This window comes from Ceratotherium simum, chromosome 2, assembly GCF_057802395.1.
Source record: "Ceratotherium simum simum isolate JZ-2026a chromosome 2, ASM5780239v1, whole genome shotgun sequence".
NCBI lineage: Eukaryota > Metazoa > Chordata > Mammalia > Perissodactyla > Rhinocerotidae > Ceratotherium > Ceratotherium simum.
In genome coordinates, this window is record NC_141901.1 from 74979794 (window position 1) to 75222936 (window position 243143).

General features: G+C 38.6%; 3 protein-coding genes, 1 long non-coding RNA gene and 1 pseudogene across 11 annotated transcripts; 4 read left to right on the forward strand and 1 right to left on the reverse strand.

Moving 5' to 3' along the window:
• Positions 1 to 26396: 26396 nt before the first annotated feature.
• Positions 26397 to 35527, forward strand: LOC147918060 (guanylate-binding protein 6-like; annotated as a pseudogene).
• A 138-nt stretch (positions 35528 to 35665) lies between these two features.
• On the forward strand, positions 35666 to 38610 carry LOC147918061 (guanylate-binding protein 7-like). Its single transcript, XM_087417981.1, has 4 exons — positions 35666 to 35716; positions 36450 to 36650; positions 37582 to 37684; positions 38019 to 38610. Exons 1-4 carry the CDS (start codon positions 35666 to 35668, stop codon positions 38393 to 38395), a joined length of 732 nt encoding a protein of 243 aa, XP_087274107.1. The 3' UTR covers positions 38396 to 38610.
• Positions 38611 to 110679: 72069 nt separating this feature from the next.
• Positions 110680 to 117222, reverse strand: LOC147918062 (uncharacterized). 2 transcript variants are annotated; one of them, XR_015556118.1, is made up of 3 exons: positions 116001 to 117191; positions 112563 to 112711; positions 110680 to 111752 (listed from the first exon to the last, which is right to left on the reverse strand). It is a non-coding gene; the product is annotated as an uncharacterized LOC147918062 (long non-coding RNA). The 2 variants fall into 2 exon arrangements; XR_015556117.1 differs by lacking the exon at positions 110680 to 111752 and having other exon boundaries at positions 112455 to 112711; positions 116001 to 117222.
• A 135-nt stretch (positions 117223 to 117357) lies between these two features.
• KYAT3 (kynurenine aminotransferase 3) lies at positions 117358 to 180302 on the forward strand. Of its 7 annotated transcripts, none has more exons than XM_087447959.1 (15): positions 117358 to 117449; positions 117948 to 118227; positions 123672 to 123771; positions 140037 to 140095; positions 140696 to 140840; positions 143943 to 144092; positions 147396 to 147482; positions 148286 to 148411; positions 148512 to 148632; positions 154565 to 154641; positions 155861 to 155950; positions 166425 to 166611; positions 170920 to 170996; positions 171262 to 171348; positions 179907 to 180302. In XM_087447959.1, the coding sequence occupies exons 3-15, from the start codon at positions 123673 to 123675 to the stop codon at positions 179970 to 179972; spliced, it is 1371 nt and encodes a 456-aa protein (XP_087304085.1). In that variant the 5' UTR covers positions 117358 to 117449; positions 117948 to 118227; position 123672; the 3' UTR covers positions 179973 to 180302. The 7 variants fall into 7 exon arrangements, with proteins under 7 accessions (XP_087304085.1, XP_087304128.1, XP_087304107.1 ...); XM_087448002.1 differs by lacking the exon at positions 117358 to 117449 and adding an exon at positions 117475 to 117491; XM_087447981.1 differs by lacking the exons at positions 117358 to 117449; positions 123672 to 123771 and adding an exon at positions 117476 to 117491 and having other exon boundaries at positions 117948 to 118208.
• Positions 180303 to 197097: 16795 nt separating this feature from the next.
• GTF2B (general transcription factor IIB) lies at positions 197098 to 228038 on the forward strand. The gene is made up of 7 exons (XM_004442904.3): positions 197098 to 197191; positions 201778 to 201884; positions 218693 to 218826; positions 221766 to 221912; positions 222044 to 222173; positions 223351 to 223632; positions 227141 to 228038. The coding sequence occupies exons 1-7, from the start codon at positions 197175 to 197177 to the stop codon at positions 227272 to 227274; spliced, it is 951 nt and encodes a 316-aa protein (XP_004442961.1). The 5' UTR covers positions 197098 to 197174; the 3' UTR covers positions 227275 to 228038.
• Positions 228039 to 243143: the final 15105 nt, after the last annotated feature.

Genomic DNA, 243143 nt, shown 5'->3' on the forward strand with positions numbered 1-243143 from the left:
TCAGAATAGAATCATTCTATACATGGCATGAATTAAATCATTCTTAATCGACATTTCCTAATTTACTGATAGAGAATATCATTTGTTTATTTGGAAACAAGTTTGGAAGGTGTTACAGACTGAATTGTGTGTCCTCTCCCCAGATTCTCATGTTGAAGTCCCAACCCCCAATGTGATCCCGTTTGGAAATAGGGCCTTTAGGGAGATAAGGTTAGATGACGTCATAAGCATGGTGCCCTAATCTGATAGGGCTAGTGTCCTTACAAGAAGAGGAAGAGATCGGGGAGCTCCCCCTCTCTCTCTGAGCATACCTAGAGGAAAGGGCATGTGAGGACACAGCAAGAAAGCAACTGTCTACAAGCCAGGAAGAGAGGCCTTATCAGAAATCAACTCTGATGGCACCTTGATCTTGAACTTCTAGCCTCCAGAACTATGAGAAAAGAAACGTCTGTTGGTTATGCCACCCAATCTGTGATATTTTGTTGTGGCAGCCCAAGCAGATTAATATAGAAGATAAGCAGGAAGTTCAGTTATTTCATTTACAATATTTTAAAGGTTCAATTGTTCCCTGATAGTAACTGGATTTTATTGGTCAGAGAAAAGCAGCTGATTCTTAACATTAGTCCTATTTGAAAGTAGCCCTGCCCTATTTTCACTTTTAATTTCACTTATATTAATAGGAAATAAAATTTCCAATATTTTCTTAAAATTGACACTAGACTTTTACATTCGCAAAGAAGGTAAAGATAAAATTTACATGTTATCATTTACAAAAAAAATAAATCAGAGAGACTGTGTTAGTTAGAGAAGGCAGGAGGAAAGAATTCTTGAGTCCTTGGCCAGTTTGTCTCACTTCAGAGGTGAATGTAGCATCAAACTCTATTTACAGGCTGATTGACCATTTTAGGATCTGAGCCTTTATTCCTGATAGCTTGGGTAATAATCTTAATTATAGATCAGGCATTAAATTGTCCAGCGATTCCTTAAAAGAGCTCAACTTTTATTTGCTGGCAAAGGAAGAAGATGGTGCCATATTATTACTGTGAGGTGACTGTAGAATTCCCACTTCTGCCTCTCTTGACACCTTGGATGGAGCCATTCCTTGTTACTGGTGGGTGGGGGTTTGCCCCATTAGTCCTCCACTGATACCAACTTGGATGGTAAGGGTGGCATTGCCTAGTTACTTTCACCCACATGTCTGCTCCAACACCAAGTGGGAGATGACCTCTTTAATATTAGGTGGTGGTGAAAAATGTTGCCTCTCCACCATGCCTCTTCTGATACCATGCCAATGACGAGAGGAGGGACGCCTTTTTACCATGCTGTAAGGATGAAAGTCTCACCTCCCTATTAGACCTTCTTTGACAGCACCCAAATAGATAGAAAATTGGAGTACCTCCTTACAACCTCGTGAGGATGGAAATCTAGGCCTTCTATTGGGCCTTTCATGGCAAATGGAGGGAGGCCCATAATTTTTATGTTTGGTTAAAGTGTTTTTTGTCTAAACTTTTCTTTCTGTCAGCTGGGCTACCGCTTTCCTGGTCCTTTGGCGAGAGAAAGTATGCTTTCATTGGGGTACAGTAGCCCCACCTTATCAGTGGTTTTGCTTTCCACGGTTTCAGTTACCTGTGGATAACTGTGGTCTGAAAATAGTAAATGGAAAATTCTAGAAGTAAACAATTCATAAGTTTTAAAATGTGTGCCATTTTTAGTGGTGTGATGAAATCTTGCGTGGTGTCTGGCCTAGGATGTGAATCATCCCTTTGTCCGGCATATCCATACTGTATATGCCTCCCACCTGTTAGTCACTTAGTAGCCCTCTTGATTATCAGGTGACTGTCATGGTATCACAGTGCTTGCGTTCAAGTAACACTTATTTTACTTAATAATGGCACAAACTGCAAGAGTAGCAATGCTAGCAATTCAGATATACCAAAAAGAAGCCGTAAAGTGCTTCCTTTAAGTGAAAAGGTGAAAACTCTCAACTTAACAAGAAAATTAAAAAATTGTGTGCTGAAGTTGCTAAATCTATGGTAAGAAGGATTCTTCTATTCATGAAATTGTGAAGAAGGAGAAAAGAATGCGTACTAGTTTTGCTGTCGTACCTCAAAATGCAAAAGTTACAGCCACAATGTGTGATAAGTGCATGTGCATTATTATAATTGTTCTGTTTTATTGTTGTTGTTCTTAATCTCTTACTGTGCCTAATTTATAAATCAAACTTTACCATAGATATGTATATACGTATAGGAAAAAACATAATATATATAGAGTTCAGTACCATCCGCAGTTTCAGGCATCCACTGGGGGTCTTGGAACATATCCTCCGTGGATAAGGGGTGAGTACTGTATTTGGTTTCCCCACCTGTTGGCATTTTCAGGTTGTCAGTTATTTCGGCCCCAAGTCTGATGTAGATGAATCAGAAAGAAACTCAGAGAACTTACCAACAAATCATCCCTTGGTTCCCCAAGTCCTTTGCCAGTCTTAAGCACTCTCCCCAATTTTAAGGTATGTTTTGATATACACATAATTTTCCAATATTTGGTTTACTTGTAATTCTCAGAGTTTTTAGCTACACTTAGTGGGAGAAATAGGGAAAAGTATTTCTACTTCATCTTTCTGAAAGCAGAAGTCTCATCAACATAGGAATATTATCTAATATTTCTTTTGTAATTAAATATACATATATATAATTCAAACTTAAAGAAAAATTACAAAAATCACAAGAGTAACCCAAAGAATTCTCACATACCCTTTATAGAAGTTCGCCAATTCTTTATCCCATTTGCATTATTTTTCTTCCTCTCTCTCTGTCCTTATATTTGCGTTGTCCAATATGGAAGCCACCAGCCACATAAAATGAAATTGAGCAAAATTAACAATTCAGTTCCTCAGTCCAGTTAGCCATCTTTCAAGTGCTTGGTGGTCACATGCAGCTATTGGTTGCCAATGTTGTCCAAGAAGATATAGTATATTCCTATCATCAGAGGAAGTTCCACTGGACAGCTCTGAGTTATACAAATGCTTAGTTTTAACCCTTTAAAAGATTCCAGTCAGTTGGAGGAATCTTGCACATTTACCCCTAAATGTTTTAATATGTATTTCCCAAGAGGAAGAACATTCTCTTACATACCCACAGTGCAGTGATTTAAATTCAAAAATTTGATATCAATATGATATTATTTAATCCACTAACCACATTTACATTTCATTGAATGTCCCAATACTTTTCTTTGGCTGTTGTTTTTCCTGGCCCAGGATAAAACCATTGATCATGTCTTGTATTTAGTTGTCATGTCTCTTTACAGCATTGCATCTCTCCCCACTTTAAATGGACATTATTTTTAGAGCAGTTTTAGGTTCACAGCAATAATTAATATAAAGTACAGAGAGTTCCCATATAACCCCTGCCAGAATCACGCACAGCCTCACCCACTGTCAACATTCCCCACCAGAGCGGCACATTTTTTACCACTGATGAACTTATAGTGACACGTCATTACCACTCAAAGTCCAACATTTACATGAAGGTTAACTCCTGCTATTGTACATTCCATGAATTTCGACAATATATAATGACATGTATCCACTATTATGGTATCATAAGAATAGGTTCACTACCCTAAAAATCCCCTGTGCTCTACCTATTCAGCCTTGCCTTTGCCCTAATCCTGGCAACCACTGATGTCTTCACTGAACCCACAGTTTCGTCTTTCCAGAATGTCATTTAGTTGGAATCATACAGTATGCAGCACATCCAGATTGGCTCCTTTCTCTTAGTAATGTGCATTTAAGTTTCCTCTGTGTCTTTTCATGACTTGTTAGGTTATTTATTTTCAGCCCTGAATAATAATCCAGTGCACAGTTAATGTATCCATTCACATTGAAGAACATCTTGGTTGCTTCCAAGTTATGACAATTAAGAATAAAGCTGCTATAAAGATCTGTGTTCAGGTTTCTGTGTGAACAAAACTTTTCAACTCCTTTGAGTAAATACCAAAAAGTGTGAATGCCGGATTGTATGATAAGGGTATGTTTAGTTTTGTAAAAAACTGCCAACCTGTCTTCCAAAGTGGCTGTACCATTTTGTATTCCCATCAGCAATGAGTGAGAGTTCCTGTTGTTCCACACTCTGGCCAGCATTTGCTATTTTTAGTGTTCTGTATCTTGGCCACTCTAATAGCTGTAGAGTAGTATCTCACTGTTGTTTTCATTTACGTTTTCCTAGTGACATACAAAGTGGAAGCATCTTTTCCTGGATGAAGTGTCTGTTAGAAATTTGCTCATTTTTAATTGGCTGGTTTGTTTTCTTAATGTTGAGTTTTTAAAGTTCTTTGTATATTTTGTATAATAGTCCTTTAATAGATATGGTTTTTTGCAAATATTTTCTCCAAATCTGTGGCTTATCTTCAAATTCTCTTGACATTGTCTTCTACTGAAGAGAAACTTTTAATTTTAATGTAGTTCAACTTATCAATTCTTTCTTTCATGGATTGTGCCTTTGGTGTTACATCTAAAAAGTCATCACTATACACAAGGTCATCTAGATTTTCTCTGTATTGTCATGTAGCAGTTTCATAGTTTTGCATTTTACATTTAGGACAATGGTACATTTTGAGATAATTTTTGTGAGCAGTGTATGATCTGTGTCTAGATTCATTTTTTTCACATGTGGATATCCTGTTGTTACAGCACCATTTTTTGAAAAGACTATCTTTGCTCCATTGTATTACTTTTGCCCCTTATCAAAGATCAGTTGATAATATTTATACAGGTCTATTTCTGAGATCTCATCTGTTCCATTGATCTATTTGCCCATTCTTTCTCTAATACCACACTGTTTTGATAGCTTGAGAGTAAGTCTTGAAGTCCAGTAGAGTCCTCCGACTTTGTTCTCCTTCAAAATTGTGTTGATTATTCTCTGTCTTTTGCCTCTCCAAATAAACTTTCAGATATATTTGTCAGTATCCACAAAATAACTTGCTAGAATTCTGATTGGAATAGCATTAAGTCTACCGATCAATTCGGGAAGAACTGACATCTTGACAATATTGAGTCATACTATGTGTGAACATGAAATACCACTCCATTTATTTAGATTTTCTTTGATTTCATTCATCACAGTTTTACAGTTTTCCTCACATAGATCATATATATATTTTGTTAGATTTTTACCTAAGTATTTCATTTTCGGGGGTGCTGATGTAAATGAAACTGTGTTTTTAATTTCAAATTCCACTTTTCATTACAAATATTAAAAAAGCAATTGACTTCTTCCTTTTTTTTTTTTTTTTTTTGGTGAGGAAGATCAGCCCTGAGCTAACATCCATGCTAATCCTCTTCATTTTGCTGAGGAAGACCGGCTCTGAGCTAACATCTTTTGCCAATCCTCCTCCTTTTTTTTTCCCCCAAAGCCCCAGTAGATAGTTCTATGTCATAGTTGCACATCCTTCTAGTTGCTGTATGTGGGACACGGCCTCAGCATGGCTGGAGAAGCAGTGTGTCGGTGTGCGCCTGGGATCCGAACCCGGGCCGCCAGTAGCAGAGCGCGTGCACCTAACCGCTAAGCCACGGGGCTGGCCCAGCAATTGACTTCTATATTTTAACCTTGCATCCTGCAATCTTGATATAATGACTTATTAGTTCCAGGAGATTTTGTTGTTGTTGTTGTTTCTTATCATTAAGAATAATATTAGCTGTAGTTTTTTTGTAGATATTCTTTATCAAGCTGAGGAAGTTCCTCACTATTCCTAGTTTACTGAGAGATTTTATCACGACGTGTGTTGGATTTGTTTTTTCTCTGTCTCTTCACATGATCATTGGTTTTTCTTCCTTAGCCTATTGATGAGACGGTTTAGTTGATTTCCAAATGTTGAATCAGCCTTATAGACTATCGATAAATCCCACTTGGCCATGATGTATTATTCTTTGTATACATTGTTGGATTTGATATGCTAATATTTTGTTGAGAATTTTTGCATATATGTTCATGAGAGATATTAATTTTCTTTTCTTGTAATGTCTTTGCCTGGTTTTGATATTAGGGAAATATTGGCCTCATAGAATGAGTCATGAGTATTCCCTCTGCTTCTATTTTCTGAAAGAAAGTGTGGAAAATTAATATAATTTCTTCCTTAAATGTTGGTAGAATTCACCAGGGAATCCATCTGGGCCTGCCACTTTCTATTTTGAAAAGTTATTAATTTTTGATTAACTTTTCACATATATATACGCCTATTGAGATTGTCTGTTTCTTCTTGAGTGAGTTTTGGCAGAAAATGTTTTTCAAGGAATTGATCCATTTCATCTAGGTTATCAAATTCGTGGGCATAGTGTTATTCACATTATTTCTTGATTATCCTTTTAATGTCCATGGTTTCTGTGCTTTGTCCCTTCTTTAATTTCTGATAGTAGTAATTTGTGACATCTCTTTCTTTTTCTTGTTAGACTGGCTAGACGCTTACTAATTTTATCAAAATTTTCAAAGAAACAGCTTTTGGTTTCATTGATTTTTCTACTGATTTCTTGTTTTTCATTTTATGAATTTCTGCTCTAATTTTAACTGCTTCTTTTCTTCTGCTTTCTTTGAATTTAATTTGCTCTTCTCTTTCTAGTTTCCTAATAGGGAAGATTTGGTTATTGATTTTAGATCTTTCTTGTTTTCTAATATATGCATTCAATGCTATAAATTTCTCTTTAAGCACTGCTTTCACTGCATTCCCAAATTTTGATAAGTGGTGTTTTCATTTTCATTTACTTCAAAATATTTTTAAACTTCTCTTGAGATTTATTTTTTAACCCATGTGTTATTTAGAAGTATGTTGTTTAATCTCCAAGTATTTGGGAATTTTCCAGCTATCTTTTTGTTAGAGATTTCTAGTTTATTCCATTGAGATCTGATAGGAGATATTGTATGATTTCTAGTCTTTAATTTGTTAAAGTGTGGTTTATGACCCAGAATGTGGTCTATCTTGGTATACGTTCCCTGTGAGCTTGAGAAGAATGTATATTCTGGTGATGTTTGATGAAGGAGTCTATAGATGTCAATTATATATGGTGCTTGATTTCTACTATGTCCTTACAGATTTTCTGCCTGCTATATCTGTTCATTTCTTGAAAGATTTTATTTATTTTTTTTTATTTTTTATTTTTTGTCCCCAAAGCCCCAGTAGATAGTTGTATGTCACAGCCGCACACCCCTCCAGTTGCTGCATGTGGGACTCGGCCCCAGGATGGACAGAGAAGTGGTGCCTCGATGCGCACCCGGGATCCGAACCCAGGCCGCCAGCATCGCAGCGCGCGCACTTAACCACCAAGCCACAGGGCCGGCCCTATCTGTTCACTTCTGACAGAGAGATGTTGAAGTCTCCAACTATAACAGCGGATTCACGTACTTCTCCTTGCAGTTCTGTCTGTTTGTGCCCCACATATTTTGACACTCTGTTCTTAGGCATGTACACATTAAGGATTGTTATATCTTTTTGGAGAATTGACCACTTCATCCTTATGTAATTGCCCTCTTTATCTCTGATCATTTTCCTTGTTCTGAAGTCTATTGTGTCTGAAATTAATATAGTATCTCCAGCTTTCTTTTGTGTAGTGTTAGTCTGGCATATCATTCTCTATCCATTCGCTTTTTAATCTATATGTGTTTTTATATTTAAAAGGGGTTTCTTGTACACAACATAGAGTTGGGTCTTGTTTTTTTAATCTGCTCTGACAATCTCTTCTAATTGCTGTGTTTAGATGATTGACAATTAAAGTGATTACTGATATAGTTGGATTAATATCAGCCATATTTTTTACTGTTTCTTATTCATTGCTTTTGTTCTTGTTCTTATTCTGTCTTCCACTCTTTTTCTGTCACTTGTAGTTTTAATTATGCATTTTATATAATTCCATTTTCTCTCCTTTCTTCATATAGCCATTATACTTATTTTTTTACTTTTTTTAAGTGTTTGCGCTAGAGATTGCAATATACGTTTACAACCAATCCATGTCCACCGTCAAATAACACTATACCACTTCACTAGTAGCTCAAGTACCTCATAATAACAAAATATTCCTAATTCTTCCCTCTGGTCTCCTACATTGTTGCTGTAATGCATTTCACTTATACATAAGCTACAATCTTAAATACATCAGTGCTATTATTATTTTGAATAAACTGTTATATGTTAGATCAATTTAGAATATGAAAAATAAAAGTTTTCATTTTATCTTCACTTATTCCTTCTGCAATGCTCTTCCTTTCTTTATGTAAATCCAAATTTCTGACGTATCATTTTCCTTCTCTGAAGACCTTCTTTTACCATTTCTTGCAAGGCAGGGCTACTGGGGACAAATTCCCTCAGTTTCTGTTTGAGAAGTATTTATTTCTCTTTTATTTTTGGGTGATAACTTCACTGGATACAATATTCTAAGTTGGTGAGTTTTTTTTTCTTTCAACGCTTTAAATATTTCATCCCATTCTCTTCTTGCTTGCACACTTTCAAAAGAAAATTCGGATATAATTCTTACCCTTGTGCCTCTATAGTTAAGGTATTTTCTCCCTCTGGCTTCTTCCAAGATTTTCTCTTTGTCTTTGATTTTCTGCAGTTTGAATATGATGTGTTTTCCCATTTGGGAACTTTCTATTGATATATCTTCAAGCTCACTGAGTCCTTCCCAGCCATGTTCAGTCTATTGATCAACCCATCAAAGGCATTCTTCATTCTGTTACAGTGCTTTTTGTTTCTAGTATTTCCTTTTGATTCTTAGAGTTTCCATCTGTCTTCTGACATTGCTCATTTGTTCTTTCAGGCTGTCCCCTTTAACATTAGAGCTCTTAGCATATTAACCATAGTTGTTTTAAATTTCCTGTCTGACAATTCCAAATTTTCTGCCATATCTGAGTCTGGTTCTGATGCTTGATTTGTCTCTTCAGACTATGGATTTGCCTTTTACCATGACTTTTAATTTTTTGTTGAAAGCTGTCAGATTTATTGAGTTAAAGGAACTGAGGTAAATAGGCCTTTAGTGTGAGGTTTTATATTATCTGGCTAGGAGTTAGGTTGTGTTTACTGCTAGCTATAGCTGTGGTGTCAGAGGCTAATATTTCCTCTACTGGTCCTGTTTTTGTCTCCCTGTTGTCTTTTGGTTTCCCTAGAGAAGCTTTCTCTGTCGTCTGAATGTTTGTGTCCCCCTAAAAGTCATATATTGAAAATCTGATGCCTGATGTGATGGTATTTGGAGATTGCCCCTACAGGAGTTGATTAGTTCATGAGTGTGGAACACTCATGAATAAGTTTAATGACTTTATAAATGAGGTCCAAGAGAGTTCTCTTGCCCCTTCCACAGTGTGAGGAAGCAAGAATTCAGCAGTCTGCAGCACAGAAGAGAACCTTCATCAAAATCCAACTATACTGACACCCTGACCTCAGGCTTCCAGACCCCAGAACTGTGAGAAATAAATTTATGTTGTTTACAAGCTACCTAATCTGTGATATTTTGTTATAGCAGCCCAAATGGACTAAGACACTTTAAATAGAGTCTGAGTCTTACAATTCTTTTAGCTGTAATCCCCTGTTAACATACAGGAATCCTATTTATGTAGTGGTAAAGTATGGGGAGGGGAAGTGTCCTGTAGTCCTATGGTTGTCTCAGTCATTGAGTGAACCAGAGTCAAGCATTTCCTGTCCCCAACATTGAAGCCTGGTAGGTAATGGGGAGAGACTGGAGTTGATTAATTTTCTTCCCTCAGGTTGGTTAGACTTTTGTAAAACCCAAGGCAGTTTGGCTCTGGTAAAATAGTTTCCCTTGAAGGCAGGCTTTGTTAAGGAGAACAGAGATCCCTGGGCATATTTCAAAATGGTTACATTTCCCCTCCCCCTGCCAGAAGCATTACGAAATTTGTCTCCAGTCTTCACATTGAGAACCCAGAGGTGTCCTTGAAGTAAAACTCAAGAACATATTGGCGACCCCCTATGACTGCCATCGCCACGTTTTTACCTCTCAAGTTAGTCCACACTGAGCCTCCAGCAATTTATCAATTACAGTTAATATGTTCCCATCACCACTGGCTCCAGGTGTGGATTCTGCTCCTGGTAAGGTGTGATTCTCTTTATCCACCTATCTTTCTCTTCAGTTGGGGGACAGGAGTTTGCCCTATGACCTTAATGGTCTGATGTATTTATGAAGAGTTGTTGATTTCAGGCTGTTTAGCTGTTTTCTTGTTTTGGGGATGGGAGTAATGACTTCCAAGCTCTTAAATGTCAAACCAAAAACTGTTCATAAGTGATATAAGCTTTTATTTTTTGTATACTATTTTCGTCACATTTTGGTATCAAATATTTCCAAGTTTCAAATATGAAGGGATAATGCACCCAACTTTTTGTGCCCTATGAGAATTTGGCTAACACTGAAATTATTGTTATTGAATGTTTGTAGAAATCAGATTTGAAACATCTAGGCCATGAGATTTCTTTAAAAAATTCTCACTGATTAAATTTTTAATAGCTATTATAAGTTTCCAGTTTTATATTTCATCTTTGAAACAGTTATAGTAATTTATAGTTCAAGGAATTTGTCTATTTTATCCAACTTTTAAATTAGTTACACAAAATCGTTCATAATATCTTCTCAATGTTTAATATGCGTAGGATTTTAACAGTAAATAAACACTTTTCCCATTTCTGATAGATTGTTTATGTCCCCTGTTCTATTTATATTTGCTGACAATTTTACCATTTCATTTGCTTTTGTTCCTTTGAGTAGATCCAAATTTCTCCCTGCTATTATTTCTCTTTTGCTTGAAGAATTTCCTTTAATATTTCTTATAGTGAGAGCCTGGCAGTACATTCAGTCAGCTTTACTTTGAAAAAGTCTTTATTTTGCATTCATTTTAAAAACATTGTTACTGGGTAGATAATTCTGGTTGACATCTTTCATTCAGCACTTGAGATGTTATTCTACTTTCTCCTAGCTTATATAGTTTGTAACAAGGTTTGTTTACAATCTTATTTTTTGTTCCTCTAGATGTAGTTTCTTTTTTCTTTAGTTGCCTTCAAGATTTTCTCTTTGCACTTGGTTTTTATTGCTTAGTCTATGAAGCACATGCCCAGTTTTATCTTGTATTTGTTCTACATGGGGTTCTATGAACTTCTGATCTGCTGTTTGTCTTCCATTAATTTTGGAAAATTCCTGGCCATTTTCTTTTCAAATATTTTTGTCTGCTTCTTTCTTTACTTCTACTTTTCTCATTCCAATTACATTGACAATAAACCTTTTGATTTTTTCCTGTGGGATGTCCTAAGCTGTTGGATACTCAGTTATAATTCTTTTCTCCTTATTTCTTTGTGTCTCCATGTGGTTAATTTCTATTGATCTATCTCAAGTTCTCTGACTCCACCAATTTGTTCACATCATTTTCTGTTAATTCCATTAAAATAATTCTTAATCATTGATATTGTGCTTTACTTTTGTAGGATTTCCATTTAACTCTATTAATAGTTTCCATTTCTCTACATGATTTCACATATTTTCATGTGTGTTATTCACCTTTCCACTCAACTCTTTTTTTTTTTTTTTTTCTTTTTGCTGGGAGGATTCACCCTGAGCTAACATCTGTTGCCAATCTTCCTCTTTTTGCTTGAGGAAGACTTGCCCTGAGCTAAGATCTGTGCTAATCTTCCTCTATTGTGTATGTGGGTCACCGCCACAGCATGACTGAGGAGTAGTGTAGCTCGACGCCCGGGATCTAAACCCACAAATCCGTGAATGTGCGAACCCAGGCCACTGAAGCAGAACACACTGAACTTAACCACTAGGCCACAGGACCAGCCCCCAACTCGTGTCTTTAACATAGTAATGGTAGCGATTTTAAAGGCCTTGTCTGATTGTTCTGATATTTGTTCTATCTCAAATTCTGATTCTGTTCCTTTATCTCATTATAATGCCTAGTTTTTATTTTTTTTTATTTTTTTTTCTTTATCTGCATGACTTGATTTTTTGTTGAAAGCTTGGCATAGTAAAAAAAACCGTACAGATTGAGATAACAATATTTATGTTTGAAAATTGGCACATCTCTCTTTCAGTTAAGACGATTGTAGAGAGCATTGATTCAATGTAGTTGTAATTCAGCTGTGATGAGTTTTGTTGTTGCTATAGCTGCCTTAAGTACACTACACGCTTCACATCCCTCCAGGGGAATTCTGCCATTTCATTCTTCTTACTGAAAGGCCTGAAACACCAGAAGATTTGCTCAGTACTCCTGTTCCACCCTCAGCTTTCAGCAGACCCCGCCTAGTGTCACAGAGGCAGTCTATCTCTGTGCTCTTGGCTTATTCCAGCGGTAGACTGCTGTCATTTGTTGCTCAGTGCAAGGCTTTGGTGAATGCCTACATACTTTTAGGTTCTCCAGCATCTGCTGCTTCACCTCAGCCTTTGGAAGGCCGTCAGCCTGCCCATCCAAGGCTACCACATGTCTCCTGCCCTACATCTACTATTTCTTGTTAGCACCTGATGGAGGCCAGTGGAAAATCGTTTACGAGTAGGTGTGGATTCCTCTTACATGGAAGTTTCTGGGGGATTTTAAATTTTCAGGCTAGCTCTCACTGAGTCTTTAAGAAATTCATTAGAATTTTATTTAATCTATTCTAATCTCCATACTCTGTTAAGGTTAAAAGTTTATATAGCCTGTCTTATCAAAGGTGTTTTTCACTCTTTGGAATTCAGTTTCTCTTCATGCCTTCTGACCCTCACCTCTGATGGATTTTAAAACACGTGACTTTATAGATTATTTGGTCCTTTCTTGTTTCTTGGGTTAGACCAATGTTGTCTTGAGATATTTTGCATTCTTATCAGTTGAGAAACATGGATCTCATTTCTCTTGATTAGTCATTCCAGCGTTACCAATTTTATAAAAGACCAACCTTTTGGATGCTTTGATTCTCTTATTGGACATTGGTTTTCTATTTCATTAAGTGTTCTTTCATTTTTATTTATTTTTTTTACCTTTGCTATATTTGTATCACTTATTGAGATTGATACTTAGCTTGTTTTCTACTTTAACTCTTTACTAGCATTGGGCTTTGAAGCTACCAACCTCACTGTAATTAGTGACTTAGCTGCATCCTGCAAGTTTGATATATAATATCATCAGTATTGCTCATTTTAAAATATTTTATATTTTTCAATATGAAAATTTCTTTGACCTATAGGATATTTAGGAGTATAATTTTTAATTTACATACATATGAGAAATTTCTAAGTGTCTCTTTGTCATTGTTTTTTAGCATTGCATTACAGCAACTTGGCATACTCTGCTTGACGTTAATCCTTTAAGCCCGAAAAAATATGTTTTCACAGTTTTGGATCACAGTTATCAACATACTAAATATCCATTTGCTCAAATTTGTTAATTACTATATTCAAATTTTCAATATCTATACTGGTTTTGTGTGTTTGTTCTCTCAATTAATCAGAAAAGTATTACAAATGGGTCTTTAAAATTATGATTTTGCCTATTCTTTTAGTTCCCTTTTCTTCTTAATTTATTAGAGGCTATGTTATAAAGTACATACAAATATAATAATATTATATCTGTCTGGAAATCTGGAATTTTCATCAATTTGCTATACATCTATAGACAAGCTCTTTTGTTCTTAAAATTTATTTTTTTCGTATGCTGCTATATATTGCACATATTGTCTGTTTTCGTATAACACTTATATAATACTTTCATTTTTATATTATGATAAAACTTTTTGTTTTCTATAATAGTTTGATTAGTATTTGTATAGTGTATTGAATCCCCTTTCTTTATGTTCATACTTTCCATAGCCTTATATTTTAGATGTGTCTCTTATAAATAACATATGCTTAATTGATTTTATCCACTTAGCATGCATTATTTCTGTTGCATTTCTATTTACTATAATTATTGATTTACTTGCTTTTGGATGTTATATTGTTTCATGCTTTCCTTGTATTCTGCCTATTATGTATTACTTTTTCTCCCTTCTATCTCCTTTCAGGTAGACTGAATATATTTTATTCCTCCATTTGTCTTCTATTGGTTTAGAAATTGTGAATTGAATTCAGAGTCTGTTGTTTCACTGCTTACTCAGAAATTAAAATATGCATTCCTAAGACATCATAATTTAAAATAATCAATACCTTTATTCTGCTTCCAGGTAGAGAAGGTCTGCAAATACACACGTATGCCCTCAGGACTTATATGTTATTAGTATAACCAAAATATTCCTCCCTGCCCCCATTAGGTGGCAGTAATCCCACCTCTTCATGATGATCAAAGTCAATTATAATGATAAACTACTAGTATACTGATGACTTCTTGTACCTGTTGCTCTATTAGCACAAGATGCCCAGAGGGAACAGGCAGCAGCTATAGCTTTAGGTTTAGTGACACGCTTATCACGCACTCTGGTAGAAACACTCCCCCTCTGGGAACCAGGATCTCTAGAACCACAAGCCTAGATTCCCAAGGTCACGGAGCACAAATTCCCCCAAAGAAGTTGCTGTGAGTGATATTGAGTCGGACCACTAGTCTTTCTGGCCTTGGCCTCCAAACCCAGGTATTATGCCTGTTGGGTACACAGCACCCTATAATGACTGTGGGTTTAAGCTATTGACTGCATCCCTAATGATGATGCCCCATCCTCTCAGAGGGTCATGGTCAAACTAGCCTCTCAATCGCTTCTTTAAGAGTATATTCCATAGCTCTACTGGGCAAGCAAATTCTAAACTGTGTGATATGTGGTAGAACCAATGGAACTCTTGGTCACATGATTTTTAAGCTCACTCTATGTTGTGTAAATGGCCAAATTCATCCCCAAGAATTGAGAAAAAGTTCATCTTGGGAGTTATATGTTGGCATCATGCTGTAGTCCTAGCAGACAGCACAGACAAGGATCTAACTGAAAAGCTGTAGTTTTAAAAGCAGATTTATACGTTTTCCTCCAGATTTGGCTGCATTAGCAAAGAAGGCTTTCTTTTCTTTTCTTATTATTGTAAGGTACTAGCCATATGCAAAGGGCACAAAGTAGGTAGTAGAAGTCAGCTGAGAATATTGAAGAGTTGGGAATACTTTGAAAGGGAGAGAGAGAAAGTTTGGCCTAATCAGAGTGTGTTACTGTTAGGTCATGGCTGCAGTTTCCATTTCCCGCACATTCAAGTAAGAACAAAGACAAAGAGGGTGGCAGTGTAATTGATAGACATCTAAATCACTCCTCGTGCTAGAATTAAGTGGGTTAGTATTATGTAGTTTAAGATTTGCAGCATACACCTACAATTGTAACGTGACTATTAGCCTCCAATATTCTTAAAGGTTAGTGGAGGTGAGTGAGAAGGTAAAGACTCCTGGTGACGTATGTGTAGATCCAAGAAAATTAGAAGAACCGCTAGCACTGAATGAGACCTCTGTTACAGTGGATGAATGCACAGGCACTTACATCTGCTGGTTGGTATTAAATCCTGCGTTCTCCTTCAGTATAGCTCTAATGGACACCTCCACCTACCCCAACAATATTAAGTCTGTGCACTTTTAATATGTGGACTCTCTGATACTCCAAAAAATGGTAAAAGGAAACATTAAATCAGGAATAACTTTGTCCCCTTTATAAATGGAATCTGAAGAGGATTTCACTTGAACACTATCAGTTCCACAGTGAGACCTGACATCCAAGTGACAGGTTAAACATTCCCCAACTTAAAGTGGACCACCCCTGACAGGTGTTAGAAATGTGTACAAGAGTTTTATACATACATGTGGCTTCACCACACCAAACCAGATGCAGAAAACTGTAATTTCAGTTTTCCCTTTAAGCCTCATGTTCCAGGTACACTAAGACTGAATTGAGGGTGGGCTTTTCTCAGGTCACACACCTCCACTGCAGCTTGTGAGCAAGATGGCACATTTATTACAGCCAAATCAGCAAGCACGGCCTATTGCCTTAAATTTTCTATAGTTCTGAATGCCTGTTCTTTTGTCTTGTTTACTTCCATGCCCAGCAATATCCAAAGTGCTTTTAGTTTTGCCTTGTTTTTACCATTTTGTCACAGTGCCTACTCTCTCTGATTCTAGAATTCTCCAAGCCTAAGAATATTATTCCCAAAGGGCCATTATTCCTTTGTACCCATGTTTTTCTCAGCTGAAGAGTTGCACTCAACAGATTTCTGAACTGGTCAAGTGCTTCAAGTTTGGGCTTCTTAGAATGCTGGTGCATCCACAGCTGTGATCTTTCACTAAACCCTGAGTAGCAGCAAGAGATTTAAATGAGAGTCTTCCTCTAAGAATTTTCAATAGTCCCAAAGATGAGTACACCAGATGACAAATAAGCACAAGTTCTAAAACAAGATGCTAGACCATGTTTTCTGGAGCTGAATTAATAGAAAATGAAAAACTTCATTTCAGTTAAATCAAGCCTCATTGACTGCCATCAGTTTAGGAACTCATTTTAATCATTCTTCCTTTTCCCATATCATAGTTTTATGAATTAGACCCATGGAACATAATTTTAAAAAGTATTTTTCCTGAAGCGATTACAAACCAGGGAAGCTGGAAGTAAGACTCTAAATTTATTTTTCCCCAACATAAAGAATAATATATATCATGTTTCAGAGCCAAACACATCTAAGTAGCCTTAAATTCTTCATCTTGAGACTCACATCTTTATGGTCTCATTGGCAACAACAAAACAATAATGAAAACAAAAGAGAAGGGAGCAAGAAAGTAGAGTGAGACTGAGAGCAAGGACAAGAGGGAGAAAAATTTGAGGATCCAGGAAATTACTTGGATTCAGGTAACTGAGACAGGACGCCCTTTCTTTGGTCTTGGGTCTAGTGCCCACTCTCCCCCTGAATCAACCTCTACAGCTCAGAAATTATGGGTCCATGCTCATTTACCCAGCTTGGGTTCATGTCTTGAATCTGCCAAATTTAATTTTGGGATTTTACAAAATTCTTTCCGAGATATTGTTGCATGTACTTTTAGAATTATAACACACCTTGTGGCTCGAAATGTTATATCATTCTATGTCACAAGATAAGCTTATGGCAATCTGGCTAAGGATAATATTTATCTAGCTGCTCTTGAAGCTAAGTGTGGCCATGTGATTAGGCCTGCACGTGGAATATGTGCCGAAGACTTGTCACTTGTGAGTCTGGGCCATAGAACTGTGAGACTATACTCCACCTGTCCTTCCTTTCCCTTACTGCTATCTGAATCACAGTGTGTCAGCAGTCAAGCTTTTAACTTGCAGGTAAGTACAGTGCCTTAAAGAATACAGAACAACAGGATGGAAGGAATTTGAATCACTGAATGAATGTGTAGTGCAACGCTTCCCGTCAAGTGTAGAGTGGTAAGACTGTAACATGCCTTCCAAGTTGTAGCACACCTCCTAAATGATCCCTATCTCCAGAATCCCACTTTATTCTCTCTCCCCTCCTGCCATCAATGGGACTCAAGCACAGCTCTGAGCATGCCTCCTCACCTTCAAGACTCTACCTGTGGAAGAAGTCCAGGACCCAGGTCCCAGTTGATCTTTCAAACTCATCCTCAATCAGCTTGTTATGCTGGCTACAGTGGACACTGGGGGATTCCTAGTAGTGACTTCCTACCATTGAGTATTTACTCATTCTCTTCCTTTGCTCTAAAATACGTTTCTTCCAATGTCTTCTTGTTAAAATATGAATCATCCCACAAATTCCAGGAGTAATGGCACCACCTCTGTGAAGACATCTAGAAATATTCCAAATATAATTTGTTTTATTATTAGTCATAACAAGCACTTTAATTAATAAACACTTTATTTGCAACATTATTTGACAAGCATCACTTCTCTCTTTATTTTATATTATTTTCTCCCTCTAAAATATAGATTCACCAAGAGTGAGAACTTAGCTTTGACTGTCTTTAAATAACAAAAAGTGATGATTCCCACATTTGGATTCCAAATACCAATAAAATATACCCCCAAGTGTCGATGGAAAAAATATAGCATGCCCAATTCTAAATACAAATGAAGACATTTTTTAAGCTAATCATCTAATTTCACAACAATTTCATGCAGAGTACATTTTAGCATTTAAAACTGGGAAGCACAGGATACAAACTCACTGAAAGAAAACTTTCTAAGGAAAATGTGATTGGTAGAGTCACATAACCTATCAAAAAAAAGGGAGGATTAAAATTTTTCAAAATGAAGTTTTTTTTCTGATATTTTATTTTGTGTAACAGTCTTATTTTTTCTAAGTTATACATTGAAAATCTGTTTTGATAGTGCTGTAAAAATTGAGTCTCTGACACCTGTTTTTTGTTTTTATCACTCTTGTTATCAAAGAGATCATTTCACAGAAATATATTGACCAAAATGGAACTGACAGTCTTAATTAATTGACTCATTTATTTCTCTTAGCTTAATATAATTAAATGCAATTTTTTAAAGTGAGTTGAAATTTCCATGATACATAACTCAAATACATATGCCAGAATTCTTGCTCAGACTGAAATTCAAGTTTGATAGAAGTATCATAACAGAAAAAAAAACTGATGAGAGAAAATGTTGGCAGCATTTGTCAGCTTTTAAAAATGATTTACGTGTTTTTGTTCATTCTGAATATTCACTTTTGAATTTGTATTTTTCTAATATTTTATTTGAAGTGGACCCTCAGATTATATTCAGTCCCCCCACACACACTCCACGCCCCTGCCTACCAAATCTGGATCCTCCCTAGCACAAGCAAAGAAAAAAACTGGAAGTATATGCAACAAAATAGTAGTGAATATGTCTGGGTGATAAAATCAGGGATTTTAAACACACAGGTAATTTTATTGTTGATGAAAAAACTTTTTGAGGTAAAAACAAAATACTTTTTAAAAAGGAAAGAGAAAAGAAATGAACAAGTACAACATATCTCAAAGAAAAAAATTAATAAACAAATCCCTTCCCTCAAAGAGTGCCGGTGAGAAACAGGCTATGGAACTCGCTCACCCCCCATTACTTTGCCCACATTCACTCCTGCAGCTCTACATTTATCGTGGGGTCAAGGAAACCTAAGCCAACGGTGAAGGAGGGAGGGGCCTGCATTTCCGAAGCCAGGTGTGGAGGAAGCCCCAACTTTCCACCCACCTCATCAGGTGCCCTGCCTCGGTGAAAAACAGTGAAAACCCACAGGTTAACTTCCCCAAACAGGACATGTCCTTTCAATTTCAGTTTTCCCGGAGGCCACCCCATAACTGCTTGGCTGTGATATCCGGCCCCATTGATTTTCAGCTTCTAAATAGAACAGTTGTTATCCGGAGCAGCCAGAATCAGGAGAGCACGAGGGGCGAGTGAGGGCAGCTGACAACTTGTCTCCTGACTGCAGCCCCCGCGCCACGTAGATTCGCTCCTAAACTTGTTTTTCGAGGCACCCTGGGTTAACAAACTAACAACAACAACAAATTCCGAAGCTCAGACTGCACACTGGCAGGTAGGAAGGCAGCGGGAGGCCGGCGCGGGTGCCAGATGGTGTGTGGCCTGTGCGTCGCTTTGCCTCAGCTTCTCTTTCTGCACCAGAGGCAGCAGCGAGGCGACAACCTCTCCTTCAGCATCCACCCAGGGCTGCAGCGCAGAGCCCTGCATGGGAGGAGGACTGCCTCCTACCTCAGCTGCGGAGAGGGGGCTGAAATCCTTTCTTGGACTGATGGAACAGTCCTACGCCCTCGCGGAGGCGCTGGGTGGGGGCGCTCCCTCCAGAGCCCTCACCCTTCCTCAGACATTTCCTGCCTGCTCCCTGCCAGGCATTAGAGAAACAGCAAAGATGGTCGTTGACATACAGAAAATTTAAATCCTAAAAGATTGACTCTGGATTATTTTTCTATTAACAACATTTAATATTCCAAATATTACAACACTGTATTATATGGAATAATTCCATCTCACTCTCACTAATCAACTATAAATAATGACGTTAAAGTCTAATCATGTTTGTTTTTAATGTGTGGTTCGTACAAGAACTGCATCAGAATAACTTCAGGTACTTGCTGAAAATACAGCGTTTGAGGTATTTTTAACCATCACTCCAGATAACTCTGGTGAACAGTAACCTTTGCAAACTGTTGCTGGTCTCTGCCATCTAATAGAACTCCTTCATTCTACTTGTTTAATGTTGAAGCTAGAAGCTTCTTGATTTGGTTACCTCCATATACTTTGAATTAAAAAAAAAACTTTGATAACCCATCTACTCTTACCCAAAGCTTTTTAAATTGTCAATCTAAGAAATAAACTCTCCAATTCCTCCTGCTTATAACAGAGCAGTAAAAGTCTCATGTTTTACTCCCCCAACTCTGCTCCCAGTCACCTATAGAAAAAAGAGAAATTTTACAGAGGAAGTCTGTTAAACAAGTTGATGTTATTTTCTGACAAAAATGTTTTACATTCTTTTATTTCCTGGTAAGTTGTACCTCACTGAATGTATTGACAAATTTTTGACCCATTGCCTAACTTGCTCATTGTTAAAAAAGCACCTTAATCCCGGAAAAATTTTTTTAAATTATTGAGAGCCTGTCACCAGTCTATAAAGTAATGAATCTGGCAGGAATTATTGTTTTACCTATAACACTGATAAGAAAATGGAGGCTTACAGAGGTAGTTCCTTTTTCGAGGTCTCACAGAAAATAAGTGACTTGAACCCTCAGCTTTGGATCCTGGCAGCCTGACTCCAGAATCTGTGCTGACATCCCAGGGCAGCTCTGGGTTCCTCCAGCCTGACCCATCCTCCATCAGTGTCCTCCTGCTCAGCTGTTACTACTGGTCCATTCCTGCCTGCTCATCCTCCTCATGGGATGTGTCCTCCCACTTGCTTGCAACCTGGGAGAGAAGCGTTACTGTTTCAGTCCAAAGCCGATCCTTCACCTTCATTTAGAAATTACCCACCCTGCCTTCTTAGACACTCAATTTTTAAAGAATACTTATCTACGATGTACTATGTACCAGAGTCATTTTGAGAGCATTAAAAATGTTATGAGATATTTAATCCTCCTAAAGACCCTAACGACCAATAGATGGTTATTTTTAGTGTTGCCATTTTACAGAAGAAAAACTGAGGCACAGAGAAATTAATAATCTTTCCAGTGGACACACAGCTTGTAAATATGGGAACCTGTGATTGTTGCTTAGCATTGGCTTTGAGAAAATAAAGGGACGAAGCTCTTTGACTGCTGTCCTGCTCTTGATTTCTTGAAACACCCAATCATTGTGATGAAAACATTGAAGGAGACCGTCACCCAGATGTGGGACTCTGGCATATCTGGGTAGACCCTAAAACACCCTGGCTACTGCCTCTCTTCCCTAGCTGCCTATAAATAAGAAATATCGAGGGCGGAAGAGGTCAAACTAAAGTGACCATCAATTCTGTATAGAAGAAGTAAGGAACAGAGAAGGACTACTTAAACACTGAGGAAAAAAAAATAAAAAAGTTAAAAAATGGCAGTAAGTACATACTTATCAATAGCTACTTTAAACGTCAATGGACTAAATGCCCCAATTAAAAGGCATAGGGTGGCTGACTGGATAAAAAAACAAGACCCATATATATGCTGCATACAAGAGACACACTTCAGACCTAAAGACACTCACAAACTGAAAGTGAAGGGATGGAAAAAGATACTCCACGCAAATGGCAATGAAAAGAAAGCTGGGGTAGCAGTACTCATATCAGACAAAATAGACTTTAAAACAAAAACTGTAAAAAGAGACAAAGAAGGGCATTACATAATGATCAAGGGAACAATCCAACAACAGGATATAACACTTGTAAATATCTACGCACCCAATGTAGGTGCACCTAAATATATAAAGCAATTATTAACAGACATAAAAACAGAAATAGACAGTAACACAATAATAGTAGGGGACTTTAACACTCCACTTACACCAAACAGAAGATCAATAAGGAAACATTGGCCCTTAAACGACACCTTAGAACAGATGGACCTAGTAGATATATACAGAGCATTCCATCCAAAAACCGAAGAATACACGTTCTTTTCAAATGCACATGGAACATTCTCCAAGATTGATCACATATTAGGCCACAAAACAAGTCTCCATAAATTTAAGAAGATTGAAATAATACCAAGCATCTTTTCTGACCACAACGGTATGAAACTAGAAATCAACTATAGGAAGAAAATCAGAAAAGCCACAAATACATGGAGATTAAACAAAATGCTACTGAACAACGACTGGGTTAACGAAGAAATCAAAGAAGAAATAAAAAAATACCTGGAGACAAACGAAAATGAAAATACGACATGCCAGAATGTATGGGATACAGCAAAAGCGGTTCTAAGAGGGAAGTTTATAGCGATACAGGCCTATCTCAACAAACAAGAAAAATCTCAAATAGACAATCTAAAAATGCACCTAAAGGAACTGGAAAAAGAAGAACAAACAAAGCCCAAAATCAGTAGAAGAAGGGAAATAATAAAAATCAGAGCAGAAATAAATGAAATAGAGACCAAAAAAACAATAGAAAAAATTAATAAAACCAAGAGCTGGTTCTTTGAAAAGATCAACAAAATTAACAAACCTTTAGCTAGACTCACCAAGAAAAAAAGAGAGAAGGCACAAATAAGTAAAATCAGAAATGAAAGAGGAGAGGTTACAACAGACACCTCAGAAATACAAAAGATTATAAGAGAATACTATGAAAAACTATATGCCAACCAATTCGACAATCTGGAAGAAATGGATAAATTCTTAGAATCATACAACCTTCCAAAACTGGATCAAGAAGAAGTGGAGAATTTGAATAGACCAATCACCAGTAAGAAGATCGAAACAGTAATCAAAAACCTCCCCAAAAATCAAAGTCCAGGACCAGACGGCTTCCCTGGTGAATTCTACCAAACATTCAAAGAAGACTTAATACCTATCCTTCTCAAACTCTTCCAAAAAATTGAGGAGGGGGAAGCTCCTAACTCATTCTACGAAGCTGACATTACCCTGATACCAAAACCAGACAAGGACAACACAAAAAAGAAAATTACAGGCCAATATCACTGATGAACATCGATGCGAAAATCCTCAACAAAATACTAGCAAATCGCATACAACAATACGTTAAAAAGATTATACACCATGATCAAGTGGGATTTATTCCAGGGATGCAGGGATGGTTTAACATTCGCAAATCAATCAACGTAATACACCACATTAATAAAATGAAGAACAAAAATCACATGATCATCTCAATAGATGCAGAGAAAGCATTTGACAAGATCCAGCATCCATTTATGATAAAAACTCTGAATAAAATGGGTATAGAAGGAAAGTACCTCAACATAATAAAGACCATATATGAGAAACCCACAGCTAATATCATCCTCAATGGTGAAAAACTGAAAGCTATCCCTCTAAGAACAGGAACCAGACAAGGATGCCCACTCTCACCACTCCTATTTAACATAGTATTGGAAGTCCTAGCCAGAGCAATCAGGCAAGAGAAAGAAATAAAAGGGATCCAAATTGGAAAGGAAGAAGTGAAACTGTCACTATTTGCAGATGACATGATTTTATATATAGAAAACCCTAAAGAATCCACCAGAAAACTTTTAGAAGTAATAAACGAATATGGTAAAGTTGCAGGATACAAAATCAACATACAAAAATCAGTTGCATTTCTGTACACTAACAATGAAGTAGCAGAAAGAGAAATTAAGAATACCATCCCATTTACAATTGCAACAAAAAGAATAAAATACCTAGGAATAAATTTAACCAAAGAGGTAAAAGATCTGTACACCGAAAACTATAAAACATTTCTGAAAGAAATTGAAGAAGACACAAAGAAATGGAAAGATATTCCGTGCTCTTGGATTGGAAGAATTAACATAGTTAACATGTCCATACTTCCTAAAGCCATCTATAGATTCAATGCAATCCCTATCAAAGTTCCAACAACATTTTTCACAGAAATAGAACAAAGAATCCTAAAATTCATATGGAACAGCAAAAGACCCCGAATAGCTAAAGGAATCCTGAGAAAAAAGAACAAAGCTGGAGGTATCACACTCCCTGATATCAAAATATACTACAAAGCTATAGTAACCAAAACAGCATGGTACTGGCACAAAAACAGACACACAGATCAATGGAATAGAATCGAAAGCCCAGAAATAAACCCACACATCTATGGACAGCTAATCTTTGACAAAGGAGCCAAGAACATACAATGGGGAAAAGAAAGTCTCTTCAACAAATGGTGTTGGGAAAACTGGATAGCCATATGCAAAAAAATGAAAGTAGATCCTTACCTTACACCATACACAAAAATTAACTCCAAATGGATTAAAGACTTGAATGTAAGACCTGAAACTGTGAAAGTTCTAGAAGAAAACATAGGCAGTACGCTCTTCGACATCGGTCTTAGCAACATCTTTTCAAACACCACATCTGACCGGGCAAGAGAAACAATAGAAAAAATAAACAAATGGGACTACATCAAACTAAAAAGCTTCTGCACAGCAAAGGAAACCATCAACAAAACGAAAAGACAACCTAACAATTGGGAGAAGATATTTGCAAACCATACATCTGATAAGGGCTTAATCTCCAAAATATATAAAGAACTCATGCATCTCAACAACAAAAACTACCAACCCAATTAAAAATGGGCAAAAGACCTGAACAGACATTTCTCCAAAGAAGATATACGGATGGCCAACAGACACATGAAAAGATGTTCAAAATCACTAACTATCAGGGAAATGCAAATCAAAACTACAATGAGATATCACCTCACGCCTGTCAGAATGGCTATAATTAACAAGACAGGAAACAACATGTGTTGGAGAGGATGTGGAGAGAAGGGAACTCTCATACACTGCTGGTGGGAGTGCAAACTGGTGCAGCCACTATGGAAAACAGTATGGAGATTCCTCAAAAAATCAACGATAGAACTACCATATGATCCAGCTATTCCACTGTTGGGTATTTATCCAAAGAACTTGAAAACACCAATTTGCAAAGGTACATGCACCCCTGTGTTCATTGCAGCCTTATTCACAATAGCCAAGACTTGGAAGCAACCTAAGTGCCCATCAAGGGACGAATGGATAAAGAAGCTGTGGTATATATACACAATGGAATACTACTCAGCCATAAGAAATGACGAAATCCAGCCATTTGTGACAACATGGATGGACATTGAGGGTATAATGCAAAGTGAAATAAGTCAGAGGGAGAAGGCCAAATACCGTATGATTTCCTTCATTAAGTAGTAGATAATAACAACAATAAACAAACACATAGGGACAGAGATTGGATTGGTGGTTACCAGAGGGGAAGGGGGGAGGGGGGAGGGTGAAAGGGATAATTCGGTACATGTGTGTGGTGATGGGATGTAATTAGTATTTTGGTGGTGAACATGATGTAGTCCATGCAGAAATAGAAGTACAATGATGTACACCTGAAATTTTTGCAATGTTATAAACCAATGTTACTGCAATAAAAAAAAATAAAAAAAAAGAAATATCCTTTTATTCCAGTTAAACTAATTCCCGCACCCATAACTTTGTCTCAGTTCTGTAAGGATCTGTCCTGTTGTGTTTGGAGAGAGCTACATTCTTCATCTCTTCTTTCTCTACAGTCACTCCTCCTCCAGCCTGCTCCTGCTCCCACCATTCACTAACCTGTCCTCATCAAGGTTGCTGATCACATTCATGTTCTGTTTCTCAGAGACGTCTTCCCTGACTACCCTCTATATAAATTCAACCCCCAACACTCCCTATCCCCACTCCCTGCTTATTTTCTTCTGAGCATTTACCATCATCTAATATACAGATGTGTATTTTGCTTCTTTGCTTTCTTTAGTATCCGTCTCCTCCCACTAGAATAGAGCTCTGTGAGGCAGGAGTTTGTATCCACTTTGTTCACTGCTTGATACTGTGCACCTAGAACAGTGTGCAGCACGTGGTAGGTAGTCAATAAATATTTGTGCAATTGATGAGGGACCAAATCATTCTGGAACTCCTGAAATCTAGTCTGGCACTCTTCGTCTCCTTCAGGTCCCATTCTGCTTCTCCTTACCCCCAAAATGTTAACGTACTGAAGGCTCCATCATCAGCGGTTTGTTTTTCTCATTCTATTCATTTTATGCATGATGTGGGCAAGGTTGTTTTAAGATTCATTTGAGAAGCAATAAGACAAGGTACATTAGGTGTCTGTACCAGGCGGTGACACTCAAGGCTAAATACTTATCTTTTAGAAACATACAAAATAGAGAAAATTGATAAATAATTTCCATAAGCAAAAAGCTGACATGCAGGTTACTTGTATAACAATTAGAGACGATTTGGGGATCCTGTATTCTACTGAGTTCTTCCTCTGGGTTGTAGCTTACCGTGGCATCTGGATACGCCATGATGAGCCCCATTTGTCTTGTGCAAAACCAGAAAAATCAGCTGACAATAAATCGAGAAGCACTAAATATTCTTGACGACATATCACAGCCTGTGGTGGTGGTGGTGGCCATTGCTGGGCTCTATCAGACAGGGAAATCCTACCTAATGAACTGCCTGGCAGGACAGAGCCATAGTGAGTGTTGTCCTGGGGCTGGGCCATACGCTTGGAAGCAGTAATAGCACAGGCTGATCACACCTCCTTTATGGTCATCTTCAGCAAGAGATGAAGAAAACTCCTCCAATGGAAGAAAACTTCTAATTCTCACTGCAAAATTTATAACTTTAACCCCATCTGTCCATAAAATTTCACCCTTCTGCCCAGTAATGAAGAGTTCCCCAATGCTATCAAAAGATCCACCACATTGGTTTTTGCGTGTGTGTGTGTGAGGAAGATCAGCCCTGTGCTAACATCTGCCAATCCTCCTCTTTTTTTGCTGAGGAAGACTGGCCCTGGGCTACCATCCGTGCCCATCTTCCTCCACTTTATTTGGGATGCCGCCACAGCATGGCTTGCCAAGTGGTGCGTCGGTGCACGCCCGAGATCCGAACCAGCGAACCCCGGGCTGCCGCAGCGGAGCGCGAGCACTTAACCCCTTGAGCCACCGGGCCGGCCCCCACCACATCGGTCTTGACCCCCAACCACTCTCATCTGCTCAGGAGCTCAGATCCAGCAACTATTCCCTTCCTTTCTCCTACATCACTTTTGACCTATACTACAGGGTCATTTCATGCGGCACTCAAATACTGTTTAATATGTTCTGTTTTTAAAAAGTCGTAGAAGGAAGAAGAGGATCAGCACCCCTGATCTCATATCTCAATGGGGCTACCATCCAGTATTTTTGCTTCAATTCATAGCAAAACTTTGATAAATTATACCTCATTTTCTTTCTCTATTTAGTCTTCCTAATAAGTTAACTATTAAACATTCAGAAGAGTTCATAGAACATACATGTACAATTAAGTTAATAAAGTGATCATCTGTGTAATCACTGCCCAGATCAAGAAATAAAATATTACCAACACCCAAAAGCCCAAATCACTGTCTTTTTCTTTCTTTTAGGGAATTTTTGACCAGCAGTCAGGAAACACACTTTCCTTGCCTTGCCTAAATTAATTAATAACTCAATTTTGAAGGATTAAAGATTGAGGACCCTAAGAGAGAGATGATTCAAGGAAGCTCAACAATGTCCTGTCTTATTCTACTCAAGATAATATCAGGTTATAACGAGGTGATTTCTCGTTGTTGATAATGTCCCTACCCTCAAAATGTTTTAAAACACCTGAATTGTGACTCTACCACTGCACTCATATCATAGGAATAACAAAAAGAAAGAGACTGGTGTCCAGTCAAGGTCCATGAGCAGAGCCAGGCCGCTACTCTCTCTCCTGCGTGATGACTTGCTTTGCATGTTTTCATGACTCATGACTGAAAGTGATAACATCCAATTATACCATGTCCTATTTCGCTGGGGGAACTAGGAGTTCAGATTACTCTGTATTAATCAGCAAGCAATCAAATACTACCACGATATAGAGGAGTACAGACCATCTCAGGCTTTATACCCTCTCTGTGGAGAACACACAGGGTGTGGAAATTGAATGGCCTGAGTCATGCAGAACCATGTTCCCATTGGTAATTTATCAAGTCCATTTCTATCCTCGGTTGAAGGAAGCGTCAGCATATGGCAGAGGGTCAAAATCTTGGACTGTTGGACAAGATATATCACTGGCAGATTTCTGGGCATATACTTCATATCCTCTCCTCCTGTGGGTTTAAGCCTTTGGAAAGAGAGGCAAGCAAGTGTCACAAGTCTTCTCTGCTTTCCCTTCTGTTATATCCCCATCCGAGGCAAAGAACAAGAAACTCATGATTTGCTTAAAAAGGAGAAAAGAAATGAGGAAAATACAGGGAAGAAATGAAGGAAAGATTCCAACAAAAGCTGATGTATCAGACCAGGTCCCGGCAGGACACAGACGACCTACTCAAGGGGCAATTTAAGAGTGTCTAACGCAGGGACTATTTACAAGGGCATAAGCAGGGCAAAGGGAACCAATGAGGAATGAGGAAGCACCCAAAGAGTGGCAATAAAAACGGCAGGTAGCTATTATAAATCCTACAGCCAGAAGAGGCAAGCAATGAGTGGACACCAGAACGTGGCAAAGAGCAGAGCTATTGGGTGGAGCTAAATGAGAGGAGCTGTGACCCAAGGTAGTGGAGCAGAGGCACTGGGACACTGTCGCTCACCAGGGTGGAACCTAGGAGAACACACACCCACTTCTGGTCTCCTGCTGGTGCCTCCCACTGGTTGAACTCCATCAGAAATTGGAGTACAAGGGAGCTCTTCAGTGTCAGGTAAAAATAGAAAGGTTAATCGAGTTTACATTAGGTCTGCAGGGTGACATAGTTTGAGCCATTGATGGTATGAGATGAATAGAGGACACAAAGTATTTCTTGAGAAAGTTCTTAATATGCGTAAAGTTTGGATCAGCTGTCCTTGCTGAAATGGAGCAACCCTCCTCCCAGACAGGCACTTACATTCTGACATGTTGGATAACTATAACCTGTCGACAGTCTGGGTTATCTGCTGTGACTGTATGTTGCTTTCTCTTCTTTCTTTGCATGTTTCTGTCTGGGCTCCACTGTGAGGTCTGAAACCAAGGGCATCTGGGTGTGGTGTGTACCCAACCCCTCCAAGCCAAACCACGCCCTGGTCCTTCTGGACACGAGGGCCTGAGCAACATGGAAAAGGTAAGACAGAAAGGCTCCTTTGCTCTTGATGTTCCCCTTACATTTTAATTTGCCACCTCAGTTCAACTTTTATGACATATCCTGTAAACTGCAAATCCATTTCTGAATAATGAGGCTAAATTCTGTTCCTTGAATTTACTTCCTTTTCAAGCTTAATACTTTTGTAATTAGAGCCAGATCTTCTTATTTTTAACACTGGAGTGAAAGATACAAGTTAACAAGTACTCATCGTGCAGCTGAATTCCAGGGCTTTGTGTTACATCCTGTGATAGTGCAGTGAATGTGGTGAGGCCCAGAGCCTACCTGGGGGTAAGGAAATTAGCAGTGTCATCAGTATAGGGTGCCATGGATACAAAAGTGAAAATGTAACCCAGTCATTCAGGTTAAGAGAAACATCTTGGAGGAAGCTTTAACCCTTGAGATAAATGGGCTCTAATAGTCAAGGTGGGTGGAGTTGATGGGGTTGGAGGTAGGAACCATGAAAACAGAGTTTCAGTGAAGTGATCTATTTAAATAATCTCCAGAAAACCTTCAGCTACAGCAGGAACATTCACTAAAGTTTTAGTTCAAGTCTCTGAGCATCAGAGAATAATTCTTCATTGACATCTATAAAAACATGAGCTAGACCTACCAAAAGCATTGCAAACGGCCTAATTTTAGATATTTTACCTTCATAGTGTTAGTTGCAATCAGTCTTTTCTCCTTATTTTTATTAGTCTGAGTCTAAATTGAAAGTAGCAGCAGTGGATCTTTGGGTTCCATTACTGCAAAAAGAGTTGGGGCATGAATTCAGAAATTCTGAATTTAAAAGTTCAGGTTAAAGTACTCAGTAATCCCCTCAGTGTAAAGCCGAAATGGCTTATGGATTCCCAGTAAACTATAGTTTGCATAAACCTTCTCCTTTTTATCTAATTTTATTGGCCAGGGAACCAAAACACAACAAATTGTAAAGTGGTGGCAGCAGAACTACTTGCTGCCCTTACACCTGTAGTGTATTCAGGTCTTCTCTAACGCTGTTACCATGTCACTCACGACTTGCCCTGACTCTCCTTTTAAGCCTCATCTATTCCCACACACATAACCACTACTTCAGTCAGATAAAATAACCCTGTAATACCTTTAAATGACTACACTGTCTGACAATTCTGATTGGCTTCTGTTGTCCTTCCACTTGTGATCCCTTTATCTCCACAATTCCACATTCCATCAATCATTTAAAGCCCAGCTGTTTTCAACCTAATGTCATCGTATTGCTGTCAGACATAATCACTTTTTGCTCTGAATTCATATAATACTTTTCTGGTTTATTGTCATTCCACCTTTGTCTTTTACGGCATGACATTTGATTCCATTCCTGGCAGAGTTTATCATCTTGGAGACATTTATATGTTGACATGTATATCTGCCCCTCCAGAAAGTCATCTCTTGAGAGCAGGGACTGTCACATGGAACTTTATATCCACACAAGCAATGCCAGTTTATGGCATTTGTACATACACAAGGAATAGTTGGTGAATTTAAGTGAGTAGCATTTGTGTCCCTAATACAGCCCATAATCAAGAAATATTTGCAAAGGAATCATTGCCCACTTATTATTGCACACTTTCCTTGTTCTATGCTGTATTAAATATTTGACATACATTTCCAGTGTCGTTTGCTTCTGTAATAGCTAAAGAAACTGAAGTCCTGAGAGTGGTCAATGTCAATACCCAAAATGAGGTTTGAATTTAGCATTGTCTTCAAAATTTATGTTATTTGTCCTACTATTGTAGTACAGCCGACATAGTGAGTGAACAACTGAATGAGTGAATGAAGAGTAGACTCCCAAGTCCCTGCTGTAATGTACTTTCTAGGGTGACTCTAAGAATGACATGTGGATCTTTACACTGGCCGTGCTTCTGAGCCATTTGTCTACAACAGCATGAACACCATCAACCACCAGGCCCTGGAGCAGCTGCAGTATCCTTCCAGGAACTAACCACTGTATTTTATTGAGTTTCCGGGAATGGCAACTGAGACAGTTTCTTCCTTCTTGTGACTCATTTCTCCTGGTGGAGGAGAAGAGGACACAGGGCAAATGGGAATGTTTTTAAACTTGTTTCTGGGTGTGATCTGGAAATTGTGGTGTAGAGCACTTCGCATTCCTTCGCTAAGATCCCAGCTATGTGACTGAACGAACAAAGCTAATTAAGACAAGATCCTCTCCCAGCTCTGGTGAAGTAGATGACTCAGCCAAGTTTGTGAGTTTTTTTCCAGACTTTGTTTGGACTCGTGTGGGATTTCATGCTGGAGCTGGAGTTAAATGGACACCCCATCACTTCTGATGAGTACCTGGAGAATACCTTGAAGTTGATTCCAGGTATCAGAGCATGGCCTGGGTGGCGGAAGGCTCAGAAGGGGATGGGATCAACTAAGCCCTGTCATTCAGCACTCGATGTCAACCTTTATATTAGATTGGATTGAGACCCATGCTAAAGTTATTGGTGATTGATGAGAGGGTATGGTTTCAGTCATTATTATTACTTGAAAAACTCTAGCAAATTGAGTTTAAGATCACTGAGGAAACTTAGGATACAATAGAGGACCAAATGATTTTAGAAAAATTGATACCATGTAGAAAAAGGCTCACATACTTGTATTATATATTAAGTGTTCTTCCTCTTCTATTTCTTTTTTTTTTTTTTAATTTTTTGTTTATTGCGGTAACGTTGGTTTATGATGTATTCCTCTTCTATTTCAAGCAAAATAACCTATCAGATTGGAAGTTGGTAAACACAGAATCACAAGGTAAATATATTTTTGAAATATATTTCACACAGTATATTTCTCTAACAGACACAGTTACAGCCTTCATAGGCAGGATATTTATACTCTAAATAATTAAATAAAAAAAAAAAAAAAAAGAAAGAAAGGCATTGACATGTCCTTCCAGTACGACTGTCAAATCCTTCATTTGCTCATTCTCGTAACATCACCCTCTTCGTTCTACAGCCTTACACAGTATCGTCATGTTCATATAATAAATTCATTACATGGATTATATTCAGCAGAGAGGATAATGAGTCATACCTAGAAGCAAAGTTTATTTTTGTTTATTTAATCATTTATTTATTCTTTCCACAAATATTTACTGAACAGCTAGAATATGCCCAGAACCCCTCTGTGTGACATTGTCATGTCTGATATAATCTGATATAGAGAACTGGTGAGGTCTGCAAGGTACATTTAGGTTAACCTTATTGTTTTGTGATGTCTGCTAAAGGAATCTCTAAACATATTTCTAATGTGTGTACGTATGATTTTTCACTCTGATTTTATAAACCTTTTCTTTACTTACTCGGTAGCATCTGTCCTCTACATGGTATTGTCCCCAGCAATATCATAAATATCCTTATTTCTTTTCTTTTTTAAATATTTTGTTTATTGCAGTAACATTGGTTTATAACATTGTATAAATTTCAGGTGTACATCATTAAACTTCTATTTCTGCATCGATTACATCATGTTCACCACCCATATACTAATTACAACCCATCACCACACACATGTGCCGAATTATCCCTTTCGCCCTCCTCCCTCCCCCCTTTCCCTCTGGTAACCATCAATCCAATCTCTGTCTCTATGTGTTTGTTTACTGTTGTTGTTATCTACTACTTAATGAAGGAAATCATATGGTATGTGACCTTTTCCCTCTGACTTATTTCACTTTGCATAATATCCTCAATCTCCATCCATGTTGTCACAAACGGCTGGATTTGATTTTTGTTCTTCATTTTATTAATGTGGTGTATCACGTTGATTGATTTGCAAATGTTAAACCATCCCTGCATCCCTGGAATAAATCCCACTTGATCATGGTGTATAATCTTTTTAACGTATTGTCATATGCGATTTGCTAGTATTTTGTTGAGGATTTTTGCATCGATGTTCATCAGTGATATTGGCCTGTAATTTTCTTTTTTTTGTGTTGTCCTTGTCTGGTTTTGGTATCAGGGTAATGCCAGCTTCGTAGAATGAGTTAGGGAGCTTCCCCCCTCCTCAATTTTTTGGAAGAGTTTGAGAAGGATAGGTATTAATTCTTCTTTGAATGTTTGGTAGAATTCACCAGGGAAGCCGTCTGGTCCTGGACTTTTATTTTTGGGGAGGTTTTTGATTACTGTTTCGATCTCCTTACTGGTAATTGTTCTATTCAAATTCTCTACTTCTTCTTGATCCAGTTTTGGAAGGTTGTATGATTCTAAGAATTTATCCATTTCTTCCAGATTGTCGAATTGGTTGGCATATAGCTTTTCATATTATTCTCTTATAATCTTTTGTATTTCTGAGTTGTCTGTTGTAACCTCTCCTCTTATATTTCTGATTTTACTTATTTGTGCCTTCTCTCTTTCTTTCTTGGTGAGTCTAGCTAAAGGTTTGTCAATTTTGTTGATCTTTTCAAAGAACCAGCTCTTGGTTTTATTAATTTTTTCTATTGTTTTTTTGGTCTCTATTTCATTTATTTCTGCTCCGATTTTTATTATTTCCCTTCTTCTACTGATTTTGGGCTTTGTTTGTCCTTCTTTTTCCAGTTCCTTTAGGTGCATTGTTAGATTGTTTATTTGAGATTTTTCTTGTTGTTGAGATAGGCCTGTATTGCTCTAAATCCTTATTTCTACCATTACTTTACTTTAGAGCCCATATTTCATTTCTGATATGAGAACTGTAATATCAGAACAGTATTTCTGACAATTTCTTGGATTAATCTATCATTCAACAAACATCTAATACCTGGTCGATGCACTGCACACCACGCAAGGGCTAGGGAAACGATCATAAGTTTCTTCACTTGGGATGGATGCCTCCCTTTCCTCCCCAGAAGTAATTTCTTCACCTTGATCTGTACCAAAACAGGGTTTTCCATGCCTTGAGTAGATGATCATAAGGTTGATTTGCATGATTTAAAAAAAGTAGATTTACAGGCACAGGAGTTACAATGAGGCAAAGATCCCTGGAAATGAAAGTCCTCAGCCCCCTTGCCTGAAGGCTGTCTCTTTAATGATCTTTTTCCATCTCTGCAGGTGACAATCCCCAAATCCAAAATTCCGGCATGTCTAGAGAGTGTATCAGGAAGTTCTTTCCAGAACGAAAGTTCTTTGTCTTTGACCGGCATACAAGTGCTGGAAAACTATTACTCCATATCGAGGAAGCATCAGAAAACCAAATGGAATGGGACTTCCAGGTTCAATCAAAAAATTTCTATTCATGTATCTTCACCAAGGCAAAAATCGAGACCCTAGGAGAGGGAATCATTGTCACTGGGAATGGAGAGTCTCTTTTGTTACAGCATGCCTCTCTGGGGTTCAGTGTGTGTGATGAAGCTTGATTGCTGTCTGGGTTTGTCGGTAATTTTGTTTCCTTCTGTATGTGTGGAGAAGCAGATATTCATGCCACATATATAAATACATGTTCCTTCATTAAATTTTCCCTATATGAAGGTTTACTGCAGCCTACTGTATATCTCATGAAACTAATAGACTAATAACATAAGCACAAGCAGCTCCTAAGGATAGAAATTTGCATGGTGATGAGAAATCCAATGGGATAAATGTTCCTCTGTGAAAATACACAAGATATTTTGTGAATTTACACCAGTTAGAAAATAAATCATATGCCATGAATCCCAGCTAGCTCATTGAAAGTTTGAGGAAAAAATTTAAATTTAATCTTATGTATAGGGCTGGCTTCATGGACATCTGACCTCAGTAGTCACACAGTGCCCTGTGCTGAGGTGGACCCAAGCTTGGTTTAATGTTTGTGTCACTGTCCTGAAATTTTTGATGAATTTTTTACTTGGGGACCCATATTTTCATTTAGAAATCATGCTCAAAAATTCTCTAATTTATTTACCTGTGTAATAAGCTCTTTTTTATTTTGTTACAATGCAAAACTGTTCTGGGAAACCCTTGAACATATTAGTTGAGATTATTAATTTATAATGTGATGAATTTGAAAGCCATAAAAGAGAGAGTGAGTAGACTACAGAGTGATGTTATTACAACGAAGTGGATTCGTGGAACAGGAAGGAGGAGGAGACCAGGAGGAGGAAAAGGAGGAAGATAAAGAGGAGAAGAAGAAAGAGAAAATGCAAAACTTCATTTCAATAACATTTGGGTGAATTTTAGAATGTGGATCTTTATAGCTTATAAAATAATGAGTGACAACTTTTGGTCTGTTCCCTAATATTGTGTGTCATTCAGAACTAGCGACTCTGATGGTGACCTACGTAGAGGCCATCAACGGTGGAGCAGTTCCTAGTGTGGAAAATGCAGTGATAACTCTGGCCAAGTGAGAGAACTCAGCAGCTGTGCAGAAGGCAGCTGACCACTACAGGGAGCAGAGGGTCCAGCAAGTGAGGTTCCCCACAGACACACTCCAGGAGCTGCTGGCTGTGCATGCGGCCTGTGAGGGGGAAGCCATTGCAACCTTCATGGAGCACTCTTTCAACAATAACAAGCGAGAGCACCAGAAGAAGCTCATGGTAATGTGCCTTAGCATATATCCTTTCTGATTCCTGTCCTTCTAGAATGATCCTTGACTCCCCTTTTTTGACCTCATGATGCATGTGCTTCTCCTTATAAAAAGAGCTTGGATTCTTATGATTGACAGGTCTCTACAGGCTACAGTTCATCCTTTTTCTAAAAAATTGGCTCTTATTTTCTAATATGGCAAAACAAATTACTATGCGCCATTTGTTTCCTTGTTCGTGCCATCAAGTCGATTCTGACTCCTGGCAACACTGTGTGCAACAAAGCGGAACCCTGCCTCGTCTTCTTGCACCATCCTCTCATCTTCCACCACTGTATCAGACAATGCTCCACTGCTATTCACAGAGTTTTCACAACCAATTTTTGTTTTCAGAAGTGGGTCGCCAAGTCCTTCTTCCTAGTCTGAAACTAACATAATGTTATATGTCAATTGCACCTCAATTATAAAATTAAAAGGAACCATGGAGTTCATGTCTATCAACCCCATCATTTCAAGATCTTGAGCCTGAGCCCAAGGGAATTCAGGGACTTTCCACAGGTCGCACAGAGAATTGAACTAAGCTGGGGCTAAAACAAGCCTCTTGACTCCCTGTCTATTATTCCACGTCCCAGTCTCCCCTGATACCATCAGATTGCGTCTTCCAAGACAATCACACCTGGACCTTCCCTTCTAACAGCTTCTTCCTATTGGATTTCTCCACATTTCCCTGGCAGGGCACCGTATAGAAAAAGAAGGAGAATTTCTTCCTGCAGAATGCAGAGGCACCTGTCAAATATTGCCAGGCTGAACTTAGGCAGATTTCAGGGCCCCTGGTGGAAAGCATTTTGAGAGGAAGTTTCTCTGTGCCTGGAGGGCACAATCTCTACATGGAAGCCAAAAGCAAGGTTGAATGGGACTATGAGCTGGTGTCCAGGAAAGGAGTTAAGGTGAGAAATAAGGGAAATGGGAAATAACAGCACAGTGGAGTCAGATGATCTTTGTTGGTTCTTTTGAAAATCTCAGACCAGAGCACCATTTGTGGAGAGAAAGCACAGCATGGTGATATCACTACATTTTTAGCTTTTATATCCACAATTAGTTAGATACTCTTAATAAACCAGAAATATTTCTTTCGAAATATAGGATTTATTATCAGGAATCCAGAAGAAAGAAATATTCCTTTCATTTAGCAAACAACACAATAGTTTTTGTGCCAAGTATAGTGGGTACATAATTAAAGAAACAATATTGTTCTCCAGAAGCTTATGATCTTACCTGAGAAGGACAGGTGAATAATCAATTGGATATGGCGGGATAATGGTTATCATACAGATACACACTGATAGTGATGGTCATGATGATGATGATGGTGGTGATGACAGTGATGGTAATGGTGATGGCTGACATATACTGGGCTTTCACTTCCTAAATTAAGTATATTCTTAGATGCTGTGTTTGGGTTATCAATTTAACCCTGAGTTAGGTACAACTGTCATCATCATTATAAAATTGAGAGATGTGATGCACTGAGAAGTTAATAAATTGCCTAAGAACACACAACCATCAAGTGGCAGGGCTGGTAGGGCAGCTCTAGAACTGCACATATATGTGGTTGTCTGTAACTTGGGGAGGGTGGTAGGTGGTCTCATTAGGAGATGAAGCTGGAGAGCTAGGAGAGAGGCTGCTCTAGAGAGTTTTCACAGCTCTAAAAAGGTTGGAATTAGTTTAGACCACTGAAGCAAAGGATCCACAGTGGGATAGTAAGAAGGATGAAGAATTTACAGGGTCCAATTTGCCATTTTATTGAACAACAATTTCCCCAGCAAGAGACTAGATCTTTGTTGTCTGATGAGTCTTTGTTCCTTGTTGTTTCCTCAGGTGAACAAGGTCCTCCAGAGCTTCCTGCAGTCACTGGCAGCAATAAAGGAATCCATCCTGCAGGCAGACAAAGCCCTCACTGATGGGGAGAAGGTCATAGCAGGTACAGCGTTAGGGCTTGGCTCACAGCAGGGTGGGTAGGTTCCTGCAGTCCCCCCGACAGGTGTGAGAGTAAAACCTTCCTGAAACAAGAGGCTTCCTCTACCTTGCAATGCACACTCTGCTGTATCTGAAAATAACCCGGGGAGTTTGGGTTGTTCATACAGTCAATCAGTGCCTTCCCATCACATTCTAAAATGTGCTTTACTGGTGTGGCTCCTAGGAGAATTCAGAGATTCCTCTCTGCCAATTTAAAGTCATTTTAGTCTCTGATCTCAGGAGGGTACAGCTCTACATAACTGTTGTTTGCCTCCATCTGTAACACCATTGTGGAACAGCTGAGCATGCCAAGAATCAGGCAACTGAGAAGGAACAGGAGCTGCTAAGACAGAAACTGAAGGAACTGCAGCAAATAATGGAGGCTCAAAATAGAACCTTCCAAGAAAACATAGCCCAACTGCAAGAGAAGATGGAGAGGGAAAGAGAAAACCTTCTGAGTGAGCAGGAAAGGATACTGGAACAGAAGCTGAAGATAAGTCTACACAGAGCCTGGGCAGTGCCTGATGGAGAAACACTAGTTCCTCAGAAAGAGAAGAAGAAAAATTTTAACCAAATCAAAATTTTAACCCTCATGATCCTGGAGGGAAATCCAAAGGCATGTGATTCACTGAAACGTCAAATAAACGTGGATGGTGCTGAAGCCCTCAATCTATAAGACTCCAGCACCTTCTGTAGCTTTGGAGTTTGGAGGGTACAAATAATACGCCTCAGGCTCCCGGACTGCTGTTTGTGGTGATATAGGGTCTCTTTGTGTCCCCAAGTGAATAGGACCTTAGTCCTATAGTCCTTAACATGCTTAGTACAATCTTCAAAGAGACCTGAAATAGATCCATATGGTCTTGAGAGTATCATATTGTGCCTGATGGGAAATGAGGGGTACTGAAAGCTCTAAAACTTGATGCACTTGCTTCCAGGTCTGCCTGATTCATTGTATACACCTACAGTAAAATGCATTGTTTGTTCCAACTTTAAGCTTGATGACCAGTGTTCTATAGAGAGTCAACAGTTTCCATCGTTAGAAATGTGTGGTCATGCTACCTCGGTGGAACTGAGAATTCATTAGAATTCAATCTATATTCCACCTCCAAGGGAATCCTTAGAGCTGGAACACATTACTGAAAGAGCTGTCGGGCCTCACCTAGTGCCAACTCCTCTCTTCCTCCAGTGATATGGTGCTGAGGGAACATAGGAAAATGTAAACCAGAGATGCTCCCACTACTCAGGTGGAAATATTGGACAGACTCCTCAAAGAGTGTTCCAGGGTGATAGAGAAATAGACACAGGTGCTTAGCTGCTGAGGTTGTTAAATACAAAACCCTGATAATTGGGGATTTTCAAAAGTAGGCTCTCTTCTTTTTACAGGTCCCAAAAGAACTACTTACTGAAGGATTTAAAAAGAAATCTGAAGAGTTAAGTAAAGAGATAAATGAACTAAAAGAAGAGATTGAAAGAACTAAAACAATGGGCCTTCAAGACATTCACAGATCCTTGATGCAGCTAGCAGAGTGTTAGCTATCTGTGCTACCTGAGCCTTGCGGCTTCTGAATTGCATTTTCCTGATGATTAGTGATGTTGAGCACCTTTCCATGTATCTTTGATCATTTGTATGTGTTCTTTGGAATAATGTCTATTCAGACCCTCTGCCCGTTTTCTAATCAGATAGTTTGTTTCTTTGCTATTGAGTTGTATGAGTTCTTTATATATTATCAGATACATGATTTGTAAATATTTTCTCCCATTCCATAGGTTGCCTTTTCATTGTGTTGATGGTTTCTTTTGCTGTGCAGAAGCTTTTTAGTTTGTAGTCCCATTTATTTTTGCTTTTGTTGCATTTGCTTTTGGTGTCAAATCCAAAAAATCATCGCCAAAACTGATGTCAAGGAGCTTATCACCTATGTTTTCTTCTAGAAGTTTTATGATGTCAGATCTTACATTCAAGTCTTTAATCCATTTTGAGTTAATTTTTGTTTATGGTCTAAGATACTGGTCCAATTTTATCCTCTTGTATGTGGCTGTCCAGTTTTTTCAACACCAGTTATTGGAGAGAGTGCCCTTTGCCCATTGTATATTCTTGGATTCTTTGTCATAAATTAGTTGACCACATATGCATAGGTTTAATTCTGGGCTCTCTATTCTGTTTTGTTGCTCTGTGTGCCTGTTTTTATGCCAATACCATACCATTTTGATTACTACAGCTTTGTAATATAAAGGAGCTTTGACATCAGGGCGTGTGGAGTCTCCAGTTTTGTTCTTCTTTCACAGGATTGCTTTGGTCTTTTGCAGTTCCATACAAATTTTTAAATTGTTCTATTTCTGTGAAAAATGCCATTGGAATTTTGATAGGGGTCACATTGAAGCTGCAGATTCCTTTGGGTAGTGCGAACATTTTGACAATATTAATTCTTCCAGTCCATGCACATTGGATAATTTCCATTTAGTTGTGTCTTCTTCAATTTCTCTCATCAATGTCTTATAGTTTTCAGTGTACAAGTCTTTCCTCTCTTTGGTTAAATTTATTCCTAGGCATTTTATTCTTTTTGATGCAATTGTAAACCGGATTGTTGGGAAGTTTTTGATTACCAATTCAATCTCTTTACTAATAGTCAGTCTGTTCCGATTTTTTATTTCTTCCTGATTGAGTCTTCGTAGGTTGTGTTTCTAGGAATTTCTTCCATGTTGTCCAATTTGTTGACATATAGTTGTCCACAGTAGTCTCTTATGATCCTGTGTATTCTGTGGCATCAGTTGTAATGTCTTCTCTTTCATTTCTGATTTGATTTATTTGAGTCCTCTCTCTTTTTTTCCTGGTGAGTCTAGCTAAAGGTTTGTCAATTTTGTTTATCTTTTCAAAAACCAGCTCTTAGTTTCATTGATCTTTTCTATTATCTTTTTAGTTTCTATTTCATTTCTTTCCACTCTGCTCTTTGTTATTTCCTTCATCTACTAACTTTGGGCTCACTTGTTCTTCTTTTTCTAGTTCCTTGTATAAAGTTAGATTATTTACTTGAGATCTTCCCTGTTCCTTGATGTAGGCAATTATCTCTATGAACTTCACTCTTAGAACCATTTTTGCATCATCCCATATGTCTTGATGTGTTTTATTTCCATTTTGATTTATCTCAAAGTAGTTTTTGATTTCTCTTTTGATTTTTTCCTTTGACCCAATGGTTTTTCAGTAGGTTGTTGTTTAATCTCTACATGTTTGTGAATTTTCCAGTTTTCTTCTTGTAGTTGATTTCTAGTTTCATACCTTATGGTTGATGCTTGATATAATTTCTCTTTTTAAATTCATTAAGACTATATATTTTAAATCTTTCACATTTACTCTGGAGAGATTGTTAATTGTGTCATTGGGATGCATTTTACAATGGAGATGGATCAGACAGGTTTTATTCAGGGTAGACTTTTTCTTCCTCATCCACATCACCTTTTCAGATATCCTCAGCCCATGCTCTAACCCAAGATTTTACTCTTGTCATGGAATGGGATTGGAGTATTATGAACTCCTAAAATCCTATTATTTGACTCCATTTTCTCTCTGCATTTCTGTTATGACATTATTTCCTGGAAGCCATTGAGAACAAAATGCCTAGGTAAGAAGTACAAGACAATAGAAGGAAAAAACAAGAACAATTTATTAATACAAAACTATTAGTAAACCCCACTATTTAAGGATGTATATCACTCAGAATTCTTTGGTGCAAACAAAATTGGCACTGATTTTTAAGTAAAAAAGAATTTAAGACTGTTAACTAGTACACAGATTCTCCAGGATGGGGAGAAAGAAAGACTATATAGCTCTTCAGCAAGAAGCAATACACTCCATACAATGAAGGCATCTCAAGAGAAAACACCACAGAACCTACCACCTGGCACCATGATCTCCATATCAAATGCCAGAAGCTCTACCAGGGTCAGCTCTGAGGAACTGGACTCTTCCATCTTCACATTTGTAGAAAACCAACTACTCCATGAAAAATACCATCTCTGGGTGACTCATATCTGCATCTAAGTCTCACAGAAGTGGATCCGCTAGGTAGAATCTAAATCATATGCCTCCCCATGGGAGCGTCTAGGAATGAGAGTTGTCTGTCATCTATTTTTGGAAATAAAGACTGATAATGGGGAAAATTTTCATCCACATTAAGGTCATCCACTCTGCCCATGTAGAGCACTGAGTTGGGATGTCCACTTTAAATTGGGAATGATATAAGGGTCTTTTTAATATTTTAATGCACATCACATACAGCACTCTTTTTTTTCACTTTTTCTCTTTGCCATGGTATCTCGATAATACTTTTAATTTTCCCCTGTATTGGTTTGTAAGGTAAACACATCATTACATCCTTTAGGTTACTCTTGACTTTTAACATTTATACAAGTACACTCCTGTCCCTGTCTAACATATTATTTTGCTCTGCATTTAGCTATCTTCTTATTTCTACTCTTCAAATTGGACATTTTTCTTACTTTTTATGAAGTTAATATTCTGTATCTTCTTATGTCTAAGCAGAAAGCAACTTTATCCTTTCTCAATAACTGCCCCTTTAATTTAAATTATAGGATCAGCCTCTCCTCCATAGTTCATTAGTAATTCAAGGAAAACGAATAGTATCATTTTCAAAATAAAAAAGACATTTTCTATCTAATTAAAATAAAAAATCTCCCTCTTAGATTTGACCCACCCTCCATGCTTCTGCCTTGCCTGCTACCGCCATCCCACTCTTTCATACAGTCGAGGCCTGACTCAGCTTTACAGGCACACAATGAGGAAGAGTGCCCCCTGGGCACACTAGCTCTTGTTCATGATACCTTCCATTGTGTCCATGATGTGCAAGAAATCAGGGGAAAGGAGACCCCCTAACATGACACATTAGCAATATGATGTTGGAGCCCTCTGGTGGTGACTTAGGTCCTTTCCCTCTATGAAATGATTAATGAGTTCTTTGCAGATCCCCCTGCTGGGCTTCCACCAGCAGTTTCCTACTGTGGTCCACTTTGACTCCTTTCCTCAAACCCTGACTTCTAGGGATCCGCTCATCCCATGCACTCTCTATGTTGAGGTCAATGCACCTTGCCATGTAGATGTATAGGGCAGAGTTCTTTTCAAGATGATGCATGTCTAGGGCGATGGGCAAAAAAGTGAAGGGGGTCAAAAGGTACAAACTTTCAGTTACAAGATAAATAAGGTCTGAGGATGTAATGTACAGCATGGTGATTATAGTTAACAATATGTATTGTATATTTGAAAGTTGCTAAGAGAATAGCTCTTAAAAGTTCTTATCACCAGAAAAGAAAATTGTTAACTATATGAGGTGATGGATGTTACCTAGACTTATTGTGGTGATAATTTCACAATATATATGTGTCAAATCATTATGTTATACATAAAATTAATATAACATTATATACCAATGTATCTCAATAAAACTGAGGAGGTAAAGAAAAAATCCAAGGATTTCAGAAATGCTATTATTCTAGGATATGACCCTAATTCAGTGCTTATTCAAAGCCATTGCCAGTATAAGAACAATTGCAGACTTTAATAAAAACCAATCTTATTAAAAGAAAAAAAAGATGACTCAAGTCTAGAGAATCCCCAGTGATCCACCCAGGAGAAAAATGTATGCACACTGACCTAGCCTGGAAAGGCAGGCTGCTCCCAGCTCTCACCCTCTCCCTTCTGTTGCCACAAACCACTTCAGCCACAGCCTCTGATCTTTAGATGATTTTAGACATGACTCAGGCACAACTCTCAGTGTCTATACACTCCAGGGAGCACGTGTCAGCTTTCAAGAGGATCTTTGAAGTTCCAACTCTACTTAGCGATGGAGAGGGAGGGAAAGCAATATCCCTCAACATGCCATTCAGAAGGTATAAGGAGAAAGGGGGAGGGTTGGGTAGCAAATACACCAATAACTCTCTTCAGTGGAATTCTCCACTACTAATTACTTTGATTAGTCTCTTCACCTCTGTTCACATACACCAAAGTTGGAATTTGGTCTAAAAGATTAATGTGAGAAAACTCAGTTTTTTCCTTTTCCTGTGTATGAACAAACCCGGTTCTTTCCTACTGTGTGTTTCCTCCCTTTGTGTGTCCTTTACTTTCACATAGAACACTTCATTTCTGACACTTCTAGTCACCAAATGTATGGAGGATTTTCCCCACACCAAGCAAATCTCTGTGACACTAGCTGAGTGTCCTACAATTTAACTCAATTCTGACACTATCTACCCACAGATAGCGTAAGGCCCCACAGGTGAAGGGCTCAGTCCCACAAGATTTCTCTCCCTTCCCCCACTCCCCACCACACATACACACTCCACATGCTGGTCGCAAGCCCACTTATCACCTGTGCCTCTGACCAACTGGCCATAGATTGGAGGTTCCAATGACCTCCTTCTGGGATTTGCTTAACTTGCTGGAGTGGCTCACAGAACTCAGGAAAACATTTACTTCCATTTACCAGTTTATTATAAAAAGATATGATAAAGAATACAGATGAACATCCAGATGGAAGAGATGCATAGGGAAAGGTATGTGGAAAGGGGCACAGAGCTTCCATGCACTCTCCGGGTGCGCCACTCTCCCGGTATCTCCACTTGTTCATTAACCTGGAAGCTCTCTGAACCCTGTAATTTTGGGATGTTTAGGGAGGATTCATCATATAGTCATGATGGATCATTAATTCCACTTTCAGCCCTTGACTCTTCTCAAGAGAATAGGGGGCAGGGCTGAGAAATTCAAGCTTCTAATCATAGCTTGGCCTTTCCAGTGACCAGCCCTCATCCAGGAGCCATCTGTGAGCCCACCAGAGTTGCCTCATTAGAAAAAAAGACACTCGTATCACCCAGGAAATTACAAGTGTTTCAGGAGCCAAGGGCAGAGACCAATATATATTTTCTATTATCTCACAGGGATACAAAAATGTTTCTCAATCTTAGAAGATTAAGCATAGTGATATTGCGTCTATGGCTTACATTCTTTGGAGCTTCCGTCTGTTAAAACTCTAAGAAATGAGAAAAAAAATGCTCTTAAAATCCTATTACATATGTTTACATGTACCCATATATTTGCTGTTATCTTTCTTCTTGGTTACTTACTACACCTCAAGCCTCCCTGTTAGCATCATCTACTTGATCTTGAAATTTGTCTTTTGAAAGCACCTGAGAATTTCTTGACAGGAATAACTGCCTCTGTTTTTGCATATCTGGGAATGTCTTTATTTTACCCTCACAGCTCCTTGATGGTTTAGTTTGCCTGGGTATGAAATCCAGGTTGACAGTTATTATTTCCCAACACTTCAAAGATTCTCCGACCTCACAATTTTTGTTGAAAATCTCATTAAAGTATGATTCACTCTTTTAAGGAATGTATCATTTGTCTATGGCTGCTTTGACATCATATCATTGTCCTTGTTTCTCTGTGATGTATCTAGGTATGAATGTCTTTTCATTTGTTTTTAGGATTCACAGTAACTTTTTAAGCTGAATATTCATGTCATTAGCCAATTCTGCAAAATTCCAGTTATTATTTCTTTGAATACTTTTCCTCCCTTTCTCTTTGGAATGCTACTTAGATCTTCTGATCCAGTCTCCCTACCCTTTCACATTTACCAGAGCTTTGACTCTGTACTGCATTCTTGATAATTTATTGAGAACCATTTTCACAATTGTTATTTCCAGAATTATCTTATTTTCTCATTTAACTGTCAACATTAACTCTATTATTCACTTAAGAGAAAATTTTACTTCTTTTTCAAAATCTGCCTAGTAGTATTTTATGATATGTTGTTTCTTGCTTATATTTCTGCTTTGTCATATTTTCAAACAGTGTAAACAGTTTATTTTATAATGTGAGTTCAAAATTAGTGTGCAGAATCCTGTGAATCTTTCTGCTGTTTGTTGCTCTCAATAACTATTGCTTATGGGGGATGCCTGCCTTGTTAAAGTTTTCACGTTGACCCTATGTTTCTCTGGACAGTATCTGTGGGAATCCTAGGAGTCCAAGTTGAAGACAGCCTTACAAACAGGACGTGCTGCTGTCAGGAGCCCTGGAGCACCAGCAACTTCAGCCCAATCTAAGTAGTTTCCTAAACCACACTGGTAGTGTAAATTCAGTCCAAAACCATGAGGGAAGGCTTTCATTTTTAAATTCTAAGGTAGGCCAAAATAGCCCTCTGCTATAGATAGATATTTATTGACTGATCCTTTCCTGGAAGTCCTTAAAGATCCCCAAATTATTCTAAATTTCCAATTACCAAAATCTACCTATCTCTGCTCCAAGACTGCATCATCCGCTTTTTTTACGGTCATTAAGAGTCAAGGAGGGCTGGCCCTGTGGCTTAGCGGTTAAGTGCGTGCGCTCCGCTGCTGGTGGCCCGGGTTTGGATCTCGGGCGCGCACCGACGCACTGCTTCTCCCGCCATGCTCAGGCCACGTCCCACATACAGCAACTAGAAGGATGTGCAGCTATGACATACAACTATCTACTGGGGCTTTGGGGGAAAAATAAATAAATAAAATTTTAAAAAAAAAAGAGTCAAGGATACTACCATCTAGATTGGCACATGACCTCAGGGCAGTCACAGCGTCTGATTCCACTTACTACCATGGTTTTCTTCTTATTTTTTATATTTGATTTCTGGGACCTTCATTTATGTTCTTGTGAACTCAGCTATACATTTCAAAATGTTAGTAACATTTCTTTTGGCATTTATGGATGTTTTGTAGGGGAAATGGTTTTCCCTATATCTAGCCTGCCATTATTTAAAGTCTGATTATCAAATGCAAGTAGACAAAATAAGTTGAAAAAAGGAATGAAAGTAAGGAAGATGGTTTCTTACTTGTGCCAATGTATAGAGAATAAGTAGTCTCTTAATCCCTTGGCTTTGGAGCAACAGTAATGTACCTGGTCATGTAGTTACACTCTCTTTCTACTAGAAGAGACACAATATGCAATATGCAAATTGTGAGAGAGATACAAATTGCAATACGCAAATGGATTTCGTGGGTGAATATATTTAGGTACAGAACCAGCCCCATTCATCATACTCAAATAGTTCACCATGGAATCTGATCGAATCCCGCAGTGACTTCAAGGATGAGACTTATACTGTGCAAGCAGAGGTGTGCTAATTTGGGAAGATTTTGTATAAAGCATGATGATTTAGAGAAGATGACCTTTTGTTTACTAGAATACATTAATGAGTTGTTGAATATAAAAAGGTAGGACAGGAGCCTGGTTTGGAGTAATGGACTAGTCACCTAGTGACCACCTAAACTGCTGCACATAAAAAGTGAATAGTAATTTGGGGATTGGAGGTAGAGAAAAGAATGGTCTTAGAGAGAAAAAAGAGGCCTCAAAAGATGACTAGATTGACAAAATCACCCACCACCACCAAAACTTTGAGTAAAGTTTAAACTTAAAACACACTGTCCTATTTAAGTGGAACTCCAGAAGAAGGAATTAGGATGGTGTACAAGCTGGGAAAAAGGGGTAAAAGGGGAGCTGTGGCGGCAGGTCACATCCAGGGTGGAGAAATCAATATGCAGGAGACTCAAGTCTCCTGTCTCGGAGAGAGTAAAAAGTCCTCTCTAATTCTTACATCTTACCTTTGAGTTCCTCTGACAATAGTTCGTACAAAGATGAACGAACCCTTCATAGGTCTACTGCCCAATAGAGATCCTCAAATCAAATTTACTTTTGCTAGAACTAAGCACTCATATCTGTGTGACCATGCCTATCAAAGTGTCAACCTGCAGAAACAGAAGCCAGTTTAAGAGCCAAAGTGTTTATCTGGGATCAAAGAATTGCAATTCTGGGAGCACAGATTCAGGTAGAAACCCAAATACTGTCCTGCTAGGGAGGAAAATTCAGGGGCTTTTAAGGGATAATAAGAGATGTGGTATTACAAAGATAGAGCTAGTCTTGGCTAAACTTTGATTGAATATTGATTCTATCTTCAGAAAGTCCACAATCCTCAGCCTTTGTGATCAGGATATCCATTCTCCTACTAACATCTCAAACAATTGCTTTTAAAATAATTGCCATTTTAGCCGAGTCTAAAGGTTTGGCCCAGTTCAAGGTCCAAGACAGCAAGGCAGTTTCTCTGGAAAGGTAGCTCTGACTCCATTCTAAAATGGCTCCACTAAAGTCAATTTTGACAAAAGTGGAAGTTGGGCTGAGAAGCTTATATGATGCAGTTTAGAAGAGCATATGACTCGCTGAGAAAAAAAAATAAGAGATAAAACTCAGTGTATGTCTTTAGGTCTGAAGTGTGTCTCTTGTATGCAGCATATATATGGGTCTTGTTTTTTTATCCAGTCAGCCACCCTATGCCTTTTAATTGGGGCATTTAGTCCATTGACGTTTAAAGTAGCTATTGATAAGTATGTACTTACTGCCATTTTTTAACTTTTTTTTTTTTTCCCTCAGTGTTGTAGTAGTCCTTCTCTGTTCCTTACTTCTTCTATACAGAATTGATGGTCACTTTAGTTTGACCTCTGTCTGAAAGCTGTACTCTTTAACTACCCTCCTCCCTCCTTTTATGCAAAGGTACATGCACCCCTGTGTTCATTGCAGCCTTATTCACGATAGCCAAGACTTGGAAGCAACCTAAGTGCCCATCAAGGGACGAATGGATAAAGAAGCTGTGGTATATATACACAATGGAATACTACTCAGCCATAAGAAACGACGAAATCCAGCCATTTGTGACAACATGGATGGACGTTGAGGGTATAATGCAAAGTGAAATAAGTCAGAGGGAGAAGGCCAAATACCGTATGATTTCCTTCATTAAGAAGTAGATAATAACAACAATAAACAAACACATAGGGACAGAGATTGGATTGGTGGTTACCAGAGGGGAAGGGGGGAGGGAGGAGGGTGAAAGGGATAATTCGGTACATGTGTGTGGTGATGGGTTGTAATTAGTATTTTGGTGGTGAACATGATGTAGTCCATGCAGAAATAGAAGTACAATGATGTACACCTGAAATTTTGCAATGTTATAAACCAATGTTACTGCAATAAACAAAAAATTAAAAAAAAACAAAACAAAACAAAAAAAAAACTCAGTGTAAAGCCATTGCGACACAGTGATCAGTCTACTAGAATATATCGAGAATCCTGCCTGTAGGTATAAAGGAGGTTATGGTCAGGCAGTGACCAGTTTCTACTCAAACAGCAAAACATGCTGAGAAAATCAAGTGAAGACAACGTTGATCATGGATGCTTTTAGATATAACTGGACAAAGACCCCATCCTACCCACTCAGGGAATGAGCTAGAGGTATATCTTCAATTCTTTCAGAATTTAATCAGGCCTTACAAAGTGATGATTTAAAGACTTTGGTCTTTCCTTCTCAAAATAAAAGAATAAACCCATTTTCATAATATAATATTCTTTGATTGTGAAGCTGAGTTTTGGCATCGAGAGAAAGGCAGGGGAGTGTAGGGAAGGATGAAATATTCCTCTGCCCTTCTAGGCTCTTCTGGCTGGTCTAAGAATTAAACTGACAATGAGACAGAATAACAGGAGAAAATCAAATGAATTTAATAACATGTATACATGGGAGAAACCCGGGAAAACTGAGTAACTGGCCAAAATGGCTGAAGCCATCATCTTCACCTAAAGACAAAGGAGGATGTGGAGGTTAGTGGTTTGGGACTTCAAAGGCGAGAAAGGCAATTCACAGGAGATGGAAAAGAAAATATTTGGTATGGGCCTTGCTAAGTTCCTCCCTGTCTACCACACCTAGTTCATATTATACTATAATTATCTATGGTATTAGCTCCTTTCTGGAACAGGCCTTTTATCTTAAATTCTTTTACATAGTTAGGGGAGAGGTCAAAGTTTTTCCCTGAGTCTTTTGTTCTTAAAAATAATCAAGCCAAAGAAATACATTTGGCAGTAGCAAATTCTGCTGCCCTACAGGAGGAATGTATGGAGGTACTAGTTTCCTCACTCAATAAAGGAAGAAGTTGACCAACGGTTCAAAATTACCAATTTTTTACCCTCTGCTTTGTCTTAACCTAATTTTAGTCAGCCGTTTCTCCTCCCTACAGGTCCCTGAACTCTGCTTTCCCCCAACTCTGAGCAAATACTAAGAACTGAAAAATGCTCCCTTATCAGCATGTCCTGAGAATCACAGCAGAACCACACTTTGCTGGTCATTTCCTCTTGCTTGCCCAATTCCCTAAAAGTTTCTGTAAAGCATGCCTTACCCCTCCCTACCCTAAAAAAGAAAAGCCTTTGTATGTTTGATATTGAGAAATTTGCAGATTCCTGAGATCAAAGTGTTCTCTTGATTTTAACAGTCTTTCATCTGAATAAAGCCTCACCTTGTCTAAGTCCAAATTTGTTTTTATTAACGTGAAAAGACAGACAGAAAATAACAAATTGGATTCAGTTTATGTCTACTGTAGTCATTTTATTCCTCTGCACTGGGGCCCAGGCCTGTTGGAAGGCTTCTGGGGAAATATTTTCTTCAAGGAGAATAATGAAAACTTGGGAAAAACAGTACCTTTTCATTCTCAGTATGTTGAGTGAAAATGTGATGCCTAGAACTATAGCTATCATTTTGGGAACATGCAGGGAGCTGAGCCAGGAAAATAAAAATGAGGTAGTCAGAGAATAAAGTAAAAATAAAGCTGGATCATTAATGAGGCTCTTTGAGCTGCACATGTAACCACTACCTTTAATGACCTACGTTCAGATTTCTTTTTTTGGGGGGTGGGGGTGCTAAATCCCTGAGCTAAATCTGTGCCAATCTTCCTCTATTTTTTGTATGTGGGATGCCACTACACCGTGGCTTGATGAGCGATGTATAGGTCTGTGCCTGGCATCCGAACCCACCAACCCTGGGCCGCTGAAGCAGAGCGCACAAACTTAACCACTACGCCACCAGGCCAGCCCCTACCTTCAGATTTCTTGAGGAATGTTATAAATGTCCTATAACAGGCCATTTTAAGTAGTCTTCTAATTTTATTGCCCAAATTATTAAATTTTGCTTGTGCTTGCATTATTTTTATAAATAAAAAATTTCTTTCAAGACAAAGGCTAAACACATTTAAAAATTCTTACAAAAATTTAAAGGAAGTTGGCCACAGCATGATAAAAAAAAAAAGATATTGCTTCAAGAAAATGAGAAGACAAGCCACAGACTGGAAGAAAATATTTGCAAAAGATATATCTGATAAAAGACTATTTTCCAAAATATACAAAGAACTCTCGAAACTCAACAATAAGATGATGAACAACCCAATTCAAAACTGGGCAAAAGACCCAAAGAGACACCTCACCAAAGAAGATATACAGATAGCAAATAAGCATATGAAAAGATACTTAACATCATATGTCATTAGCAAATTGCAAATTAAAAAAATGAGATACCACTAACACCTACTAGAATGCACAAAATCTAAAACACCGATTTCACCAAATGAAAGCAAGGATGTGGCATAACAAGAACTCTCATCCATTGCTAGCGGGAATGCAAAATGGTACAGCCACTTTGGAAGGCAGTTTGTTATAAAACTCAACATACACTACAAGGTAATCCAGCAATCACGCTCCTCAGTATTTTCCCAAAGGTATGTGTAGAAACCTTATCTTAGGAACATTTCTTTGGCAGATGGTTTTGCTGCTCTGCTGAGATTTTTACATGTGCAACGGACAGAATCCAATTTGGTTGGGAAGAATAAAAACTACTTTACACACAAGCATACTTGCTTTCATAGAACTAGCAGAGGTCTGTGAACTATAAACACAGGAATTAGGGTGAGTTCTAGTCTACAGTTGCCATTCACGAAGGAATAATATGTGGTGAACCTACATTTGTATATACTGCATTATTGAATGTATTCCTGATAAGAAACTTCCATTTTTTACCAAATTTCCATTTTTGATCAAACATTGGTAAGAAGAACTGATTTCCTCATTTAAGAGGTTATAAAACTTATGATTGGAAAATTTTTGCACAGCCTGGCTGTGGTTCTTTACATTTCAAACCTTGTTTTTCATCCACTACTCACCTATCACTATTGCTGAGTACCTTAAGTTGTGGTCCCATATGTGGCCTCTGGCCCTGCACCTTCACATCATAATACACAATCAGCAGTAGGAAAATTCCTGCAAGCCATTACTACACTGGGACAGCTAGAAAAGATTTCACTATTTATGAAAGTGATTGCAAACCCAAAAAATACATCCCACTGAACCCAAACTAAACGTATCTTAACCTCAACTGTCCTTAGCAAGTACACAAAAATTCCAAAGCCAATCCAATGCCATATGACACAAGGAAAAACGAGACGGAGAGGAGTGGAAAGAGGTAGCAGTATGTATGATTGCAGTTTACATAACCTTTTAAAAAAATAACAGCTTTGTTGGGATATAAATCGCATAACACAAACTCAAAAGGTACAATTCAATGGTTTTTAGTATATGCATAGAGTTGTGCAACCATCACTATAGTCAGTTATAGAAATTTTCATCACCCCAAAAACAAACCTAGTATCCTATTACCAGAAGTTCTCCTCAACCTCCAGCCCTGGGCAACCACTAATCAGCTTTCACTCTCTGTGGATTTGCCTACTTTGGACATTTCATATTAAAATAGAATTATAGGTCTTTATAATTATACATAGGTCTTTTGTAACTGGCTTCATTTCTCAAGGGTATATACCTAGGAGTAGAATTACTGGGTCATATAGTAACTCTCATGTTTGAACTTTTGAGAAACTGCCAGACTGTTTTTCAAAGTGGCTATATCATTTTATATTCCCACCAGCAGTGTATGAAGGTTCTGATTTCTCCACATCCTTGCCAGCACTTTTCCTAATCTGTCGTTGTGCTTATATCCATCTTAGTGGGTATAAAATGGTATCTCCTTGTGGTTTTGATTTACATTTCCCTCTCGAGCAATGATTTTGAGCATCTTTTCATGTGCTTATTGGCATTTATATATATATATATTTTTGGAATAATGTCTATTCAGATCCTTTGCTCATTTTTTAATTGGGTTATTTGTATTTTATTATTAAGTTGTAAGAGTTCTTTATACATTCTACACAAAAGCATCAAAGGAGATTTGGAAGATGGAAGTAGAGACAGCACAGTTATTCTTGAGCAGTTGTGGCTTCATACACAGCGGCAGTCAGATGCCATGTTTCAGCAGACCTTTCCAGGCTCCCTTTGGCACCAGATGGCACAATATTCAGACTTGTCCACAAACTACAACTGTCTACCCTCATTAATGCTTCAGGCTGTACTGGTTAGTAATCATTTCTTTATCCTCCCCCGAATCTCCTCTTTCCAGAACTTCATACCCCTGGATCCCTTTGTCATTTAAGTTAGCCCTATATTCACATAATTCCTGCTGTAATGCTTGGTAGTGACCCTGTTTTCCCGACCAAATCCAGACTGATCACCCAACATTGTATGAGGATAAAATTCTAATAAAGGATAATTTCAACATTTTTGAAGTCTTCACTGCCCTGTGCCCCTACACTGTTCACACAGTGTGAGCACTGGACAAAAACAGAGAAGTCATTTGATTAGAATATGGTGTTTGTAAAGCCATGGATCTAACAATTTTATTTAATTCACTTTTATTTAACAGAGAAGTAAAGCTATATAGTAAGATCATTGTGTATCCTCTAATCCTAATTAGACATTTTACAAGTGTATGAATTATGAAAAGAGAAATTAATCAAAGAATTAATAATAACAACATAAAGGATCATGAATTATTACAAATTTGTAACCTGAAAACTTAAGTATCAAATCGAGGAAATATCTTTGTTATTTAATTGTTAACTAAGAGGTAATTTTTAAACGCTAATGACGATAACAATGTGATAAGAGTTTTATACACATTATCTCAATTATCTCTCACAAATCATTATGAATTGGATATTAATATACCCATTGAGAAGATGGTGAAGTAATGCATAGAGAACTGATGAGGCTGATGCGGAGCAGAATGGGTTTGCAGACTTGGTTTACCCGCAGCTCCCTCAAGTGTTTTTTCTCCACATTCCTAATTTGACAGAGCTGGAAGCGAAGTAGATTAGATGCCCTTCTTGCTCCTCATTTTGGCTTCCAGATCATTAATCCTCTTTCTTTAATCCCTCCATCCCCCCCTCAAAAAACCAACACAAAACAACAAGAACAAAACATACAAAGTGTCTTCACAGCACATATCACTGGACTATACTACTTCTTACTCCTTATTCCAGGTATCCTGGATCTCCCAACCCCTTCGTTCACTGCAGATTTTAGCCCCTGGCTGTTCTCTCTTCACCGTTTCTCTTAGTGTAAATCTTGGGGCATTTAGCATCCCGTACACAAACATCGAATACCCTCACCTCTCAGTTCCTCAACCTCCTCATATTTTCCATCATTTCATCTCGGCCTGGGCATTTACTTATATATATTATAATACATCTATATTATGTATATATAAGTAATACATCTATATTATGTATTATATAAAAATTATATATACTATATAATTACATATCATGCAATTATTTAAAATTACATAATTTTTAAAAATTATATATGATTATAGTATATATCTACTATATATTTAAATAAAAATACTACTATATTATATATTACAGAAAAGTATGCCATAATTAATAAACAATTATATATAATTATATATTAACTTATGTTGTATAATTATGTTATATATGTCTATAATTTATATATTATATTACATTAATTTTCTAAATTTTACATTAAATACAGTGACATGCATATTAGAAGTACAATCCTGGAGGGCAGGTGTCCAGGCCCGGGTTGGTTTTCTCTCCTCTCCGCGAGCAGGCAGTTAACACTGCAGGTGGGAGGGGCAGCCTGTCGAGTCTTTCTCGAGTCTCCTGTTCTTTCTCCTCCAGCCCTCCGAGGTTTCATCCTTTCAGTGAGCAGCTGCTCCAGGCCCACAGCATAGTCTTCCAGCAGCTTCCATCGAGGACTTGAGTGGCAGAGTAGCGGAGTGTGGACCCCTAGCGTTGCTCACCAAATTTTGTGTGTGCACGTGCACTTTTGATCTTAGGAGAGGGACTAACGCTTTTACAACATTCTCAAAGATAGCCGTGCCCCCCACAGCTCCCATCCAGTGAACAAATGACGCAGGTGCAGAATTTGAGTGCCCAGGAGGGTTTGTGGGGCAAGTCCCCACAAACCGCCCCGCCCGCCCCTCCCCGCGGCCACCCAAACCCCAGCAAAGAGTTTCTCCAAAACCTCTCAGCGCCAAGAGGGTGCTGCTGTCTTCAGGGAGTGTGCAGTGTCCCTCACGCCGTCCGCGCCCTCCCCTCGCGGCTCGCTGGGCGGAGGCAGCCTGTGCTATGTGTCCTCCGGGGCTCTGTTCTGTGTGGACCAAGGTCCCCAGCAGCCGATCAGCCAAAACGCCACTGTCTAAAGTCTGCTGCCAAAGCAGCCTGTCCCCTCCCACATGGGGCTGGGGGCTGCGTCTGTCTGTCTCCCCGGGTCCCCTGGGCACTGTGCCCCACCCCAGCAAGGGGCCGGCTCCTGCACGTTGCTCTGTGCAGGGATGCTAATAAACAACGAAGAACCGGAAAAAAAACAAAAACAAAAGAACAAAGTCTTTTCCATCATTTTATCTCAGCCTGGACATTTTCCTTGCCAGTAACCACAACTCCTTCATAATCTCAGTGTGGAGCATCACCCACAATCAGCCCCGCTCCAGACCTCCTCCAGGTTGCTACATCAAATGATCGATTTCCCAGTCCTCATCTTATTTTATATTTTAGCCACATTTGGTGAAGATATTAATCACTTCCTTCTTGGTGCATCTTATTTTTCTGGCTGCTTTTCTATCATATACTCTTTTGTTTCTCCATTTCACTGGACATTCTTTTTCAGTTTCCTTTTCTGGATTCACTCTACTTCTTGATCTCCAAATTTTGTGGCTCTTCTGTTTTGAGGCTTTTTTTCTTTAATCCAGTCCTCCAGTTCCAGGGCTGGAGTAAATCTATAAAAATGATGCCTGAATTTATATTTTCGGCTCTAAATTCACTCCTGTGTTTCAAGCATTTAAATTCAATTCCCTGTTTGACGTCCCCACATCTTGTCCTATAAGTATCTCAAGCTTAACATATCCAAACTAAAACTTTTGATTGTCTCCTGTGATCCTAAATCTAATCCTCCCAGTTTCCCCCATCTTGGTGAATAATAACTACTTCAATTCATCCTTGATTCCCATTTTTCTCTCAGGCCTCAAATTCAGTCCAACAGCAAGTCCTGTCAACTCTAAATTTGACACACATCTAAAGTCAGACAAAAATCTCACTGTTTCTAGTTCAAGTCCATATCATCACTCGCCTGGAATTCTATACTAGACTCCGAACTTGCCAATGATGTTCACTCTTATCCTCTTAGATCTTATCTACTCTTAGCATTTTTTTTTTCTAAATCATTAATCAAAGTTTCACATATATAAAGAAGAGCCAAATTATAATATTACAGTAGATGATTTTCAAAAGTAGACGTGTCCTTGCCATCATATCAGTCAAGGAATAAGATTTTATAAATACTCCCAGAAGCTTGAACTCCTTCCCTTCCACAAAGAAACTGTAGTGTGCGATTTCTGACACTGGTTCCCAGTGATCCCTGCCTCCTATTATTCACACGCTTGTGCAGTCGCCTCCCCCTTGAGTGTGAGCTCAACCTAGTGAATTGCCTCTAATGACTAGAATATCATAAACAATATGAGATGTTACTTCTATGACTAGTAACATATTGATAACACTAGATTTCCATATTGATAACACACTCTCTCTCTTGCTGCCTCTCTTTCTCTCTCTCCCCCTGCTCTTTCTCTTTTCTCTCTCTCTCTCTCTCATGCTCTCTCTTTCTTGGCTTGCTCACATGGAGGAAGCAAGTTACCACGGTGGAGAGGCCCACTTCGTAATGAATTGAGGGTGGCCTTCAGGCAACACTCTGCAAGAAATTGAGGTTCAACAACCCATAATGAAATGAGCCCTGCCAACAACCACATCAGTGACCTCGGGAAGCGGATCCTTCCCCATTGAGCCTTGAGATGACTGCAGTCCCAGTAGGCACCCTGATTACAGCCTGTAAAAGACACTGAAGCAGAGGACCCAGCTGAACCACACCCAGATTCTTGTGACCTAAGGAAGCTTTGAGATTATAAATATTATTTCAAGCTGCTAAGATTTGAGGAAATTTGTTATGCGGTAACATAACTCGTACAGAAACGTTTATCTGACTTCTAACACCATAGATTGCTATTGTCTCTTTTTGTCTTTACATAAATTGAATTATACAGGATGAGTCATCTTATTTTGGCATTATATTTTTAGATTCACCCAAGTTCTTGGGTTTAGTAACAATATTTCCCCATATAACTGTGAGTGAAATTATTTGGTCATAAGGTAAGTATTTGTTCATTTTATGGTTGGTAATATCTGTTTTTCAATGTGACTGTCCAAATTTATACACTCACGAGCAATGCGTAAGAATTCCCAATACTCCACATTCTCATGACTTGGAAATGCTAGACTTGTAAGTTTTAGTCATTCTGGTGTGTAGTTTTAATTGCAGGATTAATTTTCTTTTCTTTATTAATTTGTGATATGAGGGAGGTTGAATACCTTTTCATGTCTACTGCTTTTTGCATATCTTTCTTTTGATGTGTCTATTCAGTACTCTTGCTTATATTTCTAATGGGTTGTCTTTTTTTTCCTTTGATTTGGAGACTGCTTTATATATCCTGTATTCTATCATTTTTTCTGCTAATATTTAATTTTCTCTTTTATTCTCTTAATGGTGTCTTAGAATGAACAGGAATTATTAAAATTAACACATTAAATTTCTCAATTATTTGTTTTCAAGTTATTGATTTTTTTTGTCCTATTTCGTGACCTGGAGGACATGAAAATAATCTCTTTGTTTTCCTTCTAAACGCTTTATAGTTTTGTCTTCCACATTGGGATTTACAGTCCACCCAGAATTAATTTTTTAATGTCAGAAGATACGGATCAAGTTTAATTCTTTTTCATGTGTATGTAATATTGGCCTAGCAGCATTTATTGGGAAGACTATTCTTTTGCTACAGTTGTCATGAGTCAATTCTCCTTACATGTGTGAATCTAGGAATTGTGTTAATTCCATAGATAAATATTTGAAGAAATGACACACAAAAAATAGTTTCAATTCATGAGCATGATATGTCCCACAATTTATTTGCCCTTTTAAATCTTTCAGTAATATTTTATATTTTTCAGCATACATTCCTCGCATATTTTGTTAGATTTATTCCTAGATATGTTTTTAAATAAACTTCTTTGCAGCGTAAATATACATATTAAAAACTGCACACTTCCTAAATGTACAGGTCTATGAATTTTCACAAAGTAGACATATTCACATTGCCAACAGCCAAATAAAAAATCAGAACATGATAGTTTCCCTAAAGCCCTTTTCTTGCTCCCAACCAGCCTCTAACACTTCCCCTGTCCCGTCAAGAGTAACCACTACCCTACTTCTTCATTATATAAATGGAATCCTAAGGTATGTACTCTTCAGTATCTGGTGACTTTTACTCGATATTATACTTGTGACATTAGTCTACATTTTTGCATGTAGCTGTAGATCATTTATAGTATTTATTGTATGAATATCTCATAAATTATTTATCCACTCGACTGGTGATGAACATTTGACTGCTTTCATTTTTATGGCTATTATGAATAGCACTGTTATGAACATTCTTGTATATATTTTTTGGTTCACATATGTGCATATTCTTTGTGTTTATATTTACGGGAATGGGTTGCTATAAAAGGCATGTGTTGACCACATATGGATACTGACCATCAGTTTTAGAGTTGTACTAATTTATATTCATATCATTAACGTATGAGCATTCCAAGTGCTCCACCAGCTCCTCAAATCTCAATATTGTCTGACTTTTTTTCCATCTTGCAGATGTGTGATAGTTGCATGTTGTGGTTTTTAATGATTCATATAATTGAACCATTTTTATGACTCAATAGTCATGTACTGGCCACTTTGATATTACCTTTTGTTATTTTTGTTAAGAAAATGATGTCATTTATGTATGTATCTGTTTTCTACATCCTTTTTCATGTAATCATTTCTTGGGGGGAGATCTTTATATCTGCATGTGTTTGTGTGTGTGTGTTTGTATATATATACACAAAAATATCTGCTTACGACAATCTTTCATTTTTGGCTAGAGCTTATCCTCCAATATTGTCTGATTTCAGAGGCAATCTCATACAATGAACCCAATATCAAGTACATTCTGTTTTGATGCATGAGACAGAGTGAAGAACTTAGAGCAGTCCATGAATATCTGGCATGGACCTCAATTCCTTTCCCTGGAAATTCACGTTCAGAGCTCTCTTTCATGCGCTGGTTCCTGACAGATTTCTTTGCTCTCCTAGGATCACCTATTGGAACAAACACACATTTCTCTAACTCAAACATAACATCTAAACTGCATGCCTTCCCAAAACAGAAAGCAGATCAAGGAGTAATTTTCATTGTTTCCCTGTGACATTTGGGTGTTTTCAAGGGCTAGCTGAGACCATGCTGGGTCATTGTCTGATCCCTTGCCGCATGACTTTTGCCAATCATGGGGAATGTTGGTAATTTAATCTGAGACAGAGCTGTATGTAGGTCCTCCTATAATGCCCACTCACAAATGCAAGACAATCCATAAAGCAAGTATGAGTGTACTAAATTTTATTGAAGCTGTGGGTGGGGGAAGATATCTTTGTCCTAAGATTTCTTTGCCTGGCAAAACTTGGAGGGAAACCACAGCTGTTCAGTCCGCAAAAACCCATAATGCCTTTTTCTGCCTTGCTGACTCTACTCTCACCTATACCATATTCGGTTTTCTTTCCTCTTCTCACTACTTTGCTTTTATAAGCAAAATTTCTCTAACAAGGTTATTTAACAGTCCTTTTTTTATTGCTTGATTTTCGGCTGATACAGATGGTCCCCGACTTCCCATGGTGCAAAAGCAATATGCATTCCATAGAAACTGTACTTTGAATTGTGAATTTTGGTCTTTCCCTGGGCTAGAAATATGCGCTATGATGCTCTCTTGTGATGCTAGGCAGTGGCAGCAAGCCACAGCTCCCTGTTAGCCACACGATCACGGGGGTAAACAAACAATACACTTAACGACCATTCTGTACCCATACACCCATTCTGTTTTTCACTTTCAGTTCAGTATTCAATAAATTACATGGGATATTCAACACTTTATTATAAAATAGGCTTTGTGTTAGATGACTTTGCCCAACCGTAGGCTAATGTAAGTGTTCCGAGCACGTTTAAGGTAGGCTAGGCTAAGCTATGATGTTTGGTAGGTTAGGTGTATTAAATGCATTTTCAACTTATGATATTTCCAACTTACAGTGAGTTTATCAGGATGTAACCCCATTGTAAGTGGAGGAAGATCTGTACTTATATCCTTGGAGTCACCTCTCCGCTTCAAAAAGTATTTCAAAGTATGTTTACAAACACACACATTTCTCTCTCCATCAATGACTTTAGGGCCAGATATTAACATAATAAATCATTGTTTTACCTTTTTATATGTTATCCCAATAGCTGTTCTCCTACAAGTGACAAGAAGGCTGTGTGTAAAAACTGTTAAGAGTCGCAAATAGTGCACAGGCAATATTGCTTTGGAAACTCCGTGGCAAAATATGTCACAAGAAGACAGCGGCACACAGCCTAAAGTAAATTAGGCGCTTTGAGGCTCTGAGGCTTTGGTGAATTTCCAAGCAAGCAGCGGCTGCACATGCCATTCAACTGTCATGGACCATGAAATGGAGGTAGATCTCAGTGCAAGAAGGATGGCAGCTCTGAAGACATCTTCAGGAACAACGGTTTATTTAGTTCTCATTGGATGCTTCTCATGCAGTCGCTATGAGTTTATATTTTTAAAAATTAAATTCTAGGTTTACTACAACAGAAAAGGAGCAGATCTTAGAAATGAGCCTATTGTATAAGCAGCTCTTCATTGCTTTCAGTTTCAAACAGAATTACAATGACAGGAAATACCATTTCCAGTAGCCTTGAATTCAACTAAGAGATTGTTTCTCTGGCTGGAAACCCTTTATATAAGACCGTTGTAAAACATAAGGAAAGGAAGTATATGCAATTTGGAGGGGTCCATGGGAGAAACAGCATATTTGAGAGTTCCAGCGCCTTCCTTTTGCTGTTGTTCTTTTTCAAGAGCAACTACAAGGCAGTCAATTCTCTTAAATCTTTCTACAGAGAGCCAGTCATTTTATGAAGCTGCAGGTGAACCTATTGCCAAGGGCAATGGCATGGTCAAAAATTACTATTTTTGGCTCTCACCAATTTGACGACATACAGCCATACCTCATTTTACTGCACTGTATTTTATTGCACTTTGCAGATACTGTGTTTTTTTACAAATTGAAGATTTGTGGCAACCCTGCATTAAGCAAGTCTATTGGTGTCATTTTTCAAAAGGCATTTTCTCACTTCATATTTCTGTGTCATATTTTGGTAATTCTTACAATATTTCAAATTTTTCCTTATTACTATATTTATTTGGTAATCTGTGACCAATTATGTTTGATGTCACTATTGTAATTGTTTTCGGGCACCATGAGCTGCATCCAGATGAGATGGTGAACTTAATTGATAAATGCTGTGTGCATTATGACTTCTCTGCCAACTGGCTCTTCCCCCATCTCTCTCCCTCTCCTTAGGCTTCCCTATTCTCTGAGAAACAACAATATTTAAATTAGGCCAATTACTAACCCTACAATGGTGTCTAGGTGTTCAAGTGAAAGGAAGAATCGCACATCTCTCACTTTAAATCAAAAGCCAGAAATAATTAGGCTTAGTAAGGAAGGCATGGTGAAAGCCAAGACAGGTTGAAAGCTAGGCCTCTTGTGCCAAACAGTTAGCCAAGTTGTGAATACAAAAGTTCTTGAAGGAAATTAAAAGCGCTACTCCAGTGAACACACAAATGATGAGAAAGTGAAACAGCCTCCTTGATGATATGGAGAAAGTTTTAGTGGTCTGGATAGACAATCAAACCAGCCAACAACATTCCCTTAATCAAGAGACTAATCCAGAGCAAGACTCTAACTCTCTTCAATTATACAAGGGCTGAGAGAGGTGAGAAAGCTACAGAAGAAAAGTGTGATGCTAGCAGAGGTGGATTCATAAGGTTTAAGGAAAGAAGCCATCTCCAAAACATAAAAGTGCAAAGAGAAGTGGCCAGTGCTTATGTAGAAGTTGCAGCGAGTTATCCAGAAGATCTAGCTAAGATAATTAATGAAGGTGGCTACACCAAACAACAAATTTTCAGTGTAGACAAAACAGCCTTATATTGGAAGAAAATGCCATGTAGGACTTTCATAGCTAGAGAAGAGAAGACAATGCCTGGCTTCAAAGCTTCAAAGGACACACTGACTCTCTTGATAGCAACTAATGTAGCTGGTGACTTTAAGTTGAAGTCATTGCTCATTCCAAAAATCCTAGGGGCCTTAGGAATTATGCTAAATCTATTCTGCCTGTGCTTTATAAATGGAGCAACAAAATCTGGATGACTCATCTGTTTACAACACGGTGTACTGAATATTTTAAGCCCACTGTTGAGAACTACTCTTCAGAATAAAATGATTTATTTCAAAATATTACTGCTCTTTGAAATGCACCTGGTCACCCAAGAGCTCAGATAGGGATGCACAATGAGATTAATGTTGTTTTCATGCCTGCTAACACAACATCTATTCTGCAGTCCATGGATCAAGGAGCAATTTTTGCTTTCAAGTCTTCTTACTTAAGAAATACATTTCATAAGGCTATAGCATCCATAGATAGTAATTCCTCTGATGGATCTGGACAGAGCAAATAGAAAACCTTCTGGAAAGTTTCACCATTCTAGATGCCATTAAGAACATTCATGATTCATGGGAAGAGATCAAAATATCAACATTATCAGGAGTTTGGAAAAAGTTGAATTCAATCCTCATGGATGACTTTGAAGGGTTCAAGACTTCAGTGGAGGAAGTAACTATAGATATGGTAGAACTAGCAAGAGAACTAGAATTAGAAGTGGACTCTGAAAATGTGACTAAATTGTTGCAATATCATGAAAAATTTTAACAGATAAGGAATTGCTTTTTATGGATGAGCAAAGAAAGTGGTTTCTTGAGATGGAATCTACTCCTGGTGAAGATGCTGTGAAGAGTCTTGAAGTGACAACAAAAGATTTATAATATAACATAACCTTACTTGATAAAACAGCAGCAGGGTTGGAGAGGATTGACTCCAATTTTGAAAGAAGTTCTACCGTGGGTAAAATGCTATCAAACAGCATCACATGCTACAGAGAAGTCATTCATGAAACGAAGAGTCAAGCAATACAACAAACTTCATTGTTGTCTTGCTTTAAGAAATTGCCACAGCCTTCTGAACTTTCAGCAGCCAGCACCCTGATCAGTCAGCAGCCATCAACATTGAGGCAAGATCCTCCACCAGCAAAAAGGATTACAACTCACTGAAGGCTCAGATGATGGTTAGCATTTTTTAGCAATAAAGCATTTTTAAATTAAGGCATGAACATTTTTTTTCAGGTATAATGCTATTATACACTTAATAAACTACAGTAGAGTGTAAACATAACTTTTATATGCACTGGGAAACCAAAAAATTCTTATGACTCACTTTATTGCTATATTGCTTTATTGCAATATTGCTTTATTGCAAAGGTCTGGAACCAAACCCACAATATCTCTGAGGTACACCTGTATCTAAGATTTCTGTATGTTGATATTATATCTTGCAACTTTACTGAATCCATTGAATAATTCCAATAGTTTTTTGGTTGAGTCTTTAGGATTTTCTATATGTAGGATTGTATTATTTGCAAATAACATAAATTTTACTTCCTTTCCAATTTGTATGTCTTTGTTTCTTTGTCTTGCCTAGAAAAGGCAAGGATAGGACTTCCAGTTCTATGTTGAATAAGAGTGATGAGAGTAAGCACCCTTGTCTTGTTCTCGATCTTAAAGGAAAAGCTTTCAATTTTCACCATCGAGTGTGATTTTAGCTGTGGGTTGTTGTCTATAAAGCCTTTCTTATGTTAAAGTATGTATTTTGTCAAATGCTTTTCCTGCATCCATTGAGATGATCATAGAATTTTTATTTTTCATTCTATTAAAGTCATGTGTCACGGTGATTGATTTGCATATATTGAAGCATCCTTGCATCCTGGAAATAAATTCCACTTGGTCGTGGTGTATGATCCTCTTAATGTGTTGTTGAATTTGGTTTGTGAATATTTTGATGAGAATTTTTGCATCTGTATTCATCAGGGATGTTGCTCTATAGTTTTCTTGTAGTGTCCTTATCTGGCTTTGGTATCAGTAATGCTGGCCCTGTAAAATGAGTTGGAAGTGTTCCTTCCTATTTTATTTTTGGAAGAGTTTGAGAAGGATTGGCATTAATTCTTTTTCAAATGTTTGGTAGAAGTCACCAGTGAAGACGTCTGGTCCTGGACTTTTGCTCATTGGAAGGTTTTTGATTACTGATTCAATCTCCTTACTAGTAATCAGCCTATTCAGATTTTCTATTTCTTCATGATTCAGTCTTGATAGGTTGTATGTTTCTAGGAATTTATCCATTTATTCTAGGTTGTCCAGTTTGTTGGCATATAATTGTTCATAGTCTCTAGGATCTTTTATATTTCTGTGGTATCAGTTGTAATGTATCCTCTTTCATTTCTGATTTTATTTATTTGAATCCTCTCTCATTTTTTCCTGGTGAATCTAACTAAAGGTTTGTCTATTTTGTATATCTATTGAAAACACTGGCTCTTAGTTTAATTGATATTTTCTATTGTCATTTTAGTCTCTATTTCATTTATTTCTGCTCTGACCTTTGTTATTTCCTTTTTTTGGCTAATTTTGGGTTTAATTTGTTCTACTTTTTCTAGTTCCTTGAGGTGTAAAGTTAGGTTGTTTATTTGAGATCTGTCTCTTTTTTTGATGTAGGCATTTATTGCTATAAACGTCCCTCTTAGAACTGCTTTGGCAGCATCCCATAACTTTTGATATGTTTCATTTGTCTCAAGATATTTTTTTATTTTTCATTTGATTTTTTCTTTGACCTACTGGTTGTCCAGTAGCATGTTGCTTAATATCCACATACCTGTGAATTTTCCAGTTGTCTTCTTGTAAGTGATTTCTAGTTTCATATCATTGTGGTTACAAAAGATGCTTGAGAGCACCTGAGCATGGGGCTGGCTCCCCAGAGTCCGAAACTCAACCGAGAGCCTCCTCCCTGAAACCTTTGAGATGCCAGCACCTGCAGTCTCTGGGTACCTGGAACTTAGGCTGCAGCCTCCAAAGGCTGGAGATGCAGATGACAGTGCCTACCAGCTCTTTTCCACATCCTGCTTCTGTGCCAGTGGGCCAGGCTCTACCTGTGTGGTGGTGGGTGGGCCTACTGTCAAGACATGTGTTACGTACATTTGTATCAAAAATAAATGTGACTATGAAAAAAAAACATGTTTGATATGATTTCAATCTTCTTAAGTTTGTTAAGATTTCCTTTGTGGCCTAACATATGATCTATCCTGGAGAATGTTCCATGTATCTTGAGAAGAATGTGTATTATGCTGCTTTTGGATGAAATTTTCTGTATATGTCTGTTAATCCATCGGGTCTAATGTGTTGTTTAGGGCCAATGTTTTCTTATTGATTTTCTGCCTGGATGACCTATCCATTGATAAAAGTGTCCTAATATTATCACTTTGCTGTCTATTTCTCCCATTATGAGCAAAGGCAAAACAATGGAGCAAAGATGGTCATTTCAACAGATGGTGCTGAAACAACTGAACATCCATGTGCAAAAAAAATAAACCTATGCACAGACCTTGAATCCTTCACAAAAAGTAACTCAAAATGGATCACGGACCTAAATGTAAAATGCAAAAATAAGAAACTCCTAAATGATAACATAGGAAAAACCTAGATGACCTTGGGTACGACAGTGGATTTTTAGATAAACACCAAAGGCACAATCCATGAAAGAAAGAATTAAGCTGAATTTATTAGGATTAAAAATACCTGCTTTGCAAAAGACACTGTCAAGAAAATGAAATGAAAAATACAGGGAGAAATTATTTGCAAAAAGCATATCTGATATCCAAAATATGCAAAGAACTCTTAAAATTCAATAAGAAAACAACTCAATTTAAAAAATAGTCCCAAAACCCAAAGAGAATCCTCACCAAAGAAGATAGATAGATGGTAAATATGCATATGAAAGGGTGCTCCACATCACATGTCATTAGGAAAATGCAAGTTAAAAACAACAATGAGATACAAACACTCATGCTAGAATGGCCAAAAACCAAAACATTGACAATACCAAATGCTGGTGAGCCAGTGGAGCAGGAGGAACTTTCATCCATTGCTAGTGGGAATGCAAAATGGTACAGCCACTTTGGATACAGCTTGGCAGTTTCTTACAAAACTAAACTTACTCTTAACATGCAATCCAGCTATCATGCTTTTTGGTATTTACCCAAAGGAGTTGAAGAGTTACATATACACAAAAACTTGCACACAGATATTTATGGCAGATTTCTTGATAATTTCCAAAACTTGGAAGAAGCCAAGATGTCCTCCAGGAAGTGAGTGGGTAAATAAACGGTGATATGTCCAGATGATGGAATGTTATTGAGCACTAAAAACAAATGAGCTATCAAGCCTTGAATAGACATGGAGGAAACTTAAATGCACGTGAGTGAAAGAAGACAATAATAAAAGGCTACATAAAGTATGATTCCAACTATATGACATTCCGGAAAAGCAAAACTATGTGAGAAGTAAAAACATCAGTGGTTGCCATGGGTTAGAGTTAGGGAGAGATGAATAGGCAGAGCACAGAGGACTTTTAGAGCAGTGAAGCTATTCAGTATGATACTATAATGGTAGAAACATGTCACTTATATATTTGTCCAAACCAATAGAACATACAAAACTGAGTGAACCCTAATGTCTTGTATAACACCAAAACCACAAGCAATAAATATATATATATGTATATATATATAAAATATATTCAAAGGACTAAAACTAAAAAATTGCAAATCAAGAATAATATACTCAGAAAATACATCCTTCAAAAATGAAGGAGAAATTAAGACTTTCCCAGATAAATAAAACCTGAGGGAGTTCATCACCACTGGACCTTCCTTATGAGAACTGCTAAAGGAAGTCCTTCAAAGTGAAACAAAAGGAAACTACATAGCAACATAAAACAACATGAAAATATAAAGATCTCTGCTAAAAGTAAATATATGGACAAATATAGAATCTTGTAATATTGTAATGTTGCTGCATAAAGCTCTTTTAATTCTTGTATAGAATTTAAAAGACAAAATATAAGAATAACTGTAAATCTATGTATACAGATACATAATACAAAAAGATGTAATTTATCACATTAATAACATAAAATGGGGGAGTAGAGATAAAAAGGAGTAGAGTTTTCATATGCAATTGAAGTTAACTTGATATCAGTTTCAAATAGATTGTTATAACTTTAAGATGTTTTATGTACTCTCCATGGTACCACAAAGAAAATATCTGTAGAAGATACACAAAGGAAATGAGAAGGGAATCAAAGTATGCCACAACAAAAAAACCAATGAAACAAAAAAGACCATAATCAGAGAGGAAAAGAGAGATAAACTAGTTAGAAGACACACAGAAAACAACTAAATGGCGATAGTAAATCCTTCCCTGTAAGTAATTACTTTAAATGGAAATTGATTAAACTCTTCAATAAAAAGACATAGATTGGCTTAATGGATTAAAAGAAGCAAGATCCAACTATATGCTGGTTATAAAAGACTCATTTTAGATCTACGAATACATATAGGCTAAAAGAAAAAGGATGGAAAAAGATGCTCCATGCAAATAGTAACCAAAAGAGAGCAGGAGTGGCTATATTTGTATCAGACAAAATACCCTTTAAATCAAAAACTGGACAAAGAAGGAAATTATATAATTGTAAAAAGTCAATTCACCAAGAAGATATAACAGTTGTAAATATATGTATGCCTTACAACAGAGCTCCCAAATATAGGAAGCAAATATTGACAAAATTGAAGGGAGAAGTAGACAGCAACACAATAATAGTAGATGACATCAACACTTTACTTTTAAAAATGTAAATAGCAATTAGACAGAGATCCATAAGAAAAGAGAGGACTTGAACAACACTATAGACTAATTGGACCTAACAGACATATAGAACACTCCACCCAACAACAGAATACATTCTTTTCAAGTACACAGGGATAAACCTCCAAGAAAGACTGAAAAATCAACAACTATGGAATTTAACAACATACTCTTTTTTTTTTTACAATTTTATTTGTTTATTTATTTTTTCTCCCAACGCCCCAGTAGATAGTTGTATGTCATAGCTGCACATCCTTCTAGTTGCTGTATGTGGGACGCGGCCTCAGCATGGCCAGAGAAGGGGTGCGTCAGTGCGTGCCCGGGATCCGAACCCAGGCCGCCAGCAGCGGAGGGCGTGCACTTAACCACTAACCCATGGGGTCAGCCCTAATAACATACTCTTAAACACCAATGGTCAAAGAAGAAATCACAAGAGAAATTAAAAAATATCTTGAGACAAAAAGGAAAACATAACATACCAAAAACTATGGGATTTAGTGAAAGCAGTACTAAAAGGGATTTTAGAGTGGTAAATGCTTAGATTAAAGCTCGAATCAACAACTAAATTTTATACATCAAGGAGCTAGAAAAAGAAGAATAAACTAAGCCCAAAGTTAGCAGAATAAAGAAAATAATAAAGATGTGAGCAGAGATAAACAAAATAGAAGTAGAAAAGCAATAGAAAAATCAACAAAGCTGTATTTTTTTGAAAGATCAAGAAAATTAACAAACCCTTAGCTAAACTAAGAAAAAAGATAGAAAACTCAAATAAATAACATGAGAAAGGGAAGAGGAGATATTACAACTGATGCCACAGAAATTAAAAGGATTATAAGAGGCAATTATGAACAATTATATCAAAAAATTGGGTAGCCTAAAATAAATGGATAAACTCCTAGAAAGATACAACCTATCAAGACTGAATCAAGAAGAAATAGTAGCCTGAACAGACCAATAACTAGTAAGGAGATTGAATTAGCAATCAAAACCTCCCAACAAAGAAAAGCCCAGCACCATGTGGCTTCATGGGTGAAATCTACCAAACATTTAAAGAACAATTAACAGGACTCTCTCTCAAACTCTCCCAAAAAATTGAAAAGGAGAGATCACTTCCAAATTCATTCTATGAGGCAAGAATTACCTGATACCAAATCAGGCACAGATACAGTCATGCATTGCTTAACTACAGGGATATGTTGTGAGAAATGTTGCATTAGGTGATTTCATCATTGTGCAAACATCATAGAATGTACTTACACAACCCTAGATGGTATAGCCTGCTATACACCTAGGCTATATAGCCAATTGCTCCTAGGCTATAAACTTGTATACCATGTTACTGTACTGAATACAGTAAGTAAATGTAACACAATGGTACGTATTTGTGTATCTAAGCATACCTAAACATAGAAATGGTACAGTAAAAATATGGTATAAAAGATTAAAAAATGGTACACCTGTATAGGACATTTACCATCTATGGAGCTTACAGAACTGGAAGTTGCTCTGGGTGAGTCAGTGAGTCGAGTGGTGAGTGAATATGAAGGCCTTAGGACATTATTGTATACTATTGTAGACTTTATAAACACTGTACACTAAGGCTACACTGAATTTATAAAAAATATATATATTTTTTATATCTCAACATTAACCTTAACTTACTATAATTTTTACTTTATAAACCTTTAAATTTTCTTACCTTTGACTCTTTTGTCATAACACTTAGCTTAAAACACACATTGTAAGGCTCTACAAAAATATTTTCTTTCTTTTCTTTTTTTTTGTGAGGAAGATCAGCCCTGAGCTAAAATCCAATGCCAATCCTCCTCATTTTTGCTGAGGAAGACTGGCCCCGGGCCAACATCCATGCCCTCTACTCTACATCTTCAACATCTTCCTCTACTCTACATGTGACGCTGCCACAGCATGGCTTAACAAGCGGTGCGTCGGTGCCCGCCCAGGATCTGAACCGGCGAACCCCGGGCAGCCGCAGTGGAGCACGCGCACTTAACCACTTGCTCCACCAGGCCGGCCCCTATTTTCTTTCTCTATATCCTTATTTCATAAGGTTTTTTTCTATTTCGAAAATTTTTATTTCTTTTACTTTTTAAACTTTTTAATTAAAAACTAAGACACAAGCATGCACATTAGCCTAGGCCTACACAGGGTCAGAAACATCAATATCACTGTCTCCCACCTCCACATCTTGCCCCCCTATTGGAAGGTCTTCAGGGGCAATAACACTCATAAAGCTGTCATCTCCTATGATAACAATGCCTTCTTCTGGAATAGCTCCTGAAGATCCAGCCTGAGGCTCTTCTTGAGGAGGTGTCACTCTTTTTAGAAATATGTCCATAGCGGTTTGCTTGGTTTGTTTCTTTTTTTCATCATAGATTTGCTTCTAAGCAGATAATGCACCATGAACATTCCTCTCTTTTAATGAAAACCTTTCAGTATGGGAAGTCCATGTTTTCAAACTTTTTAAGGATCTTGTTGAGGTCTGCAAAAGCTTCTGCTAAACCCTTCACTGTGAATTTTGTTAGGAGTTCTTTTTCTTCTGCTGTTGCCTTTTCTCTTGCCTCTTCTTTAGCTATGCATTCCTCTTCCAGCCCTTCTCAAATTTTTCTTGGTCCGTTGCCTTCAGTGAAGCAGATCCTTTAAGAGCTTCCATCACTTTGTTCTTATTCTTCAAGATCGTAGCTATGGTGGACTGGATCTGATGAGCAATAACCATCACTGATTTTCCAACTTTGTAGTCCTTCATCACTTTTAATTTCATTTCCAGATCAATCACTCAATGTGGCCTCTGACTGACAACATTAGCAGTGGAGTTTGTACACTTAGGGGCCATGATGAACACAACAACATTAGATTAAATCAAGCACAAGACAGAATGATGCAATCAAGAGACATGGTAAACATGAGATGTATGAGGCTTCTGCCAGCATAACACAGCATAATGTTTTACAATGAACTTTTTTCTTTATTGTGAAATTTTTGTTGTACATTATTGTTTGTCAGTCGCCATAAAAATGTATCCCTTCACCCCTTGTGCCAAACCCCCAACTCCCTTGGCCCTGGTAACCACCAAACAGTTCTCTCTGTCCATGTGTTATAAATAAGAAAAAGTACATTCTAATATAACAATAAAAAGTATAATATAGTAAATGCATAAACCTCTAACATGGTCATTTATTATCATTATCAAGTATTATGTACATAAATGAACGTGCTGTACATTTTTAAAATTATTTTCTTGAGGTCATATTGGCTTATAAGACTGTGTAAATTTCAGGTGTACCGAATAAAATACAATGCAGCAATGAATAAAAGTGATCTGCCCAAAACATGAAGGGCCTTGTTTCTGGAAGAAGAGATAGATATATCCTTGCTATTTCTTTTACTTCCCTCTCATTTGCTATATGAACCACATAGGTGAATCTATCATAGTTGCTCTAATAATTTGGAAGTTAAATATCCAATTTTTGTTCCATTAAGAATTTCATTTCATGTGCATATTACATATATACACAACACATATTTAAACCTATTTTCTCAATTTTAGTGTCAAAATATCTATAGCCTACCCATCCCCTATGTAACATAAGTCTAGCCTGTTTTCTTGCTTTCTCCCATTTTCTAGTTTGATGGATATATTTTATGACTTATAGATTGTTTTTAAACTTTGACAAAATTGCAAAGTTCACTTTTTAACAATTAGTTCTATTATTGTATTTAGTTTCATAACTTTTGAAAATATTTGACCATTTTTTAAATTTGTTTTTCTGTTTTGTTTTGACCAGTTTTCTGTCTCACTAATATTTATTTTGTACTTCATCATTCTTTTTTGATTATTATTATTATTTTATATTATGGAGGTCATATTGGCTTATTACATTGTGTAAGTTTCAGGTGTATGTTATTATATTTCAGCTTCTGTATAGACAGCATCATGTTCACCACCAATAGTCTAGTTTTTGTCCATCACCATACGTATGTGCCTCTTTACCCCTTATGTCCTCTCCCCATCCCCCTCCCTTTGGTAACCACTAACCTGTTGTTTTTATCCATGTGTTTGTTTATCTTCCATATATGAGTGAAATCATGTGGTGTTTGTCTGTCTGACTTATTTCACTTAGCATAATACCCTCAAGGTCCACCCATGTAGTTGCAAATGACACAATTTTGTCTTTTTTATGGCTGAGTAGTATTCCAGTGTATGTATATATATATATATATACCACATCTTCTTTATACATTCATCCATTGATGGACACTTGGCTTGCTTCCACGTCTTGTCTAATGTAAATAATGCTGCGATGAACATAGGGATGCATAAATCTCTTTGAATTACTGATTTCATGTTCTTTGGATAGATACCCAGTAGTAGGATAGCTGGATCATATGGTATTTCTATTTTTAATCTTTTGAGAAATCTCTATACTGTTTCCCATAGTGTCTTCACCAGTTTCCATTCCCACCAGCAGTGTATGAGGGTTCCCTTTTCTCCACATCCTCTCCAACACTTTTTGTTTCTTGTCTTGTTAATTATAGCCATTCTGACAAGTGTGAGGTGATATCTCATTGTAATTTTGATCTGTATTTCCCTAATAATTAGTGATGTTGAACATCTTTTCATGTGCCTATTGGCCATATGTATATCTTCTTTGGAAAAATGTCTGTTCATATCCTCTGCCCATTTTTTGATCAAGTTGTTTTTTTGTTGTTGTGTTGTATGAGTTCTTTATCTATTTTGGAAATTAACCCCTTGTCAGATATATGATTTGCAAATATTTTATCCCAGTTGGTGGGTTGTCTTTTCATTTTGTTGATGGTTTTCTTTGCCATGCAGAATCTTTTCAATCTGATGTAGTCCCATTTGTCTATTTTTTATTTTGTTTCCCTTGCCCAGTCAGATATGGTATTCAAAAAGATACTGTTAAGACCAATGTCAAAAAGTGTACTGCCTATATTTTCTTCTATGAGTTTTATGGTTTCAGGTCTTACAGTCAAGGCTTTAATCCATTTTGAGGTAATTTTTGTGTATGATGTAACACAATGATCTACTTTTATTCTTTTGCACACCATTGTCCAGTTTTTCCAACACAATTTATTGAACAGACTTTCCTTTCTCCGTTGTATATTCTTGGCTCCTTTGTCAAAGATTAGCTATCCATAAATGTGTGGTTTTATTTTGGGGCTCTTGATTCTGTTCCATTGATGTGTGCCTGTTTTGGGGCCAGTACCATGCTGTTTTGATTACTATAGCTTTGTAGTATATTTTGAATTCAGGGAGTGTGATACTTCCAACTTTGTTTCTTTTTCTCAGGATTGCTTTGGCTGTTAGGCTCTTTTGTTGTTCCATATAAACTTTAGGATTCCTTGTTCTATTTCTGTGAAGAATGTCACTGGTATTCTGATTTGGACTGCATTGAATCTGTACATTGCTTTAGGTAAAATGGAAATTTTGACTATGTTTATTCTTCCAATCCATGAGCACAAAATATCATTCCATTTCTTTATGTCATCTTCAATTTCTTTCAATAATGTCCTATAGTTTTCAGAATATATGTCTTTTATCTCCTTGGTTAAATTTATTCCTAGATATTTTATTCTTTTTGTTATGATTATAAATGGGATCATATTCTTGATTTCTCTTTCTGATAGTTCATTGTTAGTGTATAGGAATACAACTGATTTTTGTATGTTGATTTTCCCCTGCAACTTTGCTGTAGTTGTTGATTATTTCTACTAGTTTTTTCGTTGATTCCTTAGGGTTTTCTTCATATAGAATCATGTCATCCACAAATAGTCACAGTTTCACTTCTTCCTTTCCAATTTGGATCCTTTTATTTCTTTTTCTTGCCTAATTTCTCCAGATAGAACTTCTAGTACTATGTTGAATAAGAGCAGCAATAATGGGCATCCTTGTCTTATTCCTGTTCTCTGAGGAATAATTTTCAGTTTTTCAACATTGAGTATGATGTTGGCAGTGGGTTTGTGATATATGGCCTTTATTATATTCAAGTACTTTCCTTATACACCCATTTTATTGAGAGTTTTTATCATAAAAGGATGTTGGATCTTGTCAAATGTTTTCTCTGCATTTATTGAGATAATCATGTGACTTTTGTTCCTCACTTTGTTAATGTGGTGTATCATATTGATTGATTTGTGGATGTTGAACCATCCCTGCATCCCTGGAATAAGACCCAGTTGATCATGGTGGATGATCTTTTTACTGTATTGTTATATTTGATTTGCTCACATTTTGTTGAGAATTTTTGCATCTATGTTCATCAGCAATATTGGCCTGTAATTTTCCTTTTTTGTGTTGTCCTTGTCTGTTTTTGGTATCAGGATACTGTTGGCCTCATAAAACGAGTTAGGAAGCATCCTGTGCTCTTCAATTTTCCGGAAGAGTTTGAGAAAGACAGGTATTAAATCTTCTGTTATTGTTTGGTAGAATTCATCAGAGAAGCCATCTGGTCCTGGACTTTTGTTTTTTGGGAGGTTTTTCATTACTGTATCAATCTCTTTACTTGTGATTGGTCTATTCAGATTCTCTATTTCTTGATTTAGTTTTGGGAGGTTGTATGAGTCTAAGAATTTATCCATTTCTTCTAGGTTATCCAATTTGTTGGCAAATAGCTTTTCATAGTATTCTTTTATAATCCTTTGCATTTCCATGATATCCATTGTAATTTCTCCTCTTTCATTTCTGATTTTATTTACTCGAGTCTCCTCTAGTTTTTTCTTAGTGACTCTGAATGAGGGTTTATCAATTTTTTTATCTTTTCAAAGAACCAGCTCGTAGTTTCATTGATTCTTTCTACTGTTTTTTTAGTCTCTTTACATTTACTTCTGCTCTGATTTTTATTATTTCCTTCCTTCTACCTACTTTGGGCTTTTTTTATTCTTCTTTTTCTAGTTCTTTTAGATATAGTGTAAGATTGCTTATTTTAAATTTTTCTTATTTCTTCAGGTAGGCCTGTACTGCTATAAACTTCCCTCTTAAGACCACTTTTGCTGCATCCCCTAAGAGTTGGTATGTTGTGTTTTCATTTTCATTTGTTGCTAGATATTTTTTTATTTCTCCTTTGTTTTCTTCATTGATCCAATAGTTGCTCTGTAGCATGTTGTTTAGTCTCCACATATTTGTGATTTTCCAGCTTTTTTCATAGTTGATTTCTTGTTTCATAGCATTGTTGTCAGAAAAGATGCTTGATATGATTTCAATCTTCTTCAATTTATTGAGGCTTGCTTTGTTTCCCAACATATGGTCTATCTTTGAGAACGTTCCATGTGCACTACAGAAGAATGTGTATTCTGCTCTTTTGGGATGGCATACTCTATATATATCTATTAAGTTCATCTGGTTTAGTGTTTCATTTAAGGCCACTGTTTCCTTATTGACTCTCTGTCTGGATTGTCTATCCATTGATGTAAGTGGGGTGTAAGGGCCCCTACAATTATTGTGTTGCTGTCAATTTTTCCTTTTTGGTCTGTTAATAGTTGTTTTATATACTTTTGTGTCCCTGTGTTAGTTGCATATATATTAAGATGTGTTATACTTTCTTGATGGAATGTACCTTTTATCATTATATAATTCCCACCTTCATCTCTTGTTATCTTTTTTGTCTTGAAGTCTGTTTTGTCTGATATATTTATGACTACACCTGCTTTCTTTTGCTTGCCATTTGCTTGGAGTATCATCTTGCATCCCTTCACGCTGAGCCTATGTTTGTCTTTAGACCTGAGCTGTGTTTTCTGGAGGTAGCATATATTGGATCTTGTTTTTTAATCCATCAAGCCTCTCTGTGTCTTGTGATTGGTGAATTCAATCTATTTACATTTAGAGTGATTATTGATAAATGAGGGCATAATACTGCCATTTTATCTTTTGTTTTCCAGTTGTTCTATATTTCCATTGTTTATTTCCCCTTGTATTTCTGACTACCATTTCAGTTTGGTGGTTTTCTGTGATGCTTTTCTCAGTTCTCTTTTTATTTATGATTTGTGACTCTGCTGTGATTTTTTGTTTTGTTGTTACCCGGAGGTTTGTATAAAAGATCTCATAGATGAGATAGTCCTTTTTCTGATATCCTCTTATCTCTATTAGCCTATGCAGGTTCCGTCCTTTCCCTCTCCCCCTTCTATGCTTTTGTTGCCACAAATTATCCTTTTTTGTGTTGTGAGTTTGTGACCGGATTAAAGTGGCTATAGTTATTTTTGATGATTTCTTTTCCTTTATCTTTTATGTTATAATTAAGTGTTTACTAACCTATTCTGATATAGAGCTTCAATTTTCTGATTCGGTCTATTTATCCCCTTACTCAAAGCTTTGTAAACCTTTGCCTTTTTGTTTTGGGTAGGAGGGCTCCTTTCAACAATTCTTATAAGGCAGGTCTGGTGGCAATGAACTCCCTCAGCTTTTATTTGTCTGGGAAAGCTTTTATTTCTCCATCATACCTGAAAGACAAATTCACTGAGTAGAGTATTCTTTGCTGATAGTTTTTGTCTTTCAGTATTTCAAATATATTATTCCACTCTCTCCTAGCCTGTAAGGTTTCTGCTGAGAAATCTGCTAAAAGCCTAATGGGAGCTCTTTTGTAGTCTATTTTCTTCTCTCTTGCTGCCCTTAATATTTTTTTTTTTGTCATTGGCTTTTGATAGTTTTAATATTGAATGTCTTGGAGAAGGTCTTTTTGCATTAAGGTAATTAGGAGTTCTATTAGCGTCATGTACTTGCATGTCTAATTCCTTCCCCAGGTTTGGGAAGTTCTCAGCTATTATTTCCCTGAATAAGCTCTCTGCTCCTTTCTCCCTCTCTTCTCCTTCTGGCATACCTATTATCCTTATGTTACTTTTCCTAATTGAGTCAGATATTTCTTGAAGAATTTCTCCATTTTTTAAAAAAATCTTAGTTCTCTCTCGTCCTCCAACTGAATCATTTCTAGATGTCTATCTTTGAGTTCACTAATTCTCTCCTCCATATCGTCTGCTTTATTTTTAATGCTTTCTACATTCTTTCCCATCTCGTTAATTGTTTTCTTTATCTCCAGAATTTCTCTTTGGTTTTTTATTAGAGTTTCAATCTCTTTGATGAAGTACTCCTTCTGTTCATTAATTTTATTCCTGAGCTCAGTGAACTGTCTTTCTGAGTTTACTTGTAACTTGTTGAGTTTCTTTATGACAGCTATTTTGACTTCTCTGTCAGATTGTAGTCTTCTGTGACTTCAAGTTTGGTTCCTAGAGAGTTGTCATTCTCTTTTTGTTCTGCCATGTCACTGTATTTCTTCATGGTATTTGATGAATTGATCCTCTGCTGGGGCATTTGTGGTAGTAACCACCTTTCTTTGGGTATGGCTTTGGTTACTTTGTTTCTGAGCTGCTTCTGGTTGTATTTGAGAGCCTGCACTTTCCTCTCTCCACTGCATCTGCTAGAGGCATCATCAGTGCCCTCCTTGTGCTGCTTGTGCCTCTGAGATTGCTGCGGACTTGCTGCTTATGATATCACTGCAGTCTCAGGTATTGCCTCCAGGGTCACCAGGCTGTGAGCACTTCTCCTGCTTCAAGGGTCACCTCGGTCTCTTGTTCCTCTGCTGGCTCTCCATTGGTCCTCCATGGGCTTGGATGCTGTGGCCCCATGCACCAACTGTGCTACTTCTCTCAGGTTGTCTGGAGGTGCTGATTGCACCACTGCCAGGGACACAGGTTTCACAGGTGTCACTGTCACTGCCAGGGGCCCAGGGGCATGGGGGCTTGTTTGCAGCACCTGCTGCTGGTGGAGCTGATGCTGGGAGTGCCACCAGTGGGGGTGGGGTCACCAGTTCTGCTGTGGTTCTTGAATCCTCTGGTTGCAGGTTCCACCTGCCACTGCTGGGGGTGAGCAGGGGCAAAGCTTGGAGAGTCTGCTTTTGTTGCTCATTCTTGCAACCTCTGGTGTCTGGCACTAGCCAGTGTGTTTTGAAAACTCAAGGTGGTAAATTTTATGTTATTTGTTTTTTAACTACAATTAGAGAAAAGGAAAAATAATGCAACAATATACTTAAATAATTTGAATTTGAATAGAAATATAGAAAACTACCGAATAATACTGAAAGACTGAAAAAGGGTTTTAATAAATAGAGCAATTATCCATATTTCAAAATGAAAGCCATTAACTAAATATAATATCTCTCAATCAGTTCTTATTTGCCTGTTATACCCAATATAATCCCAATTCTGGAGGAACTGCACAAAGTGATCCTAATTTTCACAGGGAAAAATTGGTTGGCAAGAGGAGCCAAAACAATGCATTGGAAAAGAATCCACTATGTTATTAAAACAAAATATAAATGATAGTCATTTAAAGTGTGTACTGAATACCGTATGATTTCCCTCATTAAGTAGTAGACAATAACAACAACAAACAAACACACAGAGACAGAGATTGGATTGGTGGTTACCAGAGGGGAAGCGGGGAGGGAGGATGGCAAAAGGGATAATTCGGCACATGTGTGGGGTGATGGGTTGTAATCAGTATTTGGGTGGTGAACATGATGTAATCTATGCAGAAATAGAAGTATAATGATGTACACCTGAAATTTATACAATGTTATAAACCAATGTTACTGCAATAAAAAAATAAAAATAAAAAAATAAAGTGTGTACTGAGTTTACTAGGATAGACAGACAACAGAACAAAATAGATAATTGAGAAATAAATTTAAATATCAATAAGAACCACTGTCATCCATTTTTTAAAAAACTAAAATTCAATCCAATTCATATAACTGACATCCAAGTAAATTCTTCATAAGTAAAAGTTTCAAATGTTCCATTTTGAGATCTTGAGACTAGCTGCTTCAGTCATCATTGCCCCTCCCTCCTTCTCCCATCCATTCCTTTGCTTTTATTATTTGAGTGCAAGTCAATCTCGCCCACTAGATTAAGTCATATTTAGGGCAATGACTATATGTAACTAATCTTCATATATCCCTCAGTACCTAGCACAGTGCTGTGCACACAATACATACACTCTTTGTACACATACACTTATTGCAGATTGTTTTTCTAACTTGCTGGTCTTGCCTCCATTGAATGTGAGTCAGTGACCCCAGTTGAATAAATGAGTCCCTGCTGCTGAGTACCCTGGAACCTGCTCCATGGAGTTCTTCACATGAAAAGCAGCTTAATATAAAAACATTCCACACTTGAAATTCAGAGTCTGTTCTTGGGACCTAGAATTCTGGACATTTGAAACCACTAAACGTGTATACATATAGGGATATTCAATGTAATGATATTAACATGAAAATTAATTTGATCTGTGACTATCTTTTAGAATAACATAAATATTCTAGAGACTGCAAATCCAAGTACACTGGAAAGTGAGGAAATATAGCTTCCTTATACCCAACATTTAAAAGAAAAAGTCCTGGGGCTGGCCCAGTGGCATAGCAGTTAAGTTCACGCACTCCGCTTCAGCAGCCTGGGGGTTCGCATTCCAGGTCGTGGACCCATGCACCGCTTGTCAAGCTGTGTTGTGGCAGTGTCCCATATAAAGTAGAGGAAGATGTGCACCGGACTTAGCCCAGGGCCAATCTTCCTCAGCAAAAAGAAAAAGAAGAGGATTGGTATCGGATGTTAGCTCAGGGCTGAGCTTCCTCATGCACACACACCAAAAAAGTGTGATTCCACCTCTTCAGGAGGATGTGAGAGCACAGATGCTTTTATACACAGTTGGAGAAGTAGGAGGGATGTAAATATTCCCAGAGGTAAATTTCATTTGTCTCAAAAGTCTTTAAAAGGAACAGAACCTTGAGGGTGTCCCCATAGCCTAGTGGTTAAGTTCTGCACGCTCTGCTTTGGCAGCCTGGGTTTGGTTCCCAGGTGTGGACCTACACCACTCGTCAGTGGCCACGTTGTGGCAGCGACCTACATACAAAGTAGAGGAAGATTGGCAATAGATGTTAGCCCAGGGCTAATATTCCTCAAGCAAAAAAAGGGAGATTGGCGACAGATGTTAGCTCATGGTGAATCTTCCTCAGGAAAAAAAAAAAAAAAGGAATATAACCTTTAACCAATATGTTCACTTCCACAGTTTTGATTCATTCAATCAACAAATACTTACTGAAGGCTTATTATGTGTCAGGCACTGTTTTGAATTAGTAGGGATTCAGCGGTCAAAAAGAGACAAAAATCTCTGCCTTCATGGAGATAACATTCTAGCAGGCAATAAACTAAAACGTAAAACATGCAGAATGTCAGATGACAACTGCTATACAGAACAGTGAAGCAGGGATAAAAGAGAGCAAGTGCTGACAATTTGGAGTACGCCGGTTTTTATATAGGGGGTCAGAAATAGCATCAATGAATTGACATTCTAGCAAAGACCTAAAGCTGTAAGAGAATGGGTCACTTGGATACCTGGGGAAACAGCATAAGTCACAGAAGAAACACCAAGTGCAAAGGACCCAGGGAAAGATCATGCCTAGCATGTTCCCAGGAGAGGGAAGTTAGAGGGTGGGAAACTGCAATCTCATAACCCCTGTAATCTCTTGTGAGGATATGGGTGTTACACATCCTAAAGCAAGAGGCTGTCAGCCTGAGCTGAGTTCAGCCCTTCTCTGCACTGTCCACTACAGACACAGCTGGGATCAGAGGTGAGACTGAGAGGATGTGAGTCAGTGCTCCAGATGCATCTAAAATGGTTCACCCCTTGCACCACTCTGATCACTGTGCCCTGTGTTAAATTCAATCCATCACTACATCTTCAAGTTGGTGACCATCTGCAATTCTATAAAGGACTTAATACACATGAACTAGTGGTACATGTCATACACTTTGCTCCTGCAACTTGTCACAAGGCTATAATTGATGTCCTTCATCTCCCTCCTCCACCACCCATTCTAGATTTTCCTCGTCAGAGCCAAAAGTAAGCATTCATCCCACTTAAGGTATTGAAAAAAAGTTGAGCTGTGCGCTTAAAACATTCCTTCTACAACACAAGACTAACCCAAGGAGAAAACATAACTGGAAAGATACTTAAAGATTTAATAACTTCAGGTACTAGAAGTCTAGCTTATTCTCTGATAAAGCTAGTGAGCTCCACATAGCACATTCTACCTATTTATTACTGTGTATAAAAAGTGCATGCAGCCCTTTGTCCTTGCTTTTCATAGTAGCTGCATTGTCATATGACATAGTCATACTAACGCCCACAAATATTGTTCAATGGCAAGTTACATTATCCAGAACATGCTTCATTTTGCTGAATAAAGTCACAGATAAATTATTTCAGTTGGGAAAACAGAAAATTTTTAGGGTTTTCTGAAAATACTTAAGCACACAATAATCACCAATTGATGAGTATTTTTCAAAATCATGAAAAATCTACAACAATGGAGTCGTATTTGGACTCTAACACTTCACCTTATACATGTTTTCCTTTTATTTTGACTAATTCATCATAATCTATTTTAGATACAGGTACTACACTTGTTTTTTTTAATTATGGCATTTTTTTCAAGTAGTCATGCATAAATGGATGAAATTCAGCTAGTAGTTTGACGATTCCCATGAAATTTCCATTATTTGAAGAACGTCACTTTTCATCATGACCTCCAGTACAGCAAACCTCATTTTAAAATGTAATAATTGCAACAACGCATTCAAAATAATAGTGAATTTTAAGACACTGGTAAATGCTTTTATATTTGGTTTACATGGTTTTCAAGTAAACTCAAGCCTGTAGAGTCTTCAACATAATTGAGGGCTCTAAATATATTCACCCAGGTTGAAAACCATCTTATAAGTAACGCCTGTCCTGGTGAAAATAATTTACTAATTGAACACCATATGCAAAATTTTACTTCTGGAATAGGCTAGCTAGGATCTCATAATCATTTGAAAAGTTTTTAAAAGTTGAATATTGTTTATTAGCTCAGGGACAAATGTAGACCTAAGTAGTCCTACCAGAATGACTCCAATCCCTCGACTTAGAAGCTTAAAGAAGGATACCAAAGGATGCTACAAGTCTTGATTCAAACATTCATCATTTCACAATAACATAGATAGGCATATAGATAAAAGATATTAACTACTCACTTCTTAGAGCTACATGTCCATTTTACATTTGCAATGACAGGTCTAAAATGTCTGTTCAGACATTTGGTGTCCCTTCCCAAGGGGAAGGGGCAGAATTCCAGCTTTTTACAAAAGCACCTACAAAAAAGTGTATGATCTCAGAAGAACATTGCATAAATATATTATGCTTCTGTAAAATAATTTTTTTTTAGAAAATACACGCTGGATTATTTAGGAGTAAAGATGGAATATGTCGCTAACTAACTCTCAAATAGTTCATCCAGAGTGAAAGTAAACGTGGTAAAATAGCGTTTGGGGATTGGGGTACATTCCTCTTCTATTTTTTGCCAAGTTTGTGAGGAATTGGTATTAATTCTTCTTCAAATGTTTGGTGGAATTCACCAGTGAAGCCATTTGGGCCTGAGCTTTTCTTGGTGGTAGTTTTTTGATTAGTAATTCAATCTCTTTACTTGTTATGTCTATTCAGATGGGCTATTTCTTCTAGAGACAGTTTCGGTAGTTTGTGTCTTCCTAGGAATTTGTCCACTTTTTTAAACTAATTTGTTGGCATACAGTTTTTGGCATACAGTTGTTCACAGTATTGCCTTATAATCTTTTTTATTTCTGTAAAGTCAACAGTAATGTCCTCTATTTCATTCCTAATTTGAGTCTTCTTTTTTGCTTGGCCAGTTTAGCTAAAAGTTTGTCAATTTTGTTGGTCTTTTCAAAGAACCTGCTTTAGGTTTCATTGATTTTTCTCTATCTCTATTTTGTTAATTTCACTACATTCATTTACAAAAATCTTTATTATTTTCTTTCTTCTGCTTGCTTTAGATTTAGTTTGCTCTTCTTTTACCAGAGTCTTAAAGTGAAAGGATATTAGTTTGAGATCCCTTGTTTTGTTAGTGGTTGCTCCAGGGATAACCATTTATATATATATATATAACTTCTCAGAATATGTCTCAAATTTATGCTAAATTAATTGCAGTAAGACACAGAATTGTTACTCCTGTAACTCCATAACTCTATCCCCTCTTCTCCCTTTTTGTGCTGACACATATATATATATATATGTTACAACTCTAGTAATACTATACTGGAGTTATACTATACTGTTGCTATAATTATTGATTTATATAACTTTATGTCTTTTAAGGAAGCTGAAGGAAAAAGAATAAATTTATAGGGATTGTTATATTAACTTTCTTACTTACAATTTCTGGTTCTCCCTCTCTCAGCTTCCCTGTTTTCAAGGTAAAATGGAGACAAGGCCACTTATTTCACATGACTATAGTCAGGATAGAATTAGACCTGTAACATATCTAGCTCTTGGGAAACAATCAGGAAATAAAGCTGTTTCTACTATTGCTATTCACTCAGCAAACACAGAAAGGCAGAACGTATAGAGAAGTGGCTTAACAGGAGGGTTTGGGATCAAGAACGATTCGCTTCAGATTACTTTTGTCCTATGATTTTGGACAAGACGTTAAATCATTCTGTGCTTCAGTTTCTAAAAAATCATGGGGAAATGTTTGTTATGAGATATGGGTTATACAAGCCATGTGAAGAAGTCAGTACCGAGCCTGGAACATGTGTGTAAATCATGGAGGCCCCTCCTACCTGTGCACTGGATATTCAGTACCAGGTGCTGGGCTAGGTGCTGGGTGTTTATGACATAGTGTGTAAGACATGTCCTTGTCCTCACTTACTGCGTGTATAAATAAGGAACCAGTTCCACTCTGAGTGTGACCATTATTAAAGGAAATTAGACCTAAAAATTAATATGATGCTTCCTCATTCTAGGCTTCTCAAACTGACTCCCAATCTTGAAATACATTCTACTATATTTAAACATCTAATGGACATTTTTTAAATAGCAAATGATCTCTAAGATCTCTTTCAAAAAAACATATAAAGATTCTAGTTGAGAAATCGTGTTAAACCCTTGTACACAATTTCCATAAATTCCTTTTATGGTTGTTGAATTATTGGTTTGTACTTAGTGCTTTCAGTTTCATATTCCTCTATATCTGTTATAAAAGTTGCTTTGCTTGTAAGTATCTGTTCTCTAAAGGAAATCCAGAAACCTCACAACATTGGACGATTGAAATAAAAGTCCAACGTTCCAGTGAGAGACAGAGAAATTGCATAACCACTCCACATCAACTGAGGGGAGAAAACAGGTAAGAATTCTTACTATTTTCTCACAAAGCAGCTTTCTATGGAGCACTAAAGGAGTTCTGCTCTGGGAAATGGAGCCTATGATAAGATTGAGGCAGAAGTGGGAAAGGGTTTATAAGGGCCAGTACATATACAACACTTTCATCATCACAGAAAGTTCTCTGGGACAATGCTCTGCCAGAATAAACAAAATGGAGGACTCCTTTTGTTTGTTCCACAAATATTGATCAAATGCTTACCGTGGACCAGGGTTGATGATATAGACATAGATGAGAGAAGTACGGTTCCTGTCCTAACGGTGCTTAGGGATAAAGTGGATGCACTCAATGAACGCAGGCCTATGCTATCTACAACAGAGGTTCTCAACCTTTGATGTGCATACATATCACTTGAGGATCTTGCCAAAGAGGTTCTAATTCAGTTGATCTGGGGCAGAGGCTGAGGGTCTGCATTTCTAGCAAGCTTTCAGGTGATGCTAAAGACATTGATGCTGTGAGGCAAATGGGTGGTAATGGGACATCATCAGAATTACACACAATAGAATGTTTCCTCACCCCACCTACAACAAACATCATCATTTTTTTCCACTTGTAGGTCTGGAGAACCTGGTGCTGACCTTTGTTGATGCCATGAACAGTGGGGATCTGTCCTGCATGGAGAATGCAGTCTTGACCTTGGCCCAGATAGAGAACTTGGCCGCAGTGCAAAAGGCCGTGGCCCACTATGACCAGCAGATGAGCCAGAAGGTGCAGCTGCCCACGGAAACCCTCCAGGAGCTGCTGGACCTGCACAGGGCCAGTGAGAAAGAGGCCATCGAAGTCTTCTTCAGGAGTTCCTTCAAAGATGAAGACCATTTATTTCACAAGGAATTAGCGGTAACTTTTTTCTCAAGTTTATATGGATAGGGTCTCAGAAAGCAAAGTACTACTAGAAAATGAAATGGATATTTATTTTGAGAGAAGCAATTCTGACTAGTCTTTAAAATGGGGATAACCACTATTTGTTATTATCATAACAACAAGAAACAATTTTATTATGATAGACTCCAGGTTTTAAAACAAATTTTCTTTCACAAATAAACTAATAATCTTCCCCATAATTCAATTAATGCATATAAGTACCAATGAGAGCTTCTAATCAAGTTACATGCCCACTGTTATCAAATTGATTTGACATTCTAGCCAAAAGCAAGAAAATTATAGTCATAGTTATCTTGAGCTGGCTTATGTTGAGCCACCTTTATTCCATAGGCAATCCTTGGTCCAATCTGAAAAGCAGAAGTTTATCTCTAAAGGTGTAGCATAAAACTAGTAATCTCTGCTCTGAACTTCACCTCCAAGGAGAAAGGGACTTCAGAAGAAAGTCAGGATCAGGAAGAGGGATATGGTCCTGCTAGGTGCCTCTAAGTTTGCCTAGGAGTCATAAACGCTTTTTTTTGAGAAGCCTTTTAAGAAATTCTGAAGTCAAGCTAACATCTTTTCCCTATCCTTTTTACTTCCTATTTTTACATTAAAGGACCAGCTAGAAAAAAAGTGGGATGACTTTTGTAAACAGAACATGAAATTATCATCAGATCGCTGCTCAGCTTTACTTAAGGATATTTTCAGTCCTCTAGAAGAAGACCAATTTTTTTTTGGATGTGGGTGGCCAGGTCCTTCTTTGTAGTCTACCTTAGGGCAAGCAGTGCAAGCAACAACACACACATTAGCTCACAGTTCTTCAGGTCATATCCCAGCACAAGGTGTATGGGTGCTCTGCTCAGTGTACCACAAGCTGAAAACAAGGTTCAGATGGGCTTATATTATCATATGGAGGCTCTGGGGAGCACTCTCTTCACCTTCAAGCCAGCAATGGTGTGTTGTATCCTTCTCTTGTTTCTTATCGCTCTGACTACCTTCTCTGCCACCAACTGGAGAATACTGCTTTAAAGGGCTCATGTGATTAGGTCATGCCCACCTGGGTAATCTCCATTTCTTAAAGACACCCTGTGCCATATAACATAATCTAATCATGGGATTAATATTCATGGTATTCACAGACCCAGGGACTATGTGGAGTGTGGACACCAGGGGAGAAAACTCTTGAAGGACATCATAACTCTACTCACCATAGGCACCTTCACCAAAAGTTTGTCTTTGAGTCTGTTTTTGACCATCATACAAGTTACAAAAATCTCTCCATTTGTGTGAAAGAAAGCCAACTGGCTTGTAATTTACAAGTACAGCAAAAAAATTCTGCTTTTATATTTTTGCACACTCACCTCACTAGAAAAAATTCATGAAAGATTCAAAACTCTGTTGAAAGACCACTTAATTCATTAGTGGCAGGTGATTTGCTCTGTTGTTAGTGTGGTGGAGTCAATTCTGACTCCCAGCAACCTTATGTACAGTGGAGCAGAACTCTGCCTGTTTTTTTGCACCATCCTCTCACCTTCCAGCACTATATCAGACAATGCTCCGCTGCTATTCATAGGGTTTTCATGGCTAATTTCTTCAGAAGTGGTGGCCAGGTCCTTCTTCCTAGTCTGTCTAGTCTGGATGCTCCACTGAATCCTGTCCACCACGGGTGACCCTGCTGGTATTTGAAATACCAGTGGCATAGCTTTCAGCGTCATAGCAACACACAACCGCCGCAGCATGACAACCAACAGATGTGTGCTGTGTTTCCCTGACTGGGAAACGAACCCAGGCCACAGCAGTGAGAACCCCGAACCTTAGCCACAGATAACCAGGGCTGGCTTGGTGATTTGCTGTGTATATATCTTTATCCATAGCAACCAAAGTTTGCAGAGCAAAGTCAACTTCTAGTCATATTGAACTTTCCGTTGCTCATTGTCGATAGATGGATCACTGTTAATCGTACTACTATTAAAGTAACCATGGATAATATTGTATTTCATATTTGAAAGGTGTTAAGAGAGTAGTTCTTAAAAGTTCTCATCAAAAGAAAAAACATTTTTTGTAACAATGTAAGGAAACATGTTAACCAGACTTATTATGGTGATCCTTTGGCAGTAAATACAAATATCAAATCAGTATGTTGTACACCTGAAACTGATCTAATGTTATAAGTCAATTATACCTCAATTAAAAAAGTGAAAAGGGGGGCCAGCCCAGTAGTGTAGTGGTTAAGATCGCTTGCTCTGCTTTGGCGGCCCGGGATTCGCAGATTTTGATCCTGGACGCGGACCTAAACACCACTTATCAAGCCATGCTGTGGCAGGCATCCCACATATAAAGTAGAGGAAGATGGGCATGGATGTTAGCCCAAGGTCAATCTTCCTCAGCAAAAAGAGGAGGATAGGCAACAGATATTAGCTCAGGGCTAATCTTCCTCACCAAAAAAAAAAAAAAGTGAAAAGGAACCATGGAGTTAATGTCTACCAACCAATAGCCTGAGCCCAATGGAATTAAGGGACTTTCCACAGGTCACATAGAGAGTTGGTCTGAACTAGGACTAAAACAAGCCTCCTGACTCCCAGTCTATTATTCTGGGTCCTAGTAGTTCCTGATGATATCAGACTGCTTCTTCTAAGAGGATCACAGTTGGACTTTCCCTTCTAACAGCTTCTTTCTATTGGATTTCTCCATATTTCCCTGGCAGGGTACCATAGAGAAAAAGAAGAAGGATTTCTTGCTGCAGAATGAAGAGGCATCTGTCAAATATTGCCAAGCTGAGCTTAGGCAGTTTTCAAAGCCCCTGCTGGAAAATATTTCCAGAGGAACTTTCTGTGTGCCTGGAGGACACAGTCTCTACTTAAAAGCAAGGAAGAAGGTTGAACGGGACTATGAGCTGGTGCCCAGGAAAGGAGTCAAGGTGAGAAATAAGGGGAGTGGGGACAAACAGCAGAGGGAGTCAGAGGGTCTTTGGTGGTTCTTTTGAAATCTCAGACCACAGCACCATTTGTGGAGAGAAAGTAGAGCATGGCAATATCTCTACATTTTTAGCTTTTATCTCCACAATTACCTAGAATCTCTTAAATGAACCAGAAATGTTTCTTCCCAAAGATAGAATTTATTATAGAACCCCAGATGAAATATAACATTTCTGTCATTTAGCAGATAACGTAATCGTTTTTGTGCTCAGGATAGGGGATACGTAATTAAAGAAACAATGTTGTTCTCCAGAAGCTTTTGATCTTAGCTGAGAAGCACAAATAGTCAATTGGATATGGTGAGATAATGGTTATCATACAGGTATGCACTGAAGATGATGGTGATCACGGTGATTGTAATGCTGACGGCTGAAGTATACAGAGCATTCACTTCCTAAATTAAGTGTATTCTTAGATCCGGTGTGGGGATTATCAATTTAATTCTCAGAATAATATTAATTAGGTACTACTGTCTTACCCATTATAAAATTCAGATATATGATGCTCTGAGAAGTAAATAAGTTGCCTGAGAACACACAGCCATCAAATGGTAGAGCTGGTAGGGCAGCTCTCTGTACTTGGCAGCCATTCAAAACTCAGAAGAAAGTCTAGGAAAGCTTCCTGGAAGAGGAGGTAGGAGTTACAAGTTGAAGTATCAATAAATGATATTCTAGTCAAGAAAGGGTAGATGGGCATCTAGTCAGGAGAAAAAGAATGTGCACATCTTGCAAACGATGGAGGATATGTGTCGGTAGAACTGCACTTGAATGTGGTTGTCTGTAACCTGGGGTGGTGGCAGGTGGCCTCATTAGGAGAGGCAGCTAGAGAGCTAGGAAAGAGGCTGCTGTTGAGAGTTTTCATAACTCACTAAAAAGCTTGGACTTAGTTTAGGCCACTAAAGAAAAGGAACCACTGTGGGATCCTAAGAAGGGTAAAGAATTTACAGGGTTTGATTTGTGATTTTATTGAATGATAATTTCCCTGGCAAGAGACAAGATCTTTGTTTCCTGACAAGTCTTCACTCCCTGTTGTTTCCTCAGGCGAACGAGGTCCTCCAGAGCTTCCTGCAGTCACTGGCAGCAATAGAGGAATCCATCCTGCAGGCAGACAGAGCCCTCACTGAGGCAGAGAAGGTCATGGCAGGTACAGGTTTAGGGCTTGGCTCACAGCGGGGTGGGTAGGTTCCTGCAGTGCCCTCTGACAAGTGTGAGAGCAAAACCCTCCTGAAACAAGGAGCTTCCTCTCCTCTGCAACGCACCCTCTGCTATATCTGAAAATCACCAAGGGAGTTTGGGTCGCTCCTACAGCCAATCAGTGCCTTTCCATCACATTCTGAAATGTGCGTTTCCTGGTGTGGCTCCTAGGAGAATTCAGAGATTCCACCCTGCCATTTTAAAGTAATTTTAGTTTCTGAGCTCAGCTGGGTACAGCTCGGCATAACTGTTATTTGCTTCCCTTTGTAAAACCGTTGTGGAACAGCTGAGCGTGCCAAGAATCAGGCAGCTGGGAAGGAACTAGAGCAGCTAAGACAGGAACTGAGGAAACGGCAGCAAAAAATGGACGATCAAAAGAGAATCTTCAAAGAATGTATAGCCCAACAGAAAGAGAAGGAGAAGGAAAGAGAAAAGCATCAGAGACAGTGGGAAGGGACGCAGAACAAGTGGAAGGTAAGTCTGCACAGAGCCTGGGCAGTGCCTGATGGAGAAACCCTAGTTCCTCAGGAAGGGAAGAGCAAAGATTTTAACCAAAGTCATGATCCTGGGGGGAAATCCAAAAAGCATATGATTCACTGAAATTTCAGATAAATTTGGATTATGCTGAAGCTCTAAATCGAAAAAACTCCAACACCTTCTGTAGCGTTAGAGTTTGGGAGGTACAAATAACATGCCCCAGGCTCCCAGACTGCTGTTTGTGTGATAGGGTCTCATTGTGTCCCCAAGTGAATAGGACCTTAGTCCTCTAGTCCTTAGCATGCTTGATACAATCATCAAAGAGACCTGAAATAGATCCATATGGTCTTGAGAGTATCATATTGTGCCTGATAGGAAAGATGGGATGCTGAAAGCTCTAAAACTGGATGCACTTGCTTCCAGGTCTGCTGGACTCATTGTGTACACCCAGAGTAAAATGCATTCTTTGTCCCAACATTGAGCTTGATAACCAGTGTTCTATAGAGAGTCAGCAATTTCCATCGTTAGAAATGTGTGGTCACGCTACCTCTGTTTTCTATGCCCTGCTCCCAGTTTCTGTTGTGTTGGGAATTATGTGCAGAAATTCCGTTATGATCAGTCTGGGGCCCTGATTTCCTTATCTATATTCTGCTACCTCCACCACCAAGTTGTGGAGACGTAGATCAAATTCCCTGATCTAAGACTCAGATATTTCATCAGATTTTGGGAATTCTTTATTTCTATGTTACATATGTATGTATGTGCGTGTGTGTGTATGTGTGTATAAAAGTTCTATAATGCATAGATAAGACTTGAAACTAAACATATGAGTAAGATTGCCCACAAAGCTTGTGTAAAATTAATGAGGAAAAGATCAAGACCTGTAATTTAGGATCATAAATATACCTGGAGGTATAAGCCAAAAATCTCTCTTAGTTAAAGGAGATTTAAGTAAAGTAATCACAGAGCTAGGTTGCCCAAGAGAAAGTATAATGAAGACTAAGGATAGAGAAAATTTCGAGAACAAATTAAATACTAAAAAAATCTATGAATGGGGAAACTAGATAGAAGTTAGAGATTTACTTAATGCTACACCTTATTCAGGCTCCATCTGTCCCTTTTTAGGAACAACGCCGACTACTAGAGGAAGGATTCGAAAAGGAACGCAGACAACTTCAAAATGAGATACGTAATCTCCAAAAGAGTATGGAAGAAGAAAGAGGGAGATGTGTCATAAGCTAAAGGCCTAAAGAATAGAGCTTTCCTGGTCACTCTTACCCAAGGCATAACTCAAGCTGTTTTAGAATTTGGAAAAATGTCACTACACTTGATAATAATTAGGTCTTGCATTTTTATAACACCAAAAATTTGCAAAGATATGCAGTACTATAATTGAAATCATGTCCATCTTCCTAACAATATTATAAATTGTATAACAATGATTTTACCTCTGTACCAACATAGGAGATATCATGAGCTGGGACCACTCAGGAGAAGCTTATTCTTCCAGATGACAACTAGTAGACAAATGGATCAAGAGCAAAGTCTTAGGTAAAAGTCTTGAGACTTAGTTGGGCATCAGTTTGGCCAAGTGTACAATGGATTCCAATGTCAAGAACAATCATCCTAACTTCTTGGTGAAGACAAGGTACAGTTTTCCACTGTATCAAGACTGTAGAGTCTGTGAGCAGTGATGTGATTCCTGGACCCCGGGAGTGGAAATTCCTCACTGATGGATTCTAAGCTAAAGCCAACCATCTTATATAGAGATCTAGAATCTCTACAGAATTTCCATAGGAAGATGGAAGAAACAATTAGCATGAGTTGGGTCATAAACAAATGGGCTAAAAAAGGAAACTATCCCTTTTTGCTCAATTCGCCCAGACTATAACTGTAATGGGACACTTTAGGACTTTAAATAATAGACACTGGACTAATAGTAACATGATGACAATTATGCATTGTGTATTTGTAGTAACGTATAATTCACAAAGATGGACATTAAATGATGACAGATAATGTGTTACAAAACTGAGATAACTTATTAGATTGTTTATAATCCTAAAGCATAAGCTATCTTTTCCCACTTTTTAACAGTCATACTTGAAAGCCTATTGATTTTCCCCAAAGAGAATATGGATTGTTTTAGACATTTTTTTTTGACCAATAAAATAATGCTCTTGGTATTACTTAGTATATGTAGACTTCATCCTAATTATCAAAAGTCCTAGGTAAATGGTTGGTGTTTCTTAAAGCAATTATGAGTTATTTTCTTAATAATAAAATAAAATATTCTTCACTAGGCTTTTTATTTTTGATGTCTTTTTTTAAGTTTTCACCAAAAATAAGGCCTTAGTTTTCATAGCAATGGTTGGCTAACTTTGCTGTAAAAGACCAGATAGTAACTATTCATGGCTTTGTGGGCCATACTGTCTGTCTCAGCTGCTCAACTCTGCCATGTAGTACAACAGCAGTCATAGAAAATACATAAATGGATGGGCATGGGTACCTTAATGATATATATATATCATTATATATATATATATATCAATATAACTTTATTTTCGAAAATAGGTGGAGCCCACAAGCCATAGTTTGCTGAAACATTGGTCAAAGTTCAATGCATCTGCTTTATCTTGCTTACATTGTAAGGAACATATGGATTAGATTGTATGTGTTAGGATTGTGATAATATTATGCAGTGTTTCAAAATATTACATGATGAGAGAAAAGCAGGGAAGCAGCCAATGCCATTAAATCCACATTAATAAACCTGCTTTTTCTGATTGTGTTAGGACATTTTATTCCATTGAACCCCCTTCCCTCCCATCACATGGAGAATGCCTCCTTCCACAGTTGACTACATGTGGCTAAGCAGTATTTACTTGAACACTAACTTGATAGGGGACCAGGTGAAACACAGCATATTAGATGGAGTGTTTAGATATAGATGTGTTTTGTATTTTCTTTTCCAAGCTGCACTGCAACAAAGGAGTAAATAAAATACATTTTTATTACTTGAAGAAACTTCATGGTAGAAAAGAATAACTCTGTTTTCAAATCAAATAGTGGTTTCTTCATTAACCATTTAAAAACAGGGAAAGTGAAACCAAGCAAAATTCAGTAATTTCCTTCCTAGCTTGGTAGCATGAGTCTATACCAGATTCCAAATCATCTGACTTCTGGTTTAGTGCTTTTTTCTGCAATATCTACAGATAGATAATAAAATAATGCTCTCTCTTTCCAGGGAGGCATGTTGCTTTCAACAGTGGTCTTCAATCCACCTGTGCATTAAAATCAATTTATTAAATATAGATTCCCTGGCTCCTACCCTTCCCCTGACTTTCTGATACAGTAGATCTGAGATGGGTCATTGAGTGCTACAAAGACAAGAAAAGGGCAATTCAAGGTTACACACTTTCAGTCTGGCGAAGCTACCACGTGTTAGTGCCTACATTTGTTGACACTTATGATGTTCCTGTGGCAAAATTCTTTTCAGCCTAGAGAAGTATGTCTTCTCTTGTTTTAACTGACAGGCTGTTACTTTTCCTTCTACGGGTTTAGTGAAAGGAAATATAAGCTCCCTTGATCTAGAAGGAAAGAACATGCCAGGAAATTTGATCTTGAGAAAACAGTAGAACTCCCTCAGTGAAAGTGCCCTACACACCTCCAGGGTCAATAATCAATTAGGCCAATGAAAATATATCACTGAAAAATAAACACACGCATAAAGATTTACGAAATCTTTTTAATATTTGATATACAAATAGACAAACTAAAAATCAACATTATTACCACTTTACATGCATAATTTCAACAACTTAGATGAAATGGAGCAATTTCTCAAAAAGCACAAACTACCAAAACTCACACAAGGTGAAATAGAGGACCTGAATTGTCCTGTAACTTCTAAAGAAATTGAATTTGTTTAAATAATCTGTTTTCTGTCAAACAGAAAATGTTTGAGACACTCTTAGAATCTCTAGCTGGGCTGATTGGTGAATATCTTTCCCTGCCAAAACCAATCCATGAAGACTGGAAAAATGAGTGCTTCTTCAGATGCACAGATAACAACACAAAGCTACAAGGAGAGTGAAGAATCAAGGAAATATGACACAATGAAAGGGATAAACTAAACCTCTAGTAACTGACCCATAAGAAATGGATTACTATGAATTGCCTGAAAAGATTTCAAAATAAACATCTTAAAGAAGTTCGGTGAGCCACAAAAGAACACAGATAGGCAACTAAAAAAATCAAGAAAACAATATATCAACAAAATGACAATATCGAAAAAGAAGTCAAGATGGCGGCGTAAGCAGACTCTGAACTCACCTCCTCCTGCAGACACAGCCAATTTACAACTACTCGTGGAAAAATTACCCCTGAGACAGAACTGAAAACTGGATAAGAAGAACTCCTGCAACAACGGACAATCCTAACTGAGGTGGAAGAGGCAGAGACTTCCTTCTGGAGAGGAAAAACGCCGCCTTCACAAACCGCCAGCTTCACGGCCGCCGGGAGCAGCCCACAGGTACGCACCCTCCCTGGAGGCGCGGGGCCCTGAGCCGGGGAGCGCCCCCGCTGTGGGCATTTTGTGGACCCAGCACAATCGACACCAGCGGCATAATATCTGACTTCGCCTGCTACTAAAGCACTGGGGAGTACCCCCAGAAAACCCGGTTCACAAAGAAACTAAAACCAACTCTTAAAGGGCCCGCGTGCAAACTCACCCATTTCAGAAAGCATCCTAAAATCACCAGAAAGAAAGGTGCACAGTGCTTTGGTGACAAGAGACTCACCTAATAGGCCCTGAGTGCATCTCGGTGAGGGGTGAGACCTCTCCAGCGACTGGGACATTGGCGGCGGCCATTGTTGTGGCCTGGTGTGAGACTGCTGACACAGACGCCAGTGGAGTTCTCCCTGAGGCCTGCTAGCCCAGGGTCTGCCCCACCCGCTAGAGCACCGATTTAATCCAGCTCAGCCAGGGCAGGCAGCCCACCCTAGAGACTGGCCCCACCCAACAACAAGCCCTCAGGCAACTTGTGGGCCTGCATAGATTGGTGACTGGATTCTCTGCAGCCTAGCAACTGAGCCGACTTTAGCGGGGCAGGGTGTGCACAAGGAGCGGGTGGAGAGTGTGGGGCGGTGGCAGAGTGTGTGGGGCTCCCGCCGTGGAGAGACTGGGTCCGCTTGGGGAGGTCGGGGTGCTCACATGGGGCAGGACTGTGTTGACTGTGTTTCTGGACCTGTGGGCAACAGGGCTTGTCAGCTGGAGAAGACTTGTGCTTCTCAAAGACCCAATAGGGGGTTTGCCCCACCTTCCAAAGCCTGAAAAAATTGGGTGCTCCTGTGCCTGAGGCCAGCCCCACCCAGCTGCAATCCCCAGAGAGCTGACAAGAGACCTAATAGGCTAGAGGCTTACAGCAATTGTAAGGCCCTGAGCCTAACAAGCTTCCACGCTAGGGCCTACTCACTTAAAAGAAATAGTGCAACACAAATGTGGTATTAGAACTTGCAGCCAACTGTGCTGGGGCTCCCCACACCTGATAAAGAGACTGAAGGGCCCACAACAACTACAAACAGCTGAGCATTACAACAGCTGGCCAGGACCATAACTCGGCCTCCCTGGGCACCTACAGGGAGAGCAAACAGGCCACAACAGAAGGACACACGTAGCCCACATAGGGGTCACCCCTGGAACATTGAGAACTGAGGGAAGCACACTGGAAGCCTCCTAAGCCATCACTTACATAAGGTCACCTATCCAAGAGCAGGAGACGTAGCTGACCTACCTAATACATAGACACAAGCACAGGGAAAGAGGCAAAATGAGGAGGTATAGGAATGCATTCCAAGTAAGGGAACAGGACAAAACCCCAGAAAAGGAACTAAGTGAAACAGAAATGCGCAACCTACCCGACAGAGAGTTCAAACTAAGAGTGTTAAGGATGCTCACTGATCTGGGGAGAAGAATAGATGAACTCAGTGAGAATGTCAACAAAGAAATGGAAGATATAAAAAAGAACCAATCAGAAATGACGAATACAATACTGGAAATGAAAAATTCATTAGAGGGACTCAAAAGCAGAGTAGAGGATACAGAAGAACGGATCTGTGAGCTGGATGAAAGACTAGAAGAAATTACCCAAGGTGAACAGGTAAAAGAGAAAAGAATTAAAAAGAGTGAGGACAGTCTAAGGGACCTCTGGGACAACATCAAGCACACTAACATCCATGTTATAGGTGTCCCGGAAGGAGAAGAGTGAGACAAGGGGGCAGAGAATCTATTTCAAGAAATAATAGATGAAAACTTCCCTAACCTAAGGAAGGAAACAGACATCCAGGTACAGGAAGCACAGAGAGCCCCAAACAAGATAAACCCAAAGAGGCCCACAGCAAGACACATCATAATCAAAATGTCCAGAATTAAAGATAAAGAGAGAATCCTAAAAACCGCAAGAGAATGTCAAGTTACATACAAAGGAAACCCCATAAGGCTATCAGCTGACTTCTCAGCAGAAACCTTACAGGCTAGAAGAGAATGGCACGATGTATTTAAAGTGCTAAAAGGAAAAAAGTTACAGCCAAGAATACTCTACCCAGCAAGGTTATCATTCAAAATGGAAGGAGAGATCAAAATTTTCCCAGACAAGCAAAAATTAAAGGAGTTTGTCACCAAGAAACCAGTGCTACAAGAAATGTTAAAGGGACTGATTTAAGGGGAAAAGAGAAGACCACAAATAGGAAAAATTTTCTATTTCCATGATTAGAACGTAATAGATACAAATGCACAAAAAAGAGGTTAGATATGATATCAAGAACATAAAAGGAGGGAGAAGAGGAGTTAAAGAGTATAGCTTTCAGACAGAGGTCAAACTAAAGTGACCATCAATTCTGTATAGAAGAAGAAAGGAACAGAGAAGGACTACTAAAACACTGAGAAAAAAAAAAAGTTAAAAAAGGGCAGTAAGTACATACTTATTAATAGCTACTTTAAACGTCAATGGACTAAATGCTCCAATTAAAAGGCATATGGTGGCTGACTGGATAAAAAAACAAGACCCATATATATGCTGCATACAAGAGACACACTTCAGACTTAAAGACACTCACAAACTGAAAGTGAAGGGATGGAAAAAGATACTCCACGCAAATGGCAATGAAAAGAAAGCTGGGGTAGCAGTACTCATATCAGACAAAATAGACTTTAAAACAAAAACTGTAAAAAGAGACAAGGGCATTACATGATGATCAAGGGAACAATCCAACAAGAGGATATAACACTTGTAAATATCTATGCACCCAATGTAGGTGCACCTAAATATGTAAAGCAATTATTAACAGACATAAAAACAGAAATAGACAGTAACACGATAATAGTAGGGGACTTTAACACTCCACTTACACCAACGGATAGATCATCCAAACAGAAGATCAATAAGGAAACATTGGCCTTAAACGACACACTAGAACAGATGGACCTAGTAGATATATACAGAGCATTCCATCCAAAACCTGAAGAATACACGTTCTTTTCAAATGCACATGGAACATTCTCCAGGATTGATAAGATATTAGGCCACAAAACAAATGTCCATAAATATAAGAAGATTGAAATAATACCAAGCATCTTTTCTGACCACAACGGTATGAAACTAGAAATCAACTATAGGAAGAAAATCAGAAAGGCCACAAATAGTGGAGATTAAACAAAATGCTACTGAACAACGACTGGGTTAACGAAGAAATCAAAAAATACCTGGAGACAAATGAAAATGAAAATACGACATGCCAGAATTTATGGGATACAGCAAAAGCAGTTCTAAGAGGGAAATTTATAGCAATACAGGCCTATCTCAACAAACAAGAAAAATCTCGAATAAACAATCTAACAATGCACCTAAAGGAACTGGAAAAAGAAGAATAAACAAAGCCCCAAATCAGTAGAAGAAGAGAAATAATAAAAATCATAGCAGAAATAAATGAAATAGAGACCAAAAAAACAATAGAAAAAATTAATAAAACCAAGAGCTGGTTCTTTGAAAAGATCAACAAAATTGACAAACCTTTAGCTAGACTCACCAAGAAAAAAAGAGAGAAGGCACAAATAAGTAAAATCAGAAATGAAAGAGGAGCAATTACAACAGACACCTCAGAAATACAAAAGATTATAAGAGAATACTATGAAAAGCTATATGCCAACCAATTCGACAATCTGGAAGAAATGGATAAATTCTTAGAATCATACAACCTTCCAAAACTGGATCAAGAAGAAGTAGAGAATTTCAATAGACCAATCACCAGTAAGGAGATCGAAACAGTAATCAAAAACCTCCCCAAAAATCAAAGTCCAGGATCAGACGGCTTCCCTGGTGAATTCTACCAAACATTCAAAGAACACTTAATACCTATCCTACTCAAACTCTTCCAAAAAATAGAGAAGGGGGGAAGCTCCCTAACTCATTCTACGAAGCTGACATTACCCTGATACCAAAACCAGACAAGGACAACACAAAAAAAGAAAATTACAGGCCAATATCACTGATGAACATCGATGCGAAAATCCTCAACAAAATACTAGCAAATCGCATACAACAATACGTTAAAAAGATTATACACCATGATCAAGTGGGATTTATTCCAGGGATGCAGGGATGGTTTAACATTCGCAAATCAATCAACGTGATACACCACATTAATAAAATAAAGACTAAAAATCACATGATCATCTCAATAGATGCGGAGAAAGCATTTGACAAGATACAGCATCCATTTATGATAAAAACTCTGAATAAAATGGTATAGAAGGAAAGTACCTCAACATAATAAAGACCGTATATGAGAAACCCACAGCTAATATCATCCTCAATGGTGAAAAACTGAAAGCTTTCCCTCTAAGAACAGGAACCAGACAAGGATGCCCACTCTCACCACTCCTATTTAACATAGTACTGGAAGTCCTAGCCAGAGCAATCAGGCAAGAGAAAGAAATAAAAGGGATCCAAATTGGAAAGGAAGAAGTGAAACTGTCACTATTTGCAGATGACATGATTTTGTATACAGAAAACCCTAAAGAATCCACCAGAAAACTTTTAGTAGTAATAAACGAATATGGTAAAGTTGCAGGATACAAAATCAACATACAAAAATCAGTTGCATTTCTGTACACTAACAATGAAGTAGCAGAAAGAGAAATTAAGAATACCATCCCATTTACAATTGCAACAAAAAGAATAAAATACCTAGGAATAAACTTAATTAAAGAGGTGAAAGATCTGTACACCGAAAACTATAAAACATTTCTGAAAGAAATTGAAGAAGACACAAAGAAATGGAAAGATATTCCGTGCTCTTGGATTGGAAGAATTAACATAGTTAACATGTCCATACTTCCTAAAGCCATCTATAGATTCAATGCAATCCCTATGAAAGTTCCAACAACATTTTTCACAGAAATAGAACAAAGAATCCTAAAATTTACATGGAACAACAAAAGACCCTGAACAGCTAAAGGAATCCTGAGAAAAAAGAACAAAGCTGGAGGTATCACACTCCCTGATTTCAAAATATACTACAAAGCTATAGTAACCAAAACAGCACGGTACTGGCACAAAAACAGACACACAGATCAATGGAATAGAATCGAAAGCCCAGAAATAAACCCACACATCTATGGACAGCTAATCTTTGACAAAGGAGCCAAGAACATACAATGGGGAAAAAAAAGTCTCGTCAACAAATGGTGTTGGGAAAACTGGACAGCCACATGCAAAAAAATGAAAGTAGACCCTTACCTTACACCATACACAAAAATTAACTCCAAATGGATTAAAGACTTGAATGTAAGACCTGAAACTGTGAAACTTCTAGAAGAAAACATAGGCAGTACGCTCTTCGACATCGGTCTTAGCAACATCTTTTCAAACACCACGTCTGACCGGGCAAGAAAAACAAGAGAAAAAATAAACAAATGGGACTACATCAAACTAAAAACCTTCTGCACAGCAAACGAAACCATCAACAAAACGAAAAGACAACCTAACAATTGGGAGAAGATATTTGCAAACCATACTTCTGATAAGGGCTTCATCTCCAAAATATATAAAGAACTCATGCATCTCAACAACAAAAAACTACCAACCCAATTAAAAAATGGGCAAAAGACCTGAACAGACATTTCTCCAAAGAAGATATACAGATTGCCAAGAGACACATGAAAAGATGTTCAAAATCACTAACTATGAGGGAAATGCAAATCAAAACTACAATGAGATATCACCTCACGCCCGTCAGAATGGCTATAATTAACAAGACAGGAAACAACATGTGTTGGAGAGGATGTGGAGAGAAGGGAACTCTCATACACTGCTGGTGGGAGTGCAAACTGGTGCAGCCACTATGGAAAACAGTATGGAGATTCCTCAAAAAATCAAGGGTAGAACTACCATAGGATCCAGCTATTCCACTGTTGGATATTTATCCAAAGAATTTGAAAACACCAATTTGTAAAGGTACATGCACCCCTGTGTTCATTGCAGCGTTAATCACAATAGCCAAGACTTGGAAGCAACCTAAGTGCCCATCAAGGGACGAATGGATAAAGAAGCTGTGGTATATATACACAATGGAATACTACTCAGCCATAAGAAACGATGAAATCCAGGCATTTATGACAACATGGATGGACATTGAGGGTATAATGCAAAGTGAAATAAGTCAGAGGGAGAAGGTCAAATACCGTATGATTTCCTTCATTAAGTAGTAGATAATAACAACAATAAAGAAACACATAGGGACAGAGATTGGATTGGTGGTTACCAGAGGGGAAGGGGGGAGGGAGGAGGGTGAAAGGGATAATTCGGTACATGTGTGGTGATGGGTTGTAATTAGTATTTTGTTGGAGAACATGATGTAATCTATGCAGAAATAGAAGTGCAATGATGTACACCTGAAATTTTTACAATGTTATAAACCAATGTTACTGCAATAAACAAAAAATTTAAAAAAAATAAAATAAAAAGAAATAGAAATAGAAACCATAAAAAAGAACTAAACGGAAATTCTGGAGCTGAAGAATACAATAACTAAACTGAAAAATTCAATAGAGAGCTTCAATATCAGACTCAATCATTCAGAAGAAAGAATCAATGGCCTTGAAGACAGGTCATTTGAAATTAGCCAGTTAGAGGAACAAAAAGAAAAAGAAAAAGAGTGAGGAAAGCACATGGGACCTATGGGACATTATCAAGCGAAGAAATATATGCATTATGAGAGTCCCAGAAGGAGAAGAGAGAGAAATAAGGGCAGAAAGCTTACTTAAAGAAATAATGGCTCAAAATTCCCCAAATCTTGGGAGAAATATGGACATCCATAGTCATAAAACTCAAAGGACCCCAAGCAAGATCAATCTTAGAAGATTACCCCAAGAAACATTATAGTCAAATGCTCAAAATTCAAAGACAAAAAGAGAATTTTGAATGCAGCAAGGGAAAACTGACTTGTTACATACAAGGAAATTGCCATACGGCTGTTGGTGATTTCTCAACAGAAACCTTGCAGTGGGATTCAAAGTGCTGAAAGAAAAGTATGCCAATCAAGAATACTATGCCCAGCAAAGCCGTCTTTCAGAAATGAAGGAGAGAGAAAGACAGTTGCAGACAAACAAAAGCTGAGGGAAATTCTTCACCTTGTAAGGACTTATCTTACAAGAAATGCTACAGGGACTTCTACAAGTTGAAACAAAAAGAATGCTAAGTAACAAAATAAAAACATATGAAAGTAAAAATCTCACTGATAAATGTATAGTCAAATTCAGAATACTCTAATACTGTAATCATAGTGTGTAAAGCACCTTTAACTCTAGGGGCTGGCCCCGTGGTGTAGTGGTTAAGTGTGCACGCTCCGTTGCTGGCAGCCCGCGTTCAGATCCCAGGCGCGCACCGATGCACCGCTTGTCAACTCATGTTGTGGTGGTGTCCATACAAAGTGGAGGAAGATGGGCATGGATGTTAGCCCAAGGCCAGTCTTCCTCAGCAAAAAAAAAAAGGAGGATTGGCATGGATGTTAGCTCAGGGCTGATCTTCCTCACAAAAAAAAAAGAGTTGCTTCACTTTTAACTCTAGTATAAAAGTTCAAAGACAAAGTTATTAAAAATAACTATGGTAGCACTAATTTTTAATAGATACACAATTAAAAGGGACATTCAGTATGACACGAATAGCATAAAATGTGTAGAGGGGTGATGTAAAAGTGTAGAGTTTTTACGTGTGATTCAAGTTAAGTTGTTATCAGCTTAAAATAGACTGTTATAAATATAAGATGGTTTATGTAAATCTCATAGTAGCCACAAAGAAAAACCCTCTATTAGATACATAAAAGATATAAATAAAGGAACCAAAGCATACCACTACAAAAAATCAACAAATCACAAAGGAAGAGAGGAAGAAAGGAACAAAGAAACTACAAGACAGTCAGAAAACAATTAGTAAAATGGCAAGAGTAAGTCCTTACCTATCAATTATTACTTTAAAAGTAAGTGGATTAAATTCTCCAATCAAAAGACATAGAGTAGCTGAATGGATAACAAACAAGATCCAACAATATGCTGCCTAAAAGAGACTCATTTTAGCTTTGAGGACACACATAGTCTGAAAGTGAAGAGGTAGAAAAAGATATTCCATGCAAATGGTAAGCAAAAGAGCAGGGGTGGCTATACATATATCAGACAAAATATACTTTAATTCAAAAACAATCACAAGACACAATGAAGGTCATTGATGATGATAAAGGGGTTAATTCTTTAAGAGAATATAATAATTTCTAAGTATATATGTACCCAACATTGGAGCACTTAAATATATAAAGCAAATATTAACAGATCTGAGAGGAGAAATAGACAGCAATACAATATAGTAGGGAACTTCAATACCCCACTTTTAACAATGATTAGCAGACAATTGTCTCGTCCAAAACATCCATCAGACATTTGGTCAAGGACCTTTTGGCATGAAGCAAATATCTGATGAATATTTTGGATAGGACCAAATGTCCTGCAAGGTTAACAATGGAAAGATCATCCAGACAGAAAATCAATAAGAAAACAACAGACTTGAAGAACACTATAGACCAAATGGACCTAACAGATATATACAGAACATTCCATCCAATGGCAGCAGAAACACACTCTTCTCAAGTGCACACAGAACATTCTCCAGAACAGGTCATATGTTAGGCTACATAACAATTCTTAACAAATTTAAGAAGATTGAAATCATAGGAAGTATCTTTTTCTGACCACAGCAGTACAATTAATGGTACATGCATGGGTTTATTTCTGGCCTCTCTGTTCTGTTCCATTGGTCTATATGTCTGTCTTTATGCCAATGCCACACTGTTTTAATTACTGTAGCTTTGTAATATATTTTGAAATCAGGAAGCATAATGCTCCAGCTCCAGATTTACTTTTCTTTTGCAAGATTGCTTTGGCTATTCTGGATCTTTTATAGTTTCATATGGATTTTAGCATAGTTTTTCCTATTTCTATAAACAATGCCGTTGGCAGACAGGAAATGTCTTTCCATTTATTTGAATCTTCAATTTGCTACACCAATGTCTTGTATTTTTTCAGGGTACACGTCTTTCACTTCTGTGGTTAAGTTTATTCCTAAGGATTTTATTTCTTTTCGATAATATAGGCATCCATCAGAGATATTTCAGGTTTGGTTTCAGACGTAAATATATATTTATTTATATATTACACACACACACATACATATAGATCACTGCAATAATGCAAATATCACAGTAAAGTGAGTCACATGAATTTTTTGGTTTCCCAGTGCATATAAAAGTTATGTTTACACTACACTGCAGTCTATTAAGTGTGCAATAACATTATGTCTAAAAAAACACTATACACACCTTAATTAAAAATACTTTGGGCCGGCCCCGTGGCTTGGTGGTTGGGTGAGCGCGCTCCACTGCTGGCGACCCGGGTTCGGATCCCGGGCTCGCACTGACGCGCTGCTTCTCCGGCCATGCTGAGGCCGCGTCCCACATGCAGCAACTAGAAGGATGTGCAGCTGTGACACACAACTATCTACTGGGGCTTTGGGGGGAAAAGTAAATAAATAAAATCTTTAAAAAAAAAATAAAATAAAAAAAATTAAAAAAATAAAAAAATAAAAAATACTTTATTGCTAAAAAATTCTAACCATCATCTGAGCCTTCAGCAAGTTGTAATACTTTTGCTGGTGGAGGGTCTTGTAAAACACAATATCTGTGAAGCACAATAAAGTGAAGTGCAATAAAATGAGGTATGCCTGCGTTGTAAGTGGGATTGTTTTCTTAATTTGATTTTCAGATTGTTAATTGTCAGTGTATAGAAATGCAATTTTTGTATGTTGATTTTGTATCCTGTAACTTTGTTGACTTCATTTATTAGTTCTAACAGTTTTTACTGAGTTTAAGGTTTTCTACATTTAGGATCATGGCTTATGCAGAGAGAATTTTATTCTTTCTTTCTGATTTGGATTTCTTGTATTTCTCTTTCTTGTCTAATTGCTCTGGCTAGGACTCCAGTACTATGTTGAATAGAAGTGGTAAGAATGGGTATACTTGTCTTGTTCCTAATCTTAGAGGAAAAGCTGTCAGCTTTTCATCATTGAGTATGATGTTAGTTGTGGTCTTGTCATATATGGCATGTATTTTGTTGAAGTACATTCCTTCTATCCTTAATTTATTGAGTGTTTTTATCAGGAAAGAATGTTGAATTTTGTCAAATGCTTTATGTGCCTATATTGAGATGATCATATGATTTTCACCCTTCATTCTGTTAATGTGGTGTATCACATTTATTGATTTGCATATGTTGAACTATCCTTGCATTCCTGGCATATATCAACTAATATTTGACAATGGTGCCAAGAATACACAATGGAGAAAGAACAGTCTCTTCAATAAATGGTGTTAGGAAAATTGAATAGACATATGCAAAAGAAAATGAAATTGAACACCAACTTTACACCATACAGAAAAATCAACTCAAAATGGACTAAAGCCTTCAATATAAGACCTAAAACTGTAAACTCCTAGAAGAAAATAGGGCAAAAGCCTTCTTGACATTGGTCTTGACAATGATTTCTTGGATATGACACCAAAAATACAGGCAACAAAAGCAAAATAGACGAGTGAGACTACATCAAACCAAAAAGCTTCTGCACAGCAAAGGAAACAATCAACAGAATGAAAAAGTAACCTATGGAATGAGAGAAAATATTTGTAAAACATGTATCTGATAAGGGGTTGATTTCCAAAATATATAAGCAATTCCTGCAACTCAACACAAATAACTTGATTAACAATGGGCAAAGGACGTGAACAGACATTTCTCTAAAGAAGACATTCAAATGGCCAACATATGAAAATCTACTCAACATCACTAATAATCAGGAAATGCAAATCAAAACTACAGTGAGATATCACTTCATACCTATTAGAGAGGTATTATCAAAAAAACAGATTACAAATACTGGCAAGGATGTGAAGAAATTGGAACCCTTATACACTGCTAATGGGAATGTAAAATGGTGCAACAACTGTGAAAAATAATACGGAGGTTCCTCAAAAAATTAAACAGAGGACTACCAACAATCCTAACAATCCAAAATAGGATCCAACAATCCTACTTCTGGTTATATATGCATAAGAATTGAAATCAGTATCTTGAAGAGATATCTGCACTCTCGTGCTCATTGACGCATTACTCACAATAGCCAAGATATGGAAACAACCTAAGTGTCCATCGATAGATTAATGGATAAAGAAAATGTGCTATATATGTATTCTATGGAATATTATTCAGCCTTAAAAAGAAGGAAATCCTGCCATTTGCAACAACATGGACGAACTTGGAGGACATTATGCTAAGTGAAATAAGCCAGTTACAAAAGGACAAATATTGTGCATTTCCACTCATATGAGGTATCTAAAATCATCAAACCCACAGGAGCAGAGAATACAATAGTGGTTGCCAGGGGTCTAGGGATGGGATGGGGATGGAGGTACTGTCCAATGGGTATAAAGTTTCAGTTATGCTAGATGAAACAGTTCTTGATATCTGCTGTACAACATAATGCCTATACAGTCATGCGTCACAACGACAGGGATACGTTCTGAGAAATGCATCATTAGGCAATTTCGTCATTGTGTGAACATCATAGACTGTATTTACACACACCTAGATGGTATAGCCTACTACACACCTAGGCTATATGGTATAGCCTATTGCTCCTAGGCTACAAACCTGTACAGCATGTTACAGTACTGAATACTATGGACATTTGTATCACAATAGTAAGTATTTGTGGATCTAAACGTATCTAAATGTAGACTGTACAGTAAAAATACGGTTTAAAAGATTTAAAAAATGGTACATGTGTATAGTGAACTTACCATGAATGGAGCTTACAGAACTAGAAGTTGCTTTGAGTGAGTCAGTGAGTCAGTGGTCAGGGAATGTGAAGGCCTAGGACATTACTGTAACTACTGTAGACTTTATAAACACTGTACACCTAGGATACACTAAATCTATAAATTAACCTTAGCTTACTGTAACTTTTTTACTTTATAAATTTTTTTAATTTTTTGACTCTTCCTATAACACTTACCTTAAAATACAAACACATTGTACAACTATACCAAAACATTTTCTTTCTTTATATCCTTATTCCATAAGCTTTTTACTATTTTTCAAAAATTTTTCTTTTACTTTTTAAACTTTTTCATTAAAAACTAAGACACAAACACACACATCAGCCTAGGCCTACACAGTGTCAGGAACATCAATATCACTGTCTTCCACCTCCACATCTTGTCCCACTGGAAGGTCTTTGGGGTAATAATGCGCAGGGAGCTGTCATCTCCTATGCTAACAATACCTTGTCCTGGAATACCTCCTGAAGAACCTGCCTGAGGCCTTTCTTGAGGAAGTGTCATTCTTTTCAGAAATATGTCCATGGTGTTTTACTTCTTCTTTTACCACAGATTTTTTTGTAAGCAGATAATGAACTATGAACACTCATCTCTATCAATGAAAACCATTCAGTGTTGGGGTCCATGTTTTCAAACTTTTAAAGGATCTTGTCGAGGCCTGCAAAAGCTTCTGCTAAACCCTTCACTGTGAATTTTCTTGGAGCTGCTTCTTCTTTTTCTTATCCCACAATTTCCTTTTCCTTTGACTCTTCTTCAGCTATGCATTTCTGTTCCAGTTCCAACAACTCCTCATTAGTCAATTCCTCAGGAACCACCTCCAGGACCTTCTCACTGTCATCCTCATCCATTCCCAGGTCAAAGTTGCTTGCCATCACAACCATAGCCTTGTCGATTTTTGCAACCTCCTCCTTATCCTGGGAAAATCCTTTGAGGTCAAGGACAAATCTCGAGTGTCTTCTTCCAGATGCCATTCATACACTCCTTGGTGACATCACCCCAAGCCCAAGCAAAATTCTTGATGCAGTTATAGATGTTGTAATCCTGCCAGAATTGCATCAGTGTCTTCCTCAGTTGCAGCAATAGCCTGGACAAAGGTCCCCCTTAGACAGCAGGCCTTAAGAGCTGCTATAACTCCTTGATCTACTTTTTACATCCAAGAGCTGATGTTTGGATGGAAAAACCCTGCTTTGATGTTGGGATGAAGATCGCCAACAAAAGGAGGATGCCTGGGAGCATTACCAACAATAAGCAAAATCTTGAAAGGTATGTTATTCTCCAAGCAGTACTTCTCCATTTCACTGGCATAGCAATTCAGGAGGGCATCTTCGAAGAGGAGCTGGGTAACCCATGACTTCTTCTTGCTCCTGTAGTACACTGGCAGTGTGTCCTTACTAATATGTTTGAAAGTCCAGGGGTTCTCACTGTGCCAGATCACAAAGGGTTAAATTTGTAACCTGCAACATTGCCCCCAAGCAAAACTGTTATTAGGTCCTTAAAAGCCTTGACACTGAGTATTGACTTGGCCTCTTTACAGATGAAAGTCCTCTCAAGAGTCCATTTCTAGAATAAGGAGATTTCCTCCATATTGAATATTTGCTCTGGCAAGTAATCTTCCTCCACAATCAGCTTATCTAGAGTTTCAAAAACTTCTTCAGCTGCCTTCACATCAGCACTCACAGACTCACCACCCACTTTCACATTATGTAATGAATAACGATTCTGGAATTGCTTAAACCACCCAGAGCTAGCAGTAAATTCAACATCACAGTCAGGTCCAGTCTTTTCTTTCAACATTGCAAACAAAGTTTTTGCACTGCTGTGATCATCATGCTGCTGACAGGGATACGCTTCTGTGTCTGATCTTCAATCCAGGTCATTAGAAGTTTCCCCATGTCTGATATAGGCCCTTCCTGAATTTTTGTTAGTCTCGTTACCTTCAGTGAAGCAGATCCTTTAACAGCTTCCATCACTTTGTTCTTGTTCAAGATCATAGCTATGGTGGAATGGGACATGCCTGACAGGCGAGCAATAACCATTGCTGATTTTCCACTTCATAGTCCTTAATCACTTTTAATTTCGTTTCCAGGTCAGTCACTCAACATGGCCTCTTAGTAGTGGATTTTGTATGCCTAGAGGCCATGATGAGCAAAACAACATGAGATTAAATCAAGCAAAAGAAAAAATGATAAAATTGGGAGACATGGTAAACACAAGAGGTATGAGGCTGCTGCTGCTGCCATAACACAATATACTGTTTTACAGTAAACCTTTTTTTCCTATAAGTAGAAACAGTACACTCTAAAATAAAATAAACAGTATAATAAATATATAAACCAGTAACATAGTCATTTATTATCGTTATCAAGCATTATATACTGTACATGATTGTATGTGCTATACTTTTATACGATTGGCAGCGCAGTAGGTTTGTTTACACCAGCATCACCACAAACTCGTGAGGAATGCATTGTTCCATGACATTACAAAGGCTACAATGTCACTAGGCGATAGGAATTTTTCAGCTCTGTTACAAATTATGGGACCCCCGTTGTATATGCCGTCTGTCATTGACTGAAATGTCATTACGCAGCACATCCTTGATAGTTAAAAATATGGTATTGTGCACTTCAAAATTTGTTAAGAGGGGCCAGCCCAGTGGCATAGTGGTTAAGTTCGCACACTCTGCTTCAGCATCCAGAGTTCGCGGGTTCTGATTCTGGGCGCAGACCTACATACAGTTCATCAAGCCATGTTGTGGCAATGTCCTGCATACAAAGTAGAGGAAGATTGGCACAGATGTTAGCTCAGGGGAAATCTTCCTCAAGCAAAAAGTGGAAGATTGGCAATGGATGTTAGCTCAGGGCCAATCTTCCTCACCAAAAAAAAAAAAAAAAAACAAAACAAGAGAGTAGAAATCATGTTTAGCGTTCTTACCACCAAAAAGGGGGACAGGGTTAGGAAAACAGATATGTCCATTACCTTGGTTGTGGTGATGATATCATGAGTTTATGCACAAGTCCAAACTCATCAAATGGTACACATTAAATGAATACAATTCTTTGCATGTCAATTATACCTCATTAAAGCCATTTAAAAAAGTTCTGGAACACAATTCTTGAGATCCAGGTGGTTCCTCCTGACTGGTGGATTTAACAAGCATTTAAAGAAGAAACAATACCAATTGTACACAATTTCCTCCAGAAAATAGAAGAGGGAACATTTCCCAAATCATTTTACAGGGGCAGCATTGTCCTGATACCACAATCAAACAAGCAAAAAAAGAACAGTATAAAAAAAGAAAACTACATCTCATTATCTCTCATGAACATATATGCAAAAATCTTCAGTGAAATATTAGCAAGTTGAATCCAGCAATGTATAAAAATAATGCACCTCAATCAAGCGGGGTTTATCCTGTGAATGCAAGGCTAGTTCAAAATCAATGAATGTAATTCACCATACTAAAAGCCTGGTGAAGAAAAACCACTTAATTATGTAAACAAATGCAGAAAAACCTTGACAAAATATGATATCTATTTATGATAAAACTCTCAGCAAACTAGGAGTAAAAGTGAACTTCTTCAAGCTGAGAAAATGCATCTACAAAAACCTACAGCTAACATCATAGTTAATGATGAAAAACTGAATGTTTTGCCCCTAACTCTGGAATAAAGCAAGGATGTCTACTCTCACCATTTCTGTTCAACATTATACTGAAAGTCTTAGCACTACATGGCAAGAAAAGGAAATAAAAGGCAGATAGATCAGAAAGGATAAAACTGTCTTTATTCTCTGACAAAATGATTATCTATATAGAAAATCCCAGAGAATCTACAAAAAAACCCTCTTAGAACTAATAAATGAGTTTAACGGGGTCATAAGACACAAGATCAACACACAAAATCAATCTTCTGTTGTATTTTTATATACAAGCAATGAACAACGGGAAACCAGAATTTAAAAAACAATGCCATTTACAACAGCTACCAAAAAAATGAAATACTTAGGTATAAATCTAACAAAAGATGTACAGGGTCTCTATGTTGAAAACCATTCTAAGACTAAGAGATTACAGGATAGATCATGATCCATGAATCTCCTTAGATTCCATCTCCCTAGTAGTTTTTACAATGTTCCTTCTAGTCACTGTAGAGCAGAAAGTTCAAGACCCTTTTTCTAGAGTTAGCCCTAACAAAAGCATGTGCTCAACACTGGTTAAGTTCCACTGAGCACTGAAAATATGTCCATTGTTGTGTTAGGCTTTTTTCCAAATAGAAAAAGGAAAAAATATGGCCCAGAGCTCAGAATGGCAAATCATATGCCTACCATATACAAACACATATCCCACCCTTCCCACCCATTGGGAGTTCCTTGACAAAGAGGAAGTCATAGAACACCAGACAGGCACTCACCCAGTTTTTATTATGGAGATTTTTTTCCAGCCCATTACCAAAACAGTCCCCCTAGGGAGTGAGATGAGACCACATGGAAAACAGCAATTGCTTGCGCTAAAGGGATTTATTCACTCAAAAGTCACTTGTTGAATACCCACCAGGTACTCTGCCAAGGACTGGGAAACATAGGTGTAGCCCCTCTCTTAAGGAGCTAACAGTCCAGTGGTGAATACAGATATTAAACAAATAAACACAGAAAATTAAATACCCAGGAAATTGAGGGGAGAGGGTTTCTACGACTTAGGAAGGAGTTGATATAATTCCCCTACACCAAGATACCTCAGATGGCTCCTTCGTATGTTTTAACCATGTTTCCCCTTATCAGCCAATTAGTAGAAAAAAAGAAATGCAAATTGGGAGGGCAGGACAGGAAGAGAGAGAAATTGAGGGAGCAAGAGGCCTATCACCTGGCCCCCAAACATAACTTGAACAGTGTATCATGCACTCAGCATCTCCATCTTTTTGAGTGAATAGGGAAGTGCAAGAAATGAAGAAGACAACGCGCTCCATCTAGTGGCCAACATTTTAATTTTTCTTCACGGTATTTTATCACCACCTTACATCTTCTGAGTTGGTTTGTTCATATTTACTGCCTATCTCCAGCCCCCTCTGCTAGAATGTAAGCTCCGTGTGGGCAGGAACTTTGTCTACTTCCTTCATCATGAATCAGCAGAGTCCAGAAGGGTGCCAGGCACATAGTAAACACTCAATACAATAAGTATTTTTAGACATATGAACAAACATCTTATATACACTGTTTATCATCCCAACTCCATTCCTGATGTTTCTCCTTAAAAGTTTATCACTTGCTGGGGCTGGCCCCGTGGCTTAGCGGTTAAGTGCGCGCGCTCCGCTACTGGCAGCCTGGGTTCAGATTCCAGGCGCGCACCGACGCACCGCTTGTCCCGCCATGCTGATGCGGCGTCCCACGTGCAGCAACTAGAAGGATGTGCAATTATGACATACAACTATCTACTGGGGCTTTGGGGAGAAAAAGGGAAAAAAAAAAGGAAGAAGATTGGCCTGGATGTTAGCTCAGGGCTGATCTTCCTCACAAAAAAAAATAAAAAAGTTTATCATTTGATCATTTAACATCTTATTGAATGTCACAGGAATTTGATAGTTATTCATATTATTGTATTATTTCGAGTACTCTTCTCCTCTTACAGCAGGAATGTAAGGTGAAAAAGGCTTTAGGAACTTACAAATCCACCTTAATTGGGTTTTTTTCCCCCTAGGGCTGGTCCTTCTTAGTACTGTTCTAGGGCTATGAGATAAAGGAAGAAGGTAGTTCTGCTGGCCTCACTCTTAGCACCTAGAAGGGACAGATGCCTTTTGAGAAGCATTTCCAGATAATGAGGCATCGCTTCTCCTCCCTGACACTCCTCTGTTGTCACTGGAAGGACCATGTAAAAGTAGAGTGGGATGCCTTTGGTGAGCAACCTGAAGAGTGAGTAAACCATCACAGCCATACTATGATTGTATATCAGAAAGTCCACGTAAAAGAGTTAAAGGGGCCGGCCTAGTGGCGCAAGTGGTTAAGTGCGCGTGCTCCGCTGCAGCGGCCCGGGGTTCGCAGGTTCGGATCCCGGGCGCCACCAACGCACCGCTTGGCAAGCCATGCTGTGGTGGCATCCCATATAAAGTAGAGGAAGAGGGGCACGGATGTTAGCCCAGAGCCAGTCTTCCTCAGCAAAAAGAGGAGGATTGGCAGATGTTAGCACAGGGCTGATCTCCTCACACACACACAAAAAAAGAGTTAAACAAAACTGAAGCTGATTTCTCTCTCACGTAAGTACAGTAGGTCCAGGGTTGGAGTGGCGGCTCCATGACGTCAGGGCTCAGGTTCCCTCTCTCCCATCCTATCGCTCCACCATCGTCAACTTGCAAATTCCACCTGCTGGTCCAGGAGGGCTGCAGCCATCATGTCAGCGCTTCAACTGTCAGGGAAACCAAAAAGCCAAGAGAGTGAGAAGGGCATACTACCCCTTTAAGACTTTTCCTGGAAGAAGCACATTCAGTTTCCACATATATCCCACTGGCCAGGATTTAATCTTATGGCGAACTCAGCTACAACAGAGGCTGGAAATGCAGTCTTCATACCAAGCACTCACATACTCTGCTGAAATTTGGGGGTCCTATTACTACAGAGGAAGAGAAAACTAAATATTGAGAAATAACTAGCAGCCCAGTCGTAAAGATTCTCTTTCCCTTCATCTCAGGGAAAAATGTTATGGTACTTACTAAGAACCAAGCACTGTTCTCAGTTTTTTTAGGTCTAATAAATCATTCAATCCTCAAAATAGTGCTATAAGTAAGGTTCTATTATCCAGATTTTACAGATGAGGAAATTGAAGCACATAGAAATGAAGCAACTTGCCCAAGGTTACACATCTAGAAAACGGCAGAGCTGGGATTAGAACCAGACAGTTTGGCTTACCCACTATGCTATACTGCCTTCTCTCTGCTATATTTCAGAAGATTTTCAGTCCTCTATATAAGGCAATGGAAAAGGCTTTATCTATATAAGGAAGATACTGTCTTTTTATTTAGAAAACAAAAGCAGAAGGTATAAGGAAAATACACCTATTAGCTATTAATTCCAGGGAGTCACTTACATTTCTCTTTTAAACACCAACATGAGTATAAAGAATGACACAATCCTTGACATATGAACACAGGATTCAAATGCCCAGCATTTGGACAGTCAGTCATTTAACGAACAAGCATGTAAACCAATAACAATATGGAACAAAATAAAATTCTTACCAAGCAAGGGGGTTCACTACCCAACACATATAGGAGCCAATACTATGGCACCAGCTTTGGAGAAAAGAAAGAGAAGAGCTTTATTGTGAGGTCAACCAGCAAAGAGACAGGAGGCAAAGCTCTCATATCTGTCTCTCCAATCCAGGGTTCAGGGTGAAATTTAAGGAGTTAGGGGCTCCTATGCTGTATCTAGGCCCCTGGAAGCTGACTGGCTAGTCTCAAATCAGTCCATAATCAAGCTACTTGGGCTGCTGGAAGTCAGGTTTTCCTTACTGAAGGACTTCTTGCTTCATAAAGGGCTCAGGTGGCAACATTTCTGAAAATTCTTGGTTCTGGGGTCATCCTGAGGCTATGGGTTTCCACCTGGCACATGTGCAGCGCTGTCTCTGTTACTGAGCAAGGTTTGATTAATCAAAAACCTGTTTTAAGGAAGCAAAACTAATTCAAGCTGGTCAATGCTTTATGTGCTGTTTCAAAATCAAACAGACCCCTGAGAGGGCCTGGGCCCATGGCCAAGTGGTTAAAGTTCCACATGCTCCGCTTCGGAGGCCCAGGTTCTCAGGTTCGGATCCCAGGTGCAGACCTACTCCCCTCACTGGTCATGCTGTGGTGGTGTCCCACATATAAATTAGAGGAAGATGGGCACAGATGTTAGCTCAGGGCTAATCTTCCTCAAGCAAAAAAAGAGGAAGATGGGCAACAGATGTTAGCTCAGGGCAAATCTTCCTCAGCAAAAAAAACAAAAACAAAAACAAAAGACCCCTGAGAACAAGATGGACTCTCTGTGGCTAACGGGGACCTTAAAACAAAATGGAGTGAAGCAGCCATAATGGGACCGAACGCAGTCATGTAGTCCGTTCTCGGAAAAACCACAGAACGCGCTCTTAAGCTTGGAGTCTGCCAGCGTTCCTGATTTTACAAAGCCCCTAACAGCCACTCAGACCTAACCAATAAAACTGTGACCTGCGTCAACCAAACAGGATTAAGCAGGCTTGCATCCCTCATTTGTGCTAGTGGACCTGGCTTGTATCTCTCATTGCATAAACAGGACTGAGTGGGAACGGGGAACCTGGGCGGAAACATTTTCTATAAAGGCAGCCCCCTTTTCTTTGTTCTCCCAGAGCATACTTTTGATTTGCTGCACATGGCGTGTCTCTCCAGTTTGCAAACTGTATGAGCAATAAAACTTTCCTAACTAAATTCTTGTATTCTAGAGATTTTTGTTGACAACAACAAGAGATGGGAAACCAAACGCACTTACCTTTTCTCTCTACTTAAGCCCCACAAAAACAGCAGTAGGGAGATCCAAGTAAGTCATAAACCCACAAGAACAAAAACAACAAAGGGAAGGACAGTTGTAACAAAATGATAGAAGTAAGAAAGCAGATGGGCAGGGAGTAACTGACAGCAGATTCAAACATGCTGAATCCTAGACAGTCATGAAGAAAGCCAAAAAAGGAACCAGATTTCCCCCAACAGAACTCTCCAAAGGCTCACGACTAAAAACAGGAGGACCATTTAAACGACTTTCTAAGAAACAACTACATCTCTAGACCCCTACCCCTGGTCTGCAGAGGCCCACCAATTGGTCCTCCTTCACCTCAGCAAGAGATTAGCAGTTTATACTCTGAAGAGGGTAAGCAGAGAGTGTGAATTAGGAGAAATCGGGCCTAGCTGATGGTGGAGGGACAGTGCTGAAATAGAGGTAATTAGTGAATGTCAGCATAACGAATGTGGAGCTCCTTAGCCCTCTTTCTCTCCTCTGCCATCCCCCTAGTCCTCGCCAACATCATCTCTCACTCGAACAACCTCCCACAGAGCTTCCTGCTTCTACACTTGCCTGCCCACGAGTCCCTTCTCCAAGGCAGCTAGAGGATCTTTAAAAAATGGAATTAAGATTACATTATTCCTCTGCTTAAGATTTTCCAATGGCTGCTTCAGAATAAAATCTAAACTCCTTTCTGTGGTCTTCAAGGCTCTGCATGACTGGCCCCTGCCTTTCTCTCTGCCCTAACCTGGAAGCACTTTTCGCCCCAAATCACTATGTTTTAAACACACTGGTCTCTCTCTTACTCCTTGAACATGCCAAGTTTGTTACCATATCAGGGCCTTTTCAACTGCTGTTTTCCTTTCCAGAATCAATTTTTGCAAGGTTGCCTCTTCTTCATTCATTCTGGGTTCAAACGTCACCTCATCAAATAAGCCTTTCGTGACCATCCTGTTTAAACTGTCTGCTGTCTCCACCCCTCCCTGCTTCTCTCATAACACTCACCACCCACTGAAGTCATTGTTTACATTTACTTGTCTATTGTCTGTTTCTCCCTCTGTAAGGCTTAAGACTCACACTTGTTCTGCCTTGTGTTCCCCAGTAGCCTCAGCACCTATGTCCTCAATTTATATTCGTTCAATGCAAGAAAAAGAAAAGCAGCACCTGGCATTGGGAACTGAACTGACACTTACCCTGAAGGCTTCAGTGCTGTTAGGAACTAGCCGTCGTGTTCCCTCGTGAAACATAACAATCTGACGGAACTCCAACATCAAAGTCGCTCTGTGATCATGATGAAGTGGGACAACAGACAAGATCACTTAATCATCTTCTCTACACACAGATAAAAGCAAGGCCACTGTGCAAACAACAAAAATATCCAACTTCCTCCTCTACCAACAAGTAAAACTGTTGCTTTTTTACCAGTTACAGATTTAGCCTTGCAATTTCCCTCCCTTGTCCTACATAAGATGTATTATGATACCCAATCTTATAATTACCCCCACTTTCTGACAGCATCCAAAACAGAACAAATCTCCATTTCCTTGAACCCTCTCCCTAAATCACCTAATACAAGCCCAGATCCTAGCAGAAGCCATTTCTAACACTCTGTCATTGAAATGACCCAGTTCCCCAAGGTGTGTGTTCTCCCTCTTTACAATGAGTAATAAACCCAACTTTCTGACTATAGGTGTGCTCCTGGTGGTCTTCTGGCTGGATAGTATTGACAAATGAATGCCCCTCACCAGAGCTCACAATCTAGGGGCAGATTCTCTATCGGACACAATAATTTCTCCATTCACCTAACCTCTTCTGAACCTCCTTCAACAAAAGATCCTCTTTGTTCTTTGCTCTAGGCCTGAAGAGCAATGCTACTGCCATTCCCATTCCATCTCTCCTCTCATCTTCTTAAAACAGGAGAGGAAGAAAATCTAATTATGAAACTTGATTCTTAACAGAAGCTCTCCCTTTGTCAACACCGCCCTCCCCAAAGGAGTAATTCATGGTGTTCCTTTTTCTCTTAGCTGATTTTTCTTCCTTACTTTCAGTGTCACTTATTTTCCTCCTTCAGTCTGACCTCCCCTTTTCATTCTCAGTTCTCTGATCAAACTCAGTTTACTGTTCAGGAATATAAAGTTCTTCAGCTTTCTTTTCCACCCGCAGCACACGTGATAAACACACCTACAAACCCTTTTGCACATCCTCTTTAGCTTTGCTTTCTCTCCTGCACCTTCCAACATTGTTCTAACTACAATCCTCCCCTTGCCTAACCTCTGTGGCCCCATAGCTTGCCTTTGCTTCAAATCGATCTTTGCCCTATAACCTACTCCAACCCAGTCACAAATATCCAGTTAGAGCCCTGGCCCTAAATTGCATACCCAATCCCAGGCCTTACCCAGGCCAGTCTCTATCCCGCCGCCCTAACTGGCCCTTACCTCCACGTTTCCCCGCCTCCTGCCCCGGCCCTCGCCCAGTGCCATCCAGTCCGCGATCCCGGCCGAGCCCTCAGCCAATCCGCGCTCTGAATCCAGACCCGCGGCAAGCCCCGCCCAGGCCCCGCCCCCTCGTCCGAATCCCGCCCCACCAGGCCCTCGACCCACGCGGACTCGAGCCCCGGGAGGCGCGGTTGTCGCGGGAGGGAGGTGAGTGGGGCGCGAGGCGGGCGCTCCGCAGCGGAGAGACGGGTACGGTCCGGCGAGCAGCGTCCGCGGAGCGCGGCCGGGAGGGAGGGAAGTCGGCTGGGGGCAGTACCTGGAGCCGCGCGCCGGGCGGGCTGGGAGAAGAGCCCGGGCCGGATTTCCTTCAGGACTCGGACTCGCCCTCGAGCCGATGCTCGAGCCAGGGCCTGGGCCCCTGACCCCCCGCCCTGGCGGGCCGCGGGGGTGGCTGCAGAGGGTCCGCGCTGGAATGACAGAGTTTCCTCTGGAGAGTATGTCACCTAGGTGACTGGCCTTCTAGTGTGGGACCCCAGGACCCGGGTCATCGTCTGCCCCTTTGCAGTATTGGCATTTTGAAAACTGTGTGGGAAGGTAACACCGACTCCAGTTCATCCATAACCTGGATTTTTAATTTAAAAAAGGGAAACAAAGGCTGTTAACTTTGCCACGTAAGTGAAGCTTAGTGGAATCCGTTGTTTTTAGATAAAAGAAACGCGGTGCCGTCAGCCTTTGGAGTGCGAGCCCCGCCGAGCACAGCAGTCATTCCTGCGTCCTGCCGGCTCCGCTGCTGCGCGAGGGAGAGTCGGGGCGGCTTGCTCACCCACAGCAGGCTGCAGGTCCGCCATTGGAAAGCTTCAGCTCACGTTGTGCTGAGAGCTGATTCCTGCACGCTTCAACCGGTCAGCCCTACTCCTTCCCTCTGGAGAAGTGTCTTGTACCTGTCCTCCCGGACGCAAAGCGCTTGTAAGTTGCTCATTTGGATGTAAGTCGAGAGTTCAAACTTCTTACAACTCATTTTGACTGCTTTGCTTACCTGTGAGCTCTGAATTCTGCCTGCATCAATTCACCAAACTTCTCAGCTTCAGGTCACCCCCAGATGTGCCACGCATCCCTTCTGTATCTTCATTTTAAACAGTCTACTCCGATGATAATAAATAGGCAGATTTTCTATTGATCATGCATATTTGAATATGGAGTTTTTCTTCTGTATATTTGCTGTAATCACGTTTACTAGGTCACCCTGATTCACAATTGCCTGATTTTCTTCGCACAACATTGTTTTTAAGGAGAAACTAGAGAAATTAAAAAGTGAAAATATTGTTTAGAATTAAAAGACATATTCCTTTGGATTATCTCCAACTTTTCAATGGCGTCCAAATTTATTTAGTTAGTTTATTGGTGAATATACACCTGGAATGTTAATTGCTTTAGAAAAGTGCTGCTCAAAAAGTGTTCATTTGAAGTACAGAAGAAAAATAGCTTCAGAGGTTCTAAATCTGTATCTGTCAGCCTGCTGAGATTTCCTTGGTGCCATTTTTCCACTGATGCCCGCACAGTTCCTTCCACAATGAGATTACCTAGTGAAAGAGTAATGAGTGAGAAGGAAAGAGAGCCTAGATCCTAGTGTTGAGGAATTCCGTCATTTCATAGCAGGGCGGGGGAGAGAGAGGAGGAAACTGGGATCATGGTACTTCAAGAGCCGAGGGAACTTGTATTTCTTGGTGGAGACAGGGCTTGTCAAGCAGTATCTAAAGCTGCAGATTGCTCAAGGAAAATGAGAATTGCAAAATGTCCACTGGGTTTAACAATGTGAAGGTCAAAATTGACTTGAGCAAGAGCTGCCTCTGTGGACTAAAGGGGATAAAAGTCAGATTGCCCCAGGTTGAGTATAGATTGAGGACAAGGAGACAGCTAATAAAATGATGCCTTTTTCAAAGTTTTGCTTTTGAGAGAAAGTAAGTGACAAGGAAAGTTTTGATTTGAAGAGGAGATGAGCAACAGGGAGGAGAAGATAGAGTCAAAAATTTTATTTTTTGTGTATTTGTATTTTTGTTTTGTTTTTGTTGTTTTTTTAACTGGAAGAAACTTGAGCAAGCAAAGCTGACTACACGGGAGAAAAGGTAATAATGAGTGGAGCAAGGTCCCTGCAGAGGTGGGAGGAATGAGATCTGAGTGTGGGAGAGGGGATGATGCTTTTGTAGGAGGGCTGCTTCCTTTGTTGTAATGGGAACGAAGAAAAAGGGATATTTCAGGTTTGGTGTTTACCATGGGAGAGTTCCCATCTGATGGCTTCTGTTTTCTCTGTGATAGGAAGCAAGCTCATCTGCTTAAACTAAAGAGGGTTTTAGGTTACAATACTCATTGTGGACTATGAGAGAGAATATTGCTGGGTTTTCAACCAGTCCTGAGAATTATAGTGACATAAGACAGATTAACAGGAGAAAAGCACACAAGTTTAATATAAATTCTGCACGACACAGAAGATCTCATAAGGAAATGAAGACCCAAAGGAGTGGCCAAACCAAATGCTTTTATACTAGGTTGAACCAAGAGAGACAATTATGAAAAAGTAACTAAAATATATGAGGAGGCTAAAGGAAGATAGGGATTATTTTAACAAGGTCTGTTTGTACAGAATTCTCTCAGCTTCGACCCCTGACCCCCGTCTAAGAATGTTTCTTTCCTCCTGGTACAGGGAGGGCGTCTTTCACGTGGGAATTTCATCTCTCGTTTTCAGGAAGAAAGGGGGAGATCAGATCGCCCTTCTTGCTTCTGCTGTTTTTCAAGTGCCTTTAGCTCAAAATAGTCCTTAGGCCAGAGTGGCATATTTTGGGATGGCATATTCTGCCATCCTTCACCTATGAAATATAGTAGAAATGCTAGAGAGTGTTGGGGGTCAGTTTGAGATTAATGACCATGAATTTGTGGTGAAACCAGTCCTATGCTGCATGACTTTCTCTGACAGTCCACAGCTTCATGGACCATAGGAAGCACAGACACTGTAGTTAAGTTCATCCAGAGCTAGAGTTTTACAGACAAATGAAAAGACAGACAAGGCGGGTTAGGGCACTGTCAAAAACGTTACGGAGGTGGTGGAACTGGTATCTAAACTGGAAAATAGAGGAAGGTGAGGGCTGATTGGGAAAAGGAGAGGCAGCCTCCTAGAGATCTTGATGATATTGAAGAACAGCAATAGTTGGAATAATTAAGTAAATTGAAAGGATAGATAGTTTCTGGTCAACGAGCAGACTGCTTCAGTTAATTACTTTGGAATTAGACCAGATTGAGGTAATGGCAAGGTGCAGGGTATGACTGTAGGAGAGAGTGACTAAGGTGGAATGGAGGAGAAGAGCAGTGGACGTGGGGATGTGTCAGTTGTTGGAAGGGTTATCTCTGAAGACATTAAAATCACCTGGGATGATACTCTGAGTTGAGAAGAAAGCTGTATGCCTAATGACACAATCCTTAATGAATGACAGGGGGTTATCGACAGGTCAAGAGATAACATCAGTGAGGCAGATGAGAGGAGTAATAGTCTGGCCATGGTAAATGGACAGCAAGAAAGAGGTAGGTGGGGCATCTAAGAACACAAGCCAACACTGAGGAATATAGAAGTGGTATCTTCAGGGAACAATAAGGTTTGAGTTACAGCAAGGAGAACACTCTGAGAACATAAAGGTATAATGGAGTTTGCTGATTATGGTGCAGTTGTTCCAAAAGACACTGGAAGGTTTGGACAGTGGAAGAGAAGTGAAGAGCTGGGTCAGTTGCCAGGTAGTACATTGCATTATGGAGGTAGTGTGCTGTAGAAGACAGGGGAGAAGATGTGCACTTTAGGCTTTGGAATTTCTAGATGAAAACAGGTGGATTTAGTGTCAACTCCCCAAGGAGAATGGCCTGGTGGCCAGAGGGCATGGCTCACCCAACCTGGGGTGAAATTTCCCAAGAGCTGCAGTCTAAGGTCACCCATGACCAACCAGTGACTTAGTACCTTCTGAGATGACCTTCAAACCAACGATCCGTTTATTCATCTGTTTTGGAAAATGGGGAAACTGAGGCTCAGCAAGAGTCAGTGACTTGTCCAAGGAGAGAAACATGTTTTTAGTATTAAGGATAAGGATTAGAATCCAGGTATCCTGATGCCTAGTCCTGTTTATTCCCCTAGTTTATCTCAAGAAGGAAGAAGAGGTTTCTCTTAGAAGAGGTTTCTCTCATTTGTCTACTTGCAAGAAAGCAGTTTGCTTATACTTTGCTTAAATAGCTAAGAAATTAGGCTGAACTTAAATAAATGGACATTTATTTGCCTAAAAAATATATATTGTCAAAAAATATATATTGTCAAAAATACATATTGATATATATATATTTATAAATATATAAATCAAATAACTTCATGATACTGAATGAAGATTGTTCAATATAGTTCCTGGTGTTTGGTAATACCTTTCCTTAAAACTATTTTTACTGCCTAACCAGCTTAATATTTGATTCCTGAACAGGACAGTTAATGATATAAGAAGAGGCATGTCTTGATTTAAGAAAACCTGGGCTTTGACTTGAAAGACATAAAACCATAGGGGTAATTATTTACTTTACCAAAGAAATCAATATTTCATAAAAGCACTCTTATAAACAGTCCACTTAAATCATTCACTTATAATGAGTTTATGTATTCATTCAGTCGTTTAACACTTCTATTTATCAAGTGTCTAATATGTGCCAGAGAACACAGTGGTGAACTAAACACACCAGACCCCTGCTCGTGGAACTTACATTATAAATTGTCGAATGAACGAATGAGTGGCCAGCCAAACAAACAAACAAAAAAGTGCTTTGGAGAGAATTAAAATAGGCTGATGTGATGTAGAATGGCTAAGAGGCTGTCATTTAAGCTGAGGTTTTATTGACAAGGTCAGGATTTTATATTTCACTTTTTCAGAAACATCCAGTATATTACTTTCCATGTCCAGTACTTTCTGAAGCCTTAATATTTTGGTAACTTAAAGAGATTCATAGCTAGCTTCAATGGTCCCTTTGAATCCATAGAGTATGTCTCTTTTTCTAGAGTTTGATTATTAGAGATAGAGGAAATGCGATCCACGGATAGAATATTCTCAGAGTAAAACCTTATGAGAAGTTTCTGTTTGCCTGAATCTTTTTCAAAAGCTGAGTTTTCTTCCACTTCTAAGTGGCGGTACATTCTATGTACAAGCAATACGTTCTCTTGCTTTGATCTCCCTCCATTTACTCATGATTGATGATTTCCTTACAGGTAGAGAAGTAATTCAGAATGCATGCCTGTTATGTGACTGGAATCTATTGAATTGGCTTCCTAGCTATCTATGGAATTGTTGAGGGAAGTAGGATTTGAGAAAATAACCTAAGATTCATTCATATATTCTTTATATTTATCAAGGGTGTAGGGCTGGAAGACAAATCCTCTACCCACTGGGTCCTTCTGGCTGGGGTACGAATTAAATTGACATGAGAAAGAATAACAGGAGAAAATCAAACAAAGCTTTATATAACATGTATACATGGGAGAGACCCAGGAAAAACTGAGTAGCTCGCCAAAATGGTGGAGGCTTTTATCTTAAATACCATCTTCAGCTAGAGACAAAGGAGGATGTTGGGCTGGGGGGAGTCAGCTATGGGAGATTACCAGAAAAGCACAGTCAAGAAGAGTAAGGTTATTATGGAGATTTAAGTCCTGCCTTCCACGTTGATAAGAGTTTTTAGAGATAAGGTCATCCCCCCTTCTTCCTGGTACAAAGAAGGCGATACTTTTACAAACGGAGATTTCCCTTACAAATGTAAATGTCTCTTACAAAGAATAACTTCTACTTTTACTTGGTTTTCAGAGCTTTTCCTATGTCTGCTTGTATTAAAAGTAACCAGCCCAAAAGAATCTTCACGCCAGAGACACATTTTGGGGTGGCCAATTCTGATGCCCCACAAGGGCTTACTCTAATCCTTTTCAAATAATTTTCTAAATAATCTGTTTCTAACAACTTCAATTTGCTGTTACAAATTGTGCTTTTACTAGTGACTATTATCCAGACGATTCTAAAATTTGAGTAGTTCTTAGATTGAAATATTCTGAATTTTATAGCTGCAAGAAATGGAACTTTTACTTACTGTAGCTTAATGCTATTGACTAAATAGAACCTTATTTTTTAAATTCGCAATATCCTTACAGATCTCTAGTTTAAATTGACATATGCATAAATTTGTATAAGATAAGGAGTATTCTATTAGAATGATTAGAATGATTCTAGTGATGAGATTACATCATAGAAAACTCAGCTATCAAAAATTTGTGTATATATTTTATATAAGCTTCTGATCTATCAGCTAGCTACAGTGTCTGATTGATATAAGTATCACAGGTTTGCTCCCTTTAAAAATTTTTCTTTTATCCTGTAGCATGTTTTTGGCCCAGAGGAGACTCTGCTCCCTTGGCAGTAGAACTAAATTCCTGAAGACAATTTATTCTTCAAAAATCCTCGGACTCTCTACTTCTGCTGTAGGTATTGCTTAATCCCTTACAGATTAAATATTGTACATATTCTTCGATATGTCAAAAAAAAGATGCAATTTATCAAATACTTTATAAGTATTTTATTGGAGGGAATATTTCTGTTTTATAAGCTGAAGTCATCTCTTTCATTGGCCAGATCTGACATTCGCTGAGCAACTGCTTGCCTGTCTCTTTATCAGGCATACTGCTGGGCATTGTGTATTCATTATCTCATTTTATCTTTACAAATCTCTTCAAGTTATGAATTGTTATCTTCCTGTTTTACGAAGGAGAAAGTGGAAGCTTAGATAGGTTTAGTAACTTGCCCAAGGTGCCACAGCTTGTAAGTGGCATAACCGAAATAGCACACTCACCCCTGTCTAGTTCGGTCATGGCTGGCTCTGTCTACTCAAGAAAAGATATTGCAGTGGCTATAAGTGCAGGCCCCGTGACTTCCAGTTTATGGGAAAGACGGCAGATTGAGGGCCAGGTTATGTGACGTGGAAAAACAAATTCAGAATGTGGGTCATAACCACAGGATAGGTAACTGACCCAGTTTCTTCAACAAATCAGTGGCATGGGAAAAACGTGGGAGGGGGTGTTTCAGAGGGCTGCTCCAGGATGAAAAGAAACCTAAGAACCACAACCACCAGCACGATGTGTGGACCTTGTTGAGGGACTTGATCCAATCAATCAACGTGTAAAAAGATATTTTTAAAGACGACCAGAGAAATACGAATGTGGATTGGGTATTAGATGATACCAAAGAATTATTGTTAATTAATGTGATAATGACATGGAAGTTACATAATAGTTTTTAGAGCTATCTGCCAAGTATATAGGGGTAAAATGACTTAAGGTCTCAGATTTGCTTTAAAACTACTCAGCAATAAAAAGATAAAAAGTAAAAGGGAAGAGATTAAGCAAAAGAGGCAAAATCTTGATAATTATGAATCTGGGTAACGTGTATATGAGTGTTTTATATTATGTTGACTCCTCTGAAATTGTCCTTTTTGTAGATCAAAAAAGTGGGTGAATATTGGCAGTTTCAAATTGTTCAACCTAATTCTAGTCTCTCAACTTTTATGTACGTTTGAAATTTTCATAAAAACCATCATCAATTTCTTCCTTTATATGTAGACACTATGATTTCTACCCCTTAAATATCTTGAGTTGTATCTCCTCTTTATTACCACCATGACTACCTTCGTTCAGGCCCTCCTCCAGACAGAGAAGTTGATTGAAACCAAGGAAGTGGGTGTAATCACCTAGGGTGATCACATAAGGCCATGGTACTAAATTAAGGCTGCTTGTGTGCAGATTTATTATCTGCAGAGCTCTGTTAGAATGTACATGCCCAGGACCCATCCTAAGAGAATCTGATTCGATAAGTTTGGAGTGTATTTTGAAAAATCTTTCCGGGTGATTCTGATGTACATCCCAGGTAAAAACTACTGTGGTGTATTATTCAAATCTGCAGATTATTTGGGATAGAATTCAACCCTTTCCATCTTTAACAACCACATCAGAAAAGTCCCTACTTTGCTGTTTATCAGAGGCTTTGCAGTTAAATAGTCACACAGATAAATAAGTATTCTTCCTGCTGTTAGGCAAATGATAAAAGCAGACTGATCAGTGGTATCAAGAGTAGTGGTGATAAGTTTAAATCAAGAAAGACTTAATAGAACCAGCCAGACTACTTACTGTCAACCTGTTTTTTCACTAGAAAGTTATTCTCATCCACAACATCATTAATATTGAAACTTAGCATAAAAGTTACCTCTGAGGAAGGAAATATAATGGGGGATGGGCTGCACTTTAACTGGATCATTTGCTTTGTTTACAAAAAACATTTTTATTGCTTCTGTAATTTTAAATAAATAATATTTTAAATGTTAAGGAAAAAAATTACTGCTATATAGCAAGAAAAGAAACAAGAGGGACCCAGGATGAAAATCACTACCTGTCCCCTATTTTAGCACCTAGATCTTAAAGGCTTAGAAACTGGGAGATAAAATTTATATTATCCTCTGGTGCCAGAAAGCCAGAGAATGAATTAATAGATAGATGAGAGAGAGCCAGACAGAGAGAGATGGAAGGAAGGGAGGGAGGGAGGAAGCAAGGAAAGAAGGAAGGAGTAATTGTTGATGAGAGGTCTCATGGAGCACCAACTCCTGCTACCTAACAATGTCACCGTTTGTTAGTCTAGTCTTCATTTAAAGTTTAGCCATTCAGATTACAGTTTGTAGCCCATTGGTTTTCTACTCTTCTTCCATTAATCTGTTGTCTGCATATCCTCAAAATAGCCTTCCTAAATAGGCCTTCTCAGGGAAACTATTCTTATGATACTATAATGGTGGATACATGTAACACATTTCTCAAAACTCATAGAACATAAAACACCAAGAGTGAAAGACAATGTAAACTATGGACTCTGGGTGATAATGATGTGACAGTGTTGGTTCACCTTTTGGAACAAACAGACCACTCTGATGGGGGATGTTGTTGGTTGGGGAGGCTGTAGGGGTGGCAAGGGAATAAATGGGAACTCTCTGTACTTTCTGCTCAATTTTGCTAATAAGCTAAAACTGCTCTAAAAAAAATCTATTAATTTTTTAAAAAAAAAGGTTTTCTAAAATTACATGCCCACCAGAGAAGCACAAAACATTTATTTTATAGCAACTAAAACAAAAACTTTCCCTTCTCCTTCAGTCTGTCCTTCCCTAAAGAAATCACAGCCCTCTTTTCTGATGTGAAAACATTATCTGTTGAACGTTTAGTCCATACCCAACATCTGCTTACCCTATTTGGTGTAAAGTTACAGTCATTCGTCCTTAACAGTGGAGATACCTTCTGAGAAATGTGTCATTAGGCGATTTTGTTGTTGTGCGAACATCAGAGTGTACTTACACAAACCTAGATGGTATAGCCTACTACACACCTAGGATATTTGATACTAATCTTATGTGACCACTGTCCTATATGTGGTCTTTCATTGACCAGAACGTCATTTTACAGTGCACGACTGTACTCTTCCTTTCTGTATCTGAGAGAATCTTTTCCACTTTTTGAGTGGGCACTAGTTTTTTAGTATATGGTAGGTACCAAGAACTCTGCTTTTCCACTATAGATTTAGTTTATTTAATCATCATAACAATTGCATGGAGTATGCGTTCATCTTCCTTTTTTAACAAATGAGGAAACTGAGTTTCAGAGAAGTCAAGTAACGTGCCTACTGTAACACAGTAGTTTTGTTATTTAATTTCAAACTAATATCTATGTGGCTTGAAAGCTCTTTGCATTAAACAACCTTGGAAATTTTAATTAGAATGTAGGTGTATATTACGGAGCACAGAGCTTGGCAGGTCTGTGAGGGACTGTGCACAGGCTTGCCCCGGGTCTTGCTTTACATCTCTTTTTGGTATAAGTGCCCAGGAGAAAATGCCTATCTGTCAGTCTCAAATGCAAATTTGCATGAGTTATCCTGATTGGTTTGGGGGCTGGGGGGAAGGCAAATGAGATTATATAGTCTAGACAGCCAAAAGAGCTCACCCCTGTGAGCATGGGTGGGGGCTGTAAACTCACTCACCAGCTACTAGCTTACTCATGAGGTCTTTGCTTAACCCAATTTTCAAAGATAATAAATCAGACTTTTTTTCTTGACCTGACTCTCTTTCCTGGTATTCTAGGTATGTATTTACTTATTCTATCAGCTCTCAGGTTTAGGGAAACTCTTATTTCCAATTTTAAAAAACAAAATTCATCTGAGTCCATTTTAAAGATCTTATTGGCTTTATTCAGTGATTCATGAATCAGGCATCATCCAATCTAGCAGATAGAAAGGAGCTCTGAGGAGCTGTACAAAATGAAAGACTTTTATAGACAGAAGGGAGCTGGAACAAGGGAGTTATAGTAGCAAAAAGCAGATTGGTTATGGCAAGGTCACCTTCCTTTAGGGGATGGCAGGGGTCCATCAGACAGATGACCTCACTAGTGCTGATCAGGTGATTCCTGATTGACCGGTTTAAGTTTCCATTTCTGGGAGAGACCAAAAGTGTACTTAAGTGAAGTCTCAGTTTGGTAACGTGGGGCTTGGCATAAGTGACTCCATTTTGTGCCTCTTTTCTTGTTTTTAATACCAATAAGCTTGTTTCTCTAAAGGTATTGTTAAAAGATAATTTTCACAAAAAGGCAAAACCGTGACTCAAACAAATATCAAAATGAACATGTGTTAAAGATTTTTATTTTATTCATATAATATGAGAGAACAAAGCAAAAGTTATAACCAATTCAAGGAAAATTTGAAAGGCACAAATTTATATGCAGTAAAGGAACTGAATTGTAAATAAAGACAAAACTGGTTTTTCCACAAGGTGGAGGGAAGTCAATCAATACTCTAGAACCAGAGTTTGCATGCCTATCAGTTACCTTCAGTTTACAAAGGTGCAAAATAGCTCAAAGACCAGTGCTAGCTCTGCTACAATCAGCCTTGTAAGGGTATGCTCTAGCCACTGCATCGTTTTCCATTAAGGTACACATTTTTTCCTACAGTATATTCTCTCTCAGAGGGGATCCAGATTTCTTCCCTTTCACTCATTTGTTTAGTCAACAAACATCAAATAGCTACCACATATCAGGAAGAAGTAATTATAAAATAAAACAACTAAATATGTATTGCTTAAAAGTTCCAGGTAAATATGTGTGCCTTTGAGTTCATTATGATTGGATTTTTCCCTTGTTTATCTCTAAGTTTACCGTCCCTACTTTGCATTTCCACTTCTGAGTTTTCCTTTCAGTTCTTCTACCATTACAGGAACATTCCATTATTTTCCTATGCCATCCAGTGGCAAAAGAATGTAATTTGTCTGTTTTTTTGAATATATAGTCACACCTTGGAAAACATCTAGAATCTATGAGATAATTCTGTTAATGTCTGCTTGCTTGAGGAGCATTTTGTCCAAAGGGAGAAAGAGGACGTGATTTCAGAATACCTTGGAAGCTCGTTTTTTTTATTTTAAAGAATTTCTTATTTTTAATAGACTTGATCTTTTTAGAACATGGGTTCAGAGGAAAACTAAGCAGTTCCCATATATCCTCTGCCCCTACATATGCATAGCCTTCCCCATTATCAACATCCCCCACCAGACTCATACATTTGTTACAAACAATGAAACTACATTGACACATCATTGTCACCCAAAATCCATAGTTTACATTAGAGTTCACCCTTGGTGGTATACATTCTATGGGTTTTGGCAAATGTATAATGACATGAATTCACCTGTATGGTATCATACAGAATAGGTTCACTGCCCTAAAAATCCTCTGTCTTCTACCTATTCATCCCTCCTTCTCGCTACTCCTGGAAACCACTGATACTTTTTTGTCTCCATGATTTTGCCTTTTCTAGAATGTGTATAGGTAGAATCGTAAAGTATGTAGCCTTTTCGGATTCACTTCTTTCACTTAGTAATGTGCATTTAATGTTCCTCCATGTCTTCTCAAGGCTTGATAGCTCGTTTCTTTTTAGCACTGGATAATATTCCGTTGTCTGGATGTACTACAGCTTATTTATCCATTCACCTACTGAAGGACATCTGGGTTCTTCCAAGTTTTGGCAGTTATGGATAGAGCTGCTGTAAACATACATGTATAGGGTTTTATATGGACATAATTTTTCAGCTCCTTTGGGTGAAATACCAAGGAGAGTGATTGCTAGATTGTACAGTAAGAGTAACTTTAGTTTTATAGGAAACTACCCTGGCGGCTTTTTAAAATCAGCTATATAAAGGTACAATAAACTGCATCCATTTAGAGTGTACAACTCAATGATTATTTAAAGATGTATATACCTTGAAACCACTGCCACAATCAATGTACAGAACATTGCCTTCACCACTAGAAGATGCTTCATGTTCCTTTGCAGTCCATCCCTCACTCTGCTGATTTGCTCTTTGTCAAACATAGATTAGTTTGCTTTTTAAAAAACTATTATTTTATATAAATGCAATCATGTAGTATGTATTCTTTCATTTATGGTTTCTTTCACATGCATAATGATTTTGAAATTCACCCATGGTGTGGTGTATCAGTAGTTCATTCCTTTTTATTGCTGGGTAATATTCCCTTATGGATGTATCATTTGTTTATCCATTCACCTGCTGATGGATTTGGGATTATTTCCAGTTTTCAGCTATTTTGAATAAAGTTGTTATGAACACTTGTGTACATGCCATCGTGTGGACATAGGTTTTGATTTGTTTTGGGTAAGTGCCTAACAGTGGAACGGTTGTATTGTGTTGTAGATTTACGTTTAATTTTTAAGTAACTGCTAAGCAGTTTTCCAAAGTGGTTGTACCATTTTACATTCCCACCAGGGTTGTTTAAGAGTTCCACCTGCGCCACATCCTTGCCAGCACCCGGTATCTATAATTTTAGCCATTCTGATGGGTATCTAGTGGTACCTCATTGTGGCTTTAATTTGCATTTCCCTGATAACTGATGATGTTGAGCATCTTTTATGTGCTTTTTGCCCATTCATATATCCTCTATGAAGTGACTGTCGAATCTTTTGCCCATTTTCAACTGGATTGTTTGCCTTCTTCTTGAGTTGTAAAAGTCCTTAATGTATTCTAAATAAAAGTCTTTTGTAAGATACATGTGTTGTAAATACTTTCTCTCATTTTGTGGCTCATCTGGCAATTATTTAAGAGATATTTGAGCTCACTGAGTGATATTGCAGGGGATGAAAAAAAACCAACTTTTTCTTCTACCCTTCTAGGTTTTCTGGCTGAGGCACAAGAATCAGACTGACAAAAAGACAGATTAAAACAAGAGTAAAACAAAGAGTTTATTAACATGTGCATTGCACATACACACAGGAGAACTCAGTGATGAGGTGAGGGGGGTGAGAACTTGGACTTCTATAGCATCTTAACAAAGAGCAGTAAATTTGTAGAGAAGTGACAAGACGAAGGAAAAGGAGTTTGGGAATGGAATGTAGGGTTGTTTTAATAAGGTTTGTGGTGTAGATTCCTCTGGTGCTATCTCAGCTGATAAGAGTCTAGAATTGTCTCTGGTGATTAAGAATCCTCCTGCCTATCCTGGTAGAGAAGGGGAGGGCAGAGTTTTTCTTGTGTCTGCTTCTTCTGAATTACCTTCAGCTCAAAATGTCCTTATGTGAAAGTGGCATATTTTGGGGTAACATATCCTGATTTCTTATAATAGCATAATGGATTCATGGATTTTTTAAGTCAAGCAGTAATAATAAACATTTTTTGAGTGTTCACCATGTGCCGCTGCATTAAGTGCTTAACGTGATATCTCATTTAATCCTCGTAACTGTCCTATATTGTAAGTACCATTTTTATCTCCAATTTAGTGATGAAGAAGTAGGGGTTTGGAAGGGTTTAATAATTTTATTTATTCATACTGTTAATGTCTTTAATCACCATAGTGTGGGTCCCTAAGTAAAATTATTGTTAGTTCAATACATATATCCTACTGAGAGTCTAATATATGAATATAAAGATACAGATATATGTACAAATATAGGTATACTTTTTTTCTAGGCTACCTGAAAGATATAAGAAATGAGACAAAGTTCAGGTTCTAAAAGAAAACCTGAAAACAGACATGTGCACACATACCATAGAAATTGGGATGGGTAGAAGGAGAGAGATATAGGGGCGAACAGGGGAAGAAAAGATTAATTGTAACTAGGGATCTGAAAACATTCCTTAGACATTCCATCTAAGGTATATCTTGTCAGGTAGATTGTATTTAAATAGCTGGATACATTAAGTTCCTATAGCTGCTGTAACAAATTATCACAAACTTGATGGCTTAATACAACAGAAATGTATTCTCTGGAGGCCTGTTCCAAAAACAGTTCTGGAGGCCAGAATCCAAAACCAGTATCACTGGGGCAAAATCAAGGTGTCAGCAGGGCCACACTCCCTCCAGAGGCTCTAGGGGAGAATCCGTTCCTTGCCACTTCCAGCTTCTGGGGACTGCTGGCATTCCTTGGCTTATGGTCACATCACTCTAATCTTTATGGCCAGCATCTTCAAATCTCTCTCTGCTCCATCTTCAAGGGGCCTTCTCTGTGTGTGTATAGTCTCCCTCTGCCTCCCTCTTGTAAGGATACCTGTGATTACATGTAGGGCCCACCTGGATAAGTCAAAGTACTCTCCCCATCTCAAGAGCCTTAATTTAATCACATCTACAAGGATATAAGGATATATTGCCATGTAAGGTAACTTTCACAGATTCCAGGATGTGAATATGTTTGGGGAGGTCATTTCTGAGCCTACCACATTGGGCATTATGGAGAAGATCATATCAAACAGAGGAGAGAACTCAAATAAAATCATGGGAAATAGACACATACTGAATGCAGTCAGAATGGCAGGTGGTCCTATGCTATTGAATCATTGTATGTGAGGGGATGACATGGTGGGAGAGAAGGCTGGAAAGAGATTAAGGGCCTTGAATGCCAGGTTGGAATTTGAATTCCATTCCATAGATTGAGGAATCACTGGAGATTTTACAGCAAGATAGTAGCATCCCCTAATCTATGTTTTAAGTACATAACTCTGACGCACCGCAAATGATGGATTAGAGGCAGCATGCCATTGAATTAATTCAAAATGAGGATAATTAAAAAAGGGAAGATTTCATCCGTGTGTTTAGAAAATACTTTTGAACACATTACCTTCCATACGCCGTTTTACATACTGGAGATACGGATCTGAACAAGACAAGTCTTTGTTTTCTGAGGTTTTCATTTTAGTGAGAGAGTCAGATAATTAACAAGTGAAAATAAATAATTTCAAATAGTGGTGAATGTCATAAGAAAATTCAGTAAAGAAATATGCTAAAATTTTGGTGGTACTAGTGGGAGAGAAGGGATGGGTAATGCTAGGGCATATAGTTTTGGCAGCCGTCTCTGCGAAAGTTCTGTTTCAATAGAGAGCGTATTGAATAGAACAACATAAGGAGCCAGCCATGTGTAGATCTAAGAGAAGGGCATTCCAGGCAGAGGACACAGCGATTGCAAAGGCTCTTATGTCAGTCAGCTTTGCTGCAGACCCCAAAATCTTACCTTCTTATATCAGTAAACATTTCGTTCTCATTCATGTTATATGTAGGCTACCAGTCAGTTGTGGCTTTGCTTCCAGTGGCAGCTCTGCTCTGTGTCTTTTTCTTCCATGATCTGGGCTAAAGGAGTAACCCCTCTCTGAGACATGGTCTTCTCCTAGGAGAAGAGAGAAGAACTAGAGGCCGAGCCAAACAATGCAACAGCATTTATTAAATCTTCTCCCGGACATGGTATATGTCACATTCACGCACACTTCAGTGACCAGAGCAAATCACATGGCCAATCTCACCTTCGGAAAAGGTGATATATCCTGCTCACTGATATATCCCAAGCAGAAAAGTGCCTTAAACATAGTAAGTATTCAGTAAATATGTGTTGCAGGAATGAATGAAAGCCAGTGTGGTTAGATATAAGGGAGACATGAGATTACAGTCACTAGCAATCAATGAGTTGGCACATAAGGGGAAACTTAATTTCACCCTGCCTTAGAATTTGGTCCTCCAGTCTGTCTTCCCCTGGCTCTCTGTTCCAGCAATAGAAGCTTGAGCTCCGTCCTTCAGCTCTGCTGTAGAGGCAGGGTGTCCACACCACTCTCCCTATTAGCCTTCCCATTTAGAGGGCCTTGCATGGACTGCTGTGGCCTGAGACCCTCCCTCCTTCTAAGGAGAGCATTTCCTCCTGTTTTTCTGGAAGATGATCTTTTCCCCATTCCAACCATGTGTTTCATAGGTGCTGGTATATTTATAGAGATACTCTTCAGGGGCACTGACCGGTTCCAGCTCAGGGAGAACACCTGGAAGGGCCGGGGATTGTGGAGTCAGGTCTGTACCATTTTTTGATTGGGTAGTGGGCGTATTAAGGACATCATCATTAAAAAAATTTTTTTAAAAGACATCATTTAGTCAATCACTCCTACACTCCTCATGATATTCCTCTACACTGCTTTCTCTAATATTTTTTTATCATAGTCTTAATAACCATTTTAATTTTTTTTTTAATTTTTACTTATTTATTTATTTATCCCCCCAAAGCCCCAGTAGATAGTTGTATGTCATAGCTGCACATCCTTCTAGTTGCTGTATGTGGGACGCGGCCTCAGCATGGCTAGAGAAGCTGTGCGTCGGTGCACGCCCAGGATCCGAACCCAGGCCGCTGGCAGCAGAGCGTGCGCACTTAACCACTAAGCCACGGGGCCGGCCCTTAATAACCATTTTAATATAGCACTTTTTAAATTGTTGGGGAAATGCCACAGTTCTTTAGCCAAGGCTTGACCATTCAGAGCTCCTTCCTAGAATTTTTTAAATTGGAACCAGAGAAAGCAACACTCAGTTTCTCTCTGGTGGTGAAATTGGGAGGTATGACTGTGTTTTGTCTCAGGTGGAGAAGAGCTGACTAAGACTGGGTAGAAACATAGATGAAGCAGAGCCCTGGTTAGGTTCAAGTTTCTGGTTTCAGTTACCCTTGAGCCTGGCTGTGCTTCCTTCCTTGTTGTGGTGACGTGAGCTTTCTAATCAACTCTTGTCGCCTAAACTGTTTCAGATTGAGTTTCTGTCTGTGCAACTAAGAGATCTGGTTAATACAGCTTTGGAGCTTCAAAGGCATCCATGCACTGGACTGTTTCTCACCCTCAAAGCCAGGAAAGAGTGTAACTAAGTTTCTTTTTAGTCATGTCGGGAACCATCAGACTTCTAGCAGACTCTCAAACTGGTAATGTGTCAATAAATTGCCTTTCCAAAGGGAAAAATGTGGAAAGTTTCTTTTTAAAATCTGTATTTAGAGGCTGGCCCGGTGGCGCAAGCGGTTAAGTGCCCGGGCTCTGCTGCAGCGGCCTGGGGTTCGCCGGTTCGGATTCCGGGCGTGCACCGACGCACCGCTTGGCAAGCCATGCTTTGGCGGCGTCCCATATAAAGTAGTGGAAGATGGGCATAGATGTTAGCCCAGGGCCAGTCTTCCTCAGCGAAAAAAAGAGGAGGATTGGCAGATGTTAGCTCAGGGCCGATCTTCCTCACGAAAAATAATAATAATAAAATAAATAAAATAAAATCTGTATTTAAATGAAAAAGACATCTAGGAAGTGGTGTGTTAAGGAATGAAGGAAATGATACTGTGTCATCACCGTGGTTGTTGGAACATCAAATTATATATATATATATATATGCCTTATATATGTATATATCTATAAATTCCATATATATATATGGAATATATATATATATATTTCCATAAAAGTAAGTCTAAAGTTACTGTGTTTGGTTAGTTTAGATAGAACCAGGTGACTGTGATGTTGAGAATTTTGTCATCTTTCTTGTGATAATTAATACTTGTGTTACAATAGGGCATTCACCTTCCACATCAAACTTTAAAACTAAAGGACACAGAGCACAGTAGACACGCACTGCCTACAATTACAATACACTGGAAACAACCAATATCCAAACACTGGGAGAATGAATGAGTCAAGTGTGATACATGAACAACCTGAAATATTACCTACTAATCAAAAGTGAAAATTTTACGATGACTAAGAGAATTCATGAAATGTTTGATACTCTTGAGAGAAAAGGCAAGATGTATAAAAACATTACAAGGGATTGCAATGATAAACACCTAATTCATAGCTCTAAAAGAGAATACATGTTTTGGCTACCCCAGCAGCCAGGCGCCACGTTCAAGGCGGGCCCATTATGCGGGTACTCACTGTCTGTTCCAGCCTAGTCTTGAAGTACTTGAGTCTACCTGCTTCTAACACCTGATTATTGTCCTCACGTCTCCAACCGTTAGCTGTGTTATTTCTGTTTCTGTTCTTGTCTTGCACTCTTATCTTTTTTATGCTTGACTCATAGCCTGTGCTTCATCGATATTACCAGCCTTGATTTCCCAGCTTCAGCCCACCATTTGGGAAGACTTTCTGCACCTGTCCTATCTCACCTGAATGCAGCAGGTCTTAAAGGCAGACTCCTCAAAATATATACAATTGAAATTTTAGGGTCTTAGGATACTGGGTAATATTTTTTTTCTTCTTTCCGAACTTTCCTTGTTCCAGCACCATCGCAGTAAACGTTTTCAAGACTTAATAACAAGAAACCTTTTCTCATCTCTGCCAAGAGTGGCATCTAGTGGTGATTCTGTAGAACTGCATTTTTCAGCCTCTTAAAAAAAAAAAAAAAAAAAAGATGCTGCTAATTATTTCACTAGCAGTTTTGTGTTTATAACATAGCAGTCCAGTATATGTATGCCAGGCATTAGCCTACGTGGGAGCAGAAGCCACCTTGTGGAGTTAGCTGGTCCAGAAATTATACAGGCATTATAGAATTTATACACCTGGGGCTCACACTTAATTCCCCATAGGATTCCAGGTTTATTTAATTTCCCAACACTGGATCCACTCTGGAAAGTCCATCTTGGACAGTGAGCATTTGCACCTACTGCTGAATCTTGGTATCTTTGGACATTGTAGGCTGTCTTATACATTTTCACCACTTATTAATTTCCTTCGGCTGCCTTAACAAAGTACCACAAACTAAGCAGCTTAAACAACAAAAATGTATTACCTCACAGTTTGGGAGGCTAGAAGTCCAAGATCAGGGTGTCGCCAGGGTTGATTCCTTCTGAGGGCTCTGAGGAAGAATCTGTTCCATGCCTCTCCCCTGACTTCTGGTGGTTTGCTGGCAATGTTTGGCGTTCCTTGGCTTGTAGAAGTGTCGCCTCTTTCTCTGTCTTCATCATCAAGTGGCATTCTCCCTGTATGCCAGTCTGTCTCCCAATTCCCTCTCTTTATACCAGTCATCTTGGATTAGGGCCCACCCTAATGACCTCAACTTATGACATCTGCAGTGAACTTATTTCCAAATAAGGTCACATTCTGAGGTACTGGGTGTTAAGACTTCAACATATGAATTTGGGGGGAACACAATTCAAGCCGTAACAACTGCCTATCTTCTTATACCTCCAAACTTCAATTGTGCCATGTTGTTGGCAGGCTTAGCCGTGAAATTGCTAAATGTAAGTGGAAGTGATGTGCGTACGGCTAAGCAAAAACTTGCAAGAATTTTTTTTCCCTGTGCTATGAAACTGGCAGTGTTCCAGATAGAGGCAGTTTTCATTAGCCTGTGTCTCAGAGTGACAGTGACATGAAACAGCACTAGCTGACCTTCAGAGGATATGCAGCATGAAAAAGAAATAAACCTTTATGATTTTAAGCCACTGAGATTTTGGGGTCATTTGCTATTGAAGCATAAATTAACTTAAGCTGACTGAAACAATAAGTACCTAGCATAACTTAAGCGAACACCATAAGTTCACTCCTGATGTGTGGGGTTTTTTTCATTTATTCATCAGATATTTGTTGAAAACTTGCTACGTGCTAGGCATAGCACTCTGTGTCACTCTGGGATGGTTAATTTTATGTGTCAACTTGGCTAGGCCACTGTACCCAGATATTTGGTCAAATACCAGTCTAGATGTCTCTGTGAAGGTATTTTTCAGATGAGATTAACATTTAAATTAGTAGACTTTAAGCAAATTACCCTCCATAATGTGGGTGGGCCTGATCCAATCAGTTGAAGGCCTTAAAAGACTGAGGTCCCCCACAGGAAGAGGGAATTCTGCCTCCAGACTGCCTTCAGACTCAAGCTGCAACATCGGCTCTTCCTTGGGTCTCCAGCCTGCTGGACTGCTCTGCAGATCTTAGACTGGGCAGCCCCCAGAAATCACATGAGCCAGTTCCTTAGAATATATCACTATTTATGTATATATATGCACATCCTATTGGTTCTGTTTCTCTGGAGAATCCTGATTAATATAGAGACACATCAGTGAACAAGCTAGAAATAGTCCTCATAGAGCTACAATCTAAGGAAGGATACAAATAGAAAACTTACAACGTTATGTAGTAAATGCTGGACAGTACTCCATGTGATAGGAGCACGTAAGAGGAGCTCTAACCTTGACTTGGGGAATCAGGGAAAGCTCCCTGGAGGAAATAAGGTCTAACCTGAGAACTGAAGGTGGCAGGTGGAATGGGAGTTAGCCACGTACAGGGACAGGGTGGTGGGGACCAGGGATTAGACTGAGTGTAGAACATGCATTCCCAACAGGGGCATTATTGCCCCCAAGGGGGAGAAAATTGATGCTTGGCAGGTGAAATAAACCTTAGCTTTACAATGTTTTGTGACCATGCAAAGCTCAACTTTATATGACAAAATCTTAATGTTTAAGATTTAACGGAGGAGCGGGAGAGATGATTAGATAAAATGTCTCCTTGGGGGGCAGTGATGAAAACGAGGTTGGGAAGCATTGGAATAGAAAGACCAGTAAGGTAGAGGAATGATCACATGTGAAGCTACGGAAGTGAGAGAGAACACGGAATATTTGAAATATGAGAATGGTTGAGGCATAGTGTTGAGAAGGAGTGGAGGCAGGGAGAGAGTAGTGAGAGAAAAGGTTGTTCTAGACACAAATTTTAAAGAAAATTGGATCTGAAAATGCACTGTGACCTCAGTTATCTGAATATATTAAGTAAAATCGGACTTGGTGTCTAGATTCTCTGCTACAGACTGCTCACTTTTTTATATATGAATCTGCTCTTTGTGTTTGTAGTCACATACTAAATGAATCATTAAGTTTTAAACATTTTTTATAGATGGCAAAGGACAGTTGTTAAATTATCTTTTTCTATCTGTCATTCTGGGACTTTTCTGTTGTATAATTGTAGTCTCTAGAATAGCATCAAGTTCAGGTGGGCACTTAATCATAACACTGCTCTGGAAGCACATTACCCTTGGGGGAATTTCATGTGATTCACTTTACTGGAGTATTAAAGGTTAAAAATAGGAGAGTAAAACAGTATTTTTCTTGGTTCCATTATTGGGAATAGAATGAGAACAATGATCTATTTAGTAACCATTATCGTTATCTTCCTCCCACATTGAATTAAAATGACTTTAATATTCTATTAGGAAAATCTTTATAAAAAGGCTGCCAATCATTTTCTTTATTTCCAGCAGCTTGTTATCCTGAACTCAAAGCTAATTCAGTGCTTTTGAGAGATAGTATAAACTTAGTTTTAGAATCTTAAGAAGTAAAAAATTATATGCTGTGTCATAATTTTAACTTTTAATATTTTCCTACCACAGCCCTAGCTTGCTTGATGTAAGTAGACCTGATCTAAGTGTCTAATACACTTTCCGCCCCCCCCCCCAAAGCCCCAGTAGATAGTTGTGTGTCATAGCTGCACATCCTTCTAGTTGCTGTATGTGGGACGGGGTCTCAGCATGGCCGGAGAAGCGGTACGCCGGTGCACGCCGGGGATCCGAACCTGGGCCGCCAGCAGCGGAACGCACGCACTTAACCGCTAAGCCACGGGCCGGCCCTCTAATACACTTTTTTAAGAGGCGGCATTCCAGTAATGTTTTTAGAAGGTCTTGTTACATAATAGACAGTATATGGATATAGTTCTGAGTATGTATTCTGGAGTCAGACTGCCTGGGTTCAAATCCTGAGTTGAATCTGTTTGGGTTTAAATGTTACTGCTTTCGTAAACTTGGGCAGATGTGTAAAGTTATGTGATCTTATCCTCTCTGTCCCTCACTTTCCTCAAAGGAAAATTACGGCTCGTACAGAACCACTACAGAGGGTTGTTGTGAATAGTGAGTGACTTATGTAGAACACTTAGAACAGTGCCTGGAACATTCAGTCTCATTAACATTAGCTGTGTGATTATTTGGAACCCCTTATTGAGTAGTTTGAAAACCATTTGTTGAGTGCCTCGTATGCCATCCGAGGAACTTACTTGTGAACTGTTAGTACGTCTTACCTAAAATGATCTTCAGAGCACAACTCAAGGTATCTTTTCAAACTGACTTTTTAAATTATCACTATTGTTCTGTTTAGTGCATTTCAGGCCTTTATACTAACTTGTATTTCAGGCTAGGATGATATTTTTGTTGTTGTGCAAGAAGATAAACATCTAAGAAAAAGCCTCCCTAGGGCAGTAGGTGGGAGATGAATTCCTCTACAGAATTTTGTACTGGAGTCTAGAATTTATCTTTATGGTACTGCTTTTTCCATGGTGACAATATGGAAAAGGAAGACTTACCCATGATTTTCTGACATTTTTGTATTTTGATTCAAGAAGTTTAAAAGCCCTTTCAATATTTATATCTTTCAGAAAATGTCTTCAAAATTCAAAAATGCAAAACGAATCGAAGGCCTTGATAGTAATGTGTGGTGAGTACCTTAGAATAAGCAATAATAATTCGGTGAGGTTTTCTCCCTGCACATTTTTATATCCTTAGTTGGGAATTTTTAGCCTTATTCATAGTCTGTAAATAAAACCACTTATTTTAATTCATCCATTAAATGGAAATGGAAGGGAGTTAACAATCCATGCACTGATTTATTCATTTAGCAAATGTGTCAGGCCCTGTGCTAGAAATAGTTGGAAATGGGTGGAGAAAAGGACAAATTTTGTTGATGCCCTCATGGAACTTACCTTCTAATCCATGAACTGTCCTGCTCAGCTCTGCTCTCTCATGGTTGTTAAGAGAACCTAGCAGCTGCTGGTATGGTTAAAAAATATATATATGACTTAAATATGGGTATCATGGAATTGAGATTTGTAAGAAACATTAAGTTCATTAGTTGAGCCATCATTTTATTAGGTCAAGTCATTTTGTAGATGGTAAAATTTTTGTTGGAAACTCATTTTTTTTTAATCTGTAAAACTAAACTATGTCTTATTTTTCCGTTCATAATAAGACTATGAAGTATAAAAAAGCTATTTTTGTAACTATAGTACTTGTTAAAATTAGTATTTTTTTATATTAGGATTGAATTTACCAAGTTGGCTGCAGACCCCTCTGTTGTGAATCTTGGCCAAGGCCTTCCAGACATATCCCCTCCTACGTATGTAAAGGAAGAATTGTCAAAGATTGCAGCAATTGATAGCCTGAACCAGTACACACGGGGCTTCGTAAGTATATGAGGACCATGTGGGCATGAGCTTGTATTTTATATTCTACTCTGTGTGAATGTACTTCTACCACTTCTGTGTAATTGGCTTTCTGGGACCAGCTGTCCCAACCTGATAACCAGAGGAACTTGCCCTTATCTCCTAGGATGAGCCGTCCCCTACTTCCAGCCCCTCCACAGTCCAGTCTTGGCCCTTCCTTTACTGTTGTTCCAGGATGGGGTCCTATGGCAACAAGGGAGGGAGAATATTCTCTTGAGTCATGTACTTTCTCTTCCATTAACCCTTATGCAGCCTCAGCACTGGCTTCTTAGTTAATATCCTCTATTTCCAACTAGTTAGAGTCAGCCCTCCATATCTGCAGTTCTGCATGCGCAGATGCAACCAACCTCGGATGGAAAGGCCTCCAATAGTTGTGTCTGTACTAAACACGTACAGACTTTTTTCTTGTTGTTATTCCCTAAACAATACAGTACAACAACTATTTACATAGCCTTTACATTGCATTAGGTATTATAAGTGATCTAAGATGATTTACAGTATAGGGGAGGATGTGTTTAGGTTATATGCAGATACTAGCCGTTTTATTTTAGAGACTTGAGCACCTGAGGATTTCGGTATCCCTGGGATTTGGTATCTCAGTCCCCCTCGGATACTGAGGGATGACTGTACTTTCTTCCTCTCTACCTCAGCCCAACCTCCCTCCTTCTGTGATGAAATGCCTAGGATATCCAGAGATTTCCTAGGTTCTACAAAAAAAGTACCACAACTTATTGAATTGAGCAGGGTTGCAGGACACAAGCTAGTATTCAAAAATCAGTTGTATTTTTATGTATGGTACTAAAAATAAACAGTTTGAAAATAAAATTTTTTAGAATAACCATAGCATCCAAAACCATGAAATATTTAGAACTGAATTTTTAAATATATGCCAGATCTGTGCACTGAAAACTACAAAACATTGCTGAGAAAAAGTAAAAGTTACCTAAATAAATGGAGTGATAGATGATGTTCATGGATTGGGAGACTAAATATTGTTAAGATGTCATTTCTCCCTAAATTGATCCATAGCAGAGTTTGGAAAGATAAGGCCTCTGGGCCAAATCTGACCCACCCCTGATTTTGTAAATGAAGTTTTATTCGAACATCACCATGCCTGTTCATTTCCGTATTTTCCAGTTTTTGTAAATGTATGTGAGTGTGCGTGTGTGTCTGTGTTGGTATCACTGGGAACGAACGGCTTTGCACTACCACCAGGTTGTGGACATTGGTCACCTTGGGGATGGGAAGGAAGTGACGTTGAGGAGAGATCATAATTTTTCTTTACACATCTTTGTCTACTTTTACTTATTATATGAAGCATGAATTATTTTTGTAATTAAAAAATTTTTAAAACACAGACCCTTATCATTCTAAGGAAAGATGTATGGTGTTTATAGTTGCTTTCAGATCACTCTTTACTAGAATTTGTTAGACCTGGTATTAAAATGAAATTCGAAGGAAATTTTGGATTTCTAGGAGTGCTGACAACCTTCTCTTGCTCTTTCCACAATTCAAGTGTATTTTTTGAGCTTGAATTTAAGTGATCTTTTCTTTTTGCTAATATTTTTTAGTTTACTGGCTGTGATCTATCACTTCCTCTATTATTAATTATACCTAGTTTCTCTAATATAATATCTCCTGATTTCAAAATGTGAAAAATGTGCTATAGCTTTGTTTTTATTGATTTTAACTGGGTGAGAGTCTGGGACATACTAGCCAGTGTTCTGAAAGGAATAAAAAGGTGGCAAGTAAATGCATCGTTGACAAAAAGTGCCTCTTTTTCTTCACATGAACTGGAGTGGACAACTTTGAAGGAACTAAAGGCCCTTTTACGTCACAAACCTGGGGCATATCCACCCAGCCTCCCTCTTCTGCAACCTGACCCAGTTTATTCCTCGGGAGCCCGAGGGCTTTCCGAACAAAGCCCCATGACCTGCACTGGGACTCTCACAACTAACAGAAAATCAGAGTAATTCCCCAAAAGCAAAAAGGGAAAGTACATGCTGGACAGAAGAAAATAAGAAATACTGACTTTGATACCAAATAAGACAAGGGAAGGAAACAAAGAGAAGGAGGGAAGGGCAGAGAACATAGAAGAATTGAGGAAGAGCTAATCAGGGAGTCCTAAGAGTCCCCACGCCTCAGACTTTGTGCCTTTCCACCGTCTCGTTCCTCTGGTGACAGTTCTCCTAGGTAACCACTGCTCTCTTGGGTCTCGCTGTGAATAATGTTCCACTTCTTCCTAACTTGTACTGTCACACCAGCACTACTGTGCATGTCGTTGGTGAATTTGTTTTTGCGCTCTCTCCGTAGTCCATTGGTTAGCATAACCTTTCCTTCTGCAATTTGGAAGAACCAATTTCCGGGATATACAGTTAATGCTGGTTTTTTGGCTTATTTTAACTGGGGAAAAAAATCCAACTCTATTCAATATGATTTAATTATTGTTAAAAATAAAGTAATTGCATGTGATTTAATTGTCAAAAAATGTACTGCCAGTGCCAGCCTGGTGGTGTAGTGGGTTAAGTTCGCGTGCTCCATTTTGGTGGCCTTGGGTACGCTGATTCGGATCCCAGGCTTGGACCTATGCACTGCTCATTAAGCCACGCTGTGGCGGTATCCCATATACAAAATAGAGCAAGATGGGCACAGATGTTAGCTCAGGGCTAATCTTCCTCAGCAAAAAGAGAAAGGTTGGCAACCAATGTTAGCTTAGGGCCAATCTTCCTCACACACACACACAAAAAATATACTGTCAAAAATATATTTGGTATTGAAGTCAATATTTATTCAAAGCAAATACGTTGAAATGTTGTATTCCAAAACCAATCATTTAATAGGAAGTTTTTAATCATTAGCAAGTCTTCATGACCATTCACGGAGGAACCCTCTGAGGTTAAGAAAAAAAATTTTTTAATTTACTGCCATTTAAAAATACAAATTTTCTTTGGATAATTATAAAACCCAAATTTTTAAAATTCTTACATTTTAGAGCCAAATTACGTCCAAGAAGTAGATCCCATAATCAAATTCAAGGTATTTTTCCTCTTTTTTATTCAACAGGGTCATCCATCACTTGTGAAAGCTCTGTCCTGTCTATATGGAAAATTTTATCAGAAGCAAATCAATCCAGATAAAGAAATCCTTGTGACAGTAGGAGCATATGGATCTCTTTTTAATGCCATTCAAGGATTAATTGATGAAGGAGATGAAGTAAGTATTATCATGTTACCTGTATTAATCGTTATCATTTGTCCTGCCTTTGAATCTTTTACTTATTTTATGCTTTATTTTATTTTTAATTATTTTTGAAGTGGAATGCATATGCAATAAAATTCACAAATCTTAAGTGTACAGCTTGATAAATTTTTGTATGTATCCATGTAACCACACACCAGGTGAAGATACAGTACATTTCCAGCACCCCAAAAGGCTCCCTTTTGCCCCGTCCTAGTCTAAATGCTCCCAGAGGTAACTACTCTGCTGTCTTCTGTCACCATAGGTTCTTTTTGCCTGCTCTTTAACTTGATATAAATAGAATCATACAGTATGTACTCGAGTCTGGCTTCTTTCATTTATCATTATGTCTGTGAGATTCATCTGTTTTGTTACATGTAGTTCATTCTTATTTTTACAGCCTATTTAGATGAAGGCAGGTGGAAGGGCTAGCAATGATGGGGAAAATAATTCTTTAGTTTGCACTGCTAAAATAACCTTTCATCTGAACTCAATCAATAAGTATTTGGTCAATGTCTTTTTGTGCCCGGTACTGTTAGCAGCACCGTGTGAGGGATGTGTAACGAGAAGGTTGAGTGATTTCTAGTGGTTAGTACTTTGACCCACTTTGGCACCGAGCTCAGTCGGCTCTGCCCCTACCTCCCCATTAGCATTCCAGGACCCCTGCTTCAATATTTCCTGACCTCTTTCATTTGTTCAGAAATTATTGAGGATCTCCCAGTGCTAGGTCCTGTGGGAAAGAAGATTTTTAAAAGACAGCTTCCACGTGGAAGGAGTTCTCTGTCTAGTAGAGGAGACAGGCTTGTGCACAGATGAATAGGAATGTGATGCGATGGCCAGTAGTGGAGAGTGTATCAGTAATGGTGGTACCAAGGGAAGAAGTGATCAACTCTGCTAATGTGGGTCTGGAAAGCTCCAGAGAGGCGCTGCTTACGCTGAATGAATATTTGCCCTGATCTATATTGTTAATTCCTTTCTTTGAATGCTCATGCACTTTATCTGTCCCTCTTTTATAACAGATACCACATTACTCTGTGTTATGTTATTCTTTTACGTCTCTAATTCCCTCTACTCAGCCAGACAATAAGCTACTTAAGGAAACGTGTTAAGGAAGTGCAGTTCTACTGTCATATACATCATCTCCTTTAATCCTGTGAAATAGTTGAAAGTTTTGTCTCATGCATTAGGTTGTTAATCCTTTGCTGCCTCCTCCTCTGCACTCTGTTGGAGATCCCAAGGCTCAGCCCTTGGCCTTCTTTGTTCTTTCCACCCTGATCACCTTATCTAACATTTGGAAACCACACACACGGCACTTTCTATCATACTGACCTATTTTATTTTCTTTATAGCATTTATTACTATCTGAAATTATCTCATTTACCTCCTTGTTTTCTTGTTTATTATCTCTCTCAATAGAAGGTAGGGGCCGGCCCGGTGGCGCAAGCGGTTAAGTGCGCGCGCTCCACTGCAGCAGCCCAGGGTTCGCCGGTTCAGATCCCAGGCTTGCACCGACGCACCACTTGTTAAGCCATGCTGTGGCGGCATCCCATATAAAGTAGAGGAAGACGGGCATGGATGTTAGCCCAGGGCCAGTCTTCCTCAGCAAAAAAAGAGGAGGATTGGCAGATGTTATCTCAGGGCCGATCTTCCTCAAAGAAAAAAAAAAAGAATGTAAGTTCCAGGAGAACTAGTTTATTGCTGTACTGCCAGCATCTATAATACTGAGTGCTCAATAAATATTCTTCAGAAAGAAAGGAGAATTATTCCCATTGTAAAAATAAAGAAATTACAACAAAAAGTGTCAAGTATATTATTTCAATTTTATGTCCCTCACCAATTTATTTTCCTTTATTGAGCTCTCACTTCATATCAGGCACTGTGTTTCTCACCAGGGTTGCAAAGATAGGTCGTCTTAGTCCCTAGAATTTCACAGGCTATTAAGAACTTATAGTCCGCTTGAGGGAAAGACCTGTTCCTGGTTCACTTCTTTGTTCTGCACAGTACCTAACGCCTACCATAGCACATTGTAGAGTAGATGCTCAACGTTTGTTGAATGACTAGGACAAACAAAGGGGCTTTAGAATGTAAGGGCCTCATATGACTCCTCTGAGAAAGGGCTTGAACAGATATTTCACATCATAAGAAATACAAACAATGGAAAGTACAAATTTCAGCCAGCCCCAGTGGTTTAGTAGTTAAGATTCGACGCTCTCACCACCATGGCATGGGTTCGTTTCCTGGTCGTGGAACCACACCACTCGTCTGTCAGTTGTCATACTGTGGTGGCAGCTCACATAGAGAACTAGAAACCAACAACCAGGATACACAACCATGTACTGAAGCTTTTAAAAAAAAAAAGTGCAAATTTAAAACAATAATTAGGTATCATTAATTTAACCAACAAAAAGTTAAATGAGACAATTTAGTGTAGACTTGTGAAATTATAAATTGTTGCCAGGTTTTTCAAAAGCAGTTTGGCTATATATTTAAAGTGCCATAAAGATGTTTATACCCTTTAATCTAGCAATAGCAATCATGTCAATTTATTCAGCAAACTCTTTAAAAATAGAGAAACTACACATACAAATGAACATAGCATTGTAATTTATACAAGCAAATGATAAGAAAATTATTCTAGAATTCAGTAGACTCTCAAATAACCATTAAAATAATAAATATTAAATTTCACAATAATATGAAATTTTGTGAAATATTGCTAGGTTGAAAAAAGATAGAAAAATTGCATGTCTACCATGGTTACAAACTATGTGTTCAAACTCTCCTTATAGAAAAGCAAAAAGTCAGGGATGCTAGATCCAGCCTGTGGATTGCAGGTGGCATACTGACTGGGCTGGTTGGATTGGCCCACTGACCCAAAAGCCAGGCCACTGAGAGAGCATATAGGGGCAAAGGGGCAAGGAGTGCATCTCAAGGGGCTAGCACAAAAGACAGCATGCAGACATGTCACCTGGAGGGAAATTGTAGGTATCGGACAATAACAATAAAATAACTGGTCTCCCTGCATGCACTCTTTGTTTCAGGATGCTTTTGAGAAGAGAAACATCTTTACTCTCGGGATCATACTTATACATCAGCACTTCATAGTGACAGAAGCAAGGCTATAAGAGAAGAGAGCACTGAAATGCTCTCCGTTGTGACCTGCTTTTTTCACTGCTGCATCTCAGCTTGTAGTACAGTGCCTCCCACATAGTAGATACACAGTATTTGTTAAATGAATTAATGATTGCTACTCTGTGTTCTTATGTGGTTTTATTCTAGGTCATAGTAATAGTGCCTTTCTATGACTGCTATGAGTCCATGGTGAGAATGGCTGGAGCAACACCTGTTTTTATTCCCCTGAGATCTGTAAGTTTGCCAAGACGATTCACATGCTTTAAGAAGTTTTGAAAATACCGATTACTTTGTCACCAATGAAGTTTCTACTTGGATTACATTTTGGGATTTACTGTATGTCTCTGCTGTGACTGAAGGTCATCACCAACTTTAAGAAGGGAACTTGTATTAATCAAACATGTGTTTGCCATGTGTCTCTGTTGTGTCAGCATCCACACTGTATGTAACATTATCTTCTGTGGCCGTGTGTCTCCCCCACCAATGGTGAGCACCACCAGGTCAGAGACCATTTTCTGACTCACTTTTACAGCACTGCTCCCCAGTGGCTGACAATGCAGGGTATACGCTAGGCGCTCAGTAAACGCTTGCTGAATTCTCAGTGAAGTGATTTTTTTTTATTCTGCTATTATCTTTAGGAATATAAGAAGGTATACGACCATTGTCTTTTAAATAGTCTTATAAAAATAAGTAATACATAAGGTGAATCACAGAATCTTCTATTAGCCTTACAGTATCAGACAGGTTAACCATAGTTATCACTGGCTCCTTTGAAGGAACATAGGCCCTTTAACAGCTTTTAATATTGACAGAGTTCTTGTTTCCATTTAACAGGAGTGAGCATGAGACTTAAGTGCTCTTGGGCTCTTAAGGCAGCACTAAAGCTTAGTTGTTTCTGTGTATTTTCTTTGTTAGTCGTTTATTCAGTTACCTTTGCCATGTCTTTCTCTAATTTTTTCCCTTATTGGGTTATTTAAATATAAGACAGCAAACATGAGTTAATTGAATTAAATCACATCTTCATTCTTCATGCTTAGAAACCTGTTCATGGAAAAAAATGGTCTAGTTCTGACTGGACATTAGATCCTCAAGAACTGGCAAGTAAATTTAACTCCAGAACCAAAGCAATTATACTAAATACGCCACATAACCCCATGGGCAAGGTGAGTGAGTCTTTGATCTCTTTAGACAGTCTTCTCGCCCATGATTTCTCATGTGTTGAATCCTAATTGGCTCTGCTCTTTTGTTTCCTTGCCTGTGTAGGTGTATACCAAAGAGGAGCTCCAAGTCATTGCTGACCTGTGCATCAAACACGACACACTCTGCATCAGTGATGAGGTTTATGAATGGCTTGTATATACTGGAAATAAGCATTTAAAAATAGGTACTGATTATTACATAGCGTCACAAATCTAAGTGTGATTGGGCACATGTGGAACAACTGATTGGAATGGATCCCAGAACAGCTTTAAAATAGTGTGGTAACAGGCATCTGTCCATATGAGCACTTAACCATGGGATTTAAATAAATGATGCTTGAGTGGATTAATGAACAGATTAAAGGACAAATAGTACAAACTTAGGGGAAGAGATTTCAGATCACACTATAAAGCTATGAAATCAGAGAAATAGTACCTTTGCCTGTATCCTTGGCTTATATCAAGAAACCAGCTATTACCTGGTACAGAAGACACAGGGGGCTTACTTGTTCCCGAACTTGACTGTCTTTGCTGAGTAAGTTGACAAAATGCCAGGTCAACAGGAAAAAATTACAGGGACAGTAAGCTATTGCTACTTGGCCCTTGCCTGCGATTTTGCCATTACTACTGGGCCATCTCACAAATGCCCTGGTGTCTTCTGGGGTAATCCAAACTTGTATCAGCTATAGGATAATAAGCTGGGCTACAACCTTTGGGTCTTTGCACTTGCCCTTCCTATGCCTGGAAACACTTTTTCCCCAGATCTCCACATGGCTCAGTCTCCCACCTCCCTCAGGTCTTTATTCAGATATCAGTTTTTCTGACCACAACATGTTAGATAGTTACATCTCTCCTTCCAGCTTTTGCTCTGTCTTTTTTCTGTTCTGTTCTGTTTTGTTTTTTTTTCCTAAGCAAATATCAAGATATATATTTTTTACTTCTTACCTGCAAGAAAGTAGGGATTTTTGTTTGCTTTGGTCTCTTCTGAATCCCTAGTTCCCACAATATGGTCCCGTATATGGTAGACAATCAGAAAGTAATTGTTGAATAAATGAATAGGAAGTGTGAAAAGGATCAGGGAAAGATAACTAAAATCATTGTGGCAGAAACCAATAAAAAAAAAATTAGTGCACTTAGGTATAAATAGTTGTTGTACATATCATAATTATCGCTATGGTACATTACATATTGTTATAGAAACACAGAGGAGAAAGCAAATGCTTGAGAGGATCAACAAAAGAGTGGGCAAAAGATGGAATTAGCTAGACAGAGAAGTAGGAAGAAAATTCCTATCACATACGCTAGCATGTTCTGAGGCAAAGAAGCGTGAAAAATCAAGTACACTTAAGAAAGGTAAGTGGTTTATGAGATGTATTGTAGTAATTGGCACAGATGAGGTGGAAAAGTAGAGTGATTCTGAAGGACTTTGAAGGAGAAGAAAGAGTCCAAACTTTGTTGAGGAGGTCATGGTTCTGAAACTTACTTTAGTGATAGAGTTTAATCACTTAATCACTTTAGTGATTGCATTCCCTTCCGAAACTAGAAGCAATTTACCTAACAGAAATCTAGTAAGTAGGATAAGTCAGTATAAAGATCACGATTCTGTGCGTATTTGTCTATAACAAAGAGTTATTGAAATAAATACATCTGAGTGTTTCTGATTTTGCCATTAACATTCACTTACTAAATGCTCATTTGTGTCACTATTGGTAGATTCACTATCAGATAAGTGGTAGCACTTATGTTAAATGCTTAAGAAAATTTTGTGGCTTAAGAACATTTTGTGGAAGAAAACTTAAAATTGATTTTTTTTAAAAAAGTTCTGTACATTAATTTGATCACCAGATTACCAATGAGCATACTTTGAGTACTACTGCAAAAGTGTGACAAGGCAGGGGAATTGGATACATGATTGGATTTGTTTTATAAAGGTAACAGCCAGCTACTGGTAAGGATCTTAAGCAAGTCAGATGCCCTGGCAGTGGACACGATACGTGGGGGCTATTTGTAAGTAACAACTGTAGGGCACAGAGTATGGCATTTGAAGGCGGGAAGGGAACAAGCAAGTATGATTCTGGGATCTCTAGCCTGGACACTCAGCAGTAATGAGGCCCTTAACCAGAGACAGAGGTGAGAGGAGGAGCAGATCTGTAGGGAAGAGCTGAGCAAAGGAAATTCCTGCTTCTCATGCTATAGACTTGCTAAGTTTCAGTGTCTGTGGGACATAGAGGAGGAGACATCTGGAGACAAGTGGAATTGCAGGCCTGATGCCCAGGATCAAATTATGAGGGGATATATTTTCAGCTGTCATCAAAATTTTATGGATAGTAGAACCCATGGAACAGAAGGAATTTCTCTCAGGGAGAATGTATAAAGAGAAGAAGGCCAGCGATTTGCAAGGTGTGGTGCCTTAACACAGCAACCTCTTGTTGCCTGTCAAAATCGCATCAGAGTTCACCGTCACCATCTTGTTGATGACCTCTGTCTCTGGTCATTGGAACTATTCCCCAGTTGAAAATCAGACCGACTTGGACAATTCATAACTTTTGTAATTTTTTTGGATTAACCAGAGAGAGGAAGAGGCATCCATTGAATGAATAAATATTATTTTATATATATTCATGTCTATGTGATAATAACTCAAAGCTTTAGAATTTTTTAACTCAGTTTAGCAATATTCTTTCCAAAAGATTACTTTAAATGATCTTGAAATTTATTGTGTAAACCTTTATTAGTATATTGTTTAAACTTTATGTTATAGTATTATAAGCCCTTCATGGTAAAAGTGTAACTGATAATATTATTTGCTAAAGATATCAAGACATACATTTTTAACTCAGACTTTTTAGTTGTTGTAACAGCCCATAAAGTTAAAAGAAGAAAAAAATGAATTCACTATTTCATTACTTAGAGAGTGCAATTCAGTTGCATGAAAACTTAGATATTTCATCAAATACAGAGGCCTTTGTTACATGAAACATGTAAAATGGCTATTCCATCAGTTTGCAGAGTGCGATAGTAGTTCTTTAATACAATGCAATAAGGCTTTCTAGGCATATATTGGGAAATTAGCATCATCTTCATGTTGTCACAGAGGCGGTTTTCCTTGGTGTCACACTCTTCATCATGCCTCTCATCTCTATCGGAATTCTACTGAAGCCTAAGTCCCTTACGAATAACTGTTACAGCTGCTGTAGCTGATGTAAAGATCCAGAGTCACAAATGGGAAGTGCAAAGACCAGGTGCCCTTCAGATATAACTGCAAGCTAAACTTATGGTATACTGATACAGTTTTTTAAAATCATCAGACCTGCAAAGATTGTTTCTTTTTTTTGGCCTATGCAGTGGCGTGGTCATCCCTTTGCATTAACTTCTGTGGCTCCCCAAATCTCTGAGATTGAGAGGATATGAACATCTAGATGTTTTAAAATTACTTAAGGCCCTTTTTATTGAAATAGTAGAACTAATTTGTATTGGACCAGATTCTTGATTCAAATTGTGTCTCCAGGTTTGAGTAAAACAACATTTCAGTCAACGAAAAGAAAACTCTCTTCTAGAAGAGAGATATACTAATACATTGATATTTAGAAAATTAGTATAAAATTCCTTGTAAGTTATTCAGCTGATCAGCTTACTCTTTGAAAAAAACATATCTACTTTTATATGACTACAATAGTCGTTAACAAATTAGTTAGCTCTCCTTTTAAATACTGTAATTGGATTTGATATTTTGTGAACAAAACCTACATTTGACATATGAGTAGTTTTGATTTCCTTCATATATAACTTATAGTGAGAACAGGTTAGGATTGTATTAGTTTCTCTGGGTAATTCTTGCTGTCAAAGAATTTATTTCTAAATGTTCTTACTAATAGGCCTTCCTGATTTTGGATATATATTATTACTTTAAAGGAAGTGACACTTTGTGTTATACATAGTTTAGATTTTCTCTAGTCAAATGAAAAAGTGGGATGTGTCATGGTGGTCTTTTGGAATACTTTGGAAGACTAGAAATGTCTCAGAACGTGAAGGGATGTAATTATTTATATCAAATGTTAGAAAATTCCTTCTTTAAATGGACCCTCTAAATATTTTCTTCATTTTTCCTTTTGGTTTTTTGGTATGCTCCACAGAGAATACAGTTGTAACATTTCTGATTTATATAGTTTTCCTGCCTTTGCAAATACTGGCAGGTATTTCATGATGGACTGAAATTATGAATGCATCCGTTTGGGGAATTTCTTTAGCTACCTTACATTTTACTGGGCACTTAACTTGCTTATGAGCATATTACTTTAAAAAAACAGTAGTTTAGACCACAGAAATGAGTATTTATTTTCCCTTTTGTGTGTACCAACACCTTTAGAACAAAACAAGAGCATCCATTGTACCTCTGAAAAACAGGTGAAAAACTTGCAGGATTGCATGTGAAGAATTTCACAACTAAATTACTTAAGGAATCCAATAAGCAGTGTTGTAGGTAGCATTATCAGAAGATTAATAGAGGAATAATTTACCAATATCCAACAAAATTTGCAAACTTCTGCATTTTATACCTCCATGACTTTGTTTCCTGCATTCCCTTTGTTCAGAATACTTTTCTTCCCCTTCTCTGCTTGGCAAAGCCTGTATAGTCTTCCAAGTCTCAGCTCAAGCATTACTGGCTGCAGAAAGCTGCCTTCACCCCTTCTTCTATCCTTGCATAATACTCCAAGCCTATTGCTCTTATAGCACTTACGACGCTGTGCTACAATTGTTGCTTTAGTTGTCTTATACCCCCATTAGACATTAAGCTCCTTGAAGATAGGAACTGTATCTTAATTGTCTTTGCTTCCCCTAGACCTGGCTTAGTCCCTGGCACTAACGTTTGATGAGTGAATGAGTAAATGAATGATTTTATTCAAGTTATTAATCAACTTGAAAATCTTTATACAGTCATTTCTCATTATTCATGGAATCTGTATTTGTGAATTCACCTACTTACTAAAATATACTTGTAACCTCAAAAGCAATACTCACAGCACTTCATTTGGAGACATGCGTAGAAGTACGAAAAATTTGTTACCCTATATGCATGTTCCCAGTTGAGGTGGAATGAGACAACACTTTGCTTTCTTGTTTCAGCTCATTCTATGAGCAAGAGTCCTTTTCATGGTGATTTTGCTATTTAAAATGGCCCTAAGCATTGTGCTAAAGTGCTGTCTGATGTTCTTAACGGCAGGAAGCTGTGATATGCATTTCAGAGAAAATATGTGTGGTAGATAAGCTCCATTTAGGCACAAGTACTAGTGCTGGTGGCCATGGGGTTGTTAGGGAGTGATACCTAAAAGGTACAGGGCTTCTTTTGAAGTAAAAGAAATGTTCTAAAATTGATTGTGGTGATGGTTGCAGAATTCTGTGGCTATACTAAAAACCACTGAATTGTATACTTTAAATGAGTGAGTTATATATTGTGGGATTTATATCTCAATAAACTTGTTAGCAAAACACACACACACACACACACACACGCACGCACACAGATTGCTGGGCCACACCCCCAGAGTTTCTGACTCAGTAGGTCTGGGATGAGGCCCAAGAATTTGCCTTTCTTACAAGGTCCCAGTGATACTGACTTTGCTGGTGTGGGGACCACATTTTAAGAACCATTGCCCTAGGAATCCTGTAGAAATAGACTCAGAAAATGGGCAGAGTAGAGGTGGGCTAAACAGTAGCCAGGACCACAACCAAAACTGTGCCACAGGATGATTACACTGAACGCACAGCTACTACTAACACTGATCGCTGGGTGTTGCACGGAACAAGCCCAGAACACTGCCTACTGGCACCTCTGTCACTCCTGGCCCTGGAAATAATTTTGCTACTTAAAATTATTCAATCTGTTTACATATTACTTTGGTGTGATGTTACAGTGTTCTAAAGCATTGTAACATTTTCAACTGTGTTTGGGTTAAATTTACATTATCTTAAAAAAAACCTATTGAAATAACTATACTAACTACACTATAATATGTTCATTTTCATTGAATTCACGTATCTTATGTTTTTAGATTATACTCAATCTAGATTGATTGGAAAGCAGTTATTTGACCTTTTTTTTTTTCTTTTCCTGTTCAGCCACTTTTCCTGGTATGTGGGAGAGAACAATAACAATAGGAAGTGCTGGAAAGACTTTCAGTGTGACTGGCTGGAAGGTAAGATGAATAAGAATTTAATTGCTTAAAAATAGGCATGTATTTTATTTCCTGTACAGTTTTTGTGTTTTAAATGCATATATATTCAGTTTACCCAGGTTTTGATACTTGTTGATCTTAGCTTATTATTTACTCGTTCAGCTTTTGTGTTGACCTTTATCCTTTTTGAGACCTAATTATTTATTTACAAATGAGAAAAATTAGGGGCCAGGCCAGTAACATAGTGATTAAGTTCCCACGCTCCGCTTGGGCGGCCCGGGGTTCACAGGTTTGGATCCCGGGCACGGACCTATGCACTGCTTCTCAAGCCATGCTGTGGCTGGTGTCCCACATATAAAATAGAAAAAGATGGGTGCGGATGTTAGCTCAGAGCTAATCTTCCTCACCAAAAAAAAAAAAGAAAAATTAGGTAATCTTTCATTTTATAAGTCATCAACTAACACTCTTTTCTTTGCAAAGAATGTTCAGATTAGTGCATATTAATATAAAAAGGAGAAAAAACAATAGTAGCTAATGTTTTGGCACTTACTCTGTGCCAGGCTCTCAGCACTTTACATACACTGATTCCTTTCATTCTCTTAACCACATTATGAGGTAAGTATAATGTGTTGTCCCCATTTTACAGACAATAAAACTAAAGCACAGAGAAGTTAAGTAACTTGCCTCAGGTTACACTGCTAATAAATTCAAGCCAGGGCAGGCAGTCCAGCTTCAGAGACCATACCCATAACCCTGTACTATGTAATACAATAACAGTTTATCCCAATGAGACTTGGTTATCTTCCAACCTCACCTCTGTGGAACATGGCTAAGAAGCAGGGATTATCAGAAATGATGCCTGCAGAACCGAATTGTGGAAGAGTCCCTTAGGCCCTCATTCAGAGTTACTTTTATCTATATCTAATTCAAACAAGCTTTGTTACTGGTTTTTAGGTCTCCAGAATATGAGAAGTAGCAAATCTGAAAAGTAGGTAAGAATAATAATGATTGCAGGCGCTCTTCACCTTCTGAAGGCAGAGTTTAGTGACTAGTTGGAAACTTTTCCACAAAAAGGACAGTGTTGAAGTGATTCTAACTACTCATGCTGCACTACTTTCATAGTGTAAACATTTTAGAATTACATATATTTAATAATTGCGTCAAGTTTAGCTACTCTCTCAGATTTAGTACATAAAATTAGATTCATTTTTGAAATCTGTTTTATCTTTTCCTTTCCCAGCTTGGCTGGTCCATTGGTCCTAATCATTTGATAAAACACTTACAGACAGTTCAACAAAACACCGTTTACACTTGTGCCACTCCTTTACAGGTAGGTGTCGTAGTAGCCTGGGGTTGAAGCATGGTCCTTTGGTGAAGGTGTTATTTCTATATTGTGTATTTGAATTGGCTTAGTTCTAACCTTCATGTCCTTCTTGAGCAGGGCTTTCTAGTATAATTTGGGAATTTAGGAGCAGCACATATTCATTACTATCCAGAATAGTTTGTTGGTTTTTTAATACATCAAGTTTTAGCTTTGAACATTCATACGTCGCTGGTGGGATTACATAGTACTGTAAACTCTCTGGAAGACAATGATAGCACCAAGCAAAGTTACAGATGTGCATGCCCTACAAAGCAGCAATCCATCTTCTGGGAATTTGACCTGTAGTCTTATCTGCACATGTAAGAAGCTCTTAGGTACATACATTCATTGAATGATGTAGGTACATCATTCATTGGTACATACATGAATGATGTAGGTACATCATTCATAGCAGAAGATAAGGGATAGTTGTTATTCTTCTACAGATGACTGGTTAAATAAACCATCCAAACATTTAAATATTATATGACTATATTAGTTTCCTATGTCTTTGTAACAAATTACCACAAACTTAGTGGTTTAAAATAACACATATTTTTTATCTTACAGTTCTGGAGATCAGCAGTCCAAAATGGGTCTTACAGGGCTAAAAGCAAGGTGTCAGCATTGCTGTTCCTTCTGGAGGCTGAGGGAGAATCCGCTCTTTGTCTTTTCCAGCTTCTAGGGGCTGCTTGCATTCCTTGGCTCCTGGTCACATCACTCCAACCTCTGCTTCTGTCGACACATATCTTCCTGTGACTCTAACTCCTGCCACCTTCTTTCTCTTATAAGAGTCCTTGTGATTGCATTAGGCCCATGGATAATCCACGATAATCTCTCCATCTCAAGATCCTTAAGTTTAATCACATTTGCAAAATTTGTTTTACCATGCAAGGTAACATATTTACAGATTCTGGGTTTTAAGATATGGACAGCTTTGGGGGCCATTATTTTGTCTATCATCATGGCTGTTTAAAAAAGAAAAAAAAAGAAAGGAAAGGAAAAGAATGAGGAAGCTCTATAATTACTAATATGGCAAGATTTCCAGAATATATTGTAAAGTAAAAAAAGCAAGATACAGGGCAGTGTGTATTTATGCTATATTCTGTATAAGAAAGGGGGAAACTATTTGCTTATGTTTTCTTAAAGGATCTCTGGAAGGATCCATAAGAAACTAGTAAAAGTGGCTATTTGTAGGGGTAAGGAGAATAGGTGAAATTAGTAGATAGGGACAGGGTGAGTGTAAGATTTTTTAATGTGTTATCTTTTTTTTTGTATTGTTACTATTTTTTTAAAAAAAAATTTACAAAACAGGGATCTATGTACCATCATTCTGTGAATAATCAGAACACTGAAAAACAATTATTTTTCTGGAAGGTAGTTAAAAGGCCAGAAGAATGAAATATGTTAACTACAATAAGCTTAATTTTTTGCTTCCTGTCAAAAATACCTACTGAGAGTGACGTCAGCATGGCGGAGTAAGCTTTCCCGTAAACTCTTCCCCCAATAAGACACAACAAAAGGAACAGTCACAGACCAACAATGGAATCCTAGACAGAGAAAAGCAGGATCAGAAAGATCCACACTGCCACACTTCTGAGAGTGGAACGTGCTGGGCCCCCAGAGGAAGTGGGGAGAGGTAAGGAGAACTCCTCTCCCTCCCCATCAGATCAACGATCCAGGTTCCCGTGGCTCCCAGAGGGGGGGAGGGGCGGCCCTCTGCGGGGAAACCATAGCTCTTCGGGCTCTCTCAGCCAGTGGGAAACTCCCACACACAGGACTCAGAATTGCTACAGGGTACCATCAACATCTGAGCACCCCAGAGAGCGGATAACAAGGGGCGAACGAGAAGCCCCCCACGCCAGGGACCCAGCGGGCAAAAGAGAGAACCCCCCCTCCCCGCAAACTGGACCCTGAAGCACAGCCGGCCAGACCAGACCAAGCGATCCGCGGCAGACCAGACCAAGTGATCCGACCCGCGGATCGCAGCGGAAAAACTGAGGCAGAGCGCAGGAGGCTCAGATTACACAGCCACACAGTGGCGCGGGTGGAAATTACAACCAGAGATTTCCAGGATGAGGAAAAACAGAGCCAACACAGGAACCACAATGCAAAGATACATGAAATCACCAGACCAGAAGGAAAATGAGAAGCACCCAGAAACCAACCCTGAAGACACAGAAATACATAACCTAAATGACAGAGATTTCAAAATAGCTATCGTAAAAACACTCAGCGAAATATGGGACAACACAGACAAACAATTCAGTGAGATTAGGAGTTTCTTCACAAAAGAGATTGAAATCATAAAGAAAAACCAATCAGTGCTGATGGAGATGAAGAACACAATGGAGGAGATAAAGGAGAATCTGGAATCTTTAAAGAACAGAGCTGACAATATGGAGGAAAGAATTAGCATTTCAGAGGATAGGAACACAGATATGCTCCAGATAGAAGAGGAGAGAGAACTAAGACTAAAAAGAAATGAAGAAAGTCTCCGAGAAATATCTGACTCTATTAGGAAATGTAACATAAGAATTATATGTATTCCTGAGGGAGAAGAGAGGGAAAGAGGAACAGAGAGCCTATTCAAGGAAATAATAGCTGAGAATTTCCCAAATCTGGGGAAGGAGCAGGAAATACCACTAAGCGAAGCCAACAGGTCACCTAAACATGTCAACAGGCAAAGGCCCACACCACGCCACCTAGTGGTAAGGCTAGCCAGAGTCAATGACAAAGAAACAATATTAAGGGCAGCTAGACAAAAACAAAAAATAACGTACAAAGGAACTCTCATCAGGCTCTCAGCGGATTTCTCAACAGAAACTTTACAGGCTAGGAGAGACTGGAATGATATATTCAAAGTACTGAAAGACAAAAACTTTCAGCCAAGAATACTCTATCCAGAAAAAATATCCTTCAAATATGATGGAGAAATAGTAACTGTCCCAGATAAACAAAAGCTAAAGGAGTTCATGACCATAAGACCCCCACTACAAGAAATACTCAAGAAGGCCCTCAGGCCTGAAAAAAAGAAGAGAAAGGGAATACAAAGCTTGGAGCAAGGAGAAAAATAGGTAGATAAACTCAGAAAAATAGTAGATCTTTACCGGAATAGGTTAGCAACCACTTAAATACCAAAATCAAAGATCAAAGGAAGGAATTCACCAAAAATAAATTTAACCTCATCACTGTAAACACACAGCCACAACACAAGATAGAATAAGGTATAACAAGAACGACTTAGAAGGGGAAGAGGAAAGTGATTGAATTGACTTAGTATAAGGAAATAGAAGGCCATCAGATAATGGACTATCTCATACGCAAGATTTTTTACACAAACCTCAAGGTAACCACTAAACAAATAATCAAAAGAAAATCACATATGATAAACAAAGAGAAAACTAGAAGAGTCATAAGACAGAACAACCAAACTGAATTGGCAGCCCAAAACACATGGGACAAAAAACAAAGGAAATGCAAAAGAACCAGAAAATAAGTGACAAAACAGCAACATTAAGCCCTCGTATATCAATAATTACCCTTGGGCTGGCCCCGTGGCTTAGCGGTTAAGTGCGCGTGCTCTGCTACTGGCGGCCCGGGTTCGGATCCCGGGCACGCACCAACGCACCGCTTCTCCGGCCATGCTGAGGCTGCGTCCCACATACAGCAACTAGAAGGATGTGCAGCAACTAGAAGGATGTGCAGCTATGACATACAACTATCTACTGGGGCTTTGGGAAAAAAAAAGGAGGAGGATTGGCAATAGATGTTAGCTCAGAGCCGGTCTTCCTCAGCAAAAAGTGGAGGATTAGCATGGATGTTAGCTCAGGGCTGATCTTCCTCACAAAAAAAAAAAAAAAAATGACTAATAATTACCCTAAATGTAAATGGATTGAACTCTCCAATCAAAAGATATGGAGTGGCAGGATGGATTAAAAAGCAGGACCCAACAATATGCTGCCTCCAGGAAACACATCTCAGCTCTAAAGACAAGCACAGGCTCAGAGTGAACGGATGGAAGACAATACTCCAAGCTAATGGCAAACAAAAGAAAGCAGGTGTTGCCATATTCATATCAGACAATGTAGACTTCAAGATAAAACAGGTGAAGAAAGACAGAGAAGGGAAATATATAATGATAAAAGGGACACTCCACCAAGATGACATATCACTTTTAAATATATATGCGCCCAACATACGAGCACCGATGTATATAAAGCAACTATTAACAAACCTAAAAGGAGACATTAACAACAACTCAATAATAGTAGGGGATCTTAATACCCCACTTACATCAATGGATAGATCATCCAGACAAAAAGTCAATAAAGAAATAGTAGACTTAAATGAAAAACTGGGCGAGAGGGACCTAGTAGACATATACAGAGCACTCCATCCAAAAACAGCTGACTACACCTTCTTATCAAGCGCACATGGAACATTCTCAAGGATAGACCATATGTAGGGAAACAAAGCAAGCCTCAATAAAGTTAAGAAGATTGAAATCATAACAAGCATCTTTTCAGACCATAATGCTATGAAACTGGAAATGAACCATGAAAAAAAAACTGGGAAAGTGACGAAAATGTGGAGATTAAACAACATGCTACTGAACAACCAAAGGATCATTGATGAAATTAAAGGAGAAATCAAAAACTATCTGGAAACAAACGAAAATGAAAATATGCCATACCAAACCGTATGGGATGCAGCCAAAGCATCCCTGAGAGGGAAACTCATAGCAATACAAGCCCACCTTAACAAACAAGAAAAAGCCCAAATAAGCAACCTTAAATTATACCTAACAGAACTAGAAAAAGAAGAACAAACAAAGCCCAAAGTCAGCAGAAGGAAAGAAATAATAAAAATCAGAGCAGAAATAAATGAAATTGAGACCAAAAAAACAGTAGAAAGGATTAATGAAACAAAGAGTCAGTTCTTTGAGAAGATAAACAAAATCGACAAACCCTTAGCCAGGCTTACTAAGAAAAAAAGAGAAAAGACTCGAGTAAATAAAATTAGAAATGAAAGAGGAGAAATTACAACGGATACCACGGAAATACAGAGGATTATAAGAGAATACTATGAGAAATTATATGCCAACAAATTGGACAATCTAGAAGAAATGGATAAATTCTTAGACTCATACAACCTCCCAAAACTGAACCAAGAAGAAATGGAGAATCTCAATAGACCAATCACAAGTAAAGAGATTGAAATAGTAATCAAAAATCTCCCAAAAAATAAAAGTCCTGGACCAGATGGCTTCTCTGGTGAATTTTACCAAACATTCAAGGAAGATTTAATACCCATCCTTCTCAAACTGTTCCAAAAAATAGAGGAAGATGGAACATTTCCTAAATCATTCTACGAGGCCAACATCACCCTGATACCAAAGCCAGACAAAGACAATACAAAGAAAGAAAATTACAGGCCCATATCGCTGATGAACATAGATGCAAAAATCCTCAACAAAATTTTGGCAAACCAAATACAGCAATAAAAAGATCATACGCCATGATCAAGTGCGATTTATACCAGGGATGCAGGGATGGTTCAACATCCACAAATCAATCAACGTGATACATCACATCAACAAAACAAAGAATAAAAACCACATGGTCATCTCAATAGACGCAGAGAAGGCATTTGACAAAATACAACATCCATTTATGATAAAAACCCTCAACAAAAGGGGACTAGAAGGAAAATACCTCAACATAATAAAGACTAATTATGACAAACCCACAGCCAACATCATACTCAACAGGGAAAGACTGAAAGCCAGTCCTCTAAGAACAGGAACGAGGCAAGGCTGCCCACTCTCACCACTCCTGTTCAACATAGTACTGGAGGTTTTGGCCAGAGCAGTTAGGCAAGAAAAAGGAATAAAAGGAATTCAAATAGGTAACGAAGAGGTGAAACTCTCACTATTTGCTGATGACATGATTTTATATGTAGAAAACCCCAAAGAATCTGTTGGAAAACTATTAGAAATAATCAACAACTACAGCAAAGTTGCAGGGTACAAAATCAATCTACAAAAATCAGTTGCATTTCTGTATGCTAATAATGAACCAACAGAAAGAGAGCTCAAAAAGGTAATACCACTTACAATTGCATCAAAAAGAATAAAATACCTAGGAATAAATCTTACCAAGGAGGTGAATGACCTATACAATGAAAACTACAAGACATTATTATAAATAAAATCTTAAAAAAAAAAAAAAAAGGGCCGGCTCCGTGGCTTAGCGGTTAAGTGTGCGCGCTCTGATGCTGGCGGCCCGGGTTCGGATCCTGGGAGCGCCCCGAGGCACCACTTCTCCGTCCAACGTGAGGCCGAGTCCCACGTACAGCAACTAGAAGGATGTGAACCTATGACATACAACTATCTACTGGGGCTTTGGGGGGAAAAAACTGAATAAATAAAATCTTAAAAAAAAAAAAAAAAAAAAAGACATTATTAAAAGAAATCAATGATGACATAAAGAAATAGAAAGATATCCCACGCACATGGATTGGAAGAATAAACATAGTTAAAATGTCTATATTACCTAAAGCAATCTACAGATTCAATGCAATCCCAATCAGAATCCCAATGACATTCTTCACGGAAATAGAAAAAAGAATACTAAAATTTATATGGGGCAACAAAAGACCCCGAATAGCTGAAGCAAACCTAAGAAAAAAGAACAAAGCAGGAGGCATCACAATCCCTTACTTCAAAACATACTACAAAGCAATAGTAATCAAAACAGCATGGTCCTGGTACAAAAACAGACATACAGATCAATGGAACAGAACTGAAAGCCCAGAAATAAAACCACCAGCTAATTTTTGACAAAGGAGCTAAGAACATACAATGGAGAAAGGAAAGTCTCTTCAATAAATGGTGTTGAGAAAACTGGACAGCCACATGCAAAAGAATGAAAGTGGACCATCTGCTATCACCATTCACAAAAATTAACTCAAAGTGGATCAAAGACCTGAAGGTGAGACCTGAAACTATAAAACTCATAGAAGAAAATATAGGCAACATACTATTTGACATTGGTCATAAAGGAATCTTTTCGGATGACATGCCTACCCAGACTAGGGAAACTAAAAAAAAATAAACAACTGGGACTTTATCAGATTAAAGAGCTTCTAGAAGACAAACCAAAGCAAAATCAAGATGAACAGACAACCCACCAGCTGGGAGAGAATATTTGCAAAACATACATCTGACAAGGGGTTGATCTCCATAATATATAAAGAACTCACACAACTGAACAACAAAAAAACAAACAAACCAATCAAAAAATGGGCAGAGGAAATGAACAGACACTTCTCCAAAGAAGATATACAGACGGCCAATAGGCACATGAAAAGATGTTCAACATCATTAATCATCAGGGAAATGCAAATCAAAACAACACTAAGATATCACCTCACGCCCGTTAGAATGGCTATAATCACCAAGACCAAAAACAACAAATGTTGGAGAGGATGTGGAGAAACAGGAACCCTCATACACAGCGGGTGGGAATGCAAACTGGTGCAGCCTCTATGGAAAACGGTATGGAGATTCCTCAAAGAATTAAAAATAGAGATGCCCTATGATCCGGCCATCCCATTACTGGGAATCTATCCAACGAACCTGAAATCAACAATCCAAAGAGGCTTATGCACCACTATGTTCATTGCAGCATTATTCACCGTAGCCAAGAAGTGGAAGCAACCTAAGTGTCCCTCGACTGACGATTGGATCAAGAAAATGTGGTATATATATAATGGAATACTACTCAGCCATAAAAAAGACAAAATTGTCCCATTTGCAACGACGTGGATGGGCCTGGAGGGTATTATGTTAAGTGAAGTAAGCCAGAAGGAGCAAGACAAATGCTGTATGATCTCACTCATATGTGGAATATAAACCAACACATGGACAGAGAAAACTGTATTGTGGTTACCAGGGGCTATGGGAGTGGGGGTGGGGGGTGGGCACAAGGGGTGAAGGGAGACATATATATGGTGATGGACAAACAAAAATGTACAACCCAAAATTTCACAATGTTAAAAACTATTAAAACATCAATAAAAAAAAATACCTACTGAATGAGAAAAAGTTCTATTGTAAAGTTCTTTTTCCAGTGACTGTAAAGTAATATCATGATAAAGGCTAGTTCTGACATTTAGTTTTATTATATATTAAACTCATTTCATCCTCTCAAGATAAATCTATTCACTTATTCAACAAATATTTAGACAAAAATTCCTGCCCTCATGGAGCTTACAGCCTAGTGGCGGGAACAGATAATAACAAATAAATATGTTAATAATATATGTCAGCTGTTGAGAGATGTAACAGAGAAAAATAAAGTAGGGAAGAGGAAGAATATATAGGGCTAAGCAGGGGAATATACAATGTTAAATGGAGCAATCTTTGAAAGCCTCACTGAGATTGTGACATTTGAGCTACGAATTAATGGAGGTTAAGTAGTCACATGGTTACCTGGAGAAGAACCCTCCAGATTGAGAACCAGTGCAAGGTCTGGGGTAGGCAGCCTGGCTTTCCTGTCTATATCAGTGAAAAGCACAGAGGCAGGGATGGGATGATCAAGGGAGAAGGGTAGGAGGAAATTGGAAGGTAGCTGGGAGCCAGATCTGATAGGGTCATGTTTGTCAATATAAAGACTGAGCAAGATAGGAAGCCTCTGGAGAGTTTTGAGCACAGGAGTGACTTGATCCAACTTGTGTTACCGAAGGACTCTGGCTGCTTGGTTGAGTTGAAGACTGTTGAAGTGGTGACAGTAGACTGAACCAAGATGGGGTGGTAGCAGTGGTAGAGAGTGACTGGGTTCTGAATGTATTTTGAAGGTAGAGCTGACGGTATTTGCCGATAGATCACATGTAGGAGAAGAAGAGAGGAGTCCAGTATAATTCTACAGTTAGGACGGATGTTTGTGTCTCCTGGGCTTTGAATTTTCTAAGGCAATATCTCCTACTATAAGGAATGAATAAGTTGCTGAGAAAAAGAAAGATTCAGCTAAGAATCTGGGACATCTTTTTCTGAACCATCTTATTCTCCATTTCAGTTAAATGCCTGTTTTTTTTTTCCATGTCCTCAGACGCTCATGTTTGGAAATTGGCCCATGCTTCGAGCGGAACCACAGATTCCTAGGCTGAAGCAACTGATCCTTATTTATCCAAGATTTTTTTAGTCCTGGGGAATTATTATTAAATCTTTGTTCCTGCTGAAGTCTATTGGTGTGCAGTCTTCTCTGCGATCTTGCCCTTCTCTGTCTCTAGGTGTCATCTGTTGCCATGATGTCTCTCTGCTACCCTTCAGCCACACCAGACATCTCAGTTCTTCCATCAGAACAAACTATATCCTGCCTTTTTCATGTATTTGTTTTCTTTCTCATCCCTCCCATATGCCCCCACCAAAACACACTAATTGGAAGCTCCAGAAAGACAAGGACTATGTTAATCTTCTTTATCACCGTATTCCCAGCATTTATCACAATGCCAGGTTTAACACAGGTGCTTGATATATATTTACTGAGTGAATGAATTTATTCTTTAGTTCTTGATATCTCTTGATTCTGATTAATTTCCTTAAACTTTGGGCACTTTGCATTGCCCCTCATCTCCCAGCCATTCCAGGTTCTTGATTATTTTCTTGGATCTCCTGGTTTTCTCTGAGAACCAATATTTCTGAGTTGTCCCAGTTCACACTTGCCTACCAAGCTTCTGCCCTCCTGCTTGCTTAGATCCTTGTTCTTTAGGTATACCCTGATTCGGACTTGTTTACCTGTTCCTGACCTGTTGCCTTCTCAGATGCCTGCCTGATCCTTAACCACATTGGCTTTTTTCCTTGGCTCAATTTCTCTCCTGTCTCTTCTAACTTTCCTGAAGAATGGTAGAGAAGTAACTCCACATGCCCCAGAAACTCGTGTCTAATCTCTCTGGCCCTTAGACTGCCTTCCTGGGATATGAGTGATGAGAGCAGGGATTTGCACACCTGTGGAGGACACAGTAGGTCAGCTTTCACTTCCACTGCATCCTCCAAGGTAATGGGGAAGGGCTGGCAAGGCCATCGTTTCTCTGGTCATCTTTCAGACTGAGACCTAGCAAGTCATTCTAGACGCAATGGAAAATAACTTAATGTCTTTTTGTTCCCAAGAAAGCCATCTTTATATAATACCTCTTTTTCAATTTGGATTTTCATGGCTCATTCTCAGTTCTTTACATTAGATTTAATCATTTACATGTAACTGATTCCTCCGTTAATCTATAGAGTTTAACATAAGTTCACAGGAATTCAATTGTAATTCCCTTAATGACTTTTTTGCCAGTAATATTACTCAAACACTCTTATTTATTATACCAATAAACTCAGCAATAAATAATATTATCGTATTTTCTTTCCTCATTTTTCAATCTTAACATACAGGAAGCCTTGGCTCAAGCTTTTTGGATTGACATCAAGCGCATGGATGACCCACAGTGTTACTTTAATTCTTTGCCAAAAGAGTTAGAAGTAAAAAGAGATCGGATGGTGCATTTACTCGAAAGTGTTGGCCTAAAACCCATCGTTCCTGATGGGGGCTACTTCATCATTGCTGATGTGTCTTTGCTAGGTTTGTAAAGGTTTTTATTATTTTAAATATATGCAAAATTATGTGTGAAATTATATCAGAATTATGGAGAAAAGATTAGTGTCAAAGCCATATAGGCATTTTATCTGTGGAAAAATGGATTTTCACAATGTCAGTGTTTTTCTACAGTCAGCTTGATGTCTACACCCTTGACCTTAAATGTGACTATTGTTACATGGTTATGGAGTCCGTTGTTCTAGGTATTCTATTAAACATAGAATTTGCTGTCATCTTGTTCTGCTATGTAATTTAAAACACAGGTACATGAAATAGTATATGTACTCTGTGTTCTTTTGAGTAAAATTTTAGTTTCCTTTTTACTTGAGAAAAATAAGATTTCTAGAATGTTGATGCCATTGGGGACTATTTTCCATTTTAGAAAATACTGAAATGAAGTAAAGAAGGAAAATATTTATTGAGGGTTTACTACATGCCTAGAACTTTCAAATACCCTTTTGATGAAAGCATTGTTAGCTCCATTTTTAAGGATATGAAGCCTTAGAAAGTTTTTAATAACTTGCCTGAAGTCACACAGCTAGGTTCCAAATAGTTGTCTCCAAAAAACAGTGGTCATATTGCCTGAAACTGTGATATGTAATTCTGACATGCCCTACAAATCTAAAGTTAGAAGCCTGATAATGTTTTCTATATAACTTATTTTTCTTCAAAAAAACAATAATGTTGATAATAGTAAATTTAAAAGCAGAATGTATTCTGGCAGATATTGCAGCCATTCTGAATAGTTTTAAATGTTTTAAGGTTTTATTACAATGAAATTATGTGCCACTGAACTTGAAAAGCCTTTTATATATACCAAATTTTATCAAGCTGGAAACATTGGATTTTATAACCAAACAGTGATGGTTATTTCTTCATGTGCTGTGAGAGCAGCAGAGGCCGTGGTGACCAGAGGTTCTTGCTGTCCTGTTGCCAGAGAGCTGTATTTGTCCAGCCCCCAAGCTCCATTCCTATATAAACCCACTTAAGATGTTCTGTACTCGGATGTTTGGAAATGACTTGTCCTATATTGGGTCTAAATGTACAGCTTATTTCATGCAATGATAAAAAGAAATAGCACAGCTTTCATCACTTACCTTTTTACTTTTGAATTGGAAAGCCACAAGATTTTCAACATGAATTATTTTGTTTAGAAGAATTTTATTTATACTTCATCTGCTTCCAAAAAGAATTTGAGCTAACTCATGTTAAAAATTTTTCTATGCGTGGCCGGCTGGGTGGCGCAAGCGGTTAAGTGCGCACACTCCGCTGCGGCGGCCCAGGGTTCGCAGGCCCAGATCCCGGGCGTGCACCGACACACCGCTTGTTTAAGCCATGCTGTGGCAGCGTCCCATATAAAGTAAAGGAAGATGGCCATGGATGTTAGCTCAGGGCCAATCTTCCTCAAGAAAAAAAAAAAGGCGGGGGAGGATTGGCATCAGATATTAGCTCAGGGCTAGTCCTCCTCACAAAAAAAAAAAAATTTCTATGCAATAAATATGTAACTATAAATGTTTATATATATAATATAAAATCAATGTCACATTGGAGGGGGAGGAAGCAAATATTTCAGTCACCTGGGTTCATAGAATATTGTAATTAGCATTAACTTGAGACCAAACTTCGTGGCAGCAGAGGCAAATAGAAAAATGGAATTAGTTACATAATTCTTAGATAAAAGGAGTAAAGGAAACCTACTAGCTTTTTAGATAAGAATAATCCTTTCCTGGAATCAAATTTTCCAGATAGTAAATTCTAAAAGGAATTTATCACATGGTGACATTAAACATCAAAAAGACAATGATGCAACTTTTGCTTGGATTTTTGCATTAAGCTCTTAAATACTTTCCCATTCTATCTTCAGTTGATCCATCCTGCTTGCAATACTAGTTTAGGTCTTAGATCTTGAACTAGTGTGTTTGTAATAGGAGCACAAAGGGTTTTGGTTAGAAAATCTTTTGCGATGATGGAAAAAAAGATGTCCCTTCTTTATAGACCTCCTTTACCTGTGGGGAAAAGTGTTAATGTCTATAGGACCCTCCTACATATGAAGACAAGCTCATTTTATTTTACTCTTTCATCTGCTCAGATTGATTTGAATGTGGAAATTCTTTCATATAGTAGAGGTTGGTCCCACCATTTGCTAAAGAAAAAAGCAAAAACCAAAATTTTCTTTTGGTGGTAGCTTGAAAATAAAAATAAGCCATAAAATTCATGACCATAGTGATTACTTCCCTTTAAAATCCACAGCAATGACTAACTGGTTAATATTTTTTGAGCATTTATGATATAGTAGGTATTATGCTAAGAGCTTTACAAATATCGTATTCTCACAAAAGCCCTATGAGATTGGTGCTATTATATCCCTAATGATAGATGGGAAAGATGAGATAGAGAGAGAATCAGGAAATTTACTGAAGTTAATCAACTAATAAGTAGTGGAGCTGGGCCCTGAATCCAGAGATTTGTTCCTAACTGGTGAACTTATCTTTTTTCTGCTATACTAAGCAATTTTCCAGACCCATGAGCTTCGTCCTAGAACTAAAAAGGAGAACATCTGAATAGAAGACAAGATAACAAATAAGGAGATTATTACAGTTTTTCTAGTGAGATAATAAGGTCCAAAATTGTGGAGGAGATAGTGGGGATGCAACAACCAATTTTGATTTTCATGGGTTACTTAAATACGCTAATGCTAGTGTAATATGGTTCAAACTCCTACTTTCAATAAAGGAATATTTTGTTTAGTTCCTTTGAGGATCTCTGACTCAAGCATTCAAAAGAACTAGTTTCAAACTTTCTTCTAACTATAAAATCTTTATAATTGTGTTTATTCACTTCTTTCCTTTTGAGCACTATGGCAATAAATTCCTATTTTCTAAGCTTTAAAAGAATAAATGAGTAGTACAGCCAGTGTCAGTTACAGTTAGTTAATACCCTCCTGTTCTTCCTTCTGCTGCTATAGGTAAGCACTCCTTTCTCTGGGTTACCTTTGAATATACTGCTGTTGTGTACTTGTCACATGGAGTTTTCACATAATTTACAACTAGACTCTAACTTTTTTAAGTTGTCATTTTTGTTAGAGCCAAACCTGAATTAAACACACCTGCATACATATAACTTAGATAGTAATTTAACTTCTTCATCTATAAAGTGAAGATTGTAGCTACCTCTTTGTAGCTACCAGAATTGTAGGACAAGTAAATGAGAGAATCATGTAACATGCTTAACAAATAGTAAGTGCTCAATAAAGGTAGGATATTATTAGCATTATTATATGGAAATATTACATTCTTAAAGCACAGGAGATAATGTAAATAAAATCATTAAGTAAAAACATTTTAAGACTTAAAAAAAATACTCGTGAAATTTTTTTCAATATCAAAGTTTTTACACCGTTAATGTGAAGTCACCCAGTAGTATTTAGTGAATAAAGGAAAAAAGATAACTGCCTCAATTTGTTTTGAGCAATAAATTGTAAATTTCATTGATTACAGTAACCATGAATGTCACTTGCTTTGGGGCATTCAAAAAGATCTGAGTACAGGTCAATAAAATTGAAACAATATGAAAATATGAAATGTAGATTGTTGAAACAGAATGCCAGAGAAATATTTTGCCCAAACCTTGAAGCAAGATTGGAGCAAGAGATAAGAATAAAAATACATATTTGAAGTTTTTTCCCAAATTAAAAAAAATTTTTTAAAAGCATAATATATGGAAGAAAGATGTCAACAATAATATATCATTTGGAAGATCTACACAGACATTCTCCTTTTATAAATAATGAATATTATTAATTTCTTCAACAAATATGCTTTTCATTACTTATATGCTAAACACTGACATAGGAGTTGGGGGTAATGATAGGTTGCAATACAGACAATTTACACTTGTGGAGCTTACAATCTAATAATGAATGACTATTTGGAGATACAACTATTACTGATAAATATTTTATAAACTTAGGTGTTATTTCCTTAATAATGATCACAGAGTCTTATATTTTTTCTAGACGGAAAGGCAACACTCCTCTCTCCTTCCCCTTTCCAACTCCCTTCCAGAGCTAGGAGCTGCATGCACAAGCATGATCAAGCAGATGAGTATGTGAGTACTGCCTCATCAGTAAAGCTCATCTGTGACTTCCTCACTTCCCAATGCGCCATGAGTATGAGACTCCAGCAGATTCTGTGAATATCTTCCGAGAAAATTTTGAATCTTGACGGACTAAGATGAAATACATGTTGCCTCAGATATAATACATAGGCCATCTAATTTTCATTTTTGTTTTAGATGCAGACCTCTCTGATATGAAGAACAACGATGAACCTTTTGACTATAAATTTGTGAAATGGATGACTAAAAATAAGGTAATGTTTATTGCCCTTTGCAATATTGTGCTGTATTTTATAGTTAATTTATGAAGGAAACCTGTTGACATGCTTTGAAAAATGTTAACTGTCGTTTTGTTACATGATATTCCACTCGTGATTATTTGGAAGATTTTAAAAACATTTTTCTTTTTGGAAATTGTATTGAATATTTAGAATTATCTGTTTCTAATGTTTATGGTCCTAAAATTAATGTTTGAAGTGTAAGTAGTTGTCTTATTTCAGCTTTCTATTTATTTTTCAGAAACTGTCAGCCATCCCAGTTTCAGCATTCTGTAATGCAGATACCAAATTACAGTTTGAGAAGTTTGTGCGATTTTGCTTCATTAAAGTAAGTTTCCTGTTCTACTCAAAAACACATTTATAATATCCTTCCTTCTGATTTATAAAACACCATTTTTTTTCTATTGCTAGACATGATGTGCTCATAGGCAGTTTTTAAATTTTGGCTTGCTGCCATGAAATAAACTGCCTATCAGAACAAAACTCAACACTCTTTGAGGTATTGAGTTTACTGGATTGCAACATAATCAGACTTCTTACCATGTAACATTACAATGTCCAGCCTGCAATCAAAAATTACTAAACATCTGAAGACCCAACAAAATGTGACCCTTACTAAAAAAAAAAGCAGTCAACAGAAGCAGATCTCAAGGTGACCCAGATAAGAAAAATTCTGTAATTCTATAAGAATTAGCAGACAAGGACTTTAAAGCAGATATTATAAGTGTGTTCAAGAAATTAAAGGAGAGTATGGTCCTAATGAGTGAACAGATTAAAACTAAAAAAAGAATCAAGTGGAAATTCAAGAACTTAAAAGTGTCATATCTGATATGAAAAATGTATGGGGCTTAACACACAGAGGATTGAAGATGTCAGAAAAAAAGGGCCCACTTGAATACAGATCTATAGAAATTATCCAATCTGAAAAACAGAAGAAAATATTATTTTTGAAAAATGAATAGAGCCTCAGATCTATGAGGCAATATTAAGTGATAACATACATATAATTGGAGTACCAAAACAAGAAGAATGTGGCAGAAAAAGTATTTTGAGAAATAATGGCCAAAATTTCCCCATAGTTGGTAAAAAGCAACTTAGAAATCTAAAAGTTCAGTGAACCACACAGGATATAAAGAAACCACACCTAGACACATTATAATCAAACTGCTGAAAACCGAAGGTAATAGGATCTTGAAAGCAGCCAGAGAAAAACTATACCTCACATGCATGGGAGCAAAGGTATGAATGTTAGCCAACTTCTTATCGGAAACAGTGGACACCAGAATACCTGAAATGACATCTTCAAAATACTGAAATAAAAAATATATCAGCCTAGAATTCTATATCCAGGAAAATATCCTTTAAAACTGAAAATGAAATATACATCCCTGATAAATGAGAAAATTCATCACTATCAGATCTGTACTAAAAAATACTGAATGTATTATTGCTGTTTTTAAGATGTCATTGCTACTGAAAACAGTCTTACTGAGATCAAAGCACTCTATACCAACACATTCATCTATAGACCTAGAGAGAATGATGTAAACCTTGTTTTAAACTTTTAGAGACAACCTATAGATAAAGGATGGAACACTTATCCAGAATAGAATATAGATGTTAACCTAGCAATGTCAACATTTAATTGACTGAAATGTAGAAGAAAGAGTAAGGCCATTAATATTCTCATCTTACAGTGGATCTAGAAATAGAGGTATAGGTGTATTATTTGACATAATAAACAGAACTAATAGAAGAAACAAGTAACGTAAGACTTCCAGTTTTAAAATGGTAAAACAGCCCTTCCCCATTCTCTTCTTAGAAATTATTAAAAAACGACTAGGAGAATGAAGAACAAATTCACAAATTCCCCAGTAGATGAAGAAGAGCTGCCAAATACAGTGAAGGTAATGGTAGAGGGAAGACACCTAGAAAGGCTCCTGCTTCTGCATCTTCACGTTATAGAGAGAGCCAGGAGGTAGCCTACTCTTTCTCCACAACAATAGGAACAGTAAGTGCACTGGCAGTGCGAGCTTCTCCAGACCCATCTGGCATCATGGGAGAGGCAGAGTAGAAACATACAGTCATGTTATCTGAAATCTATGTGAGGCAGGGTAGAGAGGAGATTCTGGTTCGGCTATAGATTTGCTCATTCACCTCTGTCATTTTTGCTAAAAGCTGTCTTGAGGCAATGTGGAGAAGAAATATTACATTGGAGGTAGCCAATTAAATTAGTTGGGCAGAAATAAAGTCTAAAAGAACTCCCCCTCACTGAACTCTACATCAATCATATTAAACTTTACTGTGAACCAGGGAGAATTTCTGCTCTCTTGTGCTGCCCTGGCTCCTCCCTTACACAAACCTGCAAATACATCTTCAAATCATAGACAAAGCCAGCAGGTAGCATACTCATTACCCAGAACAATGGGAAAAGTAGGTGCACTGTCAGTGGCAGCTTATAAAGAGGATTCAATCAAAAATGAGTCATAAAAAGAAATCAGCTATGAATATAGAAAAAGATACTATAAGGAAAGAAGCAGAAAGGTACAAGGAAAAACAAATGTCCGAAAATATTCAACCAGAAAAATGTCTCCATAGAGCAAATAAAAATTAAGATATTTCAAATTCAGAACTTTTACAATGAGATTAAAGCAGAGGTTTTAAAAGTTCAGGGAAGATAGAGTAAGATAATATAAAAAGATGAAATGGCAGCTGTCAGAGCTCAGGTAAGAAATTGAGGGGAAAAACTAAAGATACTGGTAATTGTAGTGACGTTGGAAACAGCACACAGAACGCTAAATACCTCTGTAAACACATTAAGGATTGAGAAAAGTGAGCAAAAAAAGTGGAAAGGGACAAATAATTTTAAAATACTAAAGAGAAAAATTATAGATGTATAGGACAAATGAAATATGTAGAGTCCCCGGGAAAAAAGCAGAACAAATGGAACCAGGAAAGAATTTTACAACTTTGTTTTGACAATGCTTTCCATTGAAAAAAAACAAACAGATCTAAAAATTGAAAGGGAATGCCTTGTATGAGGAACAATTGTCACAGAATAATTAACACTGAGCTGTACTTTGTTTACTATATTGGACTTTAAAGATAAAGAAATGACCCTTTGGCATCTAGACAAAAAGATCCAGGCCTCCAGGGGGCAGGAGAGGAGGATCAGCGTGAACTCACCTCCTTTACGTCAGCATTCGCTGTTGGAAGATAGTGGAGCAATACTAAGAAATCCCCGGGGAAAGGCGGCACACCTAACTCAACGTCTTGGAAAGGGTAAAAATTAAAGGAGGGCAAAACATGCCAAGAAAATGGAAATTGAAAGAAAGTAGGTTGAATTTAGGGCAAAATAAGCCAAAAAGCAGCACTTGACAATGGTTATGGGTAGAATACTCAGTAGCTGTCAACTATATGAAAGAATGCTCCACCTCACTCGTAATAAGAGAAATGAAAGTTAAAACTGCAATGAAATTTTATATTATCTATTAGATTGGAAACCACCAAAGCAGCTGAAAAGTTCTGTCAGACATTCTCATAGATCGAGAGTGGAAGTAGAATTTGTAAAATCTCTACAGTGGTTAGTTTGAAAATTTCCATCCAAATGTAAATGCACGTACCGTTAGACCCAGCAAATCTACTTCTAGGATTTTTGTCTGTGGGTTTACTTGCACATTTTGAATGACTTGTGTTCAAGGATTTTCAGGGAAGCATTGTTTATAATGTCAAAAGATTATAAAGAAGCAAAATATTCACCAGTGAGGGCTGCTTGAATAAATTATGGCACATTCACATCAATAAAAGAATGAAGCAGGGGCTAACCCGGTGGCGTAGCGGTTAAGTTGGCTTGCTCCACTTCGGTGGCCCGGGGTGGGCAGGTTCGGATCCTGGGCACAGACCTACGCACTCATCAAGCCATGCTGTGGTGGCGTCCCATATAAAGTAGAGGAAAATGGGCACGGATGTTAGCCCAGGGCTAGTCTTCTTCAGCAAAAAGAGAAGGATTGGCAACAGATGTTAGCTCAGGGCTAATCTTCCTCAAAAAAAAAAAAAAGAATAAAGCAGCTCTCCATGTAGTAATAGAGCATAAGCTTGAAGCAAGGAGCAGAACAGTTTCTATGGATGCTGTCATTTGTATAAGAAGGAAAAGGAAGGAAGGGAGCGAGGGAGGAAGATAGATGCTCTTTAATGCCTAGACTGTCTCTGCAAAGATACGTGATAAAATCCCAGTGTTGCCTCAGGAGGACAGAGTGGCTGAGCAAGATCGGTGGGAGGCTGGCTTACTTTAAAACAATATTTTGAAATTCTCTCAATATATAAGTTGCAAGAACATTTTTTCTGAACCATTTTAGAGTAAGTTGGTGACTTAATTACTGATGATGCTTCTATCACCCCCAAATGCTTTATTGTATATTCCCCATAAACGACATTCTCCTACAAAACCACAATGTAACCATCAACTCATGAAGTTAACATTGCTGTATCATTCTGTCTAATCCTCAGATCTCATCCAATTCAAGTTTCACTAACTGTCCCAATAATGTCCTTTTTATTCTGGCATTCCAGGCCAGAATCATGCATTGCATTTAGTTGTCATGTCTCCTTCAAGCTGGAATGGTTCCTCAGTTTTCTTTGACTTTTATCACCTTGATACTTTTGAAAATTATTGGCCAATTTTTTTGAAGAAAGTCCCTCAACGTTCATTTGACGTTTCCTCATATTACATTCAGGTTATGTGCCTTTGGCAGGAAACCACAGAAGTCATACTCTTTTCGTTTTGTTGCATTCTATCAGGTGGCACTTGATTTTAGTTTTTCCTATTACTGGTGGTGTTAACTTTAATCCCTTGATTAAGGTGGTGTCTGCCAGGCTTCTCTACTGTAAATTTACATTTTTCCCTTGATAAATAATGAATATTTTGCAGTGAGGTACTTTGAAACTATGAAAATATTCCGTATCTCACTAAGCAATTTATTCATTTAGCTATTTATTCATATATGTAAGGATTCATGGATTCCTGTTTTATTCAGTGGGTTATAATGTATTATTATTATTACTTATTTTGATGCTCAAATTTTCCCATTAGGGGCCCCTTTAAGCTGGCCTCTGTTTCCTTTGCTGTGTCCCATCATTTTTGAGCATTTCCTTACTTACTGGCAAAGCAGGAGGCACCAGGTTCATCTTGTCAGTATCTACCCTGGTCTGGAGTCACCTTTTAGTGGAGAATGGTATTTAGAAACCAAGATCTGGGCATTAGGAGTGCTCATTGCTATTGGGATAATGGTGCTCCCAGGCCCTCCCAATGGACAGAGATAGGGAATATATGAATGTCTGTACATGCCTACACACACATTTATTCATAAATACACATATTTACATCTGCACTTATTTCTATGTCTATCTAAATATATTGAAACCACCACAGGGTTTATTCTAGCTTTTTCCCTTTCTGTATTTGTAATTCCCTTCTTTGACAGTGAAAAACCTGCCTGTCATCATGTAATCACTTCTTTAATTGGTACCTCTGTATGTGACCAGTCTCCTATCAGTGCCACTGCCCCTCCATCCACCACCCGTAATGGTCACCCTTTGCCCCACTCAGGCTTTGACACTTTGTACCAGGCTGCTGCTGCTGTCACCCTCCTGCAGAGCTGCCCTCCTCTGACTCTCCAACACTGCACACCAAGCCACCACTGTCACCCGCTGTATAGAAGCCCTCACCCGTCATGGGCTCTGACACCCCATGCCAGTCTGCCTTGGCAGATGCCTGCCTCATCCCATTCAGGCTCCAACACCCTGCCATACAGATGGCTTGCTTACCCCATTTGAACTTTGACATTCTGTTTCTGGTCAGCCCTGCCCCTGCCATCACCACCACCTCATGCCACCCACATTGGAAACCCTCCTCACTCCACTCTGGCTGTGACGTCCTGCACCAGGCTGCCAAGGACCCGCCTGCCCCCATACGTGGACACCTACTTCACTCAGCCCCACCCAGTGGTTTTTGAACTAAATGATTCTGTAAAGAAGAAAGAGAAAGCAAAGGAGGAAGAACAGGAGGCTTGATTTTCACCATTAACCCACCAATTTAATTGTATACCATATGCAGGTATTACCTGTTCAAAACATAAATGAATTTTTTCAGTAATTATAACTATGAAACTTTGATAGGAGGGAGCAGAGTAGTCTGAATGAATGAATTTTTCCTCATTCAGAGCAGAGAATGGTGAAGATTGTCTCAAGTTGATAAGTAAGGAAATAGAAACATATGCATTATTTAGATTTTGGTGGTAACCACTAGAACTAAAACCAGAAATTGCCGTAAAAGGTTGTCTTGGGGATGGCAGGTGTAGTAAGAAGGGTGAGGAGGGGAGGAGCAGATGGTTATTTTTCAGTGTAAGCTCTTCTGTACTCTTTGACTTGTTTTTGCACTTACAGTAGTCTGCCTTATCCGCAGTTTCACTTTCTGTGGTTTCAGTTACCCACCATCAACCTCGGTCCCAAAATATTAAATGAAAAGTTCTAGAAATAAACAATTTTTAAGTTTTAAATTGTGTGCTGTTCTGGGCCGGCCCGTGGCTTAGCGGTTAAATGTGTGGGCTCCGCTGCTGGCGGCCCTGGTTCAGATCCTGGGCGTGCACCAACGCACCACTTGTCCAGCCATGCTGAGGCCGCGTCCCACATACAGCAAGTAGAAGGATGTGCAGCTATGACATACAACTATCTACTGGGGCTTTGGGGGGAAAAAAAATTGTGTGCTGTTCTGAGTAGTGTGATGAAATCTCACACCACCCCCCTCCGTCGTTCCCGGAGAGACAAATCATCCCTTTGTCCAGTGTATCCATGCTGTATACGCTACCCAGCTGATAGTCACTTAGTCATCGTCTGGGTTATTAGATTAACTGTGGTGGTATTGCGATGCTTGTGGTTAAGTAACCCTTATTTTACTTAATAATGGCCCCAAAGCCAACTTTGTTAATCTCTTACTGTGCCTAATTTATAAATTAAACTTCATCATATGTATGTATGTATAGGAAAAAACATATTATATATGGGATTCAGTCCTATCCACGGTTTCAATCATCCACTGCGGGTCTGGGAAGGTATCCCCCACAGATAAGGGAGGACTACTGTGTATATTAATGTGATTGTGTTCCTTTTGGAAGTCTGCCTTTGCATTTTTACTTTGAAAAATTCTCTTCACTTGAGATCAGATATTTACTTAAATCTTCATTTAGTTATGTTTTATTTTTTTTCTACTTTACCAAAATCTATCTTTATTAAAGTGAACAGATTGTTCGAGTACTATCCAAAACTTAATGAATGATGGCTGTAATTTGCTCAACTTGCCTATTTTCAATTAGGCAAATGCTGCCTAATAGGACCATTCACCATAGTTGTGTGTCAGAAAGAATCATTTCCATATTTATAAATGTTATTTTAGCAGAAGACAGGTGTTACAGATTTCAGTGCTTTTAGTGAACTGGTATTTTCAGTAAACTTTTTCTGAGCAGCAAAGAATAAGAATTCTTTTCAGAAATCTTAGAATTGGATATAAACATTGGCAGTAGACACAGTCAATAAATATCATACAGTTTCTCAAATAAAAAAGATTTCCCCAATACGAATTCCTTTCCTAAAGACATTCAAACAGCCTGACACAAGATTGAGTCTCAATCCTACAGTGTCACAAGATTATAGCTGGCCCACTTGAGTGTGTCAGGTCACGTGCAAAAGGGGGTGAGGTGAGAGTCAAGAAAGCAAAGTGAATCACTTTTAATTTATACTGAGGGAGAACTTCAAGTAAGGGGACCTCACTGCCTAGAGATCTTTCTACCCGCACCTCTCTTGTCTGAAAGCCTTGGTGGTTAGCAGCGACCACAGTAGCTGTGAACCATTAAAACACAGGGTTTATTCCTCCATTCCTGCTCCAGCTGGCATCCTCTGTGTGTGTTGGGAGCTAAGGGAGGGGTTTTCTTTTGTTGTCTAGAAGCGTCTTTGAAGAAAGTCTGTGATTTTGCACACTTCGTACCCAAATGGATGAGAATAATAAATATCGATCCCATCAGCACATCCTTCAGACTCTCTGCTCGCGTCAGTGACACTCTCGAGTGTGGGTCTTCTTTGGCACTGAGGACTGCTTGGGCTGCCACAAGTGGTTATGAATAATGAGAGCGTCCACGCTGATGGACATGGTTTTTGCTGGGATCAGGTTAACCATTTTCAGTTTGAGCTGTAATTTATACAGTTTGTCAGTCATTTTCTTGGTGATGCTCTTTGGCCCCCTGCCCATTAATCTGTACATTTCTTCAGTGTCAGGATAGTAGATAGTAGCAGTAAAGTGCCGTGAACTGGCAGCCAGCATCACAAAACAGTATGATGTACTGATTGGCATCGCACTTCTCTAGCTCCTCTAATATTGAATTCTTTTGAAGTTCATTCACTTTTCCAGCCAGACAGCAATGGGGTATATCATTATAAATAATTGGCTAGATTGATTTGCTACTGGGCTCCTTAAAGAGCTTGAGACCTGTGTACTAGACCATCGAGGTGAGGGAAGATGCTGCGAACACCGTTTCCCAGTCTCTGTCTATACCCCTGCTGAGGTTGCAGCTTAATATAATCAAGGTGACTCGAGTCACTGGGAAGCCATGCCCCTCGAATCCATGCTCTTGGGCTCTGTCGTAACTGCAGAGGCCAGGGACAAGCTGGCGCCCAACCGGGCCTGGGGTCAAGTTATCAAGGGTTGGGGAGCACTTGGTTCCCAAATCACTACACCGCTCTTCCCGATGGACTGACTTTGGTATATTTTTGGTATTTAAATTGTTACTTCATCTTGAATTTATTTTGAAATGTAATGATGATTATTTCATTTATTTACAGAAAGACAGTACACTGGATGCTGCTGAAGAAATTATCAAGGCATGGACTGGACAGAAGTCTGGATAGGAGGAGACTTGTTGCTTTTAGATGACCTATTAGTATGGAATTGTTATTTAGTGCTGCCACCTGCTGGATAGTGAAAAACAAATGTTTCTGTACAAATGAAATTTAAAGAAATATTTCCATTATTTTTCCAAAGAAGTTAACCCCACTCCTAACAATATTCAGGAGATCTTGTGTTTGGTTGTTTCAGTTGAAATGTATTAAAACACCTTCCACTATTATTTTATGAGAGGTAATGTAGCATTGTGGATAAGAACTGTGAGATGATGCTTAACTTCTCTGTGCTTTAGTTTCCTTATCATAAAAGGCGAATAAAAAATAGCCCCTACTTTATATGAAGTTTGTGAGTTGTTGTTTGTGAGGACTGATGTGTGTAAAGCCTCGCAAACAGTAAACACTCAAATAATGTCAGCCAGTCTCACTTCTCAGCCATCGTGTAGAACCCTTAGCCAGTTACAGGCCGCTCCACTCTGTGTATTTGTCTACCCACCTGCAGTTCCCTCCCCTGCATTTACCAATGGCTTTGAATTTTGCCCACAGTTTTCCCTTTCTGTCCCCAGTACTGCCATCATCTGGGGTGGCTTCAAGCTCCACTTAGATCACCTGGGCTTTCAGTACTTTGATCTCCTCACCTCTGGTGATATTCACCTCCACTCCACTCTCCACTTCAGCCGCCCACTCCCTTGGGCACACCCTGAACCTTTCATCATTCAAGGCTGTTCCATCGTTGAGATAAATTAGTCATCTCACACTGTAACCACCTATCCTTACAGTATTCTCTGTCTCAGCTCCTCTCAAAATATCACTTCTTTAAACTCACTATGATTTCAAATCCACTATTTCTCAAAAAAATGGTCCATGGCCATCTTACATCAGAATCACCCAGATCCTTGTTGAAAATAGATTCTAGTCTTCACCCCAGACCCACTGGATAGTAATTGCAGGGTCTGGCCCTTCCCAGGTGGTTCTTATACCCACTAAATTTGATAATCACTGCAGTAGTTCATAGAACCCTCTATTTTATTCCTATTGGTCCCCTTGTATCTTCACTCCCTTCCTCATCCAGCTTAGATTTAATCATCCATCACTTCAGCCAAGATACTTTTGCTGCCTTGAATAACTTGCCCATTGTTCTATCACCTACCTGGTCAAAAAAAAGAACTCAACGCTGGGGTTGAAGCTCTATGCTTGCACCTGGGCTGCTGAGCACTGCTGTAGCAAAATGCATGATTAGCCGCTTCTAACATGAATGCACATCGTAGACCTGAACTCACATTAATTCCTCTTTGATATCCTAATGCGCTTTCCCTACCTTTTACCACAGCAGCAATTCCTAATATTCTCTCATTCTCTACAATAAAAATATCCAACCTTCTCCGTTCTCCTCATACCTCAAAGCCCACCACCGCCACTCAATTAATTCATAGCAAATGACCTCATCTCCTGCTTCTGTGAAAAAGAAAACAAAATGAAAAAACAATCTAGCAGACCAGCTCTCCCAACTGGGGTCCTACCAATAAGCCCATGACTTATCTGCATCATCCTCCATCCTTTCTTCACTTCCTCCTGGGAGTGGGGGCAGAGTGGGGAGGATTGGTGGGCAGACAGAACCAGGCCCAGGCATGCAGAAGGAGGCCCAGGACTTCAGGAGCCAACTATTGCATAAGATTTTTAGCTTGTCCACTCTTGCTGGGGACTTGATAAAATTTTCACCAGGGTTTAGGTCTGCTTTTTGCAGCCCTAGACTTGCCCAATGCTAATCCTACCACCTGTGCTCTAGATCCCATTTCTTCTCTCATTCTCAGGGGCTTGGTTCAGTCCATTGTCTTGTATCTTTAGCCTCTACTGGCTCCCTTCCTCAGTGAGACATGTTCAAATTTCTCCCATCTTAGGAAAATCCTTTCCCTGATCCTATCTGCTACCCTATTATCTCTTCCTCTTCAGGGCAAAGTTTCTTCTTTCCATCTTTTCTCCTTCCCTCCCTGCTTCCTTTGTTCCTTCATTCTTTCCTTTAACAAATATTCATTGAAGTCCTACTATGTGCCAGACACTATTCTAGGCACTTAGGACATATCAGTGAACAAATAAACAAAGATCCCTACCTTCCAGGGCCTTCCTTCTGACCAGGGCAGAGAGACGAACCCATAAACATAATGAAATGTATGTTAAACTTATGTGTGGTAATTGAAGGAAAGAAGAGCAGCACAGACAGGAATGAGAGCGTTAGGGAGCAGATTGAAATTTTAAACACTTGGCCAGGGTAGGTCTCATGGAGGGGACGCAGAAGCAGACTTAGAGGAGGGGAGTGAGAAAGCTTGTGAAGATTTCGGGGAGGAACGTTCCAGGGAGAAGGAACAGCCAGTGCAAAGGCTCTATGACAGGAGAGTGCGTGGTATGTTTGATAATACCAAGAGTCTGTTATGGCTGGATGGAATAACCAAGGGACAGAGTAGTAGGTATTAAATCAGAGAAGTAACATAGGACCTCAAGGACTAGTGTAAGGGTAATGGTTTAATCCAGAGAATCAAAGTGCCACTCCATCCATACTTTTTTTTAATATGTAAAATAGTATTTATTGCAGCATTGTTTATAATTATTTCAAACCAGGAACAACCAAAATGCCCATCAACAGTCTAATATTTGGGGGGTATATTAATACAATAGAATAGCATATAGCAATGAAAATTGACAAACTACAGCTACACACAGTAACATGAATGAATTTCATCAACACTGTTTTCCTAGGGTTTCCTCACAGTGTCTTCAAAGAATAATCTGGAATTCTCAGTCAACAGAGTGTTCTATACTACTAGAATCTGGTACTGTGATCGTTGAAGCCTTACTTGCCAGCCCCAACCTTGGGGCTCCTAGAATTTCTGTGCCCACTGGAGTGAGGGCTTCTATGTTTTGGTCCAACAGTCAGGCCTAGGACTGGTCCCTAGTGAACTCCATTTCTGGGTGATCCAAGGGACAGAGGTTACCATCCTTTCCATTTGGCAGGGACAAGGAGAGCTGACTTGGGGAGGAGGAAGGCATGGATTTTAAATATGGGGTATGGGTGAATAGTGCAATATTGGACCAAGGAAAATTTTAAAGTCCAGCTTAAACTCCCGGGGACGTTAGAGGCCAAGGTCAGACCTGAGGCTTCCAGACGCCTAACTAGATATCCAGGCCTAACTGTGGTTAGAGACAGTGTAATTTCTGCAACGGGAAACCCAAAGGGGTTGGACAGAGGCATCTGCAAGAACCTAAGACTCACAGAACAATAGCATCAGTATCAGCTCTGGCTGATATGCCCCACTCACACCTCACCCCATTACTACTGCTGCTGCTAAAAGTATTTGGCCCCTCAATTTTTAAATCACACCTGCCTTTGTACTCATCTAGGCTGGAGTTTCCAGCATCTTCCTCCCTCATTGAAGATTGGGTACTTGGTCTTCCCAAACAGAGACTTCAACTTTTTTTTCCTCTTTGCTGCTGTTGAGAGTACATTCCTCGCATTCTTCTTGAGGGGACCCCAGATTCTTGAGGTTCTTGCATCTTTTCAAAGGATCATTCTGGCTGCTGTGTTGAGAATAGACTGTAGGGGCAGCAAAGGTCGAGGTATGGAGACCCATTACAATAATTCAGGTAAAAGATCACGGTGGAGGCAGTGGAAGGTAAGAAATGGTCAGATTCTGGATATATTTTGAAGGTAGAGCCAACAGGATTTGTTAAGAGAGTTTATAAGGGACATGAGAGAAAGCGAAGAATCAAGAACGAGTCTAGTTTCTGGCCTGAGCAACTGGAAGGATTAAGTGCCATCACTGAGGTTGAGAAGGCTCCAGAAGGAGCAGGGTTGAGGAAGATCAGATGGTCAGTTTTGAACACGTTATGTTTGAGATATCCATTCAACTTTCAGGTGGAGGTGTAGGGTAGGCAGCTGGTGAGTCGAGTATGGCGTTTAGGGAAGAGACTGGATATATATACATTTGAGAGTCTGTAGCATATTGATGATATTTAAAGACATGAGACCAGACAGATTCACCAAATATGTCAGTAACAGCAACAAGAAGAGGGCTGATGACTTAGCTCTGGATTTTTGAGAAATTTTACTAGAAATCGGAATAACTCTTGAAAGAGTTTTCTCATTTGGTGACTCCACTTTCACACACACACACACACACACACACACACACACACCTTGCTTACCCTCAACCCTCTGCAATGTGGATTCCACACCCAATATTGTTCTAAGTTCTACAGTGACCTCCATATTCCTAGATTTAAAGGAAACTTCTCAGTGCCATCTGACACTACCTCTTATTTACCTCTGCAGACCACTCTGGCCTTCTTAAACCCTTTCCTTTCTTGTTCCTGTGACGCTGCACATCCGTGAATTGCCTCCCACCTCTCTGGCTGCTCCTTCTCGGTCTCCTTTGCCTGTTCCTTAAATGTTGGAATTTTGTCTTTCTCACTTAATAACTTCATTTACTCTCAATATGCTAGTGACTCCCAAATCTGTATCTCCAGCCAAGTCTTTTCTGTTGCATTTGAGGCCCATATATCCAACACCTCATTTGTCATCTCACATGCACGTTTCACAGGCAAACCCCATCCACTCTGGTCTCCTCACCTCAATGAATGACGCCACCAACCCAGGTGCTCAAGTCAGAGAATTTAGAAGTCATTCTTGACTTTTCTCCCCACACCCAAGTACTCTATATATTATCCTAAATGTCTCTTAAATCCATCTCTTCTCTCTGCCCCAATTGCGACCACTCTGGAAGGGGCCAATGTTATCCCCCAACTAGATTACTAGTCAACTCCTGACAGTTCTCCCTGACTTGCTCCTGTAGACCAAATGAGCTTTATAAAATGCAAATGTGATCATGTTGCACATATTAGTTAAGAATATTCATGTTGCAAGCTACAGAAAGCCTAACCCATATTGATTTAAATCAAACAAAAGGGAATTTTCTGACTCTGCTGAACATTTGAGGAGTAGTCTAGTTTCAGTTAAAGCTTGAAGCCAGGACTCAGATTATAATCTGTTACCAAGCTCCATCTCGCAGTTCTGTCCTCTCTGTGCCAGCTTTGTCTTCAGGTTGCCATGTCCTGTGATAGCAACATGGCTGCAGCAGTTTCTATCATATGGTCACACTAGCAAACCCAGCAGAAGAGGACACTTTCTCTCTCCGAAGCCCCAGCAAATGGTATATTGTGTTGTATCAGCCCATCCCTGAGCTACCTGCTGTGGCCAAGGGGATTGGACATGCTAAACAATTTAGGCCAATCCAAGGTCAACTCCCAGAGGGCCAGAATGAACAAGGGAGGAAACGGATAAGCAAACATCATAAGTAACTTAAAACCCTTTAATTGCTCTCCATTGCTCTTCACGTAGAGGCTACTCTCCTCATCAGGGCTTACAATGCCCTGCATGATATAATCTCTCTCACTCCTCCAGTCTCACCTTTCCCAGTCATTTTCTCCTACTCAAAGGTCTAGTCATACTGAACTCACTTCAATTTCTAAATGAGCCCTTTTCTCCCTTCCTTTTAGCACATATCATTTCCTGATGTTCAAGCATGCTTAATTAATTTAGATGGTGTAATGCTTAATTTTATGTGTTAACTTCACTGGGCCATGGTGACCAGATATGTGGTCAAACATTACTCTGGATGTGCCTGTAAGGGTGTTTTTGGATGATATTAACATTTAAATTGGTGGACTTTGAGTAAAGCAAATTGCCTTTCATAGTGTAGGTGGGCCTCATCCAATCAGTTGAAGGCCTGAATAGAACAAAACACTGATCTCCCCTAAGCAAGAGGGAATTCTGCCAGCAGATGGGCTTCAGACTTGAACTGCAACATTGTCTCTTTTTGGGTCTCCAGCCTGCTGGCCCACCCTGCATATTTTGGACTTGCCAGCCTCCATAATTGCCTCAGCCAATTTCTTAAAATAAATCTCTTTGGGGCCTGGCCCCATGGCTTGGCGGTTAGGTGCACGCGCTCCGCTGCTGGCGGCCCAGGTTCGGATTCCTGGTGCGCACCAGCGCACCGCTTCTCCGGCCATGCTGAGGCCGCGTCTCACATGCAGCAACTAGAGGGATGTGCAGCTATGACATACTGCTATCTACTGGGGCTTTAGGGAAAAAAACATAAATAAGTAAAATAAAATGGGCTCAAATTTGTACAAATAAATAAATAAATAAATAAATAAATCTCTTTGTGTATATATATATATATACACAAATCTTATTGGTTCTAATTTTGTGTTCTAGTTTCTCTGGAGAATTCTGACTGATACAGATGGATTAGCAAAAGTGAATATGAGTTGTCTATAAATATCCAAAGTTAGGTAAGAAGTTCATTCTATGACATTATATTACATGATAATAAGAGATATGGACTTTACACAGTAAGCAATGATGAATTTCTGAAGATTTTTAGGGAAGAGAGGAAGTATGGAAAAAACTATGGTTTGGCTATCCAAAAGCCAATTATATCCACCTTCACCTTTGACTACTTCTACACAGAAGCTAAAAAGCCAAAATTCCCAATTTCTCAGCTTTCCTTGCAACTAGTCAAAAGTGTCTGAGAAGAGCTTTCCTTCATGGAAAAAGATAAAAAGCAAAGTCATTCTGAGACTTTTTTGTCTTTTTTGTCCTCTTCACCTTTCTACCTTCTTCCTGCCTGGAATGTAGTAGTGAGGTCTGGAGGTACAGCAGCCATCTTGCCTTTGGGCAGCAACCAGCAGGGACATAAAGGCCTACATAATAAGGATGGCAGAGCAGAAATATGGGAAGAGACTGGGACCCTGGGAGCAATTTGGAGCCATTGTACCTACCCCCAGACCTTGTAATGCATGAGACAAATAAACCTCTGTTTAAGCCACTGCAATAGGGTTTTCTGTTATTTACAGATGAATGCATTACTACCTGATAATATGCACAATATAGAACAAAGATCAAATTTTTCTTCTAGAAGATAAATTGACCTGATGAAAAGGCCTGGAGGCAGAGAGAGAGGCCAATCAGAAGGCTCTTGCAGGAGTCCAGGAAAAGATGGGGAGGGCCTGAAGGATTTAGTATGAGAGAAAGGCAAATAATCACAAATCTTTGTCAAATTCTTGAATTTTTCCCATCATCCTTATGATGAAAACAATTATATAACCACATAGTTACCAACTATTTTAAACAAAAATTTATTCCCAGATAAAACAACGAGTCTTCTTGGTCTCAGTTGGATAAACCCAAGGGTAAAACAAAACCCTCAACCATGTTCCTAAGACATGAGAATTTCATTTCATTGCTGCTCTGAGAATACATCTAATTACTCAATCAGGCCAATTAAACAGGAAGTTCACCTGCTGACAAACAGCTATCTTGGGATATACCAGAATAAATGGTGGAAATAATTGGATTTTCTAATCAATATTAACTTCATCTATTATACAGCTGCCACTTGTTTTTACGTTTAGATACAGCATTATTTTTCATATAATATGGAAAACTTTTCATTTGTAGCAGTGAGAGTGGTGATCCTGTCTGAAGTATTATTTTCATAAACTCCTTTATCCCTCTCATTAATTGTCCACTGACAGTATAAACATCACATTTTAGCTGAAACCTTGGGGCTATATCTTCTAGCACCATAACTCCATTTTCTGTGTAAATTCCTGAGATGACTTATCATAACAATACTTTCATAATTATTATTCTTGAAGCAGACTGCTGACCAATAGATGCATGCAAGAGTACAAAACTCATGAAAACTGTTGAGTTTTCTAAAATCGTTTCTCTCTGGAATGCCCTTCTGGTAAAACGCTAGTCTGCCTGCTCTACTGTGAGGAGTGACCACTTTAAAGGAAAGTCAGCTCGTGACACTTCTCTGGTGAAAGCACTTCAACACTGCTCCATCTCACCCAGAGTAAAAGGCAGAATCGTCGCTCTGACCTTTGAGCCCTGCACGACCTGACCTGCTCTTCCCCAACCTCACCTCCTGCTGCTTCCCCTTCCCTCCACGCACTCCTTCTGACCCCTGATCACCAGGCCTCTTCCAGATTAGGCCTTGGCACCTGAGCTTCCCTCTGCCTGGAATACTTTCCTTGCAGTGTCCACCTGGCCACCTCAGATCTTTACTCAAATGCCACCTCTCGAGAACTTGTCTGACCTCCCATTTAAAATTGTAAATCCTGGGCCGGCTCCGTGGCTTGGCGGTTGGGTGCGCGCGCTCTGATGCTGGCGGCCCGGGTTCGGATCCCGGGCGCGCCCCGAGGCACCGCTTCTCCGTCCAACGTGGGGCGGGTCCCACGTACAGCAACTAGAAGGATGTGAACCTATGGCATACAACTATCTACTGGGGCTTTGGGGGGAAAAAAAATGAATAAATAAAATCTTTAAAAAAAAAAAATAAAATAAAATAAAATAAAATTGTAAATCCTGCCTCTCCCCATCTCCTTCCCTGCCTTTTTTTTCCCTCTTAGCACTTACCACCATAGAACTTACAACATGTTTCTCTCATTTAATTTATCATCTATATCCCCTACTAATATATGTTCCATGAGGCCAGGGATTTTTAACGTTCTGTTCGCTGCTGTAGCCCCAGTACCTACTGTGGAGTCCACGTATAGCAGACACTCAACAAACATTTGCTGAATGAAAGAATGAATTTCTGGAAATTGAATTTGGCATTCGGAACACCATTGGTTTTTTGTTGTTGTTTCGTTTTTAACCTCAGGTCTCTCTTTGGCCCTGACTTTCACTTATTAATGATTTCCTGAAGTGCCCAAGACTGTTCCTAAATCTGCAGATCTGATTGGATGTCTGAGTCACTTCAGCCCAGCTCTGAATTACCGGTGCTGAGGGCTTCAACTCATTGATAATGTGGGACCCCACCTGACCACTGGAAACCCAATCCCAGGATTCAGGATTCAGAGTTGCACTTGGCTCCTGGCTCCCAATTAGATTCAATAGAGCAATGGTCCACAAGCCTTTTTAAGCCATGTAGTTCATACATACACACGCATATGCACACACCTGCACACACACACAAAAGCTTGGAATTACACCCATCTCCCTTTGGCCTGGCAAATAGATATTTCTAATTAGGGTCAGTCCAAAATGATATTGAGAGGATGTCTCAGCCCCTGCTGTCCAAACATGGGGAAATGGGCACTTAAATCCGTGCAACATTTCTGGAGGGCAATTTCACAATATCTGTCATAATGTTATATGAGTGTGCCCTTTGATGCCCTCATTCTATTGCTAGGTTTACACTTTGAACATGCAAACATTCACCCACAAATATGAACATGAGTGTTCACGACAGCATTGTTTATAATGCTGGAAACAGCATTATAAACAGCATTGTTTACTGGAAACAGCCAGCTCCTCCATTATTGGCAGCATAAATAAATTATGGTCTCTAGTCAAAGAATGCAGTTCATCTCTGTCACTTGAAAAACACTAATATACTACTGAACATAATCTATTTTGTGCAAATAAAACAAAAATGCATCAATAGATTAATATGCATGGGTCCAATATGGATGCGTTCTACATGAATTTGAATTATGCAAATTAGGTGTTGGGCCATATAAAAATATTAATACAGTCTTTCCTGTGCTAAGAATTTTATATAATTTTAATTTCCCCAAATAAAAAAATGTATTTAAAAAATACATAATTTCAAGACTGGCAGGCCCTGTACTTAAACAATTGCAACAGGGCTGTGTCACCAGAGCTGTAAACAGCGCCATCTTTTGGCCAAGGTGCTGAGGTGGGAGGGAGCTGGGGAAGTTGGAGGAGTTGCATGGCTGCCGGTGGGGTGTGACGCCCCAGCACCATTTTCCCGAATAGCCTTTTGTGCAGTAAGCGGGAGTAGCTGTCTACAGCGCTCTACGAAGGATCTTAAGTCCCGTAATCTTTCTCCTTCCTCATTTCATAATCAATTAAATGGAATATTAATAGATTCAAATACTTTTAAGTTCCAAAAAAAAGTACTCAAAGGTATGATCTATCACAGTGTAGTTTAGTTGTTTGAAAGCAAGCCATAACTAAATTCTCATTAACTTAAAGTGTATATGGCTTTGGAACAATTTTCTGAAAATTTGAAAACATCAAACAAGTCTAGTTATTGTAGATGTAGAGATTTGGGACCATTTAGTTTAGTGGGAAAGTCTCAGGATCTCTATTGTAAAAGCAAACTATTGACCTTGGGTTTGTGGGGAATCTTTCGTTTTTTTGTGTGTGTGTGTGAGGAAGATTAGCCCTGAGCTAACATCCGACACCAAGCCTCCTCTTTTTTCTGAGGAAGATTGGCCCTAGGCTAACATCCGTGCCCATCTTCCTCCACTGTATATGTGGGAAGCCTGCCACAGCATGGCTTGATAAGCATTGCATCTGTCCGCACCCGGGATCCAAACCTGCGAACCCTGGGCTTCAAAAGCGGAGCGCGCGAGGGCCGGCCCTGTGGCTTAGTGGTTAAGTGCGTGCGCTCTGCTGCTGGCGGCCCGGGTTCGGATCCCGGGCGTGCACTGACGCACCACTTCTCCGGCCATGCTGAGGCCATGTCCCACATACAGCAACTAGAAGAATGTGCAGCTATGACATACAACTATCTACTGGGGATTTGGGGGGAAAAAATAAATAAAATAAAATCTTAAAAAAAAAAAAAAAAAAAAAGCGGAGCGCGCGAACTCAACCGCTACGCCACCAGGCTGGCTCTGGGAATTGTTTTCTTTAACATTAGCTTCCACGTAATAGAAAAGAAAGCAGAAAGATATAACCAAGCCCTCATTCACAAAATAGACAACGATGTAAGACTACAGCTGGAGTTTAGCATAACTGAGAGAGAAAGATGATAATCTATAGACAAGTCAGGAGTGAGCATTTGATGAGCGTGCCACAAAATTAGCTTGAGAGGTCAAGACACCGGGATAGAACAGATGAATACAAATAGTGGCACGGGCTTTTATGCAGCTTTTATACTGCATCTTGATGTAAATGCCATAGAATAAAGTCATTAAAATAGTGGAAGATGGCTAAACCATTGTGGGTTTTGTGGTTTTAATAGAAAAGCTACACTCAAGTTAACTTTGATTTTTTTTAACCTGAAAAAACCCACCCCAATAAAAGTATTCTATGTAACTGATGGTGTACCAAATACCACCTTTATTAAGCTATTTTTGGGAACTGCTCATCTTACTGTCATTCAAAACACTCACTAAGAGACTTGGTTTAGCAGTGGGTATATTGTTAACACTCAGATAATAATAATACTAGTAATGATCACGTGGACGCCTGTGATGTCTGAACATGAGACACTGAGCAGAAACTGCCCCTTTTGGCAAAGATCAGTGGTAGGACAGTGGATGGCAAATGCTTTCCTTCACAAAAGTTTGGGGGCAGAGTCCTTTCATCTCGTTACTGTGAAAGAGCAAAATCCTAGGTAAGAAAGGTCAGAAAATAGTGAGAATGAGCAGGTATAATGGACGATTTTGTAGAAGACAGAAAGCACAAAGAGAAAAAAAAGGAAAAAAAGGAAAGCTAGCTATAATGGGAAAACCCTCTTGGCAAGCCTCGCTAATTTGGTTTAATTATTGTGAAGAACAGTCAGAATAATGATATTTTAAAATATATTCTTTCATTCACTCAACCAATGACTCTCACAAACCAATATTTATTGGATGTCTTCTGTGTGCAAAAGGTTAGTCACAAAGGTTCAAAGGAAAAATGAGGGTGCTTCAGCCCTCGGGGAGCTCACTGCAGCTCCCTTTAAGCCCCTGAACTAACAGAATTGGCCCTGGTAAAGTGTTGCTTAGAAAAGGTCCTTGGTACATGCATTGGTTTTACCATCTAAATTGCACTAAGACTTTAGGGACCTTCTGTATATCACTGTCCTATTACAAAGGTATAAGTTGTTTCCTGTTTTATAACATTACAACCAAAATTACAATTTTCCTATTTTTAGCATTTATCTTGCTTCCTATGTTATATTATTATAAATAACACTCCAATGGACATCTTCATGAACATAGCATCCCATATTTTAAATTATTTCCTTACTCCAGTTCTCAGAAGTGGGATTACTGCTCAAGAGGCTTTAACATCTAAATCATTCTTGGAGTATTGTCAAATTGCTTTCTAAAAGGGTTGTATCAATTTATAATACAGTGAGCAATGCATGACAGTAATGAGAGAAGCAATTTTATATTCTCATCACATGGTTATACTTTATAAGTAATACTTTCAGAGTTTTAATTTAATATTTAAATAATATGAGATTATTTGAAAATAGGTACTTAGGTTACACAAGCAGGTATTTAGCATGTGATTTTCATGGAAAGAGTAAACATCTAATGTTAAAATTCAGTCTTGAAGAAAGTGTCAAGTAACAGGTCACATGAATATGGACATGTTTCATGTTCTCATTTTTCCCCAGTAGTTCTTGAGAGCACTTGAAAATCATTAATAAGACTTTAAAGGCAAATCTTATCTACATTAATGTACTTAAAGTGTACTTAAAAACATTTTAAGGAAATTATAGTCTCATATAACATTCAATTTCTCCATATTTTTTATTATAAAATGAGAAAGTGGTTATTTTGGGAAAAAATATTATCTTCAAGACATATGATAAAACAACACTAAATAGTGCAGCATAACTTTTGAAGTCACATACTTAATGCCAAATGATATCTCTTTGGAAAAAATATTAATTTTAAAGGTCACAAGCTATTAACGTGAGCCCTTTTGAGTTATTTTGTTTTATTATCAGAGTAATTTAGAAATGTAAGAGAAAGCTACTGCTCACTGAACATTGAATTAAAAAGTGAATTAATTTCTAGCAATCTTCCTCCCTGATTCTGTAAGGAAATAACTGATGGTTAATATTTTCTGTTTATAGCTTATTAAAGTTTTAAGCCTGTATTCTACTTCCTAGCACTTGGAGAAGCTGCTGGCTTTTCTCAGTGAAAAGCTGGATTTAGTCTCCAATGGAGGACAAGCCACCAACACTGAGGAATCAAAGATTTCAAATAAATCAACAAACAAACAAATGGAAAAGTTAAATTCAGGTTCACATATGCAAGTACGTTTAGCAGTGGGATATGAGCCAGCCACATTTCAGTTTAGGTAGCACAGAATTTGACAAACACAAGTGTCGTTACGTGGACAGCTGGCCAAAATATTTTAGAGCACAGCTGCCCCATGAAATCAAGCCCACATGATTGCTGCAGGTACACTGCTTGTTGAATCCATTCCATGATCTTAAAGTCTATAAATTGAATTTCTGTATATTGAGTTTCTATTAAGAGGCATATTGCATAGACTCTGGAGCCAAATTACCACGGTTCAAATCCCAGCTTTGCCATTTACTAGCTGTGTGACTTCAGGCTAGTTACTTAACTATTCTGTGCCTCAATTTCTCCATCTATAAAATAGGGACAATAATAGTATCCAACTCATGGAGCTGTTGGAAAGATTAAATAAGCTAATATATAAAAAGCCTTAAAATAGTACCTGGCACATAATAAGCACTATACGAGTGTTTGCTGCTGTTCTTAATATCATGATTATTCATTTTTATTACTACTTCTACCTGAATTTAAATAAAGCTTTATGCCTTTATTAAGGAATCAAAAGGATAGTGAATGCTTCTACAAATACAATCTGTATTTCCCAGGGCACAGTAATTTGGGCCTAAAAATATAGTCTTGCAATAACAGTTACATAGTAGGCATGCATAAAAGTGGGAAAAATCTTAGAGTCAGTCATTCCTGGCTCTGAATTCTATCTCCACCACTAACTTATTGTGTGACTCTGGGCAATCTACCTACTCAACCTCTCTAAGCCTTTAGAAGGAAAACAATAATACTCGCCTGACCAGATAACCAAGAATTAGACAGGATGAATGTGAGGTGCCTGACAGATGGCCCAAAGCAGAAGGACCTCAGGCCTACTTTCAAGAACTCCCCTACTGCTTGCAGCTCCATGTGCGGCCATCCCTGTTCCCTCTCTGGCTCCCTGCCACCTTCAGCAGGGGCTTACCCTGCTGCCTGGTGAAACCAAACCACCAAGAAGCAGGCCCGGGAGAATTAAGCACCAACTGAAAACTTAGTGTGGAAAGACATCATTGGTACTTTAGTGAGTATTCTAATGCTATATAAAAAAGAGTTGAAAGTCCATATTTTTTAGAAATGTACACTCAAGTATGTATGGGTCAAGGTGATATATGGGACTTGTTTTTAAAACACTTTAGCAAAGGGAGAAAAAAAGGCAAGCAAAGGATACATGAAACAAATGTGGCAAAATCTTGATAATTGTTTAATCAGGATAATTGTTTAATGAGGATTCATTATATTATTCTAATTTTTAGTGTATTTGAACATCTTCATACATGATTAAAAAAACTGAAAAATTAAGTAAAAACCTCACATTTCTAGAAGCAATACATATGGCCCCTTAGCCACCAGGCACATGAGGCTTGTCTAATATTCTAGACATTTCATCCCATTTCCAAAGAGTCCAAGTCAGATCTGATCATACATTTCACTGAATCCTCTGTTCTTCCTAGTTCAGCAGAACATGCCATGTAATGTCCAAATCAATATTTGTCAAACCTTGCTCAAGTTAGGAAATTGTCATCTTCTCCAACATCACCATACAGATCCTTTTATAACAGACACTTATATACCAGCGTTTCCAAAAGTGAGGCCACAAGATAGATCTAATGAACCTCCACAACATTATGCCAAGTGAAAGAAGCCAGACCAAAAGACAATATATCATACGATTCCATTTATATGAAAAGACGAGAAAAGGCAAATCTACAGAGAAAGAAAGTAGATTAGTGATTCCTGGGCTGGACGTGGAATGGGCATTGACTGTACATGCACATGAGTGATCTTACTGGGATGATGGAAATGTATTAAAATTGGATTGTGGGGATTATTGCACAACTTGGTAAAATTACTAAAAATCATTCACTTCTAAACAGGTGAATTCTGTGGTACGTAATTATACCTCACTAAATTTTTTTTTAAAGAGATATATCTAGGTGGGTCACAACTTTTAAAAAATCATCCACTACGTATGTAAAGCATTTTATACTTTAGAAGAACTATAACTAGCACATCAAGTTGCGATTCCACAGTAGTGACATAAACTTTTTTTTTTTTTTTAAAGATTTTATTTATTTTATTTTTTCCCCCCAAAGCCCCAGTAGATAGTTGTATGTCATAGCTGCACATCCTTCTAGTTGCTGTATGTGGGACTCGGCCTCAGGATGGACGGAGAAGTGGTGCCTTGATGCGTGCCTGGGATCCGAACCCGGGCCACCAGCATTGCAGCGCGCGCACTTAACCACCAAGCCACAGGGCCGGCCCTGACATAAACTTTTAAAATAAATTTTTAAATAAAAAAAAGATTTAATTTAAATAATTGACTTAAATTATTTTAATTGATTAATCCACATAATTAAGGTAAATAAAAATGATGATAATAACAAACCAGAAGTTTTGGTAAATGCTGTCTGAGTCATTGATTCCTAGGTTGTGTGTCGAACCCCAGTTGTGCCTGTGTGTGTGTGTGTGTGTGTGTGTGTGTTTTAATCCCAGAGTCAAATATAAAGATTAAATGGGATAATGTTGATAAAAATACTTTATCAATTTGCCAATGCTGTATTAACAAAAGGAAAGGACTGACCTACCTAAACTTCTTCTAATTTAATATAAAAGAAATCCTAACTAGGTTATGACAGATAAGAGACTCTCCAGGCGGGGCAGAGTAATTTAACCAATTGCCCAGCTACCTTCCTCTGGGGTGTCAATTTCTCTGATGGTTTCTTCCTTCCACAAACATTACTGAATGCCTACCATGAATCCATTACATGGTAGGTCCTAATTCTTGATCCTCAAGAGGTGCCCGGTTGCCCTGCTCCTCCTCTCCCTCTTCTCCCAAGCCAAGATGCTCTACCAGGAAAACTTCCTACTGGCTTGGGGTGGAGCACCCCCAAGCCCTTTCCTGGTTGCACTTGGCACAGCTGAAATGAATTGGCCTTTCTGAAACTTTTCCAAATCTTAAGAGGTTCCCCTGACACACACACACACGTACAGTCAAGTTTTTAAACTACAGAATTTCAGACTAGAAGTCAGAAAAAAAAATTTTCTCTTCCATCCCCATCTAGATTTCAGTTCCAAAACTCCTGCCTCTTACACCCCTTATTCTTTCTAAGTAAGCGAGTCCTCCCCACTTTTCAAGAACACAACGAGTGCTCAGCAGCGTTTAAGTCCTATGCCCAAAAGAACAAAGCAGCCATTATAAGTCCTCATCCTCACAGAACCCGCATCACCCTCTTTCCGCCGATCCCCACAGGGTCAAGGGTGGTTTGTTTTCAGCAAAGTGGTGGTAGTGTTATTGTTATTATTATTACTATTCTGATGTTAGTTTGGCTAATTAATAAATCTAGGGACCTTTTGCGGTATCTAAACGTTCTGCTAAGTTCTCTATGCTTCAACTGTCAGCCAAATTTGCAAAGCCCATGAAAAAAACCAATCAGGATAGGGCCCCATATCTCCCTGCCTTACTAGTGCACTGTGCTCTCACATGGTTTTGTTTCATCTCCTGCCAATTCTAAAAGGGTATGCAAGGCACATAATATTACCCCTTGCACCGAAGGCGAAGGGACGTGCTTAAGGAGACACAGCTGGCTTGCCGATGACAGAGCCTGAACCTACACCTGTTCTAGCTGACCTAAGTGAATTTCTCTTTTTATTCCAAAGTCCTTAGGGGAATCACGCCTCTGGGCAAGTAAGAATTGCGCTTAAACTAGAGTAACTGACTCCCGGGTGGAGGGGTTAGTTAGCTTTGCCCCCACCACGAAGCCCGGGTTGTTTTTATGTTGTAATTCAGTCAAGTTCTGGGTATCTCCGTTGTAGCTCCTTTTCAGGGTTCCCTGGAAAGTTTTCCTGGGTAGTTTTGTTGATTCGCCCAGCAGCACGGCAAATTACAGAAGCGGAATAGGAGAATAAGGAAACACAAAGCACGTGGCCTACAGGATCTCATCTTTCTTGGTCCTTCTCGCGACCCGTAGCCGCGCCCCATTACGACGGCGTGTGCCATTCGCCTATAAAAGCCCATCTTGGCGCGTCCTCTCGCCACAACGTCTTCCTGTTTGCGCTGCGTCTGTTGCTGCTTCTTGCTGGACTGCAGTGGCCGTGAAGATGGCGTCTACCAGCCGGTTAGTACGTCCGGCCGAGCCGGGCTCGCAGGGGTGCGGGCGGGAGTGCCAGGGCTTGCCAGGCGGCCGCCGGGGCGGCTGCGTCGGGCGGAGCGCCCCGGAGGTGCGGGGAGAGGCGGCGGGGCTGGCCGGCCGGCCCGGACAAAGGCACTTCCAGACGGCAGGGCTGTCAGGGGTGTCGCAGCGGGTACCGAGCGTCGGCGTTACCGCCCCGGCGTCCTAGGTCGTCTTCTTACCCAGGCACCACCCTGTGGGGGTCCCTGTGTCCCCAGGCCCGGCCTCGCCTCTTTTGCGGATGTTTCAGCCGTCTTATCTTGTTGTTATTTCTTTCTGCGTTTGTTTTTCCACCTACGGCTTAACCAGCCCAAGGGGCCGTGAGTCCAAAGAGCGGGAAAGGATTCTAGGCCCCTGTCAGTCTGACAGCTAGAACGTTAGGGACGTCAGCATTGCTAAGCCTGATGGAAACTGGTTACCATCCCAGAGGCCCTCTTAAGTGAAAGCTGAGGCATTTCCAAAGAGTTGATAAGTTCCCTTATAAGAGATTTCTTTACAAATGTTGTCTTCTGCATACTCCTGAAGAAAATCTTGCCTGCAGAAAATTACTTACATGTGCTGGGAAGTCAGTCTTTAATATGTTTTTAAAATGTGGTGCATACATATCTACAGGAAATGCATGCAGTGCTCTTAGAGACAGCCCGTAATCCTGTGACCTGGAAAATGCTTGCAGACTCTAATTATATCTCTCATTACTGTTATGAGGTAGATATTGGTATTTTTGCATACGTGTAAACTGAGTCATGCCACTGGTGACTTTTCCAAGATTGGTGTTAGAACAGAGTGTAGAGTCTCAAATATCTATTTCCTGTTATCATACAAATGGCCTTAAGTTAACTCATAATGTATTAAAAGTATCGAGTTCTATAGCTTCTGGATGGCAACTCTGTAATAATTTTTCTAAGCTGGTTATCCTCTGTGGAATTGAGTTCCCAATGAAAGCCATCATCACAAAATAGCTAGAGAAGTCCAGGCCCTTTCTGTTAACTGCCAAGACTTACTACTTTATGTTAGTGGTTTTTTTTTAAAAGGTGGGGAAGTGGGGAGAGGCAGCTTTAGCTAAAGGCCTGTTTGAAAATAACTCTTAAAGCCAGTGACACTCTTGTTTACTGATTCTAATTCTATGATTGAATGCTCAATCATTCTATCTGAGTGTTGCTCTGTCAGGTAAGGCTTCCATGTAGATAAATGGAAAATGTAAGCTTCCCAAAGACACATACATACGACATATTCTCTCATGGCAGTAGATCTCAAAGGTAAATGTGGGCCTATTTGGGCACAGCTTTTGCATATTGTAGAATAGGAAATTGTATTTGTAGGAAATGTTGCAGGAGTTAAACACAGTAGATTCACTTTATAGATTCTTTACCCAAAAAGCACACTTTCCTTTGTGTGCCCTTATTTTCTTCACTTGTTAAAAAAAAAATGTTTGAAATAAATTTTTTCTAAACATATTCAGCTCTTTTTTTTTTTTTTTTTGTGAGGAAGATCAGCCCTGAGCTAACATCCATGCTAATCTCCTCTTTTTGCTGAGGAAGACCGGCTCTGAGCTAACATCTATTGCCAGTCCTTCTCCTTTTTTCCCCCAAAGCCCCAGTAGATAGTTGTATGTCACAGTCGCACATCCTTCTAGTTGCTGTATGTGGGGCACAGCCTCAGCATGGCCAGAGAAGCGGTGCGTCGGTGCGCGCCCGCCATCCAAACCCGGGCTGCCAGTAGCGGAGCGCACGCATTTAACCGCTAAGCCACGGGGCCGGCTCTTAAATATACGTATCATTGCAGTTGTCTATCTCGAGTTTTGCTACCAGTGAGAACAAAGGTAAATGCTAGCATTTCTACCTTTAGTAGTTTTTTCCCTGAGGAAGATGTACAGTTGCTAGGCTATGAAACTGCCTGGTGTCTTCACAGAGAAGAGCACAAATGTTCTGAGTTCATGTGTAAGCTCCATCACTTACTAGTTCTGTGACTTCAGACAAATCGTTCTCTGAGCATAATCTTTAAAATAGAGATAATGCTTCTGTTGCAGAGTTGCTGTGAAGGTTAATAATATATGTATGGCATTAGACACATAGGCACCCAATACATGATAGCTTTAAAATGAGGTTTGGGAATATCTGGCTCCTTAAGTAGTCTCAGTTGTTTAATGTCAGTGGTGGTTGTTTATTCCGTTCCTTCCGATTGTTTCTCTCCCTTACTTCCCCCACCACCACTCCTCTGGTTCCTCTTTTGTATTACTGTTGTGGGTAATTTGATTAAAAGTTGACTACTTTAGCATGATTTCATTTTATTTTGGATAGGTAACATATACAAATAGTACAAAAAACAAGGAAAGTGAAAAGCAGTCTCCGTCCTTCCCTGTCTCCCAACTGTCTGATTCTCCCCCAAAGCAGACATTGTAACCAGTTTCGTGGTGTTTTCCTAGTGATTCTATGCTTTAACAATTATATGCATATCCTTCTAATCTCTGTTGCCCCCAAAATATAGTCTAATGTACACACTGTTGTCTATCTTGCTTTTTACCTGTCTTATGAGGTTAACACACACATTTTAAGTGCACGCGTCAATTACAAAGTGAGCACATAGACACAGCCCCCACCCAGGTCAAGAAATCAAATACCGCTAGCACCCTGAAGCCTCCTTTGTGCCCTCAGTCATTACCCTTTCTCAAAGATAACCACATCCTGACTCTGACACCATAGGTTTGTCTGCCCGCTTTAAAGTTTATATAAATGGCATATGTATTCCTCTGTGTCTACTTTCTTTTGATCAGCATTTGAGATTCATCCATGTTATTGCATATAACCGTAGTTCATACTTTTTCCAGTTTTGTATAAAATCCCTACCGTACTCTTTTCACCTAACATATTTTTGAGATGTTTCCATTTCATTTATATATATATACACACACACACACTCTACAAGATATTTTATCTACTTTTTAAGAGTGCAAAATATATCAGTCGTTTTCTTTGTACACTGTGTGCCACATGGCTGCCCATTCTACACATTTGTAATTACTGTTACTCTGCTAACATTTTCCTGTATTTTGACATACTTTTTCATAATTTATACTTTCTTAATATATTATTTGTCATAATTTATTAAAATATTTTCCTAATAGGAATTTATGGAATAAGTGAGAGTATAAAGCAAGCCCCTAGCCCCCATTTTTCCAATGAAAAGATCGAAGATGTGTTCTGGTTAACTCGAATATATAGATTTGCAGAATATGGATTATTTTATCAGTTTTTCAATGGGATCACCTTTTATGTTGAGAGTTAACATTCTGAATTGTATTTGCTAGCACCAGAAACTTTATCCAAAACCACAAATACTTATTTACATACTATAAGAATGGTTGATGTTGTCTTTTAGATGTATATTTGTGGTGGCCATAAAATAACCTTTTACTGTGTTACTCATGTGAACTTTTAGAGAGGACTTATTTTCAATGATACCAAACATTTGTGATTTTGAAGTCATACGCCCAGCAATAACTACTAAATCTATGTTAAGTATCTTTGTTGCTTTTTTAAACTGATTCTGTCGGGTCATTTAAGCCTGATATGTCTTCGCCAAACTGCTTTATTTTCAAAATAAAATAATTGATCACAAATAGGTTAAAAAGTAGCTTTTGAAACCATTTGTAGAATGCTAACAAACTCAATTCTGGACCAAATGAAATCATCAGATCTTAAGTTCAGGAGAGCCACATCTACCACCCTCATTTACATGCCCGTTAGTTTCAGTGTACTATTCTAAATCTATTGCTAAGGTAACTAGCAAGTAGAAAAACACAGACTTGAAATTTATTCTCTGGCCAGAGAAATAAGTGGCAAGGGGCACAAGCCTGATGGTTATATATAATAATGTTGCAGGTTATTATGGTGGCTAGTCATTTCTATCCTAATCAAGCTTTTAAAAAATCTTAGTAGCCTGCATGTTAAGAGAAAAAACAGTTGTTCTCCTTTTAAGTTTTTAAAGCCTTCCATGTCGACACACCAGTTACTATTATAAAAAATAATTCCAGCTACTTGGCCATAAAAAAAGACAAAATCGGTCCATTTGCAATAACATGGATGGACCTTGAGGGTATTATGTTAAGCGAACTAAGCCAGACAGAGAAAGACAAACACTGTGTGATTTCACTCGTATACGGAAGATATACTAACACATGAACAGAGAGACAAGTTTAGTGGTTACCAGAGGGGAAGGGGGTTGAGGGCTGGGCATAAGGGGTAAAGGGGCACATTTATATGGTGACTGACAAATGTACAACTGAAATTTCATAATGTTATAAACTATTATGACCTCAATAAAATAAAAAAATAATTCCAATGGAATATACTTGTTAATTACTAGCTAGAATTTAAAGTAACCTGGGATGTTTACTTTGAAAATTTAGCTTAAGTGTATTATAAACATATAGTATTGGTAAAATGTTCAAAATACTCCTTTTTCCCCCCCAAAGACTACTTTGTTACGTGTTGGTTGGGAGGATATAAAATATATATATATTTTTTTTCATTTAGTTTGGATGCTCTTCCAAGAGTCACATGTCCAAACCATCCAGATGCGATTTTAGTGGAGGACTACAGAGCTGGTGATATGATCTGTCCTGAATGTGGCCTGGTTGTAGGTGAGCAGTTATTATGGTTTTCACTGAAATCACTATTTTGGGTACTTTGCTTTTGTGTATTTTCCAAACTACCTTTTAATGAATACATTTTGAATTTTTTCCCTTATAGGTAATTCATATTTATTTAAAACAAACAAAAAGAATTAGAAAAAAAGAAACAAGTAAAGTATACCATCTTTTATTGTCTGTCCAAATGTGTATATTTCATAATGTGGGGTAGGAGGGAACATCTAATTGAGACAGCTGATCCAAAAGAAAAGAAAAGACCCTCAGTCCCTAGTCTCTTGAGTCCTTGGTCTTAAATATTTAAGGGGGCATTGTGGACAGGGGGATGACATTTATGCATATGGAATAATGAATAATCGTAATCCAACATTGTTGCTTTTATATATTTAAGTATAATTGATTTCATAGTAATAAAGGTGTATCTGTATTGAGTCTCATCTAAGGCCTTTTAGTCAGCAGAAAGATTTGTTGTAATTTTCATTCGCTCATGTGGAATGATTTATTTATCAATTTCAAATATAAAATTATTATTGCCAAAAATACTACTTCTTAAAATTTCACTTTTATTCCTACTTGCTCACTAATCTAGATATGCAGCAGAACTTTAGATTAGAGATGGTCTGTGCAAAAATTATTCTTATGGCGAGGTTGCGGCCAGCACCTGAGAAAAGGAGTAATGCTTAGCAGTTTGACATACTTAGGAATGCCAGTGCTGGTAGGATTGTGGGAGGTATAGCAAACATCGGTGTTGGTATACTGAGAAGTATCTTACTTGGAGGACGTCTGTAATATTCATCCAAGTAAGCTGCTTGCCTCAGACCTCCAGAGTGAGTTTTAAATCATACAGAGTTGCTAATAGGAGTTGAAATCCATTTCTAATTGTATTCTACTCGTTAAACAATATTAACAGCTAGTACACTTATTGTATACTAGGTACTGTTCTAAATGATTTACATATTCACTCACTTTATCCTCAGAGAAACCTGTGAGCTGGGTACTAACATTATCTTCATTTTAGAGATGAGGAGACAAGTTTAGGTAGTCGAGCAGTCTAGCTGCACTGTGTGCATGGGAGCCAAATTTCTATCCCACATTGCCTTTTGTGATAAAATGAGTTCAATCTGAGATTGGCAAATTACGACCCACCACCTGTTTTTATATGGCCTGCATGCTAAGAATGGCTTTTACATTTTTAAATGGCTGAAAAAACATGAAAAGAATAATAATATTTTGGGCCATGTGAAAATAATATCAAATTCAAATTTCAGTGTCCATAAATAAAGTTTTATTGGAACTCAGCCACACTTGTTTACATACTATCTAGGGCTGCTCTCACAACTGCAGAATTTAGTAGTTGCAACAGAAACCATACATGGTGCTCTCATCACTTCATATTGCTGCTCAGTGCACTAGGAATCCCAGTGATACAGTTATAACCCCCCAGCATTTTGAGTGCCAAGCATATCTCCATATTGTAACATTTTATTTATTTATTTTGTTACCATTGCATACCCATCATGTCAAAAACAGGAAAAAAAGTAAACTTTGCATGTCATGCTTTTAAGGTACATTGGAGTGTGGATTATTTTGTTATTGAATTAGATGGCAAGGCATTGTGTTTATTATGCAATGATGCTATAGCTGTGCTGAAAGAATACCACACACTTTGACATAACCAGACTAAGCACTCATCACAGTACTCCCAACTCAGGAAAACAATGGGCAGAACATTTAGAAAATGTGAAGTGAAGTATCTCATCACAGCAGAATTTCTTCACAAATATAAAAGAATGGAAATAAGGCTCAGCTAAAGTAAGTTTCTGAGTGGCTCGTTTGTGGGCCAAGCAAGGAAAGCCATTTACCAATGATGAGTTAATTAATTCGTGTTTGATTATAGCAGATAATGAAATGTATTCAGGGCTGGTCCCAGGGGCCTAGTGGTTAAGTTCAGTGCACTCTGCTTCAGCAGCCCTGGGTCAGTTTCCCAGGCATGGACCTACACCACTCGTCTATCAGTGGCCATGCTGTGGTGGCAGCTCACATACAAAATAGAGGAAGGTTGACAAGAGATGTTAGCGCAAATCTTCCTCAGCAAAAGAGGAAGATTAGCGACAGATGTTAGCTCAGGGCAAATCTTCCTCAGCAAAAAAAGAAAGAAATGTGTTCAGAGAAAAAAACTTATTTAGTTAAGACTATTAGCCTCTCAGCAAGAACAGTTGCTTGAAAAGTCAAGGACATTGGGAACAACATCAGTAGTCAATTAAAAATCAAGGCAAATTATTTCAAGTATTTTACCTAGACTCTTGATGACTAGGCAGATGTTACTGATACAGCTGAGCTGTTGCTTATTCAAGGAGTCAATGCACAGTTGGCAGTTGGAAGTGACTCTGAATCGTCTGCATGGAACAAGCACAGGAGAAAATATTTTCAAAGAGGTGCAAAAATACTGAATCCGTACAACCTGAAGTGGGATCTGCTAAGATGTGTTATAAGTGATGGTGGTAAAAATATGTGTGGAGCAGAAGGCGACTTAGTTGGACAAATTTACAATGATTGTGAAAAATTTTAAGATTTTTAAAGCCTATAGTTATTGGTTGTATTATTTATCAATAGATACGTTGTAGAAAAAGTTTGAATTGGTCATGTGTTATTGATCAGTAGTGTCGGTAGTGAACTACACTCACTCTCATGGACTCAGCCATCATCAGTTCTATGAATCAGTGCCGCCTTCACCCACTACTGTTGAACTCGGAATAGCTTTAGAAATTAGCTTTTGCTGCATGTTGCTAATATATCAATGAGTTCAACCTAGAATTGCAAGGCAAAACAGTGCTTATATGTTAAACTTAGTTGAACTGTAGTAAAGTCAGTTTGACAACTAACATTATTTGAATCACAATGTCAAATTGCTTTATATATTTTATATACTTTCATTGCTGTCAAAAATTAAAACAAGAACTAAGATCTTCACCCCCACACAGATCTGTAGCAGATATATTTTTCCAAACCCAAACTGTATTTTCTTCAGGGTTTTTCAGACCTGGATGCAAATGCAAAGGAGATTTTCATATTTCAAAATCCGTTTAACTGCAGTTAAGGAGCTTCCTCCTAACCTTCAATTAGAAGTGATTAAGCTACAATGTAATAACATGGTAAAAGGCAAATATCAGAAGAATATAATAAAATTCTGTAAATGCTTTCCAAGCAATGAATATGCTCAATTAAAATCATACATTTGCAGATTAATATCAGTATTTGGCAGTACTTACCTGTGTGAAAAAGACATTTTAAAAAATGTAGTGCATAAAATCTTAACACAGCATTGACAGATTAACATTTGTAATTGATTTTGATGATAAGGAACACTAACTTTGAATTTCGGTTAAGTGAAATGTTTTCCCCCAAAAGAATATCATTCTTCTCAGTAGTAGATATGTATTACAAAAAATTATACTTAATTATTATTATATTTTTTAATGTCATCAATAAAAATTATTGGTTGATCTTTTTTTTCTTTTTATATAAGTACCTATGTAATATCCTCGATTTGACCTCTTGACCCACAAAGCCTGAAATGTTTACTATATGGCCCTTTACAGAAAATGTTTGCTGACCCCTAGGTTAAATGAGAGCATTCTAATTCTTCCATAGTGTTAAGATCAAACTGATAATGTGTAACAGTGAGACTGAGGTGGAAGATTGAAGATAATTTCAGCTTTTTGCCTCTCCTAACCTCTGTAGCCATTGAAAGAGTAGTGCAAAAATATTAAGTTATATTCCAGCCCTTCCATCAGCTTCACTTCAACTTTGATCAGCAAGACAGTAGGGGAAGATTAACCAACTGGAGAAGGAAGATGTAATTCACAAGGCTTATCTGCTTTTTTGTGCTTGGAATCCCTAATTTTTACTTGCATTTTTCTGCTGTATCAAAGCAAAGGAAGTAAATTTTCTTTTAGTTTTGCTTTATTTACTTACTAGTCTTGAATACCAGCATCAGAACTACTATATTTTATTCTAACTAAAACTACTAGACTGAATTTTAAGGCTTGAAAATTTAAAAATATAATCTGATTAAACTTCCTTTCTATATATAGAAATATCTCTTCATGATATTGGTTTTTCTGACAAAATATAAGAAACACTTGTATTACAATATACAGTAGCTTCATTCACAGATATTTGTGATTAAATGTCTTATATGATGTCTTGCAAGTGAAGAATCTATTCCACGACCAAACGGGCAGGCAGGCAAGAGTCTGCTAACAAAGTTCTATTTTGCTGAAGATATCATCAATCAAATTATGTTGAAAATAGCTTAAACATGACACTCCACGAGTCTAAATTTTAAAAATACATATACATAGGTACATATATACACAACATATATATCATTGTCATATGTCAATGATAAATTTAGATCGTATTATATATTTAAGTGGGTTTGCATCATCTTGCTGGTTTAAAGGCATGTGCTCTTTGTTGTCAGCTTAATTCAGCTTCTCTCTCTTATGCTGTGGAGACAGGAAGAAATTAAACTGGTTAAATATTTTACAGTCCACTAAGGGCAGAAAATTTGTGGCTTTTTTCATATTTGAGATATTGATCTTCATGGAGATTTAAATCCAGAAAACATTATCATGTGTTTCCTAATAAATAATCTTGGTATATACATGGTTTGATTGTGCTTTCCATAAAATTTCACATTGTCTGAAACTTTTTAGATTATACCATATTTATTGAATAAGCATTTTGAACCTTCAGTTTAATCACTAGACAACTTAAAAACTGAAACTCTGGGCCGGCCCGGTGGCTTGGCGGTTGGGTGCGCACGCTCCGCTGCCGGCGACCCGGGTTTGGATCCCGGGCGTGCACCGACGCACCGCTTCTCTGGCCATGCTGAGGCCGCGTCCCACGTGCAGCAACTAGAAGGATGTGCAGCTGTGACATACAACTATCTACTGGGGCTTTGGGGAAAAAAAGGAGGAGGATCGGCAATAGATGTTAGCTCAGAGCCGGTCTTCCTCAGCAAAAAGAGGAGGATTAGCACGGATGTTAGCTCAGGGCTGATCTTCCTCACAAAAAAAAAACCTGAAACTCTCTTAGAATTGTTTTTGGACAACTCTGTACTTAATTAATGTTTAATTTGTGCTTGAAACTTAGGGCAACCTGTTGTTACTAACTCCCCTTTATCTCAAACTCAAAACTAGATGCCACTCAACTGTCATCTTCAGAGCCATGTATTACTCCTCTCAACTGAGTCAGCAACTAAGAGAGCCCATTATTATCATCTTTTCTAATGAAATTATTCATAATACAAAAAATATATTTATCTTATAATAGAGCACCTTTTCTCTAGTAATACTTTTCTCTCTGTCCTTTAAACCTTCTTTCATAGGCCCCTTGAGGCCCACCACTCAGTCTCAAAACCAGTGCCATATGTTTTAGGACTTTCTCAAAGCAACGTCATACTTTCAGGAACCAATTTCTGTTTCAATTACATGAAAAATTACCTCAAAACTTAGTGGCTTATAACAACCATTTTATTTTGCTCATGATTTTATGGGTCATTAGTTTGGGAAGGACTCAGCTTGGCTATTGTTTCTTTCCACATGGCACTGGTAGGACCTGGAGGATCCACTTCTGTAATGGCTTCTTCACCTGCATTCCTGGTGCCGCTGTGCTCTTTGGCCTCCCTGCATGGGTCTGTCATCCTCTACGGCTTCTCCATTGTTGATTCAGAGTAGTCATGTTTCATACATGGTGGTTGAGTTCCAGGAGAAATAATCTCAAGAGCAAGTGTTTTGAGAGAGTAAAAGCTGAACTCAGGTTGTTCAGGGCTATGCCTGGAACAGGATCACTTCTGTATTCTATAGTCGAAGCAATCATAGGACCCACCTAGATTGGAGGGCGTGGAGAAGTAGGCTTCACCTGAATGTGAGAGTGATAGGGTCATGTTGCAGAAGAACGTGAGGCTGGGAGGTATTATTACTGCCATCTTTGGAAAATACAATTTGTCACACGTTTAATGTCTTTAATTTTTTTACCAATATTTAAATGGTTGTGTAGGATTTAGTCTCTCTTGTAACTTAGGTTGTTTTCAATTTTTTGTGGCTGTTTTTAATACTATTTAACATGTAATAGTTATCTAATTAACTTTCCTCTTTGAATTATAGGATTTTTATTTTCAACATATGAAGTGTTATGATTTGTCATTGGCTGTCTTATCAGTGATCCTTAAGATATTGGTAGTGATCTCTAAAATAAGGCCAATTTTTAAAGCAAAGCTTTGTCATTTCTACTGTGAAACTGTTGGCTCTAGTAGCACTGTTTTGTGGGGTTTTTCCCCCAAATCCTAATAGTGTGATTGTGTCACTTTAAAAGTTGAGCACTAGGTGGCAATATAATCATATTTAGATTATCAATTTGTTCATAAATTTGACTTTGTTCATTGTTTCTACCTTGATTTATAGTCAGCAAAATATTAGGTTAGTAAGCTGCTGTAATAGCTGTTAAAACATGAAATTGGTTATCATGACTTTTATAAATTACGATTTCACAATGAGGTGTTGTTTTAGAACTAGTGGTATCATTTCTAGTTAAAGCCACTTTTTGTGTACTATTTAAAACTGAATTCTTTCATTATTCTTAAAAGCAATATAAGGAAACTACTGGAAAATAGTTTAGGTATAGTTGAAAGAGAAAAATGAGTCAATTTGACCTCTGCCTCCTAAACTCATTCTGGATATTGTTTATTGGTATCTGACATTTGAACATGAATGGTATCTGACTGGTATTGAATCTGGGAAGTGAATGCATGAATATGCATTTAGAATCAGCTGGGAAATATGTTTAAAAAGATTCCATGGCCCGGAGGCGCAAGCGGTTAAGTGCACATGCTCCACTGCAGCAGCCCGGGGTTCGCCAGTTCGGATCCCGGGCGTGCATCAATGCACCGCTTGGCAAGCCATGCTGTGGCGGCGTCCCATATAAAGTGGAGGAAGATGGGCATGGATATTAGCCGAGGGCCAGTCTTCCTCAGCAAAAAAAGAGGAGGATTGGCAGATGTTAGCACAGGGCTGATCTCCTCACAAAAAAAAAAGAAAAAAAAAGATTTCAGGCCTCACTTCCAGAAATTCTAGCTCAGGTCATACATTGGTAACACATTAAGAAACACAAATCTATACTATTATCTTTACAATTTACCACATTTTTCGGATCTTCTGTACTTTTAGAGTTTTCGTATTTTGTATGTCTCCATACCTAGACTGCCAATTCCTCTAGGGCAGATATCTTACGTGTGTCCATAGGTCCTAGTATAATTAGGAGTCAGTGGCCCTCAAGTCTAGGCTTGGCTCTACTAGTTAATAAGCTATGTAACTATAGGTATATAATTTCTCCAAGCTTAATTTCTTCATGTGTAAAATAAGTTCCCCTCTGACCCCCCCCCCCAAAAAGGGCAGGTACAGTACATCTCAGAATTGTTAGGAATTGTTAAGAAGCAAATGAGATAATGTATAAAATATATAGTATAACTTTAGTATGAAATTTTAGTGATAACATATTTTGGGGATACAAATTACTCCTTTTTCCTTAACTTTGTAGAAAAAGAGGGTGATTCTAAGTATGAGATGCCATTCTTCATAGCAAGTCAGTTGCAAAATGTGTTTGACTGGGCCCGGCATATTTAATGCCCCAGTTGTAGTATTTTAAAGATTACTGGGTTACCATATTTAAATTTACGTTAGCAGTATTTCCTAAAGGAAAAAATTCAGGTTTAGTTTAATATGGCCAAGCCATATTTTTAAATTAAGGAATATTTGTATTCACTTTCAAATTCTTGCTTTGGCATCTCTTGTAAGCCCTCAGGGACAGCCTTCTTGCCTAATGTAGAATTTTGAATTATGGTACTTTCTCTTAAGCATTATAGAATTAATAATTTTATTCAGATAACACAACCACTCTTTGAGGTAGTTTTTTCCATTTTACAGAAAAGGGAACTGAGGCTTGGAGTGCTTAGGTAATTAGCTCAAGATTCCACAGTGACAGAGCCACTTAAATCCAGATCTGTAGGACTTAAAAGCCTTTGGTCTTTCTACTACATGTGTCCGTTAAGCACTGTCCTGGCAGGGGGAGTGATAGGAAGATGACACACTATAAGCAAGCTCTGGAGCAACTCTTTGGCTAGTGTGTGGAAGGGAGGAGGGTAAATTAATACAACATAGCATGGTAAAAGCTCTATTACAGATCTTCCAAGTTTGGTGAGAACACAAAGGTAGGAAGTGGTGACTTCCTGGGGAAATTACTGTTGAATTTACATTGAAACATGATCATTAAGAATGAGTAAGGGTTTATGGAGGGAAAGTCATTCCAAGTAGAGGGAAAAGAAACGTGCCAAAGGATAGAGGCCTGAAAGTATTAGTATGTGAATGACTAAATTTATTGTGACTAAGGTTAGGATGCATCTTCCATCAGAGTCAAAGGGTCTTAGCTTAGACATTACTGCTGCAGACCTTCCTTTATTTGAGGAAGAACAAGATGTGTTCAGATATTCAGAAATGGAACTTATAATGCATTTTCCTTTACAAACTGTTTTCCAAATGGTAATTACACTGTTGACCTGCACAGGTTTTTTTTTTTTCGTATAGAGTCTAAACATCATGGGTAAAGTAGGTTTTTATGGGCTGGTCTGGGAAATTAACCATGATGTGGTTTGTTTCTAGGGAATAATTCATTTTGAGTTAGTACCCAATTTACATTTTGGGAACATAAACTGTGATTTAGAGACTGGCTATATGATTAATAGTATATCTTTATGAAGTATTTCTTGACCAAAGTTCTCTTCAAAATTGTCTTTAACGCAAAATTTTTGATAAGAATGTATAGTAACCCTAGACTAAAAATCAGGATTCTTTGAAATATGAGAAGGAATGGTAGAAAGGGTTAAATGACTGAGGAAGGTGTGGAAGCTAATGATGCATTTCATTTTCAGCATTAGATTTTATGAATCTAGTGTGTTGGCTTAAATATTTTCCAAAGCACCTAGATTTTTTTTTTTAATTAAAAAAAAATTTGATGCTTAGAGTTTGTCCATCTTGAAGAATAATACATTGTGATTATTGAACTTTTAGACTTAGAACATTTTGAAAAATTTTGTAGTTTTAAACTAAATGGTTTTAGGGGCCGGCCCCGTGGCTTAGCGGTTAAGTGCGCGCGCTCCGCTGCCGGCGGCCCAGGTTCGGATCCCAGGCGCGCACCGACGCACCGCTTCTCCGGCCATGCTGAGGCCGCGTCCCACATACAGCAACTAGAACGATGTGCAACTGTGACATACAACTATCTCCTGGGGCTTTGGGGAAAAAAAGGAGGAGGATTGGCAATAGATGTTAGCTCAGAGCCGGTCTTCCTCAGCAAAAAGAGGAGGATTAACATGGATGTTAGCTCAGGGCTGATCTTCCTCACAAAATAAATAAATAAATAAATAAAAATAAATAAATATTAAAAAAAATAAACTAAATGGTTTTAGATAAATCTAGCCTGTGATAACAAGTAATTCAGGGAATATTATTCTCAGACCCCTACTTCTGAATTCTTTATTACAGGTTGTATGCCAAAATGCTTGAGTAAGATAATTTTTCAGGAAGATGGCCGAAAGAATTGAAATTTGGGGCAATTCCTCTTCATGTTCCCTTTTTTAAAGTCCCTTTATTAATTTCCAATAAGAGACAGAAAACAAAAACGTTCTAAGAGTCTAGGTTAGGCTAGAAAATCAGAATCTGCAGCAGTGGCTTCTTGGCTGCTTTTGGTATGTTGTAGTTTTCCCCTGCGCTATTAAGATTGCTACCTTAAGCCATTCTGGTTTTAATAGTGTACCACAAAGTAGCTTTGGTTGAATTTACAGTTGATAGCTTGCATGGTAAGGAGGTTAAATGCCTGTTTAATTTGTCCTTGTGTACTATTTCCTTAGACTATAAGGCAAAGTACCTTGATTCTACTGGACATTCTTTCTCATGTTCCCTGTCTCCCTATGCCATTATTCCTTGTGGCAGAGGCTGCTGGTTTTTCCCCATTATCTATTCCCCCTTTTTCTTTAGTAGTAGAGTCCTTGAGTTTTAACTGAGCATGTGGCTGCCCTGCTGACTATATTTCCCAGCTTCCTTTGTAGCTAAGTACGGCCATGTGATTAGGTTCTAACCGGTGGGTTGTTAGGTAGAAGAGATGTGTGCAACTCTAGATCCTGCCCGAAGGGATGTGCCCTCCCTTTTTCCCCTTCCACTGGTTAGAAGGCAGACATGATGGCGGGAACTATCAACAGCCATCTTATGCTACAAAATACAAGCCATGATGAAGATGGCTTATCAAAAGATAGGAGGAGCCTGGGTCACACTAGTCCAGGACTATTAACTGGGGACTGTTAACATGAGAAAGTTGTATCTTGTTTAAGTCACTATGATTTTTGCTTTGGTTACAAACCTACATGTTTCCTTCCTAATATATTTCTGGAATTGTATTGGGAGGTTGTTTTGTTTGGTTCATCTGTTATCTGCCAGGGACCGTGAGTATCCAGAGAGACTGAGAATACGGGTGCTGGTGAATTGGAAGGTTTTCCAACATCACTGCCACCACTGGGCTTGGATTGACAATTCTTTATTACAGGATGAATAAGCATAAAAATCAACATGAGGCTTATGAATACAAACTACAATGAAGAGGAATAGTGATCCTGATTAATCTAGGGACTTAACAGAAAATTCTACTCCTGACATAGTTTACTAGAAGAAAGTTATAGAAAATAACTGATTTTTGTGATCAGTGAAATAAAGCTTCCATGATGTTTCTATTAAGTGTGGTCAGAAAGAAATAAAATAGCATAAGGAGACAAATACAGTAAAACTGTTTGAGATAGCAGTTAACTGACTTAACATTCTAGAAAACTGAATCAGTAAAGCAGAGAACAGACCTGAGAATATAAAGAGTAAATGGGAGAGTGGTAAAGACGAGAGCTGTTATGATACTACTTGAAGATCCAGGTGAATATGATCAAGTATTAAAGGTACAACAGAAGAACTTTACATTCCTAGCAGAAGACTCACAGAGTTGCAAATCAAGAATCCCACACATCACTGGGGAATGTATCCTTTAACATTTAAAAAATTTTGTTAATCAAGATTTACAAGCAAGCAACCAGTAAAACCATTGTTTTGGAAGGACTTAAAATTTTATTGACGGATTACTTCTCCGTGACAAGTGCTAAAACACAATGAAGTTAACTCTTATTCCCCAGTTTGTCGTGTGGCATAAAAAGGAAGTCATAGAACAATCTTTTTTTATGAATTTATACATAAATCCCAAAAACTACAGTGCTGAATTCTGTTTGCTACTTGTCATGTGGAACTGTGCCGATGACTATTCCCTGACATCTCCGGTTCTTCTCCTTTGGGCTACGTGGTACAGTCGTACTTCCCGACTCCTTTTGAAGTTAAGCATCACCCTTGACTGGCTTTGGCTAATGATAAGTGAATGGAAATTTAAGAAGCCATTAAGTCAGTGCATAATTCACCATGTTCCCTTTTCCCTAGCATGGTGACTGGCGTCTGTCAAGTAGTAGGAATTCCATCATCTTGAACAAGGACTGCGTAAAAGCCATCCTGTCCCTCTATAGAGTATGAATAAGGAAGTATGTAATATAAATAAGAAAGAAAGCTTCATTTTAAGACACTGAACTTCTGAAGTTATTAATTACCCCAGAATAACTTAATTTATCCTAACACATAAGTACTAGAAGAATAACCCACAAACAAGTATGGTTAGCTTTTATAATGTAAGAAGGCAGTGTGTAAGAAACACTATGGTCTGCTAAGATGACATTTAATAAACTCAACACTTATTCCTAATATAAGATACTCTGAATTAGAGTAGAGTGATGCTTTAATAGAAGACTATTTCAGTTCACCTGTTACTTTTATGAATAATGTTGAAATATTGGAGACATTTCTGTTTTAAATGGAAGGCATTGTTTTGAAAGTTCTGACGAGTGCTTTAGATATAAAATAGAAATGAGGGTTAAGCATTGGAAAGGGGGAAAGTTCTTTACCAATGATGGGATTCTATATCTAGAATATTCAGATCAAATTTTAAAACTTAATAGTCTATTAAAAGTGGCTGAATATAAGCATATAAAATAGTATAGCAATTACTAGTTAGAAAATGAGATTTTTAACAGAAAAAAAATTAGGTCTAGTCTTAAATGTGACATAGATATAATCTGAAAGAAGACCTTGAAAAAGAGTATATTGCTTGTCCAAGAAGATGGATAAAAATTGTTCCATCATTCCCAAAATAATGTATAGGTTTGGTGTAGTTTAATTCAGAATCAACAGGATTTTGGTAGGAGTGAATTTTAATTTTTAGTTGATTGTGGTGTAATTGCATACAGTACAGTGTGAAGATCCCAGGTGTGCAGTGTGAATCCTGACATTGCATGTACTGCTGTAACCCACACGCTGATCAGGATGTTCAGCCAGTTCGCCTCACCTCAGGAGTTCCCTTCTGCCTCTTTCTAGTCAGTCAGCTCTGCCCCCCACCCACCCAGCAGCCACTGTACTGATTTCTGTTCTCATAGATTATTTTGCCTGTTTTTGAACTTCCTATAAATGGAGTCATATAGTATGTTCTTTTTTGTGATTGACCTTTTTTGGCTCAGAATAGTGCTTTTGAAATGCATTTGTCGGGGCCGGCCCCATGGCCTAGCAGTTAAGTGCGCGCACTCTGCTGCTGGCCGCCGGGGTCTGCACCAACACACCACTTGTCAGGCCATGCTGTGGCAGCGTCCCACATAAAGTAGAGGAAGATGGGCACAGATGTTAGCTGAGGGCCAGTCTTCCTCAGCAAAAAGAGGAGGATTGGCATGGATGTTAGCTCAGGGCTGATCTTCCTCACAAAAGAAAAAAAAAAAAAAGAAAAGAAATGCATTTATCTTACTGCATGTATCAGTAGTTTATTTGCTGAGAGATACTCCACTGTATACCTTTTTCTGTTGATAGACATTTGGGTAGTTTCTAGTTTTTAGCTAATATGAATAATGCTGCTATGGACATTCTCGTGTGAGACTTTTGTAGGTAAATACTTAAGAGTGGAATGCCAAATCATAAGATAGGTGCCAAAGTAGTTGAACCATTTTTGGTTCAAAGGAGTTGAACAATGTTGTGAATGATTTTGGCAATTATTCTCAATTTTTTCCTGAAAAATAAAGAGATGAAACTCACTCTTTAAAATATGATAAAATGTCTTAGTTAATATTCTTTAGACACCACTCTAACATATGGGTTGAGAACTATACATGTGTGTAATACATAAATATACATATGTATTGAGTGTGTTTACTTTTGAGTGGGGAACTTGATTAAAGTGTTAGAGAGTATACTCTATAGATGGAGGAGTAGAGCTATGATACATATTATAGTAGTGCCATTATTTTGGTTTTATAAGTCTTCATATATAGACTTTTTATCTGGTGTTAATTTTACAAAAATGAGTGTGTGGTTAAGAAAGGAACTAGTGAAAGGTGGCTTGTTTCTCTGTTTCTAGAACACTAAAGGATATGTGAGGTTTTGTGTGTGTGTGCATTAATTAGCAGGCTTCTTTCTTGTCAAAGGTTGATTACACCCAAACGTGGTTGCCTTGTACTCTGATCTCTTGAAAAGATTCTGTGTTGCAGTTTCCTTCCAGAGCAGCTTTAAAAATGGTACCTCATTTAGGTTTTCTTCAAGTGAAAATCCTTGATGTATTCTGACTTTTTTTCTGAATGGTCTGCCCTATTTCTTGTTACTCATGCACTTAATCTGATCATCTAGTTATAGTTTCATGATGTGCTATTTGAGTTATTTTGGAAATTTTATTTATTATAAATGCTGTGTTTTGAGCAGTAAAATATAAAAAGAGGAACGGCTCTTAGCACAAACCACAGATTGTTGAATGAGTCATGTAAATCATTCCCATGTATGTGGAAAAATTACATCACTACCCAGTTCTGGGTTTTCTATTTATACTATCCTAGGCCAGCTTTTTTTTTTTTCTTCCCCCCCTAATCCATCTAGTCTTTTTTGAGGCAGTAGAAAGCAAGCAGTAAAAGAAACTCATGGTAAGTTACTTTGGGGCCAAAAGGAAAATGCTATGAAATGAAGCATCTTGGCTAACCAATATTTTATCTTTAGATTTCTAGAGAGACTTAAAAGATGTAAGCATACCTACCTGCCTTTTCATTTGCACTGTTCTCTTAATAAATTCATTGTGTTAATTAAAATATTACAAGTTAATGATGACATTTGACATTTTTTTGTGAGCTTATAATTTAGCAAGTAACTCCAAATTTGAAGGCTAAGTAGTTTTTTTTGTGTGTGCATGTTTGTGTTTTTATTTCGTTGACTTGGAAAGTTAGATTCCCTTTTCTCCCTTTGAAAACATAAGTGTGTGGAGACATCGTGGTATCATTTTAATCGGTGGATGCTATTAAAGGGGCTGAACTTTGTCTAAAAATCTTGTTTTGGTGTTTATGATGCAAATTTAGTGAAAAGAGCTTGTCATGGAACAGGCACAATATGATCGAATTTTAATTTTAGGAAAAAACATATTTATACACATGAATGAAAAAAGTGGAAAGAATATATACCAAAATATTCACTGTCTGTGGCTGTCTCTGGGTGTTGAGAATACACGTAATTTTGTTTCGCTTATATGTCTGTTTGTTTTTGTAAGCAAGTATTATTCTTTTATAAAAAGGAAGAAAACTAGATCTCTTTAGAGTGGTCTCTTTGAGACATGGGCCTTGTTTAGTATTGTATTAAGGCTTCAGTGCACAATTACAGATTTAATGCTACTTTCAGGTAAGTTTTTAAAATTTTAATTTATATAATTAGAATTGCTTCCCAAGTTTAAGATGTTTGTTCCCAAGTTAGTTATGAGGAGGAAGCAGAGAGATCCATGGCAGTCCCATCCGTGTAATCTCTTTCTCCTCATTTTGGGCCACCTGCTTGCTCTCTAATCTACTGAGGTTGCCTTATGTAACTGCCCTCCCTGCTGCTGCCTCGCTTGGCCGTTCTCACTGTATACAGGGTGGCGAATGGGGACCCTTCCTCTCACCGCAGTTTCCTTGTGACATGATAGTCCAGTGATATCTGGTTACTCCCAAGTGATTCGATTGTTCAGAGAAAAACGGATTTTTCCAAAATCATCAGGAATGAATGATTCTGTTGTGCATTTACCAGCTTTCTTAAAGAAACACTAAAATTAGATTATGATCGCTACACTCTACTGTTTATGAGCATTTTAATTAATGTACTGTATATAAAATAGTTTACAAGATTTAGCACAGTCTACATGGAGTTCCTTCCTTCTGTTTTCTCCCTACCTCCTTTGCTGCCCTACTGATCAAATACCTGCAGCAGAGATCTGATACTTTTAAAGTCTAATATGGAGATTAGTGTTTTACAACTGGTGCCTCTCCTTATTCCCCCCACCAAAAGGGGGGAAATGTCTGTCATCTTATTTTCATTTTCATAGCAGTAGATAGCTAATATCAAGCACTCACTTTGAACTGCTTTTTAAGCAGTTTACGTGCATTGTACCTGTATCAGCTTATTTAACCTTTACAATATTTAAAATATGAAGTTATTGGGGAAATTTAAAGCTGAGGAAGTGAAGGCACAGAAATGAGGTAGTTTGTCCGAGGCTAATTTGCAAATGGTAGAGTCCACACTCTTGCCCATTGTATTAATTGACTGTCAGTGCCAGAACTTCTCATTGCTGAGGTAAGTGATCTCTGCCATTCCTCTCTCCTTTCTGTTTGTTGTGTATAGGCAAAGATGAAAATGGTCTGGTTCCTGCTATCAGTTTTATCACACTTTGGTGGAAAAGCTCATGCTTTACAAATACAGCATAGAACAGACTCTGGAATCCAGTGCACATTTCAGTTCTAGCTGTGTGATCTTAGGCAAATGAATCTTATTTCTAAGGTGGCAGTAAAAGTGGTACCTACCGTTATAAGGCTGTGGGGATTAAAAGGGAACATTTACAAAGGGCGCAGTGACTAGCACGTGGAAGTATTCAGTGTTAACTCTTGTCTACTGTGGAGCTGTTACCAGCCATTGAGTGTTCCCCCAAAGCAGTAATCAACCAGATCTATTCATGTCTGGTTTCTTGTCATATTTAGCCACTGCTTCATTGCCTAAAAAGAAAAGTTTGCCTACCTGGCTTTCTTCTCACTGATGCTAGGCTTAGTTTATTCCATATAAATTACTTGGCCAAAAATATTTTTTCATCAAATAGTTACTAAAACAGAAGCTTAGGTTTAGTTCTTTGCAAAGCATTTCCCATGAAAACTTAGTAATTTTTTTATATTACACTATGTGCATTAATACCATTGTGAACAGTGTTTTCTGTTTTTTTCCACGCCTGTTGCACGTTTTGTGCAAAGCACATTTTGTGCAAATATTGGTTCTGAATCATTATATTACTTTATCTTTGCATCACATATGAATAGCTTCATTTTGCTATTTGTCTTTATTTTGACTAACTCTTTTTTCTTTCAAGAGTTAGACTATGACTCATCATAGCATAATGTTTAAAGAGGGTTATTATTGGACTTAAAGGAGTGCTTTAGGACAAATGCCTGAGGCATCATACTTAAGCTGGAGCCTAGGTGTCCGTGTTGAGATTTCCTGGGAATGAAAGGGCTGAGTTGGGCATTAGACAGTGTTAAGTAAATCCTATCTTGACAAGACAATTTAGATTTGTGCTTATATTCTTAGGTGACCGGGTTATCGATGTGGGATCTGAATGGAGAACCTTCAGCAACGATAAAGCAACAAAAGATCCATCTCGAGTTGGAGATTCTCAGAATCCTCTTCTAAGTGACGGAGATTTGTCTACCATGATTGGCAAGGTAGTAAATCCATTCGGCAGGAAATACCAAGTGCAGACTGACCAAAGACCTGGGAGTGTGGGGTCTTTGGAAGAGTGTCAGTCACTGCCCCAGTGAGGAATCTTGACCTGAGAATAAGATTTGCCAGTAATACCATTGTGAATGATGGTTGCCTTATGCATTTCTTCCATCTTAAAGGGGAAACCAACAGATCAAAATTACCAAGTCTTTATATCTCAGGCCCTTGTTTTCATGAAGCACATTTCCTACAAAAATTAAGTTGGATGTAGATGATCTTTATGAGTTCATATTGATATGTTCCGTGAATATTTGGAATGTCTTCTCTTTTCCCTCCACACCACCTAAGATAAATTAGAGCTCAGTATAGCCTATTTTCTAATATTAGTGAATTTATGACTTACCTAAGCTTCACCCTCATCTGTAAAGTGAGAATAATAGTACTTCATAGAGATATTGAGAGTTACATGGGAATGTGTGTAAAGTATTTATAACACGACATGTAGTGTGTAGTATGTGTTCAGTAAGTGGTAGCCACTGCTGTTATATAAGGCAGTAGCATAATCTTCCTGGCAACCAGGCTCTTTTTCGCTCTATTATCTGAACTGGAAGTAGTAGTGGCAGTTTTCCAAAGGACTAATCAAGGAAGTCTATGCTATTTTAGGATGTACTGTGTACTACTTACTGCATAGTCTGCTTTTAAGAAAGTATCATAAAAAAAGGAGGTCATTGATTATTTTTTCATGCTCTATAAATTACATATCAAATTTGAAAAACATGATGTAGGCTAGGTTAAAAAGTTTACAATATTATATTCAGAAATATTTTTAAGTAGGTGATTTCTGCATTTGCTTTAGCCTTATAGGCTAGAAAAAAGGTATACTAAGGACATTTTAAAAATGTAAGATTGCAACTAATTGACACTGCAACTTTTTTTAATGTTTAATTTTTTTCAATAGGAAATACATGACTCAAAACCAAAAATGTAAAAAGAACACAGTAAATCTTCCTCACCCTTGACCCCCAAACTCTCAGTTCCCACTGCAACCCCCTTTCCCTGTCAAAAACAGGTAACCACTATTATTAGTTACTCCTGTATCCTTTGAAAGTTTACGCCTATATGGCAAAAAAGAATTTTTCAGGACACTACATTTATTATATAGTAAATTTCTGTGTGTTTTGGGGAATATTTATGGACTTTCTTTTCTTTCTCTCTCCTGGTCTAGTTAATCAAACGCCAAACACTGTTTTAATACCCGGTAGCTTTAGTCTTCCTTCATTGCTCTTCTTTTTCAGCATTTTCTTCACTAGTCTTTTCCATTTAAAGGTTAGGATCGCTTTGTTTAACGATCCTAAAAAACAGAAAAACTTGGTTATTTTCGCTGAGATTTTGGGTAGATTTATTTGCAAATTGACTTAGAGAAGATCAACTTTTTCATGATAAAACTTCCTGTCCCAAAACATAGTATGCCTTTCCAAAATTTCCTTAGGTCATATGTGTTCTTCAAGGGATATTTTAAAGTTTTTTTTTTACAAAGGTCTTACATGTTTCTTAAGTTGAGTCCTAGATATTTTTTTGTTGTTGTTGCTGTTGGAGTATTTTTCTTTCGTTATCTTCTTTTTTTTTTTTTTTTTTTTAAAGATTTTATTTATTCATTTTTTTTCCCCCAAAGCCCCAGTAGATAGTTGTATGTCATAGGTTCACATCCTTCTAGTTGCTGTACGTGGGACTCGGCCTCGCGTTGGACGGAGAAGTGGTGCCTTGGGGCGTGCCCGGGATCTGAACCCGGGCCGCCAGCATCAGAGCGCGCACACTTAACCGCTAAGCCACGGAGCCGGCCCTCTTTCGTTATCTTCTAACTGGTTGATTATACATATGAAGGCTGTTGATTTCTGTTTGTCAATTTCAACCTTGCCACTCTAATCAATTCTGTTATTATGTATACATGTATGTAATACATGTATACATAATACATGTATTATGTATTATGTATAGCAGTTTTTCAGTGATTTTCTTGAGTATTCTAGGTCTACACCGATACTATCTACAAAGAGTTTATCACTTCCTTCCCAAATATGTACTTCTAATTTTTCTCTTTCCTAATTTTAATATACTTAGACTAATTTATATAATTATAATTATATAACAATTACATTATATTGGCTAGTTTTTCTAATACTGTGTTACAATATGGTAGTGGTAGGAAGTGCCTTTATCTTCTGACTTGAGTGGTAATGCTGCTAATGTTTCTGCATTAATCATTTTGCTGGCTTTGGGCCTAGGACAGTAATTTTCTAATATGAGGAAGTACCCATTTGTAGTGTTTTAAGAGTTTTTATCAAAAAATGGATTTTGAGTTTTGTTTACTTGTCTTTTTTAGCAACTTTGGAGGTGATCATTTGATTTTTCTCCTTAGGTCTATTAATATGATGGTTTATATTATTAGATTCTCAAATAATAGATATTCTTACATTTAAAGTATGTGATAGAAAACCTCTTTAAAACCATCTTAGGGCCGGCCCCGTGGCTTAGTGGTTAAGTGAGCGCGCTCCACTGCTGGCGACCCGGGTTCGGATCCCGGGCTCGCACCGACGCGCTGCTTCTCCGGCCATGCTGAGGCCGCGTCCCACATGCAGCAACTAGAAGGATGTGCAGCTATGACACACAACTATCTACTGGGGCTTTGGGGGGAAAAATAAATAAATAAAATCTTAAAAAAAAAAAAAAAAAAAAGAGTTTAAAAAAAAAAAGAGTTTAAAAAATAAAAAAATAAAAAAATAAAACCATCTTAACCTGGTACTTTCTCTATTGAGGAATAGGGAAGATGCATAGGGTAGATTTCTTGGGTATATGGAGTCAGACCATATAAATTATATTTTCTTAGAAATTGTTCAGGTTTTCAAAATTTTTTTGCACAAAATTATAAAATTTTGTTTTATAGGGTACAGGAGCTGCAAGTTTTGATGAATTTGGCAATTCTAAGTACCAAAATCGGAGAACAATGAGTAGTTCTGATCGGGCAATGATGAATGCATTCAAGGAGATCACCACCATGGCAGACAGAATCAACCTCCCTCGAAACATAGTTGTAAGTTCTTGTCTTCTCCTTTAAGCCATTCTGGCATTAACTTAGCATAATTTAATGAACATATGAAATTTTGATATTGCAACTTATTAAATGGCCTAGAGTTAATTAAACTTCGTTTCTCTGCTTTGAAGGATCGAACAAATAATTTATTCAAGCAAGTGTATGAACAGAAGAGCCTGAAGGGAAGAGCTAATGATGCCATAGCTTCCGCTTGTCTCTATATTGCCTGTAGACAAGAAGGGGTTCCTAGGACATTTAAAGGTAAGTTTTTAGTTGCATAGATAAAAATATTATCTATGTCACATTAAAGTAACAGACCAAAGTCAAGCAGGTTTGATACTAAGTAGCTACGTCATGTCTTCGTGGTTACATTTCCAAATGCCTACTTACTTTGTTCCCTGACAAAAATTCATTCTGTGATCTTATTGACCATGTTCTTTTCAGGCTGTTTTCCCCTGTAAAGTCATTTTAGTTCATGTAAGCCCCGTGTTCTTTGTTAGTAAGATCTTCTCACTGACTGTATTTTGTGGGCTTTGAGGCCGGGTGTCATAAGCCAGAGCAAGCCTTTGTAGTGAGTCTGTACACCTGATGCACAGAAAACAGTTTCTGCTCCTAGCACAGGTGTCTCTAAGTGAGGGAGTCAAGCTTTAGAAAGCATCAGTGAAGTTTCTCCTTTTGAGGGATATGGTTTGCACTTTCACACTTAAGTTGGAGGAGTTGAGAGAACTACTGTTTTTCAGTTTGCAGTTTACCCAGGAATACGTGACAGCCTATTCACACCACTTGCTGTGAGACTTACACTGACTTTCACTGCCAAAGTTCATTTTAGCTTAAGATTATAATTACCCTCCATTCATCCATGAATATTTATTTTTTAAGTTTTCTTACGTCAAAGGGAAGAGGCAGTGGCTTTTATCATCATTTTTGTTATTACAACTAAAACTAAGGTTTTGTTAAATTTATTCTGCAAGTGTTTGGTAGTTGAATTTTTAGAGTAACAGTCAAGCGTTGGGTCTCATTCTGCTACAGCTGTAGTGTGGGGATGGCGTGTACACAGGGCGTTGGGCAGCTTGAGGAGCGCTCTTGAGCTTGAGTATTTTCTTTCCTCTCCTTGATATACTTAAAACAGATCAATATATAAATATCAAAGAAGTTTTTGATTACTTGAAGAAAGTTACTTGCATGAATTGAAACTTCAGAGAAGTTAATATTTTGAAATATTAACACCTACATTTAACTTTTTAAAAAAACTTTAAAGTGTGATAAACTTTTAAATTAGAAATTTTAAATTAGCTCCATGGTAAGTATCAGTGAGAGAATTAGAGATTCATCTTGAAGGCATGATTGAACTTTTTGCAGTTAGAATCAGAAATGATAGATTTTTAAATGAACTATGTGGCTTATGTGGATTTATTTATTTAAATTTTTTTTCTTTTAGAAATATGTGCCGTATCACGAATTTCTAAGAAAGAAATTGGTCGATGTTTTAAACTTATCTTGAAAGCTTTAGAAACCAGTGTGGATTTGATTACAACTGGGGACTTCATGTCCAGGTTTTGTTCCAACCTCTGTCTTCCTAAACAAGTGCAGATGGCAGCTACACATATAGCCCGTAAAGCTGTGGAACTGGACTTGGTTCCTGGAAGGAGCCCGATATCTGTGGCGGCAGCAGCCATTTACATGGCCTCACAGGCATCAGCTGAGAAGAGGACCCAAAAAGGTAGGATTCTTCATCAGGAAGAGTAGTGATGAAATTGCGAAGGCTGAAGTGTGTGATTGTATTTTGATTTTAAGTACAAAACAGGTAAATATCCAGAACCCATGTCAGAGGTATTTCCTTAGCGTCAAAACTTAAGAAAATACATTATTTTGCTTTTAAGTGGCTCAGAAATAAAAATATTTGGAGGCACAACCCTGTGTACAGACTTTTTTCCCATTTGAATTAAGTATTTTTAGTCTGTACATTTTTCATTTTTAGAAGTTTTTATTTTTTTCCTGTAAATGTTCCTGGTTATTTTGAAAAGTCCTTTTTTTCCTCTCAAAACTTACCTTTTAAATCTTGAGAGGAGTGGGCCATGCTTTCTTTCTCACTGCCTGGCATGGGACCTGCAGGTAGGCACACTGTACATGTGTTGCCCATCAAGCTTGAACATTCTGAGAAGCTGTTCTGTTTCTCCTTTGATACGGTAGTCATAGTTTCATAATGAAAATACTGACATAAGTTGTTCAACCTTCTAAAGCCATTTTTGAATTTAGTGTTGTAGGGGAACCTTCAAACAGAAGTATTAAGTGAATTTCTTTACAACCATGTATTCATTAATTACTTCTGTGATCTTCAAAAAGATTTATAAAGAAAAAGCAGTCAATTCTAAATTTAAAAGTGAGGTAGTGCAATTACTTGCTGCAAAAACTTTGTAATACCCTATTCATATATAGAAGAATGACTAGAAAAAAGAAGCCAACCATTAGTTATTTAAATGTGCCGTTATCTATTCCCTTTGGCCTCCACTCATATTCTTTAAGGAAATTTTGAGTCTTCTGGTGTAGCTGAGAAGGTGCAGCTAGGCAGATTATCCTTACCTTCATTCCTAGTTGTAAAGTCTTTCAACAACACAAAAATGTTTGTCTTGGCACTTTCTGCTGCTTGTGTTGGACATGAAGCATTTTCTTAAGGCCTTTTTCTTCCCTGCCCAGCAGCCAGTTGATATTCCTGTAGTTGACATTCACTGGTATCTGTCTAGAATAATGTAATGCAACACAAGATAAGGAAATTTAAAATTAGCTAATTTCACACTGATGGCAGGCATCCACACTGAAAATCCATAAAACCTCACTGATTTGAACTGACTATGAAAAGGTGGTAAAATGAGTTTGTGTTAAAGGGTGTGTTTAAAAAAATCCATTTTGGGGGCTGGCCCCGTGGCATAGCGGTTAAGTTTGCACGCTCTGCTTCGGTGGCCCAGGGTTCACAGGTTTGGATCCTGGGCATGCACCGATGCACTGCTTGTCAAACCATGCTGTGGCGGCGTCCCATATAAAGTAGAGGAAGATGGGCGCAGATGTTAGCCCAGGGCCAATCTTCCTCAGCAAAAAGAGGAGGATTGGCATCAGATGTTAGCTGAGGGCTGATCTTCCTCACAGAAAGAAAACAAAATCCATTTTGGTTAAGTATTTATAACTAACCAAATAATTGTTAAGTGGCATTCCTTTGGGACTTCTTTTAATAAAAAGGAAAAATGTGACTGACCTTGAAGGATAAAAGTGGATGCTAGGATTTTGTAATAGACTGTAGAAATACTCATGAGCTCAATATATATGCTCAAGTATGTGTTCGTAAGAGTGAAAAACATCTATATTATGCTACGATATACAGCTGTTTGATCTCAGATGTATTAAATAGAAAAAAAAGGTGGTAGAACAGTATTTATAGTATCATCCCATTTTGGTTTTAACGTCTTAACGGAAGCAACTTTTAACGGAAGTTAGCCAGGGTGAGATATTGCAGGGGAACTTTTAAATATGGAAATAATGAAGTGAACTTCTTTACAAGAATGTATTCATGGATAAAAAAAGATTTACTGTGGGGGGCTGGCCCGGTGGTGTAGCGGTTAAGTTCGTGAGCTCTGCTTCGGTGGCCCAGGATTTGCAGGTTTGTATCCCAGGTGTGGACCCACCCACTGCTTGTCAGGCCATGCTGTGGCTGGTGTCCCATATAAAGTAGAGGAAGATGGGCACAGATGTTAGCCCAGGGCCAGTCTTCCTCAGCAAAAAGAGGGGAATTGGCAACAGATGTTAGCTCAGGGCTAATCTTCCTCAAAAAAAAAAAATATTTACTGTGAAGAAAAAGGAGAAGTCAGTTCTAAATATGATTACCAATACAGTCATGCACCGCATAATGACGTTTCAGTCAACAATGGACTGCATATATGTTGGTGGTCCCATAAGATGAGTACCATGTAGCCTAGTTGTGCAGTAAGCTATACCATCTAGGTTTGTGTAAGTTCTGTAGGGGAGGAAGAAATTTTCTTCTGCCCTTCTAGGTTCTTCTGGCTGGTCTGAGAATTAAATTGACATGATGCAGATTAATAGGAGAAAAACAAAAGTTTAATAACACATATACGTGGGAGAAATCCAGGAAAATCAAGTAACTCACCCGAATGGCTGAAGCCCTCACCTTAAATACCATCCTCAGCTAAAGACAAAAGATGTTGGGGGTGGGGAGAGTCAGGGACTTCAAAAGGAAGGAAGGCAATTCACAGGCAAGTGAAAAGGAGCAAGTGTTTGGAAAACAAGTGTTTGGCCACACAGAAACAGAACAACACAGGGGACCCCAACAGACAGGCTTTTCTTGGTTCCTCCCCGTCTACCACCTAGTTCATGTTATGCTAAGATGATTGCTTGTTTCCAGACAGGTTTTTTTTTTTTTGTGAGGAACATTGTCCCTGAGCTAATATCTGCCAGTCTTCCTCCTTTTTGCTGAGGAAGACTGGCCCTGGGCTAGCATCCATGCCCATCTTCCTCCACTTTATATGGGATGCCGCCACAGCATGGCTTGACAAGCGGTGCATTGGTGCGCGCCTGGGATCCGAACCAGCGAACCCCGGGCCGCCGCAGCAGAGTGCGCACACTTAACTGCTTGCGCGACCAGGCCAGCCCCATTGAGACAGGTTTTTTTATCTGAATTTCTAGGCAGTTAAGGGGAGATAACAAGAAAAACTTTGAGTCTTGTGTTTCTTAAAAATAGCCAGCCTAACAATCCTCTTGTTAAAGAGACACATTTTGGGGTGGCAAATTTTGTTCCCCTTAAGTACACTCTGTGACGTTCACAAAACAACAAAGTCACCTAACGATGCCTTTCTCAGACCGTATCCCCGTTGTTAAGTGACATGTGACTGTATAATAGTTATCACTCATAGTGCTATGGCCTGAGCACCATTCAAATGCTTTACATATAGTCAACCTTATAGTCAGCCTTTTAATACTAATCTGACAACCCTTTGAGGTATTAAGTACTACCACCATTATTATTGTTGTTATTAACTTTGGCCTTGCTTTCTACGTTTTAGTATGTATTTCCATTATCAGTTTTTAAAAATCAGTATTTTTGGTTTTGTTTTTTTCACTTTGGCATTTTATACCATCATATCTATCTCACAAATTGGAATGCAGGTAGTAGAAGGGGAGGTAGGATGGAAGTTATACTTAATATTGTGATTTTTGTCTTTTAGAAATTGGAGATATTGCTGGTGTTGCTGATGTTACAATCAGACAGTCCTACAGACTAATCTATCCTCGAGCCCCAGATCTGTTTCCTACAGACTTCAAATTTGACACTCCTGTGGACAAACTACCACAGCTATAAATTGAGGCAGCTAATGTCAAACTCTTAAACACTGAACTTTGCCTATTGTACATAGCTATACAAAGTGCTGGATTGAGCCTTTAATAAGGAAATGAAAGACATGGTACGCATTCCAGGGCTAAATATTAATTGCTTGGCATTCTGTATGTATATACTAGTGAAACATATTTAATGATTTAAATTTCTTATTGAATTTGCTTTCTTTTGTAGCAATCTAGGAAACTGTATTTTGGAAGATATTTGAAATTATGTAATTCTTGAATAAAACATTTTTCAAAACTAAATTTTTTGTTACAATTACATGTTATATGTAATTTATAATTTATAATATACAATTGCAAATAATGCATATTGCAGCTAATAAAGCTGATAGAGGTCCTTGTTTTGTTTTTCTTTTCATTAGTTTTTTTATTTTTAATAAAGTCAAAATAGCAAAGCTTTTGAGAACCACGGTTGATATCAAGAACTTATTTAGTTTGCACTTTGAAAGGAGGTGTATATGATCTATTAATAAATATATGTATTAAAAAACAAGAAGTGATGAGTGGACCTTGAAAGGCACTGGCTTGAGAGAGAGAAAAATGTTTAAGTATGTGTTTTTCCTCAATGAGCTTATTGAGCAGAGATGATGATGCTGGCAAATAATTAGCAGTAGATCAACAGATTTCAATTTTCGGTTGTTAACATTTCATTTTATAGAATCTGTATATCTACAATTCTTATTTTTACTTCGTGGGATACTAAAAAAGAATATTTAAAATGGAGATTATTGGCCTTGGGAATATCCAGGAATTTTTTTAACAAGCATCTGCCCTCCCTCCCCCTGTGAATGTGATGTGTAGGTGGTTTGCGTATCACTCCTTGAGGAACATTGATTTAAGTTCTCTTGACTGCTGGGCAATGTAAGCAAAGACCAACAAAATTTTGCCCTTTTACCAGCTAGGTAGTTTGTACGGGGGACTTGAAACCATGCTCAACTGCACTGCTCTAAAACAGGTGTCATGGTTCTTAGACATCTGTAAAGAGGTTAGCACTAGATTAAAAGGACAGTCTCCTTTGGTGGCCTGGTGAGCAGACTCTGGTCCAGAGAGCAACTTTCCCCTCTAGAAGATCAGACCTCCACTGTCATTTCTGTAGACCACGGAAGGGGGATGGGTATTGGGCCACCAAGACAATGGTAGGGTACTCCGTTGCACAAAATGTAGGGTACTCAAACAGTACTACTCGTAGCTGGGGGAGAACACCAGAGAGAAACAAACACAAGAAGACTATAACCCAAATACAAGATCACTAGGCTAGTGGTGAAAGGTATACTCCAGGCAGGCAGAACTATCCTACCCAGAGTGAGACCCAGAAAGAAGAAATCTTAGTTCAGTGCCTCCTCCTGGGCACCATTGTTGGTCCCCAGCACCACACCTCTCCATCTTCCCAGGTGTGGATCGAGAGCAGTCTTCCTCCCCCTCTGTGCTCCCCAGTTTCTAGTGATGGACCACAGAACTTCCCATTCAGTAGGGACTTGCTCTGCAAGCAATAGTTTTTGCAATTATCAAAGGTCAGTACAAGCACATTGTAGAACATCTGGAATATGCGTACTGAAAACACCCATAAGCCACCCAGAAATAACCACCAGTATGTTATTGTTTCTTTTCCGCTGTTTTGCTATGCCTTATTATTTAAATATAGTTGTGGTCCAGGTATAGTAATATGATTTGCTTAATCTTTTCATTTTCCTGGTTACAAAAATGGATTAACTAGAAAAATGCAGATAAGCATAAAGGAGAAAAAAAAAACCCACCTAGCCCCTGTCACTCAGATATGTCAACATGTTGGTTTATTTTTTGTTTTCTATACATTGAAAAAGCTTGGATCAGCGGAACTGATTTTAAAGATTAATCTGGGGACAGAGGGTATGTTTGGTTTTTTTAGGGAATGGAGCTTACACTGTAGGTATTAAAACTATAAGGAATTAAAATGCTAGTTTTTCTAAATTCTCCCTAAGCCACGCATGTGGTTTAATCAGTTTAACTCAATTGCCAAGACTGAAATAAGGAAAAATGCCTAGTCAAAGGGTCAAGTATGGCAGTGGCTCAACTCCTCTTTTCTCCACCCCTGGCCTCACAGTCTGGGTGTTCTTGATAAGGGACAGGTGTGTTTGAAATTGGATGTATTGTTAATGACCCTTTTGGGGAATCATTTAATCTGACTACTGGAACATTTTCACTTAGCAGGGAAGAGGGAATCCCCAGCAATTCCACATTGGGGGCTCAGCTCCCTCTAGCATTCTCTCTCCACCTGAATAGAACCTAGTCCTTATTTGTCTCTCTCCTCCAAGGCTGTTATATCATAAATGGAGGTTATGGTTGGCTCATTTTCTACTAAAATCTTGTTGAGATGTGGAGTGTTCAATTGCAACAACTTAATCATATTTAGTATGGCAAAATTACTAATACTTAGAAATTCAAAAAATCATGGCCAGATCTTACCAGTGAAAGGAATCCAGCATACTTTGAAAACAATACATTCTAAATCAGTGATTGGGCAGGACTTCTACTTATTTCTTAAGGTGTGAAAAACTCTCCATACATAGGTGGACACCTACCTTGTTGAGCTGATGGTACAAGTTGAAGCCAGCTCCTGTTTGGGCCTACATTTTAGCAAGTTAGGAATATTAGCCATGCAAGGCAATTTCTATGAAGATAAAGTGGATTCATCCTGTGCATGCTAGCATCTTTAAGCAGTTGAAATCTTGGTTATTTATTGTGGCTTCTTCATCAAGACTCACTGGAAGCCACTTTTCATTGACTATCTCTGCTATTATTCTGAGTTCAAGATTTGATTAAAGTTTCATGGAATCTAAATTTGAGCACTCTCGTCCAATCTCCCCATTTTGTAGATCAGAGAAACCAAAAGATCTGTCCAAGTTCACTTAGTGGCAGAGATGGGACTAACTCAGATCTCTTGATCACTCAATCCAGTGCTGTTTTCCACTAAGCCATGCTGTTGAAGCTTATTACACAGGAGGCTGCCTCAGGACTGACTTTAGTTGTAGTTTTCAAATAGAAATTACTAAATTGTGTTCAATTACTAAATTAAAAATTATTTAATGCAATACTTGTATCTGGCTTCTTGAAAGTTCTTCAGAGTAAGTTTTTGAATTATTTTTAAGTCAGCCCAGGTGATAAGGAGTTAATAGCTAGAAATTGTTCTTTGGCCCTTCCTCCAAACTAAATGCTTAAACTAGATGCCTCTTGATAGTAAGCCTTTGTGTTCAAAGCAACAAACATACTTTACCCATGGTTGTCTTTGGTTTCTGAGCTCATTTTGTATCACAGGTGCAAGATTTACTTTAATTACCAAGATGAACAGCTGAGGGGGTCAGCCTATTACCCATCTGGTCCTAATCCAGCCAAGAGGCCTCTGTGGCCCATGCCAATATTTTTAATTGTCAATGGTCCTGACTTTTCCTGTTGCTGGAGTTTTAATCTCATCTGCCAATTGTGGAGCTACTGAAAGATTACCTGGCCCCTAAATACCTCCTCACTCTCCATCTCCCAGATATTTACACATACTCCTTTCACCAGGCTCTCAAGATTTCAAGTTGTCACTGCAAAAGCACCATTCAGTTGATCTGAATGGAGGCCTCCCAGCATCTTTCACAGGCATAAACTTACATTCATAACCCTCACTGGCATTTCTCTGGCTGGAGGCACTTCTAACTGCCATTCTGGGAGGCTCAAGCTCGCACCTGGTGAAAGAGAAGGAGGGAAAAGGTGACCATAAAGCTTGTCATTTCCTCTGCAGAGTATCAGACAGTTCTCATGCCCTTTCTCTGATCTGCAACAGCTATGGCTGGCACAGCCATTATTTGAAATGATAAATGTTTTGAGACATGAGAAAGAGGGAAGATCACTGGTATGCAAAGTATTTAATAAGAGTAAGAAAAATCAAGTTGAAGTGATGTTATGTTGAATTTAAGATTCTGCAAAAAGATATTTTGTTTTAAATAGACATAGGTGACAAAACCACAAAAGAATTGGGTCCAGTCCTCTTAGAGATGTTAGAAAGGCTAGTTTGTTCTATACTGCTCCAAAAGTCAAGTCTAGGCTGGAAAAGTTACATGGAGCTCCCAGAGGAACACGTCAATCATGTTGAATACCTCACTGAAGGTATTTAAGCAGAGACTTGGTTGATTTGTCAGAGATTTCTCTGGAATGACCTTATTGTCTCTGTGGTTCCTTCTAGCTCTATGGCTATAAGACACCAGCAAACTTAATGATGGACTCAGAACTCTCAGCCCCGCCTACATTGCTGTGGCCCAACAAATATTATCTGCTATGCAATCAGCTTCTCTCACTGTTCTAATGTGTTAATGTGAGGGGTGGTCTGCTCTTCAGTATACAATACAGGCCTGGGTCTTGGCTCTGATACCCCATTTTAGCTCTGTGACATTAAGTCTATCATCCTGTTCTTCTATCTGCATACTGCAGATGGTAAATATTCAATGACAGCTCTAAAATGGCATTTTAAGGGTCCTCTGGTAGCATGGACATCAAACTATGTAGGCCAGGGGCTTCTATGGAAGACCTCAGAAGTAGCTCCAGTGAGCAACAAACTGGGCCCCCAGCCTGCTTCTGCTCTGATTGTCTGTTATGTGTTGGAGTAACACTGAAGATCTTGTTTGAAAATGAAGGCTAAAAATGAATGAACTGCTGTAACTCCTTCATTTTACAGATGAGACCGTTAGGGTGAAATGTTCACATATCACTAGTGAGGTGAAATAACTTGTCCAAGGTCACACTACTAGTTAGTAGCAAAATGAGGACTAGTCCCAGGCCTCTCGCTACCTCCAAGTGCTAATTTTCAAAATGCTTGTAAATTTCAGGTGACGGCATGTGTGTGGAAGTTCTCTGTAGATTAGGAATGAATAAACTTAAATAAGGGATGATTCTTGTGGTGGTTGTCAGAGGGACACCTTTGTTATGTTGGAGCCCAATGGCAATTCATATCAACAACAGATTTGGGGCGGCCCCGTGGCTTAGAGGTTAAGTGCGCGCGCTCCACTGCTGGCGGCCCGGGTTCGGATCCCGGGCGCACATCGATGCACCACTTCTCCGGCCATGCTGAGGCCACGTCCCACATACAGCAACTAGAAGGATGTGCAGCTGTGACATACAACTACCTACTGGGGCCTTGGGGGGAAAAAAAAAACAACAGATCTTAGGTTGGATCTCAATCACTAATAGAAGCTTCTTGATATTTTATATTGTTCTAAACATCTTTGAATAGAGCAAAGCAAACCATTCGTTGATTCTCCACTGTGTAGACTCTGGAGGTATAAGATATAAGAGGTGAATAAGACACGCCTTGCACTGATGCAATGAAACAAGCATAAGATGGAGGTGTGTACAGAGCCCAAGGGGGTCAGAGAGGAGGAAACACTGTGTGAAAAGAGCAGGGCACAAATAAGGAAAAGGGCTTTTTAATTGGAAAAGGCCCTTGGAAGATAAGTAGAAATCACACTGATGGGGAGACATTCCTATGATGTGATTGGTATATGGCCCCTTATGGGCCACACGTAGTCGGTCCCAGTCCTTTGCTTCTCCCATCTAAATAGTGCTTCTTTATCCACTTTTCACTCTCCTAACTGCCATATCCTAGTTGAGGCCTTTATCATGGCACACAGTTGCTGAGGCGGCTCCAAGCTGGCGCTGCTGCCTTCAGTCCTGCACCCTCGATCCATTCTCCATGTGCAAATCTAATCACATCTCTCTCCGGTGAAGATGCTTCAGTGGCTCTGAGGCAGAGGCAATTTACCAGAAAGCTAATGAAACTTGAGATGCACTTGCACAGGCACCTTCCAAGGTAGGCTCTGAACTTAACTTTGAAGCCATAAATATAAAATCATGGCTCCCAACACTGTATATACTTCCAGTCCCACAAAACTTAGATCTGTCCCGATGATAACCCTTTCTGAATAGTGCCTACAAGGCCTGTATCATAATATGATTCTTTCTTTCCTAATTTCTGTCCATCTACTCCACTGCAGTTTATACATATCCCCCAGCTACAATGAGGTTTCATTTCCTCACAAGTGCCATGCTGTTTCATCTGTGGGCAAACTCAAATATTCCTCTCTCACTTAGAACCTTTCCTGGCCCCTCTTCACTTGCTAACTCATACCCAGTATCAACCTAAATACCAAGACCTCCAGGAAGTCTTCACTGACTCTCCAGCCTGGATTTCTCATGTACTCCCAGAGCACCTTGTCCTCCCCCTAGAGGAGTCTCGATCACACTTATAATGTCATTACCAAGTGACTTATATGTCCCCCTACTGGATTGTAGGCTCTATGGAGGCAGTGACATCGTCTTTCCTTTCTTGTCTGCACTGAGCACAATGCCTAGTGACCAGTAATGGGGGAATCAATAAATATTTATTGAATGAATAAACATCAACCTTGATTTCAAATGCTGGTCAAGCATTATATAATGAGCCGAATGCTCCTCCTTTGGACAAAGTAGCAATTAATTTCTCTTATATTTTTCATAGTATAAAACTCAACTGTGAAGAAAGTTCTTTGAACCTTAAGTTTCCCTTTGAAAATTGGCTGTTCACAGAAATAGAACAACAATCCTAAAATTTGTATGGAACCACAAAAGACCCCAAATAGCCAAAGCCATCTTGAGAAAGAAGAACCAAGTTGGAGGCATCATGCTTCTTGATTTCAAACTATATTACAAAGCTTAGTAATCAAAACAGTATGGTACTGGCATAAAAACAGACACATAGATCAATGGAACAGAATATAGAGCCCAGAATTAAACCCACACATATATGGTCAATTAATTTACAACAAAGGAGCCAAGAATATACAGCGGGGAAAGGGCAGTCTCTTCAATAAATCACCATTTGAGAAAACTGGACAGCCACATGCAAAAGTATGAAACTGGACCACTATTTTACATCATACACAAAAATTAACTCAAAATGGATTAAAGACCTGAAACCATAACACTAGAAGGAAACAAAGGTGGTAAGCTCCTTGACGTCAGTCTTGGCAATGATTTTTTTGGATTTGACACCAAAAGCAAAGGCAATAACAGCAAAAATAAACAAATGGGACTAAATTGAACTAAAAAGCTTCTGCATAGCAAACGAAAACAACAAAATGAAAAGGCAACCTACAGAATGGGATAAAATATTTGCAAATCATATATCTGATAACGGGTTAACACCCAAAATATATAAAGAACTCATACAACTCAATAGCAAAAAAACAATCCGATTAAAAAATGGGCAGAGGATCTAAATAGACATTTTTCCAAGGAAGACATACAGATGGCCAACAGGGACTTGAAAAGGTCTTCAACATCATTAATCATCAGGGAAATGCAAATCAAAATTACAATGAGGTATCACCTCACACCTGTTAGAATGGCTATTATCAAAAAACCGAGAGACAAGTGTTGGTGAGCATGTGGAGAAAAGGGAACCCTGGTGCACTCTTGGTGGTAATGTAAATTGGTTCATCCACTGTGGAAAACAGTAAGGAGTTTCCTCAAAAAATTAAAAATAGAACTACCATAGGATTTAGCAATTCTACTTCTGAATATTTATCTGAAGGAAACAAAAACACTAACTCAAAAAGATATATGCACCTCCACATTCATTGCAGCATTATTCACAGTAGCCAAGATATGGAAACAACCTAAGCATCCACTGATGGATGAATGGATAAAGAAGATGTGGTATGTTTATTCAATGGAATATTATTCAGCCATAAAAACGTGAAATCTTGCCATTTGCAACAACATGGGTGGACTTTGAGGGCATTATGCTAAGTGAAATAAAACAGACAGAGACCAACAAATACTGTATGATCTCACTTAAATGTAGCATCTAAAAAACAAGAAATGAAATGAGCTCATAGACACAGGGAACAGATTGGTGATTGCCAGAGGCAGAGGAGGGTGGGCTGGAGGGTTAGGTGAAGGGGATCAAAAGGTACAAACTTTCAGTTATAAAATACATAAGTCATGGGGATGTAATGTACAGATGGTGACTATAGTTAATAATACTGTATATTTGAAAGTTGCTAAAAGAGTAGATCTTAAAATTTTTCATCACAAGAAAAAAAAAATTTTTTGTAACTGTGGTGACGGATGTTAACTAGACTTATTATGGTTATCATTTCACAATATATACAAATATAGAATCATTATGTTGTATACCTGAAACTAATATAATGTTATATGTTAATTATACCTCAGTAAAAAAGAAAAGAAAATTGGCTGAATATAATAAAGAGGATTGGTTTGTTTTTTGGGATAGGAAACCACACTGGAGTATAAACTTATGACTAAAACTTTATTCTTTTATAGTCAAATGGTAAAGCACTAAACTGTTTACTTTTCCCACTCTGTGCAAGTTTCTAGAACAGAGGAAGTAGACTTTAATTAAAAAGAGAAAGTTTCAACTCTTACTATGAAGATGGCTCTGGAAATAGTTCAGAAGAAAAAATGAGCCAGTTTGGTAAAAGCCCACCATGTATTGTCTGAAATAGGGATCTGAAATAAAGATGAATTCCTTTCCTTTGATTGCCTTTAGCTTAAAACTGAAGCGACAGTTCAGAAATCTGAAAGAAAAAAAAGTTGGGGCAGGGAGAAATAAAGGTGACTTTTAGAATGATTTTGGCACGTCTAAATTCAATCTGAAGGGCCGGCGCCGTGGCTTAGTGGTTAAGTGCGCGAACTCCACTACTGGCGACCCGGGTTCGGATCCCAGGCGCCCACTGACGCACCGCTTCTCCGGCCATGCTGAGGCCGTGTCCCACATACAGCAACTAGAGGGATGTGCAACTATGACATACAACTATCTACTGGGGCTTTGGGGAAAAAAAAAAAGAGGAGGATTGGCAATAGATGTTAGCTCAGAGCCAGTCTTCCTCAGCAAACAGAGGAGGATTAGCACGGATGTTAGCTCAGGGCCGATCTTCCTCACAAAAATAAGTAAATAGATAAATAAATTCAATCTGTAGAATTCAGTGTAATTATTACAACACGCAAATTAAACACTGAGAAAATATTTCAGATAACATTCCAAAGAGAAATAGAATGAAAAATTTATAGCCCAAATGAAGCATTTGTGGATCAACGGAGAACCAGCATGTTAGAGAAATAACATTGAACCGAAGGAAGAAACTCGCACTCAATCTCTCTGAGCCTAATTCATTTGTAAGATGAGTTCAACTAGATAACAGGAATCACTAACACTTTATGGCAGAAAATGTGGATTGGCTTGCTCAGCATCTAGTCCAACCTCCTTCTAGCATGGTTTCCTGAACAGCAGAGGCTAGAAAGCAAAAATACCCTCCACCCCTAAAAAAAAACCCAAAAAACAAAAATCCCAGACTTTTTTGAAGCTGAAGTTTAAATTAAGTTCTTATCAATCAGTTATTACCAATCAGATGCCTGTTATTACCCACTTGATACTTAGATTCAAAAAGGAGTTAAGTGGGTGAGGGCACACAGCATTCATTTTGTTGGTTTATGTATATATATTGTGAAGCAAAAGCAGCTTCCAGATTCTCCAGGCCACTGCCAGGTCATGGCATGAGCAGCAGTCCTTCTGGGCATAGTGCTGCACTGGGGCTTCTGGGCATAGTGCTGCACTGGGGCTTCTGGGCATAGTGCTGCACTGGGGCTTCTGGGCATAGTGCTGCACTGGGGCTTCTGGGCATAGTGCTGCACTGGGGCTTCTGGGCATAGTGCTGCACTGGGGCTTCTGGGCATAGTGCTGCACTGGGGCTTCTGGGCATAGTGCTGCACTGGGGCTTCTGGGCATAGTGCTGCACTGGGGCTTCTGGGCATAGTGCTGCACTGGGGCTTCTGGGCATAGTGCTGCACTGGGGCTTCTGGGCATAGTGCTGCACTGGGGCTTCTGGGCATAGTGCTGCACTGGGGCTTCTGGGCATAGTGCTGCACTGGGGCTTCTGGGCATAGTGCTGCACTGGGGCTTCTGGGCATAGTGCTGCACTGGGGCTTCTGGGCATAGTGCTGCACTGGGGCTTCTGGGCATAGTGCTGCACTGGGGCTTCTGGGCATAGTGCTGCACTGGGGCTTCTGGGCATAGTGCTGCACTGGGGCTTCTGGGCATAGTGCTGCACTGGGGCTTCTGGGCATAGTGCATAGTGCTGCACTGGGGCTTCTGGGCATAGTGCTGCACTGGGGCTTCTGGGCATAGTGCTGCACTGGGGCTTCTGGGCATAGTGCTGCACTGGGGCTGGGCATAGTGCTGCACTGGGGCTTCTGGGCATAGTGCTGCACTGGGGCTTCTGGGCATAGTGCTGCACTGGGGCTTCTGGGCATAGTGCTGCACTGGGGCTTCTGGGCATAGTGCTGCACTGGGGCTTCTGGGCATAGTGCTGCACTGGGGCTTCTGGGCATAGTGCTGCACTGGGGCTTCTGGGCATAGTGCTGCACTGGGGCTTCTGGGCATAGTGCTGCACTGGGGCTTCTGGGCATAGTGCTGCACTGGGGCTTTTGAGGTCAGTCCTAGAAGTTCAGTCTGGAGTCGGCTTCCTGAGTCCTCCCAAGGATTCTCATTTAATAGCCAGAACTAAATCCTTTCTGGAGGGAATTCTGGAGGGAATTCTGCAAGTCCTAAGAAGTATGGGGGCCAAGGCAGGTCAAGACTGTTTCTGTAATGGAAGTTCCAGAGAAGCTTATTGAGTAGGAACTATCATCACTTCCGTTTTACAGATGAGAAAAATTGAAGTACAGAGAGTCACCTGTCCAAGCCCCACACTTGGATACATTACTCTATACTGCTCCCCAACTAGACGAGGCAAATGAGTGATTCCAAATCACTGAAGTTCCGACTCTAGGTTTCCTGGATCCTAGGATTGAACGGTGATGTAAAATTATGAATCAATGCCTGGAGAAAATTTGAGGTCCAAACACTCCGAGAATCAACTTCAGGTTATTTCAGGCATGGGATGGCTCGAATATACCAGCAGGACCAATGGTCCTGGGCTGGTGGTATCGGGGGACCACTTTTTCTTTTCAGAGGCTGTGTGGCAGTCACACCCAGCACATACTGCAAGCTCGGGCTGTGCACACTGCTCTAGGCGGCTCTAAGGTAGTTATAGGTGCAACCAACATTTTGCCTGGAGTAGGACTGGATAAATGGGTTTGTGTGGTCACTGCAGGTAATAGTTTTAAAGCAAAAGGCACTTTCCTTTCCTGTGAAGAGCTGATCTTTTTAGTACCATTAAGCTCTTGGAACAATGTGTACACAGATGAACAGAGAGAGGATGGACGTTAATCTTTTCTGTTTTCTAGAAAGGAAGACTAAGAAACGGGGCTCTAGTGGTTGACCATAAGGAAGTTTACATAATTTGTTTTGCAACTGCTCCATTCTTTTTTTTCCCATACAAAAAGTATTGAGCAACCAGATACTCTGAATATGTGTTATGTTTAACAAGGAGTAGTTCAGTTGTGAGAATTTTTTCCTTTTGAATTCCTTTATACCCATCCACTCACTTATTCAATCACTCATTGAGTATAGTGAGATTAAGAGCATGAATCTTGCAAACAAACTGGGTTTGAGTCCTGGCTCTCCAACTTACTGTGCAACTTTGAACAAGTTACCTAAGTATCGGGTTCCTTATGTAAAATGAGAATACTTACAGTGCTTTTTTCACAGGGTTGTTGTGAAGATCCAATATGATAACATAGAATACCTGGTTTTTAAAAATGAAGGTTTTTGGGCCGGCTCTGTGGCTTAGCGGTTAAGTGCGCGCGCTCTGATGCTGGCGGCCTGGGTTCGGATCCCGGGCGCGCCCCAAGGCACCACTTCTCCGTCCAGCGCGAGGCCGAGTCCCACGTACAGCAACTAGAAGGATGTGAACCTATGACATACAACTATCTGCTGGGGCTTTGGGGGGAAAAAAATGAATAAATAAAATCTTTAAAAAAAAAAAAAGAAATGAAGGTTTTTATTTAATGAAGGCTATTGCTGTTTATTGACCACTACAGTGTGTCAGCCACAGTGCTGTGCACAGGGCATGTAAGATGAATAAAACACAGCTTTTGGAGAAAAGAGACATACAAATCAGTGCAATAAAGTTTGAAGAGTCTCTCGCAGGTTAAGGTGGGGAGACAAATGAGGATGTGATTAATTCTATGATGGGGCAGTTTGGTTAGAAGATTAAGGTTAAGGTTAAGGTTTTCGTTCAGCAGAATCTGGAAGTTGATTAGCACTTAAGTTCATTGGGTTTAGCCGCATCTCTGGGAAGACTGAAGATGAACATCGTGAACCAAACCTGGAGGCCCCGTACTCATGGATCCTGTGGGAATTACAAACAGTTCGGCAACTCTCTTCTCTAGCTCCTTCCCATCCACATGTAAATATTTTCCAATCTCTTCTATGTCCTAAGCTACTCAATCCCTGGCGCTTTCTTGCCCTTCATGGCCAAACTTCTTGAAAGATCCCCTCGTTCCCACCGTAAAACGTTGTCAGGTTGGTTTCAGCCCTGAGCATACCAGCAGAACTACTCTCCTCAGGATCTCAATAATATCCATGTGGCTTAAGCAGGTGTTAACATCTCAGAACTAATCTTAATCAATTAACATTGGATATTGTTGTCCGTGTTCTCCTCTTTGAAACCCTCTTTCCCTAGGCTTCCATGACACCACTTCACTCTCCCTATTGCCTTTCTACCTCTGGCCACTACTTTTAAGTCTCTGTTGAGTCTTCCTCTTCTGTTCATTCCTTAGAATTTTGTCCTTGGTTGGCCCTTTTATCTTCTCACTCTCCACATTCAACCTTGGATGATGTCATCTTCTCCTGTGATTTCAGTCACCATTCAATGACCCTCACATCTCCAGCCCAGTCCTCTTCCTGAACTCTAGGCTTGGACATCTCAACATGCATAATTATGAAACATAATTACAGAATAAAGAAACACATATGCATTTTGTGTTATTTTTAATTAAATAAGGTTTTATTAGTTAACTAAGCTAGAGGCAATTTCCAGTTCAAAACAGCAATGCACACTTTAATTCGGACTGCTCTTTTCTTCACAGGCCTCATTTCAAAGGTCTCCAAGATGGAGGGCCATCCTCAAACGACAGCTTTTAAAAGGCCAGGATCAAATATTCTCATTTTAAGGCCAATAGTAACATAACAGCATTTTTCATCTTAAAAACCAAAACAACATAAAAATTACCAAAATATGTATTTTATGACAGGCATCAAATAAATTTAACCACCTCCACAAAATAAGAGACACCTGACAAACATCCTTCGCTTCCTCCTTAATTTACTTGAAATTTTTCCAGGCCAGCCTTAAACCTATTTTTTTTTTTCATCATCATAATTTAAGATAGGAAGCAGTATATGCTGACTATATGCTATATAAGATGATTCCACTTTATTTGACCTGAAACTACCTCCTTTTTCAGTCCCACATTTAACTCATTCAAAAAATACTATATACCAACTAATAGTATCTGGTACCATTTTGGGCACTGAGGTTATAGTGTTGAACAAGGCAAGGCCTCTGCTCTCATTCTAGATGGAGAAACAAATACATAAAAAAAATGAGAAAAAATCAGATCATTATAAGTACAAAGCAGAGAACTAAAATAGGGTAATATGATAGTGATTGAATATAGTCACTTTCAAATAGGTGACAGGAAAAAAACTCTTTGAGTACTAATGTTTTTTAAAACTTTTTATTATGGAAACTTTCAAACATATTCAAAACAGAGAGAACATTGTAATGTCCTCCCCCCAACCCCCATGTATCCATTACCCAGCTTCATCAATTAGTAACATTATGCAATTCTTGTTTTATCTACTCTCTTGCCTCTTTTTTTGCTCAAGTATTTTAAAGCAAATCCTAGAAATCATATCATTTCATTCTTAAAGAGCTCAGTATCTACTCATAGGGAATTTTTAAAAAACACATCACAAAATTATCACACCCAACTAAATTACCACGTGAGATGCTGTCCATACTCATGTTTCCTCATTTGGTCTCAGAATTATCCATGATTTTTTTTCCAGATTAGGATCAAAGTTCATACAATGCATGTGGACTATATATCTCTTGAATTTTTAAAAAATTTATAATAGATACCACCCCCTTGTTTTTCCCTAAGCCATTTATTTGTTAGGGTATTTGTCTTGAAGAATTTCACACATTCTGGCATATCCTCATGATATTATTTAACATATTCTTCCACCCTCGTATTTCCTGTAAACAGACAGAACTAGAGGCTTAGTTAGATTTAGGTTCAAATTCGGGGGGGAGGGGCAGAGGAGGATGAAGGGGACAAGATGGTGCTTTGTGTTTTCTATTCCATCAAATCAGAATGTAGACCTCGTGTGTTTGTTCTGCTTTTAGAGATATTAAGATTGATCAGTGAGTTCAAGAGTTGCCAGACTGATCCATCTATTATAAAAATTCCACGTGAACTTTTTGCCTAATAGTTTTAGCAGCTATTGCCAAACTATTGCCAAGATCCATTATTTCAATAGGGGTTGCAAAAAGTCCATTTTCTAATCCTGAAATTGTTTCTGCATTCATTAGCTATGACTCTTCTATACAAAAAAAGAACTCTCCCCATGTCAACTATTTGGTTACCCTGAAATGTAGTATGCTATAGGAAAGCCAGACTGAATGTTTGATCTTTTCGTTTTATTTATAAATATTCAGAATAATGAATTGGAGCCTTATCAATCTGAAGAGGTGGCATTTAAGCTGAAATCCGAATGTCAAAAAATAGCTATGTAAGAATTAGAAGTATTGTTTCAAGAACAGAGAACAGTGAGTGAAAAGGCCCTAAGGTAGGAAAGATATTAGTGTGTTTACAGGCTAGAAAGGAAGTCATTTTGGCAGGAGTAGTAGGAGAGCCAGAGCTGGATGAGGCGAGATCGAGAGGTGGGTTGGACCACATCATGCCTTGTGAGTCAGGGTAAAGGGTTGATATTTTATAGTGAAAGAGGTGAGAAATTGGGGGAGGGTTTGCATTTTTAAAAGATAACTCAGCCTGCTGTATGGGGGAAGAGACCACAGGTGGACAAAAGTGAAAGCTGGGAGACCAGTTAGGTTACTAAGAGGCCTAGGGGAAAGATGGTGACAGCTTGAACTAGAGTGATAATAGGAGAGGGCGGGAAGACGGAGTCAACATGCTACCCTAATCGTATGAAATTTGATGTATCTAGGCCATCCAGGTGTAAATGTGGAAAGGTCACAGAGGCAACTGGATATATATTCCTAAATTTCTTGGAAGAGTTGGGACTGGAAATACGATTTCAGAGTTGGTGACGTGAATTGTATTTTGGGTCTTGAGACTAGAGCAGAGTGTGTTGACAGAAAAGGGAAAGGGGCTTAGAACAGATGGCGTGCACCAGCATCTAGAAGCCAGCGGAATGTACAGTGCTGTGGCAGAGAATGCACATATATATATTGCACCCAATACCTGTCTTGCCTTCCTTTGATAGTAATAGAACACACACGCATATATGCACCAGATAAAAATTATCCATGTCAGTCATTCTTTCAGCTAACTTTAGGCCAATGGGACAAGCGTGCAAGTGAGGTAAGCAACTTCTGAGTCATCCCAGGAAAGAAAAGGTATATCCCTTTCCTTTTCCCTTTCTACTGACTGGAATCCAATGTGCTCGAGCCATCTTGGACTATGCAGGCTAGAGCACCTAGAAATGGCAGAGCAATAAGCTAAAAGGAGTCTGAGTCACAAGGACAACCTTGTGCTAAGAGCAGCCTCTCCTCTACTCAAGCCACTGCTTTTTTGGGTCTCTGTTACACACGCCAGAACTTACATTCTTATTCAGAGTCC

Excerpts from the sequence above, each read along its gene's own strand:
- KYAT3 (XM_087447959.1), top strand. The coding sequence starts at position 123,673 with ATGTTTTTGGCCCAGAGGAGACTCTGCTCCCTTGGCAGTAGAACTAAA. Across the intron at positions 147,483-148,285 it reads TTTTTATTCCCCTGAGATCT|AAACCTGTTCATGGAAAAAA; the intron begins GTAAGTTTGCCA and ends CTTCATGCTTAG. Across the intron at positions 148,412-148,511 it reads CACATAACCCCATGGGCAAG|GTGTATACCAAAGAGGAGCT; the intron begins GTGAGTGAGTCT and ends TTGCCTGTGTAG.
- LOC147918061 (XM_087417981.1), top strand. The coding sequence starts at position 35,666 with ATGGAGCACTCTTTCAACAATAACAAGCGAGAGCACCAGAAGAAGCTC. Across the intron at positions 36,651-37,581 it reads TGTCCAGGAAAGGAGTTAAG|GTGAACAAGGTCCTCCAGAG; the intron begins GTGAGAAATAAG and ends TTGTTTCCTCAG. Across the intron at positions 37,685-38,018 it reads TGGGGAGAAGGTCATAGCAG|CTGAGCATGCCAAGAATCAG; the intron begins GTACAGCGTTAG and ends ATTGTGGAACAG.
- GTF2B (XM_004442904.3), top strand. Across the intron at positions 221,913-222,043 it reads ACCTCCCTCGAAACATAGTT|GATCGAACAAATAATTTATT; the intron begins GTAAGTTCTTGT and ends TCTGCTTTGAAG. Across the intron at positions 223,633-227,140 it reads TGAGAAGAGGACCCAAAAAG|AAATTGGAGATATTGCTGGT; the intron begins GTAGGATTCTTC and ends TTTGTCTTTTAG.